The 267,639-nt window shown below is 42.4% G+C and overlaps 4 protein-coding genes across 9 annotated transcripts; 2 read left to right on the top strand and 2 right to left on the bottom strand.

Moving 5' to 3' along the window:
- Window positions 1–818: 818 nt before the first annotated feature.
- RAD51D (RAD51 paralog D) lies at window positions 819–18,235 on the bottom strand. Of its 2 annotated transcripts, none has more exons than XM_075264799.1 (11): window positions 18,198–18,235; window positions 16,108–16,207; window positions 14,804–14,865; window positions 14,578–14,696; window positions 12,568–12,649; window positions 10,396–10,530; window positions 9,335–9,430; window positions 7,381–7,471; window positions 7,232–7,302; window positions 6,515–6,673; window positions 819–2,062 (listed from the first exon to the last, which is right to left on the bottom strand). In XM_075264799.1, the coding sequence occupies exons 2-11, from the start codon at window positions 16,187–16,189 to the stop codon at window positions 1,985–1,987; spliced, it is 975 nt and encodes a 324-aa protein (XP_075120900.1). In that variant the 5' UTR covers window positions 16,190–16,207; window positions 18,198–18,235; the 3' UTR covers window positions 819–1,984. The 2 variants fall into 2 exon arrangements, with proteins under 2 accessions (XP_075120900.1, XP_075120899.1); XM_075264798.1 differs by having other exon boundaries at window positions 18,137–18,231.
- A 50,098-nt stretch (window positions 18,236–68,333) lies between these two features.
- UNC45B (unc-45 myosin chaperone B) lies at window positions 68,334–98,275 on the top strand. The gene is made up of 20 exons (XM_075264759.1): window positions 68,334–68,412; window positions 71,626–71,787; window positions 72,982–73,018; window positions 75,500–75,675; window positions 78,146–78,235; window positions 82,576–82,743; window positions 83,100–83,265; window positions 84,490–84,660; window positions 85,947–86,118; window positions 86,762–87,062; window positions 88,367–88,461; window positions 88,652–88,793; window positions 88,879–89,019; window positions 89,193–89,320; window positions 91,451–91,517; window positions 91,638–91,751; window positions 92,922–93,037; window positions 95,412–95,529; window positions 96,370–96,528; window positions 97,280–98,275. The coding sequence occupies exons 1-20, from the start codon at window positions 68,401–68,403 to the stop codon at window positions 97,538–97,540; spliced, it is 2,796 nt and encodes a 931-aa protein (XP_075120860.1). The 5' UTR covers window positions 68,334–68,400; the 3' UTR covers window positions 97,541–98,275.
- A 10,557-nt stretch (window positions 98,276–108,832) lies between these two features.
- Window positions 108,833–123,595, bottom strand: PEX12 (peroxisomal biogenesis factor 12). 4 transcript variants are annotated; one of them, XM_075264743.1, is made up of 4 exons: window positions 123,304–123,595; window positions 121,719–121,859; window positions 118,437–118,972; window positions 108,833–111,138 (listed from the first exon to the last, which is right to left on the bottom strand). In XM_075264743.1, exons 2-4 carry the CDS (start codon window positions 121,842–121,844, stop codon window positions 110,751–110,753), a joined length of 1,050 nt encoding a protein of 349 aa, XP_075120844.1. In that variant the 5' UTR covers window positions 121,845–121,859; window positions 123,304–123,595; the 3' UTR covers window positions 108,833–110,750. The 4 variants fall into 4 exon arrangements, with proteins under 4 accessions (XP_075120844.1, XP_075120843.1, XP_075120842.1 ...); XM_075264742.1 differs by having other exon boundaries at window positions 121,719–121,878; XM_075264741.1 differs by having other exon boundaries at window positions 121,719–121,908.
- A 120-nt stretch (window positions 123,596–123,715) lies between these two features.
- Window positions 123,716–209,675, top strand: AP2B1 (adaptor related protein complex 2 subunit beta 1). 2 transcript variants are annotated; one of them, XM_075264756.1, is made up of 23 exons: window positions 123,716–123,836; window positions 142,400–142,459; window positions 145,000–145,105; window positions 150,998–151,133; window positions 154,431–154,676; window positions 164,088–164,278; window positions 164,620–164,841; window positions 166,316–166,436; window positions 168,356–168,451; window positions 168,661–168,776; window positions 168,875–169,040; window positions 170,063–170,161; window positions 173,257–173,516; window positions 177,793–177,985; window positions 178,448–178,468; window positions 181,719–181,760; window positions 185,189–185,335; window positions 188,007–188,152; window positions 191,731–191,860; window positions 195,483–195,567; window positions 196,427–196,513; window positions 206,035–206,189; window positions 208,823–209,675. In XM_075264756.1, exons 2-23 carry the CDS (start codon window positions 142,423–142,425, stop codon window positions 208,895–208,897), a joined length of 2,877 nt encoding a protein of 958 aa, XP_075120857.1. In that variant the 5' UTR covers window positions 123,716–123,836; window positions 142,400–142,422; the 3' UTR covers window positions 208,898–209,675. The 2 variants fall into 2 exon arrangements, with proteins under 2 accessions (XP_075120857.1, XP_075120858.1); XM_075264757.1 differs by lacking the exon at window positions 178,448–178,468.
- Window positions 209,676–267,639: the final 57,964 nt, after the last annotated feature.

The following is a 267,639-nucleotide window of genomic DNA, read 5'->3' on the forward strand; positions in this document are numbered from 1 at the left end:
CGCTTTGTTTGCATATAATCTGATATAAGGACAGAAATGTATGTTCATGAGGTTGACTAACTAAAATGAAACATTCTCGCAGCTGAATGTACTAAAATAACTCAGCATCCTGCACACATTTGCACCTATAATCTACGGAGGGTCCCAGTTACCATTATTGAATAGTGGCAGTCATATTTACTGGTATAGGGCTCGTTCACATCTGCGCCCGGTCTCCGTTCATACAGGTTCATTTCCTGCACAAAACAGAGCAGGAGACGGAAACCTGCAGGACTCTTTCATACCCATTGATTTGAATGGGTTTGAAAGATGTCCGACCGTGAGCGGCGGTGAGCGTTTTATGCTCTCCGCCGCGAAACCGTTTTTTTTTAAACCGGACACAGAGTCGGACATGCAGTACTCTGTGTCCGATTTAAAAAAAAACGGTTTCGCGGTGGAGAGCATAAAACGCTCATGGCCGGACCCAGTCTGACAGGTTTCCGTCTTCTGCATGCAGAAGACGGAAACCACAGAACAGAGACCGAACGCTAGTGTGAACCTAGCGATACCCATATTCAGTGTTACCATGACAGTGTATATACATGGAGTGACTCAAGCTGAACTTTTCAGCAAGGCCCATGAGTATATACTGTAGCTACACTGCTGACCCCTGGATATGTACAAACCGAGTAAAAACCCTATAAGTATTACTTTATGATCTGATGAGTGATAAAGGAACTGGTAGCACAGATTGTATGAACTGTATTCTTTTAATACTTACATTTACAAAATATTGAAACATTTTAAAACTATTGTATAGAGAAACCGTAACATACAACATGACTTTGCATTGAAACATTTTGCAATGCTGAAGTTTCTGATGGGGGTGGTTGGGGTCCAATTCACCTTACATTGCATGACATTCGAAAATTTGCCTCAGCATCATCTCGAACATAAACTGGACAATATGGTATATGGTGTGCTTAAGATGAGTTGTACACTGCTGTTCCATAGTGATTTTGTGCATCCAAATCCTTCCAAGTCTTCATTTTTTTTCTCATTAGAATTCTGGCACTGAGGTTTGGCTAAAGTCTGCTTGCTCTAGTTTGTGCCAAATTTACAAGGACATACTATGGAGATGACTTATCTAGAGCGATGTTTAGTATGTCAACGGCGCTCCACATTTATGGCAAGATGCGCTCCTCATCATAAATCGGACGCATCCTCCAGTGGGGCCATGTGTCTTTCCTGAAATGTACACCAACTGGCATAAATGACCATAATCTACACACCCTTTTCAGGACCGTGGCAAAGGTGGCATAATAGAGAAAAAAAAAGTCACTTTTTTTTGTGCAAAACTGACTTGCATAAGAAATAGTGACCTTTTTATAGTCAATGAGGTCCGCCGAACTCCATGTGTAATTAGCGGTCTGCTTCTCCATTATTCAGGCCCCAGAAAGACACGCACTAGCGACGTTGATGTGAACTTACCCTAAGATGCTAGAATGCTTTATATAAAAGTCCTAGTGGATTCAGACAATTTTTGTCTTTATAAAAGTGTTGTATTTGATATATCTAGCTTACATGAACTTACCAGGCTAACTACACCCACTTTCCAACCCACTTCTTAAAAATGAAGCAAGTAGTGTAAATGTGAGAGAGAATATACGACAAAAATTAGTCTGACAAAGAGGCAACACGGTGGTTCAGTAGTTAGCACTGCAACCTTGCAACACTGGGGTCCTGGGTTCGAATCCCGCCAGGAACAACATCTGCAAGGAGTTTGTATGTACTTCCCAGGTTTGCGTGGATTTCCTCCCTTTCTACAAAGACATACTGATAGAAAAAAGAAAAATACATTGTGATCCCTATATGGGGCTCACAATCTACATAAAAAAATAAGTCTAAAACTCAGCATTTGCAAGTAATTTTCCTTTAGAAACAACTTATACACATAAGTGCTTCAGTAGTGCTGTTTAAAGTCCACTTGCATAGTCCTGATGAATCAAGATCCACAAGTGGTGTTTGTCCCGTCTAATATTCCACCAAATCCAATCTCAACTTCCACTTGTAGATTAGTGGGCTGGAAAACAAGACATTGTCATTAGATAATATACAGTATACTGTATAATATACAATATATACTGTACAAAAGAGTAAAATCAATTCACCCAATGAAATAAGCGAGAAATACTGACTCCGGCAACTTAAGCCCCCCAGATGCTGTGATCAATGGCAATCATGGAATCCCTTGGTCTCATATGATGAGATTGCCGAGTCCGAGAGGCTGCATATGCCTATTGCACTAAAGCAGTTAAACATAATAAAGCCAATATCAATATGGTATTCCCATAATCGTAATGACCCACCGGACATGTCATTTTTAATGCAGAGAGAATAGCGTAGTAACAAAATCCAAAACAATTACTGAAAGATAATCAAAACATTACATGTACCCCAAAATGGAATGTAAGTACAATTCCTCATGAAAATAAGCTCTCACTTTGCTACGTTGACAGAAAAATGTAAAAAAAAAAAATTTGGGAAGGCAGAGGAAGAAAATCTAAAATATATATATAAAAAAAAAATAAATCACTGAGCACTAAGGTATAACGTTTCAAAGCTCTTTGGCTTCTTCTTCAGATATAACAGAGCAATTTCTGAAGGCTGCATATTTATGTACAACAGGACACATAGGGATAGAATTTCAGGAGGGAGGGGGGAAGAGGCTTATCAGTATATGTTTAACCCCTTCCTGACATTCGCCGTAATAGTATGGCGCTGCAGGGAAGGGCTTCCTGCAAACCGCCGTACTATTACTGCGGATGCATGGTGCGCACACAGAAACTGTGTGCGCACCATGCACAGCGGGTGTCAGCCGTAATACACGGCTGACAATGCCCCGTGACACCCGCGGTCGGAACCGGGTCCGATCGCGGGTGTTAACCCCTGATATGCCGGCGATCAACATGACCGCCGGCACCTCCGGGGTTCCGTTCTAAAATGGTGCCGATTGGCACCCCCCGCGCCGGTTTCGGGGGGTGCCGGTGTTTGTAGGGGGCAGCCCGGGGTCTGATCAGTGACCCCGGGTCTGCCCCTTCACTTACCCCGTCCTCGCACCTGGCTGATCCTGCCGTAAATGAAGCTGTCAGCCTGTGCGTCTACACAGGCTGACAGCTTCCTATACAATGCAATACACGTGTAACACGTGTATTGCAGTGTATATGTAGTGAAGCGGTGATCAGCCGATCACTGCTTCAATCCCCCATGGGGACAGAAAAAAAAAGTTTGAAAAAGTAAAAATAAAAAAGTTTAAATAAGTTTAAAATAAAATAGAAATAAATAAAGACCCAAAAATCCCATTTTCCACATGTAAAATGTTTTATTATGTAAAATAAAGAAAAATAGAAAAAAACATTACATATTTGGTATCGCCGCGTCCGTAATAACCTGAACAATAAAATTAAAACATTATTTAACCCGAACGGCGAATGTCGTAAAAAAAAAAAACGTAGAAAACCGCACAAAATAATGATTATTCACCACCTTTCCCTTACAAAATGTTCAATAAAAAATAATCAAATGGTCAGATGAAAACCAAAATGGTACCAATAAAAAGAAGAGGTCTTCCCGCAAAAAATAAGCCCTCAACCAGCTCTGTCTAGCGAAAAATAAAAACGTTATGCCTTTCAGAAGATGGCGATGCAAAAATAATTGATTTTTTTCCCTGAATTGAATTTTATTCTGCACAAATAGCAACGCATTAAAAAATAATATAAATGAGGTATCGCCGTAACCGTACCAACCCGCAGAATAAAGGTAACATGTTACTTATGCTGTACGCTGCACGGGAAAAAAAAAAAAAAAATGCTAAAAAGCAATGCCAGAATTGATGTTTCCTTTTACATCCCACCCAGAAAGAGTTAATAAAATGTAGTCAATAAGTTACAGGGCCCAAAATGGTGGCATTGAGAAGCTCATCTAATACCGCAAACACCGAGCCCTCATATGGCCACATTGCCAGAAAATAAAAATCTACCTTGTACAATGTGAAGACAAAAACCCCGAAAGTCGCCAAATCATTAGGACATAAGTGGCTGCGACTAGAAGGAAATGTGTAAGCGGTGCGAGTGTTTTCAGGGGACCCCCCATATTTAGAGCTTATGAGAGATAATACACCAGCGCTGACCCCCCCAGAATGCCCCTTTTACCCATCTGTGTCATAGGAGCTGGTGGGAAAATAGAATGGGATTTGGTGTACCCAATTTACTCCGCACAGCTTACACATTCACTTCGGGGTTACTAATGCTCACTACATCACTTGATAAATTCTTTGAGGGGTGCGGTTTTCAAAATGGGGTCACTTTCTAGAGGTTTCCACAGTTTTGACTCCTCAAGGGCTTTGTAAATGCGACATGGTCCCTGAAACTGATCACAGCCAGATCTGCCCTCTAAAAGCTCTTTGGCGCGCCTTCCCTTCTGCGTCTCGCTGAGCGTCCATATATTAGTTTACACCCACAAGTGGGGTGCTATGGTAGTCGGGAGAACTTGCCTAACAAATTGTGGGACGCGTTTTCTCCTTTAACCCCTTGTGAATGTGCAAATTCTAGGGCTAAACGAAAATATTAGTAAAATAAATTCAAATTTGAAAATTTCACCTCCATTTTGTATTAATTCCTGTTAAGCACTTATAGGGTTAAAATACTAGGTATATGTTGTTTTGGCTTATCTAAGGGGTACAGTTTTGAAAATGGGGTGATTTATGGGGGGTTTAATACAAGGGTCTTTCAAAACGCCTTCATAACTGGATTAGTCCCTTAAAAAATGGGTTTTGGAAATTTCTTGAAAATTTTGAATATTGTTGTTTCACTTGTAAATCTTATAATGTCTGTAAAAATTAAAAGGGTGACTAAAGTTTGATGCCGACATAAAGCAGAGATCTGGACATGAGATTTATGATATAATTTTGGCGGTCTGACTATCTGTATGTAATGCACATCATTTCAAACTTTATAAAATACATATTTTTCAAAATTTCCACCAAATTTCCAATTTTTTCATAATTAAACACAAAACATATCAACCAAAATTTACCACTAACATGAAGTACAATGTGTTACGAAAAAACAATCTTAAAATCACTTTGGGAAGTTAAAGCGTTCCAAAGTTATTGCCACATAAAGTGACATGTCAGTTTTGAAAAATCGAGCTTGGTCAGGAAGTCAAAAAGTGCCATCGGCGGGAAGGGGTTAAACAATTCACAGTTCCCATGTTCTTATCTTTATGGCTTTCTTAGTTCAGTGATTTCTATAGAATGACATGAACCCATGTGAGACATTCATTCCATTCTCCAGAGTGTTAAATTGGGTCATGCACTTGTACTCTTAAATCCGTCACTCTTTCCTCGATTTAAAATTCTCTCTTCAAACCAAAATTTTCATGTCACTGGTGATCTTCATTGCAGAAATGTTTTGGCTCGGGAAGGTCCATCCTTTGTTCTCTAATTGTATGGCGATGTGAATTAATTCTCATTCTGAGCTTCTGACCGATCTCTCCAACATACAGATTTTCGGTGGAACATTTGGTGCACACTACATTAGGTGTGTTACAGGTGAACATACCTGGGATTTTATATTCCCTGTTAAGAGTTTGGTATCTCTATCCTGTCAGTGGTCAGTATGTTAGGGCAGGTTTTGCACCTTTTCTGTCCGCATAGGAATGTTCCTGTGTTAGTTGGAGGTGACAGTGAGCTGCTAACAACCATATTCCTGAGGTTTGGTCTGTAGCACAGGAGAGGGGAGTCTGGAAATATGGACTTTAGACGGTTGTCTTTATGCAGTAGTGGATGTAGTTTGCGTGTGATTCCTCTCAGCATCTCCAGGTGTGGGTTATATGTGACGACCAGGGGCACCCGATTGTTTTCCTGTTTGGTATTGTATTTTAATAAATCCAATCTTGGTATTCTCGTGGCCCTGGTGACTTGGTTATCAACTGTTCTTGGATGGTAACCCTGCCTCAAGAATGTGTTTTTGACATAAAATTTTGGTTTTAAGAGGGAATTTTAAATCAAGGAAAGAGCGACGGATTTATGAGTACAAGTGCATGACCCTATTTAACACTCTGGAGAATGAAATGAATGTCTCACATGGGTTCATGTCATTCTATAGAAATCACTGAACTAAGATAGCCATAAAGATAAGAACATGGGAACTGTGAATTGTTTAAACATATACTGATAAGCCTCTTCCCCCTCCCTCCAGAAATCCTATCCCTATGTGTCCTATTGTACATAAATATGCAGCCTTCAGAAATTGTTCTTAGTTATATCTGAAGAAGAAGCCAAAGAGCTTCGAAACGTTATATTCTGTCATCATTATGAGTTAGCCATTAAAAGAAGTATCATCTACTGAAGACTCTCAAGATTTTTGTTTTTTATATTTCATACCCACTGGCTAACACGGTACAAAAACAAACATTCTCTTCTTTGAGCACTAAGGCACATACCCTGTGTCCTTAAAGAGATTCATCTTCTTACCTGTCGAGAAGATTTTATCAATGAGATTACACGATTCCCACTCTGCTTGTTTCTCTCATCTTTATGTATCTGAATTCGGGTGCTGGGCACAAAGCTCCATGAACGGCCCAAAGCAGGACGAAAACCAGCTAATCCATCTTTGGTAATGTGGTTAGTTACCTGTAAAGCCGCATCAGCAAATATGACAAATAATCATCTGAATGTCCAGCAAAGGAAACCTCGGATAATGGAGTTTTTCTTTTTAACAGCTCCATTTAGGCTCCTGCAAACATTGTAATTTCTATAAGGCTGGCCATACATATTAAATAGCCTCCCCCATTCTGCCAAGCATGCATGTGCTCAATGTCGACTCTGCTGCAGTAGCTTATCTTTCATGACAGCAAAGGGATTGAGCATGTTGAAGTCCTTTTCTCTCTTTATTCTCAGGAAGCCCCCCTCCCCCATACCATTAGATGGTTGGTTGCTCCTTCTGTAATTGGAGAGTTCAGCCGACATTAAACTATTAAATTTGCCATAAATTTCATGAAAGCAGGCTCCAGCAAAACTGGAAAAAGTTTCCCCTCAGTATCTGTCCTTACACTGAAGGAATGCTTGTGAAAAATATGGATGTTAATATCTATCGTTATATTGGGGAATGTGAGGGTTTCCACTAAATGCCTTCTTTGGATAAATCTAGAAATGTAGGACATGAACAAAGTAGTGTTTTTCCATACTTACAAGTACAGTTAAGCTGAAATCATGAGCCAGGGTCTGTAGTTCCCTTGCCAGATACATCATAACTGCCATTCCTACAAAACAAATTAACATTTTTATCCACATACTCGTTTCATCTTCAGTCTTGGAATGCAAAGATAATTTAAAGTCACCTTCTGTTTGTTTGCCGCCCAACAGTGGGTATATCACAGCACATACTGAATCAAGCACCACAAGTCTCAGCGTCTCTCCAGATCTTAGCAGCTAATGGATGAATAGGAAGGCAATTAAAAGCTATTTGATGAACACATCTTTTCCAGGTATATGCGGTTCAAAACTTTGTAGAATTCTTTTTAGTCAGCGCTCCCCTGCATCCTTTTCACTGTTACCTTGTCAACATGTTGTATGCATGTATAAGTTACATACCTATTAAAAGACCTGCAGGTCCTGTGCCTTGTTAGTCCCAGTAGAAAGAAGCGAATGCCTTCTGAATAGGAAGTACAATACCAGTCTGATGCTAGGGTCACACTAAAACGGGTTACACACGTACACCGGCATATGCCACTGACTATAATGGGGTCAGCCGGATGACCACAATTTTCAAACTAAACGTGTCAGAGAAAAAAGAGCTCTGTGCAGCGAGTTCCAACGCAGACTCCGGTGCAGATGTGAACCCAGCCCGAGTGATAAATCCAAACTTATATTACAGCATGTACAGGAATCTAGAGGGTGAGAGGCAGACAAGTGGACTGACCCTTCCAAATGCTGAGAAAAGCCTCCAAAGCCTCCAGCATGATCAGACTTTAAGGCTAAGTTTCCATGTTGTGGAAATGCGTTTTTTTTTTTTTGTTGTTGCAGATTTGGCTGCATTTTTTTTAGCCAAAGTCAGAAGTGTATTTAATAGAAGGGAAGCGTCTAAGAACTTCCTTTATATTTTCCATTCCCTTTCAAGCCACTTCTGAATTTTACTCAAAAAAACTGCAGCAAAATCAGCAACAAAAAAACACTGCATTTCTGCAATGTGGGGGGTTAGCCTAAATAGTGTCTTTCATAACCCCAATCAACCCTTTAAGAGATGCCACTCTACTCGTTTTGCAAACAAACCGGAAAAAAAAAAAAAAAAAAGAGACTCAAATATGGCAGTGCTTTACAAGAAACCTTTATACAAGACCTTTTTATTTTTAAAAAATTTTGTATTCTATGGGAAATGAACTTAGTTATAACTACCGTAGAATTGATTCGAATACAAGATTCGAATACCTCACTCCATAGGAATGCATGTTAGCGGCCGGCCTTAACCCCTTGGTGTTCGGCCGCTCCCATGCATACCTATGGGAGCGAGGTATTCGAAACTCTAGTTTCGAATACTATTCACTCACCACTAGTTATAACCCAATGACAGGGTTGAGTCTCTCTCTGCAAGAGAGCTGCCCTGCACTGGCAAAGGTAATTGAGGAGTTGAGGCAGGCATCAGCGGGGCACATGATGGCGGACCATAGGCTATAAAAGAGATGTCTGTGATCAGAAGGAATTTAATAATGTGCCTTACTACCAGGTCTGCGCTATGTAATTCAGTAGAGACCCACCTGTTATGACAAATGCTCTGCTTCTGAGATCCATATTTAAAAACCTGACATCTGCCGCCGTAAAAGTACAAGTGATGTCAGGAATGGATTACAATAACGTTAAAAAAAACTGATTTTAAATTTTTTTTGAAAAAATGCCACTGATGTAAGAATTTACTGGCAATAATTATGATCTCCATGCCACAATTTCGGCCTACATGGCTTTATAACTGCAATGTATTCCGTCACTCAAACGTAAAACAGCAACGTATAAGAAATGTACTGGTTTTACAATAGCCAGTTTATAAAGCAACAACTGGACATTACAGAGGTGTAGAGAACATGCACAAATGATGGCGCTTACAACTAAGTGTAGTCTGCAAATGTAGGTTACCAAAATAGGCCATCAACTAAATTACATAATTCCAGTCACTTCATTAGTTCATTGCTATCTAACAACAAACTAATATTTTCACAGTAGTCGCAAACATGAAGCTTCTCTCTAGAAACTATACCTTCAAAGAAAAGCAATGTGCAAATTCATCTCCAGACACATTCATACCTGCTGGGAAAAACTTTGCCGCAGGTCTTGGAGTACATCTAAAAGCTTATATGCATCAAACACATGGATCACCTGAATTCTTTTAAGGGATGCAACCTGTAAAGGAGAAGCAAGTCATATATTGCCAGACTTAGGAAAAAAAAGGGGAGAAAAGGTGGTATACTCTCATTGGTGTAACATGCAGTGGGTGGGGAAAAATTGGGTTACCCAACTTGCTTGGTTTTGGGATACTCCTAAGGGCATTATCTAAGTATCCCTTGGTTTGCACCTTTTAATTGCTTTTTGTCTCACTGCTTTTTGTTAATTTTTTTGGGGGGGCGGTGAAACCCCTCCCAAAAAAATGCAGTTCAGCCATTTTGATCTAGGGATGTATTGCATGCTATTTGGAAATTGCTGTATACCTACAGAGGTCTGGCACAGGCACGCCTCAATAGTTATATGCCAATGCCATGCCTGCGAGCCCCGATAAAGCTCCCTTCTGTCATGGACATTGGATGGTTCCCATTATCTATAAGTAAGGGACAAAGACAATGCCACAACCAAAAAGTGCAGCAGCAGAAAAATGGAGGACACCAGCAAGACTAGCCAGGTGATATAAAGGAAAGGTAAATAACATTTTTGTTAACCATTTAAACTGCTACTGTGTTGAAAATAATAATCTGTATATTACATGGAGCCAATTAACCTGTTAGTATTGGTAAGGAGCATGGAGGAATCCAGAACTGTCTAGAAAAATCAGTTCAAATATTGGGAGAAATAAAAATTCCATTAGAACATTGACAGGATCATATTCAAACCAAGGACTCAATGTTGTATTTAACCACTATGTGACCTTAGGGTATATCTACATGAAATAAATCTGCAGTACGTCTGTTGTATGCATGTCCTGTATGGACACACTCAAAAAATTTGATCCATCTGATAAAGTTTCCTTGGTGCAGCATAAAAGTAAATAAGAACAAAACAGTACATTTCAGATGACTAAAGTCAGGACAAGAGCATAGTTTAATAGTGCACAGGGGACGTGAGACACACGATTACTTCTCATTACCTATGCTTACCTGTTCATCCTCCCGCTGTGTCTTGCACTGAATTAACTGTAGAAGACGGGTGCCAGTGACTCCCCCAGTGGTGTCTATATAGCACACTTGCTGCTGTAAGTTTGCGGCTACATTCACAGCAATGCTTTGACACATCTAAGATAATTGAACAAAAATAAGCATAACTGGATGAAAAAACTACTATGACTTAATACTGTTTGATGCTGCTATATGGGCAATGAAAAAAACTTCCAGAAGCATATTCAACTTCTGCCACTGCATCATAGAGCCCATTACAGAGATAAACCCCACACCTTTGTTATGTAGGTCTTTTTTGTACACTTGGGAAAAACAACTTAAGTCTTATCCAGATCAGGCAGTTGGTGCACTGGAGGCGGCCTTCAGACCCAAAGATACTGCTCTTGCTACTCACGTAGGATGGGTTATGTCATAGTAGTTGGAGTATCAACTGTATGGGTGGAACAGGAAGGAGATGGTAGTGGTCTTATTGGAAAGATCAGCAGTAAAGGGAGCTGAGGCTTAACCCCCAGAACCCCAACTGCCTCATTTGCATACAACTTCAAATGAAGAATTCATGAAGAATACAGGAATTGAGAATAAGATACAGGAGACAAACGTGCTGAGAGTGGGAGATGGGAAATCTCCTTTAAAGTGGTTGGCCCATTTCATTAAACTTAAAGTATTCCTATCTCAAGGATCATATTCAGACTTAAGCTAACTGAAGTGTTGCACTCAATACACTGCTTTATCCATCTTGATCCGTTTGTCAGATACAGCTAAATATCTCTCCTCAGTGTTTTCCATTGGTTGCCTAGGTTACAGGCCTGCTCTGACGACTCAAGTCTATGCTTCCTATTCTCTTTTCTCCCTCTCTCTGCATACTGCTTTCAGTTTTTGAGCACTGATAAGGGCCAGTAAAGTTTCTTGAGCAGTGCCTGTGTTATTTTTCTTTTTTTTTTTTTTAAATGTAGATTGTGAGCCCCACATAGAGCTCACAATGTACATTTTTCCCTATCAGTATGTCTTTGGAATATGGGATGGAAATCCATGCAAACACGGGGAGAACATACAAACTCCTTGCAGATGGTTTTCTGCCCTTGGCGGGATTTGAACACCAGGACTCCAGTGCTGCAAGGCTAACCACTGAGCCACCGTGTGGCCCCTTTGCCTGTGTTATTTTTCTATCTAAATCCAGAGATAAATGTGCAAGCAGGAGCTCCATGCTAAAAATCAGGAAATGGAGGGGTGAGGAGACAGGTGGGCAGCTGAAAATCTATGATTAAAAAGCCCTTTAAACCCTAGGTGATGAGCGCCTTACTGTTATGGCACTACTGCCTAGTTCTAGAAGATAGCTGCTATACTATTAGGGCTAGTTCATACGGGGTAAGGAGGCAGATTTTGACAGCGGATTTCACCTCAAAATCCACCTCCATACAATGGTGGTCTATGGAGACCACTAGTGTTCTTTTTTCCGCTAGTGGCATGTTGCCGCTAGCGGAAAAAAGAAGCGAGCTGCCCTTACTTCAGGAAGCTTCTGCCTGGCGGCAGCAACCTCCGGATTCAGCCCATCCAGTGGTTCAAATCCGATTGGATCAAATCCGGCACATGCACACTGACATTAAGAAAAATGGCGCCGGAGCGTGCGCAGTAGCTCCGGAGGGAGCGCTACTGCGCACGCGCTGGATTTGAACCAATCGGATTTGAACCTCCAGAAGAAGACAATGATGAAGCCGGAGAAGAGCCAGGACCGGAGGGCGTCGCCGAAAAAAGAAGAGGAAGGCGTGCCAGAAGATGACGTTGGATCGTGCACGACCGCCCAGCGTGCACGCCAAGGTATGATTTACATATATGTTTTTATAGTTTTATTTTAAAACGGGCAGGGGGTTTAAAATAAGATTAGCGGTGCCTGAATAGCCTTTCTAAAGGCTATTCACGCATATGTGGGGCTCATACAGCATAATTTTGCTGATAGAGCCCCTTTAATTTTTACTGCGGTTGACTCTATACTAAGTGATATGTGGAATTTTGCAATCAGAAATCAGGCCTCTTCTATAGTTCTATATGGCAAAACAATTTCTCTGGAATTGTTACACCTTTTATGTTGTGGTTCTAATAAAGATTTGCCAATACTAATGTAAAATGTAGAAATTCTGTGAATTGTATCCTACCAACCTGTGTTTTACCACTGCCGGGTGCCCCTGCAATTTCAGTGACTTCTCCTGTATATATTCCTGAATCCAAGAGAGTGTCTAATCTGCAAACCAAAGAACCAATAATAATATTCATATAGCACCAAAATATTCCACAGCACTTTACATATCAGAAGGTACATGAACAAACAGCATTTGACATTACAGTGTGACAAAGAGTTAACATATCAAACAATAGGAGTGAGGGTCCTAGCCACAAGAGCTTGCAATCTATGAGGAAATAGGGAGACACAAGGTAAGGTTGGTCTTACACGACCGTATTGAATGTACAGTCCGCAATTTGCTGATCAGCAACACTAGTTACTGATCAGCAACATAGACTCCGCAGACGTCCGTGTCCTGCCGCACTCGCCCATAGAGTTCTATGGGCGAGTCCTTGCAGTGCCGCAATTCACGGCCATTACGGACATGTTCTATAAATTGCGGACCACGGTTGCGGCCCGGCCACACCACGGATAAAATATCCGGTGGTGTAAGAGGCCGCATTGAGTATAATGTGTCCGTAAATGGTCCGCAATTGAAAACCCTCAATTGCGGACCATTTGCGGACTTACATCACGGCTGTGTAAGACCAGCCTTAGAGGGCTTGATAACTTTTAGATAGAGGGCTCAGGTTCTGAGGGATAGAGTAGAAAGGATAACTTAGAATAAGAAATGTTAGCTAATTGTGCAGAGGTGTAGGACAATGTGATCAGTTCACGTACGAAGTCTGCCTAAACAGATGTGATTTTAGGGATATTTCTGAAGCTGCCGTAGTTGGATATTACGGTAATCTAATTGTCCAGGGTACAGCATTCCAGAGCACTGGTGCAGCTCGAGAAAAGTCTTAGAGACAGGAGTGAGATGTTCAGACAACAGAGGATACCATTCTAAACTCATTGGCAAAATGGGGAGGACAGTTAAGATGGTAAATGATGAGAGAGGAGATGTAGTAAGGCACAGAAGTGGAGATATCAGGGTTAGGTCTGTTAGTAGATGATGAAACCACAAGAAGTTTGGTTTGCGAAGGATTCAATTTTAGATAAAAAAGATGACATGATGTTAGACAGCAGAGAAACAGTCACTGGTATTCTGCATTAATGCAGGGGTGATGTCACATGATGAGGTATATAGTCAGGCATCAGGAGCAAAAAGATGGTATTGAAAACCCAAACGGATGATGGTTTGTCGAATAGGGAGTCTACAAAGATTGCTGGTGTCTGTGTTAGGAGTTTCGGATGGTCAAGTGTGCTACTAAATTCAGGGAGGTTTTGAGAGTCTCATTTTAGTGCTTGATGACTAGTTCAGGACAGGAGAGAAATGAGATCGGAGGACAGTGATGACTGTAGAGTGTCTGAGAGGTGTGTACATTCTTGTATTTGCAGTAATATGTGTAGTACACATTACGTCTAATATCCCTAAGAGGATGACTTTACTCAGCTTCATCCATACAAGGTATGTTATGGGCACTAGCCACAGAAAGTTACATTTTTATCTTCTGAAACAGAGGACACTGATTTCATAGTTATGTTTTTTTCCTAATCCTTGCAGATTAGGAAATGATAAGAATCTACAAAAACACAACAGTACGGATAATGCAGACACGAACGTATCCCCTTCCTCTCTTAGTCCTTTCCTTTCCCTCCTATTCACCTACCACCAGGTTTCTATCACATGCAGGATACAACCTTTCCTTTCTATAGGAACACCTAGCAATCTAAATTCAGATGAAGTTGGGTGATACTTCCTCCAATTTTCAAGACCTCTATTTACATTGTCACTTTGCCTCACATGGTTTTCATTATGCAGTCAGGTCAGGAATAGGGACAATGGGAAACCTGAGGAATATGTTTCTAAAAAAACAGATTTGCCATGATTCTAATTCCTCCAAGTAACAGAATATCACACTTTGATGCACAACAAACCACAGGTGTATAAGAAGTCACTAAACAGATATAACAGTAATAAACTACTTTACACTTCATCTTCTTACTTCTTGTTACCGGTGGGAAGGATTGCTGTTGACGATTTCAGCTCTTCGTACAAATCTGCTCCATTGGAGGGAAAGGCAGAGTACTGAGCAAGCAGTACACGCCTCATAGCCACAAGGGTCTACAATACAACAAGTGTCAATCTATAATTTCACATAACTATAAAGCAATAATATAAGACGATATAAAAAAGTAAACAGATAAATAAGAAAGGATGCAGAATCTTACCTTGTATGAAAGACAACATTTCCTTGCCAGTTCCTCTAGATCAGACGCTACCAACTCAACCACTGCAAGGGATCAATCATTTTAGTGTTATCAGAAACACATAAGATTTTCCTCTTTTAACTACTATATACGCTCTAGTTTAGGGGTGTCAAACTCATTTTCACCGATGGCCACGCCAGCTTCGCGGTTGTTTTCAAAGGACTGTAGTAATTGTGCGATTGTATAAACCTAGCTATCCCAGTTAGGCATTGTTACATTTATAGCCCATTAAAAACAATCATAAGGCTGATATTAACATATTCTCAATACACATATACATATCCTCCCACACAGAGATTCGTGACCCTCACAGGTAATAGTTCTCCCCACCCCTAAATTATATCACATACAGTCCAAGCCACACAATTCTGGAGAATTTCATACTTACCTCTTCTTCCTCCAAAGCAATGATGTGGTGCCTAGATGTGCACCTCTTCTACTGTCCTCCTGGCTAACTTGTCATCTGCACTATGGTACCACAAGCTGTACCATAAAGATAGATACAGAATAGCTGGGAGGACAGCAAAAGACATGCCCAGCCAGGAGCCACATCAGTGATTAGCAGGAAGAAAAGGCAAGTATTCAATTACCTGGAGACAATAGTGTGGTAAGTGGGGCTATGAGTCCTCCTAGTTTAGGGGCTCTATCACATGGGCGACTGTTGTGACTCCTGCAGCTGTTTAGCACGTCCACAACAGTCCCAAGGTATAGAGTGCTGAGGATCTTCCAGCCGAAAAGCATAAGTAATGTCACATAATCACACTTACTAGCACCCAACATATAATATGACGCCCTTATTTTGGCCCCCACACAATATATCACTCCCCTTCTTTCTTGGCCCCCACATAGTATATTACCCTCCTTTTTTTCTTGGCTTCCACACAGTATATAGACGACCCCACACAGTGATAAGTTAGGCTGCTAACTATTGAATTATTGCTTTAACATGCAGCACCACCTAAAGGCAGAAGCAGAGGTTGGCCTGGACAGGAGTGTGGATGGGTGAGTAAAATATCAGCCGCTACCTACTGAACTAATCCATGCCATGAGGCATTTCCCTGCACATAATCTTCGTGGTCCTCAAGACAATTTCTTTTGTCAGTGACAAAATACAGGCCCCAGCGAGATAAAAGTGATTGTGAGTGACCCTGGTTGTAAGAATTAAAAAGTCATGGCTACTTTTCAGAAACCACACCACATTTATCCACAGTGTATGTGGTAGTACAGCTCAACCCAGCCCTGAATGGTACTGTACAATAACTTACCTGTTCTTATACGGTTCCTTTTCAGTACAGTAATAATATCAGTTGTTAATCCAGGACAAAGTCCTTCTCTCAGAATCACCATTGATCTCAGCAATTCTACCTGCAGATGAATGGCATAGAATCACTAGCTGGGAATACATGAGACTACAGATAATACTGTATGTATAGATATTCAAAATTGTAATGCGCCAAGGAAACAGAAAGAATAAATCAGACTGGATACTGGAAAGAATTTCCTCTCAAATTTCTAAGTTTGGATTCAGTATTACTGGGTATATTTTTAATTATTAATACAGCACTACACACACAAAGTACTCCCTCACACCATTCCCTGGCCTCATTTATTACACACGGACATAATCAAGTTATGCATGGTAACTGTGCCACAATGACCCAAAGGCTCTGTGTGAATGTGGCTCAATGAATATATTAATCTATTAAATATATTAATTCATTCTGTAAGACAGGGATACTCAACTAACAGACAGCGGTCTGGCCAGCTGTTCGGATCCGTACCGCCAAACACTCTCAATATGACAGTGGTCTGGAGAAAGATTAATCTGTGGACCACTGTCCCCTAAACCGATAACCTTATAGAAGTGGCAGCTTATGTGCAGGCAACAGAGATGATGGCCGCAGATGTAAAGTATCATGGTTAGGGGACAGTGGTCCAGAGATTAATCTTTCTCCTTACTGCTATTAGGCCAGGTTCACACAGGGTTTTTTTGGAACGGATTTTGACGCAGAATCTGTGTCAGAATCTGGCTCAAAAAACCGCTTCCCATTGAAATCATTGGGAGCCGCTCGCGGAAAAAAGAAACGACCTGTCCTATCTTCAGGTGGATTCCACGGCTGATTCAGCGGCGGACATCCGCCTCGCGACACCTCCCTACCGACTAGGCCCATTCGTTTGGGCCTAATCCAGAGCGGAATGCCGTGACTTGATGCCGGTGCACTGCACTGGCATTTAGTCGCGGCAAGCCGTTTTTTGTACCAGAATCTGAGGCGGCCTCCACGTCAAATTCCAGTGCAAAAAACTCACGTGTGAACTTACCCTTGGTATTAACTGTTTGCAGGGGTCAAAGGAGAACTATACTGTGTAGGGGACACTAATGGGAAAACGATAGCATAAGGAGGGACACCAGTAGCTCTTTATAACATGTGGGGGCTTCTAATAGGGTGTCCGTATTCAGCTGTCATATCAAACTTTACATTGACATTAAGGTACAAAAACAAACTGACCAGGCAATTCTTGTCCTCCTATAGGCTAGCTCATAGCTCAAATACTTATTGCGTCCTCTGCTCTGACTTGTTTACATAGAAAGAGAGGGATTACGTGGATCAGCAGCGTCTTAAACATTGCATAGAACCCTGTGCCAAGCAAATATGTCTGAAGTGCCAACCTCAGTACAGGTGCCGGAGGGTGCTGACCCCTGCTATAGAACAATAAAGCCCATTACATGAGCTGGGATTAAAGCCAAATCAGAATATCTTCTCCAAAATGAAGGAGCCCTTAGCACACAGCTGTTTCATGGGGTTTGCCTCCCATCAGTGAGAAGCAAGGTACTGGCTAGGTCGGAGATCATAGACTTGGGTCTATCTCACAGGATAATGCAGACATTTCTGCAAGAAATCTGCCACATGTGAACATATCCCTAAGGGCTGTGGCTTCATGGTACAGTGAAAGCTCTCAATGAATGTATAGACACAAGCTGGCATTGCTGAGGAGTTACTATGGAGAAGCAAGGGATATGCAGGGTTAATAGGAAGAGCTCACGTGTATGACATGTAGTTATCCTGATTCCAGGCATCTCTTATATAGGATGTGTCAGAGAGTAGGGGACTCTTACCTACAGCCCACACATATGTTACATAAGTTACCACTTCAGCTAATATAAGGAAGGACTCTGCAAGTACTCTGACCATAGAAACACACACACACGCTTGACGTGTAATGTATAAAGACACTACGCCATTCTCATCAGTATCCAGCTGTGCGACATGTATCATAGGCAGCCCGTGTATTTACCACGCAGATGGATGCAAGCTATTGCTCTGTGCTATCAGCCTAGCCTTTACTAGTGCTCTACCAGATGAGTGAGAAGACGCCGCGCTCTTCCTGCTTTACACGCAAGGAGCATGAAGGACCTTTGATGACGTCATGGTCACGTGACATTACATGATGGGCGGGGTCTGTGTGCCTTGTACAGGAGTAATAGCTGGTTACACTCTATTCTGTGTGCTGGGTGGGTTCAGAGAGAGGGAGAGGTAAAAGAAAAAAACTACACAAAACATTCCGGTCTTTGGTACTCTGGTGTGCTCCCAGTGCGGTCCTCTCCGACTGTGACATCTTGGGTCCCTTCCGCTGAGATCTCTGACTGGACTCAATGGTCATACATACCTCCCAACTTTTAAAGGAAAGAAATTTAGATAAAATGTGGGCGGGGCGTGACAAGTTTTAGCTCCACCCACTTTCAAATTGCCACCGCCCATCCTCATCCATTTCTCATTGGGTACACCCTGCACCCCACATCTCCCCCTTGGGTCTAAATATGGGACACATTTTTCTTCATAATAGTACCATTTATTATTCTACACAATGCACTGGGAAGCTGGAAAAAAATTTGAATGGGAGGAATTGGAGAAAAAGTGCATTTGTGCGATATTATTGTCGACTTCGCTTTTACGGCATTCACTCTACAGCCAAAATGACATGTCACCTGTATTCTATATTTCACTACCATTCCAGGGATAGCAAATTTATATAGTTTTATTTACTTTGTAATCCCTTGACAAAAATCTACCGTAAAACTTTGCAAAAAACAAAATATTCTGACATCCATAACTTTTATATATCTCACTTACTTTAATTTATAATAGTAATTTGCAAGTTTTGATGAGCAATATTAGGGTGATTTGTAGCAATGTATCAAAAGTTATTGAAATGTTGGTTTATGGCCGCTATTTAGGCCGCTCACAAGTTTAGTCACCGTTATCAGGGAAAACGGCGTCATCAAATTACAGGATTAGAGGAATGTGGTTAATTGGAGGGATAGCAGACAGTATTACAAGTTTTAAGCGGCAGTCGAATCAACAGGTGTTGACCGATTTTATTTTCTGCACTCTACAGAATTGCAACCAACACGTTCCAGTGCTGCCGTCACAGCCTATCAAATACTTTGGTTTTGGAGAAAAAACAAGAATCTCCTAAAGGCAACAATATCACGTGATCACTAAGGTGAAGAGTCTGTTTGGTCAATAGAAGAGTCTAAGAAGAATGCTAAACGGTGAACCGAAACCCGAGGATCCAAAGAGAAGGAATTTGTTAATAAACTTGAAGATTTGTTTGATGTCGTTAAAACTTCAGGAAGACCATGACTTCTTGCTTGCTCAAAGAGAAAAAAGTTGTCGTGGAAATATGGGACCATTAGACAGAAAGCTGGCCGAGGTCGAGGGAAGAAGATTTATGAGAGAATAACAGGCAGAAAACGAAGAATAATGGAAACTGAGCAAGTTCAGCAGTCGACAGCATCAGCTTTCAGCAGACACCTTTGGTACCTCAGTAAGATTATGGTGGGTCTGGCTTTTTTTGACAGTGAGGTTCCAACTGCAGAAAAGGTTGAGATGGTCCTGGCTCTGCAGAAGTAAGGCAATGATGACTGCTCAACTCTCGTTGCAGATTGCCAGAGACTTTGCGACACACAAGAAGCTTCATCACTTTCTATCATTCAACACAAAAAAGGACGTTCCTTCTCTGTGGCACACTAATGTAACTTATATCAATGGATCCTCAAAAGCCGTCGGATTGAAAATTGTGAATGATACTGCAGAACGTTCTATTACACTCATGAGTACATTCAATACTGTGCAAGCGGCCATTTTCTCGTGGCCTGTGGGCATGCGCAGTCTGCTCTGCCCGAGGCCTAGAAGTTACAAGCCACCGCTGGAAGAAGAGGATGAAGAGGACACTGCTGACAAAGATGGAGGTGGCGCTGGAGAGAGTTCTCTCGCAGCATTGGGGGATGCCCCCAGTGCTGTTTGAGCGCTGGGGCCCTCCCCCAGTGCTGCAAAATAACTCATTTGCATACCGACAAGAATTGGGATTCCTACGGAACAGTAGCGTGGAGAAGAAAATGAAAGATAGAAGAAGAATAGCCTTTCTTAAGGCTATTCTGATGTGTTACTCACAAAAAAAAAGGGTTTGTAGGATCCCTTTAATAATCTGTCACCCTAATACATAGGGAGTCTTTTTTGCAGGGCCAGATGAACTTTTTAGTCATACCATATTGGGTAATGTCTATTGCTTTGTTCACTTTTCAAAAGATTTTTTATCAGAGGCAAAACAACGAAAAAACTGTGGCTCGGCATTTTTGATTTTTTTTTTTTCTGCTACGGAGTTCACCATATGGGAAAAAGATTTTTATTTGTAGACCAGGTGTTTTCGGAAACAGGGATTCCTAATGTGTATGTTTTTCACAGTACTGAAGTATTTTATATTTGTTCTAAGGAAAGGGGAGTGATTTGATATTTTTTTTTCCTTAAAAAAAAAATAAAAATAATGTTTTAATGCATTTATTAAACCCCATAGGGGTCTTGAACCCCAGGGGAGTCTGATTATTAAGGCAATGCAATGTGTTGCAAAATAACAGTACTTCTATTACATGCTGCTTACAGCAAAAAGGTTCTTGGCTGTCATAGTAACGGTGCCAGTCCCGGAGCTTGCCCTGCGTGTTGGTGATCCCCAGTAAAATGGTGATGCCTGTGCACCATTGGCAAAATAGTGCCTCTTGTCAGTTTTGTCCACAGCCACCTCCCTTTCAATGCCTCTGAACCCCCATTAGATGTCATTGACATCCTAGGGACATCTACTGCCCCCCATTGCATGTTAGTGTCAACCCAGTGACCCCTTCCTTTCAATGACAACAGTACTCAAAGGCCTCTTGGTGTGCCCTCCACACACTAGGGTAGTACTTACTTTAGCATAACAGCATACCCCACGTTACCGCAGGTGCCAGATGTGACATCACTGCATTCTAGCCTCTACAACGCAAGAATAGACAGAGCTGACTGCTGTATATAATGTGTGTTTGTAAAATCATTGGTTACGCTAGGTTCACATGGGGCCCCGAGGGTATGTTTAGGGTATGTTCACATGGTGGAAAATGAAGAATTCCTCTTCATTTTCCACCGCTGGCATTTTCGCTGTGGTCTAGCCACGACAGGATGCTGATGCACTTCATCAGTATTTCATCACGCATTCAGCTACTGATTAGGCCCGGACGAATGGGCCTAATCAGCAGGGAGTCTCGACTCCTGCTGCAATCTCTGTCTCCCATTGAAAACAATGGGAGGTGGATTTCGGGAGGAATCTGCTCTGGATTCAGGGGTGATATCCACGCCCAAATCCATGGCAAATTCCTCTGTGCGAACACAGCCTAAGGGTGCACTTACTCCCATTTGCATCTGTCATATGCTAGTTGCCACCAGGATGCACCTGTACCTGTATCGGTATTCACAGGTCTGCGCCTGTACTGTACCTATTGCTTATATAGAAAGTACAGGTGCAACACAGCAATTATTGTATGCAGATGTGGTTAGGACACACTGCACTCCAAGGGCTTCTTCTATACGTAAGAACCATTCCATGTAGATAGATAGAAAGACAAAATAGATGAGAACAATAATTGAGTCTGAAATATGTCAGATAAATGCAAGTGTTTATTAGTTGATTTCTGTATCAGGAAAGAGCAAAGTATGCTTAGTTTGCTCTGTTTGAAGTAATCCCAAAAGACATAGGCAATTAAGATGTCAAAGTGCAAAGTTCACACGGGCTAATAAGCGGGAGGTTATCTGACCATGTACAAATTCATATTCTAGACATCTGGTTTGAATTGTTCAGGTACCAATAAGAAAAGAGATATATTTAATAACTGGACTCATGTGTATGACTGTTTCTTTTTTTCAAAAGCAGCGGTGGACGATCATTTCCATGTACTATAAAGCAATATGTCACTTGATTTAAAAAAAAAATAAAAATATATATATATATATATATATATATATATATATATATATATATATATATATATATTTTGAGATGTATTCCTCCATACAGCTAGTTATGAAAACAAGGTCCATTACTTTATCCCCACATGGCTTGCAAATATTCCAGAATGTATTTGTACTACTTTGAAGCATAGAGAGTAGCTAAAAGCAATTTCTATAGATTGATAAACTCTTAATAAAAAGTCACCTACTGTGCTCCAAACAGACTCCCCAAACTGAATATCCAACGCAGATGTGAATCAGGCCTAATCTTGTACTTAGATTTATTAGTCTTTATTAGAGATGAGCGAACAGTGTTCTATCGAACTCATGTTCGATCGGATATTAGGCTGTTCGGCATGTTCGAATCGAATCGAACACCGCGTGGTAAAGTGCGCCATTACTCGATTCCCCTCCCACCTTCCCTGGCGCCTTTTTTGCTCCAATAACAGCGCAGGGTAGGTGGGACAGGAACTACGACACCGGTGACGTTGAGAAAAGTAGGCAAAACCCATTGGCTGCCGAAAACATGTGACCTCTAATTTAAAAGAACAGCGCCGCCCAGGTTCGCGTCATTCTGAGCTTGCAATTCACCGAGGACGGAGGTTTCCGTCCAGCTAGCTAGGGCTTAGATTCTGGGTAGGCAGGGACAGGCTAGGATAGGAAGGAGAAGACAACCACAACAGCTCTTGTAAGAGCTAAATTCCAGGGAGAAGCTTGTCAGTGTAACGTGGCACTGACGGGCTCAATCGCCGCAACCCAGCTTTCCCAGGATCCTGAATGGAATACACTGTCAGTGTATTCCCGTATACCCGATATATACCCCCGATACCCGTTCCAACGGTGTGCCCCCCCACCTTCACCCCAGAAATACCCTGCAAGTCCCCTAGCAATAGAATTGGGGCTATATACACCCACTATTTTTGCTACTGCCATATAGTGCCATTGTCTCACTGGGAATTCAAAGAATATATTGGGCTTACATATAACTTCAATTCCAGGGAGAAGCTTGTCAGTGTAACGTGGCACTGACGGGCTCAATCGCCGCAACCCAGCTTTCCCAGGATCCTGAATGGAACACACTGACAGTGTATTCCCGTATACCCCATATATACACCCCAAATCACCGTTCCAACGGTGTGCCCCCCCACCTTCACCTCAGAAATACCCTGCAAGTCCCCTAGCAATAGAATTGGGGCTATATACACCCACAATTTTTGCTACTGGTATATAGTGCCATTGTCTGACTGGGAATTCAAAGAATATATTGGGGTTACGTGCACCCACAATTTTTACTACTGGTATACAGTGCCATTGTCTGACTGGGAATTCAAAGAATATATTGGGGTTACGTGCACCCACAATTTTTACTACTGGTATACAGTGCCATTGTCTGACTGGGAATTCAAAGAATATATTGGGGTTATAAATACCCTCATTTCTTGCTACTGGTATATAGTGCCATTGTCTGACTGGGAATTCAAAGAATATATTGGGGTTACGTGCACCCACAATTTTTACTACTGGTATACAGTGCCAGTTTCTGACTGGGAATTCAAAGAATATATTGGGGTTACAAATACCCCCATTTCTTGCTACTGCCATATAGTGCCAGTTTCTGACTGGTAATTCAAAGAATATATTGGGGTTTACGTGCACCCACAATTTTTACTACTGGTATACAGTGCCAGTTTCTGACTGGGAATTCAAAGAATATATTGGGGTTACAAATACCCTCATTTCTTGCTACTGCCATATAGTGCCAGTTTCTGACTGGTAATTCAAAGAATATATTGGGGTTACGTGCACCCACAATTTTTACTACTGGTATACAGTGCCATTGTCTGACTGGGAATTCAAAGAATATATTGGGGTTATAAATACCCTCATTTCTTGCTACTGCCATATAGTGCCAGTTTCTGACTGGGAATTCAAAGAATATATTGGGGTTACGTGCACCCACAATTTTTACTACTGGTATACAGTGCCATTGTCTGACTGGGAATTCAAAGAATATATTGGGGTTATAAATACCCTCATTTCTTGCTACTGGTATATAGTGCCATTGTCTGACTGGGAATTCAAAGAATATATTGGGGTTACGTGCACCCACAATTTTTACTACTGGTATACAGTGCCATTGTCTGACTGGGAATTCAAAGAATATATTGGGGTTATAAATACCCTCATTTCTTGCTACTGGTATATAGTGCCATTGTCTGACTGGGAATTCAAAGAATATATTGGGGTTATAAATACCCTCATTTCTTGCTACTGGTATATAGTGCCATTGTCTGACTGGGAATTCAAAGAATATATTGGGGTTACGTGCACCCACAATTTTTACTACTGGTATACAGTGCCAGTTTCTGACTGGGAATTCAAAGAATATATTGGGGTTACGTGCACCCACAATTTTTACTACTGGTATATAGTGCCATTGTCTGACTGGGAATTCAAAGAATATATTGGGGTTACGTGCACCCACAATTTTTACTACTGGTATACAGTGCCAGTTTCTGACTGGGAATTCAAAGAATATATTGGGGTTACAAATACCCTCATTTCTTGCTACTGCCATATAGTGCCAGTTTCTGACTGGTAATTCAAAGAATATATTGGGGTTACAAATACCCTCATTTCTTGCTACTGCCATATAGTGCCAGTTTCTGACTGGTAATTCAAAGAATATATTGGGGTTACGTGCACCCACAATTTTTACTACTGGTATACAGTGCCAGTTTCTGACTGGGAATTCAAAGAATATATTGGGGTTACGTGCACCCACAATTTTTACTACTGGTATACAGTGCCATTGTCTGACTGGGAATTCAAAGAATATATTGGGGTTATAAATACCCTCATTTCTTGCTGCTGGTATATAGTGCCATTGTCTGACTGGGAATTCAAAGAATATATTGGGGTTACGTGCACCCACAATTTTTACTACTGGTATACAGTGCCATTGTCTGACTGGGAATTCAAAGAATATATTGGGGTTATAAATACCCTCATTTCTTGCTACTGGTATATAGTGCCATTGTCTGACTGGGAATTCAAAGAATATATTGGGGTTACGTGCACCCACAATTTTTACTACTGGTATACAGTGCCAGTTTCTGACTGGGAATTCAAAGAATATATTGGGGTTACGTGCACCCACAATTTTTACTACTGGTATACAGTGCCATTGTCTGACTGGGAATTCAAAGAATATATTGGGGTTATAAATACCCTCATTTCTTGCTACTGGTATATAGTGCCATTGTCTGACTGGGAATTCAAAGAATATATTGGGGTTATAAATACCCTCATTTCTTGCTACTGGTATATAGTGCCATTGTCTGACTGGGAATTCAAAGAATATATTGGGGTTACGTGCACCCACAATTTTTACTACTGGTATACAGTGCCAGTTTCTGACTGGGAATTCAAAGAATATATTGGGGTTACGTGCACCCACAATTTTTACTACTGGTATATAGTGCCATTGTCTGACTGGGAATTCAAAGAATATATTGGGGTTACGTGCACCCACAATTTTTACTACTGGTATACAGTGCCAGTTTCTGACTGGGAATTCAAAGAATATATTGGGGTTACAAATACCCTCATTTCTTGCTACTGCCATATAGTGCCAGTTTCTGACTGGTAATTCAAAGAATATATTGGGGTTACGTGCACCCACAATTTTTACTACTGGTATACAGTGCCAGTTTCTGACTGGGAATTCAAAGAATATATTGGGGTTACAAATACCCTCATTTCTTGCTACTGCCATATAGTGCCAGTTTCTGACTGGTAATTCAAAGAATATATTGGGGTTACGTGCACCCACAATTTTTACTACTGGTATACAGTGCCAGTTTCTGACTGGGAATTCAAAGAATATATTGGGGTTACAAATACCCTCATTTCTTGCTACTGCCATATAGTGCCAGTTTCTGACTGGTAATTCAAAGAATATATTGGGGTTACGTGCACCCACAATTTTTACTACTGGTATACAGTGCCATTGTCTGACTGGGAATTCAAAGAATATATTGGGGTTATAAATACCCTCATTTCTTGCTACTGCCATATAGTGCCAGTTTCTGACTGGGAATTCAAAGAATATATTGGGGTTACGTGCACCCACAATTTTTACTACTGGTATACAGTGCCATTGTCTGACTGGGAATTCAAAGAATATATTGGGGTTATAAATACCCTCATTTCTTGCTACTGGTATATAGTGCCATTGTCTGACTGGGAATTCAAAGAATATATTGGGGTTACGTGCACCCACAATTTTTACTACTGGTATACAGTGCCATTGTCTGACTGGGAATTCAAAGAATATATTGGGGTTATAAATACCCTCATTTCTTGCTACTGGTATATAGTGCCATTGTCTGACTGGGAATTCAAAGAATATATTGGGGTTACGTGCACCCACAATTTTTACTACTGGTATACAGTGCCATTGTCTGACTGGGAATTCAAAGAATATATTGGGGTTACGTGCACCCACAATTTTTACTACTGGTATACAGTGCCATTGTCTGACTGGGAATTCAAAGAATATATTGGGAATACAAATACCCTCATTTCTTGCTACTGCCATATAGTGCCAGTTTCTGACTGGTAATTCAAAGAATATATTGGGGTTTACGTGCACCCACAATTTTTACTACTGGTATACAGTGCCAGTTTCTGACTGGGAATTCAAAGAATATATTGGGGTTACAAATACCCTCATTTCTTGCTACTGCCATATAGTGCCAGTTTCTGACTGGTAATTCAAAGAATATATTGGGGTTACGTGCACCCACAATTTTTACTACTGGTATACAGTGCCATTGTCTGACTGGGAATTCAAAGAATATATTGGGGTTATAAATACCCTCATTTCTTGCTACTGCCATATAGTGCCAGTTTCTGACTGGGAATTCAAAGAATATATTGGGGTTACGTGCACCCACAATTTTTACTACTGGTATACAGTGCCATTGTCTGACTGGGAATTCAAAGAATATATTGGGGTTATAAATACCCTCATTTCTTGCTACTGGTATATAGTGCCATTGTCTGACTGGGAATTCAAAGAATATATTAGGGTTACGTGCACCCACAATTTTTACTACTGGTATACAGTGCCATTGTCTGACTGGGAATTCAAAGAATATATTGGGGTTATAAATACCCTCATTTCTTGCTACTGGTATATAGTGCCATTGTCTGACTGGGAATTCAAAGAATATATTGGGGTTATAAATACCCTCATTTCTTGCTACTGGTATATAGTGCCATTGTCTGACTGGGAATTCAAAGAATATATTGGGGTTACGTGCACCCACAATTTTTACTACTGGTATACAGTGCCAGTTTCTGACTGGGAATTCAAAGAATATATTGGGGTTACGTGCACCCACAATTTTTACTACTGGTATATAGTGCCATTGTCTGACTGGGAATTCAAAGAATATATTGGGGTTACGTGCACCCACAATTTTTACTACTGGTATACAGTGCCAGTTTCTGACTGGGAATTCAAAGAATATATTGGGGTTACAAATACCCTCATTTCTTGCTACTGCCATATAGTGCCAGTTTCTGACTGGTAATTCAAAGAATATATTGGGGTTACGTGCACCCACAATTTTTACTACTGGTATACAGTGCCAGTTTCTGACTGGGAATTCAAAGAATATATTGGGGTTACAAATACCCTCATTTCTTGCTACTGCCATATAGTGCCAGTTTCTGACTGGTAATTCAAAGAATATATTGGGGTTACGTGCACCCACAATTTTTACTACTGGTATACAGTGCCAGTTTCTGACTGGGAATTCAAAGAATATATTGGGGTTACGTGCACCCACAATTTTTACTACTGGTATACAGTGCCATTGTCTGACTGGGAATTCAAAGAATATATTGGGGTTATAAATACCCTCATTTCTTGCTACTGGTATATAGTGCCATTGTCTGACTGGGAATTCAAAGAATATATTGGGGTTACGTGCACCCACAATTTTTACTACTGGTATACAGTGCCATTGTCTGACTGGGAATTCAAAGAATATATTGGGGTTATAAATACCCTCATTTCTTGCTACTGGTATATAGTGCCATTGTCTGACTGGGAATTCAAAGAATATATTGGGGTTACGTGCACCCACAATTTTTACTACTGGTATACAGTGCCAGTTTCTGACTGGGAATTCAAAGAATATATTGGGGTTACGTGCACCCACAATTTTTACTACTGGTATATAGTGCCATTGTCTGACTGGGAATTCAAAGAATATATTGGGGTTATGTGCACCCACAATTTTTACTACTGGTATACAGTGCCAGTTTCTGACTGGGAATTCAAAGAATATATTGGGGTTACAAATACCCTCATTTCTTGCTACTGCCATATAGTGCCAGTTTCTGACTGGTAATTCAAAGAATATATTGGGGTTACGTGCACCCACAATTTTTACTACTGGTATACAGTGCCAGTTTCTGACTGGGAATTCAAATAATATATTGGGGTTACAAATACCCTCATTTCTTGCTACTGCCATATAGTGCCAGTTTCTGACTGGTAATTCAAAGAATATATTGGGGTTACGTGCACCCACAATTTTTACTACTGGTATACAGTGCCAGTTTCTGACTGGGAATTCAAAGAATATATTGGGGTTACAAATACCCTCATTTCTTGCTACTGCCATATAGTGCCAGTTTCTGACTGGTAATTCAAAGAATATATTGGGGTTACGTGCACCCACAATTTTTACTACTGGTATACAGTGCCATTGTCTGACTGGGAATTCAAAGAATATATTGGGGTTATAAATACCCTCATTTCTTGCTACTGCCATATAGTGCCAGTTTCTGACTGGGAATTCAAAGAATATATTGGGGTTACGTGCACCCACAATTTTTACTACTGGTATACAGTGCCATTGTCTGACTGGGAATTCAAAGAATATATTGGGGTTATAAATACCCTCATTTCTTGCTACTGGTATATAGTGCCATTGTCTGACTGGGAATTCAAAGAATATATTGGGGTTACGTGCACCCACAATTTTTACTACTGGTATACAGTGCCAGTTTCTGACTGGGAATTCAAAGAATATATTGGGGTTACAAATACCCTCATTTCTTGCTACTGCCATATAGTGCCAGTTTCTGACTGGTAATTCAAAGAATATATTGGGGTTACGTGCACCCACAATTTTTACTACTGGTATACAGTGCCATTGTCTGACTGGGAATTCAAAGAATATATTGGGGTTATAAATACCCTCATTTCTTGCTACTGGTATATAGTGCCATTGTCTGACTGGGAATTCAAAGAATATATTGGGGTTACGTGCACCCACAATTTTTACTACTGGTATACAGTGCCAGTTTCTGACTGGGAATTCAAAGAATATATTGGGGTTACAAATACCCTCATTTCTTGCTACTGCCATATAGTGCCAGTTTCTGACTGGTAATTCAAAGAATATATTGGGGTTACGTGCACCCACAATTTTTACTACTGGTATACAGTGCCATTGTCTGACTGGGAATTCAAAGAATATATTGGGGTTATAAATACCCTCATTTCTTGCTACTGGTATATAGTGCCATTGTCTGACTGGGAATTCAAAGAATATATTGGGGTTACGTGCACCCACAATTTTTACTACTGGTATACAGTGCCAGTTTCTGACTGGGAATTCAAAGAATATATTGGGGTTACAAATACCCTCATTTCTTGCTACTGCCATATAGTGCCAGTTTCTGACTGGTAATTCAAAGAATATATTGGGGTTACGTGCACCCACAATTTTTACTACTGGTATATAGTGCCATTGTCTGACTGGGAATTCAAAGAATATATTGGGGTTACGTGCACCCACAATTTTTGCTACTGGTATATAGTGCCAATTTCTAACTGGGAATTCAAAATGCGCAAGGCTCCCGGAAAGGGACGTGGACGAGGCCGTGGGCGAGGTCGGGGGAATGGTTCTGGGGAGCAAGGTAGCAGTGAAGCCACAGGGCGTCCCGTGCCTACTCCTGTGGGGCAGCAAGCATTGCGCCACTCCACAGTGCCAGGGTTGCTTGCCACATTAACTAAACTGCAGGGTACAAACCTTAGTAGGCCCGAGAACCAGGAACAGGTCTTGCAATGGCTGTCAGAGAACGCTTACAGCACATTGTCCAGCAGCCAGTCAGACTCTGCCTCCTCTCCTCCTATTACCCAACAGTCTTGTCCTCCTTCCTCCCAAAATTCCCAAGCTTCACAGAACAATAACCCCAACTGTCCCTGCTCCCCAGAGCTGTTCTCCGCTCCTTTCATTGTCCCTCAACCTGCCTCTCCACGTCACGATTCCACGAACCTAACAGAGGAGCATCTGTGTCCAGATGCTCAAACACTAGAGTCTCCTCCATCTCCGTTCGATTTGGTGGTGGATGACCAGCAACCCACCCTCATCGACGATGATGTGACGCAGTTGCCGTCAGGGCATCCAGTTGACCGGCGCATTGTGCGGGAGGAGGAGATGAGACAGGAGTTGGAAGAGGAAGTGGTGGATGATGAGGACACTGACCCGACCTGGACAGGGGGGATGTCAAGCGGGGAAAGTAGTGTGGATGTTGAGGCAAGTGCAGCACCAAAAAGGGTAGCTAGAGGCAGAGGCAGAGGTCAGCAGCTTAGGCGAAGCCAGGCCACACCCGGAATCTCCCAAGATGTTCCAGTTCGTACCCAGCCCCGAAAAACTCCCACCTCGAGGGCATGTTTCTCGAAGGTGTGGAGTTTTTTCAAGGAATGCGCCGAGGACAGATATAGTGTTGTCTGCACAATTTGCCTCTCGAAATTGATTAGGGGCTCTGAGAAGAGCAACCTGTCCACCACTTCAATGCGCCGTCATTTGGAATCCAAGCACTGGAATCAGTGGCAGGCAGCAACGGCAGGACAAAGGCCGCCTGCCGTTCACGCCACTGCCACTGCCTCTGCCACTGCCTCTGCCTCTGCCACTGCTGACTGTGCTGGCGATGCACTCCAGAGGACGAGCCAGGACACCACTTCATCTGCCTCCGCCACTTTGTTGACTTCTCCCTCATCCTCCCCTGTTCCTGTCTTATCTCCTTCTCCTGCACCATCAAAGGCACCATCAGGCGCTTCTTTACAACAACCCACCATCTCTCAGACATTGGAGCGGCGGCAGAAATACACTGCTAACCACCCACACGCGCAAGCCTTGAACGCCAACATCGCTAAACTGCTGGCCCAGGAGATGTTGGCGTTCCGGCTTGTTGAAACTCCCGCCTTCCTGGACCTGATGGCAACTGCGGCACCTCGCTATGCCGTCCCTAGCCGTCACTACTTCTCCCGGTGTGCCGTCCCCGCCTTGCACCAGCACGTGTCACTCAACATCAGGCGGGCCCTTAGTTCCGCGCTTTGCACAAAGGTCCACTTGACCACCGACGCGTGGACAAGTGCATGCGGACAGGGACGCTACATTTCACTGACGGCACACTGGGTGAATGTAGTTGAGGCTGGGACTGCTTCCCAAACTGGCCCGGTGTACCTCGTCTCCCCGCCTAACATTCCTGGCAGGGACACGAGAAGAACACCCCCCTCCTCCTCCTCCTCTACCGCCTCCTCCTCCGCCACCGCCTCCTCCTCCGCCACCGCCTCCTCCTCCGCTGTTAGATTGACCCCAGCTACGAGTTGGAAACGTTACAGCACTGGCGTTGGTAGACGTCAGCAGGCTGTGCTGAAGCTGATCAGCTTGGGGGACAGACAGCACACTGCCTCCGAGGTGAGGGATGCCCTCCTCGATGAGACGGCAATATGGTTTGAGCCGCTGCACCTGGGCCCAGGCATGGTCGTTTGTGATAACGGCCGGAACCTGGTAGCAACTCTGGAGCTTGCCGGACTCCAACATGTTCCATGCCTGGCCCACGTCTTCAACCTAGTGGTGCAACGTTTCCTAAAGAGCTCCCCCAATGTTCCAGAGCTACTGGTGAAAGTGCGGCGCATGTGCGCCCACTTTCGCAAGTCGACAGTAGCCGCTGCTAGCTTAAAATCTCTCCAGCAACGCCTGCATGTGCCACAACACCGGCTTTTGTGCGACGTCCCCACACGCTGGAACTCAACGTTTCAGATGTTGAATAGAGTAGTTGAGCAGCAGAGACCTTTGATGGAATACCAGCTACAAAACCCTAGGGTGCCACTAAGTCAGCTGCCTCAGTTTCACATCCATGAGTGGCCATGGATGAGAGACCTTTGTGACATCCTACGGGTCTTTGAGGAGTCCACAAGGAGGGTGAGCTCTGAGGATGCGATGGTGAGCCTTACAATCCCGCTCTTGTGTGTTCTGAGAGAATCCCTGATTGACATCAGGGATAACTCAGATCACACAGAGGAGTTAGGGATAGCATCCGATCCGTCACAGCTGGAGAGTAGGTCCACACATCTGTCCACTTCACTGCGTTTAATGGAGGAGGAGGAGGAGGAGGAGGAAGAAGAGTTGTCCGATGATGTGATGGTGATACAGGAGGCTTCCGGGCAACTTCGAATCGTCCCATTGTTGCAGCGCGGATGGGTAGACATGGAGGATGAGGAGGAAATGGAGATTGAACTTTCCGGTGGGGCCAGAGGAGTCATGCCAACTAACACTGTGGCAGACATGGCTGAGTTCATGTTGGGGTGCTTTACAACCGACAAGCGTATTGTCAAAATCATGGAGGACAACCAGTACTGGATCTTTGCTATCCTTGACCCCCGGTATAAAAACAACATCTCGTCTTTTATTCCGGTAGAGGGGAGGGCCAATCGCATCAATGCTTGCCACAGGCAATTGGTGCAGAATATGATGGAGATGTTTCCAGCATGTGACGTTGGCGGCAGGGAGGGCAGTTCCTCCAGTAGGCAACCAAGTTCTCACCGGTCCACACAAACGAGGGGCACACTGTCTAAGGTCTGGGACACCTTGATGGCACCCCCTCGCCAAAGTGCCGCCACGGAGGGTCCTAGTGTCACCAGGCGTGAGAAGTATAGGTGCATGTTGCGGGAATACCTTTCCGACCACAGCCCTGTCCTCTCCGACCCCTCTGCGCCCTACACGTATTGGGTGTCGAAGTTGGACCTGTGGCTTGAACTTGCCCTATATGCCTTGGAGGTGCTGTCCTGTCCTGCCGCCAGCGTCCTATCTGAGAGGGTGTTCAGTGCAGCCGGTGGCATCATCACTGACAAGCGCACCCGTCTGTCAGCTGAGAGTGCCGACCGGCTCACTTTGATAAAAATGAACCACCACTGGATAGAGCCTTCATTTTTGGGCCCACCTGTGTAAAGCACCCCAACATGAAACTCCATGTCTGTACTCAACCTCTCCAATTCCTCCGCATCCTCATACTCATCCACCATAAGCGTTGCACAATTCTGCTAATACTAGGCTCCCTCCACCCTGATTTCCCCCAACTCTGCTGGTTAGAGGCTCCCTCCACCCTGCTTTCCCACAACTCTGCTGGTTAGAGGCTCCCTCCACCATGAATTGGTCCAAACTGGGGTTTTTAGAGGCTCCCTCCACCATGAATTGGTCCAAACTGGGCTGTTTAGAGGCTCCCTCCACCATGAATTGGTCCAAACTGGGGTTTTTAGAGGCTCCCTCCACCATGAATTGGTCCAAACTGGGGTTTTTAGAGGCTCCCTCCACCATGAATTGGTCCAAACTGGGCTGTTTAGAGGCTCCCTCCACCATGAATTGGTCCAAACTGGGGTTTTTAGAGGCTCCCTCCACCATGAATTGGTCCAAACTGGGCTGTTTAGAGGCTCCCTCCACCATGAATTGGTCCAAACTGGGGTTTTTAGAGGCTCTCTCCACCATGAATTGGTCCAAACTGGGCTGTTTAGAGGCTCCCTCCATCATGAATTGGTCCAAACTGGGGTTTTTAGAGGCTCCCTCCACCATGAATTGGTCCAAACTGGGGTTTTTAGAGGCTCCCTCCACCATGAATTGGTCCAAACTGGGCTGTTTAGAGGCTCCCTCCACCATGAATTGGTCCAAACTGGGGTTTTTAGAGGCTCCCTCCACCATGAATTTGCCCAAACTGGCCTGTTTAGAGGCTCCCTCCACCATGAATTGGTCCAAACTGGGGTTTTTAGAGGCTCTCTCCACCATGAATTGGTCCAAACTGGGCTGTTTAGAGGCTCCCTCCATCATGAATTGGTCCAAACTGGGGTTTTTAGAGGCTCCCTCCACCATGAATTGGTCCAAACTGGGCTGTTTAGAGGCTCCCTCCACCATGAATTGGTCCAAACTGGGGTTTTTAGAGGCTCCCTCCACCATGAATTGGTCCAAACTGGGCTGTTTAGAGGCTCCCTCCACCATGAATTGGTCCAAACTGGGGTTTTTAGAGGCTCCCTCCACCATGAATTGGTCCAAACTGGGCTGTTTAGAGGCTCCCTCCACCATGAATTGGTCCAAACTGGGGTTTTTAGAGGCTCCCTCCACCATGAATTGGTCCAAACTGGGGTTTTTAGAGGCTCCCTCCACCATGAATTGGTCCAAACTGGGGTTTTTAGAGGCTCCCTCCACCATGAATTTGCCCAAACTGGGCTGTTTAGAGGCTCCCTCCATCATGAATTGGTTCAAACTGGGGTTTTTAGAGGCTCCCTCCACCATGAATTGGTCCAAACTGGGGTTTTTAGAGGCTCCCTCCACCATGAATTGGTCCAAACTGGGGTTTTTAGAGGCTCCCTCCACCATGAATTTGCCCAAACTGGGCTGTTTAGAGGCTCCCTCCACCATGAATTTGCCCAAACTGGGCTGTTTAGAGGCTCCCTCCACCATGAATTGGTCCAAACTGGGGTTTTTAGAGGCTCCCTCCACCATGAATTGGTCCAAACTGGGGTTTTTTAGAGGCTCCCTCCACCATGAATTTGCCCAAACTGGGCTGTTTAGAGGCTCCCTCCACCATGAATTGGTCCAAACTGGGCTGGTTAGAGGCTCCCTCCACCATGAATTTGCCCAAACTGGGCTGTTCAGAGGCTCCCTCCACCATGAATTGGTCCAAACGGGGGTTTTTAGAGGCTCCCTCCACCATGAATTTGCCCAAACTGGGCTGGTTAGAGGCTCCCTCCACCATGAATTTGCCCAAACTGGGCTGTTTAGAGGCTCCCTCCACCATGAATTGGTCCAAACTGGGCTGTTTAGAGGCTCCCTCCACCATGAATTGGTCCAAACTGGGTTTTTTAGAGGCTCCCTCCACCATGAATTGGTCCAAACTGGGGTTTTTAGAGGCTCCCTCCACCATGAATTGGTCCAAACTGGGGTTTTTAGAGGCTCCCTCCACCATGAATTTGCCCAAACTCTGCTGGTTAGAGGCTCAATCCACCCTGATTTTCAAAACAAATGTTGGTGCCAACCTCAACTTACTACAAGGGCCAAATTCACTGCTGGTGACAAGCTCTCCTCACTCCAAGTGCCAAATACACATGTTTCAAGGTGTTTTCCTACTGTCAGAGAGGTGGTATTGAGTGTGTAAAGTGTGTAGTTGTTAGGCTGTGATGTTGGGGTAATAGAGGGTCTTTGGTGTGTTAGATGCCCCCAGACATGCTTCCCCTGCTGTCCCAGTGTCATTCCAGAGGTGTTGGCATCATTTCCTGGGTTGTCTTAGTGGACTTGGTGACCCTCCAGACACGGATTTGGGTTTCCCCCTTAACGAGTATCTGTTCCCCATAGACTATAATGGGGTTCGAAACCTGTTCGAACACACGAACATTGAGCGGCTCTTCGAATCGAATTTCGAACCTCGAACATTTTAGTGTTCGCTCATCTCTAGTCTTTATTATTTTTCCTATACATTAGAAAATTTGTGAAGATTTTTTAAAAATTTAACTTTTTTCAACTTTTTTCATTTATTTAGAGGACGGAGGAGTCTCCCATGGGAAAGTAGTATCATTCCCCAAACCAGTTGATATGGCTAGTTGTACTGGCAAAGCTCAGGCTGCAGGTCCTGTGTCAGCACCGGCGGAGTGCAGGAGCGTGGCAGAGTGCTGGAGGTCTCCAAATGGGCATCACTGTCAGAAAACTGTCGGCTGCCTCCAAGGGGAGAGGAAGATCGCCACAACGGGTGCCTGAGCTGTAAGTGAGCCCCAGAGCTTTCCTCGAGCGAGTTTTAGCCATTTTCAAACACGCTTTTTTGCACATGGAGCATCAAAACTAAGTTACACATGCACAACATTTAACATGGAGGTGAGCCTACATCGTAATCAACACCACTGTAAAACAACCCTAAAAAAGGCTCATCTGCAAAAGTATGGCCAAAAAAGGGGGCAGATAATAAATAACCCCCATTGAGTTGGCCCTTGGTGTTACACTGATGCTAAGACCCTGCAGTGTGCAGTAGACCTGGTTTGGGGGAAGGTCTTACATACCTTGTATTTACATGGAAATTAACCTGGTTTTCCAGGTTATCTAAAGAAGTTGTTAACTATTGTTCCTCAGTTTTATTTGTGATAGCAGAGTGGTCAGTCTGCAGAGAGGCTCTCCCACTGGATGCTCATCTGTCTCATTACTTTTCAGTTACGGTAAGAAAGTTGCACCTTTGTATTTCAGACATATTTTAAAGCAACTTGTAATGTTTACTGCACATGTCTTCATCTGTCTATTTTTCAACAGTCTATATCAGTGTTTCCTAACCTAGTGTTGTCCATTTTTTGCAACTACAACTTCAATTGTAGTGTAGTGTTGCAAGAGTTATTGAGCTACAAGTTGTATAACACTGATCTATATATGCACAGGGATACACTGAAGGTTATTATAGAACTGCTGATTGATTTTTAACTATTGAGTGGCAGCTACAGTCCATGATATTGCATGCAACTCGGTGTATTCACGTGGGCAACAGTTGTAGTACCTAATAGATGTGAGGTTACCAAGCCCTCAACAAAATCCTGAAGGAAGGGGTAGATACTATTGGGCCCCTTCACACGGAGGAAACGCTCGTGTATTTTGGCAAAATACACATGTAAAAATACACATGTAAAAATAAGACTCCCATTGACTTCAATGACATTTTACACGTGTATTTTGACGTGCATTGTGACGTGTTTTTTTACACGTGAAAAAAAATGCCATTGAAGTCAATGGGAGTCTGATTTTTACACGTGTATTTTGCCAAAATACACGCATGTTTACTCCGTGTGAAGGGGCTTAGATTCTACCTGGCAGATTCTATTGTTCTGCCCAAAATAAGTGTTACCAGAATTATCTGGCAATTTTATAACTACCATGTTGCAAAAAAGATACACTAATATGTTTTCCAGCCTTATAGACATGCACATTTGCCCAGGACATACAATTGGCAGTACTTTTCAAAAGAGTCCATCTAAAAAGACATCTGAACATGATGTAAACTCCCCAATACATGTAGCTTTTTCTTAGGTTGTTTTTCTTTGCACTTCTGCTTTTAAACTAAGGTCTCACATTTTGGAAACTCAGCGTTTTTTGTTACAGATTTTGCTAAGCTTGTAAGCGCTTCCTTTATATTTTTCATTTCTTTTAAAGCCAGTCTTGACTTTGTCTTGAAAAACTGCAGCATAATCTACAACAAAAAAAGGCAACATGGAGCTTTAGCCTTAACCTAGACACAGGCTTTCACTAGCTGTGGTAACCTCTGGTTTAGGAACTTAACCCCATTTCAGAGGCAAATGAAAGATAACAGCATTTTTAAACTTGGACCATGTATGGGGAGGTACCCGATAATTTTGTGTAGTCATACCAACATCAGTCAACCCTTGGCTCATGGTGTGTGTATTGTCAGTATAAGCAAAAGGAGCCAAACAAAACGTATTGTACCCCATCCACGGGGACAGAAGCAAGAGCAGGTATTTTAGTGATACTTCCATAGACACACAGGAATCAGGCCTCTCCTAGTGTTGGTGTCTGGATGGGTTGCCTTGGGATCATTGTAGATTTAACCTCTAATCAGTAATTCTTTATAGACATAAGATTACAGGCTGGCTTATCTATGTTATTTTAGTAGGGGTTGAATATAGCTGGTGTTACTTATTTCCCAGTGAAACACATACACCTAAAAATCCAACCTGTATGAACCTTGGGACATACTGCCCATTGATGCTACTGCAAAAGGGCTTTTTGGGAACGTCACAAGCATTACAGTAGGCTTCACCTTTCATACAGTACTGAATAGCAAAACTTTTGAAGGTTTCACCTTTATTGTTGAGCACTCTTGAAGAAATAGCCATAAAGCCTATTTGGGTGTAGCTTGTCCACACATTCTCTTTAACCAAATTTAAGGAATACTAACCCCCCAAATGAAAGCTATAAATACGTGTGAAATCTGCTAGTCCTCACTATTAGTCTGAAGAATGTTTACCATAATCCTGACAAAAACAGTCTCATAGAAATCCTGCAGAGAACAAAGGGGCTGCTCCAGATTTGGCCACTGACCTGCAAATGAGGTTGGGTTAATGAACCTTTTGTCTTAGTGGAGACAAGGCACAGCATGGAGTCTCCTGTAGCATTTCTATTACAATCAGATAATTGTGGTGGGGAGGGGGATATTCATCTGTATACAATTTGCATTTGTTGGCAGTACTTTGCTAAGCCAAGGTACCACATAAAATATGCAGTCATCCAACAAAGGATCTTTTGCTTGTTTGCTGGTTAATCCATTAGCACCTTTAGGTGGGCCAATTATTAGGAATAGAACAGTCTTTCCCAATAATTAGACCTATTTTCAGTCTTGGTAAAAGGACTCACACTCAAAACATGAAATATGAATTGATTATGACTTATATTTTTTGCAGAGCTGTTTCCTGCCTTCAAGCTTACAATGTCTACAGATTCATCAAACTATACACCCACTGGTAATGTATATACAATCTACTTTTTCCTGTTAGGAGTAATTTTGGGCTGCCTGCATGATCGCTGCATGATCACTGAAACCCCACATTGCGGAAACGCAGTTTCTTTTGTTGCAGATTTTGCAGCGTTCTTTTTTTCAGTGAAAGCCAAGAATGGCTACAAAAGGAATGGGAAATATATAGATTCTTATACTTCTACCTTCTGTTCAATCCACTCCTGTCTTTGGCTCAAAAAACTGAAGCAAAATCTGCAACACAAAAAGCTGCGTTTCTGCAACGTGGGGCCTCAGCCTTACATAGTATTTGCAGGCTTAGGCTGGTCTTACACGACCGTAGTTTTGCACCGCAAATGCGGGTTCAAAATTGCGGACCATTTACGGTCCCATAATTTTCTATGAGGCCTCTTACACGATCGTAGATTTTGTCAGTGGTGTGGCGTGCCAGAACCGTGGTCCGGACAGTATACCGCATGTCCGTAATGGCCGTGCTTTTACAGCATGGCACAGAAGGTCCAATAGAAGTCTATGGGCGCGTGCATTTTTGCGGATATACACTGAACATAAATCAGTGTATATCCGCAATTGCGGATATCAACATGTGTGTTTTGTGGTGTGTTTTGTTTTTTGCGGATCCGCATAATACTGATACACACGGAACATTGCGGATGCACTTTGCGGATGTCTGTGGAATTAATTTTTAAAGTGAAATTTGTGTTGCGGATCCGCAAATTGACCTCAAAAACCACTACGGTCGTGTAAGACCAGCCTTAAACCCACTGTTAACATTTATATTTGTGAATTATAGTAGCAGTCTTATTTACACTTTGAGGCCAGGGCCGCACAGGTCAGAAATGCCGTGATTTGCTCGTGGCGGAAATGCCGCTGGAAAAATCACTGCTTTTTACAGTACGGGCAAAGTGGGTGTGATTCTAGCGAATCCCATGCCTACTTCGCAGTAAAAACCATGGTGCAGATACGCCACGATTTCCAAAAGCGGCACGATTTTGGAAATCGCAGCATGTCAATTATATCAATGGAAACGCCTGCGGTTTCCCTATAGATATAATATTAACAGAAAGTCCACAGAAGAAAACTCTGCGAACCTTTTGTTTTAAGCGCTGCGGGAAGAACTGCAATGTGTTCCTTTCGTGGTTTTTCCCACTATGCTTTATTGCTGTGGGACGTCCCGTGGGGCCTTAGCCTACAAAATACTCCCAGCAAAATTTCAACACTGTGGTATGGGCACAATGGCCTGCTTTACATGGGGAATCAAATACTACAATGACCCAAAAAGTTCTGGTGGGCTTAGGGTGCAGAGTCATAAGGGAGTCATTGTGATTTCCCAAAATGACAGTGAGAGGCTTGTAGGTTGTATGGTGGAGCAATGTATTTGAGTAGGGTCTGAGAGTAAGGTACATGGGGATATTAGTTAGGTGTCGGCAGTTTGCTGGAAGTACAAAAACATTGCAGGACTTTTCTACCCACCGATTTTAAGCGGATTCTAAGACTGAGTCCCCAGTGCAGGTATCAATATATTATTAACAGGGAGAATTTGAAATTATTTATTTATTTTTTACCATAGTCTTTTTCTACATTGGAAATAATGACGATGATGAAGATGAAGATTTTGTCCGCAAGTGAGTATTACTGTCATCATGTACTTTAATTGCATAAAGTACCTTTATACTTTACTTTAAAGTACTTTAAAGAGGATCTTTCATGTCCTCGGGCACAAGCAGTTTTATATACCGCTAGAAAGTCAACAGTCACCTTTCCGGCAAGAGATATCGGTGCAATTACTGATATATTTCTTCACTGTTAGAAGGGAATTCCTGACAGTCCAGCCGAGCCGTGAGGAACGCCCCTCCTGACAGTATTGTCCATAGCCCTGTACATAACGAGAAAGCCGACAGTGCTCTGAATTCAGTGCATTGTCGGCTTTCTAGCGGTATATAAAACGGTGTGTGCCCGAGGACATGACAGGTCCTCTTTAAGTACCTTTTTATATATAGACATAGGTAGATTTCGTTTTTAAGTGTTTTCACCAATATTGCTCATGGGCTGCATATGGAATTACATTCTCATTCAATTTAAAGGGATTTTATCATCACATAAAAGAAATAAAAAGGGGCAGCACAGTGGCTCAGTGGTTAGCATTGCAGCGCTGGAGTCCTGGGTTCGAATCCCGCCAGGAAGAACACCTGCAGGGAACTTGTATGTTCTCTTTGTGTTTGCGTGCATTTCCTCCCATTCTACAAATACATACTTAAATGAAAAAAAAAGGACATTGTGATCTCTATATGGGGCTCACAATCTACGTTTGAAAAAAAGAAAAAAAAAGTGAGAGATAGAAAAAAAGAGGGTGGAGGGAAAGGATAGAGCTGTTTAATAGGCCTCAAACCTGACCTAGTAAGACTCGACATCTCGTTCCTGAAACTGCTCAATTTTGTACGGCAGGATATATATATATATATATATATATATATATATATATATATATATATATATTCATTCTTGCAAGGTTAGAGGTGACTAGAATTGTGTAAAGTGCATTTAAAAAATAACTTTTATTAGTCTCATTAAAAGTTTAAATAACCACCAAAATAAAACATGGTCAAAAATTCATTGGGCTAAATAAGTCTGTGTGTGAACATTAGACAATGGCCCAAAATTAACTCCAAAGTGCCTGTGAGCGAGTACTGAACTTATAGAGTAGGAGCTCCCACCCCCATCCACGTTACTGTCCCTATGATTCTTTATCCGATCAGCTCACTCTCAGGGGCTAATAGCTTTTAGGGGTAACTCCTTTGCATTTAGTACAGAATCATCTCTGTCATAAGGCCACAGGTAGGAGTAGACCCAAACTGAACCCACATTTGTCAGGTCCAGCACTAATAACGCACCATGGCTGTACATTCACTGGTAGGCACACCCACACACACATTTGCAGCAGTACTTATAGATCAAAAATTTGTCCTATATCTAAGACTTAGGCTGCCTTAGTACTGCTGCAAGTGTGTGTGTGGGTGTGCCTACCAGTGAATGTACAGCCATGGTGGGTTATTAGTGCTGGACCTGACAAATGTGGGTTCAGTTTGGGTCTACTCCTACCTGTGGCCTTATGACTGAGATGATTCTGAACTGAATGCAAAGGAGTTACCCCTAAAAGCTATTAGCCCCTGAGAGTGAGCTGATCGGATAAAGAATCATAGGAATAGGAACAGTAACGTGGATGGGGGTGGGGGCTCCTACTCTATAAGTTCAGTACTCGCTCACAGGCACTTTGGAGTTAAATTGGGCCATTGTCTACTGTTCACACACAGACTTATTTAGCCCAATGAATTTTTGACCATGTTTTATTTTGGTGGTTATTTAAACTTTTAATGAGACTAATAAAAGTTATTTTTTAAATGCACTTTACACAATTCTAGTTAGTTCAAGATTGGTGCATAAACCTTCCTACTAGTGATACTATTTTTGTAAGGTTAGAGGTGACCTATGGGTGGTATGGAACTGGTTAAAAGGAGAAAAATGAGTCTGAGATTATATGATGTAGTTGGTGCACTTGTTACTAAAGTAACAAGTGACGTGGTTTATTGCTGTAATGTGCTCTTTACACTGTGGTGACAGTTGAATATGCTTGGGAGGATGGTATACTCACTATAAGGACCTCACTTAGCACTCTATAAAACTCCTTTTACCTGCAGTCTTTTAATCTTGAAGTGTATCTTGGAATCTTTTAGATGGATTCATAATTGAATCATATATTTGGGTTGCGTATGCTTGTAATTTATTAATATTTTAGGGAGCTCTCTATTGATTAAAATATTCTTAAAAATCTATTTAAAATATTATTATAAGCACATTAATAATAAATCTTTTATGTATTATTTTAGGACATTGTCTGCGTTCTGCATCACTAAATCAATTCAGTTCTGGCATGAAGTAAGCACCTGGAAAGATGAATGTAAACCACCACTTGAGCTTGCAATTAAAGTACTAAGAATCCTGCAAGGCATAAGGAGTAGTCCACGTGAAAGGAAACAAATGGTTGGCTCTTACAATGCGGCTTTGGTAAGTTAAAGCAGTTATCCCGCATATTGGGAAAAATCCTCTCTAGAGTGATGCATACAATTATATCAACACTATCATTGCAAATACTCTGTTCTGCAGTGTGATAGTCACTATTTTAGCCTCCCTATGCTTACCCCTACAGCTCTGGTCCTGCCACTTTTCTGTGGGCAAGCTACAAGGACTACATTTTGATTGTTTGAGGCATTCGGTCATTTATTAACATCTTGTCTTTCTCATTTTAGAACCGACGGACTTCTAAGGTCTCAGCAGCATTGCAGGAATACAAAGAACTTTTATGCACACAGGTATTCATTCTTTTGTTACTTACTGACATAGTATGCAATCTTGTCAGAATGTGGTGCTTGGAGAAGAATCAATCTGAACAACCCCTATAGATGGCAGTCTCACTTGTACTATTGTTTGGTGCAGTGGAGTAACTATAAATGACTGGGCCCCAAGGCGAACATTGGACATGGGGACCCCTCCTCCCTGATCCCGACCGACCCCTCCCCCCACCCCCACACGCACACAAACCACATTCCTGCACACACTAGTATGCCCCATAGTGGCCCCTGTGCACAGTATTATGCCCCATAGTGGCCCCTGCACACAGTATTATGCCCCATAGTGGCCCCTGTACACAGTATTATGCCCAATTGTGGACCACCCATGAACATTTAATATACTTTGGGATCTTTTCATATCCCAGAGTATAATGATCAGAGACCCAGGAAAGGATGCAAAGATAAATAAAAAAAAAAACAGTTACTTACCTCTTCTGGGCTCCGGTGCACTCCTCACTGATTTAGGCCATCTTCAATGATGAACCAAACTTCACGTGACCTGGGCCTGTATTGCAATGCATAATGACACAGGCATGGCCCATGGGATGTCTGGAGCGTCACCAAACAAACCCGAAGCCTGCCAGAGCGCAGGAGAGGTAAGTAACAGTGTTTTTATGTTCCCTCCCCTGGGCATCCAATCATTATATTCGGGGTATTAAAATAAGGCCTGTTACCTGCTGTGGTTACTCCAGCAGGTAAAAGCCTATTTAAAAAAAAAAAAAACATCAGGGGCCCACCGGGCCTTCTAATGTCCCGGGCCCTGTGGCAGCTGCTACTGCTGCTAATTTACCTTTCAGTTTTTTGTAATAGCCAGAACCCTCCACTCATCCATGACATCTAGTAGGGTATATGGAAAGAGGTTGTCCTATATTGTCCACCTACATGTTGAGGAAGGGTAACTGATGGTTATATAGGTTCCTCTTTTAGTCATAAGAGGACATGGAAAGAATGCGATATTGCAGTCCTCACATTAGTAAGAGCACTGATAAGTTAGAGACTGTTGTATTTCTTCTATAGGGGTTAATAGACATATTGCACAATATTCATGTAGCAGCTTGGACTTGAACTTAAATAGGTTTTCCACCCTAGAGGTGTTTTTGATACTATTGATCTCTGTTGCCAGAACCTATACAAGGGAAGGAGCTGGATGCAGAAAGTTGCGTCTACTGTATAGTGGCGGAACAAGAGTAGTGCCGCTCATCTCCTATTCAAAGTAAGAGGAGTGGGGCTGTAGTATTTCAGATGCAGCATTTTGTTGATACATTATATTCAATACTTGTTTCAAGAGTGCTTATACATTTAGCTTTTTGGATTCCATTTTAAATATTCTTCTGGTCCAAATGAACAAAATGATCCATATGCAATAACAGTACTTAAAGAGCCTGAGAATGTAACAAGAACATTAGGTTTAACAATAAGGTTAGGTCACATCTCAGGAAGTTAATACAAATTTGTATATAGGAGGGTTACTGGAGGAAAATGGCTGACTAATGAATCTGACCTATAAATTACTAATAACAAGTGAAATATTAATAATATCCTGGATTTAAGATATTATATTTTTCATAGTTTAAATGTTGTGATGTTATAGTGATCCGAGCCTAAGAGGGCATCTACATCCTTGAGCATGTGTACAGTTTATTATTCAGGTGTTCACTTTAGTCTTGCATGTACTTCCTTTTGCAGATCATAGATATTTTAGTGTTGAAGTAGGCATTAAGTTTATGGATACTTTTGTATATACTGTACATTTTTGCTTTTATATTTTAACAATTGTGTTATTTAGGTATTTTCTGCTTTGGAGGAAACGGAGGGGCTTGAATTTTCTGAGCTAAAAGAAGAAATAAAGCAAATGAAGGTGAATTGATTATACATCTAAGATCTGTGTCACTGTCTTTCCAAGTGTCTTTTCAACTGCATTTGACAAAAATTTATTTTGCAGGCAGAGATTGAACACGAAAAAACACTGTCTTACCAAAAGAATTACCAGGTTCACAAAGTGAGTGTTATTTAAATTGTGATAAGGTTCTTAAATACTATACAAAATTTTTGCCTTAACCCAAAAGGATTTAGCATTTTTGTATGATCACGCTTAAAAATCAACTTTTTTGGGGTTTTTTTTTTGTCTACTAAACAAGATTAAACTGTACATGTCAATATTATAATCAAAAAGTAACCCTTATCTTGTTGTATGCATAACATACTCATTATAATTATATTTGTTTTATTCCAGCGTTCCATATTCAGTTATATTAAAGGAGCATTCATCAAACCAAACCATCTTAATTCGGTAAGGAGAAATATGTGGCTGAATTGGATTTACATGTCTTATGGGTACAGAATGTTTGGGGAACTTTAGTCTCCAAGGAACTCTTAAACTGTGCCATAAAGCTGTGTCATTACTTAGAAATAGGATTATGTGGGTACATTTTGATTCACCAGTCTGTATTATAGTGCTAACTGGTATGTTACCTAGCTCTCCTAAGGCCCTGAAAGATACATATGTCAAGTTAAGGAATGAGCAAGAAAGAGAGAATACTTAGGTATATTTAGTGCTTAGCAGTCTGCCATTTAGCAGATTGAGGAACTTAGGGTAACTTTCCCTGAGTAACTGTACAGGGCCACATTGTTTTCACTCTGAGTTATTGAGGTACAGGCAGAAGGTGTTACTGGGTGTACTCTACTGCTGGTACTATTGGGACTGTTACCGAACAAATCTCATTGTCACTTTCTTGGGGTATACCCTCCAACAAAATGACCGAACTCAATGTATAGACAGAAAATGTGTAACCTAAACCTCACCTTCTCCTAAACTTTCGGACTCTTGTACACTGGCATTATATTTGGGGGGGAAGGGGTAGCTTGGAGTACTGCCATAGAGAATACATTGCTTTTGTTAAATGTATTTCTCATGCTTTGTAATTGAGTCGCCCCGGCTCGGCCTATGTAGATTCACGGTGCGAGCAGGCCCGACACCGGGGACGGCAGCGCCTTGAAAAAGGGGAGTTTTAAGCAAAAATGGATTAAAGAAAAATAAAGAAAAATAAAAGTTTGTCGTGACGCCAGTTGGGGTTTCGGCTTGAGGTGAAGCCGGGCACTGTAGGCAGGGCCTCTGGGAATAGGTGGTGATGCAGTGCCAGATGTTATACCCTCCCCAACCAGGGCAGGTCCCAGGGCCAGATGATATAGGTGAGGAAGGGGAGATTTCCAGGAGGAGTAACAGAGGGATGATCAATAAAAGAATACAGTCCAGACAGGGGTTAACCAAACACTTACAGTTTACTTCTGTAGTCAGCAGGAGATAACAGATGTTACAGGAGGATTCACCTTACTCCAGTATAGTGAGATGCCAGTCTTCCCTTTTACCACTAGTATGATTCAGCCTTCCATTGCTGCTCAAACTCTCTAATAGGTTTCCTCTGGTCCTGGGTTCCAGGAGCTCGAAGGTTAATTACAAACGGGTAGATCCCCCTTCTGGACAGCAGGTAACGCGAGTTCTTTGGGATGCTGCTTGCAGACACTCACCCCAACTCTGTATGTTACTGAGCCTCCAGGAATCTTGCATTCACTAGGCCTGGGTCCAGTGAGTTTCTCAATGTTTTTAGCGTTTCTCACACTAGTTAGGAATTGATAGTCCTATAACTGCAGCCCCGTGCCTGTGAGGTCTCATCTCACCTCTGCAGGTCTCTGGCCTCCTGTGCTGTTCTATCACACCATGTGGCTGCAGCACACACTGCACCTCCACACACCTCTCCTCTCTCCTGCACACTCTGATCTGGAACTGAAAGAGAGACCCTCTTCCAGTCTGTAGCTCCACCCCTTTTCTTAAAGAGATAATGGCTGTGGAACTATGTGTGTGCTAACAGGTTGACTGGATCTCACTATACCTTCACAGTACACAGTGTAGATCACATAAGATGACATTTGTAGTGACCCACTCTGTGGGGCTGACTCTGACTCACCTACTAGTGCAATCCGTTAGGGAGCCGGCACTGCAATTAAACCTTTAACGTTGCATAAACTCAATTGAACATATACAAATACAACTCAACTATCTGTAAACACATTGGGTTAGTATACCTTTACTGATTGTCCCTAAAACGTATGGGGAGTTGTCCCTGTGTATTGCGCTGAGATCTATGCAGAAATGGGATTCCTGATAGTCTTCTCCTACTCACTGGAGTCATCAGGGGAACGGTAGGCATACTTTCACTAGGAATTGGGCTTACTGGAATTTGCGCTGGTACATCATCCACTTGTTTAATAGCCCACAAGGCCTCTTGCAGATTGAGGGCAAAATCTCTCACAGTGTCCTGCGGTTTTTGCCTACAGCTGAAAAACCGCATTTTTATCTCTGCTGTGGTGCAGGTGTCAAAGGTGATCCTGAGTTTGGTAAAAATGTCCTTTACAGTTCTTTTATCACTCAATGGCCAGGATTTCACTTCCCTTTGTGCGGCACCACCAAGTTGACTTATTAATATTGCGACCTTTTGCTCCTCTGTCATAGGGTATAGGTCAAACAGGCTACTCAGCTTTTCTTTAAAGTCTCTGAGGCTATGGGACTCGCCTGTATACTGGGGCAGCCAGGATGCACCTGGAATGTATGACATTGTTAGTGGTAATATAGGTGCCATGGATACTTGGTTGTGACCACGGTTAGAGTCTATGGGGGAATCAGAGGGCATGGGGCTGGAGATGAGAATCTACTTGCCTGATACATCACCCCCCCTTGTTAACCCCAGCAAGGCAACACTCACTCAGTGTCGATCCAGATGGATGCATGACTTATCACTGCAGTTGGGGATGATGCAATCTGTATCTTTCACTGCCTTTCAATGCTCCTTGCACAGGCATGTCACATGTTCTGCACTCAGCATGGCTTGCAAGGAAAAGACACCAACCCTGCAGCTCAATGTAACTTGAATCATACAACTGCTGTTCATTGCTATTTTGGAAAGCAGGGAAAATTTTGAAAAATGCAACAGTCTTTTTCAACAAAAATAAAAGTTTTGCGCACTTTCGCTATCCTGTTCGTGACGCCAAAAAGGTGAGTCGCCCTGGCTCGGCCTATGTAGATTCACGGTGCGAGCAGGCCCAACACCGGGGCCGGCAGCGCCTTGAAAAAGGGGAGTTTTAAGCAAAAATGGATTAAAGAAAAATAAAAGTTTGTCGTGACGCCAGTTGGGGTTTCGGCTTGAGGTGAAGCCGGGCACTGTAGGCAGGGCCTCTGGGAATAGGTGGTGATGCAGTGCCAGATGTTATACCCTCCCCAACCAGGGCAGGTCCCAGGGCCAGATGATATAGGTGAGGAAGGGGAGATTTCCAGGAGGAGTAACAGAGGGATGATCAATAAAGGAATACAGTCCAGACAGGGGTTAACCAAACACTTACAGTTTACTTCTGTAGTCAGCAGGAGATAACAGATGTTACAGGAGGATTCACCTTGCTCCAGTATAGTGAGATGCCAGTCTTCCCTTTTACCACTAGTATGATTCAGCCTTCCATTGCTGCTCAAACTCTCTAATAGGTTTCCTCTGGTCCTGGGTTCCAGGAGCTCGGAGGTTAATTACAACCGGGTAGATCCCCCTTCTGGACAGCAGGTAACGCGAGTTCTTTGGGATGCTGGATACACTCACCCCAACTCTGTATGTTACTGAGCCTCCAGGAATCTTGCATTCACTAGGCCTGGGTCCAGTGAGTTTCTCAATGTTTTTAGTGTTTCTCACACTAGTTAGGAATTGATGGTCCTATAACTGCAGCTCCGTGCCTGTGAGGTCTCATCTCACCTCTGCAGGTCTCTGGCCTCCTGTGCTGTTCTATCACACCATGCGGCTGCAGCACACACTGCACCTCCACACACCTCTCCTCTCTCCTGCACACTCTGATCTGGAACTGAAAGAGAGAGACCCTCTTCCAGTCTGTAGCTCCACCCCTTTTCTTAAAGAGATAATGGCTGTGGAACTGTGTGTGTGCTAACAGGTTGACTGGATCTCACTATACCTTCACAGTACACAGTGTAGATCACATAAGATGACATTTGTAGTGACCCACTCTGTGGGGCGCTACATAATCATAATATATTACTAGAGAATAAAAGCAAGAAAAATCAGATGTGAGGTGCCATGTAGGAAGTTACCTATTTGGTTTCTGGGTTTAGTGGTCCTTAAAAATAATAACAATGTCCCCACCAAACAATATTTACAGCAGTCTGTCTTTTCCTCCAGGTTTTAGCAGTGTTTTCTTGTCTTGGGCTCAGTTCACATCTGCTCTCGTTTACCATTCAGGGATTCCACTTGAAAAATGCGGAGAGAAAGGTTCTGCAAGCAGGACTTTTCTTTCCACATTTTTTAGGTGGAAACTCCATTATAATTTATAGGGTCTGCAGGTTTCCGCGGGTTACCGTTTTCTAAGCAGTTTGGAATTCCGTTTTTCAGGTCCCCAAGCAGACCTGAAGAATGGAAACCCGAGTGCAGGAGTGAACCTAGTGTCACTTAAAGCACAGCAATTTCCCAAAGAGCAGTCGGTGTAATGTCCCAGTACATCACTGTATTCTCCCTGCTGTGTTTTCAATAGTATTACCTTCTCACCATAGTATTTAAATGGATTCCTTTCCAAAACTAGTCACAACAGGACAACCATCCCCGCTCTCAGCAGTCACCGCAATTCCTTCTCCATACAATATGCCATTGCTCTATAATATGATAAAACCCTCTTTAATATCAAGTAAGCAGAATAAATAAATAATTCATATAGTTACAATAGCAATTCTTAAGCAACTCAATGTATTTCTCCAGACTGTGTTTGTTCCTTGATTTTTTAAGTCAAACAATAAATTATTTGTTATATATTTAGACCCAACCTATGAGCCATTGAATATGAGAAGGTGTTTCTTAACTAAATGCATTCTCTTTGACAGAATCTGGATTGGGAGACAGATGAGCTACTTATCACCTCACGTGAACAGTAAGTATCCAAATTAAAGGGATATTCCTATCTAGGGCTTTTTATGGTATATTTAAAGGAGATTTTACGAATGTCCTATAGATGTAGGTCCCATCTCTGAAACCTGCTTTCAATTGCAGATATGGGAGAGTACACCAATCTTGAAGCTTCACTATTTGGACCAAGGCAGGGCCATAACTAGCAAAGGCTAGGTCCCATAGTAATCTTTTGATTTGGACCCCCTACCCCCACATAGCATTGCACCATTTTACTGGCCCTCACACATTAAATGCTCCCTTTGTTGGCCCCACATGGTTTAATATGCCATTTAAACACAGTATAATGTATCACAGTGGCCCCTTCAACTAGTATAATATTCTATAGTGACTCCTTCACACACTATAATTTCCCATAGTGGCAATCATAAAATATAAAGTCCCACTGTGGTTCCTTCACACAGTATGATGTCCCAGAGTGGTCCCTCCATACAGCATAATGCCATACAGTGGCCCTTTCACAATGTATAATGTGGCCTAGTGTCCTCCACACAGTATAATGTCCCACAGTGGCCTCCATACAGTATAATGTCTGATAGTGGCCCCTCACAAGGTATAATGTCCCAGTGGCCCTTACTGTGTCCATTGCAGTTACTGTAAAAAGTTGGGTTTTGGCAGAACCCAAAAGTTTTGGGATTTACCACTCATAAACTATGATTAAACTCTGGAATCTCTTCAGACCATATTATAATGATCGAAGGCCCCGGTGAGGTGATCATACATAAAAAACAGTGTTATTCACTTCTTCTGGGCTCTGGGGAAATGTTTTGGATGTGTTCGTCTAAAGAAAACCGCGACACAAATCTTTTGAGGTTTGCCCAACAAATACTCTAGCTGCATGCCTACTTACCATTCCCCGTTCCTGCCCACAGCTGCCACCACTTCCCCAGCAGTCCTCCATAGTGTCCCAAGTCACATTGTTCTCAGCGTCATGACACTGTTCAGTGAGAGCAAAGTGATATGGGATGCATGGGCCCCCTGGAGGTCTGAAGGGGAAGTGGAGGCAGCGATGGACAGGAGCAGGGAGTGGTAAGTAGATAGGGGCTAAGTAATGGCCTATTTAACAATTATATTTCCGCCACTGCTACAATGATATTTCCGCCACTGTACCCAGAACCCTGGACCTTTGTCTCTAAAGTTATGTTCAAGAGCACCCTTTGCTGGTTGCTCCTATACGGGTTCCAAGGAGCGCAGCCGTTCTTGAATATTGCTCCAATTTTCCACTCTTAGGGCCCCTTCACACTACTGATACGCTGCCTGATTCTGAACGTTAAAACACGGTCAGAATCAGCACGTATAAAGCACATCCCATTCATTTCAAAGGGGAGCCGGCATACGAGCGCTTCCATTGAAATGAATGGGCTGCTTTTTACTCTACGAGCGCTCCCATTGAAGTGAATGGGAAGCGATTACGTGTACGGCTCGGACTGAGCCGAGCGCCAGGCCCCTTCAGACGGCGAGCCGTACACGTGAGCGCTTCCCATTCACTTCAATGGGAGCGCTCGTAGAGTAAAAAGCAGCCCATTCATTTCAATGGAAGCGCTCGTACGCGTATTGAAATGAATGGGATGTGCTTTATACGCGCTGATTCTGAACGTGTTTTAACATTCAGAATCAGGCAGCGTATCAGTAGTGTGAAGGGGCCCTTATATTCCTTGGTGTATCATTTAAACACACCAACATGGGAAGAGATTCTAATAACATTTAGTACTACATTTTATGATTCTGCTGAAGAATATTGACAGGAAAACAGTTGGTGGGAATGTAAGCTTACTGACCAGCACATCGAACACTGGATGTTAACAGAAAGACATCTTTGAATTTTCATTCACTCTCTGTTATTCTCTTTTACAGACCAGATACAAAAGCATCAAATAATGAAGAGGAAGAAGATGACAAATGCACTGTAAAATGCTTTCGCAGGTTCAACTGCAGAAAGTAGTGGAAAATATAACTTATAAATACATTATGGTATTCAGTAAAACAACTGTTTGGAGATTAAAATGGGAACAAACTAAAGCTTTCTTACAAAAATAGCTATGCAATATTGTCTAGCCAAATGGAAGAAAAACATTAATCAACAATTTTATTAGAATGTAAAGCTCAATATTTTGTATATGAAAAATAAATGCTACTTTATATAACATGGAGGTTGATTTATTAAAAGGGATATTTCTACAATAAATATCTTATTTCATATAATAGTAGTTTAAAAATATTTTCACCCATTGAAGCAATTACCAGAATGGTATACAGTATGTCACTAGAAATAGCCCAATGAAATCTGCCTTTCCTTGGTACTCTTTGCCACTGGTTACAGCCTGTAGTTCATCTTATTAGAGATAGCGACCTATGAAGATTTGTTTCATTTTGGACTTGGGTGGTTCGGTCAAAAGGTTTGTTTCCGTTTTTTAAACTCATTTTATTGAACACACCATGTAATATAGTGTAAACAGTGATAAAGTTGACAGAACCTGACGCTATACAACTTGTGAAATATATACAGTCCTATGAAAAAGTTTGGGCACCCCTATTAATCTTAATCATTTTTAGTTCTAAATATTTTGGTGTTTGCAACAGCCATTTCAGTTTGATATATCTAATAACTGATGGACACAGTAATATTTCAGGATTGAAATGAGGTTTATTGTACTAACAGAAAATGTGCAATATGCATTAAACCAAAATTTGACCGGAGCAAAAATATGGGCACCTCAACAGAAAAGTGACATTAATATTTAGTACATCCTCCTTTTGCAAAGATAACAGCCTCTAGTTGCATCCTGTAGCTTTTAATCAGTTCCTGGATCCTGGATGAAGGTATTTTGGACCATTTCTTTCTACAAAACAATTCAAGTTCAGTTAAGTTAGATGGTCGCCGAACATGGACAGCCCGCTCTCAAATGATCTGAAAACAAAGATTGTTCAACATAGTTGTTCAGGGGAAGGATACAAAACGTTGTCTCAAAGATTTAACCTGTCAGTTTCCACTGTGAGGAACATAGTAAGGAAATGGAAGACCACAGGGACAGTTCTTGTTAAGCCCAGAAGTGGCAGGCCAAGAAAAATATCAGAAAGGCAGAGAAGAAGAATGGTGAGAACAGTCAAGGACAATCCACAGACCACCTCCAAAGAGTTGCAGCATCATCTTGCTGCAGATGGTGTCACTGTGCATCAGTCAGCAATACAGCGCACTTTGCACAAGGAGAAGCTGTATGGGAGAGTGATGAGAAAGAAGCCGTTTCTGCACGTACGCCACAAATAGAGTTGCCTGAGGTATGCAAAAGCACATTTGGAGAAGCCAACTTCATTTTGGAAACAAAGATTGAGTTGTTTGGTTATAAAAAAAGGCGTTATGCATGGCGTCCAAAAAGAAACAGCATTCCAAGAAAAACACTTGCTACCCACTGTAAAATTTGGTGGAGGTTCCATCATGCTTTGGGGCTGTGTGGCCAATGCCGGCACCGGGAATCTTGTTAAAGTTGAGGGTCGCATGGATTCCACTCAGTATCAGCAGATTCTTGAGAATAATGTTCAAGAATCAGTGACGAAGTTGAAGTTACACCGGGGATGGATATTTCAGCAAGACAATGATCCAAAACACTGCTCCAAATCAACTCAGGCATTCATGCAGAGGAACAATTACAATGTTCTGGAATGGCCATCCCAGTCCCCAGACCTGAATATCATTGAACATCTGTGGGATGATTTGAAGCGGGCTGTCCATGCTCGGCGACCATCAAACTTAACTGAACTTGAATTGTTTGTCCAAAATACCTTTATCCAGGATCCAGGAACTGATTAAAAGCTACAGGAAGCGACTAGAGGCTGTTATCTTTGCAAAAGGAGGATCTACTAAATATTAATGTCACTTTTCTGTTGAGGTGCCCATACTTTTGCACCGGTCAAATTTAGGTTTAATGCATATTGCACATTTTCTGTTAGTACAATAAACCTCATTTCAATCCTGAAATATTACTGTGTCCATCAGTTATTAGATATATCAAACTGAAATGGCTGTTGCAAATACCAAAATATTTAGAACTAAAAATGATTAAGATTAATAGGGGTGCCCAAACTTTTTCATAGGACTGTATATATCTGCCCAAACACATATGTAGACTACTGTAATAATCCAAAGATTCCTAAAGCTTAGTGGTGAAGACTAGGGATTCACCATGTTACACCTTTTACATTGCGCATGTCTTTTAAAACTAGAATCATAACAAACTAAACATGACATACACTATGTGATCAAAAGTATCCAGACACCTGGCTGAAAATAACTTACAAGTTCGTGGCGCCCTCCATCGGTAATGCTGGAATTCAATATGGTGTTGGCCCACCCTTAGCCTTGATGACAGCTTCCACTCTTATAGGCATACGTTCGATCAGGTGCTGGAAGGTTTCTTGGGGAATGGCAGCCCATTCTTCACGGAGTGCTGCACTGAGGAGAGGTATCGAGGTCGGTGAGGCCTCGCACGAAGTCGGCGTTCCAAAACATCCCAAAGGTGTTCTATAGGATTTAAGTCAGGACTCTGTGCAGGCCAGTCCATTACAGAGATGCTGTTGTCGTGTAACCACTCCACCACAGGCCGTGCAGTATGAACAGGTGCTCGATCGTGTTGAAAGATAAAATCGCCATCACCGAATTGCTCTTCAACAGTGGGAAGCAAGAAGGTGTTTAAAACATCAATGTAGGCCTGTGCTGTGATAGTGCCACGCAAAACAACAAGGGGTGCAAGCCCCCTCCATGAAAAACACGACCACACCATAACACCACCGCCTCCGAATTTTACTGTTGGCACTACACACGCTGGCAGATGATGTTCACCGGGCATTCGCCATACCCACACACTGCCATCGGATCGCCACATTGTGTACCGTGATTCGTCACTCCACACAACGTTTTTCCACTGTTCAATCGTCCAATGTTTACGCTCCTTACACAAGCGAGGTGTCGTTTGGCGTTGACCTGCGTGATGTGTGGCACCCAATCACCTGACCACGTTCGAAGTCTGTGAGTTCCGTGGAGCGCCCCATTCTGCCCTCTCACGATGTCTAATGTCTACTGAGTTCACTGATATGGAGTACCGGGCAGTAGGTGGCAGCACAATGCACCTAATATGAAAAACGTATGTTTTGGGGGGTGACAGGATACTTTTGATCACATAGTGTATTTGAAGATCGTCTTCCAGGCATTGCACTTCGAGGAACCTTCAAATTCACAAGATGGGTTTGGTAAATTATCTAAAAGAATCTATAAACTATTAATTAGGAAGATTCTAATCTACACCAGAGCTCGGACCTACTGGGGACAACCCCTACATTTATTCATCAACTTGTCATATTGGATTATGTTAACTACATTCTTTCACTGTCCCAAAGTCGTTTGTTTATCACCTATCCATTTGAGCACTATAGCCTTTTTGGCAAGGAACAGAGATTCCCACATGAATATTCTCATACCATACAGCCAGTTCAACTCCTCCTGAAGGCCCAACAGGCAGACCTTCAGAGTAGCTAGAACCGGCATGATAGTGATGATATACAGTGTAGCATTGATTTCCTCCTAAAACAGGATTACAGTGGAACAATCCTAGACCAGATGCTTCTGTTATGTGGGACATGGCCATTGTGGGGTAAGCACCTCAGGGGTAGATAACACTGGTGTACAAAGTATAATTGAATCATTCTAAAGTTACTTCCCAGCCATCCCATGAAGAATGATGGGGCTGTGATCTCCACTTATTCTCCCCCACAAGTTTTGGTGCTTCATTTTTGTTCCCAGAAGGTGGATATAAACAGTCAAGATTATCCTCATGAGAAGGGAATACATATATCAGAGTCTGATCTCTTGCACCTCCAGGAATTGGCTATGGATGACAAAAATGGGAGATTTCATCATAGGGACCACAGGGGTCAGGGCAAGGTAATGTTAAATCTCCTTGGTGGCCTTCCACACCTACACTAATGTACTAATGCCTAGCTGTAAGGCTAAATAGTGTTTGGCAGAAGTTGAGTCTATGCCTTGCGTCCACATAGGAAGAAAACGAAGCTGGACAGCTAAAAAGTATAGGTAGAAATCAGGTAGAGCCATACCTCCTTGATATGGTCTCTGTGAAGTACTCAAGCTAAGCTTGTTTCTTGAGTTTGCTAATATAAATTAAGTACTTATAATAGAATTAAACCACTTTTAACAAAAAGCCTTAACAGGTTCCGCGGCTTGCACCATTAAATATAAACCTTTTAGAAGAGGAATCATTTTGACCAAGTTAGTATGACCTGGAGAGAAGAGTAGGAGAGTTCTCATACCCTTAGATTCCACAAAGTCCATCAGTGGATAGATATTCTTCTCATGAGATCTACCAGCAATTTTTGTGATCTACACACCCAGATATTTCAATTTTTTGACTACCAGTAGCTTATAATGCTTCGTGGGCCAGTCAGGGCTCCAGAGAGGCAACAGCTCTGACTTGCTCCAATTAATACATAAACCAGAGAAGGAGCCAAAATAAACCAGAGAAGGAGCCAAAATTTGTCCAGTATTTTAATAGCCCTAGGGAGACAAGTCTCTGGATTAGCCATGAAAAAAATCAAGTCATCTGGATATAAACCAATTCGGTCCTCCCTCTCACCCATAGTCACTGGTACTCCAAATCCAGTCATATCTGGAGGGTCAAGGGCTCTATTGCCAGAGTGGAAAGGAACAGTGACAAGGGATAAACCTGCTGATTACTCCAAACTAGGTTTAAAAAGGATGAACAATAGGTTTGCTTTAGGACTTTATATAGGGTTGATACTCACTGTACAAATCTCGGCCGAATAACAAACCGTTGAAGCACTATTCACAGATAGGTCCATTCCACTGATACATAGGCCTTGACAGGGAAGTAAAGATCGTGGTCGCAGAAGGTGTGACCAGGATCAGAAGGGTATGGTGCCTGCAGCCACCTGTATTCAAGAAAGCTTGGTTCAATGACTGCTCAAACTGCACATATCTTTAATAGTACATATCTTTAATAGAGATGAGCGAACACTAAAATGTTCGAGGTTCGAAATTCGAATCGAACAGCCGCTCACTGTTCGTGTGTTCGAACGGGTTTCGAACCCCATTATAGTCTATGGGGAACATATACTCGTTAAGGGGGAAACACAAATCCGTGTCTGGAGGGTCACCAAGTCCACTATGACACCCCAGGAAATGATGCCAACACCTCTGGAATGACACTGGGACAGCAGGGGAAGCATGTCTGGGGGCATCTAACACACCAAAGACCCTCTATTACCCCAACATCACAGCCTAACAACTACACACTTTACACACTCAATACCACCTCTCTGACAGTAGGAAAACACCTTGAAACATGTGTATTTGGCACTTGGAGTGAGGAGAGCTTGTCACCAGCAGTGAATTTGGCCCTTGTAGTAAGTTGAGGTTGGCACCAACATTTGTTTTGAAAATCAGGGTGGATTGAGCCTCTAACCAGCAGAGTTTGGGCAAATTCATGGTGGAGGGAGCCTCTAAACACCCCAGTTTGGGAAAATTCATGGTCGAGGGAGCCTCTCAAAACCCCAGTTTGGACCAATTCATGGTGGAGGGAGCCTCTAAAAACCCCAGTTTGGACCAATTCATGGTGGAGGGAGCCTCTAACCAGCCCAGTTTGGGCAAATTCATGGTGGAGGGAGCCTCTAAAAACCCCAGTTTGGACCAATTCATGGTGGAGGGAGCCTCTAAAAACCCCAGTTTGGACCAATTCATGGTGGAGGGAGCCTCTAAACAGCCCAGTTTGGACCAATTCATGGTGGAGGGAGCCTCTAAACAGCCCAGTTTGGGCAAATTCATGGTGGAGGGAGCCTCTAACCAGCCCAGTTTGGGCAAATTCATGGTGGAGGGAGCCTCTAAAAACCCCAGTTTGGACCAATTCATGGTGGAGGGAGCCTCTAAACAGCCCAGTTTGGGCAAATTCATGGTGGAGGGAGCCTCTAACCAGCCCAGTTTGGGCAAATTCATGGTGGAGGGAGCCTCTAAAAACCCCAGTTTGGACCAATTCATGGTGGAGGGAGCCTCTAAACAGCCCAGTTTGGACCAATTCATGGTGGAGGGAGCCTCTAAACAGCCCAGTTTGGGCAAATTCATGGTGGAGGGAGCCTCTAAAAACCCCAGTTTGGACCAATTCATGGTGGAGGGAGCCTCTGAACAGCCCAATTTGGACCAATTCATGGTGGAGGGAGCCTCTAAACAGCCCAGTTTGGGCAAATTCATGGTGGAGGGAGCCTCTAAAAACCCCAGTTTGGACCAATTCATGGTGGAGGGAGCCTCTAAACAGCCCAGTTTGGGCAAATTCATGGTGGAGGGAGCCTCTAACCAGCCCAGTTTGGGCAAATTCATGGTGGAGGGAGCCTCTAAAAACCCCAGTTTGGACCAATTCATGGTGGAGGGAGCCTCTAAACAGCCCAGTTTGGGCAAATTCATGGTGAAGGGAGCCTCTAACCAGCCCAGTTTGGGCAAATTCATGGTGGAGGGAGCCTCTAAAAACCCCAGTTTGGACCAATTCATGGTGGAGGGAGCCTCTAAACAGCCCGGTTTGGACCAATTCATGGTGGAGGGAGCCTCTAAACAGCCCAGTTTGGGCAAATTCATGGTGGAGGGAGCCTCTAAAAACCCCAGTTTGGACCAATTCATGGTGGAGGGAGCCTCTAAACAGCAGAGTTGTGGGAAATCAGGGTGGAGGGAGCCTCTAACCAGCAGAGTTGTGGGAAATCAGGGTGGAGGGAGCCTCTAACCAGCAGAGTTGGGGGAAATCAGGGTGGAGGGAGCCTCTAACCAGCAGAGTTGGGGGAAATCAGGGTGGAGGGAGCCTCTAACCAGCAGAGTTGGGGGAAATCAGGGTGGAGGGAGCCTCTAACCAGCAGAGTTGGGGGAAATCAGGGTGGAGGGAGCCTCTAACCAGCAGAGTTGGGGGAAATCAGGGTGGAGGGAGCCTAGTATTAGCAGAATTGTGCAACGCTTATGGTGGATGAGTATGAGGATGCGGAGGAATTGGAGAGGTTGAGCACAGACATGGAGTTTCATGTTGGGGTGCTTTACACAGGTGGGCACAAAAATGAAGGCTCTATCCAGTGGTGGTTCATTTTTATCAAAGTGAGCCGGTCGGCACTCTCAGCTGACAGACGGGTGCGCTTGTCAGTGATGATGCCACCGGCTGCACTGAACACCCTCTCAGATAGGACGCTGGCGGCAGGACAGGACAGCACCTCTAAGGCATATAGGGCAAGTTCAAGCCACAGGTCCAACTTCGACACCCAATACGTGTAGGGCGCAGAGGGGTCGGAGAGGACAGGGCTGTGGTCGGAAAAGTATTCCCGCAACATGCGCCTATACTTCTCACGCCTGGTGACACTAGGACCCTCCGTGGCGGCACTTTGGCGAGGGGGTGCCATCAAGGTGTCCCAGACCTTAGACAGTGTGCCCCTCGTTTGTGTGGACCGGTGAGAACTTGGTTGCCTACTGGAGGAACTGCCCTCCCTGCCGCCAACGTCACATGCTGGAAACATCTCCATCATATTCTGCACCAATTGCTTGTGCAAGCATTGATGCGATTGGCCCTCCCCTCTACCGGAATAAAAGAGGAGATGTTGTTTTTATACCGGGGGTCAAGGATAGCAAAGATCCAGTACTGGTTGTCCTCCATGATTTTGACAATACGCTTGTCGGTTGTAAAGCACCCCAACATGAACTCAGCCATGTCTGCCACAGTGTTAGTTGGCATGACTCCTCTGGCCCCACCGGAAAGTTCAGTCTCCATTTCCTCCTCCATGTCTACCCATCCGCGCTGCAACAATGGGACGATTCGAAGTTGCCCGGAAGCCTCCTGTATCACCATCACATCATCGGACAACTCTTCTTCCTCCTCCTCCTCCTCCTCCTCCTCCATTAAACGCGATGAAGCGGACAGATGTGTGGACCTACTCTCCAGCTGTGACGGATCGGATGCTATCCCTGACTCCTCTGTGTGATCTGAGTTATCCCTGATGTCAATCAGGGATTCTCTCAGAACACACAAGAGCGGGATTGTAAGGCTCACCATCGCATCCTCAGAGCTTACCCTCCTTGTGGACTCCTCAAACACCCGTAGGATGTCACAAAGGTCTCTCATCCATGGCCACTCATGGATGAGAAACTGAGGCAGCTGACTTTGTGACACCCTAGGGTTTTGTAGCTGGTATTCCATCAAAGGTCTCTGCTGCTCAACCACTCTATTCAACATCTGAAACGTTGAGTTCCAGCGTGTGGGGACGTCGCACAAAAGCCGGTGTTGTGGCACATGCAGGCGTTGCTGGAGAGATTTTAAGCTAACAGCGGCTACTGTCGACTTGCGAAAGTGGGCGCACATGCGCCGCACTTTCACCAGTAGCTCTGGAACATTGGGGTAGCTCTTTAGGAAACATTGCACCACTAGGTTGAAGACGTGGGCCAGGCATGGAACATGTTGGAGTCCGGCAAGCTCCAGAGCTGCTACCAGGTTCCGGCCGTTATCACAAACGACCATGCCTGGGCCCAGGTGCAGCGGCTCAAACCATATTGCCGTCTCATCGAGGAGGGCATCCCTCACCTCGGAGGCAGTGTGCTGTCTGTCCCCCAAGCTGATCAGCTTCAGCACGGCCTGCTGACGTCTACCAACGCCAGTGCTGCAACGTTTCCAACTCGTAGCTGGGGTCAATCTAACAGCGGAGGAGGAGGCGGTGGCGGAGGAGGAGGCGGTGGAGGAGGAGGAGGAGGGGGGTGTTCTTCTCGTGTCCCTGCCAGGAATGTTAGGCGGGGAGACGAGGTACACCGGGCCAGTTTGGGAAGCAGTCCCAGCCTCAACTACATTCACCCAGTGTGCCGTCAGTGAAATGTAGCGTCCCTGTCCGCATGCACTTGTCCACGCGTCGGTGGTCAAGTGGACCTTTGTGCAAAGCGCGGAACTAAGGGCCCGCCTGATGTTGAGTGACACGTGCTGGTGCAAGGCGGGGACGGCACACCGGGAGAAGTAGTGACGGCTAGGGACGGCATAGCGAGGTGCCGCAGTTGCCATCAGGTCCAGGAAGGCGGGAGTTTCAACAAGTCGGAACGCCAACATCTCCTGGGCCAGCAGTTTAGCGATGTTGGCGTTCAAGGCTTGCGCGTGTGGGTGGTTAGCGGTGTATTTCTGCCGCCGCTCCAATGTCTGAGAGATGGTAGGTTGTTGTAAAGAAGCGCCTGATGGTGCCTTTGATGGTGCAGGAGAAGGAGATAAGACAGGAACAGGGGAGGATGAGGAAGAAGTCAACAAAGTGGCGGAGGCAGATGAAGTGGTGTCCTGGCTCGTCCTCTGGAGTGCATCGCCAGCACAGTCAGCAGTGGCAGTGGCAGAGGCAGAGGCGTGAACGGCAGGCGGCCTTTGTCCTGCCGTTGCTGCCTGCCACTAATTCCAGTGCTTGGATTCCAAATGACGGCACATTGAAGTGGTGGACAGGTTGCTCTTCTCAGAGCCCCTAATCAATTTCGAGAGGCAAATTGTGCAAACAACACTATATCTGTCCTCGGCGCATTCCTTGAAAAAACTCCACACCTTCGAGAAACGTGCCCTCGAGGTGGGAGTTTTTCGGGGCTGGGTACGAACTGGAACATCTTGGGAGATTCCGGGTGTGGCCTGGCTTCGCCTAAGCTGCTGACCTCTGCCTCTGCCTCTAGCTACCCTTTTTGGTGCTGCACCTGCCTCAACATCCACACTACTTTCCCCGCTTGACATCCCCCCTGTCCAGGTCGGGTCAGTGTCCTCATCATCCACCACTTCCTCTTCCAACTCCTGTCTCATCTCCACCTCCCGCAGAATGCGCAGGTCAACTGGATGCCCTGACAGCAACTGCGTCACATCGTCGTCGATGAGGGTGGGTTGCTGGTCATCCACCACCAAATCGAATGGAGATGGAGGAGACTCTAGTGTTTGAGCATCTGGACACAGATGCTCCTCTGTTAGGTTCGTGGAATCGCGACGTGGAGGGGCAGGTTGAGGGACAATGAAAGGAGCGGAGAACAGCTCTGGGGAGCAGGGACAGTAGGGGTTATTGTTCTGTGAAGCTTGGGAATTTTGGGAGGAAGGAGGACAAGACTGTTGGGTAATAGGAGGAGAGGAGGCAGAGTCTGACTGGCTGCTGGACAATGTGCTGTAAGCGTTATCCGACAGCCATTGCAAGACCTGTTCCTGGTTCTTGGGCCTACTAAGGTTTGTACCCTGCAGTTTAGTTAATATGGCAAGCAACCCTGGCACTGTGGAGTGGCGCAATGCTTGCTGCCCCACAGGAGTAGGCACGGGACGCCCTGTGGCTTCACTGCTACCTTGCTCCCCAGAACCATTCCCCCGACCTCGCCCACGGCCTCGTCCACGTCCCTTTCCGGGAGCCTTGCGCATTTTGAATTCCCAGTCAGAAACTGGCACTATATAGCAGTAGCAAGAAATGAGGGTATTTGTAAACCCAATATATTCCTGGAATTCCCAGTCAGACAATGGCACTATATGGCAGTAGCAAGAAATGAGGGTATTTGTAACCCCAATATATTCTATGAATTCCCAGTCAGACAATGGCACTATATGGCAGTAGCAAGAAATGAGGGTATTTGTAAACCCAATATATTCCTGGAATTCCCAGTCAGACAAAGGCACTATATAGCAGTAGCAAGAAATGAGGGTATTTGTAAACCCAATATATTATTGGAATTCCCAGTCAGACAAAGGCACTATATAGCAGTAGCAAGAAATGAGGGTATTTGTAACCCCAATATATTCTTTGAATTCCCAGTCAGACAATGGCACTATATGGCAGTAGCAAGAAATGAGGGTATTTGTAAACCCAATATATTCTTTGAATTCCCAGTCAGACAATGGCACTATATGGCAGTAGCAAGAAATGAGGGTATTTGTAAACCCAATATATACTTGGAATTCCCAGTCAGACAATGGCACTATATGGCAGTAGCAAGAAATGAGGGTATTTGTAAACCCAATATGTTCTTTGAATTCCCAGTCAGACAATGACACTATATGGCAGTAGCAAAAATAGTGGGAGTATATAGCCCCAATTCTATTGCTAGGGGACTTGCAGGGTATTTCTGAGGTGAAGGTGGGGGGGGGCACACCGTTGGAACGGGGATTTGGGGTGTATATATGGGGTATACGGGAATACACTGTCAGTGTATTCCATTCAGGATCCTGGGAAAGCTGGGTTGCGGCGATTGAGCCCGTCAGTGCCACGTTACACTGACAAGCTTCTCCCTGGAATTGAAGTTATATGTAACCCCAATATATTCTTTGAATTCCCAGTCAGACAATGGCACTATATGGCAGTAGCAAAAATAGTGGGTGTATATAGCCCCAATTCTATTGCTAGGGGACTTGCAGGGTATTTCTGGGGTGAAGGTGGGGGGGCACACCGTTGGAACGGGGATTTGGGGTGTATATATGGGGTATACGGGAATACACTGTCAGTGTATTCCATTCAGGATCCTGGGAAAGCTGGGTTGCGGCGATTGAGCCCGTCAGTTCCACGTTACACTGACAAGCTTCTCCCTGGAATTTAGCTCTTACAAGAGCTGTTGGTTGTCTTCTCCTTCCTATCCTAGCCTGTCCCTGCCTACCCAGAATCTAAGCCCTAGCTAACTGGACGGAAACCTCCGTCCCCGGTGAATTGCAAGCTCAGAATGACGCGAACCTGGGCGGCGCTGTTCTTTTAAATTAGAGGTCACATGTTTTCGGCAGCCAATGGGTTTTTCCTACTTTTTTCAACGTCACCGGTGTCGTAGTTCCTGTCCCACCTACCCTGCGCTGTTATTGGAGCAAAAAAGGCGCCAGGGAAGGTGGGAGGGGAATCGAGTAATGGCGCACTTTACCACGCGGTGTTCGATTCGATTCGAACATGCTGAACAGCCTAATATCCGATCGAACATGAGTTCGATAGAACACTGTTCGCTCATCTCTAATCTTTAATGGAAAGGGGCCTGGCATTATGTGATGTTTGTACATGTCAGCGGGCCTGCCCAGGGGAGGGAAGGTAATTAAAAACAACAAATATTTATACTCACCTCTCCTGAGCTTCTGGCGGTCCCAGTATCCTCTTCGGGGTTCTTTCAGCTTGTGACTGAGTTCACGCACCCCAGATGTCACATGGGGCATGCTGGCATAATGCCCCATGTGATCTCTGTGGCCCCATCACAATCCCCAGTAGTGATGCTGTTGAAGACCAAAGAGGACTGAAGAAGATGCTGATAAGAGTTGGACAGAGCGAGGATGCCCAGGAGAAGTGTGGTAAGGTGAGTATAAGTGTTTGGTATTTCTAATTACCTCTCCTGGGCCTCTACTTATTGTACTCTTAATAGCTCCTAAATTAAGTGGAGGGCCGAATCTTACAAATATTTGCCAAAATGAATGGGGAAACATGGTGGTTCAGTGGTTAGTACTGCAGCGCTGGAGTCCTAGGTTTGAATCCTGCCAGGAACAACATCTGCAAAGAGTTTGTATGTTCTCCCCGTGTTTGCATGGATTTCCTCCCATTCTACAAAGACATACTGATAGGACAAATTAAAATAAAATAAAAATGTACATTGTGAGCCCTATATATAAAAAAATATTTGCCGAATTTCATAGGGTTTGCCTGAAGTGGCTCTAGGGAGGCCTTTGTGAGCATATTATAATTTGTGGGGCCACTGTAGAACATATTATACTGTTTGGCAGGGCAGTGTGGCGCATATAATACTGTGTGGTAGCCACTGTGAAACATATTATACTATATAGGGGCCACTGTGGAACATATTATATTGTGTGAGGCCCCTTCACTATTCACGACACACGCCATCTGTTTTATAGCAGCTGTCTGCTATGATTACTAAAGACTTCCTTGTCTGATCCTTGAAAGAGGGTCTTCAAATTCTACAACGTGAGTGCCTACAGGTGGAGAAAGCTGCTCCCTTACCCATTGCCTCAAAGACCTTTACACGCCAGGATAACACAACGTAAACAGACACTGAATTCTGCCTCCCCAGTGATTGTGGCTACATTCACTACATGGATGACTACCTGAAGCCCGATACTATGTGTATTCAAGAATCTCACTTTATCTCCAACTCATTTCCTAAATGCTTCCAATCACGCTATACTCTTGTAGGCCAGTTCCCTAGCCAGTCAAAATACAGAGGAGTGTCAGTCTTTCTAAGTACCTCTGTTCCACTGCAGATCGACAACACATTAATAGATCCTCACGGCTGATATATCATACTCCACTTTAGATTATATGGCCACTATGTGTGTAAACTCCTATGCTCCCATGGAATCCCCCATTGCTTTATTTCATGAGCTCTATAATTTGCTGTGAAAATTGGACTTCTCCAATCTGGTGTGGAGATTTGAACTTCACTGTTAATGCTGCACTAGATCGTTCCTCCTCCTCTGCAGACCTGCTCTACTCCAAAGCTAAGGGTGAGATATGTTTTGCCCTAGGTTTTTAAATGTAGTGGAAAAATTGCATGAATTTAATGGGAACCGCCTAGGGTACATGTAGCGGTACTTCTCCCCTGCACATCACCACTACACTAGAATAGATAGAATTCTCCTCTTTCCCTCATTCCTCCCTGATCTTATCTATGCCCGTCACATACCTTGCACCTGGTCAGATTACATTCTGGTCATGGTTGTTATAGCACTGCAACCCACCCCTGCTCCGAACTCTTACTGGCGCTTAACTGAGTCCCTCCTAACTTACCTGGTATTCAGAGATGGGCTGCAGATGTGCTTAGCCAGATTTTTGCCCTGAATATGGCCTCAGATAAAGACTTAGCTATTAACTGGGCAGCCCATAAAGCCACGATCTGTGGCTCCCTAATAGTGGCGACCTCATGTCTGTTATAGCAATTTGATGTGCAGACCAAATTCTGCTGAATACCTTCTGTGAAAATCAATAAAAAAAAAAAATCGTGGGTTGTGGGAGAAACTCATACAACCTAATGGTATGTATAAAGTGTCCCATTTTTATTGTAATTTAGTCCAGCTGTTTATACCATTTTACTGATAAGACAACACAATGAAAACATACATTGACCAGATTTTCAAGGTTCTGCAAAGTCTACATTGGGCAAACCAGAGTCATAGCTTATTTGTGGGGTAAATATAAACATTTGGTCTTTCACATAACACTATTGTGTAACACTTCATCAACACGTCTAAAAAAAGGAAAGGACTAAGGTACAGATCAATGTAGATCATAAGCTCTTGAAACTCAAAGTTGCCACCCAGCTCCAACCTTTCTGATATTTAACAAAACATATCAGAGATGTTATACTGAAGCTTGACTCTGTCATCATGCACTGGACTGAGAAGGCCATGCGTTGGACTCAGGCATACTTCTCTGCCTCTTTAACCTCCCTCCAGAGAGAAATCTTTGAGTTTATTTGGCCTTATAAATGGCCCGGTATTGTCTGGTGCATTATTCATCTTCATAAAATACTGGTTGGATTACCAGTACCCTGCCTTCACAAATATTATGTTGCCGCTAGACTCTTCCAATTTAGCTCCATCTGATTGCCCACAGTGGGAGGAGTTGGAAATAGCACTGATAACCCCAATCTCTCTGTAAGCCTTGCTTTGGGCCCTAAAGTCTTCCACCCCTACTATTCTAGTGGCTACTGCAGTGACTGAATATGTTACAACTATGGAGGAGAGTCTGCTTCCAATATAGTTTACAGAGCTTGATCTTGCCACTAAACTACTTAACTACTTGGCCACCATAGTCCATAACTGAGGACTGACTGCACAGTCTTGTCTCCTTTAATGACAGCTGTAACCCTGATCCCTTTACACTCCTGGCCCAATTCTGGACTTTTATTTTCTTGAGAAAAATGTTCCTCAAAAAAAGTCCCTCCACCTTCTATTTCTTCCCTGTGATTAGACCCCAGTGCCATCTTTGCGATCTCTACTAAGTCTTCTAACACTAGATCACAATTGGGTTTTCTGTTTTTTGGATCCACTTGGTGACCCAAAAAATGGAACCCTTAATGCTTAGAAAGTGGTTACCTGTGGAAACTATATAGAAACTATATATAAAATGGAGCCCACCGGATTTCTCTCGTCGGAGAGAAAAGTCCCCAAATGGTCTCCAAACGCTAGTGTGACCGGAACCTTATTTATATTCACCATATTTATTTCCTCCAACTACATTTAAATATGAGTCACAGTGACATCCATGTGTCTTCTCATGTGGGTTCCTCTGTATATTGCTTCCAGTTTTCTACTGATATAGTATATCCCATTGCATAGCATTCTTAGCTGAGACACACGTCTACATAGATAAACAGAGACGTTTCCAGATCTTGGAAACATAAGGCAGCATTTTGGCAGCTATCTGCTCATTGGATTGAATTGCAATGGATTACAAATGCTGCATCATAACAGAAGGAAAAGAAAGCTCGGAGTGGATCAGTGTGACTTGGTGACATGGGCGCACTTCACTTTCCAGAAGCTGCTAGTGACTTCCAGCAGTGACAGCTGGTCTGGTTCATCTCCCACTATATCAGCTTCATTCCTCCTGCTGTCCCAGTGGTCAGCTTTCAGTCACCTCCTTAAATGGCAGGGCAGGTAGGATGGTCCACTCCAACAGGGGGGACTTCTACCACTTAAGACAGCTTACAACCTTTCAATAAGCTTTGTCTTTGACATTGATACACCAAGGATTTGTTTCTTGTTGGTTTATCTGTAGACCAATATTATTATGCTTCTATATCATATTTCTAACACTTAAAGCTAATTCTGTACCAGGCAGATCTCCCTGTGCCAGTCTGACATGCCCACATTCCAAAGACCTGGACCATTTCATTCACATCTATATATAACACAAAGGGCATAAGCTGGCTAAAGAATACGAAAGAAAGCAAAGTCCAGAGATCTCTAGGATTTCATATGCCAGCAAAGGTATGTGCACATACTGTGGTTACTATCTATCTATCTATCTATCTATCTATCTATCTATCTATCTATCTATCTCTCTCTCTCTCTCTCTATCTATCTATCACACCATTGTATTTAACATTCATTGATCTCTTTAGTTGCTCATTTGCAAATATTAATGTATTAAATGACATAACTTGGAAATGAAGCAAATTTGTGAGATCAATGTAATATTAGCAGGATGTTGTACTGTCTTGGGACCTGCATTTACATCTGAATATTTTATTTTATTATATGGATTTATATAAATCCATATATAATCCATATTTATATCCACAAATTTACAGTTTGTACAGCATTTATTTACAGATATAATGTTGATCTTACTTGTTGCAATAACTTGGTAAGTCAAGCTTCATGCCAACTATATTTAGGCTTCCTATCTGAAGGTCTTTACTTCTCTATGAATGTCCAATAATCCAGAATGTTTGATAATTTGGCACCTGTAAATCTCATTAATCATTATTGACACTGAAGTGAAGGAATATACTGTATATACACTCTCCATGGTTTATGAGCCATTGATACATGAAGTATATAAACAACAAGCAGCTTCATTGTAAGACGTCTGTGTGTCGCAAGCTATAACTAAGACAGGTGGCCATGACACATGGTCCACTATGACCAGTTCAGTTCCCATATATGGTCACCACTGAGTCAGCTGAATAGACACTCATGTTTGTAGAGACAAATGTATGGTGTGAAATACATTCAGCAGACCCTGCGCCACTTCATGTCTCAGTCTGATGATATCAGCCAGCTTGCTTGTCCCAGTTCATGCTGGCATTAAGTAGAAATAAGTTTTGCTGCACACACTATCTTTGCATTGGAAAGGTGTAATGATATATTTTACAATAGAGCAAACGCCATTGACACAGTGCAAAGAGAAAATTGAAAAAAGCAAACTAGATCAATCAATGTCTTGACGTTTCGGTCGTTAGACCTTCATCGGAATAGATCTAGTGCATAGCATGGCAGGGAGAAGTGTCAGGGCGTATTACATGCTGGCATTAAAACATGGCAGAATAGGGAACAGCGTACTCCTTAAGGAATTGTCAACTACAGGCAATAAAAGGCTTGTATGACAAGGCAATAGAATTTAGCCTGGTATATAACATCTTTGTAATTTATACCACAGTGATAGGAAGCACACTGTCAATTTAAGTTTATGCTAAAATGATATCTGCATTGATAGATGATAATTCAAATATATAACAATAAAATTATTATTATTATTATTATTATTATTTAATAAATATATAATAATATCCAACAATTTATGCAGTTTTCAAATAATCAAGTATTTTCCTATAAATTAAAAAAAAATGCTTCAATGTGTGTATATGTATATATATATATATATATATATATATATATATACATATACATAGATACACTGGGTGTACAGTGCCTACAAGTAGTATTCAACCCCCTGCAGATTTAGCAGGTTTACACATTCAGAATTAACTTGGCATTGTGACATTTGGACTGTAGATCAGCCTGGAAGTGTGAAATGCACTGCAGCAAAAAAGAACGTTATGTCTTTGTTTAATTTTTTTTTAAATTGTGAAAAGTTTATTCAGAGGGTCATTTATTATTCAACCCCTCAAACCACCAGAATTCTGTTTGGTTCCCCTAAAGTATTAAGAAGTAGTTCAGGCACAAAGAACAATGAGCTTCACATATTTGGATTAGTTATCTCTTTTTCCAGCCTTTTCTGACTATTTAAGACCCTCCCCAAACTTGTGAACAGCACTCATACATGGTCAACATGGGAAAGACAAAGGAGCATTCCAAGGCCATCAGAGACAAGATCGTGGAGGGTCACAAGGCTGGCAAGGGGTACAAAACCCTTTCCAAGGAGTTGGGCCTACCTGTCTCCACTGTTGGGAGCATCATCCGGAAGTGGAAGGCTTATGGAACTACTGTTAGCCTTCCACGGCCTGGACAGCCTTTGAAAGTTTCCTCCCGTGCCAAGGCCAGGCTTGTCCGAAGAGTCAAGGCTAACCCAAGGACAACAAGGAAGGAGCTCCGGGAAGATCTCATGGCAGTGGAGACATTGGTTTCAGTCAATACCATAAGTAACGTACTCCACCGCAATGGTCTCCGTTCCAGACGAGCCCGTAAGGTACCTTTACTTTCAAAGTGTCATGTCAAGGCTCGTCTACAGTTTGCTCATGATCACTTGGAGGACTCTGAGACAGACTGGTTCAAGGTTCTCTGGTCTGATGAGACCAAGATCGAGATCTTTGGTGCCAACCACACACGTGACGTTTGGAGACTGGATGGCACTGCATACGACCCCAAGAATACCATCCCTACAGTCAAGCATGGTGGTGGCAGCATCATGTTGTGGGGCTGCTTCTCAGCCAAGGGGCCTGGCCATCTGGTCCGCATCCATGGGAAGATGGATAGCACGGCCTACCTGGAGATTTTGGCCAAGAACCTCCGCTCCTCCATCAAGGATCTTAAGATGGGTCGTCATTTCATCTTCCAACAAGACAACGACCCAAAGCACACAGCCAAGAAAACCAAGGCCTGGTTCAAGAGGGAAAAAATCAAGGTGTTGCAGTGGCCTAGTCAGTCTCCTGACCTTAACCCAATTGAAAACTTGTGGAAGGAGCTCAAGATTAAAGTCCACATGAGACACCCAAAGAACCTAGATAACTTGGAGAAGATCTGCATGGAGGAGTGGGCCAAGATAACTCCAGAGACCTGTGCCGGCCTGATCAGGTCTTATAAAAGACGATTATTAGCTGTAATTGCAAACAAGGGTTATTCCACAAAATATTAAACCTAGGGGTTGAATAATAATTGACCCACACTTTTATGTTTAAAATTTATTAAACTTTAACTGAGCAACATAACTTTTTGGTTTGTAGGATTTATGCATCTGTTAATAAATCCTGCTCTTGTTTGAAGTTTGAAGGCTGTAACTTATTTGCATCTTATCAAACCTGCTAAATCTGCAGGGGGTTGAATACTACTTGTAGGCACTGTATGTGAATAGGATAAATAGGATAATAGGATAATTTTTGTAAGAAAAGCTGGATAACAGCCAATAAGACTAATAAGACTAATTTAGCACTTGTTACCAAACTTCTTACCAAACTTCTGCATGTCGCCAGAGCCACTACTATATCAACTTATTGATATCTTCATGTTTTCATTCTACAGATGGAAGATCCAATACAACTTAAAGAGGATGGAAACAACCATTTCAAGGCAAATAATTATGACCAGGCTATTGATTGTTATAGCAAGGCAATAAAACTTTTGAAAGACAAGAAAATGTTGGCAGTTCTGTATCGTAATCGAGCAGCTTGCCACCTCAAAAAGGTAAATGTCACAAGAATTGCTTTTAGTTACTGTTGATGAAGATCAATAAAAATAAAACTATATGTGCTTTAGGATAAGACCCCATGTTGTGGAATAGACCTAAAAAAAAGCTGAGGAAAAATAATTCAAGAGAAAATTGTTGTATATTTTCTCTGCAGCATTTTTCATTGCATTTTTGGTGCAGTTTTTGCTGCAATTTTTCTTTCCTTATGAAATCTATAGGGAAAAACCAAGCATTTACACAGATAAAATTGACATGCTGCATTTTTCAAACACGCATGCTGTTTTGAAAACGTAGCTTTTCCGCATCATTTTTGGGGGGATTAGCCAGAATCTCATTCACTTTGCTGGTACTGTAATCAGCTGTGTTTTTTTCTGCTGGGTTTCTACAACATGGCCTTGACAGTAGGGTTGTCTATTTTAGAGTCAGTAAACACTGAGTCTTTTGGCGCTGATTTTGACGCGGAATCTGCCTCAAAATCAGCCTCCAAAAAAAAGCCTCCCAATAGAACTATTTAATAAACTTTTAAGTGCAGTAAAAAAGGCAAAAAAATACATGATTGTGTTTTTTTCCAAAGTCACTCCAAACATATTCATAAAAATTATGTAATAGCTTATTAAGTTATGTAATACATAGACTATGATAGGGTCCGTGTGGTTTCCACACTAAACATGTAGAGAGAAAAGTGCTACTTGCAGTACTTGTCTCTCCATATGATTCATGCGGACACCGAGCAGAAACCACACAGACCCCATTATAGTCTATGAGGTCCGTGTGGTTTCTAAGCTAACCACTTTTTAATGCGTATAGGTTTCCATTTGGGGGGTCCCCAAGCAGACTCCCTGAATGGAATACCAAACACAGATGTGAACCGGGCCTTACACAAAGAATAAACCCTCATATGACCATTTCAAAGTAAAATTAAAACAGTTATGAATTTTGAAATACAAATGAGATGCAAAAAATAAAAAGTTGTCTATTCTTAATGCCCAAACTAGGCAGTGACCGTAAGGAGTTAATGAATTAAAACATAAAATCCAATACAAACAGCTATACTGCGTATTTTAGTTAATATAAAAAACAATGTTATAAAGAAGCCCTGGACCTCTAACTTGCCTGAATTGCGCAAAGATTTTTATACTACGCTCATCATACTGCTAATAATCTACCTTGTATTTTCTATATTTCCATAGGAGAATTATGTTCAAGCAGCTTCAGATGCCTCTAAAGGTATGTAGTCACTTATTTATTAGATCCTTTGTAGGTCTGTATAGTATTGTAATGAAGTTTAGTGTAGCACAGTTTATATTTGTTGGCTGAGTAGTACTTCATTGGACATCAGTAATGTTTGTGTGCACACTTTCCAGCTACAGTGGGGCAAAAAAGTATTTAGTCAGTCACCAATAGTGCAAGTTCCACCACTTAAAAAGATGAGAGGCGTCTGTAATTTACATCATAGGTAGACCTCAACTATGAGAGACAAAATGAGAAAACAAATCCAGAAAATCACATTGTCTGATTTTGTAAGAATTTATTTGCAAATTATGGTGGAAAATAAGTATTTGGTCACCTACAAACAATCAAGATTTCTGGCTTTCACAGACCTGTAACTTCTTCTTTAAGAGTCTCCTCTTTCCTCCACTCATTACCTGTAGTAATGGCACCTGTTTAAACTTGTTATCAGTATAAAAAGACACCTGTGCACACCCTCAAACAGTCAGACTGCAAACCCCACTATGGTGAAGACCAAAGAGCTGTCAAAGGACACCAGAAACAAAATTGTAGCCCTGCACCAGGCTGGGAAGACTGAATCTGCAATAGGCAGCCAGCTTGGATTGAAGAAATCAACTGTGGGAGCAATAATTAGAAAATGGAAGACATACAAGACCACTGATAATCTCCCTCGATCTGGGTCTCCATGCAAAATCTCACCCCGTGGGGTCAAAATGATCACAAGAATGGTGAGCAAAAATCCCAGAACCACGCGGGGGGACCTAGTGTATGAACTGCAGAGAGCTGGGACCAATGTAACAAAGCCTACCATCAGTAACACACTACGCCGCCAGGGACTCAGATCCTGCAGTGCCAGACGTGTCCCACTGCTTAAGCCAGTACATGTCCGGGCCCGTCTGAAGTTTGCTAGAGAGCATTTGGATGATCCAGAAGAGTATGGGAGAATGTCCTATGGTCTGATGAAACCAAACTGGAACTGTTTGGTAGAAACACAACTTTTCGTGTTTGGAGGAAAAAGAATACTGAGTTGCATCCATCAAACACCATACCTACTGTAAAGCATGGGGGTGGAAACATCATGCTTTGGGGCTGTTTCTCTGCAAAGGGGCCAGGACGACTGATACGGGTACATGAAAGAATGAATGGGGCCATGTATCGTGAGATTTTGAGTGCAAACCTCCTTCCATCAGCAAGGGCATTGAAGATGAAAAGTGGCTGGGTCTTTCAACATGACAATGATCCAAAGCACACCGCCAGGGCAACGAAGGAGTGGCTTTGTAAGAAGTATTTCAAGGTCCTGGAGTGGCCTAGCCAGTCTCCAGATCTCAACCCTATAGAAAACCTTTGGAGGGAGTTGAAAGACCGTGTTGCCAGCGACAGCCCCAAAACATCACTGCTCTAGAGGAGATTTGCATGGAGGAATGGGCCAACATACCAACAACAGTGTGTGCCAACCTTGTGAAGACTTACAGAAAACTTTTGACCTCTGTCATTGCCAACAAAAGATATATACCAAAGTATTGAGATGAAATTTTGTTACTGACCAAATACTTATTTTCCACCATAATTTGCTAATAAATTCTTACAAAATCAGACAATGTGATTTTCTGGATTTGTTTTCTCATTTTGTCTCTCATAGTTGAGGTTTACCTATGATGTAAATTACAGACGCCTCACATCTTTTTAAGTGGTGGAACTTGCACTATTGGTGACTGACTAAATACTTTTTTGCCCCACTGTTTAAAAGCTTGTCCATAGAAGCCAAACAGCCATGATGAATTTAGTGAAAGATTAATCCTGTATAAAAGTACATTATATAACAAATATTTGTAATGCACTTTGTTCTCTGGGACTTGATACACAGAGAGCATTGTGGAATAGAAGAGTTAGTAGCTGCCATACAGGTGCTCATTCTCAACACCCACTAGGGTCAGTTTCTTTACAGGAAGCCAGTTTAACTATCAGTATATTTTTGGCATTTGGTAGAAAACCAGTGTGCCCAAAGAAACCTCTTGGGAGCACATAATACTGTGTAGGGGCCAATGTGGAGCTTATAATATTGGGGGAGGGTCACTGTGGAGCACGTACTACTGTGTGGGGGCCACTGTGGAGCACACAATACTATGTGGGGGCTACTGTGGAGCATTTAATACTCTCACCATATTTTTGATAAACTGCAGTTGTGGGTACTAAAGTTGTATTCCTTTCAAATGTCTGAGATATTGCTGCAGCACCCATAACCACCACTATCAAGAATTCACTCTAGGGAAGGGGTAGGGGGCCCCAGACAAAAGTTTTCATTTTGCAGTTTAATAGGATACAACATTCTCCGTTTTTATAGGGCACCCTGATCCTTTTTCTGTCACGCTACCACCAGCTTCCTTTCTCATTCCACAAATAAATAAAATGTCACAACAAAGATTTGGTACAATTTAGTGAGGTCAATTTAAAGACAAAAGTGTTTTGTTTTAATTTCAGCCATTGATGTGGATGCAAAAGATATAAAAGCTCTATTCAGGCGCTGTCAAGCCCTGGAAAAACTGGGGAAATTGGACCAAGCATTTAAGGATGTGCAAAGATGTGCAACACTTGAGCCGAAGAACCAGACATTTCAGGAGACTCTGCACAGAATAGGCGCTGACATACATCAAAAGGTAAGTCTAACTAATACATTGCAAGTTATGTGGCCAGAAGCCCTTGGGCATATGAAACGTTTGAAACTTTGTGCTAGATAGTTCCTTCTAAGTGAACGTTATACACCTTAGCATTGATAGAATGCCCCTATAGAGGGCAGCAAAGGTTGACATTAGTTGCATATCTACAGTACAACAAAGTTATTCTGCACTGCTGAAGTCCTGCTTGCAGGACTTTTCTCTCCGCATTTTTCAAGTGGATTCGGGGACGGAAACCACAAATGAAGTTTGAATGTTGGTGTGAACCTGGACTTATATGTATTACCCATTCACCTCCCATTTAAAATGTTGAATGTTAAAATTGGTACACACCTATCTCCGATCCCCCAAGGAAAAGACTCCGCAATCACCATTGCAGCTGCTTACTCTAAAGAAGCAGGACTTCTGCATCCTGGCATGGACACCAGGATGGTGCAGGAGAGTGAGGTCATAACGAAGACGTCTGTGCCAGGACACAGATGTCTTAGGGCAGCTCGTAGGCCACAGGCCTGTAGTGGCTTGTGACTTACGAGCTAAATACTAGTAGAGCAAGAAGCAAGACACTTCCTCCTTTACTATGTATTTCAACTGCATTGGTGTCATGCAGACGCTGATGCAGTTGATATGTAACGGTAACCTGTGTTGCGCTGGGCCCCACCTCATGGCCACTATTTTCCCTGTTAGCTAGGCCTCTGGTTGTGAGAAATGCTCTGCAACATCTTTTTTCTCTCACCTTCAATGTTTTCACAATGAGGTGTAACTGACACTTTTGAACAAGCAGGACTCGCACGGAGAGGAGAAAATTATTTTATTATTCTCCTGTCTCTGACCCCAAGTGTTTTTTGGGTCCCACCCAACCCCATGTGTCAGTCAGAAGCATACTTGCCATTTAACTCCTTATATGCTGCAGTAAAGGCTCACTGCAGCACTTAAGTCATTTTACAGAAAAAGAAAAGTAAAAATATACTCCCCCTCCCCTGTTAATGAAAAATAAATACCTAATTGGTACCACCATATCTATAACAAGCCCTGGAATAAAATTAGTATGTTATTTATTCTTCATGATAAACACCATAAACCTTAAAATTCAGAAGTAAAGTTTTCTGATTCTCTCACTTCTCAAAAAGTAATAAAAACTAATCAAAACTCTTATGTACCCACAAAAAGGTCTGGTAAAACTACACTGAAATAAAATGTAAAAAGTTATGAGAATGCGAATGCTAGATCGCTGAAGAATTAAAATACGTATAAGGCCGGGATCAGTAAGTAACGCGGGCCCCACAAGCACTATTATTATACTTGGGGGTCTTTTCAGACCCCCGCGTATAATGATTGGAGGCCCAGGAGAGGTAAGGCAACATAAAATAACAGTGTTACTTACCTTTCCTGGCTCCGGACGGCTTCAAGCCTACTTCAGTGACGTCCCTGACATCACATGTCCGGGGCCTGCATCCTTGTGCGTCACGACGCAGGCGCCTGGATCATATGACGTCCCGGACGTCATTGAAGATGGCCGCCATCAGCGGGGAGTGCTGCGGAGCCAGGGATAGGTAAGTAGCATTGTTTTTTATGTTTGTATCTTCTCCTTGGGTCTCTGATTATTATACTCTAGCACAGGGGTCAGCAACCTTCGGCACTCCAGCTGCTGTGACTCTACAACTCCCAACATGCTCCATTCACTTCCATGGGAGTTTCAAGAACAGCAGAGCAATTGTGCATGCTGGGAGTTGTAGTTTTACAACAGCTGGAGTGCTGAAGGTTGCCGACCCCTGCTCTAGGGTCTGAAAAGACCCCAGAGTATAATAATTGTTCATAGGTGAAGGGGCCGCTATGGGCTATAATACTGTGTGTAGGGGCCAGTAGGGGATATAATACTGTGTGCAGGGGCCAGTAGGGGATATAATACTGTGTGCAGGGGCCACAATGGGGCATAATAATGTGGTGGTGGGGGGTCGGTCAGGGTCTTCAGCATCGGTTGGAAGGGGAGCTATGTCAAAAGTTCGCCACAGGGCCCAGCCATTCGTAATTATTCCACTGTGTATTAGTAAAAAAAAAAAAAGAAAAGCTAATGGATTACAATAATTTATGCCCTCAAGATACCATGCAAAGATTTGATAAAAGGTATATTCACACATAGCTGATTTTTTGTAGAAAGTTAATGAATGGAATTTGCAGAAATTCATCTGATTCCCACGAAACAACCTCATTTAGATGAATTGAATTGATTTTCTGTTGTAAAGTACTATAACCTAATTAACATATCTTTATGTATGGCAACTTAATTTCCATTCACTTGAATGAGAGCTAAGCTGCAAAAGTTCGGCACTACCACTACATAGTTTATGGAGTCATCTACCTCTGGATCTGTACACTGTGCTGTGAACTGCTCATTGACATTGTACTGAGAACAGGTAACGTATGTTGTGTCTAATCATATTTTTGTTTGTCACAGCTTCATGTTCAATTTTCCACTGACTCCCGGGTTCAAAAGATGTTTGAACTTCTGCTGGACCCAAATACTGAAAAAGAGAAGAGGGAAAAGGTAAGACACAGAACCCATTTTCTGGTAGTGATATCATGAATGAAGAGAAAATATTTCATACAAGGGCATATGCAGTTTTTTTTAATCAGATTCGATGCAAATCAGTCAACCAAAAATCATGGCATACTCTCACAGATGCCATATGAACAGATACATTCTCAGGGCGGGTTCACACCTGCGCCCGGTCTCTGCTTTGCAGGTTTTCGTCTTCTGTCCAAGAAACTGGACAGGGGCTGGAAACTGGCAGTCAGTTTTCAAAGTGTCCGCCCGTGAGCGTCTTCTGCGTCAGAATCCACGCCAAAATACTCCATGTGAATGGACCCTTAAAGGGGTATTCCCACATCGCATACTCACCATTCTTTACTGCTGTAAAATCTTCTTCCTGGTTTCTTGCACCATTTGGTGGGCGGGGTTTCACATGCAACTTGCCATTTAGCTCCGCCCCCAAATTAGTGTGTAGCTCCACCCACCACATAGCGTGATCCTATGGGGTGGCTGAAGGGCCTGTGATGTCATCAAAGGTCCTCAAACAACACTATATGCACAATATTGGACTATGAAGTACAGGCCGGAACAATTCCATTCTGTATTACATACAGAGACTGCCTGTCTCTGCCATAATAAACACAATTGAATTAGCTAGCCTGATAACTGGGAGAACAGAAGACGAGTTCAGAAATGACAGCAGCTCCTCTCCCCTATCTGAGAGCAGGAAGCTAGGTAACGTGGTGCAGACACAGGAATAGCTAGAAACACAGGCTCACTCCCCTGCACTTAGCCCCTTCTCCCTCCCCCCTGAGAGCAGGCAGCTACATCACTTGACTCATGAGCAGCTAAGTCAGGGCTGTGGCCACAAAGACTTGAATAAAGTAAGATAGTGGACAAACAAAGCAGTTGATGGGACAACCCCTTTAAGGATGTGGCCTAGTTTAGTACTTAAAAGGAGTCTGTAAATTGGTAATAAGCCTAATAACAATACCTTGTAGAGGTATTTCTAGTTTCTAAATATCCCTGTTTTTCAGCTTCGGAGTCCCAGTTTGATGTAAATTTTCATTTTACCCATATGCAACCAAGGAAGAGGTCCTCTTTTCCTGTTGTCACATTGTAAAAGTCATAATTTTATCATTTTAATGTCAACATAGCCATATGAGGGCTTGTATTTTGAGTTGTATTTTTCTATTATACCATTCATTTTGAATTGCTCTTTCCTAGTTTTGCCATCTTTTTTTGCATTCTAAGTTTAATGTTGTGCACTGGGCATCTTATCACATCAGATACCACATTTATATAGGTTTTTATGTTGGACTGCTTTTGTACAACAAAATCACTTATTTGACAAGAATAATTTGCTTTAGTGTCACCATATTCTGAGAGCCATAACTTTTTTATGTTTCCATCATCAGAGCTGTATAGATATTTGGCAGGAACAGCTGCTGTTTTTATTGCTACTATTTTGGGTTATATAACTTTAATAATGTAATCATTTTTATAGTTTTTTTTGTAGGCAAAGTGACAATAAAACAACAATTTTGATGTTGTTCTTATTTTTACATTGTTCACCGTGTGGAATAAATATGCCTACTTTTATTATTATTTTTCTGTTAAATTTATACTACAAAAAAGGCTTAGTTTGTTTTTTATTTAATATTTTACAGTATTTAGTTATAGTTTAACACTTGTACCACTTCAACACAATTGCTACTATAATACATTGTAATACTTCTGTATTGCAGTTTACCAAACTTTACAAACTGAAAGTAAATCTATAAGACTCCAGCACAGTTAACTTATGATGACATGAAGGCCTTCAGTAGACCCCCGCCTTCACCATGAGAACACACTGGCACCCCGCATTCACATCACAGGGGTACCTATGGGAGGGCAAGACATAGACAGCCCTTAGATGCCACAGTCTTTATAGTTGATGGTATCTAAGAAGTTAAATGTTGCAAATGGTGCTTTCAGTTCTTGCAGCTGTTACAGCAGAATGCCAACTGTGTGTTACAGCTGACATCTTCTCCAAATGGCACTGCCTAAACTTCTGAACCAGCACCATCTTCATGAGATATCACATGATATTGCCTTAACAAGTGCACTCCCATGATGTGTTAAATCTGCAGTATGTCAGTTTATGCAAGCCTTTCCGATGCATAGGGTAAAATGTGTGGCTACACAAATGTCTGTATTCTGCTGAACAAAAATAAATAATAATAAGCCTGTGTGGAGATACATGATGAATTTAGGATAGCAAAAGTTTTAAGTGGATTCCCTTTCAAAAGACCATACATTGGACATGCCCATGTCATGCTCCGGGCAGGTGCCGAACATACATGCCAACAGTTTCAATTTTGCAAGGACAATCTTGGAAATTGGGCCCAAATAAACAGGATTTATGTTATTTATTTATACTCCACAACAAAATGGAAAGACTTGAGGTGTTCCCAGATGGCATTTAAAGTACTGGGAATTGGTCTCAAACAAATGGGATTTATGTATTACCCACAACAAAATGGAAAGACTTGAGGTGTTCCTAGATGGCCTTTAAAGAACATATTTTGCTGTATAAAATGTCAGTGAATAGTGTCAAGGTTAACAGTGAAGGGGGTAAAGGGAAAGGGGCTCATGTTTAGAGGAAGACCCATACTGGTGACTAGCAATGAGAGGAAAGACATACTAGGGACCTAGATTTAGAAAGGAGCCATGCTAGGGGCTATAAATTATAAGCCATCTTGACCTAGGAAAAAGGGAAGTAGGAAAGAGTTGGGGCCCCCTATAGCTATGTGTGTGGGGGTTGGAGTGACGTGTGTGCAGTACCATGGCTGTTTTATTAATCCTAGTTCAGTGTAATATTCAGATGTGATACCTGGTTCTGTTCATTATGTTGGAGCGTAAAATATATAGACCTCCAAAAAAGACCGTTTTTGGCTGAGACCCCCATTGCGGAAACACAGCCTTGTTTAATGCTGATATAGCTTCAGGGGTTTTTTTTAGCCAAAGCCTGGAGTGGTTTGAGTAGAAGGTAGAAGTATTAAGTATCCTGCTAATCCTATCCTACTAAAATGTGAAAGTTTGTGGGTTTGGATGTTTGTTCCTCAATCACACAAAATCGGCTGTACGGATTTGCATGAAATTTGTCACATACATAGATAGGAACCCCGATTAAAACATAGGCTACTATTTATCCCGGTAAATGACATCACTACACAACCGCAGAGAAGGAATTTAGGTTCTACAACACTAAAGGACCTGTGATGACATCGTCACAGGTCCTTCAGCCTTTCTAGAATAGGATCATGCTAGGCAGTGGGTGGAGCTACACACTATTTTGTGGGCGGAGCTATATACGGTGAAGCTGGACAGTGTGAAAGCTGAAAGAAAATGGAGTCTCATGGAAGATCAGGAGACTACAGAACATGCAGTCTGTGTGTGGGCAAAAGGAGTATATCAGGTATAGAGTTTCAGTGAGTATGATGGGGAATGTGTTTTCTGCCTCTGATGGGGGAGGGGGGAGAACTTTGGCACATTTCGGCAACATCCGTTCAGTCCTTTGTAACACAGAAGCTGTTCAGACAGTCACATAACAAAACCCCTGTAATCACAATTGCCCGATGTAGCAGAACTTACGCAGTGCTGTAACATACCTCTGTAGGCTCTCCATATGCAAACATGTACATACAGCTGGGTATCATATGCATATGCAGCGATGTAGCAGAGCCAAGACAAGGGAGCAGGCTGATCGAACTTTGGCACATTTCAGCAACATCCATTCAGCCCTTTGTAACACAGAAGCTGCTCGCACACTGACATAAGGACACCGCTATAATCCAAATGGCCAGATGTAGCAGAGCTTAAGCAGCGCTGTAGCACAGCTCAGTACACTCTCCATATGCAGAGATGTACATACAACTGAGTATGCTGCGCATATGCTGCGATGTAGCAGAGCCGAGACGTGGGAGCAGGTGGATCATCCACAACAGCAATTAGCTAAATATAAGTGGCTCAGTGCCAACACCAACCCGCAGACGAAGTCGCGGGCAGATGCTAGTTTTCTATATATTTTCCATTACTTTTGTAGCAATTCTTGGCTTTGGCTCAAAAAAATGAAGCAAAATCTGCAACAAAAAAAAAAATGCGTTTCCACAATGTGGGGCCTCAGCCTTTCTGTGGAAATTTGGTTGTCTCAGATTTGACTGTATATATGGAAAAATCATTTGATGTCTGAAACTGAAAGAAAGTGACCATGGGTGATCTAGATAAACAAATTTACAATTCATGAAACTCAAATATACAATCAATACCTGATATTTTTTTTTACTATGTATCCATCTTTTTTTCTTTAGGCTGTCAACAATCTTATAGTTCTTGGCAGAGAGGAAGCTGGTGCCGAACGGATTTTCCAAAACAATGGTGTAAATCTTCTCATGCAGTTAGTGGCAACTAAAGATCCTGAGCTGATTCTCTCTGCAGTGAGAACACTGTCTGGAATGTGTACTGGGCACAGAGCACGAGTAAGTCTGTATTTTTGTATAGGCTTCCAATGTGGATGGGCACCTTTAGGAGTGTGAAGAAAAACCTCAGTTTTTCTAAAGACACCATTTGAAGAGATACATACTATACACAACTTTGATGTTGATTGAATATCCCAAAATAAATGCCAGCAAAGGCTTTACCTCTGAGTAACTAGCACATAAACTAATAAAACTCAATATTGTAGTTTTGGTGTAGAACTGGCTGTGTTTGGAGTCAAACTAGAGTTGTTGAAATGTCTTCAGACCTTATTCACACAGAGCAGTTTTTAGCATCTATTGGTTGTAGAAGACGTTGTCTTCCAATGCGTAATACATAACTTTTTTATATTACACAGGCTACTGCCATCCTGCATCTTGTAGATTTAGAACGAATTGGCCGAATTATGGCTATGGACCATGAAGAAATTGCTTTAGCAACATGTAGCCTTGTGCAGAATATTGTGGATTCACTTACTAAAGAAGATCGGAAAGAACATGGCAAGGAGGAAGCTCTTGTATTAGGTAAGAGTTAACTGCTCAATAACTCTGTGCATATATATACATGGTTTAATTTACGTTTCAGAACATAGAAATAATGCACCCAGATCAAAATGTTGGATTTCTGTAAAACTTGACATGTAGTTATGTCTCAGGCAGGTATATAAATGATTTAAAGTGTAATCTAATTATATTATATCTTGTCACATGAGGGTATGAAAAAGGTTCCTCCACTGCCCTATAAAAAGGCTTTCAGAGACTACTTTTGGGTAGTGTACTTAGTATACCTCTTGTTGAGAGATCGTCAACTGCTAGACATGTCTCTGTGGTGAACTTTAAGACTTTTTACCCAGCTGAAAGACTTTGTGAGGGGCACATTGTTGGAATGAGAGAAGCAAGATGGTCATTTCAAGGAGTTGCCTGCCATTTAAGCCTAGCTGTTAGGAGATGTTGGGAGCAGTAAGTACATGAGGGCATGCACACATGGCGAACCCGTTCCCAGATAAACCACCTGTAGAGATTATTGTTTGGTCCACCTACAATATGAACAGCCACCATCCAGACATAGATGGAACTTTTATTACACACTATTGTCTCTACCTTGACAATTTCCAGGTGCTTAAGAGAAAGAAATTTGACATCATGGTGTTCATTACTTGTCCTGACATGGTTAGCCACGTCACATTCATTTGCAGTTGTGTCATATATATAAAAAGACACCTGGACTGCTACAGACCAGAACCGTATTGACTTTAATGACAAATCCAGGTTCTGCTTGGGATCCAGTGAAAGTTGGATTTGAGAATGGAGGTCTGGGGGTGAACGCGTCAATCCTGCCTTAGTTGTGGAAACTTCCCCATCTGCTGGTGTGATGATCTGGGGAGCCATATGAAAGTCAGTCACCACTAGTAGTGACAGGGATGCTCAGGGATATGTGCAGAACATCCTGCAGCCACATGTATTTCTTCTTATGGCATGGCTTCCAACTTCTTATCAACTTTCTTATCAAGATAATACACACACAAGTGTTTCCCAGGAATGTCTCCACCAGACACTTCCAACGTTTCCTTGGCCTGCTTGGTCGTCAGTGGTTCACTTCATTGTTTGTTTTTTGTACTCTACTACTTTATTCCACTCCATTGTTTTAGGAAGAATGTTAGACATAATGTAAATATACTACATTTAGGAATTATATGGTTGTCCTATGGAGATGTAACAGTAAACATTCTTGGTAATCTGTTTTCATAGATACTAAGAAAGACCTCCGAATGATCACCACATATTTGTTGGACATGCTTGTTAATAAGACTGTTTCTGGACATGGCAGAGATCAAGCTCTAATCCTGCTAAATAAAAACATCCCCCGGTATGACCTGAAAAATAAGGATAACTCCAAGACTCTCTTTGTGGTGGACACAGGTAAAGTTATCTTCTGAGTTATCGCTTCATTTACAAATGTCAATAATTTTAAAGCTTTACAGCAGGCATGTCAAACTCAGGGTACCCCGAGGGCCACATGAGTAACAAGAGGTTGTTGCGAGGGCCGCACACAGCAGCTAATGGCTAGGGCCTAGGGGACTGATCACTAATACCATGCATCGCAAAAATCTGGCATTTCTATTGCAGGCTACATAGAGTAGCCTACAATAGAAAGTATAGAATGACAGGCTGGAGCCTCACAAGGCTCCCGGCTGCCATAAAAATGCATGCAGGCCCCGAATCTTGCTCCAAGTGCCTGCGATTGCTGGTAAAATGGCTCCTCAGTTAAAGCTGGCAGACACCATTATTGTGTTGGTGTGCTAGGGAAGGGTTGGAGTGCTGGGGGGGGGGGTGCTGGGGAAGGGGGGATTCTGGATGTCTGGCCCTTCCTTGGGCCTGAGGACTGTTTTTTCCCACCCACTTGCAATTCTTGCACTTGGGGGTTAATAGGAGCACTACAGACTGTAATGCTCCAATTAACCCCCAAGTGAAAGAATTACAAGGTGGGTGGGAAAAAAAACCAGTCCTCAAGCCCAAGGAAGGGCCAGACAGACATCAAAAAGCCCCCTCCCCCAGCACCCCCTCCCCCAGCACCCCAACCCTTCCCCAGCACTCCAACCCCCCCCCCATCATCATACATCTAGTATTTATCCCCTATCCGTAGGATAGGGGTTAAATACTTGAAAAATCACAATTTCTTCTGCAGAAGCTTACCTGCTTCTGCTCTTCAGCCTGCACAGCGGTCTTGTCAGACCGCGTAGGACGCAGGCACACGTCAGGTACGGGCCTGATTACATGGCCAGGTCACCCGGCGTGTGGGGAGGAGGGGGCGGAGAGGAGGGAGGAGGGGGCGAAGTGGAGGGGGCGGAGAGGAGGGAGGAGGGGGCGAAGTGGAGGGGGCGGAGAGGAGGGAGGAGGGGGCGGAGCGGAACAGACAGAGACTTTTGTGCGGGACGAAGATATGCCTGTAAAGGGCATATCTCTAGGTCTCACTATCCTCCCTTTCCCTTCTATTGGTAATGCTGGGGTGTAACCCATGGCTGATTCACTTATTTTGATTTTACATTATCTTATTTTTCATGTGAAAGGTGTTGGGCAAATATATTATGATTAATTTGATTTTTTAATATATAGCTGCCATAAAATATTGATATATTTATCATAAAGCTTTTAAGTCCACTTAAGTGTCATCCACAAAATGATTATATTTTGTTTCTTTCCATCAGGCTTAAAAAAGATTCTTAAGGTTTTAAGCCAGATTCCTGAGTTGCCAAATTGCCTTCCTATGACATTCAATACCAGGTTAAATGCTTCAATTCTCCTAAATAAACTTTATGATGATCTACGTTGTGATCCAGAAAGAGATAACTTCAGACAGATCTGTGAGGAGTTTATAACGTAAGTCATCTTATCCCCAAATAACTAACATTTTTTTCTATGACAGAATTAGGCCTGGTTCACATCTGCGTACGGTATTCTGTTCGGGGTGGACTCCCCATATGGAATACGAAACGCAGATGTGAACTACGCCTAATTATTTCTGTTAGTGATAAACCAGTTAAAAACCTAGTCACATTACCTTGTAGAGGCGTTTCTAAAGTTTTCAAATATACCTTTGTTACCCTTGGTTCACACTAGCGTATGTATTCCGTTAGGGAGAGTCCGCATGGAGACCAACCCTTATTCAGCTTTGAAGCCCCATTATCATGTAGATCACTGGTATATTCATATGCAGATGTGGGGTAAAGTGCTTTGGAGGTGTCTTTGCTTGCCAGGGCTTTGGTCTTACTTCTATATTCCTGGGTAAAACACTTTTCCGCTAATTTGCATATGAAAAACACGGCAATTTAATTGAAAATGGGGCTCCATAATAATCCATAATGGGATAAAAAAAAGTACATTGTGATTCCTATATGGGGCTTGCAATCTACATTTAAAAAAATAAATAAATTGAATTTGCTGCTCACATAAAAAAACACTGTATATCATATACAATAAGTTATTTTGTCTTTGTGAACTTACTTGTTTTAATATGTCACAGTGGACAGTTTGACCCCAAAAATATGGAGAAGAACCTGCACGCCATTCAGACTGTGTCAGGCATCTTGCAAGGGCCCTTTGATTTGGGAAACAAACTTCTGGGACTGCAGGGAGTGATGGAAATGATGGTAGCATTGACGGCATCAGAAAATGAAGTAGACCAATTGGTTGCAGTGGAAGCTCTTATTCATGCCTCTACAAAACTCAGCCGTGCCACGTTCATTATAACCAATGGGGTGTCCTTGTTGAAAGAGATCTACAAGAAAACAAAGAATGAGAAAATAAAGATTCGTGCATTGGTGGTGAGTATGAGCGATAGGTTCATAGTTCTAATACCCACTGTAGACTGTACAGTACATATGTAATATAACTCAACATAGCTCCATCATTTTATGGGAAAATTAGATGAGTAAAACCAAAAAGCCCAAAAAACTAAATAAAATGAAAGATTTTGTGTCACCTGACAAAACTGCTAGGGCAAAGCCGACTTACAATACTGTGCAAGCAGCCATTTTCTTGTGGCCGGCGGGCATGTGCAGTCGGCTTTGCCCTAGGTCCGAGGCCTAGAAGTTTGAAGCCAACCCCTGGAAGAAGACGCAATGAAGACCCCGTTCCTGAAGAAGATGGAGGAGGCGCTGGAGAGTTCTCTTGCAGCATTGGGGATGTCCTCAGTGCTGTTTGAGTGCTGGGGCCCTCCCCCAGTGCTGTGAGAGAACTCATTTGCATACCGACGAAAACCGGATTATATACCAAACGGCGGCCCAGAGAAGACATCTAAAGGTAGGAGACGAATAACTTTTCTTAAAGGGGCTCTATCAGCAAAATCATGCTGATAGAGCCCCACATATGCGTGCATAGCCTTTAAAAAGGCTATTCAGGCACCGTAAATGTTATATTAAAGTACCCCCCCGTTTTAAAATAATAACCTAAAAAAGAATGTGCTCTACTTACGGATCGTGCACGCTGGGCGGGCATTCTGGGTGTGTCTTCATCTTCTTCCACGCCTCTTCTTCCTCCGATGTCCTCCGGTCCCGTCTTCCTCCGGCGCTCGCTCGCGGACACTGACATAAAAAACGGCCTGGGCGCATGCGCAGTAGCATGCGGCTTCTACTACAGCTACTACGCATGCGCCCAGGCTATCACTGTCCGTTCGCGAGCGCTGGAGGAAGACGGGACCGGAGGACACAGAATCTCTCAGTAATGTAGAGGCGTGGAAGAAGATGAAGATGAAGACACACCCAGAATGCCCGCCCAGCGTGCACGATCCGTAAGTAGAGCACATTCTTTTTTAGGTTATTATTTTAAAACGGGGGGGGGGAGAGTAGTTTAATATAACATTTACGGTGCCTGAATAGCCTTTTTAAAGGCTATGCACGCATATGTGGGGCTCTATCATCATGATTTTGCTGATAGAGCCCCTTTAAGGCTATTCCTACGTTATAGGCAGAAAACATTGAGTTTAAATGATAGGATCCCTTTAATGCATTTCCATCGTGCTATTGGGGCACCCTACAATACCAATAAACCCTAAATACAATACCAATAAACACTGTATTACATTACTGAGAGATTATGACTAACTAGAGTAATTCAATCTGAATTTCAGGGTCTTTGTAAACTGGGATCAGCTGGAGGTACAGACTATGGATTACGACAATTTGCAGAAGGATCTACTGATAAACTTGCCAAACAATGCAGAAAGTAAGTATGTTATATAATAATACATCACCTGTAAACTGTAAAATGATACATAACATGGCCTTGAGACATGACCAATGCTTAAAAATGACTATATTACCGCACATTCTTTCTCTTTATACATAATGCTAGCTAGTTCATCACTTGATACTTTGATCTTTTAATCTAACATGTTATTCCTTCTTCGTCATAGATGGTTGTGTAACCCAAGCATTGACTTACAGACTAGGAAGTGGGCAGTGGAAGGGCTGGCATATTTGACATTAGATGCTGATGTAAAAGATGAATTTGTTGAAGACGAGCAAGCTCTCCAAGCCATGTTTGAGATGTCTAAGGTGTGTAAGATCATGTACACATCTTCTAGTGGTATCATACAGCTGTATATGGAAGTACTAACTGCAGGATTTCTATTATGTGCAGACTAGTGATAAGACCATTCTTTACTCTGTGGCTACAACTCTGGTCAACTGCACAAACAGCTATGATGTGAAGGAAGTCATTCCAGAGCTTGTCCAGCTGGCTAAGTTTTCCAAGCAGCATGTTCCAGAAGAACATCCAAAGGCAAGTAGTATTGTGGAATAACATCATCCTGGTACATGACAGAGTATTTGATCTGGACGTGATTGTAAGTTTTAATGAGATGTGCTGATAAAAGAGTCAGTGTTAACCATATAAATGTACAAGCTGCTACCTCCCGTGAAAGTATCTAATTGTCACTTATATTTTTGTTGCAGGATAAGAAAGACTTTGTAACTAAACGTGTAAAGAGACTACTAAAGGCTGATGTCATCTCAGCTTTAACCTGCATGGTGAAGACAGACAATGCCATTCTTACAGACCAAACCAAGGAACAACTAGCTAGGTAATATTCCATTAACTGCCATGCGCCACTCATACACTGGCCACATAGCACGTCATATGTTAAAGGGACACTCTAGTTTACATCATTGAGTCATGCACCCATCCCCCCCCCCCTCCCTAGCATAACATAGTGTGCCAGTTTCATCCTAATGGAGTGAGCACAGATAAAAAACGTGTAAACAGCCATGTTTTTTAAACCCTGCTATACATACTAAGTAGCTGTCAGAGGACTATTTGTCTGGTCGAGGGCCATTCCCCTGACTCCTCCACTATACACTTGGTTTGTGTGAGTGTGCATGTGTTTTCATTGGAGAAAGCCTCTTTCAGATTTTTTAGTTCCCGCAAAATTAGTTAATTCATTCCCGAAAAAAGGGCGTTACAGTGCGCAGAAGAGACGCTACTTGAACACCAATGGATGTTAATCTAATCATTCACGGAGATCGCAACTAGCCACCATGACGCCATAAGGGAAAAAGCCTGAATTAGAAAAAAACAAGAGGTTAATGACCCCTATATTTTATTGGTATATAAATAGAAGTTTATTGTTTTTATATAAAGTCTTCATCCAATGTCCTGCTGATAAAAAAAAGTGTTTGTGCCACCTAAAAGATTTAGTCATCTAGGTGATTCCTGGCACATTTATGCTGGCCAATTATCCGTAACAAGCATTCCTAGAAATTGGCCCAATAATAGGCCCATGTTCTAGCGCCTTAGAGTTATGAATTTCAAATTTCCTTTAGGCTGGGGTCCCAAATGGCCGAAACACCATGGTTTGGTTTCTCTTGAATCCCATCCTCACCTTACAGAAAAATATGCTCACCAGAATTGCTGAAATTTCCAAAACCGCTGCAGTTTTGGAAATCACAGCATGTCAATTATACTTACGGAAATGCCAGCGGTTTCACTATCAGTATAATTGAAGCAGAAAGCGCTGTGGGAACAACTGCGATGTGTTTCCACTTTGGTCTTTTCCGCAGCACTTTTTCACTAAAGCGTGCCATGTGCGACTTTAGCCTTACAGATAATAGCCACTATATTTTACTCAGAAAGGGAGTGCTTTTCCCTGGTAAAAACTTTTAAAAACGGCAAACAAATCTAAGATTCATAGATTTTTATGAAAAACTTGATGTAGTCTGGTGAAATAGGTCGTAGTTCCTAGCAGGTACCTATACACATTAGAGAAACATCACAGCAATGATGGACTTGTTCTTCAAGGAGAAAAGCAAAAAGTCCACCATTATCAGTGTTGACTATTATGCTATTTTATTTTATTTTATTACTATTAGACTACTTGACATTTAGCTTAATTAGGACAGGGGGAATTGAATGGGGAAATTGAAAGGAACTAACAAATGATATCTTAATCCAGCAGAATGCAGTAGGGATTCCCTTATTCTTAATGACTTTAGAATCTTAGCTATACATCTCTGATGAACCTATGGTTTGGCTATACATACGGGAGGAAACATATTGGTATTTACATATTATTACAACTGGCAGATTATTGTTCAAAGGTGATAGATTTTTAATACTATGCAAGAGTAGGCAATTTATTTGATAGTATAGGCTACTTATGTGCAAAATTAGTTCCTGTAAAAAGGGCATCACAGTGAGCAGCAGAAACGCTAAATGACCACTAATGGACGTTAATCTAATTATCCATGGAGAAAGCAACTATCTACTGTAACACCATATGGGACAAGCCTGAATTAGGATAAACAAGGGTGTCTAATGGCCTCTTTATTTTAATGGTATATAAATAAGTTTATTGTTTTTATATAAAGTCTTCAATCAGGCAGAAACATATATATAAATTAGAGTCAAACCATTGCTTTATTTATTGTAACTCCCACTTGTATTTTGCATCAGCCTTTGTATAAGGCCATTGAAACCAAACAGTGACTGATGTGATGTGATATCACTTTTTGTCTTCCCCTACATCAACACTGACTGATGTTATATATCACCTATTGTCTCCTCCTGCATCGGTCGTGCAATAGCGCCTTTATAGAATAGAAACACAAACCTTTGCCCTGATTTCTCATATCTTATCCAAATGCTCAGGTTGATGAATAGTGCAAATACAAATGATTTTTAAAATGTATGTCCTGATTATATGAATGTGTTTTAGGGTTTTCTTAGCGTTGTGTGAAGATCCAAAGGACAGAGGAATAATTGTCGCACAAGGTGGAGGCAAGGTAAATACAAAGTAATACATTGGTATATAGCCTCTTGAACCTACCGTATATACCAGTGTTTTACGGCATAACTGATATACTATGGATCATCTGTTTATTGATTTCATTCTGTTTTGCTAGGCCATGATACCTTTAGCTCTGGAAGGTACAGAAGCAGGAAAAACAAGGGCCGCTCATGGTCTGGCTAAGATAGCAGCTGTATCAAACCCTGACATTGCATTCCCTGGAGAACGGGTATGTGACACCATCTTTCACCATCTTTAAAACTTATGTTGTCTAAGGCCAATTCAGATGGCTGTGTGCAGTCTAGGTAATGCAATCTGTATGACACTTTTCCTGGACTGCTCATGGTTAGGCTGAATTATATTTACTTTTACTAGAGTTCCTTATCTTTTATTCAAATGGTTTGCTTGGAATATGGGACAGTAGATCCATGGCTGGGCTGGAGCTCACAGAGCTATATATCACAATGATGTAACAGGTCCCCGACTTGTGGGGGTCCATGAAATTCTGCTATTACACAAACTGTGCTACCTGCACACAGATATGACAGAAAAGAAGAATGGACTAAATATTGTAGATGTGAACATAAGTCATATTAGATTGTCTTAACTAAAATACTGCGCCAAACAATAAGTTCTGATACATATTGGGTCTAGTACAGGTTATCAGTTTCTGAATTGCTATGGCATTACTTTTCACAAGCAGAGATCTTGACAAATAATTTTATGTGTGATGAAAGTAATACATATTTTAGATCCATCAGAATAGTTTCATAAGGAGGTGATCACACTAATGTTGGATGTCTATTATGATAGGGTCTGTTAAAAAAAAACAAAAAATCTGACGCTCATAATAATTGACATTAATGGACACTAAACTATGTCAATGTGTCCGGGTTTTTTTAACTGGACCATTTAATGGATTAGTTATAAAAAAAATTACATATTAACATTAATGACTATTAATGTCCATTTTTTGTCTATTTTTTGTTTATGTTTTTTTTTGTTCTTCTTTCTGAGAATTTGATGAAAAAAATGAGAAATAATGACCACTAAAACTGACAACTGTCCATTACTATCCGTCATACATCCATTAGCCATAGACATTTATGTTAAAAAATAATGGACACTTAACATCCGTTATAAGTCTGTTATCTTCAACAGACCCAAAAGTCCTCCACTCTGCGTTATTTCGTCCGCCATAATAATGGACCTGTGGTGAATTTGATGGAAACAGATACACTAACAGAGATCAGAGCAAATACCATTGAAATCCATGGGATTTTTAGCGGATCTGTTGTTAACATTTTCTGACGTATGTTAACAATGGACACTAACAATGGTAGTGTGAACGCCTCTTTGCTTAAAAAACTTATGCAAGATTATGCTGTTATTATTTTAGGTGTATGAAGTGGTGCGTCCTCTGGTCAGTCTCCTGAACACAGAGAAAGACGGTATGCAGAACTTTGAAGCACTTCTCGGCCTGACCAACCTCTCTGGGAAGAGTGACAAATTAAGGTCTGTTATATGGATTTCTATTATTGATCCTGATTTTTTCCATAAATGTATAGTAGGGAGAGATAAGTTTCCAATACCCTCTTTTCAGTAACAAATTATTGCTTGTGCTACTTTTAAAAATATAGCAAATTTCTAAACTTACATGACCGTTTGCTATTCTAAGACCACTTAGCCCATTGGTTCCAGTACAGTTTTGAAAACCCAAATAAAAATGCAAGCTTAAATCCTTCCACGTTTTTGCTGCAGCATTCAAGAAAGTTTTGGAAATGTGTTCATGCCACAATGTTACAATCAATCAAGGAGTGTCTCAGTTACATGTTCTTGTAGTTCTGGATGCAGATGTTACTCTGTTGTGTATTTAGAGGATCTTATATACATGTTGGCTTATTCATAGATTATGGATATGATGGGACCAACATATATTGGACATTTATGCATATCCATATAATATCCATATCCATATTTATGCATATTTGGCATATCCACAGGACATGTTAATACCTCTTTAAGGCTGAGGCCCCACTTTTTATTGTTGCAAATTTTGCCGTGTTTATTTTTTTTTTAGCCAAAGCCAGGAGTGGATTGAGAAGAAGGTAGAAGTATAAGTACTTTCTATATATTTCCCATTCCTTTTGTAGCCATTCATGGCTTTGGCTCAAATAAACCACAGCAAAATCTACAACAAAAAAGCTGTTTTTCCTCATTATGGGGTCTTAGCCTAAAGGGGTTGCCAGGTCTCAATAAATAAATGTTATTATTTGTATAATGAAAAGTATACAATTATAAAGTTAAAGTTATTTCATTTTTGAAAATACCGTATTTTTCGGACTATAAGACGCACTTTTTTTCCCCAAAATTTGGGGGGAAAAGAAGGGTGCGTCTTATAGTCTGAATGTGGCGCCTGGCATCCGCTGTAATAGAGAGGCGGAAGCCGGCAAGGGATAGACGCCGGGGCCTGAGACATCGATGCGCTCCTCTGCCCTGCATGAAGCCAGCAGTGGCAGCGGCGATGCTATTCCGCTCCTCCCCCTGCTGGCTTCAGGCAGGGCAGAGGAGCGATGTCTCAGGCCCCGGCACCTGTGCCAGCGTCTATCCCTCGCCGGCATCCGCCTCTCTAGTACAGCGGATGCCGGGTCAGTATCGGTGGCCCCTTCTCCCCCGGGGCCGGTCCCCACCGGCCCCGTACCTGTGAAGTTGCAGGCCGGCTCCTGCGCGGCGATATCGCAGGAGCCGACCTGTTCGGGTGACAGCTGGGAGCCTAATGAGGCTCCCAGGCCTGTCACGGCTATATTAGTATTGCGGCTGGTCTCTATGACCAGCCGTAATACTAATAGACAGAATGTCCCATAGACGGCAATACACTTGTATTGCCGTCTATGGGACTTGCAATCAAGTGACCGCAGGTTCAAGCCCCCGGGGGGGAATAAAATAGTAAAAAAAAAAAAAAAAAAAAAACCTTTAAAAATATATAATAAACATATGAAATAAATAATAGTTCTAAATCACCTCCTGTTTTTTTTTCAATACAAGGTGATCTAAGAAATAGACGTTCCCCAAAATGGTATAACTAAAAAGTACATCTGGCCCCGCAAAAAAAAACACTCTATGCATCCCCGTACAGCTGCAGGGTCACCTGTCAATGTGGCCTTGCAGCTGTTGCAAAACTACAACTCCCATATATTAAATATTTTACCAGTTTTTGCTTCAAATTTTTTTTCCCTATTTTCCTCCTCTAAAACCTAGGTGCGTCTTATAGTCCAGTGCGTCTTATAGTCCGAAAAATACGGTAATTTCTGTATATGGTTTTCTGCATGTCTGTTTACTGTCATTCAATGTTCACTTCCAGAGGATAAAAATCCATCCATGGTCATGTGATGAATACACAGGTATACAGCTCGTTGTATCCACAGCTCCATAATTAGACGACTGTCTTGTAACGAGCTGTGTACCTGTGTGTCACATGACCATGGACTGTCCATCACATGACTATCATGACCATGGACTGTCCTTCACATGACTATCATGACCATGGACTGTGCATCACATGACTATCGTGACCATGGACTGTGCATCACATGACTATCGTGACCATGGACTGTCCATCACATGACTATCGTGACCATGGACTGTGCATCACATGACTATCATGATCATGGACTGGTTTTTATCCACTGGAAGTAAATAATGAATGATAGCAAGAAAATGTCAAGAAAAGTGGAAGGTATTGATCTAGAAAGTAAATTGTATAATTTTTCATTATACAAACAATAACATTTTCTGAAACTAAGAAGTAAGCTATACAGCCAGCCCAGAAATCTTATTACATTTTCAATACAAATATTTGAACCTGTCATTTCTCATTTTTACTACACAGACAAAAAATTATTAAGGAAAAAGCTCTGGCTGATATTGAGAATTACATGTTTGAGAATCATGAACAGATCCGACAAGCTGCCACTGAATGTATGTGTAACTTGGCAGTGAATAAAGAGGTAAGTGAATGTGATCTTGGCAGTACAGGCAATATTATATTCATAGGCTTAGGCTCAAGTGTCCAAAAAAGGCCCAAACTAACCAGTCAGCTGTCACTGGGAATGAGTGAAATGGTTTGTAACAAATTTTCCAAAAATTTCAAATTCAGCTGAATCCAAGATTTTTGGAGTTCACCACTCACTAATCTCTTCACACCCCAGAGTATAACAATAGGAGGCACAGGAGATGTGAAAGAAATTATAAACATCTAAAGCATCATGATGTTGTTGCACCCCCACATGACCACTGACGCCCAATCACAGATCTGAGCCGTGACCCTCAGGAATGAAGATCAGACGCCGCAGTAGAGTCCTGGATGGAAGAGGAAAGAGGAGAATGATTTTTTATTTTTTTTTCATTTTCTGCACCTCCCCTGGGCCTCCAATGATCATACTCACTGAATAGACCCCGAAATATAATGATACCAGTTCCCACAAAACTTGCAGGCAAGAAAATTCATGAAACAAATCCTACAATGTTTGCCCATCACTACCTACAAACCACCTCCTAATGCTTACCAATACAGAGTATAGGAGATGAGGAACAGAGTTCAGAGGACCATTTGGTTGCATGGAGTCCATATAACTACAATGGCAACCCATAAATACCAACAGTCACTTAAAACCCTTTTGTTTCGTACCCTTTATAGTTTGTCTGAATGTACCGCTAATATCTTAAATGTGAGTTTTTCAATTGGGAAATTTTAGAAAAGTGAATTGGCTATAAGTTTTTATTCTACCTGTATATTGGCAACGATCTAGAAGACATTGAAATAAATCTACTTTATTCCATTGTAATAGGTTCAGGAGAGGTTCGTGGCTGAAGGAAATGATCGCTTGAAACTGGTGGTATTGCTATGTGGAGAGGAGGATGAGGTAAAACTGCAAAGAGCAGCAGCGGGAACACTTGCCATTCTAACCAGTTCCCAAAAGCGGTTGTGCCATAAAATGACTGAAGTTGTAAGTATAACTAGAATGACATTATCATTTTTACCGTCTATAGAACATAAGGTTTTATTTGTGTGACTCTGAATTCTGCAAGAGAAGGGACGTTTGGGGTTGACATACAATGGGCAAATTTTCTTAAATGTGCAGGAATTCTGGCTTTATTTGTTATGTAATCTGGCCTATATGCTTTGCACCAAGTTGTCTGCCTTGTCCAACAAGGGTTTTAGCAGAAAAGGAATTGGGCTTGCCAGAAAAGTGGGTGGAGCTTATAGGTGCTACAATCATGGCAATAACCAGTGGCGTAACTTGAGGGGGTGCAGAGGAAGCAGTCGCATAGGGGCCCAGGAGCCTTAGGGGCCCATAAGCGCTGGCATCGGTATTGAGATTGCCGCTTTCATCTGGCCCTTAAGCCAAGGAGACCCAAAGATTACCTGAACCACACTAAGGTTGATTATACTCCTTAGCACCCATAACCATCACTATCAAGAATTCTCTGTAGGTATGAGGTAGGGGGCCCCACACAAAAGATTGCATCGGGGCCCGCAAAACTGTAGTTACCCCACTGGCAATAACTGCCACATTTTAAGACTGTCTAGTCTAAATTTTCATTGTCTATAAATGAACAGGATTAGTCATTTTCCCCAATATGTTTCAATATCTTATCCATTCATTATAGTTAGATTATGTTGGAATTATATTGTTAGCTATATTGAAGCGGTAAATATTCCAGTTGATAATCAGATGTGTATTTATTTGTCCCCAGACAACACAGTGGATGGAGATCTTGCAGAGACTTTGTCTGAATGAGGACTTACAAGTTCAACATCGCGGAGTTGTCATTGCTTATAACCTCATCTCTGCAGATAAAGAGCTGGCAAAGAAACTGGTGGAGTCAGAGATGTTGGAGATCCTAACAGTCTATGGAAAGCAGGAAGACAATCCCAGCAAACAGCATATTATAGACGTGGCCAGACAAGCATTGGTTAAATGCTTAGACTATGGATTTATCAAGCCTTTGTCATGAATATAGATGTGTTATAAAACAGATCCCGTGTGCCAAAGGTGCATTCCCTTTGTTTGTTGGGGCATATTTGGTGTTATATATATAAGGGAAAGTGTATGTGTGCTTTGCTGATGCGCCCCGTCCCATCCATTACATTCTTGCAGAAAATATTTAATTTTTTTAAAATTTCAGGTAAATATTTTACTCCCTAAAATAAGTTCAACTTTGTAAAGTGGCTTTTAGGAAATAGTTTGTAGGTAATGGTTTTCCTGGAAGGCCACCTAATATATTTACTTTGTATTGTCTGCACGGATTCCACACCAAAACTCTACAACAAAGTGCTGTACAACACAGGTGAATGGGGTTGGTTCTGTAAAACTAACGCAGAATCTACACAAGCTATTTATATACAACATTGTCACATGAGTGTTCAGTTTTGAGAGCTCTTCATAGGAAACCACTTATAATTCCAATACGCAGAGACCGATATAGATGTACTAAAATGAACAGTAAATTGTAGAAAACAGACTTATTTGTTAAATGATTTCTAATTTATTTCTACAAATTGCCTGTGAATTATAATACAACTGTACTTGATTGGGGGAAAATGTTATGCTGCTGAATGAATTGTGGTTTGCTTGCATATTGCCATTGGTTTGGATGAACTGATTTTTGGTAGTTTATTTTTCCAAATATAATCTTTTTTTTTTTGGCAATTAATTTGTAGTAAAATCTTTAATAAAAATTTTATATTTATTTTTTGCTTCCATTTTATTGCAAATTATTCTACATTTTCTATTTAGTCTGTGTGTAGTATGTGAATTCACTGACTTCTCAATGTCTAGTACTTTTCTTTATACAGAATTCACTGAAGGGAGAGTAATCCCAAAAACAAGTACCAAAAATAAAAATAAAACTTCACCTTTATTTATTTTGCAGATAAAAAACAACAAAAAAGGTAAAAACGCATCTCCGGCAAACCAGGCAATGGAAACGCCAGATTTTTACTGGGTGTGCACTAGCCTTTGTGCCACATACCCTCGGAGGGTAGGAAAAATATGGGCGAGTAAATGTAGTTTAAATTCACCTATTCAGCCCTTTTACTAGGAGACCCTACCTCCCTACAATATACAAAGTATGTCCGGAGTATATTGGAACTGAATTCAAAATAGTATCAACCTCCAAAACCCAATATCATAGTGCAAATAGTGGGAGTATCCACTTCCTCCCTGAGGATACTGGCCTAACGCCACACCAACAGGAAGGGATAGCGGAAAAACTACACCACTGGGTATGGAGGATTCAGTCCATAGCTTCCAGACATACATATAACTACTGCAACTTTACCCTACGCGTTTCGTCTCATGCGAGACTCCTCAGGGGTATATAGTATGTCAATTTGTTGCAAATAAGTGGCATAAGCCACACGATAGTGCAAGTGTCTGGCGGTACGATGCACTGACCGCCGGCAGGACCGCTCCACAGACAGCGGTGAAGTGCCCTGTTACTGCCGGTCTTTTTAAATCAGTAACCACGCCCCCCGATATACTGCTCAGCCAATCTGGCGTCGCCTATAATGACACACCAGTAGCTCCGTATGTTAATAGAGTACACACCCCCTCCATGAATAGCTACGTACTGACAGGTACCTCCCTCCTTTCCTCTTGCCATATTACATCGCGGCATTGTCCGTAACCAATTGTCCAGCAGTTATCATGTATCAATCGTCTTGCTCTTGGATGATAATAATTTATTCGATGCACATGTAATGCTACAAATATTATCGTGATCCTCCCAATATGTGTTGATAGAGGACTACACATCAACATGTTTACACAGGATGACATCACACGCATGCGCCAAAACTTAGTAAAGAACCAAGATTGTATCACAAATGACTTAACACGCATGCGCAGGACTTTGTTACGGAACCATTAGGTAAGTCGACTCGTAATGGCGGAGGTATTGCATCAAAGCCTGTCACCATTCCCGATCCTTATCATGGGGGTGTATGAACGAGACTTGGTGAGTCATACAATCGGGGGCTATACACGTATACTGAAAACAGCAAAACAAGGGATATATTCACCAGGTATTTGCATGCTTACAATACAGCATTACTGAGTATCAAAAAGTATATCGCAGCACGGAACGGACAAAAAGGTATAACCCAATGTATCAGTATGTGTGACATCTAGTTTACCAAACACAAACAAATGTATCGAGATACCAATAAAGAAGGCTATAAAGAAGAAACGGAGCAATCGTTTAGAGGCGTTACAACCAAAATAGGGAAAAGAAATGGACAACTATACAGGTAAGTCGCAACAACCCACCATATTTTTAAATGAAACAAGAAAAATCCATTTGTTCATTAAGTCCCTTAGGGGATACTGTGTCCAATCTATATATCCATTGTGTCTCTTTTTGTAAAATGAGACGGTCCCAATCCCCTCCCCGCCTTGGTGGTCTAATCACCTCAATCACCTGGACCTTTAAACCTGTCACCAAACCTGCGTGACAGGTATTGAAGTGACGTGCTACTGGTGTGTCCCTTTCATTAAGCACATCACATACATGGTCTCTCACTCTCCTTCTCAGCTGTCTAATAGTTTTTCCTACATATAACATTGGACATGGACAACTAAGGAGGTAGACTACCCCCATGGTCGCACAGGTGGCAAAATCCCTACAAAAAAATGTTTTTCCTGTTTGTTTATTCCCAAACTCCTTATTTCTATCAATGAATGGGCATGCTGTGCACCTCCCACAGCTATGTGTGCCACCCCTCCTACCACCGGAGAGCCAAGTTTCCCCTCTAGGAATTTCAGGAAGTAGGCTATGGACCAGCCTGTCCTTGAGGTTTCGACCTCGTCGAAATGTTATATTGGGTTTATCACCCAACAAGTCGCCTATTTCAGCATCAGCTTTAAGGATGCCCCAATATTTTTGTAGCAGGGATCGTATCTCCTTATGACAAGAATCAAAAGTGCCAATCACCCTGCAACTTTCTGACCCTTGTATACGTGGTTTTGGGACCAGGAGTGTTTTCCGTTCTGTCTTTTGTGCCTTTCTAAATGCTCCCTGAATAACTGGTCTTGGGAATCCTCGCTCCTCAAACCTCTGTGACAATTCCCTTGATTCTTGAATGAATTCCGAATCAGAGGAGCAATTACGCCTTGCCCTCAAAAATTGTCCTACAGGGATCCCTCTTTTAAGGGGGGTTGGATGAGAGCTCCCCCAATTCAGAAGGCTATTCGTTGCAGTTGGCTTACGAAAGACAGTTGTGGCTATCTTCCCATCCTGCATTTTTTCCAACCTAAGGTCCAGAAAAGTCATGGAGTGGAAATCAAACTCCGCAGTAAATCTCAACCCTAGTGTATTGATATTAAGTTGGCTAACGAACCGTTCAAACTGTTCTTTTGACCCCTTCCACAAAATCAACACGTCGTCGATGTAACGACACCAGAGGTCAATATGTTCAGTCCACCAACTGTCATCGTCCGAGAAAACCACGGTTTCCTCCCACCAGCCGAGGAAGAGATTGGCATACGTGGGAGCCACAGGGCTCCCCATCGCCGTCCCCCTCAGCTGGTGGAAGGTCCGCCCCTCAAACAGAAAAATGTTTCTCTCAAGGACGAAAGCCAGCAATTTCATAACCAATTCGTTATGAGGTTGTAGCTGAATCCTTCTGGACCTGAGATAATGCCATACTGCCTCATATCCCTTTGCATGTGGGATCGAGGAATATAATGCCTCGACATCCAGACTGGCAAACGCACTCCCTTCCTCCATCACCACACCATCCAATTTCTTTAGGACTTCCATAGTATCCCTAGTATATGATGTAAGTCCCAGAACAAATGGTCTCAGTATATTATCCAAATAAATACTTAAATTCTGTGTAAGACTGTCAATTTGGGACACTATGGGTCTACCCCTAAGAGGCTGCAGCCCCTTATGAATTTTGGGCAGTGCGTAAAAAGTAGCCAGTACTGGATGTCGAGGAAACAAAAAATCCTTCTCTTGTTGGTCAATAAGTCCATCCTGCAATGCATGGTCAAGGATTGCCTTCAGTTCAGACCTGTATTCACCCACTATCTCCTTATTGATTATCTCATAACAATCAGTGTTTTTTAGCATGCTCCAACACATATCTGTATATCTTTCCCTGTCCAGGGCTACCACATTGCCTCCTTTGTCAGCGCATTTTAGGACTAACTTATAGTCCCTTTCCAGTGCAAGTAGGGCTTCCACCTCATTTTTACTTAAATTAGACTGATACAATTCGTTACTAATTCCCTCCATCTCTCTTAATCCATCTGACACCAACTGGGTAAATAGGTCAATATGAGTAAAATCCCCCGGAGGGGGCTGCTTTTTGCTCGATATTTTCAGATTGGTAAATGGGCCTTTTCCTTCTATCTGTTCTGATTCATTAAGAAGGTCCTCCAATACTTTTAGACCCTCATAATCTGTAGCTTCCAAACCCACCTCCTCACATTTTTCACGCCTCAATTTCATATGATGTTTCTTCCACTTCAATTTCCTGGCAAAAAGATTAATGTCCTTTACCCAGTCAAAAGAATTAAATTTAACTGTCGGGACATAAGAATATAGATGTGTTATAAAACAGATCCCGTGTGCCAAAGGTGCATTCCCTTTGTTTGTTGGGGCATATTTGGTGTTATATATATAAGGGAAAGTGTATGTGTGCTTTGCTGATGCGCCCCGTCCCATCCATTACATTCTTGCAGAAAATATTTAATTTTTTTAAAATTTCAGGTAAATATTTTACTCCCTAAAATAAGTTCAACTTTGTAAAGTGGCTTTTAGGAAATAGTTTGTAGATAATGGTTTTCCTGGAAGGCCACCTAATATATTTACTTTGTATTGTCTGCACGGATTCCACACCAAAACTCTACAACAAAGTGCTGTACAACACAGGTGAATGGGGTTGGTTCTGTAAAACTAACGCAGAATCTACACAAGCTATTTATATACAACATTGTCACATGAGTGTTCAGTTTTGAGAGCTCTTCATAGGAAACCACTTATAATTCCAATACGCAGAGACCGATATAGATGTACTAAAATGAACAGTAAATTGTAGAAAACAGACTTATTTGTTAAATGATTTCTAATTTATTTCTACAAATTGCCTGTGAATTATAATACAACTGTACTTGATTGGGGGAAAATGTTATGCTGCTGAATGAATTGTGGTTTGCTTGCATATTGCCATTGGTTTGGATGAACTGATTTTTGGTAGTTTATTTTTCCAAATATAATCTTTTTTTTTTTGGCAATTAATTTGTAGTAAAATCTTTAATAAAAATTTTATATTTATTTTTGCTTCCATTTTATTGCAAATTATTCTACATTTTCTATTTAGTCTGTGTGTAGTATGTGATTTCAAAAGAAAAACAGTAAGGGAGCTAAACAGTCCAGTTCAACCTTGCTATGCCCAAATGGAGGAGCAACAGCACCACAAGACCTTTGGAGACCCCTAATACCCAACTCACCTGCCAAAGGCCCATCACAGAGTTCATCTCTCATTCGAATGTGGTGACTTCAGCCAGGAACAACATGGTACCTCCAGCCCCTTCACCACTGAATGCAAGAAACGGCCAAGTAACCACTGAGGAGAGACAAGTTATGGTGACTGGCTTCCCAGCTGTTAAACTTAGAAACCCGCAGACACCACCATCTGATTGACTGACTTCATTGTCAGCGTGCTGGCCCTCGGGATACCTCTACTCCTAGAGACGCTTTGTACTGTCTCTTCAATTATACTGACAAAGAGGCAATCCTCAAGGATGCTTGGTTCCACAAGCCTGTAAATATAGGAGATGCCACTGTCCACCCATTTCCAGATGCATATTTTTGCACCCTGGCTATAAGATGTGTACTTTATCCCCTATTGGATCTTATTAAATATAGATCAGACTCCTACCACTGGGGCCACACATTTCACCTAATAATTAGAAAGAATGCAGGAACCTTCATACTTGGGCACTACAGTGACCTGGATGACCTATTTGACTTTCTTAGCACTGACTCCATTTCTGTCCCTAATTGGATGACACTGGGATATCCAGTGCCATTTCCTCAATGGCGCAGGCAGGGTTCCCTGGGGCACCTCCCTGACTCAGCTTCAACTATATCCAGCATCCCGAGTCTGGTCCCAAGAGAGGAAAATCACATGACCTGCAAGGCCGGATCTCTCGACCCATTTACCCACTGATGCCTGATGATTTCCTATGTTGAGCAGCCTGCATTTGGCTTGGTGAACTGTAAAGTGAAGTCGATGAATGTAAAGGGGCTTCATATCTCAGAGAAGCACTCCATCCTTATTAACCTGTTAAAGAGAACACACCTACATAGTGTGTTTTTGCAGGAAACACATTTGTGTTCCCAAAAACCATACAAGCTATCTAACCCTTGTTTTCCATAGCTTCACCCGATTCGAAGACCAGAGACATTAGTATCCTGATCTCCCAAACTGTTCCTTGTGAACACTCACACTGATGATGATGATGGGCATATGCTCCTGCTGAAGGATCATATAGCCTTGCAGACATACTGTACATCTTAGCCTCCTTGAACATTTCCCAACTTAACACAGCGATGGATTCTCGCAAATTTGTAGATGGCTTGTTGGTCATTGGCTGAGACTTCAATGTCACGTTTGACCCAAAAGAGGATGTTTCTTCGGGTCATCCCATCACTCCAGTACCTACCTGGTGTGTCTTCGACACTTGTTGCACTCTCACTGTCTCATCAATGCCTGGTGGTAGAGGTCACTGTTCAGTGCCGCAGCCCAATAGAGTAGGGACCCACTATAAAGAGGTCACTGTGAAGTGGCTAGTGGGCTTTTACATCTTGATCAATATGTACACTAAGAACCTCACTTTCAATATTGTAGAATTTGTTGAGAAGCACAAGATTGATGTATAAGTTTGGGATGTGCAGCCCATGTCTTTTTTTCTTCTTCGATATTCTATGAATAGCCATCCAAAGGCGGTAGGCATGAGGGCAGGACCACCACATATGGAGTGTAGTGCCTACAGCGTCACAGTCCCTGAAACAGAGGGACGATGCGGCAGGGTAAAAGCTATGGAGGCGATGGGGAACCACTTAAGTCCTGTGAAGACTTTTCATTGAAGGCTCCATAAGGGTGAGCTGCCAACTACCCTTAGTAATAGTTGTGCTGCTGTCAATCCATTGATCAGGGGTGAGGGGAGAGTCTAGGTCCTGTTTCCAGGCAGCCATAAAGTCTAATTTAGAGTCAGAGGGTGGGATTTTCAGTAAACAGTATATAAATGAGAAAAAGCCTCTATCAGCTCCTCTTGGAGAAAACTGAAAGACCTGTGGTGTCCTAAAGGTCTCTGAGGGAAGCAGGGTATATATATTGGTAAAGTATTCTCTGGCTAAGACCCACCAGTTAGAAAGGAAATCAGTAAGACGCTATAACAGTGCATATCTCCACCAAATACTTCCAGAAATAGTTGAGGAGGAAAGAGGGTTGAAAAACAGGAGTATTTGTGATTAAATCGGCACTGCAACTTGTAGGGAAAACAGACCCTCCTCCACAATTGTAATATATAATCAGTCACTTTAGCGTCTATTGGGAGGGTGCATGATGTAGACTTTTGGGTCTACAATAAGGCTTATAGGGAAGATGGGGCTACTAGTGTAGTTTCTAGCTCAACCCAGTAACAGCTATTTTAACAGTCCACCTGTCTCTTTCTCTGGTCCTCCACAGCAACAGTAAGGAGACGCCAATATAAACCTAGCGTAATGGATCATCTGATACAGATGTAAGCCGGTCTTGCATCTAATCTAGTTGTATAGATAAACAAAGACTAAATAAGACATTTAAGTGCAGAAATATACAAATCAAAACAGCAAACAAATATAAAATCAAAAATGCTTTATTAATGCAAATATATATATATATATATATATATATATATATATATATGCCTTCTAACTGTTTACAGTAAATGATTTTAGCTACAATGCAAGCTTCTTATTACAATTGCAGCTATGTACCAAGATTTGTGAGGCATGACTGAACAACCTGGAAACTGGTTAGTGTGTGATACAAAGGAAAAGTCACCCTCTTTAGAGATAGCTTACAAAAAGAATAACAATTGTGTGTGTATGTAAAAAATATGCAAATCTATTCTCCAGGATGTAATTAGGAGAACAGTGCACTCTGTATGCCGCCCTCTAGAGGGCATGCCAAATCAGTATCCCTGCGCTATGCTGAGGAGGCCCAAAAGGCCGAAACAGCGCTGTCCATAGCTGGGAATCTGTTACTTTTGGAATAGAAATACTAATTTGGCAATTAAATCCGCATCGTGATAGTAGACTTTTTAACTGAGTCATGCATGATGTTAAGGGGGCTGCCCTCTAGAGGTGGCATACAGAGTGCACTGTTCTCCTAATTAAATCCTGGAGAATAGATTTGCATATTTTTACCCAGAATCCCTAGCGGAGTAGGAATGACTTGTAAGTCTCCGTACTGCCTATGTAGGCACACACTCTCCCTAATCTGTACGATTATCCCCTGACCCTATGTGTACGTAGTGAACATAGCACTGCTCTTCAGAGAATATTCTGGTCTTTTATTGCTATTTAAACCTATGTTTCTTACCTACTCCAGGTAATACTCCATTTGTAATATTAGTCTCATCTTGAGCATTGATGGAATATTGCTAGCACATACAGTAATTTTGTGGAAACTGGGATATGATCTCTGGATGGAAAGCCTTTTCATTAAGACTCACTACTAGCATAGTATACATTAAAAATTTCCACAAAATTTCCATTGGATTTCTTCTTTAAGGGGGAGTTCACACGGAGTTACGTGCTGCGTGATGTGGCACGTAGACGCCGCGGGACCCTTTGCCAGCCGTACACGCTCCCATTGAAATCAATGGGAGCGGGGATCGTATGCGCCGCGCTAGTTTGCTGCCGTGCATTTATTCACTGAAATCAATGGGAGCGTGTACGGCCCGCAAAGGGTCCCGTGGCGTCTACGTGCCACATCACGCGGCACGTAACTCCGTGTGAACTCCCCCTTAAAGAGTAACTCCAAGAAACACTGACAAGTGAATCAGGGGGCATTTCACACTTGCGCCTGTTTCCATCCTCAGCCCCAGAGAAACTGGACAGTGGACAGATTCTCGGCAGTCAATTTTAAAACCGATTCATTTGAATGGATTTTAAAAGCAAACCACGGGTGTCTGCCTGAAGCCTCGCTGCGGGGAAACCGTTTATTTCTGGCCAAACACAAAGTCCTGCATGTCCGACCGAAACCCTCCCCAAAAAATGGCTATCCATTCAAATTAATTGGTTTTAAAATTGACTGCCGGGATGCCGTCTCCTGCCCAATTTATCTTGGGCTGATGACAGAAACCCGTCAGAATGACACAGGGCGGACACACAGCGAGAATGCCCCCCTCAGGCTCAGGCTGTTCACTCAGCCTGGTATCCTTCATCAGCCTCCTTTCTTAGGCCGGGTTCACACGGAGTTACGTGCCGCGAGATTTGGCACGTAGACGCCGCGTGACCCTTTGCGTGCCGTACACGCTCCCATTCATTTCAATGGGAGCGGGGAGCGTATGCGCCGCGCTAGTTTGCGGCCGTGAATAAATGCACGGCCGCAAACTAGCGCGGCGCATACGCTCCCCGCTCCCATTGAAATGAATGGGAGCGTGTACGGCACGCAAAGGGTCACGCGGCGTCTACGTGCCAAATCTCGCGGCACGTAACTCCGTGTGAACCCGGCCTTATATGCACTGGTACTATTCATTTATGGAAAATAGTTGTAGAGTTGGAGGTACACTTGAAATTTCCCTTCTGAACCACAAACATATGTAGACACCCTCAGCCCCTGCAAACACTCTAGTCTGCATTAGGGTATGGTCCTATGTAGCATCTGATGTGCAGCAGAGACACGGCCATACTAGCCTGAGCTTGCTTTCCAAGTTGACTTTTAAAATTCATTGTTATTGAGTCATAATGGCCATGTCATTTTGCAGCACACCAAGCTAGAGGCATTTTGAGACATTTTACTTCTTTATTTCACTTTACCCTAGATCAATATTTTGCATTAGGAACTTAGAGAAAAATAATAATGGAAAGATTTGCTCTTTTTCTGCATTTTGATTTCACTGGTTTTAGCTACATTGTTGTTAAATAGCGAGTAATATCTTGCCATGTGAAAGTGGTACCTGTACTGCTTCCTGAAATACCAAATACAACATAGCAGTTGCCAGCTCAGAGGTTTGACTACTTGAGGCTGAGGCTCCACGTTGCAGAAACGCAGCTTTTTTTGTTGCCGATTTTACTGCAGTTTTTTGAACTAAAGCGAAAAATAGCTACATAGGGAATGGAGAATATATAGGAATTTCTTATACTTCTCCCTTCTGCTCAAGCCACTCCTGGCTTTAACTCAAAAACAACCACAACAAAATCTGCAAAAAAAGAAGCTGCGTTTCCGCAACGTGGGGCCTACAGAGGGAATGGCAAAAAACCCACTTTGTTTTACAGTACTTGAAAGTGAATGGGATTCTGGCCAAACCCAGCTACACATTGCAGAAAAAAATTGCAGAAAAGATGCATTTTGAAAACCACAGCACGTCAACTATACCTGTGGAAACTCTTGCGTTTTCTGCATAGGCATAATAAGGGCAGAAAGTCTGCATGTTTTTTCTGCAGCCTTTCTTTGCTGCATTTCGCTACATGGGGTCTTAGCCCACTTTGAGGACCACAGGAAAAAAAAAAAAAAAACACTGTGGAAAAAACGTGCATCATGGTTTTCCCTTAGTGCTTCTCATAGAAAGTCCACAAAAGAAATTTTCTGCTTCTATCATACCTATAGGAAAACTGCCAGCGTTTCCGTACATATAATTGACATGCTGTGATTTCCGAACACGCAACAGTTTTGGAAATCACAGCGTGTCCGATGCACATATTTTTCCGCAATGTGTGGATGGGATTCACTAGAATCCCATTCGGTTTGCAGTTTGGCCAAACAGTGTTGTTTACGCCACATGGGGACCCCGGCCTAAAGTAGCTTTCTGGTTCAGGATACTGATGACCTAAGTGATCAATATTAGATTGGTGGGGATGCAACTCTTGCCAGTTCCACTTTTAGGCTAAAGCGCCATGTAGTGAGTCACAGCTAAAAAAAGGCTGCAGAAAAAAAAGCAGTGAAAACACATTGCGTTTTTTTCTGCAGCGTTTTTCATTGCATAGGGTCTACTATTATGTGACAATAGTATATTTTTCAGGCTTTGTGTGGTTCATTTTCCTGTTGGTAAAGTTACTATCTATACTGTCACATTAAAAAAAAAAATAGATTAAAAATATCTGCATAAAAATTGAAGGGTCAATAGTACCCTATTATGACTCCTTACAAAACAGTGCTATGATATGACTGTTTGCAAAAGGCCTAGAGCTTTATGTGAGCCAAACTTCCAATTTTAGCACATGCATACATCTGTATTATTGCTAGGGAGTTGTCTATGGCGCAGGGAAGCATGCTAACATTTGTTTCTTTTGGCTTGCAGCCTAATCCAACAGATGAAAAAACAGACATGGCATGCTCCATTCGACTCTATACAAAGTCTGATGGAGGCCGTTCAGCTCTTTACTAAAGGAAATACACCAGTTCTGTATACTCGGCTCTGCCACATGTGATGCCTATACAAAGCCGAATTATTTTGGTGGGATCAGTCAACTATCTTATGTGTACAGAGGTTAGTGGAAAGTAGAAACACAAATGTGGAGTTTGCCTGATCTTTGATGATAAGCCGCTGTGGAGTTTCACAGTGGTTTATCAACCCTCCAACCTCAAAATAAAAGACACAGTCAGCTGAGCATGCATGTGTATGTAGAATTTGACAGGAATAGCTGCTGTCTGACAATGATCGAAGGTGTATGGCCATCTTTTAGTGTCAGATGCAATAGATGGCTAAATAAACCTTATTCATCAAGCTGGACCATAAAGATTTGTTTTATCTTAGTTTATGTTGGCAAACACATTGACTCTATAAATCACAATTTTGCATATCTAAACAAAAAAATACTATTTTTATTTGAAATATTGACATTTTCTATTAATACCTGGGATTTGAAATTAGAAAGACAACTGGTAAAATTCTCTTCATCCACATTCTACTACTGTATAAGTATCTTGGTGGTAGGCCCACACAAATGGATTAAAGGGATTCTACCATTAAAATTGAATTTTTTGTTGTTGACACGTAGGAATAGCCTTAAAAAAAGGCTATTCTTCTCCTACCTCCACGCCGTCGTTCTGTAGAAATCTCAATTTTCGCCGGTATGCAAATGAGTTCTCTCACAGCACTGGGGGCGGATCCCAGCGCTCAAACAGCACTGGGGGCGTCCCCACTGCTGCGAGAGAATTCTCCAGCGCCGCCTCCAGCTTCTTCAGGAACTGCCTCTTCAAGTGTCTTTTTCCGGCGCTGGGGGTCAAACTTCTAGGCCTCGGGAAGAGCTGACTACGCATGCCCACAAGCCACAAGAAAATGGCCATTTTCTTGTGGCCTGTGAGCATGCACGCATGAAGAGGCTGTTCCTGAACAAGATGGAGGCGGTGCTGAAGAGTTCTCTCGCAGCATTGGGGATGCCCCCAGTGTTGCGAGAGAACTCATTTGCATACCAACGAAAATTGGGATTTATACGGAACGGCGGCGTGGAGAAGACATCAAAAGGTAGGAGAAAAATAGCTTTTCTTAAGGCTATTCCTACGTGTCAACGACAAAAAAATTTGATTTTAATGGTAGAATCCCTTTAAATGAAAATAAATGATTTTGTCAACTCCTCAATTTTTAACCAAAAAATTCTGCGACTATATTCTAATATCAGTGATCAGGATGTTATATGCTGTAGCTCATTATATTTCTTCATTTAATCACAAAAAAAGGTTTTAATTACATTTTAGTTTCTACACAATACTGTAATTCTCATCTCGTGTGGAATCGAACATCCGGAACTCATCACGTGGTTCAGTCTATGTCAGACAGATGCCAGGAGTCCAATATCTAAATTGCCTAAAATGTACTACTAATGGCCAGCTTTGTTGGCGATTGTACTGATGTTGCTAGAAGTTCCTATGGCCAGGCTACTAAGTGAGATTGTCTTCTGGAGTGGTCTCACTAAAGTCTACAGTATTTTACACAATCCTAGCCTAACCATCAGGTGTGTAGAGCCGGATCAGATGCTGAAGCTCAGTTGGATAGCCACTCACTGGACAGCGCTGGTGATTTTTTACATAGTAATATGCACACCGGTAACAGAAGACATAACCTGAGGTACCAAGAGCTGTATCATTAACTCTTACTTTACGACAAAGTGGGCAAACAGTTTTTAATTTTGGCAGGAGAGGGGAATATGTTTCCAGGTCAAAATGAATGGGAGCAGAGGGGGCTGGCAATGTACTCAGAGACTTAACAGTCTCTTGATTTTCAGCGGAGTACCACCACTCCAGAAACTGCAGGAAAAACACACCCAATGAGAGACTGGAAGATAACGTCATAGATACGCCACCAAGAGCTTTCTTCAGTATACTGCCCACGCTGGGGAGAAAAGAAAAACAATACAAGTTACGTCAAAGTTAGGAAAAGTTGAAATGGTCACTAACTTTTTAGACAACATGAGAACATGTGACTCTGGACCAAAATATAGTGCATTTTAATTACAACTGTTGATGCTTTTTTTAACCTCTCTAAAGTTCTTGCCACTAGTTGCATCACTTCTAGCGAATTTACAGTTCACTCTCGGTGGATAGGATTGACTTGTCTCCATATCTGTGAGACGGATCACAGTGAGTGTAAAGGGAAGGGTCAGGTCTCTTCACACAGTGAATGTTCGATTCTCCTCACAGCTTGCACACATTGCTCTGTGCAAAGGACTGTAGATTCTGAACACCTCACAAGTTTAAAATGTAAGAAAAGTCTTTTACCTTTGGCTGCATGTGTGACCACACAAGCAGCTAGAGTTTTCCTGACTGTGCTCATAGACTGCTCTTTTCCTGTGTCTGCATGGTAGATGCTATAATGGAGTGAGTCAGTTCAGTGTTCCTGGATCTCCTATATGATGGTCAGATGAGCTTTTCTCAGCTATTTGTTTGCTCTTGAACAGTTACCCCTGATAGAATTACATGTAAACAAACCACAGGATGATGGAGAGGGGGGAAAGAGACAGACTGTATCTTATTTTTCCTGAACGCAAGGATACAAACTTCAAAAGAAGTCTATAAGTGGCCTATAACCAATCCATACAGCCTGAGGCGAATGGCGCAGTTACAGAGCAATTACAAAATTCTGTGGAGCCCTACTGTATTTCGTTATGAAACCAGAGGCACTCAGACAAAAAAAAAAGAACAAGTGCACACTGCCCTGGCATTGCTTATAGGAGAGACTATCTTGTACTACATACCTGGTTGGATTCAGTGTGCCACCATACAGCATTCTATACACAGCTTGTCTGTGTGCATGGGGCTAAACTACAGGACTAAAGCTGACAATACACCTAAGATATCCATCTGCAGACCGAGTACAATTTAGAGAAATCTGCAGAAAATTTATATTTGTGGTGTTCATACAAATGAAATAACAGCAGATGCTACTAAGATAAGCTGGATCTGTCATCTACAGGTTAGGGTTTTAAAAAAAATGACTAAGGGTGCGTTCTTTTACACTCCGTGTCTGTCCTTAACTGTCCGTTCCCAAAGATGTCCGACTTTTCAAGCGGACAGAAAAATCCGACATTTAGGTTTTTTCTGTCCGCTTGAAAAGTCAGACATCTTTGGGAACGGGCAGACACGGACAGTAAAAGAACGCACCCAATGTCCATTTAAATCAATGCAAAATGTCACGGACACAGCTAGTGTCCGCTGCTAATGTCCGTACAAGATTTTGAATGGACATTAGCAGCGGACACCGACGGTAGTGTGAACGCTCCCTTACAGTCCATGGTGGTATCGTAAGGGTCACTGTATTAAGTCCAACAATTTCGACTGCATCATTGCTAATATTTTTGTAAAATAAGTATTAAAATAAGCCTTTAACATAATGCAGTCATAGGACACTACCTTCTCAAATCAGTCTGTGAAATATCTGTCCCGTTAAGACTTATGAATGTAAATGAGATACTGACCTAAAGATCACTGGCAGATCCAGCTCCTTTAAGTAGCCACTGCTGTTGTTCTTGTTGTGTATGAATGCATACAAATCCAAGACCTAGTGCAAAGCCTCTTCATTTAAGAGTGAGATAGATATACTAGCAAAATTGGTAGCGAGTCACATATTGTGGGACAAGTAATGTAATTTTAAGTCCAGTTCCTGACAGGAGATGGCAGTACAAGCTAAGCTCTTTTCTCTTTAAAGAGGAAAGTTTGGGAAAACATCAATGTTGTCCAGCGCCGGTGCTCCTTGCATCCCAGTGATATATGGTGCTAGGAATTCCTGTCTATACTATCTTGTAGGTTTGGGCAATTAATTGAAAGATTGCCAAAACTGACTGTCAATCTGGCTAACTGACGTGATTTTGTGCAGATCGGTTTTTTTGGTTCGGTTATTATAACATTCACTTCTGCAGTTTCATTCAAACCGGAATTGCTATTATCGGAGGCCCAGGGAAAGTAAGGAAACATAAACAGTATTGCTTCCCTGGGCTGTAGTGTGGGTCTTCAGGCCTCCTGAATAACAAACGGGACCACACTGAGGACTAGAATATATAACTAAACATTTCAAATGACCTCCTCTCCCTAGATCACACATAAAAACTAGAGATGAGCGAACAGTGTTCTATCGAACACATGTTCGATCGGATATCAGGGTGTTCGCCATGTTCGAATCGAACACCACGTGGTAAAGTGCGCCAAAATTCGATTCCCCTCCCACCTTCCCTGGCGCCTTTTTTGCACCAATAACAGCGCAGGGGAGGTGGGACAGGAACTACGACACTGGGGGCATTGAAAAAAATTGGAAAAAGTCATTGGCTGCCGAAATCAGGTGACCTCCATTTTAGACGAATAGTGGATTTCAAATCCGGGTCATATGAGAATGTGAACTTTGTGACTATGAGACAGGGATAGCTGTACAGGCAGGGATAGCTAGGGATAACCTTTATTTAGGGGGGAATGTTATTAAAAATAACTTTTTGGGGCTCTATCGGGTGTGTAATTGTGATTTTTGTGAGATAAACTTTGTCCCATAGGGATGCATTGGCCAGCGCTGATTGGCCGAATTCCGTACTCTGGCCAATCAGTGCTGGCCAATGCATTCTATTAGCTTGATGAAGCAGAGTGTGCACAAGGGTTCAAGCGCACCCTCGGCTCTGATGTAGCAGAGCCGAGGCTGCACAAGGGTTCAAGCGCACCCTCGGCTCTGATGTAGGAGAGCCGAGGGTGCACTTGAACCCTTGTGCACCCTCAGCTCTGCTACATCAGAGCCGAGGGTGCGCTTGAACCCTTGTGCACACTCTGCTTCATCAAGCTAATAGAATGCATTGGCCAGCGCTGATTGGCCAATGTATTCTATTAGCCTGATGAAGTAGAGCTGAATGTGTGTGCTAAGCACACACATTCAGCTCTACTTCATCGGGCTAATAGAATGCATTGGCCAGCGCTGATTGGCCAGAGTACGGAACTCGACCAATCAGCGCTGGCTCTGCTGGAGGAGGCGGAGTCTAAGATCGCTCCACACCAGTCTCCATTCAGGTCCGACCTTAGACTCCGCCTCCTCCGGCAGAGCCAGCGCTGATTGGCCGAAGGCTGGCCAATGCATTCCTATGCGAATGCAGAGACTTAGCAGTGCTGAGTCAGTTTTGCTCAACTACACATCTGATGCACACTCGGCACTGCTACATCAGATGTAGCAATCTGATGTAGCAGAGCCGAGGGTGCACTAGAACCCCTGTGCAAACTCAGTTCACGCTAATAGAATGCATTGGCCAGCGCTGATTGGCCAATGCATTCTATTAGCCCGATGAAGTAGAGCTGAATGTGTGTGCTAAGCACACACATTCAGCACTGCTTCATCACGCCAATACAATGCATTAGCCAGTGCTGATTGGCCAGAGTACGGAATTCGGCCAATCAGCGCTGGCTCTGCTGGAGGAGGCGGAGTCTAAGGTCGGACCTGAATGGAGACTGGTGTGGAGCGATCTTAGACTCCGCCTCCTCCAGCAGAGCCAGCGCTGATTGGTCGAGTTCCGTACTCTGGCCAATCAGCGCTGGCCAATGCATTCTATTAGCCCGATGAAGTAGAGCTGAATGTGTGTGCTTAGCACACACATTCAGCTCTACTTCATCAGGCTAATAGAATACATTGGCCAATCAGCGCTGGCCAATGCATTCTATTAGCTTGATGAAGCAGAGTGTGCACAAGGGTTCAAGCGCACCCTCGGCTCTGATGTAGCAGAGCCGAGGCTGCACAAGGGTTCAAGTGCACCCTCGGCTCTCCTACATCAGAGCCGAGGGTGCGCTTGAACCCTTGTGCAGCCTCGGCTCTGCTACATCAGAGCCGAGGGTGCGCTTGAACCCTTGTGCACACTCTGCTTCATCAAGCTAATAGAATGCATTGGCCAGCACTGATTGGCCAGAGTACGGAATTCGGCCAATCAGCGCTGGCCAATGCATTCTATTAGCCCGATGAAGTAGAGCTGAATGTGTGTGCTTAGCACACACATTCAGCTCTACTTCATCAGGCTAATAGAATACATTGGCCAATCAGCGCTGGCCAATGCATTCTATTAGCTTGATGAAGCAGAGTGTGCACAAGGGTTCAAGCGCACCCTCGGCTCTGATGTAGCAGAGCCGAGGCTGCACAAGGGTTCAAGTGCACCCTCGGCTCTCCTACATCAGAGCCGAGGGTGCGCTTGAACCCTTGTGCAGCCTCGGCTCTGCTACATCAGAGCCGAGGGTGCGCTTGAACCCTTGTGCACACTCTGCTTCATCAAGCTAATAGAATGCATTGGCCAGCACTGATTGGCCAGAGTACGGAATTCGGCCAATCAGCGCTGGCCAATGCATTCTATTAGCCCGATGAAGTAGAGCTGAATGTGTGTGCTAAGCACACACATTCAGCACTGCTTCATCACGCCAATACAATGCATTAGCAAGTGCTGATTGGCCAGAGTACGGAATTCGGCCAATCAGCGCTGGCTCTGCTGGAGGAGGCGGAGTCTAAGATCGCTCCACACCAGTCTCCATTCAGGTCCGACCTTAGACTCCGCCTCCTCCAGCAGAGCCAGCGCTGATTGGCCGAATTCCGTACTCTGGCCAATCAGCACTGGCTAATGCATTGTATTGGCTTGATGAAGCAGTGCTGAATGTGTGTGCTTAGCACACACATTCAGCTCTACTTCATCGGGCTAATAGAATGCATTGGCCAATCAGCGCTGGCCAATGCATTCTATTAGCGTGAACTGAGTTTGCACAGGGGTTCTAGTGCACCCTCGGCTCTGCTACATCAGATTGCTACATCTGATGTAGCAGTGCCGAGTGTGCATCAGATGTGTAGTTGAGCAAAACTGACTCAGCACTGCTAAGTCTGCATTCGCATAGGAATGCATTGGCCAGCCTTCGGCCAATCAGCGCTGGCTCTGCCGGAGGAGGCGGAGTCTAAGGTCGGACCTGAATGGAGACTGGTGTGGAGCGATCTTAGACTCCGCCTCCTCCAGCAGAGCCAGCGCTGATTGGCCGAATTCCGTACTCTGGCCAATCAGCACTGGCTAATGCATTGTATTGGCTTGATGAAGCAGTGCTGAATGTGTGTGCTTAGCACACACATTCAGCTCTACTTCATCGGGCTAATAGAATGCATTGGCCAGCGCTGATTGGCCGAATTCCGTACTCTGGCCAATCAGCACTGGCTAATGCATTGTATTGGCTTGATGAAGCAGTGCTGAATGTGTGTGCTTAGCACACACATTCAGCTCTACTTCATCGGGCTAATAGAATGCATTGGCCAATCAGCGCTGGCCAATGCATTCTATTAGCGTGAACTGAGTTTGCACAGGGGTTCTAGTGCACCCTCGGCTCTGCTACATCAGATTGCTACATCTGATGTAGCAGTGCCGAGTGTGCATCAGATGTGTAGTTGAGCAAAACTGACTCAGCACTGCTAAGTCTGCATTCGCATAGGAATGCATTGGCCAGCCTTCGGCCAATCAGCGCTGGCTCTGCCGGAGGAGGCGGAGTCTAAGGTCGGACCTGAATGGAGACTGGTGTGGAGCGATCTTAGACTCCGCCTCCTCCAGCAGAGCCAGCGCTGATTGGCCGAATTCCGTACTCTGGCCAATCAGCACTGGCTAATGCATTGTATTGGCTTGATGAAGCAGTGCTGAATGTGTGTGCTTAGCACACACATTCAGCTCTACTTCATCGGGCTAATAGAATGCATTGGCCAGCGCTGATTGGCCGAATTCCGTACTCTGGCCAATCAGCACTGGCTAATGCATTGTATTGGCTTGATGAAGCAGTGCTGAATGTGTGTGCTTAGCACACACATTCAGCTCTACTTCATCGGGCTAATAGAATGCATTGGCCAATCAGCGCTGGCCAATGCATTCTATTAGCGTGAACTGAGTTTGCACAGGGGTTCTAGTGCACCCTCGGCTCTGCTACATCAGATTGCTACATCTGATGTAGCAGTGCCGAGTGTGCATCAGATGTGTAGTTGAGCAAAACTGACTCAGCACTGCTAAGTCTGCATTCGCATAGGAATGCATTGGCCAGCCTTCGGCCAATCAGCGCTGGCTCTGCCGGAGGAGGCGGAGTCTAAGGTCGGACCTGAATGGAGACTGGTGTGGAGCTATCTTAGACTCCGCCTCCTCCAGCAGAGCCAGCGCTGATTGGTCGAGTTCTGTACTCTGGCCAATCAGCACTGGCCAATGCATTTCTATGGGGAAAAGTTAGCTTGCGAAAATCGCAAACTGACAGGGATTTCCATGAAATAAAGTGACTTTTATGCCCCCAGACATGCTTCCCCTGCTGTCCCAGTGTCATTCCAGGGTGTTGGTATCATTTCCTGGGGTGTCATAGTGGACTTGGTGACCCTCCAGACACGAATTTGGGTTTCCCCCTTAACGAGTTTATGTTCCCCATAGACTATAATGGGGTTCGAAACCCATTCGAACACTCGAACAGTGAGCGGCTGTTCGAATCGAATTTCGAACCTCGAACATTTTAGTGTTCGCTCATCTCTAATAAAAACCAAATACATAACATCAAAAAAAAAATATGGGTGTCAGAATATGGAGAATACATGAAATTTTTTTTAAGGGGTTAAAGCATAAAAAAATTATATAAATTTGGTATTGCTGCAATCATACTGACCACCTTAATACAGGTGTCATGTATGCTGGGCTGTACAGTGAACAACATACGATTCCAATGAAAATGAAGCCTGTAAAAAAACAGTCCTGCAAACACAGCTTTTCTCTACTTTCTTTAATTGTTCCCGGTAATTTGAAGGGAATAACAAATGGTACAATTACGAAGTACAATTTGTCCTGCAAAAATTAGGCCCTCATATGACTCTGAGAACAGAAAAATAAAAATTCTGGCTTTTGGAAGGAGAGGAGAAAAAAAAAAGAAAAAGAAAAGGAAAATCAATGTTTCCAGCGGGAAGGGGTTAAAGGGGTTGCCCAATCCTGAGGGTAGATCATCAATATCAAATCACTGGGGATACAACCCTTGATCAGCCATTTTCAGCACAGTGTTTGAGGCTGGAAGCAGGCGGCTCTGTTCACTGTGTAGTAGCCTTGCCATATTATTACAGCTCAGCTCTCATGCACCTTTAAGCAATTAAGATACATAACTGAGTTGAATGAGTTGGTTAGTAAAATAGGATCCATTCTACCTTACCTGAATGCAGACGGAGCTGAGACTGTCTTTTCTAAAGTAGCATCCATGGCTTGTACATCTTCAAGGGTAAGTCTAGCAAGCTGTACTCCTGCCAAACGGAGCAGTGGTGAGTGGTGACTGCCATTCCACAGAATATATCTCAGCTGATAAAAAAGAAACCAGCCTTCCCAGGACAGTTTCACGAAGGGGTAAGATGCAAGACATGCCTTATAACATCTTTTGCTAAAGGATGTTGGGTTTTGTATTGAATAGTCTTCTTCCTCTCGTAGTCTGTTAATATATTTCTCCAGCTTCACCCGTAGGTAAGGTATGAGCACCAGCAGCACAAGGGACCTCCAGTACTCTTTTCGTTGAAGAGTATGTTGACCATTGCTTTTTCCCATAGCCACCCTCTTTAATCCATAGAAGTTCTCAGAGAAGGAGGCACTAGCCCAAGACAAGTAGTGCTGTTGTAGAAGCAGATCAAGCAGGGTATAAAGTTCATCAAACCACCTCCATAAAGGGCCAAACCGTGCAGGGTTTGATTCTGCAAGTACCTGTAAAAATGGTCATAAAATTAGCAGTACAAACTGCATTGTGGCACATGCTGAGTTCATGATTTAGGCCAAATTCACACATGCTGCTACATGATGTTTTATTAGATTTTTGGTACACTGTTGTACAGAAAATAAGTATTACATTATGCAAACTGAAATCAATAGGCTACCCATGCAATACAATAATGTGAAGGATCGCTCGGGACCTCTATTTTTGTAGCTCCTCCCTAGTCTGGCTATTAAATAGGATGTTGAACAGGACTGCCACCTCTGTTTGGCCATTTTCGCATGGTCAGTATTTTGCATTGGTATTTGAGAGACAACTAGAAATAGAACGTATAATAAGTATAATGGAAAGATTTGCACCTCTTTATAGAGTTTTGGACCTGCCCCGGTTTTGACTTAGAAATATTGACTGTGTGAAAGTTGTCTTAAAAGGGGTTGTCCAGGATATTTTTTGCTTTTAAATTAGGCTGGTGAAGGTGAAAAAAAATATTTTTCAAAAAAACCTTGCTCACTAGTCCCAATGCTCCAGTGTCTTCGAGCGTGATCCTGTTGCTCCGATGTTTTCTTCCTGTGGAAGTCCCCACTGATTGGCCTCGGCAGTCACATGACCATTGAAGTCAATTAGGGAAGTCACTACCTGTGGCATTCCCGGCTCCTTTCATTAGGCTGCTGATTTGCCTCAGCGGTCACGTCACTGCACATGACAGCTGGCGAGGACTACTGCCCTACAAAAACATCTGAGCAGCAGGACCGGACCACACTGGGAAGCAACAGGGACAGGTGAGTGGGTTTTTTGCTTTTATTTTTTATCGAAAAGTATATCCAGCAATCAATCCCGTGTATAAAATTTAACTTTTATTGTAAAAATTCAGGAACATCATGCAGTCCATTAAAAAATTAATGAGCTATTGGTATTAATTTTTTTAATGGACTGCATGATGTTCCTGCATTTTTACAATAAAAGTTAAGTTCTATACACGGGATCGATTGCTGGATATACTTTTACGATTTACTGGATCTCAACCTCAGGCCGAGAGACTTTGAAAATCCCTGCATCTCCCATACTTCATCAACCACACAGCAGATGTATTTTTCATTCGGGATACGCAAGTAAGCTATCACATTTGAAGAAAAATGTTTGTGTTTATTTTTTATCACCTCCCCCACCCTAATGTTTTTTTGTTGTACAGTGTGCCCCTTACTGTCCCCTATACACAATATAACACTCCTTATTGCCTCTATACACAATATAACGCTCCTTATTGACCCGTGCACACAGTAGAATGCGCCATATAGCCCCCTATACACAGTATAATGCCCACTAGTGCCTCTATTCACAGTGTAATGTTTCATTTTAAGTTCCCCATACAGTATGAAGCCCCACTTGTGCTCCCTGTCGTGCAAGGGAGTTATGACTTGTGTGCCAACACCTGCCTTATAGGTATTCAAGAATGTGTTTTCTGAAATGAACAGTTGCGTTTTTGTGTTTCAGTTTTTCACCATTATTAAGATTTCTGTGTATTAATTGGAAAATAATTATGTTACTGTATGAAATGTTAAGCCTTTTATGAGAATCATAAATTAAACATAAGATTTCACAATCTATACTTGTAGTTCTATTCTGTAACTCTGTATCCAGTATAATATTGCTGTAGACTTCAAATTAAGCGCTGGTTAGCGGCCAGTCACATCATGTTTTAACATTTGTTCAGTACATCCATTTAAAGAGGACTTTTCACCACCTCTGCCAAGTCTGGCTCTTGGCATCATTTAGCTTCTCCACTGATTCCAGCAAAGAAATTTTTTCTCTATCCACCACTGTTCCCAAGTAGAAATGAGTGAATAGTATTCAATCGAATACCTCCCCTGCATAGTAATAGGTGTAATCAGTCGATTACCAAGGGGTTAAACGCAGTTAAAATTCGATGCGTTTAACCCCTTGGTAATCGACCGATTAGACCTATTACTATGCAGGGGAGGTATTTGATTGAATACTACTTGCTCATCTCTACTCCCAAGCAATAAGCACTGTTGGGTTTTGGTTCCTGATAAGCTATTTAGACTCTCAACATCTGGAGGGCGACGTCAGACAAGAGCAGGGAAGAGATGTGATTCTGAACTCTGACACTGTCCATGTCCGATTGGAGCTCTGAATCTTGCTCCCTTTCCTGCTCTTGTCTGACACCATTCACTTGAAAGTAGATAGACTAAGTAACATATCAGACACCTAAACTAGTAGCACTGATCACTTAGGGAGGGTGGGAGCTAAAGAAAAAAGTTCCAACTGCACTGGAATTGGTGGAGCAGTCCCTATTAGCAGATGCAAAGAGCTGGAGTTGTAGGAGGTCTGGAAAGGTTCTCTTTAACAGACGAAAACATGGATTCTAAAAATGGTCGATCATCCATTTACACAGGGTCAACATACAAATCAGAACAACAGGGACCAGGAGGGCAAAGAGTCTTTTATTATTGTATATCATTCTCTCACACATCCCTGGCCAGATACAATTCTTAATTTAAAAATCCCCTTAAACACCATCATATAGTACTCGAAATTATATAATTTTACATTGCCTGCATAACAGTACAACACAGAGTCCAAATAATAGTACTAAATAATTCCCTAAATCGTCATAGCTATACAAATAGTGCACTATAAATAATTATAATAATTTATAAAGTGCATCAATATTGCTACAGATGCCATATGCATACTGCAATTACAATTTGTAACCATTACCTTCACAATATGATGTAGTGCAGGCCTCACCGCTGTCATCAAGCTCTCCTGAGCCACAACTTCAAAAATAGATGGCCGATCATCATCTGGGGAAGCTGTAGTGATGTGAGCTCCACGTTCAGCCATCTGAAGTTTTGTTTTCTTCCCCCCACAAGATCTTCTTTCAGATTAAAAAAGGTGAAGAATATGACTTTTCCTACAGACATAAACATTAATCATATATGCTAAATGCTATTATATCATTGCCTTGCCATACAAAGAAAACATTTTAGGGAACACAAACGAACTTTCACCTGCAAAAACTTTGAATTTTCATATCATGATAACATTATTCCATTTTCTGACACATTCAGCAGTGTAAGTCAGAGATCACAATTGGTGCATACTTCTAAACAATAAAATAACATTGAAGTTATCAATATTGGTGGCATATTCCTAGGAAAGTCATAATTGTGTGATTATGACAGCTGATGCCTACTTATTAAGGGTATGTGCCTCTTATGGGGAGCCTATCATCATGAAAATGCTGCGCAATCTGCTGGCACCAGGCTATAGAACAGAAGGAGATGGGCAGATTGATATATAGCTTTGTGGAAAAAGATTCAGTAAAACTTGTCATTTACATCTTTGTTCTTTCCATACTTAGAAAGAGACATGGAGGTATGGGGGCTATAAGAGTCTGGCAGCTGTCAATCATGACAGTGAAAATAGATTTTGCTGCACACACTGTTTTGTGATCAAAGGAATATAGAGATTTATTTTACAATATAGTTAACGCCTTTTGACACAATGCAAAATATTGGCATAGAAAGACAGGCTAGATCAATTGAATATGACGTTTCGGTCCTTAGACCTTCATCAGACACGATCTAGTGTGGTAGCAGGATCAGTATAAGTGTCAAGGCATGCCTATATTCCTTTGATCACAAAACAGTGTGTGCAGCAAAATCTATTTTCACTAGCATATTTGGGTTGAAGGACCTTTTTTCACTAGCACCACATATAATTTTAGAGTGTGCGGTACCATTGACTTTTTTGCTAGTCAATCACTGACAGGACCACCCCCACAACTAGATAATTGTTTTTAAGCATAGACAGAATAATTTCCCATGAAACTTTATATCATTATGATCACCTCCTCCTCTATAACATGCTGCTTGCACATTGCATCAGCCACACAATAATACTAACACTCCACACAAGGCCACGTATACCATAATTGAAATCAACACCATTGAGGGATTGGCGTAGATATCAGGTTTAACGCACACCAGTTTGCTGCCTGCTCCATGCCCCACTACACCTACCTTTCTAAAAAGTGGCGAGAAGGTCATAGAATGGTCAAAGTGACCACTTTTGGTCTCAAACTGCCATGTGACAAGAATATGCCACTTTTGTGCCAGAAAATGGTGTGACCACTTTAGAAAATTGCAATCACTCTGGGTGTCATACATGATCTTGAAGAATCTGATAATAACACAGATAAAGGGAGTAACCATGTTGGTACCAATCACATTATTGATACAGCTATTGCCCTGTATTTACCCCCATTGTTTATCCTGCTACCACAGGGGCACATTCTTACCTAAGTTAAGGATGTCAGGTCACTGCAGCCTATTGAAGAACTGAAGCATAGTGTAGATCCCCGATGAAGGTTGAAGGCATGAACTGCCTGCTAGGGCTAAAGGTGAAAACACACGTGTAGCAAATAATGGGCCAGCCCACAGCATGGCAACAGCTGCTACACAGCCAGCCTTCAGGTTAGAGCAGAGCTATACTTCGCACCTATCTTCGTCTTAAGAAGAAAGATCAACAAAACAATCTGCGACTCCGAGGCTCACTGACAACATCGCTTCCACAGGCTTCCTATGTTTGGCACTGACACTGACAGCCGCAGAAAGATGACTTCCTGTGTTTGAACCGCAAATTCTGTTCTTGCGTGGAACGCAGGTAAAGGAGCCGATGACGTACATCCGGTGAATGAAACGCAGGTGGGAGCTCTGCGTGAGAAGCTTTTGGTTTCCGGAGCCGCTGTCTGGCAGCTTGGTCTGTGCTCTCTGGGCTTGTCTGTTTCCGGCTGCCAGTTCCACCCGGTGCTGAACCCTTGTTTTTCAGAAGGTGAGTAGGAACAGGGGGGAAGCCGGGCACAGCGTGCCCTTGTGTCTCAGTGTAACGGGAGGAAGCAGGGAGCCGCCTGTATGAAGCAGCAGAACTCTGGAGTCATATAGTGGAGGATGCCACTCATCCATCCTATGTATTGCTTGGGATTGCGTTCTAGTGCACTCCATATTGCATGTGTAGAGATCAGGAAGGCTGCTGTGCAGAGACTGTAAAAGCCAAGAGTCAGCAGAATATAGAGGAAGAATGCCAAACCACTGACATGAATATGCCTGCAATGACTGTCAGTGCTATGTACTGGTCTCTAGAAGACTCAAGACCGAGCGAGGACATGTATAGATTCGGATAGGGGGTACAATTAGGATGTATTATAGGCAATCCTCTCCATCTACATATATAGGTGTTTATATAGGTATTCCTGCTGGGATGTTGTAGGATGTGCACTGTGTGATGTACCTGCTTATTCCAATACAGAGATGCTGTGGCCTTCCTGACCAGTATGTAGATTGGCAACCCATGTGGCAATGGGCACGCTTGAGCTTAATATTGGTGCTGGTCCTTTCTACACTTCTATATGGTATATATATTTGTTTTCTTGTTTTAGAATTAAGTAGAGAGGCTTGAGGGGATGTGCGTTTATATGGTCTGATCTGTGATTTATTTATGTTTTTTTTAATTTTTTTTTTACAATAAATGTACTGTATATAGATCTGAGCACATTTCCTAAAATAAGGAAAATAAATTCACCAGTCCATGTCCTTTAGTTGTCCAATTCTGTGTGCTTATTTAAGAAACAAACCCCCCCCGTATAATAGCTGTATTCCAGCAAATATGGCTCTGTTGGTACAGTTCCAACGCCATCACCTAGCTTTCCCAAATTTTTGGATAACAAGTTTATACTGTGTAGTTATGTGTTATAACAGAAAAGGTATTATGTATTATTTCTGGACAGCTATAAAACAGAATAGTCTAATACTAGGTACACACTAGTGTTGCTTCCCTGTTGGGGGACTTGAACAATGGAGAGGCAGACCCTATTGACTATGATTGGGTCTGTCCGGGTGTCCGTTATATTTAAACTAAAACTGGTGTAAAAAAGTTCTCCATGCCGGATCCTCTGACGATTTATGGCAGACACTGCAATGGCACAGGTGTGAACGTAGCCTAATTCAGTTTGTCCCAACATTTTCCGAAATAATACAGCAGATGCCTGGACTGTTTCACACAGTGAAGACCTGGCAGCAGTGTCTGTGATCAGAGACGTCTCAAGTGCCAAGGTTAGGTGTACCTACAGCACCTGAATGGTTCCATTGCTTTCACTCTCTCCTCTTTCCCCTCATGGAAGCATTGTGGGAGTCATTGGGTTGCTATCACAGCTGGGAGCTTTTCTGGGGCAAGCTTCAACAGTTACATGGGGATTTTACCATAAACTGCAAACCAGTAGTTATTGGAGTCTATGATCTAATGATCGCAGGTTCAAGGTCCCTAGGGGGAATAGAAAAAAAAAAGTTAAAACCTCCAAACTAAAAAAAAAAAAAAAAAAGTTTTAAAAATATTACAAATAAAAAATATGAAAATTCTAATCACACTTTCTTTCATCCTAAGGGTCCATTCACACAGAGTAAGCGTGCGCTCATTTTGGCAAAATACACGTGTAAAAAAAATACAGGTGTAAAAAATAAGACTCCCATTGACTTCAATGACATTTATTTAAACGTGTAAAAATACACATCAAAATACACATGTAAAATGTCATTGAAGTCAGTGGGAGTCTTATTTTTACACGTGTATTCTTTACACGTGTATTTTGCCAAAATGAGTGCGCGTTTACTCCGTGTGAATGGACCCTAATACACATAAAAATACGAGTCCTCCTTGTCACAAAATGTCCAGACTAAAAAATTATAAATGAATATATCCCATACAGTGACTGATGTAACAGGATAAGAGCCTAAATTGCATTTTATTTCACATATCAAAAAATAAATAAATGCAAAAAACAAAAAAATGACTGGCAGTAAGGGGTTAAAATGGCAAACTACAAGATGCAGTATTACCACTTGACATATAAGCAGGAGGCAAGGAAAGGGGAAAAAAACACATATCCATCTGTGCCCAGCATCCGGTGTCGCCTGCTACTAAGCGGTCCAGCAGCTTCCTGTGGACTTCTGGTGGAAGTCCTTGTCGCACGTGACTGCTGTGGCCAATCAGTCGTCCTTTCCTGGGGTGCTGGAGATAGGTAAGTATGTTTTATTTTTTGCAAATTACTTTTCCAGGCCTTCCTTTAGAGCTCTATAATTCCTAGACAACCTTTTTAAGTCTAGCCCACACAACCTCCATCAGAGCTTACTTTTAGCTTAAGTATTTTATTTTTTATTTTTTTTGGATAAACAAGAAAATCAAGATTAAAAACACCCGTAAAATGAAAAAAATAAAAATAAAATAAAATCCAGATGTTTGACATAATGCTTTGATATTAGAGATAAGCGAACACTGTTCGGATCAGCCGTTCCGAACAGAACGCTCCCATAGAAATGAATGGAAGCACTTTGCCGGCGGCCGTTCGCCGTGCCAGTTGCTTCCATTCATTTCTATGGGAGCGTGCTGTTCGGAACAGCTGATCTGAACAGTGTTCGCTCATCTCTATTTGATATCATTAACGCCTAATCCATACCTGTCCAGAATGAATAATGAAGTACACTATAAATAGTTCTAGGAAAATCATTGTTTTGAGTATATAAGTATTAACAAAAAGACATCATGCTAGTTGACTGTATTGCTTTATGTTTTTGTTTTTTTTATTTGATTCATTTTGAAATACATTTTTTGGGGAGGTTTTCTGCACATGCTCAGAATGAAGTCTAGGGGAAAGAGAAAAAAACAATAAACAGATCTGTCAAATATAAAATATATATATATATATATATATATATATATATATATATATATATATATATATTTTATAAAAATGTACTTATACTTATACTGGAGCAGATTTACTAATATTGCCTAGGTTTTAGATGCAAATGTAGACTGGATAGTCTTAAACTGCGCCAGATTTATCAAAGTATCTAATGCTGTTTGATAAATCTGTTGTAATATTAGACTGTCCAGTCTAATGTTTAGCAAAACGCACAAAATTTGGGCACGTGGTGTCTCTGTGTAGGCCATGGCCACTTCTGGTATTGACACCCAATGTCTCCCCTTTAGCTGTGGTTGACAGTTGCTACTTCTGTCTGCATCATGATTATCTGCTGGTAAATCTGGCAAATAAGGCCCCACCCAGTGCACTTCCAGGATCATTTGCATGTCCATCAAAAAAAACTCTCTCTGTATTGCTTTGTTGATTTACTTCTATTAAAGAGCTCTACATAGCACTATTATTGGTTTGGCAGGAATTCTGGACCTGACAGATTCCCTTTAAATGACTGAACAAACCTTAATTGATTTACATTTCTATTAAGCCATTTCTCTCACTCTGATATATATATATATATATATATATATATGTTTTTTATAGACTGATTCGCAACAAGCAGGAACCAATGCAGATGTAGGCAGCATAACTTATATGTGTGTTATTAATCGAATGGAAATCTTTGTTCCAGACCAGATTGACATGTACAAGTTACTAAATTGGTCAGGTCTGAGCTAACCTTATCAGTCATTTCATAGACAGCAGAAGTTCAAGCTTCAGAGTGAGAGAAATGGCTTAATAGAAATGTAAATCAATTAAGGTTTGTTCAGTCATTTAAAGGGAATCTGTCAGGTCCAGAATTCCTGCCAAACCAATAATAGTGCTATGTAGAGCTCTTTAATAGAAGTAAATCAACAAAGCAATACAGAGAGAGTTTTTTTTGATGGACATGCAAATGATCCTGGAAGTGCACTGGGTGGGGCCTTATTTGCCAGATTTACCAGCAGATAATCATGATGCAGACAGAAGTAGCAACTGTCAACCACAGCTAAAGGGGAGACATTGGGTGTCAATACCAGAAGTGGCCATGGCCTACACAGAGACACCACGTGCCCAAATTTTGTGCGTTTTTCTAAACATTAGACTGGACAGTCTAATATTACAACAGATTTATCAAACAGCATTAGATACTTTGATAAATCTGGCGCAGTTTAAGACTATCCAGTCTACATTTGCATCTAAAACCTAGGCAATATTAGTAAATCTGCTCCAGTATAAGTACATTTTTCTCCCTCTGTCTGGCACATACTATTACCAGTTTCATACCAGTTTTAGATGGACCCAACAGAGGAATGTGATCTAGTTAGCAATGTAAAGGCCCTAATAGGTAGTCAGATATTCAGGACTATTATCAGCACCAAGTGCTCCTTGGAATGCTCATTGACAATAGAAGCCCTGAGTATTACCCCTCATTCACATCTGCTTTTGTATTCCGTCCGGGGAAGTCCACATGAGGACCCCTCAAACGGAATACAAACGCAATTGCAAGCGCTGTGCTGTAAAAGCACACGGACCCCATAGACTATCCACAATACAAAACAAGGACAGACAGCCCAAAAAATATGAATGCAGTGCTTGCAATCCAAAATGAGACACAAACACTTTTTTTTTTTTTCTTGGGTCAAAAGCACATTGGTACGCATGCGTGCTCTTCATACTGAAGGATATGTATCTAGCACGCATCCGTGCATTCCTATAAACGCTATCTTTGGGTTTTTTTGGTTTTTTTTCCCCAGGTTAAAAGCACATTGGTACGCATGTACGCTCTTCATACTGAAAGATATGTATCCAGCACGCATGCGTGCATTCCCACAAACGCCATCTTTGTTGAGGGAAATTAGTGCCCTAAGCTTTATTATATAGATTGCACTGGAATGTTTTATATCATATCCACTCCCTTTTTTCCCCCAGCAAGCCTTTTTTCATATTGATGTTAAATGTATAGACATAGGATGTCAGCCTTTATAATTGTGTAGTTGTTTGATAAATGTTTTTAGTAGACTTTATTTATTTATGGATTTGATTAACTATTTATTTTCCAAGCTATCAGCTTCAAATACTGGAGATAGGTATTTAATACATATAATTTCATATTTTGGTCTGACATATCATGTTCGGATTACTGTGTACATTTATTTATGTCGCAGCGATTTTGAATATGCTGAATTATGGTTTTGCTGTCTTCCCACCTGTATGCATATCATTAACTTAATGACCTTCCTGTCAATCGGGAGGGGTCAGGCAGTCAGTGTTTTTATCCTTTATATTGGTGTGCATGTAGATGGTTTTTATGGCATGAATAAGGAGTCAATGCTCCGAAACACATAGGCTTTGGTCTACCGACCCACTGCCACTAATGTAATTTTAACCAGCTGTATGCTAAAAAAAATAATAAAAGCTAAGTTTTATTAAGAACAACTTCGGAGTCTACTCGTGCTGGGAGACACCATTTGCAGTTCCTCATAGACTATAATGGGGTCCATGTGCTTGCCGCACGCTGCCCGGACGAATCATGCGGACAGGAAAGTAGATTGTGAAGTACTTTCCTGTTCGCACGATCCCTGTGGAGATCTGGCAGTAAGCACACAGACCCTATTATAGTCTATGGGGGCTGTGTGCTTTTACTGCACCAGTGCTTGCACTTGCGTTTGGTATTCTGATCGGAGGGGTCTCCATGTGGACTTCCCTGGATGGAATCCAAATGCTGATGTGAACAAGGGCAAAGGTAAAATATTATCAGCAGCAAATCGCAGCGTGTCATCTGGGCAGTGCTAGGGATAATCCATCCACCTGAAAGGGGGAGAAACGATTGCAGTAGAGATTGCATGGGGCCCAATTGCAATGGGGAAGGAACAAACAAGTGCCAATAAACATGTTTCTCAGGGGATCTGGCTGCTAATACAATCTTTACTTTGGAGCACTGGAACTCCGAAGTACTTTGGTTTTCTTCCTTTACTCCAAACACATGAATATATGTTTACTAAGAGAATGGCTGTAGTTTGGGGACAGGAACAAATCTGAATTATGGCAATCTTTGTATGGTTCTAACCAATAAATTAGCACTATATAAACAGTAGGGAAAAAATTCTACCAGTAGACCTCAAGGTAGTAGATTTTATATGAGAAACTTGTTTCTACGTGTGCATCAGATTAAACTTTTCTGTAGATGTCTATGGAGAGGTGAGGAGTAGGCTGAGATAGAGAGAGAGAGCAGCTGCAACACAGGTTTAGTGGGAAGCTGAAGCTAAATACTATAGGAGTTTTCTATCATCAGTACGGGTTAGTACTTCTGCATATACGACCAGCATCCTGAAGAAGTTTTGGTGAGGGAAAGATAGCTAGGAAGAAGATTTTTATCTATTCATTGGAAAATATTTATGCATACTGGCATGTCAATCTTAAAATTCTCTACACTAGCCGAACGTGCGCTTCATCTATGAAGAGGCAAACTCTCTTCTGGGTTGTGCACATGCACTGAAATTTACACTTGGAGACGGCATAGATTTCAGGGATCATTTATGCCAGTATGATGGCAAAAATGATCATAAGTGTGATTCAACCGATAACCCAATCCGTGCCATCCCCCTTTGCAGAAAGTGTCATGGGTGGCATACAAATGACAAATTTCACAAATTTTCATGCAAAAACCTGATTTTCATAAAGATTTGTAACTTTTTTTTATGCCTTGTATAAGAGTAAAATTGACAAATTTCCCCCACTTTGTACAATGTAGACTGGCAGCTATACCATATAACATGGGATGATAATCGGTGCAAGACGCATTGGGCATAGCATTTTAGAGATTACCCGGAAATTCGGGTTTTCAAGGTCTACAGTGTCTCGAGAGGACCTGCAATAGACAGGACCTGCAATATCGCAGAGACAACGTTGGCAGCTGCATAAACCAGCGCCTCGGTCAACCACGAGTGTTCGATGAATGGATGTTACATCACCTGACCCGAGTCGTATGGGGCTCTTGACGATTTGAATGTGGAGCACCAGAACCCCATTTCCACTACGATTGTACGCGAGAACTGCACTGCATAGGCTTCAACTGTCGACACCTGTTCCGTGTCCCTTTGCTGATGCTGCAACAGAGAGCTTGAAGACTGGCATGGGCCCGTAACTATCGTCATTGGAGCATGGAACAGTTGTAGCATGTGGAATGGTCTGGTGAATCACGGTTCCAGTTGTACAGAGCCGATGGGCGTGTGAGAGTGTGGTGTATGCCCCATGAAGCCATGGATCCTGCATGCCAGCAGGGACGTGTCCAGGCGGGAGATGGCTCCGTCATGTTTTGGGCCATGTTTACATGGTCGCAATTGGGCCCCATTGTCCGGGTGCAGGGATCAATGACCAGGGCTCGATACGTGCAACTTATGGCAGACCATCTGCACCCCTCTCTGGTGTTGGAGTTCCCAGATGGGGATGCTGTGTACCAACAGGACAATGCAACATGTCATCACTTGTTGGTGCCAGGGGATTGGCTTAATGAACACACCAGTGACCTCACGACCCTCGATTGGCCTGCCTGCTCGCCTGACCTCAACCCAATAGAGCATTTAGAGTATTGTATAATTTATTTATTTTCTTGCAAGTAGTACATGGTTTTATGTGAAAGGCCAAGATAGTAGCACAAAATAGACAGCTGATACTTGGGGACCCAAAAGACAGAGACTTTCTGCTAAAAAAAAAAAAAAAATACCTGCTGACCCCATAGACTAATGGGGATCCTGGGTGTCAATTGGGACCAGCAGTTTTATAGGTAGAGAGATTTTTCTCTTCGCCAATTTTAGACAGAATCTGCAGAGACTCCTACTGAGACTCCCAATGCATATGTAAATCTAGCTTTGTTCCTCGACCACGGACAACTTTTTTGCTAGTTTTATAGACATACTTCCAAAGTGTCTGATGTAATTAAAAAAAAAAGTTCACTTCTTGCCATTAATTTCGGCACATTGCCACTGTCACCGAAAGTTAGGGACGGTGTTCCTCACAGCCCAGCGATGGTGCTACGCTATATGGCCTGACCTTCTAATAGTGGGGAGATATTAACAGCACTGATATCTCCAGCATCGGGGCATGTAACAGTAAAACACGCCCCCTCTCCACCCACAGGAGCAGAATACTGCGCATGTTACATCTCGCTAGAGTCCCTGAAGTTAGTCCCTATACATATAACGGGGAAAAGTGAAAGTGCTGAGGGGAAAACAACAGTTGTGACTGACAGGGATGGATTATAGCGACGGCGCCAAAGAGTCGCTGCTATAGGGGCCGCACCACCACACACAAACACCATATAAGCATCACAAAGACAGCACACCTACACCAACCCACAAGCACAACATCACACAAATACCACAACACGCCATACAAACACCAGACCACTCTAGACACACACAACACAAACACCACCCCAAAAATATCACATCATCCCATAAATACCACACACGCAAACACACTCAGATGGATGCACAAGGCTGAACAGAGCACATGCATACTCACACACAACTACCGCATGCATGGATACTTGCACTGTGCACGCACAAACACATGGAACACATCCGCATATACACGGACCACATGCATGCACACACTTACGCGCATACCTATACATGGACCCTCACACGTGCATGCACACAAGCATACATACACATGGATCACATGTGTACACACATACATGCACGCACTGACAAAACATGTCTGGTATCCTTAGTGGCTGCTTGCACACTACAGTATTTTTCAGAGGCCTCTGGGCTCTGGATTTGGTGGTTCCATATACTGCTTTGTACACAAAGCTGTGAATTTTGCAGGATTCATAGAAGTCTATGGAAATGTAGAATCCACAGCCTGGAGACCCGTGAAAAATAATGTAGTATGGGGGCAACACGGTGGCTCAGTGGTTAGCACTGAAGCCTTGCAGCGCTGGAGTCCTGGGTTCAAATCCTGGCAGAGACAACATCTGCAAAGAGTTTGTATGTTCTCCCCATGTTTGCGTGGATTTCCTCCCATACTCTGAAAAACATACTTATAGGGAAAAATGTACATTGTGACCCCAATATGGGGATCCCAATTTACATTTAAAAAATAAAAAATACTGTATTCTGCAAACAGCCTTACTTAGCAGAAATATTGGTCAGGCGAAAACTGCCTCATAGTAAAATTGTCATTATTGCTTACTATACAGGGAGCTTTCATCACTGAAGCCCTACAATGGATAGTTGTGTAACTGGAAACCAATTTTTCTCTTTGGTCCGTGAACTACTTATAGATTACACTGGTGGGAGGGGGAAGGGTTGCATTATGTTATTAATTGGGTGTAAATGCTTTATATGTTTGTGGAAGGTGCATACATTTTAATTTTTGATAAAAAAAAAATAAAAAATTCAAAGTTCAAAAAATAGTTGTAATAGTTTATACTACATAATATGTAGTGTAAAATCCATAAAAATGTTGAAATTTAAAAAAAAAGTTGTTGTTCACATCAATGTTACTTAGTTCAGAAAGGTCCCTATTAAAATTTAACTTTTATTGCTTATATTTAAAACACGAAAATCCCCAAGTGAAATGAGTGAAAACTAGCTCTGCTGGGCCTATTTTCATGTATCAGAGTTACCTTTAGGGTTACATTAGCCGTGGTGTTCAACCCTCATTTAAATGTTTTGAGTTTACCACTTTTAGTGCTTGCAAACAAAAAACCCTATACTAGGATCAGATAACCCTATAACCAACACCAGCATACTAGTATAAAAACATTGGAATGTCATTTAGACAACATTGTAGCTAAATCAATTATGGTGAGTAAATAATGGTGAGTCCTGTCTTAGTGATGTTGCTGTTGCTGTTGCTGCTGGTCTCGTCGATCCTATGGGACCAGGCTGCTACACATAGGTCCCTCACCTAATAAGTACTATGATATAAATTGCCTCGACGCGTTTCCCTAACTGTTCATCAGGAGGTAAGTAAATTTAGCACAATCGCATAATAGATGTGCGGTTAAATGATTTAATCACCAAAGCAAAGGAATTTTCATCTGATTCAGAATTTCAGAAAAAAGAGAAAGATCTACAGGCCAATATTGAGAAATTTGTACAACTCATAAAGGTTAGGAAACACTATCAATTTTCCAGAGACCTGAGTGACTATAAAGACAACCGGGCATATGCAGATCTACATAAGATCCCGTCTAGTAGTAATGTGTCCTCATCAGACTATGACACTTCTGATAGCGAAAGAACTACACGAAGTAAAGAAAGAAGGGGAAGGGGACGTGGAAACACACAAAATAACAGGGGTAGATGGAGGAGGGAGGCACAACAACAGGGAACTGAAAGAACTCCTGGACAGACTGGAAATGGGGGTGGAAGTGGGGTAGGCAGGTTTTTAGGTCAAACTCCAACTATTACAAATTACCTTCTAAGAACCAGGGCAGATCCGACAGCTCATTAATTGACCTCCCACACCAACCCGGCACTGATTTTGAACAGAGAAATGCACATGAACATAGGGATGCTCTTCAGATTATTAATCTATCAAGCCGTAAACTGAGTAAAGATGAAGAAAAAGTGTTGACTAGGGGTTTATCATTCGTTCCAAGTATTAGTTTCAACCACTTTGAATGGGTAAAGGACACCATCCTGTTCACAAGGAAACTCAAGTGGTCGAAATATATGAACACAATTGAACGCGCCCAAGCGCGTGACTTGGGAGTAGAACCGTCAGACCTGGCAGGGATCAGAACCTTAGAAAGTCTGCATTTAGAAGGCCAGGGAGAGTCTGTACCACTACAACTAACATCTTTACGTTTAAAAAATAAAAAAAATCCCCCCCCTTGCGACACAAAAATCATAGACACTTTTGAAAAACTTGTCATTGATGGTCTAGACAAACTGTCTAAAAATTTAGGATACAAACGTGATAATCTGCCCAAGAGCGAAAGGTTGGCATTACAGAACCTGGAGACAGATAAATCTATCATAGTGAAAGCGGCAGACAAGGGGGGGAACTTGGTGGTGTTAGATAGAAACCATTACATTGATATATGCACAAGCATTCTATCTGATCCCGATGCATATAGGATACTCCCCAATGATCCAACGGAAGATTTTGCTGCTGAACTAACTGAAATCTTGGATCGGGCCAAAAGCAATGGCTTGATCACACAGACTGAATGGCAATACATGATCCCTGCGTGCCCCCGGGTCCCTACTTTCTACATCTTACCCAAAATACACAAAGGGTATTCGCCATTAAAGGGCCGTCCCATTGTCTCGGGCATAGGGGGGCTAACACAGGGTGCAAGCGAATATGTTGACGAAGTATTACGCTCGTTCGTCTTGGCACTACCCTCCTATGTCCGAGACACGATGGATGTCCTCCGGCATTTGGAGGGCATCCAGATACCATCTGGGGCGGCCCTGGCGACCCTTGATGTGGAGGCGCTCTACAGCCCCATCCCCCATGATTTGGGGTGTGGGACTGTGGGGCGCTTCCTGGGGACCCCGGGGGCACGTTTTAGGGACCACAGTGACTTCATACTGGAACTATTACGTTTTATTCTTTCCCATAACATCTTTCTTTTTAATGGCAAGGTTTATCATCAGCGGCGGGGCACCGCGATGGGGTGCCCCGCCGCGCCGACCTATGCTAACCTATACTTAGGTTTTTGGGAGGAAACTGTGGTCTTCAGTGACGATTTCGAACAGTGGGCAGAGTATATTGTCCTATGGCTTCGTTTTATCGACGACGTCATAATCATCTGGTCCTGGACTCATGAGCAATTCAATCAGTTCACTGAGCATCTGAATGTCAACGACTTAAACCTTCACTTTACCTCAGCAATACATGATAGGCAAATTTCATTTTTAGACATTACCATCACGGTTACGGAACAAAATACTCTGGAGACAAGTCTCTTTAGGAAAGATACGGCGACCAACTCGCTACTTGCTTGGGACAGTCATCACCCTATGGCCCTAAAATGGGGCATTCCAAAAGGGCAATTCTTACGAGTGCGAAGGAACTGTTCCTCGATAAGGGAATTTGACAAACACAGTGAGGCTTTGACACAGAGATTTGTATCTAGAGGCTATCCAGTGAGTCTACTCAGCAAGTCTAGGGAAATGGCGAGATGCACTCCAAGGGAAACCCTCCTGACTCCAAAAACAAAAGAAGAAACAACACAGGTCACCCGAATGATAGGGACATACAACAAATATACAAAGGAAATTAACCATATTTTCAATACCTATTGGGGTATTCTCCTACAGGATGAGGATACAAAAAAAATCATTACTCCCCATCCATCTATCACCTTTAGGGTGCATTCACACTGAGTAAACGCTAGCTTATTTTGTAGAGTAAAATTACACTTGTAAATTTTGCTATCCCATTGACTTCAATGACATTTTACAGGCGTATTTTTACAGGCGTATTTTTTACAGGCGTATTTTTACACTTGTAAAAAAATATCATTGAAGTCAATGGGATAGCAAAATTTACAAGTGTAATTTTACTCTACAAAATAAGCTAGCGTTTACTCAGTGTGAATGCACCCTTAGGAGGGGACGAAATGTGGCAGATCTAGTGACAAGTAGCCATCTCCATCCAGGCCCAATAGAAGAAACATGGCTCTCTAAATCCCGTGTTATGGGCACTTATAAGTGTGGGTCCTGCAGGGCTTGCGCATATATTAGAAAGTGCACAGAGGTAACAGCACATGTGACTGGCAAAATCTTTAAAATCCGCCAGTTTATTAACTGTCGAAGCGAAGGCATTATATATGCGACGACCTGCGCCTGCAATATCAACTATATCGGAAAAACCAAGCGAGAGTTTCGCCGACGGGTACTAGACCACATTGGGGATATTGTACATCAGCGAGATACCCCAGTGGCAAATCATGTGTGGGGCCACCACAGGGGAGACCCTTTTGCCATCCAATTCCAGGGGCTGGAAAGAGTCCCCCGTTCCATTAGGCGAGGTGACTGGGAGGGATGGATCCTAAAGAAGGAGACTCAGTGGATTTTCCGCTTCAAATCCATAAAGCCGGGGGGTTTAAATGAATCTATTTCATTTTTGCCATTCCTGTAAAACTTCCCTGTCTTCATTATTTAGACGCCATTGAGGTGTAATTTTCATCTGTTTCCCGATATGAACGCACGCGTGTGTGGTGACTCTTTTCCACGGTGCAAATTAGAAGGGACTAAAATTCTGAATTCTGGAAGATAAGGGTATCTCTGATCTACGGTTTATCATGCTATTGATATATTAAAAACCTTTCAAAAATTCTCTGAAGAGTTTCTCTTTCAAAAATAAAATTGGTTGAGCTATGTGAATAGTAATGTATCTGTAACTGTCTGCTAGACCTGTAAAGCAATGGATTAGTGTTATAAGAAAGAGACATACATAGGGGAGTAAACAGAACCCTTTATTGGCACATAAAGGATGTAGTCATAACATCTTAAATGAAAAACCTGTAGAACACATAAGATTTAAGACACTCGTTCTTCAGGAAGTTCATGCACATAGCAGGATACTACTATGCGGCTGCCAGGCGGCATCTTGCGCTACGGGTTGATACAAACGGGACCTGAGTAGTGGAAATCGGAGACTACGGCCATATACCATCTTAAAGTGTCACCCAGTCTGTATGTCTCTGAGCTACTGCATACCTAGGTCCATCGCTACAATTGATCGGTGTAGCAAATCTCAGGAGCGGAAGACATCTATTCACACTTACCAGCATTCATCATGGTACGAGCGGCGATGTGTGCTTTAACTAAGTACTCGCGCATGCGCGAGTCCCGAACCTCTGCCGTCCTTGCAGAGTATACACGCCTTCTGTGTGGGCTCGTTCCCTCGGCGGTAATGGATTGGGCCGCGGAGGGCAGAGGGCGTGTCCAAGAGAGGCGGACACTCGGGCGCTCTAGCTATTTAGAGCCGAGCCCGAACAGAGACCAGCGTCAATCCCTTAAGTAACGGGGCCAACCCTCATGGTCCCGTGAACTGCGGTTTTAACCGCACATCTATTATGCGATTGTGCTAAATTTACTTACCTCCTGATGAACAGTTAGGGAAACGCGTCGAGGCAATTTATATCATAGTACTTATTAGGTGAGGGACCTATGTGTAGCAGCCTGGTCCCATAGGATCGACGAGACCAGCAGCAACAGCAACATCACTAAGACAGGACTCACCATTATTTACTCACCATAATTGATTTAGCTACAATGTTGTCTAAATGACATTCCAATGTTTTTATACTAGTATGCTGGTGTTGGTTATAGGGTTATCTGATCCTAGTATAGGGTTTTTTGTTTGCAAGCACTAAAAGTGGTGAACTCAAAACATTTAAATGAGGGTTGAACACCACGGCTAATGTAACCCTAAAGGTAACTCTGATACATGAAAATAGGCCCAGCAGAGCTAGTTTTCACTCATTTCACTTGGGGATTTTCGTGTTTTAAATATAAGCAATAAAAGTTAAATTTTAATAGGGACCTTTCTGAACTAAGTTACAAAAATTTTCCCTATACCCTGTGTATTCCTTCTCACATCAATGTTACTACAAATTAGTAAAATGCCAAAATAATAAAAATTTAAAGTGGGGGAAAAAAAAGATTTGCTGTAGCGCTCCGAAAATGTCAATTTCAGTGTGAAACTGAAAATTTTACTTTAGCTAGCATAACCAGCAATTTAACGTATTTTCTGTGAGCGAAGCCGCAGGTATTCTACTAGTATATATATTTATATATATATGGGAAGAATATGCAAATATGTCTTCCATGATGTAATTAGGAAGTCACTGCCTCAGTCATGCAGTCCAATAGAGGGCGCTACCTGAGTATGTGCAAGTCTGTCTTCCATGATGTAATTATAAAGACAGAGCCTCAGTCATGCAACCCAATAGAGGCTTTCCCATGAATGGAAGTGATTGCCTATCCATGGGATAAGAGATAACTTCCAGATGAATGGAAGTCCGACCACTCCGACTCCCACTGATTCGGACAATCGGGGACTTTCGTCCTACTTTTTCAATGGAGCAGTGCACTCTCCACTCCGTTCAGTGGAAGTGCCAGAGATAGCCAAAGTACAGAGCTCAGCTATCTGTTATATATTGTGCATGATGTCATGATCTGCAGAACTAACAATCCGCAACATTCCATGACTTCTGCAGCGTTTTTTTCTTTTCAACATTATATCTTTATTAAAAATAAAACCACAACATGTCAGTTACATAATGCACAAAATAAGGAGTATCCGGTGATAGGACACAATGAAGCCGGCAGATCATATCGGTGCAATAGGGAAAGGAGTCAATGAAATATTTTAGTAAATAAAGGTTCCAGCATATCAATGGCTTGTAATAAATAAAGTGGAGGAGAGAATAAATCCCAGTCTCATTTTGTTACTAATCTGAAATGTGCAGGACAGCGTTCACTCTAATCCTAGCACTGAGGCTTTGGTAGAGAATCAGTATGAGTGGCAGTAAGAAAAAACAGTTAACTTTATCAAAGGCCTTTTCAGAGTAATAGAAATAGGAATATTTTAGCCGATTTGGCATGTTCAATAAGCCTAATCACGTTCGATGTATTATCTCTGCTCTGTCTGTTGTGTACAAATCCAGTCTGTTCCATCCCTATGAGCAAGGGCAGAAGGGGGCCATTTAAGGTCCGAATTAAGTGGGGCATTTACCTATTATAGTTTATAGGCCTATATCGCACAGTTGCAGATCTTTGCCGTCCTAGTCCGTATTAAAGCAGAATTAGAAAACATGGCTCATGTCTTCTCAGGAAGTGGTATCATGTCCATTGGTCATATGGCCATATTGCAGCTTATTCCCATTCACTTTACTGGGTCTGAGCTGTAGCATTGCCACAAGGCCAACAGATGTGAGGTCACTTCCTTTCAAGAAGATGCCATGTTTTTTAATTCTGACTCTCAAAGTTGCAGAGTGTTGCAGCAATTATCTGCGTGTGTTTTCCAGTAGCCTCCTTCTCCATAGCCTAATATGTAAAAGGTAACTGCCTGATAAATGGACAAGGGGGAATCTACCACTTGTCCTAATCATAATTAATTGCTATCGCCTCATTACAGAACACATTACTTTGATATATAACAAAGGCATGCTTTTTTCTATGTCACTTTTATAGAGTATGTATATTTTCTTGCAGGAGGAAGGATGATGTCATATAGGTGGGGAGATCAACTGTCACTGCAAAGGGTGGTAGGAGTCTGAGTGGCAAAAGCCCGCCCCTAGTGCACTAACTGCCTCATTTACATAATACTCGAAAGTTGTTTTTTCTCTAAATCTACTATAGGGATAAGCCTTACAGAGGTATATTATTTATTACTGTAATGTGCTGTGTAGCATGGTGGAGATAGGTGAATAGATGATAGACTCCCTATAAAAGGAGTTTGTCAGCAGCGTTGCTAAACAAACCACAGGACTTGGCAGTGCTAATGAATCAACACATTGGCGCTTTTCTTTCCCCTTGCCTCATTCCCCCTTCCAGCAACAATGTCCTCACCCTGGCATTCCCCCGCCTCCACCTGAGTCTGTCAGCTCTGAATTAAGAGACGCAATGTACTGCGTATGCATGCTCTGCTGTACCCAGAAGAAAATGATCAGGCTTTATCTGCTTTATAGGCATCCCATTACATGCGCAAAGTGCCTCTCAATTTGGAGCTCGTTGACTCAGGGGAGGCGAGGGAAGGCCAGGGTCATGTCTGAGTTTGCAGTGAGCTTGCGCAGGTTGACAGATGGTCATGCGAAACACTACAAACACTTCAGCTGAAAATATGTAAACCGGACGTTTGTGGTATTTTTAAGCCATAAAAACTGATGTGTATGGCCATCTTTAGACATGTCCTGTACATAGAGCCTTATACGGAGAAGTCCAGGCTTTTTAATCCCTTTGGGTTGTTAGACAGACTTCATAGAAATCTTATTTTCAGTTCTGTTCACACTTTGCATCTTGATGAAGCTTCAGCTGGGAATAAAGACTTGCTGTCCACAGTCTTGTGCTGTGTTCTAGCCCCGATTTCTCTCTTACTGGCAGCATGCTGATACTTGTCATCAGGATTGTAAAGATTTTGTGCTGTCACCTACCAGACACAGCCTCTATTGTTTTGCTATTAAAATGGAAACTTGGTTTTTTGCTGCTTGTTGCCGAGTGTTCCTGCTTTGCATGCTGTCCTCATTTCTGCAGCAGGATTGTCCTGTACATTTGTCTCCGTGTCACTTTATTAGCACCATTACGAACAAAATAGCAGTCTGCATGCTTAAATACCCCAGTATTGCAAGCAATGTAATAACCAACACTTTTTAAAGCTTACATACTTATTCCTTTTCAGAAAGGTAAATTATAGGTATGTATCTTGGCTAGTATGTCATGGGGGGGAACAAAAAGTTCAAGATTAGATGATTACTAGAAATGAGCGAACAGTGTTCGACCAAGTGCATGTTCAATCAGATATCAGGCTGTTCGAGATATTCGAGTCGAACACCAGGTGGCAAACTCACTAAAAATTCGTATCCCCTCTCACCTTCCTTGGCGCTTTTTTGCACCAAAAACTGTGCAGGGGAGGTGGGACAGGAACTACGACAACGGAGGCATCGGAAAAAGTAATTGGCAAAATCAGGTGACCTCCAATTTATACAAATAGTGGATTTAATATCCGGTTCATATGAGACTGTGAACTATGTGACTGTGAGACAGGGATCGATGTACTGTCAGGGTTAGCTAGGGATTACCTTGATTTAGGTGGGAATGTCACTCACCCAGCTCTTTGGGGCTCTATCTGGTTGGGATCCCTGTCAGCTTGCGATATGCACGAGCTGACTTTTTCCCATAGGAATATATTGACCATTGTTGATTGGCCGAATGCCATACAGAGTACAGCATTCGGCCAATCAACGCTGGTTCTGCCATAGGCTCGTCTGTGAGGAGGCAGGGTCTAAGATCGGATCAGAATGGAGACTGCTGTGGACCGATCTTAGACTCCGCTTCCTCCGGCAGAACCAGCATTGATTGGCCGAATGCTGTACTCTGTATGGCATTCGGCCAATCAACGCTGGTCAATGCATTCCTATGGGAAAAAAATCAGTACTCCTACACCGGAAATGAAGCAGAGCTGAGTGTACGCTGAACCCTGCTGCACACTCAGCTCTGCTCAGATCAATATTCTGATCTGATTCGGATGTGACTTGCATATCTCTAGCAGTGTCTCTATGTATTACTGTGCAAACCTTTTTCTTTTCCCCTAGCTGCTTTTATCCTTCCAAAAATTTGACATACTTCATTTTGTAACAAAACGAATAACAAGATGTTTTACTCCATTTTCCTGACTTTTATAATACCTTTACAATACCCGAAAACCTATGTATATATATAAAGAAGTTCAGTGCCAAGATGTCAGGGTAACTAGATGCCCAGATGATGTCAGTGATGTTATACATGTGCTAGAACATTATTAATGGTTTCAGTTATTTAATGTAACAGTATAAAGGTTACATAATAATCATGTTGTGATGTCACGATATGGTAAATGCTAATATTCTGCTTTTGTCTGTGTTTTGTAGGTAGCTGAAGAAAAGGTGCAAACATGACTGATTCAAAGTATTTCACCACAAACAAGAAAGGTGTGGTATTTTTTTAATGTATTATCATACATTTTTGAATTTAACTGATGAAAGGGACCTTTTTGGGAAATTTTTAAATAAACATCACTTGGGGGCTTGCCGAATACGTCATTAATAGCCAGGTCCCATTGCACAGTTTACTAGCAGTAGCAGTGAACACTGAGGAGGAGGTAGGAGGCAGAGTGACTTTTTGGTTCCGATCACGTGATTCGTTGTTGGAACAAGCTCGGAAATCCATGGTTTGTCTTTAATAGAAATCAGGTAAATGTTGAAACCCTCCCGGGAAAAGTCCTTTAGGCTAAGGCCTCACGTTGCAGAAATGCAGCTTTTTTTTGTTGCAGATTTTGTTGCGTTTTTTGAGCCAAAGCCAAGAATGGATACAAAAGGAATGGGAAATATAAAGAAAGATCTTATACTTCTCCCTTATTCTCAATTCACGCCTGGCTTTGGCACAAAAAACCGCAGCAAAATCTGCAACAAAAAAGCTGTGTTTCCACAAGTCCATAGCCTAAAGCTAGGCTCCATGTTGTGGAAATGCAGCTTTTTTATTGCAAATTTTCCTGTGCTTTTTTGAGCCAAACACAGGAGTGGATTGAGCAGAAGGTAGAAATATAAGAGCAATAGAAATATAAGACCACCGGTCTTTTGGCTGGGGAGCGGTATTCAGTATCCTGTTCGCTCAGGTCTGTGGTCCAAAGCTTGATACCTCCTCTAGATCTACCTACTGGAACTGGGAGCCATCTTCTTGGTCCCTATCTGACCGAACCTCTTCCCTCCTGGGCATTTGTTTGAAGTCCACCCTGCCAACTCTGCCGCAGTTACCTGCTTGATCCTACAGGGAGGTACTAGGAGCTGTGTGGCCTTGCTGTAGCCGCCTGCTCTCGGCTTTGGGCGGAGCGTCTTGTTCCAGCTCTGTTGGCTGTCCATGTGGTTGGTTCTCCAGAAGATCTTTTTACACTTGTGCCCCTAGTTGGGCAGTCCTGGCTTAGAGCTCCTTGCCTCTCGCTTCGTAGTCAGGCTCAAGGACTCTCAGGCCACTGTCGCCTTCGTGATTTCCTTGTTGAACTTCCACCTTCTGACCTGTTCCCTCCTTTTCTCTTCCCCCTCGAGTTCTCTAGAAGCTCAAGACCAAGGGAGTTTCAGCCATCTTGGTAGCCCCAAATTTGTGCCACAGGGCCTGGTACACATATCTCATGTTACTGCTGGCAGCCACTCACTCCTTGGCCTCTTACTCTGTTACTCGCCCTCTTTCTGAGCACCACTTTTTCACCTTTCTGCAGCTGCGTTTACCAGCGTGGCTGTTTATGACAATGTCCTGAGGCTACACAGTTTTTAGGAGACTGGGAGGGAAAAGAATTAAACAAGCAATTCCACAATCTTCTTTCTATGCTTTGAATTTGTTCTGTTTTTTTGTATGGCTTATATAACCTGATAGTTATTTTCTTTGTTGATATCATTATCACTACCGAATTTTTATTTATTTTTTGCCTTTGCAGTTTTCATAATCCTTAACTTTATTATTTTTCTTGCAATGGAAAGTGTGAGGGATTTTTTTTTTTACAGTGAGATTTGAGGTTTTTATTGGTGCCAATTTTGAAATTTAAAATTTTTTAATCCCTTTTAACACAAGTGACCAGACAAATAAACAGTAATTCTGCCATTTTTTGAAGTTGTATTGCTCAGGTCATTATGGACATGTCAATACTCTATATGCATATTATATTTTAATGTTTTATTATCTAGAAAACTTTTTGGGATTGGAGACAGTTTTATTTCTGAACATTTTTTTTTATATAAAACTTTAATCATATTTTTATTACCTTTAGGGGGTTTCATATTGCAGTCTTCTGAACTCTTAAACTGGGTAGGGAGTTAGGTAGAGCATACTATGGATATTCCCAAAGGTCGACCTGGAGATCTTGCCACCCTGTGGTTGTGTTTGCAGAGGTGCTGATAGCGAATGGAGGTACCTCCCTTTCTTCTGAAGTCATTAAATGCAGATGTCAGTATTGACCATACCACACCAGGCTCAGTTGTACTGTATGTACAAAGTTGATGAAGATATGTCTTGAAGAAATGGTAATTTAATTATTAATAAGGGGAAATCCTGTATTACATTACTAGAGTTTCTTCCTTAGACTAGGCTCACATCTACGCTGGCTAGATGTCCACAAGATTACCCAAACTATGGCGAGGCCGACCACCGAAACAGTGGTTACCTGTGGACAACGGCAGACCCCATAGAATATATTAGGGTCCGTTAGGTGTCCGCTTGTTACATGCTAAAACCAGTGGAGAGAAAACTCATCCATACAGGACTTTACTCTATACTGATTTCTCACTGTTTCTGCGGCAGAGTGGAGACTGTGCTGCAGATGTGAACTTTGCCATAGTTGACTTACTGGTCAGCTGGATCTCTTTTCATGCTTTCCAAATCAGTGTAAAATCAGCATTATTATGTTAATAGTGGTTATAGTCTGAAGTCTATAATACAGTATATTATGTATATAAAATCATGTATATATTATTTCCTGTTTTAGGAGAGATCTTTGAACTGAAAGCAGAATTAAATAATGAGAAGAAGGAGAAGCGCAAGGAAGCAGTGAAGAAGGTCATTGCCGCCATGACTGTTGGCAAAGATGTGAGGTAATAATTATTATATGTGCGCCTCCAAATAAGTCTTAAGTTTTTTTGTTTTTTTTTATTCTCAGACACTAGTAGATCAAGCACTGAATACACAGTCAGTCAGATTTACTAATATGGTCTTAAAGGGGTTGTCCCAACACAAGGATCCTATCTATACTGCTTGTTAATGTGAATGTAAGACTTTTCCTAAATATATTGCTTCAGCAAAACTGCTTTGTTTGCCCACTATCTTACTTTACTCATTTCTTTGTTGACACAAACCCTTGACTTATCTGGTCAAAAGTCAAGTGATGTATCTGCTGCTTTCAGGGGGGAGGGAGGAGGGGCTAAGTGCACGGGAGCGAGAGGGGGGGGGGTAGTTCACACTTTGGGGGAAGGGGCCGCCAATACAGACCCGGCATCCGCTGTGATAGGGAGGCGGATGCCGGGGAGGGTTAGACGCCGGCACAGGTGCTTGCGACATCGCTACGCTCCTGCCTTGTATGAAGCCAGCAGCGGCAGGAGCGATGCTGCTATTCTGCTCCCCCCCCCCCCCCCCTCCGGAATAGCAGCATCGCTCCTGCCGCTGCTGGCTTCATGCAGGCCAGGAGCGTAGCGATGTTCCCTTACATAGGGCTCACAATCTAGATAAAAAAAAAAAAAAAGTATAGTTAACTTTGCTGAAGCCTGAGACTAACCACTGGAATTGGAAAATACTCTGAAAGTGGATTAGACTAGACAGTTTTCAAATTCAAAGTTTGTCACTGTGTCTAATGCTGGATCATAAATCTGAAATATTATTAGATTGTCGAGTCTAATTTTACAACACTTATTAGTTGGCTTAGATTATGACCAAAAATGGTCTCCCAGATACTGGTAGCAAAACCTCTGTAAGATACCATTCCATTGATATACAAAATATGGGAAAATTGCTGAAAAATTGTATAAACCCCTAAAACATAACCTTAATTAAAAATCTAATCACATTGCCTTCTAGTGTGAATATAAATACATTGCCTACTGTAGGTACCATTTTTGTCAACATGCAAATGAGCTCTTTGCAGCAACAATGCCAAAGAGGCAAACAGTGATATCTCTGCAATGGAGGAACCAATACAAAGCAGGGAAACGGATTTTGATTCAGGTCACTGTAAGCTTTCTATTTATGGGGCTGGGTTGATATGTTGGGTCTTGGTGACAGACTCCCCATATATCAACATTGTAGGTTTCATCTTATGCCCTAGTAAAGTGTTGTTCTGTCGGAGAGTCCTCCTTACGGAATAATGTTTTATTTTAATTTTGAACCCCTTCTTTTTCTGCACCATACGGTTACCTCGTGCTGAACGTAACCACTAGAGATGAGCGAGTACTGTTCGGATCAGCTGATCCGAACAGCATGCTCCATAGAAATGAATGGATGCACCTGGTACTTCCGCTTTGACGGCGGCCGGCCGCTTAACCCCCCGCATGCCGGCTACGTCCATTCATTTCTATGCGAGCATGCTGTTCGGATCGGCTGATCCGAACAGTACTCGCTCATCTCTAGTAACCACTGGTGTCAGGAAATACTCTGAAAGGGGATTAACCCTTCGGATGCCGTGATCAATATCAGACAGCGTTGTTAACAGCAAATCGATCTGAATATTGTAAGGACTATTATGATGATCTTGGTATCATTTTAAGGAGAATAATCTCATCTTTAAAATATATTTTCACAGCCCTACGGGTTGCAGTTCACAAATTAACATATTTTGGTGTCCTTGCTTCCTTAAAAAAGTAATAGGTATTAAAAAGTCATACATACCAAAAAAGGGTAGCAATAAAAACTACAACTTGCTTCATAAATGAGAAGCCCTTATCTCTGTCATCAAAACAGTACATACGTTATAGGCGTCAGAATATGGTGACCCCAAAAATCGTTAATTTTCAGAAAGTAGTGTTTTATTCATAAATGTGGTAAAACATAATAAAACCTATAAATATAATATATATTTAAACATATATCTCCATAATCGTAATGACCCGCCAAAGTTGTCATGTCATTTTTAATTCAGAGTGAACACTGCAAATGCAAAAAACCACATGCTTTTTTTTTCACACGGACTCCCAAAAATGTTAATAAAAACTAATCCAAAACAGTATCTGTACCCCTCAATTAGACCTGCCCCTTTCCCGTGCTTTAAGCCCTCTCCCATAACCCTCTGACTGACCAGTGCGAGGTCCCTTCTTGCCTGTCTTATCCTGTGGACATAGGAATAGTATAAATTTCTTCCCCCTCTCTGGGATTCCTCTCCGTGCTGGCTTACCCCCTCTGTTGGATTACCCCCTTCCTTTCTTCTTGTGACTCTGCCACTATGTCCTCCTGCAAAGAGCAATTTGTCTCTTCCATCGCTACCACTTTTTTTAAAAAAAATTTTTTGTGTGTGCCTGCTGTAATAAGAAGCTGCCATCCGGTCAGCCTGAGCTCATCTTCTCTCTCTGTTTTCTGTCGAAACCAGCTCAGAATTCTCTTGGCACCTATCAGAGGGACCTCCCCCACCTCCAGTGTGATTGCGTTCTTGGTCGACCTCTTAGTGAAAGCTCCCTCCAGGATGGACAATCTGACCAGCTTGTGGATCACCTTGGAGCTATTTCACCTGGCTCATCATCCAGGAAAAGTCCTGTCTCATACCTTCTCAGTGCATCGAATTCCTGGGCATGATACCCAATACACACCAGGGCAACATCCTACTTCCAAAATCCAAGATCCTGGCCCTCTGATTCGATGTGTCCTGTTTTCAGAGGAACTCTATTCGGTTCTGTATGCAGGTCCTTGGCACGATGGTCTCAACCTATGAGACTGTCCTTTTTTCTTATGCTCTATGGAAGTGGCATTTCTGGCCTGCTGGAACAAGTCTTTTTCCAGCTTTGACCACTTGTCTCTCCTGTCTCCTGGGTTTGCCAAGAGTTTCTTCTCGTCTGTTGGCAGGTGATAGTCACCGTCGGAAATCCTTCCAGGGACCGGTCTTCGTTGCCTTGATTGTTCAGGGTCCGTGGTCCACAGCCGAGATCTCCCACTAGATCAACCTATTGGAACTGAGAGCCATCTTTTTAGCCTGTTCTCATTGGACCTCTCTCCTCCAAGGGTATCCGGCCCTGCATTGGCCCTGCAGAGCCTGGTACAGAGATCTCATGTTCCTGCTGGTGGATGCTCCTTGTCCTCTTCTTCTGCAAGAAGATTTGTCATTGCACGTGTATGGCCTATGTATGGGGGGTGTGAGAGTAATTACTTCCAGCCGCTCTCCTTCTCTCTTCCCAAGATGCTGGCTTTTCTCCTGTCTGGTTTGGACCAAGAACTTGGTCTTTATTCTCTATCTTTTTGCTCTTTCCATTCTTTTTCAGAAGACCCTGGCCTTTTGGCCTCAGGTGAAGACTTTACTGCGAGAGTGGCACACTTTACTCCTCCTACTGTACTCCTGTGGTACTGTAGCAATTTCATTCATAAGGTGCTTCAGGCTCCCCCTTTTGAGTCCTTTTCGTGATATCTCTCTTCGCTTTGTGTCCTGGTAGGTTCATTTCCTGATGGCCATTTCTTCCAAGCTGGCTGCCCTGTCCCAGCAGCCTACCTTTTTGGTTTTCCTCAAGGACAAGGTTGTCCTTCTTCCACCACCACGTTTTCTATCTATAGGTGGTTTCTTCCTCTCTGTCTAGATGTGGTTCAGGCAATTCGGATCTATTTGTCTCTGACTCCTTCCATTGTTCAAAGACCTTCTCGTTCTCCCTGAGGATCCTCGTTAGAGCCTTGCTGCTTCCAAGGCTTCCATCTCCTGATAGATTCAGTCTGCTATCAGGGAAGCCTATCGGCTCAAAGATCGGCCACCACCTCTTCATATGACGGCTCTTCTATGACAGCTGTAGGAGCCTCCTGGGCTGTGCGGCATCAGGCTTCTGCCATCCAGGTCTGCAAGGCGCCACTGGAACCTCTGTCCACGCTTTCACCAAATTCTACCAGATCCATTTTGTGCCCTCTGCATTGCCATCATGAGTTGAATGATTCTGCAAGTGGCTGTGCGCTAGGATGCTCGCATGGCTGGGACTGTTTTAGGACATCAAATGGTGATGTTTCCCCCAATGACATAAGCAAGAAAAATGGATATTCTTACTCACCATAAATTCCTCATATTCATATTCCTCAAATTCACTGACAGACACTTTCTTTTTGTTCCTGCCCCAGGCTGTTTGGGTTTATTCTCAGGTTCAGGAGAGGTGGTTCTTTTTTTCTTTTCTTTTTTTTTTTTTCCCCTTGGTTTTGTTTTGTTTTTTGTATCTACTGCTGTGGTGCAAACTGACTAGCACAGTGTCTGTTGAGCGGGTATAGACTAGAAGCGGAGCCAAAATCTCTTGCTATTCCTGTGTCAGCCTCCTAGTGGCCAGGTCTATACCCATGGTGTTGTCTCCAATGAATACAACGAGAAAAGGATTTTATGGTGAGTACAAAAATAAATTTTTTGGGAATACAGAGCTCTAAATTCTGTGCATGTTGACTACCTACAGTTGCCACTAGAGGGAGCTTTCTACTTATTTTTATAAATTGGACTCCATAGTAAGATAGTGTGCTAAAATCTCCATAACCTACCTCTAGTGATGACTGAAATCATGGAATCTTTTTACCTCTTCACCTTGGATGCATTGCACTTTTTTTTTGCATGCATTGGTCAATCAGCTGTAATTCGTTTTACGTCTTTTTATTCTGTGACAAATAAGGCATTTTTTTTTATTTTGAACGAAGTTACTGTAATAAAAGTTTTACAACTATATAAAAAACAGGACACCTCTCTTGAGCAAAATAACATAAAAATAAATAAGGAAATCATACACATAAATCGTATTGGTATGTCCAAAAATGCCTCAACTAAGTAACTAGCCATCACTGCCAAAGATGTGGTGATGACTAATATGTTCTGCAGGTCCAAGATGGAGTCCAACTGTCATATTTGGAGTAGTAGGGAAGGAATTTTTTCCTCCGATTTTGTATTTGGCATTAGCGTCGTGGGAATTTTTGCCTTCCTCTGAATCAACTTGGTGGCTTTATAGCCTGGACTTAATGGGCTTGTCTTATCTAATCTTATATATTGTTACTATTAAAATTTTAAATTTTTTTTATCTCATATGGTCAACTCTGTAACTAAAAATGAAATTATAATAAAAAATTACAAGAAAAAAATTGCCATTCTCAAAACATGGAAGAAAAAAAGTGATCAAAGTTTGTATGTATCCCATAGCATAGCAATAAAAACTACAGCTCACTCCGCTTAAAAGAGCACTTAGGGCTAGTTCACATGAGGCAAAATGGTCAGGATTTTGGCATGGAATCTGAGTCAAAATTCTGCCGCCTCCCATTGAAATCAATAGGAGCCAGTCATTTCCCTTTTCTGTGAGCGATTTGTTCCCACTCACGGGAAAAAAAAAGCAAGCTGCCGTTTCTTCAGGTGGATTCTGCAGCTGATTCAGCCGCGGACATTCGGAAACCTGAAAGTGGAGACCCCGGGTGCAGATGTGAACAAGCCCTAAGTGGGATATTTTCTCTTCGCTTCTGACCAATTGATGACAACTTTCGGCCCTAAGATGGCTACAGAAGGCCACAAACAGTGCATTGCAGCTAAATCATACCATGGGGAAAAATGGCAGCAGAAATGCAGATGGTGAAACACTGTAAAAAAAACCTGCATGTTTCACTACATTTAGAGTTTTACTTTGCTGGGACTGCACAAAACTCAGTATTTCATTCTTCTGTGTTTCTACAAAGGCTAAAAATGCATTTCCACAACATGGGGCCTTAGCCTAAATGAGATTCAATGCCAAACGGTACATAAATTCCTCTGATCCACTTTATTAACCATAAATGTTTTTTATTTTTTATTTTCTTTACTGCAGTTCTTTGTTTCCAGACGTTGTGAATTGTATGCAGACAGACAACTTGGAGCTGAAAAAACTTGTGTACCTCTACCTGATGAACTACGCCAAGAGCCAGCCAGACATGGCTATAATGGCCGTGAACAGCTTTGTTAAGGTAGCCACCACCTTGTGCTGTAATACTGTGTCCTCTTAGGGTATGTTGTCATTTCATATCATGTAAAGAGGTTGCCTGTTTGAGACCCCTCCCTCATTAGTCAATATGGAGAGGCTATATTTTTATGCAGGCATTCTTATTATGCCTATCTATTTTAAGCTTTAATGTTTATTTTATGTTTTATATGACTTTTTTATTTAAAAAAACAGTTGGTTCTCCTACTCTTGGTAAGAGCTCTCCAAACATTACCACTAATATACACCTGCCCTATCCTAATTTAAAAGGAATTCGTTGTAAGGTCTTGGAACAGTTAACCCCTTCCCGACATTCGCCGTAATAGTACGGCGCTGCAGGGAAGGGCTTCCCGCAAACCGCCGTACTATTACTGCGGATGCATGGTGCACACACAGAAACTGTGTGCGCACCATGCACAGCGGGTGTCAGCCGTAATACACGGCTGACAATGCCCCGTAACACCCGTGGTCGGAACCGGGTCCGATCGCGGGTGTTAACCCCTGAGATGCCGGTGATCAACATGACCACCGGCACCTCCGGGGTTACAGTGTAACATGGCGGCGATCGGCACCCCCCGCGCTGGTTTCGGGGGGTGCCGCTGTTCGTAGGGGGCAGCCCGGGGTCTGATCAGTGACCCCGGGTCTGCCCCTTCACTTACCCCGTCCTCGCGCCTGGCCGATCCAGCCGTAAATGAAGCTGTCAGCCTGTGCGTCTACACAGGCTGACAGCTTCCTATACACTGCAATACACGTGTAACACGTGTATTGCAGCGTATCTCTATTGAAGCAGTGATCAGCCGATCACTGCTTCAATCCCCCATGGGGACAGAAAAAAAAAGTGAAAAAAAGTCAAAATAAAAAAGTTTAAATAAGCCCCAAAAATCCCTTTTTCCCCATATAAAATGTTTTATTATGTAAAATAAAGAAAAATAGAAAAAAACATTACATATTTGGTATCGCCGCGTCCGTAATAACCTGAACAATAAAATTAAAACATTATTTAACCCGAACGGCGAATGTCGTAAAAAAAAAAAAACGTAGAAAACCGCACAAAATAATGATTATTCACCACCTTTCCCTTACAAAATGTTCAATAAAAAGTAATCAAATGGTCAGATGAAAACCAAAATGGTACCAATAAAAAGAAGAGGTCTTCCCGCAAAAAATAAGCCCTCAACCAGCTCTGTCTAGCGAAAAATAAAAACGTTATCCCTTTCAGAAGATGGCGATGCAAAAACAATAGATTTTTTTCCCTGAATTGAATTCTATTCTGCACAAATAGCAACGCATTAAAAAATCATATAAATGAGGTATCGCCGTAACCGTACCGACCCGCAGAATAAAGGTAACATGATACTTATGCTGTACGCTGCACGGGAAAAAAAAAAATGCTAAAAAGCAATGCCAGAATTGATGTTTCCTTTTACATCCCACCCAGAAAGAGTTAATAAAATGTAGTCAATAAGTTACAGGCCCCAAAATGGTGGCATTGAAAAGTACATCTAATACCGCAAACACCAAGCCCTCATATGGCCACATTGCCAGAAAATAAAAATAAAAATCTACCTTGTACAATGTGAAGACAAAAACCCCAAAAGTCACCAAATCATTAGGACATAAGTGGCTGCGACTAGAAGGAAATGTGTAAGCGGTGCGAGCGTTTTCAGGGGACACCCCATATTTAGAGCGAGAAGACACCAGCGCTGATCCCCCAGAATGCCCCTCTTCCCCGTCCGTGTCATAGGAGCTAGTGGGAAAATAGAATGGGATTTGGTGTACCCAATTTACTCCGCACAGCTTACACATTCACTTCGGGGTTACTAATGCTCACTTCATCACTTGATAAATTCTTTGAGGGGTGCGGTTTTCAAAATGGGGTCACTTTCTAGAGGTTTCCACTGTTTTGACTCCTCAAGGGCTTTGTAAATGCTACATGGTTCCTGAAACTGATCACAGCCAGATCTGTCCTCTAAAAGCTCTTTGGCGCGCCTTCCCTCCTGCGTCTCGCTGTGCGTCCATATATTAGTTTACACCCACAAGTGGGGTACTATGATAGTCGGGAGAACTTGCCTAACAAATTGTGGGATGCGTTTTCTCCTTTAACCCCTTGTGAATGTGCGAATTCTAGGGCTAAACGAAAATATTAGTAAAATAAATTCAAATTTGAAAATTTCACCTCCATTTTGTATTAATTCCTGTTAAGCACTTATAGGGTTAAATTACTAGGTATATGTTGTTTTGGCTTATTTAAGGGGTGCAGTTTTGAAAATGGGGTGATTTATGGGGGGCTTTAATACAAGGGTCTTTCAAATGCTTTCATAACTGGATTAGGCCCTTTAAAAAATGGGTTTTGGAAATTTCTTGAAAATTTTGAATATTGTTGTTTCACTTGTAAATCTTATAATGTCCGTAAAAATTAAAAGGGTGACTAAAGTTTGATGCCGACATAAAGCAGAGATCTGGGACATGAGATTTATGATATAATTTTGGCGGTCTGACTATCTGTATGTAATGCACATCATTTCAAACTTTTTAAAATGCATATTTTTCAAAATTTACACCAAATTTCCAATTTTTTTATAATTAAACACAAAACATATCAACCAAAATTTACCACTAACATGAAGTACAATGTGTTACGAAAAAACAATCTTAAAATCACTTTGGTAAGTTAAAGCGTTCCAAAGTTATTGCCACATAAAGTGACACATGTCAGTTTTGAAAAATCGAGCTTGGTCAAGAAGTCAAAAAGTGCCATCGGCGGGAAGGGGTTAAAGGGATTTTCCAGGATAAACTTTTTTTTTTTTTTTTTTTTTTTTTAAAAGGCCGGGGAAGGTAAAAAAAAAAAAAAAACATACTCAGATGTCTCCAGCTTAGTCTGGTCCTGTTGCTCTGATGTTTTTTTTGTTTTTATCTGGCCGAAGACCCTGCCACATTTGACCACTGAGACCAATCAAAAACCTAAGGAAAGGGACACGGGAAAGGGTCACAGTGCGTTGGGGACTTCTGTCACAAGAAAACACCACAGCTGTTGACATGCACTGGGACAACCAGAGACGAGTCATATGAGAACAGCGGACTCCTCTCTTAGTTTGTACTAAAGGTTTATGGTTTTTAAATTATAAGAACCCAGAGGTTGAGAGAGCTAGCCTAGCCAGGTTTGGGACACTAAACTACCAGTGCATGAGAATATGTTTGTGTTTTAGTGTCTCTGAACCTACTTTTTTAAAACCAACATATTTTCGAGACTCATTGTAGTAACCCAACCATTGTTTTTTTCTAGGATTGTGAGGACCCAAACCCTTTGATTCGGGCTTTAGCTGTTCGCACAATGGGGTGCATCCGTGTAGATAAGATCACAGAGTATCTGTGTGAGCCACTGCGTAAGTGCCTAAAGGATGAAGACCCCTATGTGCGCAAGACAGCAGCTGTGTGTGTTGCCAAGCTTCATGACATCAATGCGCAGATGGTGGAAGATCAGGGATTCTTGGACTCTCTGCGAGATCTTATAGCAGATTCTAACCCAATGGTAAGATTTACTAGTGACCTGAAAAACTCTCCTATAATATATTTGAAACAGTTTTTGATGTCTTTGTTAATGTCTCTTTTTTAAGGGTATGTATAGACAGAGTTTTTTCCAGGCTGCAACAATCTGCTTTAGGAATTAGGAAAAGTTTTTTTGACAACTTTTTTTTTTTACATGATGCATTTTTTTGCTCCAGCAAACTTTATGGACCTGGAAGTTTCCCTTTAAATAAAACGCTTGTGGTTTTTGCAAAAACCAGATATTCAAAGCAGCGTAAAAAAAAGTCTCATTTTTTCAGAAGCCAATTGAAGGTAAATCTTTTGCAGAAAAAATAATCAGGTAGAAGTTAAAAATTGCTACTGACTCCCATTAAAATGAATGGTAGGTGTCTTTTGAGGCAGATTCCTCAAATCAGCCTGCAAAAAAACTCTGTGTGAATATACTCTTATGCAGACAGTAGTATTATCTTGAATAAATTAACTAGTATTTTGATTGGTTGTGGTATGGTTAGTGGATAGGTGGTGCAGAGCTTGAGGGCATTCACACTACCGTTGGTGACTGTCAGTAGTGTCCGTTGCTATTGTCCATTACAAGATTTTAGCAATGGACACTAGTTGAACCATAACAAATTCATAGAAATTTTCATTTATTTCCATGGGATTTTATCTTGTATGCGTTAGTGACTGTTAGTGTCCATTATACATCCATTCTGTCACATGTCCTACATGCAGGACTTTTGTGTCTGTTTAAAAAAAAAAAAAAAACATATTGATGACGGATGTTAGGCGTCCGTTATTTTTTAACATAGAAGTCTATGGGTAACGACCTTATGACTGACAGTAACTGATAGCCATCAGTTACTGTCCATTATTTTGTGTCTGTCTCTGCGCATGCTCAGAAAGCAGAAACCAATTAAAAAAAAAAAAAAAAAAAAAAAAAGTTAAAATCAGTTAAAAAAAAATTTTAAGTACATTGACATCAGTTAGTGTCCATTAATGTCTGTTATGACACCTTCAAAAAGAAATCGAATGGTAGTGTGAACTCTGTCTTATCAGGTTGCATTCACACAGAGTAAAGTGGCGCTGATTCTGCCACGTTAACTCGCGGCAGAATCAGCACTGATAAAAAGACTCCCATTGAGTTCAATGGATTCCATCTTCCATGCAGAACACATTGAAATCAACGTGTTAAAAAGCCTCCCATTGATTTCAATGTGTTCCGCGTGGAAGATGGAATCCATTGAACTCAATGGGAGTCTTTTTATCAGCGCTGATTCTCGTGGCAGAGTCGGCGCCACTTTACTCCGTGTGTATGCCCCCTCAGTCAGTATTGGCCCGTGGACCTAGGTTGTGCCTCTGGTGGATTTTTCAGGTGTTACACTTAGCCCCACAATTTTCGTTTATTCATCTATGCATGTACTGTATGCGTCTTTGATGGAAATAGATTGTCCGGTCCCTGAAATGTCTGATAAATAGAACATTGAATGCATGTATTTCTGCTGTAGTTTCCCTTTATTACGATTTCAGTGGTGCATTTACATTTCTACGCTGCATCTTATGTTCCTTATAAATTGGGGTAAGATTACTGTAGAAGATCTGCTGATTTTCTTCTCCCAGCTAAGTAGGCTGGACTAGGCTTTGGCAGACTTGGCCTGTGGTTTCTGTTGTCTTAGCATACATCTGCAGCTGGTTGCTTACTAACATGCCGTCTCTACTCTGGATGACTCTGCATGAAGTGATACTCCGGATGAGGGCAGTGTTTATTGGTTGCTTGGCAACTTGACTTCTTCCCTTTGGGTCATTCCATCCTGTTCAAACTTAAATGATTTTTTTTCTGTTTTCTGAAGTAACCGCTGATTTATACCGTATTTCTTTTTGTTAAGGGACGTAAGCTCACATGAGGTCTGTCTGGTGATACAAATGCTATATTCTCCCTCCTACTTATAAGTAGAAGATTTCATGTACCTGGCATGTAAATGCCCCAGTCTGCCCGGGGCTGTAATGCTGGAGGCTGCAGATTCCCAATATATAATTAACAATGAATGTAAATAGCTGCTAATAGCATTTGCTTCTCTGTGTATTTGCACAGTAATCCGACATCTGCCTGGTAATGAGCTGTGCACCTATGTGTCTGTCACATGACCATCGACCGTATATCACATGACCATCGACCAATTTATATCCACTGGGAGAGAGCAGAATGAACGATGGCAAGCAGAAATCTAGAAAATGCGAGGAATCGATGCAGAAAGTATATTTTTACATTGTAAAACTTTTTATTACTGAAATGATATTTATTTGCTGAAACTGGATAACTCTTTTCATTTAAATAAGCAAGTTTCAGTACTTAGGGCGGGTTCACACCTGCGCCCAGTCACAGCTTTACGCAATTGGCGCGTTTCCATCTTTTTCCCAAGGAACTGGACAGGGGACAGAAACCTGGCGGTCAGTTTTCAAACCCATACTCTGGATGTTCACAGAATTGTATGTCATTTGTTTATATAATTTTAGGGCCCCAACAAGGGCAAAAGAGTCTCCAGAAGAACCTTGTCCAGCAGGATAAAGCAGATGATAGCAGATGATAGCAGTAGCTTATTTGTCTCACATTCTTTTTCCTCTAAATATAAAAGCTTCTATCTCCAGAACAATATCTGTCCTCGGGGATGAAAGGACCCATGCCTCCGGAGATCAGATATTCAGAGCTTCTACCTGGTCCTCTGCACTCACCTTTATCTGGCATTGTCGTCCAGTCCTTGGTTCTAAAGGGAACCTCTCTTTTGGGAGAAAGGTCTTACTAGCTGTGGTTCCACCCTGAGGTGGTGATTTAGTTATTTCTTCTGTAGTACTATCATGGAGGATGAATTAGGAAAATAGGATTAGGTCCTACCTTTCTGAGCCTGAGCACGCATACAAAAAGAAAAAAAAAGAATACAAAGTTTCATACGGCCACGTTGTCAGAAAAATAAATGGTTAGGATGGAAGATGTTAGAGCATCAGTGTTACTAGGCTGCTTGTGATAAATCTTCAGCAGACAGACAATAGTGTTTGTCATGTGCAGGTCAGATTCTCCCTTTCTTGTTAGCAGGCTGTATACCTGGGCTGGCAGCTTTTTGTTTGTTTCCTTTTTTTTTTGGTTTGCACATGTTGTTGCCAGGGTGCAGAGCTGGACATTATATTTTTAAGCTATATCCAACCTTCTGCCATTTTAGTGCCTCTGATGGACAGTAGTGTGACCTATACACTGCCGGCTTTTGTTTTTGTTTGAATTAATTTTAGTCTTTCCATGTCCTAAAAACAAGGACATTTGAACTTCTCTTGTCTGACCCTACTTCTACCCCTATATTTTTGCCAGTCCTGGAGCAATAGTTAGGAGTCCTGTGTTTGTTTTGCTGAGTGTGTCAGCTTTTTCTCCCCTCAGGCGCCACTTTTCCTGTTCACCCTGAACAGCCTTCTGCTGCCTTGGTCAGGGTTACTCGGATGACTTCGGCTCCAGCCCTTGGAGTTTGTCAGCAGCGCTTCCTGGGAACTGACTAGCAGAATAAAGAGGATGCTGCTGCTGAGATGAATCATTGCCAATTAATAGGGGTTAAAGGTCATTAAGTTAATCAATCCCTACGTGCACATCCGTTACAGCAATGCCCGCTCCTGCAGCAGGATGCTAAAATATCAGCAGCACCATGTAATGTTCACTGAAGGACCAGCATACTCTGTCACCATTCACATCAGAACGCTGCTCCAGAGACAGAATTTCTGCAGCAACCAGCCCCTGTCCAAATGGCAGGGAAAAGTCTCCTGTATTAAAACTTTTACACATGTCTATGACGTCTGTACAGGCTTTATTGTGACCTCTGGTTGTCACTATTACTACTATGTGCTGTTGTCACTTGTCGGGCAAGGAAGGAGAATATAGAATCCCTCTACTTCTCTGCAGAAGCCTTCAGATAGCTTTTTAAAGCGACACTTCTGTGATTTTGTTATGTCTTTCTTATATTGTCTGAAAGACCATACCCTCAATAGTAATAGTTGTCTACTTACACTGTCTCTCCCTGTTCAGCTTTTCAGTTTAGTATTGGCTCTGCAGTGTTTTGCAGACACAGGAACTAAACATGGGCACAGGTATAGATATGGCTGACAACAATAGGAGATTTTGAGTCTACTTTGATGACTACCCTTTATAGCTAAAAAGAAAAATGCTGTCCTGTCTCTTTAACTAGCTGCAATACAACAATACACCAAAGGGGGTGCCATGTGTGCAGTATTTTCCACTACAGTGAGCGCAATGAAAAACTGGTTCAAACAACCCCCTTCCTTTTTTGTATTAATGAGATTATCCTTAATTTAAGGTCACAGTCTCTCTTTGGTTTTTGCCTACAAAAGCTTAAAGAGAATCTATCACTGCTGTATCTCTGTCAGCTAATAAGAAACATAGGTGAATACACGGGTCCTGAATCTAGAATATACTAAGGGTTAACTGTACAACCTGAATCCTACCGTGCTTAAAGAGGTCGTCCATTTTCAGCAAATAGATGTCATTGTGTAAAAAAAGCTACAAAATTTTTCATTATATTTTCCATATAAATTCCAAATGCTCTTCGAGATCTCTGCTTGCTGTCATTCATTACTTCCAGTGTCGCCTTTGTGTCCGTCTCATGGCCTTGACCGATTGTTATTCACTGGGAGTAAGCAGAATGAAGGACAGCAAGCAGAGATCTAGAAAGCCGTGAGGAATTGATACAGAAAGTATATTGGAAAATTATAGAAATTCTTACAATACATAAAATATTTAATTGCTGAAACTGGACAACTCTCTTAATATGTGTAGATTATATTATATATAGCCATAGTCCCATAATTTAACTAATAGGCTGGGTTTACAGCAGGAAAGATCTGAGGGTTGAGATTTGTCCTAGGATCTGTCACCAAGTACAAAATGCTAAATGCCATAAATCGTTTGATCCTCGCTGTGCCCCGACCAATTTGGTATTTTTTTTTTCTTTCTTAATCTGTATACCCATTCAAAAGATATGGCTGGCCTTTGGAAGGTTATATGTAAATGAACTCTTATTCATCAACTGAATAAATAAAAGGTTACCACCCACTTGGTGAATAAGAGCTAGTTTATATAAAAGCTTCCAGTGGCCGGATCTTTTCGAATGGGTGGACGGGTTTTTATTTATTCTTTAATTTGTTAATGGACACGGCGGCAGTCAGATGATGTATAGGATTTAGTATTTTGTGTATTGTGACACGTTCTCCTTAAGTGATTTATAAAATGAATAGCAGACATGATAAGAATGATGGTACGCTGTGATTCAGAGTCTGACCTCTTTATTCCGTATGACTATACCAGGAGATATCTACACAGATCTACAGAACAGGACATACGCCGTTTGCTGACCGCAATGATTTGATGCAAACTGACAACTCTTGCAAGCAAAAGAATCTCTGTTTTTCTTTGTCGCTGTGAAATAGCATGGGCATACTGGGCAGCTGGAAAGTTAACTGCTGCATCACCGCATATGCCTTCCTTTTAGCCTAGCATCTTGTTTGCTTTCTTTTCTAGACCCGTTTATTCTCACTCTGGTTGGCTTGCCCATGCTTGTTTTTGATAATGTTTTAATATGTTGGTAAGTGGCAGATTCCTATTAATCAGAAGCATATTACACTTCATTAGCTGTGTTACACACTCAGTTAATTTCCAATTACCCTGTGACAGTAACAGAGCGGCCTGATGTTCTCTCTCTTACTCATCCTGTGCTCGCTCTGCTGTTTCTGCTTGCTTAGTGCCCACTGTCTGTGCAGTGCCACACAGTAAGAGAGTGGTCACTGCCACGTTTCTGTCTTTCAGTGAATAAGATAATTCTACAATATACACAATTTTGTGGTGTTCAATATCATGTACTGTGTGAATGGCTTAACCAAGTTTATGTAACGGGATACACCCCATTTACCATCAGATGGCAGCACATTGGTGCATACTTGTACTGTAATGGTGCAAAAGTTACAAAAAGGCTCATACTTGACTGTGTATTTGAAGCAACATTACGGATGTATGTATATTTATTCCATGCAGTTTTACTGCAAATTGCTTCTACAGACTTTGAAACCATGAAAACTGGTGTACATGCTTTGCACCACACTTTGTCAATCATTTTAGACATCCAAAAGAGGATAGGAAAGAAAAGTGAGTTAAGATGCATCGTCTGACAACATTTTGGTGTATATTTTGGCTTAAACTAAGTCAGCAAATAAGTGGTGTAAACATAGACTGGACTAAAAATGTAATAGATTTATTATCCAGAATTGGCCACATTGATAAATCTGGCATGATTTCAGATTTGCGTAGTTTTAACTGTGCATTGGTTTGAAAAGTGTGGGTCTTTATCTCTAGGGGTCCGTGTAGAAACCTATGTGAGTTCATGAGCCATCTACTGATATTCTGACTGTATGGTCTAGCAGTCCCTATGGCCTGTTATGGACAGATCAGGTCACTTTGACCCTCTATTGACATAATTATGGGGACAACTGTGCCTCACCACCAGAATAGATTGAAGTCTCCTCGCACCACAAGAACCAATAAACATTGAGGATGGATGTTGTCAATTACTAGTAAGCTGATGGGTAGTCAGAAGCATAGTCCAGCCAGTGTTCCTTTATAATGGAGCCTTTGCAGAACTGCATTAAAAATGCCAGAGGCCATAGCGACAAAAGCATCTGTCTGTGCAGAAGGTCTTGTCATGTTGGGCTGACCAATAGCCCTTAGCATTGGAGTGAAAGTGTTCAGTACATAGCACTGTGAGAGGCAGAATACGGGTGGTGGTTTTGATTTTTATAGGGACTTAGGGGCAGCTGGATATACGTCTGGGATACGTCAGGGCAACGATATTGGTGGTGGACTTTCTCACTCGAGGGGAGAACAGAAGAACCGCACTTGCCCGGGTAAATCAACAAACTTTATTTGCATAAAGCGTTGTGCAAATAAAATTTGTTGATTTACCCGGACAATTTGGTACAGGCACCTTGAAGGGGTTGTCCCGTTACGGACCAATATTGAAAGACAACTGTAGAACTAAAAATTTTCTTGTATTTAATGTATACTTTCTGTATGAATTCCTCACATTTTTCTAGATCTCTGCTTGCTGTCATTCATTCTGCTTACACTGAGGTCACACTAGCGCCCGGACTCTGTTTTCAGGTTTCCATCTTCTGCATGCAGAAGATGGAAACCTGTCATGCCAAGTCCAGCCGTGAGCGCCGGTGAGCGTTTTATGCTCTCTGCGGCAAAACCTTTTTTTTTTTTTTTTTTTTTTTTTTTTTTTAAAAAAACGGACACAGAGCACTGCATGCCCGACTCTGTCCGGTTTAAAAAAAAACAACAAAAAAAACAGTTTTGTCGCGGAGCGCATAAAACGCTCACCGGCGCACACAGCCGGAGACTTTTCAAGCCCATTCAAATGAATGGGATTTGAAACGTGCCGGCAGGTTTCCGTCTCCTCTCCGTTTTGTGCAGGAAACGGAAACCTGCAGAACGGAGTACGGGCGCAGATATGAACGAGCCCTTACTCCCATTGGATAAAAATCAGTTCATGGTCATGTGATGTGCAGAGCTCGTTACCAGGCAGATGTCTCATTACTGTGCTGTGACTATAACGAGCTGCTCACCTGTGTCCATCACATGACCATGGACTGTACGTCACATGACCATGGACTGATTTTTATTCACTGGAAGGAAGCAGAATGAATGACAGCAAGTAGAAATCAGAAAGTATATTGGGAAATTCTAGAACTTTTCATTATACAAACAATAACATTTGTCTCTCGATGTTAGTCTGAAACTGGACAAACCCCTTTAAGGCAGCGGTCAACATGCTGCAGTTCCTGCTATACCATCTTGCTGACTGCCAATGACACTTCCTTTCCTCAACAAGTGAAAGTGAAGGTCTTTTGCTGAAATTGACTTTGCTTTTGTGCTAATAGGCACTTATATGCCAAAATGATTTGGATCTGTTTAAGAACACATGACATTTCTAGTATACTTGCCTTTGACTCCTGTAAGTGTCTATCTCAAGGCATGTTACTTGTCTGGTTAGCGTTGTGCACAACAGTTTAGCGTTATTAGGGGTGTGTAAGATCCCCTATTGTAAAGGGCACTTTCCCAGTCACAGTGTCTATCCCATGAATTGTCATTCTGTAAATAGCCTCATTTCACCTCACCACTGGTATAGTAGTCAGGATAAAAGTACAAGTGTAAGGATGCCATTTCAGAGAAATGTGTTTAAAGCCCCAAGATATCGCAAATGCATGTAATTGAGTTTATAAGCAAGTAGTGTTCAGAATCAGCGGTTGCTCTGCCTGGTTAATGTGTCTTTTCATTTGTCGCACTGTGAAGTCTGGAGATATAAACATTGCCATCCCTCATAGACACTCTTCTTAAATTTCTGTTTTCTGAGATAGCTGTGTCCAGGCTTTGACTACCGATCTGTCAATGTGAGACCCTTGATTGTAGAAGTCATCGTGAGAAATAGAAGTGATGGTTTTATAATGGGCTTCTTCTTTGTTTTCTTAATGTTCCCTTCTTTCTGCTCACACTAAACAGATGTGTGCACTTTATTCTACAAGCCTTGTACGCCATATTGCTATTAATGATTGCAGCAATCGCAGCAAAACAGATTCTAGTACAGCAGAGGGGTTCTTAGGAAACTTGAGGAGCTGTCAGTAGTAAGTGCTGCTATATCTGACTTTGTTGTTGATCTGAGGCATTTGGGCAGAATTGCTTTTTATTGAAATGTCTAAATTAATCAGAATTTTGCCATCTAGACAATGTGTCTCGGGGGACACAGACTAGAGGGAGTCGATTCTACAGTTTCCAAATATACCTCTGGTGTTCATCTTTGAAGTCGCATTTTCATGCAAACCAATATTTTATTTTATTCCTATGCAATTGAGGGGAAAAGAGTTTTTGGGGGGTGCCTTATGCTTGGTTCATACTAGCTTTGTGATCTGTCATTGGACCTGAATGACCAAAAGCCGGACTGCTAAAACAGGGGTTACACATGGGCAGCACTGGACCTCATATACTACCGTATATTGGATCTGTCAGGTGTCCATGGTTTTCAAACTAAAAGTGGTGGGGAGAAAAGTTTTTTTGCATAGGACTTCTGTTTCTGACGATTTTTGGCCTGTTCGAGACTCCAACGCAGATGTGAATCCAAGCACTTTTGCCTGTTGGTATATAAAATGGTGATTTACATGAAAATGGAGCACCAATGCTGAATAACAGAGGAATATTTGGAAACTGGATTTAGATTATAACCAGTGGAGAGCTGATGTGTTAGAACTTGAATCCCCTAAAGTCATAATGTAGCCTGCTGTTATGGAAGTTCCTTGTCTTACTTGCCCTTCCTTTGCTATCCAGGTGGTCGCCAATGCTGTAGCTGCACTGTCTGAGATCAGTGAGTCCCATCCGAATAGTAACCTGCTTGACCTGAATCCGCAAAACATCAACAAACTGCTGACTGCATTGAATGAATGCACAGAATGGGGCCAAATATTCATTTTGGACTGTCTCTCTAACTACAATCCCAAGGATGAGAGGGAAGCGCAAAGGTGAGCAGTAAATGAAAATTTTACCCTAGATTCACACTAGCATTCAGGTTTCTGTCCTTCGGGTTCGCTTGGGGAGTGAAAACCAGAATCCCTATCCACTTAAAAAGTGGTTACCCATGGACTCTATAGACTATAATGGGGTGTACTGGGTTTCCACTGAAAATGGCAGAAAGAAAAGTCCTGCTTGGAGGACTGATTTCTCTTGCTATTTTATGTGGAATGGAGGACGAAGTCTTGTACTGAGACTCAAACGCTAGTGTGAACCTGGCTTAAGCTTGCGTCTCTTGTTCTCAAGTGTTCCCAAGTGTTTCCTTTGTTAAACCAGTTCTTCTTTTCTTCAGCATCTGTGAGCGTGTCACCCCACGTCTGTCTCATGCCAACTCCGCAGTAGTACTGTCTGCTGTCAAAGTCTTGATGAAGTTCCTAGAACTCCTGCCTAAAGACTCGGATTACTACACTATGCTTCTGAAGAAGTTGGCACCTCCTTTGGTTACTCTGCTTTCTGGGGAGCCTGAAGTCCAGTATGTGGCTTTAAGAAATATCAACCTTATTGTTCAAAAAAGGTAAGTGAAATAAGAGATAAAAAGCTTGAGAGAGTCCAGTCATTGGGTTTTCTATGTAGGTTGCTTTTGATAGATCAGGTTTCATCTCCTCCCGTGTAAGTGTATTGAATACTTCCCTATGAATTGGTTTTTTGTTTTTTTTTCCACTTTATAAATAATTTGACATTTGGATGTTACCATTCTCCTTTTTGATCAGGTCTGTCTCTATAAAGGCTGATATTGCCTGGACCGATTAGAAATCGTTAAAATGTGATGGGGCACACCCCAGCTGGTATCACTCTTTTATAGAGTAGCAGTCCCAAAATAGAAATAACAGAATATACGCTGCAGAATTGTAATTTTATGCAGTCTGGATGTTCCTCTTTAAAGAGGTTCTCTGGGAAATAAAATACTTTTAATTATGTATTTCTGCTTGATATTATCTCACTTGTGACTTATATAGTTTCTCTTCAGCTTTGAGCTCTCTGACACAAGCCTTGCTGCCCGATCTGGAGGACAGCAGCCATTTTAGTTAAAGCAGTGATTGCCCCTAGAAAAAAAACCCTACCAGTTACATAATTAAAGGGATCCTATCACTCAGACATGATTTTTTTTTCTAAGTACCACGTCGGAATAGCCTTAAGAAAGGCTGTTTGTCTCCTACCATTCGTCGTCTTCTCCGCGCCGCCGTTCGCCTACAATCCTGGTTCTTGTTGGTATGCTAATGAGCTCTTGCAGCACTGGTGGCGGGCCCCAGTGCTCAGACAGCACTGGGGGCGTCCCCAATGCTGCAAGAGAACTTTCTCCAGCGCCACCTCCTCTTCTTCAGCAGCGTCATCTTCTTCCGGCGGTGGCTTGTAACTTCTATTGCTTGGGTTTTGGGCAGAGCAGACTGCGCATGCCCACAGGCCACGAGAAAATGGCCACTTGCACAGTATTGGAAGTGGCCATTTTCTCGTGGCCTGTGGGCATGCGTAGTCTGTTCCGCCCAAGGCCCGAGTTCTAGAAGTAAGAAGACGCCACCAGAGGAAGAGGCTGAAGATGACACTGCTGAAGAAAAGGAGGTGGCGCTGGAGAGAGATCTCTCGCAGCATTGGGGACACCCCCAGTGCTGTCTGAGTGCTGGGGCCCCCCCCAGTGCTGCGAGAGAGCTCATTAGCATACCGAAAAGAACCAGGATTGTAGACGAATGAGGGCGTGGAGAAGACGATGAAAGGTAGGAGACGAATAGCCTTTCTTAAGGCTATTCCGACGTGATACTTAGAAAAAATCATGTCTGAGTGATAGGATCCCTTTAAAAGTATTTAGTAATTTTTAATATATTTTTCAGTATTCATGTATTTATTTTTATTCCCTCATAACTATGAAAAGACATTACTTTTTTTTTTTGTTTTTTTTTTTAAAGTTGTGAATGTACTTGTGTACGATATATGAGGTTAAATTGTAATTCTGTTGTACAATTAAAGGTTGATTAACATTTTTGCGTTTATTCCAGGCCAGAAATCCTGAAGCAAGAAATTAAGGTTTTCTTTGTCAAATACAATGATCCAATTTATGTGAAATTGGAAAAACTGGATATCATGATACGACTAGCATCTCAGGCCAACATTGCTCAGGTTAGTGTCACTTTCCTCAATTCATGTAATCCTTGCACTTTGCCAGTTTCTACAATTAGCATAAACTAGTGACTGATCAGTTAACTGTAAGTTCTGTGTAAGGACCATAGCACTAAATAGTAAGCACTGTTTGTAGGACTTTCTGTAGGATTGCTAAAAAGCTCTATACACATTCTTTTTTAAGGTAATGCTATGTCCAGTTGCCAAGCTACATCAAATCCGTACTCAGAAACAGAATACTTCATTTAGTAAAACAAAATCACTTTATTCTAAAATCTTTCAATGTATGTACTAGGTTTTTTAGGGTTGGGTAAACTCCCTTAAACCTATATTTAACTGTAGAAGTAGCTATAATAGATTTTGCTTTCAATGGGCATCTACCACCACTGAAATCACTTCTAAACCACCTATATGATGTTGTAGAAGATATTAATGGCGTATATAAAAAAAAAAAATAGCAAAACTTGGATGCGCTCAAGGTCCGTGACAAGAACCAAAAAGTAAATATGAAATAGAAGCAAGATCCAACATGTCCAAAAAAGTAGGAATTTTTTTTAACCCCAAAAGTGCAACATTCTCATCCCAAGAACTATGCTGGTGTTTATATGGTGCAAATGCACATGTCCAATAGTAGTGTGTCACTCAAGGGAGTCACAACCCAGAGAAGGCAGCGCTCACCTACCCCTAAGAAAAGAATGTATTTTATCGTTCATGCCTCAAATCCAAAGTCCTTAGCGCATGACTACAACACATGTCCACGGGATAAGGCAGCATACTATACATCCATTAAGCTTATGGGCAAAAGTGTAGGCAGAAAAAAAATAAGCCTACAAGTATTTTGATGACCTAATAGGGAAAAATCAAGTATATTTAATTGTGAACTTGAGTATATTATCACTCAAAATAGTGGTGCAAATTGGCTTTTTTTTTTTTTTTTTTTTTTTTACTAAGGACAAAGTGAAGAGCACAATCCTACTAATATTTTAAATGTGAAAGTTTGGATGTTTATTTGATCACGCAGAAGTGGCTGAATGGATTTGGATGAAATTTGGCACATAGATAGATTGTAACCTTGATTAACACACAGGCTACTTTTTATCCCGGTAAATGACATGGCTTCACGACTGTTTATGAATTTATCTTCATATACCATATTAAACTGCTTCTGGCAGCAGCATTATCTTAGTTAATTGGAGGTTACTGATAAAACCACCAAAACAAGAACATTTCCAATGAAGGTTTGTCCAAAACAAACATCCCTGATTCGGTCATCAGTGCTGAGGTCAAGGGATCAATCCATGCACCTATAGGGAAGTTGTCTTTCTTTTTTTAAAATAAATAAATAAATCACACCCGTTTGAGAGAAATATATATATAAAAAAAACGTTAATAAATATAAAAAAAGTAAAATTGAAAATAATAAAACCCCCCACAAACATTAACAAAAAATGAACTGGGCCAGCTATTAGGGATTGCTCCCCCCCTCACTCTACATGTGCTACCCCTGATGGTATTAGGTGCATCCTTATGTCTGCTAACTCCACACGTGTGATACCCCTAATGGTATTAGGAGAAGCACATGTGGGGGTGCAGGGACAGCCATTAGGGATTGATTACTCCCCTCATGTGCTACCCCTGATGATAATATTTTTGATTAAAGCAATGGATCCGTCAAACTGATCAGTTAAACTTACATGACAAAAAACATAATGTGAAAAGGGCCTTATTCTGATACCTTTTGAAAAAGGCCATTGACTTAAATGTTTGGGGGAAAACTATAACATAATAAATATTTCCTGCCTGGAAGATGGATCGTTGTTGTTATTCTCAATAAAGAACTTATTTGGTACTCCTCACCACCTATTGAGCGCTGTCAATATTCCTACACAATTTATTATCATATGTTTTTCTCTCCACAGGTGTTAGCTGAACTGAAAGAATATGCTACTGAAGTGGATGTTGATTTTGTTAGGAAAGCCGTTCGTGCCATTGGTAGATGTGCCATCAAAGTTGAAGTAAGATCTTTTTTTTTTTTAAGTTATTTTCTAGTGAGAGAAAATAAAAATACATTTGTCTATTAGTCCCCCCTGTTCCAACATATTTGATGACTATTTTTTCTTTATATTGAATGGTCTGCATTTTGCTATTGAACAGAATGAAATATATAGTGAATGTATATTGAATCTTGAATATAGTTGTGTGACATGGATTTCTCCCTCCCCAGCAATCTGCAGAGCGTTGTGTGAGTACCCTCCTCGACCTTATTCAGACCAAAGTCAATTATGTGGTACAAGAAGCCATTGTGGTCATCCGAGACATCTTCCGCAAGTATCCCAACAAGTATGTCTTAGTGAATTTATACATGTATAGTTGAGTTGCCATATAGAAGCTTGTTAATGAAGATGAGATCATATGTTTCCTTTCTGTATTTGTGTAAGGTATGAGAGCATTATTGCCACTTTATGTGAGAATTTGGATTCCCTTGATGAGCCTGATGCCCGAGCAGCCATGATCTGGATTGTAGGAGAGTATGCAGAGCGTATTGATAATGCTGATGAGTTGCTGGAAAGCTTTTTGGAAGGATTCCATGATGAAAGTACGCAGGTATGGTGTCTTGTAATGGAACACCAAACTGAACATGTGGATGGGAACCACTGCGGAAAAAGTTACATTGCAAAAAAAGGAAAGATGGTGTCCCGGAATAAGCTAAAGGAAAGTGCGAAAAAGAACAACATTAGACATGTCGTAGTATTATACACACATAAATCAGTTTAGCTCTTAGTAAATACGGTTTAGTAAATACTAATGTTCTTCATAAAACTACAATTCTAGAGCATCTTTTCTCAGAATTTTCTATTGTTGCTTCTCTCTTGTGAACAGGAATTTGAAGGGGGCTTCCGCCTCAAATTCCTCTCCATTTACTGCCCCTTTGGTGTTGCGCTGTGGCTTTGGCTTGCTGATCAGGCTCAGATGAATGGGCCTATTCAGTGGAACGGTTCCAGGGGTTCTCCAGCTGCGGCATTTGCGGCATTATCAAGCAGGGCACTTATTTTTTCAGCATCATACTAAGATCTCTGTCTCCCATTGTATGAAACGGAAGGCAGCTTCAGGGCAGAATTTCGGCTGATTTTCGGGCAGAATCCTCTTCAAAATCTTCACCAAACTATTTTGTTAGAATATATCATTAGCATTTTATGAATGAAGTGACAACTTGGTGTTACTGTTCTTTCTTTCAAGGAGGTGATGTACTCATGCCTAGTCTCATGGTGACATCAATGATTGGACAGCGTCACGCTCTCACCTAGTAACATCTGTAGTCAATCTATAAGCTATAAAATTCTTTTCTTATAAGTCATACATTATTCACAAAAATCGACAAATCAGGAGAATTGACAGTCTTAAACTTTTATATTTATGTAGTCTCATGTTTAGCAATAGAAATTAGATTTTTGCATATAGGATATTGAGGTTTACTCTGTTTATCTTGTCCCTACACACATTAGTACTGTGCCACTGACTATTCTTTTGGATGGTCAGTGGCTCCTCCCATGTGTTTTCAACTTTGTATCAGTAACGCTCATGCAATTTTTTAAAAGTATCTTTTCCTGTCTTTTTGTTTCCCTTAGGTGCAATTGACTCTTTTGACTGCCATTGTTAAGCTATTTTTGAAGAAACCATCTGAGACCCAAGAGCTTGTACAGCAAGTCTTGAGCCTTGCTACACAGGTATAACTTTACCATCATGAGAATATGTAAGGAAAGGTTCAGATAATTTGTTGGGGCATAAACCAGGGTATCTGTAGCTGAAATATCTATGTAAGTCTGTTCCACATGCAGGCACATGACCATACTCCTGATGTTTTATCTTCTGTTTGTGATATCATATACGCTAAAAACTTTTGGTCATTTCCCCTCTCCACCTTCCTGTAGTACAGAACAGATCACATGATTGTTATCTCTACTGCTTTCTGCTCTTTCCCCCTTCTGAATTGAGTAACAAAGGATTGTGTTTCACCTGCTGGGCAGCAGATGTTGCAGACTCCATGAGAAACAAAATAGCAGAGCTGCCAGACTATAATTACATCAGTGCAAGCAACTGTTACTAGAGGTGATGTTTGTGAGAGAAATCATTGGAACCTGGGTTCTTAAAGGGGTTGTCTAGAATTGCAAAAGCATTGCTGCCTTCTACCATTGCCCTCCAAAAATTTGAATAGCTGTTAATGAATTAAAGGGTTTGTCCATGCTTACTCTCCCGCCTAATCTGAAACCTAGTAAGTAACATGCACACATGAGTCCTATTCTAATTATTAGGACCTGCGCACAATATTTTCTGGTTGTCTGACAGTTGCCTTGGAAACCTGACCGCCCAGCATGCATTTGCGTCTTTCCACATCCATTGTTAGATCATGTGAAAGAATATGCCTGGACAAGCCCTTTAATACATAACTATAAAACAAGACATTATGTACTTTCATGCTAAACAGATGAAGGCAGTACAACTAGGTTTATCTCCATGTGGATCCTATACTTTTACATTGAAAACAGTGAGCAGCGTGGGCTGAGAGGCACTGCCTCTTTCAGAACTATTTGTGCCCAGCTGTTTTGTACTTACAGCCCCCTGCCGCAGCTAATAAGTGGTTCCAGTAATCTGCATATCAGCATTTAAGCTCCGGCTTCAATAAGAGCCACAGTTTTTGACCTTTTAAAGAGACCAAGAACGAATAGTGCAATCTCTGTATATACCCTTGTCTGGTTTACAAAAGTGTATAGGCAAGAAGAATCTATGGTCAGTCATAGCCCATATTAAGTTTAATGTCTTACATTTGGAGCTTCTTCACATTGTCTTTGTCTTGTAAACTATTTGCTTCAGTCTTGCTCTTGTATTACTGTAAACAGAAGACCTGTGAGGTTGAACCCCTTTAGTCTTACATATTTCTTATATTCCTTATCTAGCAAACTGATTTCTAGCCACATGGAAATGTTTCCTCTAACCACTGTGCAGTTATTTTTTCTGTAAGCTTCTATTATCAGAACACTGAAATATAACTTGACATTTAGACCCATTTTTTGCTATATCTGGATTTGAGCTATACCTGTGATTCCCTCTGCAGCTTCTTAAGCGCAAAGCTTGGGATCCTTGAAATCCCTCCAATATATGTTCCTATTCTCCTTTAGTTTTACTGGGAAGATTTTACTGAGCTTTTTAAGTGTATAATTTTATCCCTAGCTCCTTTTATATAGTGTATATAGTTGGGAAACCAGATCTAATTTGTAGAGTTAGGATTTATTCACATGCATATTTTTTCCAACTTCTTTTTTAGTAGTTCTTTTGTCTATTTCCTTTTAATTCTGATGGTTTTGCTTTATGAAAATTGTTACTAAAAAAAGGAAAAATGTGTATTTAAGGGGGTAATGTCTGGATGGTTTTGACTGCAGTATCAAATAATAACTAACTCCAGACATTCCTACCTGTTCTCTAAAACGTCTTGCCCATATTAAGTGTCTCACCTTCATCTGCCCCCAGCCAGTATGGCAACCATAAATGTGATATGCTGCCATAAATAACACACAGTATTTACTGATTCTAATTTACATACAGGTTTATTGTAAAAAGTTAAGCTTTACGTAAATGAAATGTAAGGCAGTCTAATCTTGGTCTGTAAGGGGTGGAGGAATACAAGTTTTAATCTACCTGTGCTGCCACTGCTAGTGTCATGAGGGGGGCTCTTTTATTTGCTGCGAGCCATGCTCTCTACACTGTACTCTCTGCAAGCCCTCCCCTCTGGTCTCATAGTTGGCCTCTAGAGCTGTCGCTCTAAATCAGAGGGGAAGGCTTTAGCCGCAGTTATTGCAGGTTCTAGTGACTTGCTCAAAGTGCCAGGTAAATTAAATGGAGTCTATCACTGGCAATAGCCATTTTTAACTAAACATATCTTTGTATAGCCTCTAGAAAGGCTATTCCAATGATACCTATTATTCTTTTTTCGCCGCTGGTGTTTTGGAATGAGCCTGGTTTTAGTGATATGTTAATTATACAGCAAAGAGCACTGGAAACCTTCTAACTATGCCTTGAGCATCGCAGCATCATTAGCCTTCCCCTTCCCACTGACTCCTTTTTTTTTTTTTTTTACGCAGGATCCCTCCTCCTTCTTCACTGCTTCCAGAGGGTGGTGAGAAGGGGAAAGCTGATGATGCTGTAGTGCTCAAGGAATAGTTAGAAGGCTTCCAGTGCTCTGTGCTGTATAATTAGCATATCACTAAAACCGGGCTCATTCCAAAATGCCAGCGGCGAAAAAAGAATAGGTATCCCTGGAATAGCCTTTCTAGAGGCTATGCAAAGATATGTTTAGCTAAAAATGGCTATTGCCAATGATAAACTCCCTTTAAATCGTTTTCCTCAATCGAGATGTGTTAAAACTGCTCTACTTCATATTTATCTGTCTAGTGGTTGATCTACCCCCTTAAAACTGATGACTCTCTTTAAGCTTGCCTGTATCTTTAAACCCTTGTCTGTGCAATGAGGTGAGTTTTCAGTCCAAGGCCTTGCATCATTTAGTGTATCTGCTTCTATCATACTTTGTCACTCCTGTAGCTAAAAGCTAGTTTTAGTTAATATCAATATAAACACATTAATCAGACTGAGAAGGTGACCGGTAATGAGGCTGAACGGATCTGATGAGTTTATTCTATTTAAATTGGTCTGCCCTTTACGGTGACAACTTGTGGTATTTTATCTAATTCTAAGGCGTTAAGATGTGATTAACACCATTGATGAGTATGTAAGTTTATTTCTAAAAACACATTTTTTGCTCTTTATGTAGGATTCTGATAACCCTGACCTGCGTGACAGAGGATACATTTACTGGCGCTTGCTGTCTACTGACCCTGTCACTGCCAAGGAAGTGGTCCTTTCAGAGAAGCCTTTGATCTCTGAGGAGACTGACTTGATTGAGCCCACTTTGTTGGATGAGTTGATTTGCCACATTGGTTCTCTAGCTTCAGTTTACCACAAACCACCCAATGCTTTTGTGGAAGGTAGTCATGGAGTTCATCGTAAACACCTTCCCATACAGCATGGAAGGTGAGTGTTGTGACCCATATAAACTGATTTCATCATTTGTTTTCTGGAATATGCCTTTGGCTTAAAGTACACCTAAAATTGTATGATATAGTTTGTAAATCAGTGATGATGGTATACGAGTACATGGTAATATATTTTGTTTTAAAAAAAAAATGTATATTTTTTTCTCTTGTCATTTTCCTGCCCTTATAAAGGTCACTGTTTCGGAATACAGTCATAAAATCCATCCTCTGAAGTTTGTACACTGCTTACTTTTCAGCCTGTTGAAGTCTATGGAGTGGGGTGGTGAGAAGATAAGGAGACAGAGATATGTAAAGTCAGCTAAAGCTTCAAGTGATGGCTTTATCTCCTCACAGATCCAGGGTCGGACTGGGGTGTCTAGGGCCCACCACCAGGACCCCTGTAGATGAGCTGTACCGAGACAGGGTGGCTAAAGGTAATAACATATCAGGAGCCATGCTGCTCTCCTGCCATATGATGTGTACCACTGCACTATTTAAACCCACTTCTACATCCTGTATGGCAAGAGAGCAGCATGGCTCCTAGAATTGTCCCCATTACCTGTAGCTGCACTGCCCTGGAAAAACTCATCTGCAGAGGTCCTGGCTGTCAGACTCCCACAGATGTAATATTGATGGCTTATCCTAAGGACAGGTCATAAATATTAGAAGACAAGCAAAGATAATCCAGCACTTGGAATCCACGGTAAATAGTAGGGTTAAAACTTCACCTTTACTTAAGAATGTATCATTCTTCTATTAAAAAAGTTTGCGTACAGGGGTCAAAACATTGCCATACATAAATATTAGAAACATGGATAAATCCTTTAAAGATGTTGTCCAGGAATTGGAGCAAAACATGTGGCAGGCCGGAGGTTTAAAATAAAAAAGCATACCCGCCTGTCCACGGCACCCCGTTGTCTGCCGCCAGTGTCCATTCAGTCTCGTGCTGGCACCTTCTTTCTGGGAGTCCTGCACCTCATGTGACCGCTAAGACGAATTGGGTACAGGATTTCCAGAAATGAGGTGATGCCATGAGACCGAACAGACAGAGGCGGAGGACAACAGGGTGCTGAGGACAGATGAGTATGTTTGGGGGTTTTTTTTGTTAATTTTTACACCTCCGTGGCAGCCATAGCATCCTGCACTAATTGTTTTCAATGGGAGTCAGAATGAGGGAAGAATCAGCTATTTGAGTGAACCGTGGTACCTGTGTATGCGCCATGACCCCTTCTCTGTTTACATAGTGTCATTCATGTCATGTAACTACAGGCTCATCCTATACACCTCTATGTGACAAGAGTGTAACTACATCACACGGTCACTATAAACAGACAACATGTGATATAAACAGGCACCATAGCTCCTTCTTACAACTGATCAGTGGGTCACTTATCTCTTATTGATGATTTATTTTGAGGATAGATCTCCAATATAAATGAGCTGGAAAACTCCTTAAGCTTAAGGCCCCACATGGCGTCCTGCAGCAAAAAAGAAGCTGCAGGAAAAATGCGGCTATAACACATCACGTTTCTTCCTGCAGTCCTTGACACAGAAAGTTTGCAGAGCTTTCCTCTGTGTATTTTCCGCTTCAATTATATCTAAACTGCCAGCTGTTTGCAATGTTGTGTTATTTTGTAATCTTTTGATGTTAAATTTAAGGTTACTTTGTGTTGCTCTATGAACCCCTTACCTTTTCTAAGCGTGTTTGTGTCTGACTGTTGGATAGACACATGTATATATGAGTGAGCAGTGACGTGGTTGGGGTGCATGGACTGTTTTGGTCTGTGATTTACGTTCAACTTTCAGCCTGTGTGAAGGGCAAATGGAAGATCGAGTGAGCTGACCCTGACAGCCGCACCCACTTGCTAGGACGGTCCATACGTAACACCTCTCTATAGATTTCTATGTGAAAAGTAGCAATCTGATAAATGGAGAATGAGCCATATTTCTTTAATAAGATATATTACAAAGCTTCTTATATTCACCAGAGATGGATTATTATTATACCTTAAATATTCCTTATGCTGGATTAAGGCAGCAAACAGTTTATGGCTAAGGTGGATTTGAAAGAGTGATGGCCTGATCATGGATGCTTGTATCTTTAAACTTTTTGACAGATGTGCTTCAAGCAGCTTTTCTGTTCCTTCTAGTATGTCTTATTTAAAGCCTTTTTTTTGGGAAATAAGCCTTAACTGATTGAGCACTTGTATATTATCAACAATCTTATAGCAAAATTTGACAATGCCATAAAACTATTATGACTATGTTTGTCTTGGTGGGTCAGTCCATTTATAACAGTTATAGTGTACCTACAGTTATAAACAACTTTTAATGAATAGTACAGATGAATATAACAAACTTTGTAATGTATCTTATTGAGGCAGTCTCTTTCCCTCACCACTTATTAAGCTGTTCTGAGTATCTTCTATAGCAGCGTCCCCTCCTCATAGACTAATATGTAGAAAGTAACTTAGCCTGAAAAATGGAGTAGAAAACTTATTAATCTAATAAGATATATTACAAAGTTTTATATTTTAACCTATACTATTCATTTGCGAAACGTAGTCTAGAACTTGACTATACTTTAATGAAGACCTTTCATGTGCACATACACCATTACCGATGGCTCTTCACTGTCAGAGGGGGCATCCCTTACGCCCATCGATGACGCTGAGTAATGAAGAACACCCCCCTCTCTCTCCTGACAGTACTCGTCCATAGACTAGTACTGGGGGGGTGGGGTGGGGGGAGGCGCGTTCCTCACTGCTCAGCGTCATTGTACAGAGCTACGGACAGACTGTCAGGAGGGGCGTTCCCAGCTATGCTGTTAGAAACGCCCTTCTGACAGTGAAGAGCTATCGGTAAATGCACTGATATCTCTTCTCCCGGGGCACATAACAGGAAAGCCGACAGTGCGCTGAATTCAGCACACTGTCTGCTTCCTAACGGTATATAAAACTGCATATTCTCCTCTTTAAGTCCAAATGGAGATGTTGACTTTTTTCAGAGAGGCTGCCAGGAATTTTAGACATCCCATTTATAGGTCTTAGTATAATATCCCAGTCACACATTTTGTTTTTCTGTGCCTCCAATTTTTATCGTGATGATCAATTATTATTGAAAATTGTGTATTTCAATGTCAGTCGTGTTATCCCCTGTTCCGCCAAAGTATGTGCTTCGTCATAAATGAAAGGGGTTGTCTACTTTCAGACCAATATTGAGAGACAAATGTTATTATTTGTATAGTAAAAAGTTGTACAATTTTCCAATATACTTTCTGTATCAATTCCTTACAGTTTACTAGATCTCTGCTTGCTGTCATTCATTCTGCTTACCTCTAGTGGATAAAACTCTGACCATTGTCATGTGATGACACACAGGTGCACAGTTTGTTATAGTCACAGCCCAGTAATCCGCCATCTGCTGTGCACCCGTGTCCTCATCACATGACCATGGACCGTAAATCACATGACCATGGTCAGAGTTTTATCCACTAGAGGTAAGCAGAATGACAGCGAGCCGAAATCTAGAAAACCGTGAGGAATTGATACAGAAAGTATATTGGAAAATTGTATATGCTTTTATTGTATAAACAATAACATGTTTCTCAGTATTGGTCTGAAAGTGGCCAACCACTTTAAGCTTATTCTCTGGCAGTCTCGGCACCTGCGGTTGGTGTTCATTTCAGTCATCATTTATGCCTGGCCATTCCTAATCCTATAAATTGAGCAACTGGTATTTGAAGGGAGTCTGTCACCAGAACCCAGCCCTGCGCATAGATAGATTAGTTACCTATTTGGATACTGGTTTCCCCCTGTGAATTGATGCCACTATTGGCAAGTTATTTCCGTTTTTGTCAATGTGTAAATGAGCTCTTTGCAGGTATTGAAAGGGTATGTGTCCCAGACTTGGGACATAGTCTTCTGAACTGTCTAAGTCCTCTCTTCTAAATTATAATTAAGTATCTAAAGAAAAGTTAAAAAAAAAAAAAAAATCAACACGTGGTTAAAAATAGATGTGCGCATATCCTGAAAAAAAAAATCTTGCTGACTTGTTTTGGACAGGAAGTTGCTCTTACTCAGCATTCACTGCAACTGTCATTACTTAAAGTGAAAAGTATAGTAAATGTTTTCTTTGTAGTGACGTCTTTCAGAAGCAGTACAATCTTATTGTATTATATCAGTCTAAAATTTCATTAAGTGATAATCTCTCTCTAACTAAAATAATGTATGTATTCCTAGCAGTGCTGATTTTTCTTAATGTATGTTTTTTAGCATTGATATTGGAGACAGCCCAGTAGGACCTGCCCCAACAGTGTCCCTTGAACAACCTCAGGTCATTCCATCACAAGGAGACCTCCTTGGTGACCTTCTGAATCTAGACCTTGGGCCACCAGGAAATGTCCCACAAGTATCCACAATGCAAATGGGAGCTGTGGATCTTCTTGGCGGAGGTCTAGACAGTCTGGTAAGACACTTTTTCTAATGGTTAAGTACATTATACCAATTTTTATGTAATGTTTTCATCAACAAATTATGCAGATAAGCAAGCCAAGACCTCCTACGCTGTGACATTTGTGCTATGTGTTTTTGTGCTATGTGTGTTATGTTGTGTCTCAGATTTAGGCTTAATATTGATTTACATATATGTAACTTTTTATTTGTTTTTAAAATGTTTTGGCAGGTACATGGTTAGGATACATTTAGTAGACCTTGGACCCTGTTTGTGATTTCTGTCTGGACTGTTGTGCCCAGACATTAGAAGCAGTACTCACAGTGAGGACAGTAGCTCCACTTTTCAGCTGGTTATTGTCGGGGGTTCTAGATTCATTGTTGTAGGCACTGCTTGTTGTTTTCTGCAGTTCAGCTGTCTCTCCGCTGACAGTAACCTTTTTGCTTCTTTCCTCCTGTGTTCCGCCTACCCTTGCAGATGGGAGAGGATACGCAATGGGTAACTGGTTCTCACACAGTAGTACACTGATAAACTGGCATTCTTGTTGTCCCCTCCTTCCATTGGTCTTCATTACAGACCCTTGTTCCCTCTCATCAGGCAACTCACATGCATGGTTATTAGCATTCAGCTGTGAACTTTATGTTCAGAAGCATCCAGTTTATCAGCCTGACTAAGCACAATCCTTTCCTTCCCTTGTACTCTGCAAGATGCCATACACGATTTGTAACCTTTGGCAACACTATGTAGATACACCATTATATCCCTGTGTTGTCTGCTTCTAGTCTGTGATTTTCCATTCACACCATTTTTCCTGCTCTGCGTCTTCAGATTATAATGTATTTAAAGACAGGGTGGTTTGAAACATCTTCTAGGCTTGTGTAACTTAAGACATAAAGTGTTTGTTTCCTTTGGAAGTCATAAGGAGCCAATTAAGTAAATGAGTTTTGATTTTTGGTGCTTAGAATTTTGTTAGTTCAGATAATAAATATTCATGTGGACCAAGAGTACTATGATTGACTAAAATATCTGGATGTCAATCCTAAGGTCTGCATTTACATGCACAGATATTCTGCAAGTATGCCCAGAAAAAAAACATATCCTAGAGAAATGACTAGCCAGTCGTAGTGGGGTTTCCTTTCTAATCTGTGCGTACTTGCCTAGATTTATGCTGGTCACGTAAAGATCAAATCTACATTTATTTGGCTATTGCCATGAGCCAACATATTCAGTCAAAAAACCCAAAAGTAATACAAACTTCACATAAAGCCCTCACAGTGAGAAATTATCAATGTAAATATATGTAGAATGTAGTTTAAAGTCTATAAAGTAGTTTATAGGGATATCAAATTTGTGTAATGTATGATATCAATATAGCATTGAGAGGTAAAGTTTTAGATGCAGGCTCCACACACTAATGATAGATAGTTATTACTTTATTATTGGGGTAAATTATATTCGGAGTGACAGGAGCACATGTATGCCAAGGGAAATGGAAACCTCTACAGCTGACTTTATTTATTTTTTTAACATTTTTTCAAAGTTTTTTTTTTTTTTTTTTTTTTTTTTTTTTACATCACAGTGGGGACACCTTTTAGAAGTGAACACATTATTTTAGTAGACCTCTCCCAATATTTTTCTGCAGCATAAATGCAGAAAGTAAAGAAAGTCCTGCAATTGTTTCATAAGTATAGAATGTGATTTGTAAAAATCCATTAATGTCTTGCAAACACAACCCATTCAGATGTATGAAACTGATAGGGTTTTCAGTAATTTAGTAATAAAGATTTCATGCTAAAAGATTCCCAAGCAAACCAGCCTTTCTCTTTGTGTCATGCTTTAACGTGAAGCCCTACTTATATAATCAGAATTCTATAATCATTTCTCTAGTATATCATATATGCTACTTGAATTGCTCTATATACAAATAGGAGAACAGTAAAATCCGATTCTCCATTGTTTGTGTTGTCACAGTAGGATATCACTGCGGAAGGCTCTATGTTTGCTTCTTGCAGATGATGCTGTAAAATACTTGTGCAGGGAAGTTACAGGGAATTGTATTTACCTGGTGTGTGTGTACAATATAAATATATATATATATATATATATATATATATATATATATATATATATATATATATATATATATATATATATATATCTCACACACACATGCATATATATAGAGCAAGGCAAACATTCTATCCAGACTGAAATATTTGAAAGACATATGCTTGACTTTTAGGTTGTTAGCTGCTGCAAAGTATTTGTGATTCATATAATAGTTTAGGGTGCTGACACAGCTTCTAGGCTCCCATCCCAGAAAGAAGGAACAGGACGACAGCTTGTGCTGAAAGGGCAACTAAAGTGAGCATTTAAAGTAAAGTAGAAAAACACAATACAATTGCGTTGAGAGGAAATGATGCTATGCCTGTTGGGATAAAAACTTTCTGGGAAAAAAATAGTACATTGAGCTTGCGTTGGGTAAAGGAGACTCTGTTTCATAGGTAACACAGTAAACTTGCCTAATAATATTTGTGTGTGTATATATATATATATATATATATATATATATATACACACACTACTGTTACTTTGAGAAATGTGGGTAGTATGCGCAATAACTGGGTATTATACATAATAACCAATAAAGGTGATTAATGTAATATATATTTTAAAGAATTAATCACATTAACGTGCTATTATGAATAATATCCGGCACTCACTGGTTAGTATGATAAATAGAGGGAAAATGCCACAAGTGCGCTGATGAAAATTCACTACTTCCTAAATATTGTAATTTATCACTTCAGCCAAGAGGGTTTGGGTTGTATATAAAATAACCGGTTAAAATAATCAATAGAATACATATTATTACATTAACCACCGTTATTGGTTATCATGTATAATACCCGGTTATTAGGTATACTAACATGTTTATCAAAGTGACAGTAATATATATGTAATTTTTTTTTTTTTTTTGAAGAAGAATTCTTTCTTATGCTTGTTTAAAATATAGTCAGGTTGCCTGAGGATTAAAGTCAATGTCCATCGCAAGCCTTGAAACTCCACTAAGGGTAGCCAAGCCATACATCCATCTGCAGACAGATTTTGGAGGTTTTTATGTGTTTGCCCCTCATCAATGCTATCTGAGTGAGATGCCTTTGATACAGTTTTAGGGAAGGACTGGCTCTCCTTCAGTGGATTAGTTGGTTTGAAGCCTTACTGGCAGTGCTCCATTGGATCATTTCCCATGTCTCCTTAAAGGCATTTCACTCAGTGAGCAATTTTCTGGAAATATGTGTGTTAGTAATACATTTTCTAATATAGTTTATTAGCAAACATTTGCTCCTTTCTGTGAAATTATGCATTTCTTTATTCTCACACTTGCTTCTTCTCTTTTGAGAGTTGTGCCTGGTTTATCACTGTGTATTACTCGGGAGGTAATACGGGTAGAACTGCCTCCTTAGTATGGTAAGGTAGATGAATATCTCCACCACCTTCTTTTAGTCTTCTTTACACACACATGTCTGTACACCATACACAGTGATAAGCAGGACACAACACTGAAAAGAGAAGCAAGGGAAAGAATAAAGAGATGAAGGATCTCATCAGAAATGGATTACTCAGAAACCTGAAAAGTTTATATTTCTTTTCCCTTTACAGATTGGTAAGACCTGTCATGAAATCCATCACTGCTTTATATTTCTTGATCTGTTCTAGAATTGTAACATTGATGTTTCTCTTACAGTTGGGAAGTGATCTTGGAGGTGGAATTGGTGGAAGTCCAGCGGTAAGACCACATTTCTTGAGTAGGAATAATACTAACCATTTCTTACCCCTGTTCTTCAATTTTTAAAGCAATTTTACAACTCCTGTAGTAGATATCTTCTTATTGATTTTTTTGTATTTATAGTTAGGACTTCCACAAATTGTCATACAACGCTCATATTTAACTGTGTCCAAATTACTTTTATGCTGGCATTTTCACAAATGTTCAGGAAAGGATAAATGATGGCGTAGCGGGGTGCAGCTGGAGCTGATAGTGGTGACTGGAGGGAAATAGATTACTTTAGATGTGCTTGTCTTTCCTGTATACTGTGTGCACTGATTATGGATGCTCGGAACTACTCTGAGAGCAAAAAAGAAATCTGTTTTCTATCCAGTATGCTAATGAAATTAATTTCTAAAAAAAAATTGCAAACATTTATTCACCATAAACTTTATAATCCGCAATATATTTACCCATTATATTGAATACACTTGTCTGACAAAGACCTGCAGGACACTAGGGATATATACTCACTGCCCTGGGTGAGCACACTTACTAGCCCTCGCCGCTCCAATTCTTAGGGTTGCAGAGTGCTGCAGGGGCCAGAAATCTCTGCACTTTGCTTCTACTGCTGACATTTCAACTTTGGGTCATGTTGCTGACCCAGCTCTACTCTTACTGCTTGTGCAGAGTGTAGAGCTGGTTTGATCATGTGTCCAAGAATTGGTGCTCAGATTGGGCAGTAAATACGCTGCCCAAAAAAGTATTTGTCATATAACCTTTTAAAGAGGACCTTTTAGGTCCTCAAGCACCTACAGTTTTATATACTGCTAGAAGCCAACAGCTTTCTCGGCTTCACCGGCTTTCTCGTTTTGTGGCCCCTGGTGAAGAGCTATCAGTGTTGGTACCATAGCTCTTCATTGTCAGAAGGGAGTTCCTGACAGTCTGTGAGGAACGCCCCTCCTGACAGTAGGGTCCATAGCACTGTACTGTCGGAGGGAGAGTTTCTTACCACCCAACCATGACACTGAGCAGTGAGGAATGCCCCTCTGCCTCCTGACAGTGCTCATCCACAGACTAGTACTGAGGGAAGGGGCATTCCTCACTGCTCAGTGTCATCGTTGGGCAGTAAGGAACGCCCCCTCTGACAGTACAGCGCTATGGACTCTACCGTCAGGGGGGCGTTCCTCACAGACTGTCAGGAATGCCCTTCTGGCAGTGAAGAGCTATGGTACTGGCACCAATAGCTCTTCACCAGGGGCACATAACAGCAAAGCCGATAGTGTGCTGAATTCAGCGCACTGTCTGCTTTCTAGCGATATATAAAACCTCAGGTGCAAACAGCACTTTTCTCTCCACATTTTTTGCATGGAAACTACACAGACCCCATTATAGTGTATGGGGTCTGAGAGTATTCTTAGGTAACTCCTTTTTTTATGCGGATTAGGTTTCCAATTGGGAGATCCCCAAGCAGACTTCTCAAATGGAAATCCGTACGCAGATGTGAACCGGGACTGAGGGGGAGTTGTGTGAATGGGAGTTTGTTATATATTAGAGCAAAAAGATACGTTTATTGAGGAAAAACTTAATAAATAAAACTAGGCTCTAAAACCCTGTTGGGTAACAACTGGTCTGGATTCAAGATAAAATAAAGTTGGATATGGAAGCATACAGGTTTTGTATGGTATCCTGCTGCACATTTGCTCACAGACGTTGCATCTGGGCCTGTGGTTCCTGCACACTTGTAGGTTGCTGAAGCTAGCATTCCAGCTGGTCCTATACATACTAGAATGGTGTTAAATCTGGTAACCATGCAGGCAAAGGAATTGTTGCAATATGGTGGAGACATTCCTGGAAATTCTTTTTCTGTATATGGGCAAGTATTATCCTACTGCAAAATGTAAGTTGACAATGGCTGGCTGTTAATGGCAAGACTCTTAATAGGCACTGGGACACTAAATTTCCTTCTGCTAAGTGTCTGCAAATAACCTGGACAAAGACAGGGGTGCATAATGAAGTTGCTACCTGTATGTGAATGGCAGACAAGGAACAGTAGGAGCTGCTCATGCTTGCCAGCGGATCAAACAGTCCTTTCTATTGTTGGTATGTTCATATAACCACTGCTCCCAATACCTAGGCCTAGGTAGCAGGCAGTTCATTGAAATAACCATCTGCTTCTTTCAGTCCAACAATGCTTCCTCTCGTCTATCAACTAGACAAAATGTCTTTGACCATATAGTAGAGGCATTTCTAGCATTCACTGATCCCTCAACGAGAGGTATACTACCCAAAAGTAGCTTCTGCAAGCCTATATACAGGGCAGTGAGAGAAGCACTTTTATGCCCTCATAGTTTTACATATCTGCCTGAGAAATAACTACATGGTGAGTTTTGCAGCAAATCCTATTTAGGCGTGTGATGGGGGTATTTTTTTGTTTGTTTCTCAGTGAGTGTATATAAATGCCGATTTATTTCTATGTATAAACCCTGTTTGTCAATAGGTTCTGAATTAGTGTGGGCAATTATTAGGTGAATTAATTTACAGTGTGACACAAATTCAGAAATATAATTCCCCTCTGCCAACCTGATATGACAGTCATGTCAATGATCATATATAGTGCACGCACTGTTGTGTTCAGGCTGCTGTAGTGTCTTCATGTTTTGTCGTATGCTCTTAGAAACTTTTTAACAAATGCAGACTTTACTATAATAAGAATATTATTATGGCCTCTGTAGCTTATGCTGACTCTATTTGGGGAATGTAATGGATTAATTCTTGGATGTTGATATGTGTTTTCTTGTTATTTGGGCATCTAATGGTTATTTGTTAGAATGTAACAGCTGTTAATGCTTTCATTCCGCTCATTGAGACTACAGTAGCACAGTCCATACCAAACTACCAGATTGCCTGATAAAGCTGTTTCCCCCACAACAGAAAAATGTATATTATGGTGATGTTCAACCGTATCACAAAATGAAAATTTTGTTAGATTTATTAACGATTGTTGCCTATAAGTACAAGTTCACTAACTTATGGTGTTTTCATTACTGAGATTTTGCTATCTCCAAGGGCTGTTCCATCAGCTCAATAGAGATTATTTTGCATATTGACAAAGCAGTCATATCTTGTCAATGGAGACACTGATTTACAAGGGGAAGACACAGTTTGATTCCAGTAACCCTAACCTAAGTATCTGCGGGCTGGACTGATATTCTAAAGTCTGGTGTTCGACTTCCTTTATTAAATGGTTAAAAGCTATTGGACAGGAAACTGCTGTATATTCTTGAACCTTCATAAAAACTACTTTTTAAATGGGATAGCATACAAACGGGCAAAGGTGTTTTTATTAAAGAACTTCATTCTACTTTTGGTAATTCTTGAAATTCTCCAAGCAATAATAGCACATACCCATTATTGAAATGCCCACATATCCCTTTTTTGACCTACAGGTTGGGCAAACCTTCATTCCTTCCTCAGTTCCTGCCACATTTGCGCCATCACCTACTCCAGCTGTGGTCAGTAGTGGACTGAATGACTTGTTTGAACTTTCTACTGGTATAGGCATGGCTCCGGGAGGATATGCGGCACCAAAAGCTGTAAGTATCCTGTTGATGTAGTGCCTGTAATCTATATTGGTCAGCGTCCTTCATAAATCTTCCCAAAGAACATAACTTATCATGGTTCATTGATCTAAGGTACGATGTAGTTAGCAAAGGGGTTGTTCTGTTCCTTTGTTAAATAATAACAAGATGTACCTGACCTTTCTCATATGAAGCACAGCAAGTACACAATTAGCTATTCTCCCCTGCAGAGAAGTTTAGTAAAATGGACTCATTTTCTTCTTGTGGCACTTCAGTTTTTCTTGTGCCACTTCTTAGAGACAATATGCAGTCATGTCTCCCATTGCGGAGATTCAGCGCTAAACATAAATAATTTCTTAATGAGCATAAAAATCTGTGATACTAAAGCAAATATGCCAACAGAAAACATAAAAGTTTGTTTAGAAAATCTTAAAAACAGTTTTATATATATTGTTAATCTTCCATGTCACTGTTTGAAAAATAATATATCCTGCAATTTTTAGCCTGCTCACTAAAGATAATAATGGACTGATACTTGCCATATTGCATCGCAGGTGAGACAGATGACACATCTCTATAGATAACACCACTACTGACTATGTACTCCACCTCCCTGTACAGCGCATGTCTAGTCGGCTCCAAAGTATTGCTGCCTGTGGCCATGAATGTGTTGTAAAGCATCACTAGATGCTGTTAAAGAGGACCTTTCATCAGTTGGGGCACATGTGGTTTTATATACTGCTAGAAAGCCGACAGTGCGCTGAATTCAGCGCACTGTCGGCTTTCATGATCTGTGCCCCGGGTAAAGAGCTATCGGTCCCGGTACCATAGCTCTTCACCGTCAGAAGGGCGTTCCTGACAGTCTGTCAAGAACGTCCTTTTCCACAGCAGCGCCTATCACGCTGTACTGTACAGCGCTATAGGCGATGCTATGAGGAAGGGCGTTCCTGACTGACTGTCAGGAGCTACAGTACCTGCACCGATATCTCTTCACCTAGGGCACAGATCGTGAAAACCCACAGTGCGCTGAATTCAGCGCACTGTCAGCTTTCTAGCAGTTTATAAAACCGCATGTGCCCCAACTGATGAAAGGTCCTCTTTAATAGAGCGGCAAACAAGTTCAGGCCAGATATGTCGCACCATAGTCATGTACATAAAATAGAATGAAGAAATCTAGAATCAAAAACTGATTAAAGAAAAAAAAGTGATATATTCCTGTGGGGGAAATGTGTTAGAACGGTTTTTTGCACTTTTATTAGACAGGACGCCATTAGTAATTTCCCCTTAGGGTCTCCCCCTTTTCTACTTTGAATTTGGTTTTGGCGCCACTCTTATTTTTGAGTGTTCAGCTTATATTAGGGACAGACTCTTAATTGGGTACTGATGATTTATCTAAATTTAGTTGTTTAGTTCCCTCTCATGACGAGGGTTGTTCTACATCAGCAACCCAACCCCTTTGTTGGTGGATATCTCACATGCAGTTGATTTTTTTGTCCTGATTCCACCATTGTGAGGAGCAAAACTTTATATCTTTATGAGGCTTCGCCGAGGGTGTTTTTATCTCATAGAATTTATGTGGGTCCTGTCTGGTATATAGTCCTTAGACTATTTTATTGTTTTTTTTTCACACGAGCACCACTTTTCTCACATAGTTCCAGGGCGTTTTTTTTTTTTTTTTATAATAAAGATTAAGTTTTATTTTTCCTACCTAGGGATTCATCTATAGGGACCCTTTTTCTGTTCTAGTTTGGCAAGGGGGAAGATAAGTGGTAAACTCGGAGCACACATCACAGTTTTTGTATCATGCCAAGAAGAGCCATATTGCTTAACTAACCGGCATGGAGATGGCAAATGTGCTGTTACAGAAAAAAGCTGAGGGAAAGCAAAAACATGTAAAACTTACAAGCGACAGACAACTAACTGCTGATGTTTTGTAGACTTCTACAGCTATCAAAGAAGTGGCATTTTACTGCACAGTAATTTGATCAGTTGTTGCAGGTTCTGCCATCTATGTTTGAGGCTCCAATAGGATTCTGACAAACTACTGGATAAAATAGTATAGCATGTTACTCTATCTTTGCAGCAAAATAAAAGAAACCTTGACAGAGACCCCATTACAAGTCAGTGGTGTCTGTCACCGTGTGATGTCATTTTCAATACTTTGGTCTTATGATGACAGAAAACTGAAAATGACATCAGAGAGGTGAATAGAGCTTTCTATTTTACTAAAAGAAAGTATATACAGTACTTCTGTGGCTCCCCATCTTACATATAATGTAGCATCCTGCATTTTTGATGATGTTTAGATGATATTAATGCTTTATCTGTAATTCTGCACTTAATATTCTTATCTCCCGTGCTCCCATAAAAGTTATCATACCTTTCTTGAGAGGCACTAGAAAGACGCTTCCCTTGCTGGTCTGTCTACAGTAGGAGACCATGAGCACTTAGCCTTGCCCTATAGCTCCAACTAGTAATTCAGGTTTTATGTACTTGACATGTACTTATTAAAACCTAGTATATTGCTTGAAATGTAATACAAATATTACTAACATTTGACTTCTTGCTGTCTAGTGTGAATTCTTTATTTTATTAGTACGCTCGGCAATTCCTGTTAAAGAAACATTGAGTCAGTTTGTTAATTGGGTAATGTAACATTAAATTCTCATCTGTGCCCTATTACTAGGTTTGGCTGCCTGCGGTGAAAGCAAAGGGGCTGGAGATCTCAGGAACATTCTCACATAGGCAGGGGCACATTTACATGGACATGAATTTCACCAACAAGGCCCTGCAACATATGACTGACTTCGCCATCCAGTTTAACAAGAATAGGTAAGACAGAATAAGACTTCTGTAGTTATCCACACACTATTGGTCTGACAATTGGGTCCCTGATCATGAGAATGGGTAATCCATGTTTGCAGTATGAATTGGAGTGGCAAGTCACACACTATGCTGCCCCATTCACTTCTGTGTGACTGCTGAATCCTGTAGTGCCGTAGAACAAGTCATTCAGGAACTGTGTCCTTGGAAATGGTAGGGTCTTAGTGATTAAGGTGCTATATGGATCCTTAACCACCCAGTGAACCCATCCATCGATGACTTTAATTTAAAGGGAGTTTGTTAGGTTCAAAATGCCTCCCAAACAAGTAAGAGCGTCACGTAGGATTTATTTATAGGAGCTGAAACATACCTTTGTGACCACAAACTGATGAAGAAATGCAGGATAATCATCATTTATGGATATGCAAATCAGCCTGAAGTGTATCGGGGGAGGGGTCTGATTTACTAGTTTTACCTATAGCCAGCTGTGACACAGGCAGAGAAAAAAGTGGGGTGACGTTGGAGAGCTAGTTTAGAAGACAGAGCATTTGTGGCTATCTGTATTCAAATCTGGCAAATTGGGCCCCAGTGCACTTGACGTTGACTTGCACATCCATAAAAAGATTATCTTTACGTTGCATCATTGGTTTGTGGACATAAAGATATGTTTCTTCTTCTATTAAGAGCTCGTTCACACATGAACAAAGGGGCGGATTTTGACAGTGGATTTCGCTTCAAAATCCGCCCCTTTACAATGGTGGTCTATGCAGACTGCCGGGCTTCTTTTTTCCACTAGCGGCGGGCTGCTGCTAGCGGAGAAAAGAAGCGACATGTCCTTTCTTCAGGTGGAAGCCGCGGCGCGCTTGACCGCAGCTTCCGCCTAGCGGCAGCACCCTCCTATATCGGCTCATTCATTTGAGCCGACATAGGAGGGGAAAGCCGCGACCGCGATGGTCGTGGCAGGCAGGTTTTGACCAGAGAGAGACGCGGCTTGCCGCGTCTCTCTCTGTGTCAAAACCCGCGTGGGCGCCCCACGTGTGAACTAGCATATAGCTTTTTTTTTTTTATTATTATTATTATCTTGGAGTATGCTGTCCTGTGTTTAGGTCTATACTCTTAGTAGCCTAACAGCACAAAAAGTTTTTGCACTTTTTGGCTTGTAGAAACAATATAATGAAAGGGAACCTTGTATGCACTTCTATACAGAGTGATCTGTACTGTTTCATAATCTTGTCTCTAGCAAAAAATATATACAAGTTATATTGTATTGAATGAACAGAAATCGTAGTATATATTATAGATTGTGGGAGACAATTATATGTTTGCATTTTAAGGAGTAAATACGGCAATACATACTAATACAAATCTACCATTTATAAAGGTAGTAGAATGTACTTCATCTTAACTTGTGGAGAGAATTGGGTCAGATTAACTTACATCTGTTTCTGTAAAGATGAATTCTGTTTGGTAGATGATCCTTTTCTGCCATTCGCTTAAAATAGAGGAATAATTGTAATGTATGTGCATCTTCAACTGAGGCAAACGCAGGCAAAATAGATATTCTTTGTGTACGTTGTGATCCCTATATGGGGCTCTCAATCTACATTTAAAAAAAAAGAAAAAAAAGATGTTCTTTTTATGTGGAAAAATCCATTTTACCAGTTACAATTAGAGATGAGCGAACAGTGTTCTATCGAACACATGTTCGATCGGATATCAGGGTGTTCGCCATGTTCGAATCGAACACCGCGTGGTAAAGTGCGCCAAAATTCGATTCCCCTCCCACCTTCCCTGGCGCCTTTTTTGCACCAATAACAGCGCAGGGGAGGTGGGACAGGAACTACGACACCGGGGGCATTGAAAAAAATTGGAAAAAGTCATTGGCTGCCGAAATCAGGTGACCTCCATTTTAGACGAATAGTGGATTTCAAATCCGGGTCATATGAGAATGTGAACTTTGTGACTATGAGACAGGGATAGCTGTACAGGCAGGGATAGCTAGGGATAACCTTTATTTAGGGGGGAATGTTATTAAAAATAACTTTTTGGGGCTCTATCGGGTGTGTAATTGTGATTTTTGTGAGATAAACTTTTTCCCATAGGGATGCATTGGCCAGCGCTGATTGGCCGAATTCCGTACTTTGGCCAATCAGCGCTGGCTCTGCTGGAGGAGGCGGAGTCTAAGATCGCTCCACACCAGTCTCCATTCTGGTCCGACCTTAGACTCCGCCTCCTCCTCCTCTAGCAGAGCCAGCGCTGATTGGCCGAATTCCGTACTCTGGCCAATCAGTGCTGGCCAATGCATTCTATTGGCGTGATGAAGCAGTGCTGAATGTGTGTGTTTAGCTCAACTACACCGGTGGAGTAGTTGAGCTAAGCACACAGATTCAGCTCTGCTTCAATCAGCTCTGGCCAATGCATTCTATTAGCTTGATGAAGCAGAGTGTGCACAAGGGTTCAAGCGCACCCTCGGCTCTGATGTAGCAGAGCCGAGGCTGCACAAGGGTTCAAGCGCACCCTCGGCTCTGATGTAGCAGAGCCGAGGGTGCACAACGGTTCAAGTGCAATAGAATGTATTGGCCAGCGCTGATTGAAGCAGAGCTGAATCTGTGTGCTTAGCTCAACTACTCCACCGGTGTAGTTGAGCTAAACACACACATTCAGCACTGCTTCATCACGCCAATAGAATGCATTGGCCAGCACTGATTGGCCAGAGTACGGAATTCGGCCAATCAGCGCTGGCTCTGCTGGAGGAGGCGGAGTCTAAGGTCGGACCAGAATGGAGACTGGTGTGGAGCGATCTTAGACTCCGCCTCCTCCAGCAGAGCCAGCGCTGATTGGTCGAGTTCCGTACTCTGGCCAATGCATTCTATTAGCGTGAACTGAGTTTGCACAGGGGTTCTAGTGCACCCTCGGCTCTGCTACATCAGATTGCTACATCTGATGTAGCAGTGCCGAGTGTGCATCAGATGTGTAGTTGAGCAGAACTGGTTCAGCACTGCTAAGTCTCTGCATTCGCATAGGAATGCATTGGCCAGCCTTCGGCCAATCAGCGCTGGCTCTGCCGGAGGAGGCGGAGTCTAAGGTCGGACCTGAATGGAGACTGGTGTGGAGCGATCTTAGACTCCGCCTCCTCCAGCAGAGCCAGCGCTGATTGGTCGAGTTCCGTACTCTGGCCAATCAGCACTGGCCAATGCATTTCTATGGGGAAAAGTTAGCTTGCGAAAATCGCAAACTGACAGGGATTTCCATGAAATAAAGTGACTTTTATGCCCCCAGACATGCTTCCCCTGCTGTCCCAGTGTCATTCCAGGGTGTTGGTATCATTTCCTGGGGTGTCATAGTGGACTTGGTGACCCTCCAGACACGGATTTGGGTTTCCCCCTTAACGAGTATATGTTCCCCATAGACTATAATGGGGTTCGAAACCCATTCGAACACTCGAACAGTGAGCGGCTGTTCGAATCGAATTTCGAACCTCGAACATTTTAGTGTTCGCTCATCTCTAGTTACAATGCAAACCTGTTTCCATTGGCATCCACTCAGAAAAAGCTGGAAAATAATGGTTTTCCTATTTTTTATTTCAGTTTTGGAGTAATCCCTAGTGCCCCACTGGCTATACATACACCCCTCATGCCAAACCAAAGCATTGACATCTCCCTTCCTCTAAACACTCTGGGACCAGTCATGAAAATGGAGCCACTTAACAACCTCCAGGTAAATAATGACGACTATTGATATATACTGCATTTCAGGGAGTCAAGTTGTGATTTCCATGTTACTTCTGGCTTTTGTTTTACTATACAAGTAAGGCTCCAGATAGCAGCAGACGTTGGGAGCATTGAAAACAATAAGAAAATGTTGTATGTGTCCAAAGATGGGACTGCTACCCATTGAAGCATATTTACTTATGAAATAGCAGCTCAGCTGGGAGTGCTGGTTCATGTATTCCCATCAAGCCATCTGCTCACCCTATTCATTCCTATCGATGCATCTACAAAAATCAATTAGTTTTTACCACCCATGCCAGACATGTCATTACTGCCATCTCCTACATTGACTGTTCTGCTCCCTTTTCCCTTGTGACAACATTCCAAATTGGTGGCATAAATGCAGGTGGCAATGTGCCCTTGTTTCTCATCCCAATCTGTGACTGTAATCATTTTCTTCTAGTGATTGGAATTCTAGAAAGCATCATTAAAGAGACTTGCAATACATAATAGCATATTGGATATACACTTTATTTTATATTGCTACTATGTTATTAAGTTTTGGCTGTATTTTCTGTAATACTTTGAGCATCTTTCATCTCTCTTCTCAACTTTTCACATCGGTGATCTTTTTGCATCCGAAAAACTTTTTTCTGCACTGCGATAGCATTCAGGACCAGATTTATTGTTTGTATACTAGAAAATCTGAGTGTCACTCTCTCCATTGCATTGTATGCTTTATTCATTAGCAGGGCACAAGCTTTATACAATGCCAGGCTTACGAAAAGGTGGCAAAAAAACGTATTATTTTCATTGAATATAACTTTGAAGCCCTGCCTACTTGTACAATTTCTTGCATCTCACATCATATTTTTCAAAACCTGCTTTCACGAGCAAACAGATATATCTATATGAATTAATCAATATTATTCAGTAGGTTTAACTACAGCTTTACTGAGAAGCTTAGAATAATATATTGTGGTACTTCATATACTCCAGGTTTATCTCAAATAAACATTAAGATTAGTGTTGAGCGAGTAGTATTCGATCGAATACCTCGCCAGCATAGGAATGCGTGTAATCCGCTGAACACCAAGGGGTTAAGCGCTTTAAATATTCGATGCATTTAACCCCTTGGTGTTCGGCCGATTACATGCATTCCTATGCCAATGAGTTATTCCATCGAATACTACTCGCTCAACACTAATTAAGATGTTAAAGTTTCTAGTGCTAGGTATGTAGAACTGTAGCCCTTTACCTCCTCTTTGCTTAGAGATCAATAGCTAAAATAGAATATTCTCATATTTCTTACCCTAACAATCAATTACAAGCAGTTTCGTGTTTTGCTTCTTACTGACTTATGTGATGGTTTCTTTGGACCATAGAGAGGATTGTTTTTATAATGTGAGACTAGAGAGTAATATTCTATGCTCTGCATCTTAGCTTTCCTATATGGCACTTCACAATTTACATACATAGCGGATCAAAGCATTGGGTTGCATTTTTGTAAATGTTGATGGCATTGTACTTTTTGCATATTCTGAGCACTCCTAACAGCATTGGATTAAAGCAGGCCTCCAGATTTAAACAATTGTTCATAAATGTGTATTGCAGTTCAATATAAGAAACCCTGCATTATAGTTTATTAAGGATACCTATTTCCTTCACCACTCTCTAAACTGTTCTCCTGTTCTGTATCTTCAATCTGACTGCTTGTTTACATTTTTTCCATCTCTACATTCAGACTCACATACAACTCTATGGAGGAGGGAGGGGTTGAGTAAGAGGCGCCAGCTGGTTTAACTGATTTATTGCCTATTTTGTGCGCTCTCAGCCTCCTACCAGTGTTATAGGAATAGTAGAGTGTAACAGGAGCAAATACTTATGTCTTTTCTAATCCACCTCCCCGCTTCATAGACTAAGTTGGAGAACTGCCTAAAAAGTATAGAAGAAAACCTATTTCTATAAGATATATTACTGAGTTTCATATTTTAACCTGTACTATTCATTAATGAAATATTGTTTATAATTAGAGGGACCGGGGACTCTTATAGATGGTCTGTTTTCCGGTGGTGTTAGTTTGTTGTAGATGTGTGAGGTTTTGATATTGATAATATTCTCGCTGCTCTCTTGTTTCATGTATTACATCCAGTTTGTTGAGGATTATTCTATGTATTTTCTGTTTACAGTCAAGTATATTCTATAATGGACATTTTTGGAGTAGTTTGTTAAGGCCTGGTTCACATCTGTGTTCGTTATTCCATTCAGGAGTCCGCTTGGGGACCACCCAAAAGGAATACTGAACGCATTGACAAGCAGTGAGCAATGAAAGCACACTGACCCCTAGACTATAATGGGGTCCGTGTGTTTTCTGCGCGGTGTCCGCACATGTGGAGGGGAAAGTAGTTCTTGAAGTACTTTTCTCTCCGCATGTTACATGTGGACACTGTGCAGAAAACACACAGACCCCAGTCTGTGGGGTCCATGTGCTTTCATTGCTCACTGCTTGTCAATGCGTTCAGTATTCCGTTCGGGGGGTCCCTAAGCGGATTCCTGAACGGATTACCGAACGCAGACTTGAACCAGGCCTAATTCATTGTAGAATTTTTTTTATCTATGTAACATGGCAGGCTTAGATACAAATATATCTATAAATCTCATGTTCTTCCACCTTTTTTTCAAATTTTGATGCAAAATTAGAATGATCTTACTGTGAGCCAGGACACGTTACATTGCGTTGCATTAATAAAGCTTTTTACTTTGCTATTAATGTGGGATGGTTGTTGTAATGTAGAGTTACTTTCTCTGTGTCCAGTATATGGTGCTTTGTACTCACATCAGCTCCATATTATATTGTGTTAAGGTAGATCGGCTTTTGCAACATGTCCGTTTTTATCGTAGAAGACTAAACTTTAGACATTGAACTGGTCACATCACCAAATTGAAATAAAATCTATTCTTTTAGTATCATGTCGCTTGGGAAACTCATCCAGTCAGTTGGTTGTATTCTTCAGATTTTTGCTTTGGCTGGCAGGCAATGACATAGGGACATTTAGAGCACCAAGACGTGTTCATTAATGTGACAGCAGCGCAGATAGTGAGACAACAGTCCATCCCCCTCCACCCACAGAGCAGTTAGCTGTAGGACATGTCCTTCCACCAGAACTCCACACATTGGATTGGAATACTCGAATATCAAAAACTGTATGATCCTCTAATTCCTTGTGACATCATGTAACCCTTTCTAGACAGTCCTGTATCTGTAAACATTCATTGGGAATTGAAAAGACAAGACCTTCACGGTGGTTAGAAGATATTTTCTTTTCCTAGCACATTGTATCCTATGTATTTTCAGAAATAAATAATAAATCTGCTTGAATGCTTTTAATCCACTTCTGTCAGTAATAACCCAAAAGGGCCTTCATTTATTTATAGAGCCGTGTATAAGTACAGATGTCACTTTTGTTCACATGCTTGAGAGAATGATTTAGAAACATCTAAGTAGAGATGAAGGGTTAATGGATGTTGTGAACCCTTCAGATCAGCTGTGGGATCTCAGATGCCGGGGTCACAGCGCTAGTTGTAAACCTCGCAAGTTAATTCTTGGTTCTCGCTCTTGTGTGTGATAGGTGGCTGTGAAAAACAACATTGATGTCTTCTACTTCAGCTGTCTCATCCCTCTACACGTACTGTTTGTAGAAGATGGCAAAATGGGTAAGAGGCAATTTTGCATGCAGGGAACCTTTTATACATCATGAGCCTGATTCACGTACAGTTAATATAAGTATAATTCTTCTGGGTTTATGGGAGTTAGAATGAATATATGTCCTTATATATTGGTGGTGCAGGATGAAATTGTTCTGCACACCAGTATAGATTGTCCTAATAATTTAATGTGCTATTGACGCCTGTCGTGCTGACTACTTATCCTGCATGGGCCAGGTAGTGAGTGCCGAATAACACCAATAATACACTTATCTATTCTTAGTTACTCTTCATTTCCATATTAGTATTATGCACAATTTTGCAATTTTTCGTGTCACAGAACATGTGAAAATGTGGACACTTTTTGGTGGCCACACGGTGGCTCAGTGGTTAGCACTGCAGCCTTGCAGCGCTGGAGTCCTGGTGTTCAAATCCCGCCAAGGGCATAAAACCATCTGCAAGGAGTTTGTATGTTCTCCCCGTGTTTGCATGGATTTCCATCCCATATTCCAAAAAAAGACATACTGATAGGGAAAAATGTACATTGTGAGCTCTATGTGGGGCTCACAATCTACATTTAAAAAAAAAAAAAAAAAATGTGGACACTTTTTGTGGAGTATGTACGGTTTGCCCGCAGTTCATTGATCTGGTTTTTCTAAGCTTTTTTTTTTGTTGGTCATTGAAGTACTGATGTATAGAGGTACAAACTGCACGTAATTGTTACATAGCTAGTAAAAGGCATGGGGACCTTGCCCTTGAGCTTCATAAAAGCTTCTTGTTATGTCGCAGTCACATCGATTGTGCTATTTTTTTTTTTTTTTTTTTATATGTGTACAGTAATCTATTCTATTATGCTTTCATGCTTTAGAGAGGCAAGTGTTCCTGGCCACATGGAAAGATATACCTAATGAGAATGAATTACAGTTCCAGATCAAGGAATGCCACCTGAATGCAGGTTAGTGGTAAATATATATTTGTATTTACGTGACAGATACATTCTGGGGAATTCTGAGTTAATCTATTTTGGGCCCTTAGCTAGAGCAGAGGTTTGCTATAGAGAGCATCTCTTGCTGTAAAAGACATTGATGCAGTACACAGACAGAAATGGATTACAATGAGAAACGTGTAGTGCTTCATACATATTTCATACATGTGTCTCACATATTACAAATGATCACTCACAGTCCAAAGCAGGTGAGTCCTTTACAAGGAATCCGTAGGCGCTTTCTAGCCCTTCCCCCAAAAAGCTATCTACTGCGTTGCCCTAATGAACACTTTTATAAATGTCCCTTGTATGCGGAATTATGCCTCACAGCGGCCCCTGCAGCCTCTATTATGCCCCACAGCGGCCCCTGCAGCCTCTATTATGCCCCACAGCGGCCCCTGCAGCCTCTATTATGCCCCACAGCGGCCCCTGCAGCCTCTATTATGCCCCACAGCGGCCCCTGCAGCCTCTATTATGCCCCACAGCGGCCCCTGCAACCTCTATTATGCCCCACATTACCACACTACCATAAAGGCCCCAGCTGGTTACCTAGGTTACAGACCTGTTCTCAGGTCTGAATGATGACTCCTGCTTCTGACTACAAACATTCTCTTCTCTCCCTGCGTAAGCCTTTCAGTTTGTGAGGCCTGATAAGAGTTAGTAAAGTTTCTTGAACAGCACCTCTCATAAATTTGTATGGAAATCCATAGATAACCATGCAGTTTACAACAAGCACCAGCATGTTTTGATTTTCGTTTTTCGCTGTTTGCCCTCCAGAAGCGAAAACTTTTGTATTTTTCCATTTACAGAGCCTTACAAGGGCTTAATTTTTGTGGGAAAAATAGTTAAATTTGATAATCCATATGATGAAATGGGAACCAAGAAAAAAAAAAAATGGAAATAGGGTGGGTTTAGAGAAAAAACTGGATTTGTCCGATTTTCTTATGGGCTTTGTTTTTACGGGGGTTCACAGTGCAACCAAAATTACATGTTACCGGTTCTGTGGGTTGGTACAATTTTGGAGAGAATGGAAGTGGAAGTACACAGCACTGTTCTCTGTTTAGTGGCCAGATCAGCTACTGCAGTCAGCTCCTATTCATTTGAATAGGACTAGAGATGAGCGAACAGTGTTCTATCGAACACATGTTCGATCGGATATCAGGGTGTTCGCCATGTTCGAATCGAATCGAACACCGCGTGGTAAAGTGCGCCAAAATTCGATTCCCCTCCCACCTTCCCTGGCGCCTTTTTTGCACCAATAACAGCGCAGGGGAGGTGGGACAGGAACTACGACACCGGGGGCATTGAAAAAAATTGGAAAAAGTCATTGGCTGCCGAAATCAGGTGACCTCCATTTTAGACGAATAGTGGATTTCAAATCCGGGTCATATGAGACTGTGAACTTTGTGACTATGAGACAGGGATAGCTGTACAGGCAGGGATAGCTAGGGATAACCTTTATTTAGGGGGGAATGTTATTAAAAATAACTTTTTGGGGCTCTATCGGGTGTGTAATTGTGATTTTTGTGAGATAAACTTTTTCCCATAGGGATGCATTGGCCAGCGCTGATTGGCCGAATTCCGTACTCTGGCCAATCAGTGCTGGCCAATGCATTCTATTAGCTTGATGAAGCAGAGTGTGCACAAGGGTTCAAGCGCACCCTCGGCTCTGATGTAGCAGAGCCGAGGCTGCACAAGGGTTCAAGCGCACCCTCGGCTCTGATGTAGGAGAGCCGAGGGTGCACTTGAACCCTTGTGCACCCTCGGCTCTGCTACATCAGAGCCGAGGGTGCGCTTGAACCCTTGTGCACACTCTGCTTCATCAAGCTAATAGAATGCATTGGCCAGCGCTGATTGGCCAATGTATTCTATTAGCCTGATGAAGTAGAGCTGAATGTGTGTGCTAAGCACACACATTCAGCTCTACTTCATCGGGCTAATAGAATGCATTGGCCAGCGCTGATTGGCCAGAGTACGGAACTCGACCAATCAGCGCTGGCTCTGCTGGAGGAGGCGGAGTCTAAGATCGCTCCACACCAGTCTCCATTCAGGTCCGACCTTAGACTCCGCCTCCTCCGGCAGAGCCAGCGCTGATTGGCCGAAGGCTGGCCAATGCATTCCTATGCGAATGCAGAGACTTAGCAGTGCTGAGTCAGTTTTGCTCAACTACACATCTGATGCACACTCGGCACTGCTACATCAGATGTAGCAATCTGATGTAGCAGAGCCGAGGGTGCACTAGAACCCCTGTGCAAACTCAGTTCACGCTAATAGAATGCATTGGCCAGCGCTGATTGGCCAATGCATTCTATTAGCCCGATGAAGTAGAGCTGAATGTGTGTGCTAAGCACACACATTCAGCACTGCTTCATCACGCCAATACAATGCATTAGCCAGTGCTGATTGGCCAGAGTACGGAATTCGGCCAATCAGCGCTGGCCAATGCATTCTATTAGCCCGATGAAGTAGAGCTGAATGTGTGTGCTAAGCACACACATTCAGCACTGCTTCATCACGCCAATACAATGCATTAGCCAGTGCTGATTGGCCGAATTCCGTACTCTGGCCAATCAGCGCTGGCTCTGCTGGAGGAGGCGGAGTCTAAGGTCGGACCTGAATGGAGACTGGTGTGGAGCGATCTTAGACTCGCCTCCTCCAGCAGAGCCAGCGCTGATTGGCCGAATTCCGTACTCTGGCCAATCAGCACTGGCTAATGCATTGTATTGGCGTGATGAAGCAGTGCTGAATGTGTGTGCTTAGCACACACATTCAGCTCTACTTCATCGGGCTAATAGAATGCATTGGCCAGCGCTGATTGGCCGAATTCCGTACTCTGGCCAATCAGCACTGGCTAATGCATTGTATTGGCGTGATGAAGCAGTGCTGAATGTGTGTGCTTAGCACACACATTCAGCTCTGCTTCACCGGGCTAATAGAATGCATTGGCCAGCGCTGATTGGCCGAATTCCGTACTCTGGCCAATCAGCACTGGCTAATGCATTGTATTGGCGTGATGAAGCAGTGCTGAATGTGTGTGCTTAGCACACACATTCAGCTCTGCTTCATCGGGCTAATAGAATGCATTGGCCAGCGCTGATTGGCCGAATTCCGTACTCTGGCCAATCAGCACTGGCTAATGCATTGTATTGGCGTGATGAAGCAGTGCTGAATGTGTGTGCTTAGCACACACATTCAGCTCTACTTCATCGGGCTAATAGAATGCATTGGCCAGCGCTGATTGGCCAGAGTACGGAATTCGGCCAATCAGCGCTGGCTCTGCTGGAGGAGGCGGAGTCTAAGATCGCTCCACACCAGTCTCCATTCAGGTCCGACCTTAGACTCCGCCTCCTCCAGCAGAGCCAGCGCTGATTGGCCGAATTCCGTACTCTGGCCAATCAGCACTGGCTAATGCATTGTATTGGCGTGATGAAGCAGTGCTGAATGTGTGTGCTTAGCACACACATTCAGCTCTACTTCATCGGGCTAATAGAATGCATTGGCCAGCGCTGATTGGCCAGAGTACGGAATTCGGCCAATCAGCGCTGGCTCTGCTGGAGGAGGCGGAGTCTAAGATCGCTCCACACCAGTCTCCATTCAGGTCCGACCTTAGACTCCGCCTCCTCCAGCAGAGCCAGCGCTGATTGGCCGAATTCCGTACTCTGGCCAATCAGCACTGGCTAATGCATTGTATTGGCGTGATGAAGCAGTGCTGAATGTGTGTGCTTAGCACACACATTCAGCTCTACTTCATCGGGCTAATAGAATGCATTGGCCAGTGCTGATTGGCCAGAGTACGGAATTCGGCCAATCAGCGCTGGCCAATGCATTCTATTAGCCCGATGAAGCAGTGCTGAATGTGTGTGCTTAGCATACACATTCAGCTCTACTTCATCGGGCTAATACAATGCATTGGCCAGCGCTGATTGGCCGAATTCCGTACTCTGGCCAATCAGCACTGGCTAATGCATTGTATTGGCGTGATGAAGCAGTGCTGAATGAGTGTGCTTAGCACACACATTCAGCTCTACTTCATCGGGCTAATAGAATGCATTGGCCAATCAGCGCTGGCCAATGCATTCTATTAGCGTGAACTGAGTTTGCACAGGGGTTCTAGTGCACCCTCGGCTCTGCTACATCAGATTGCTACATCTGATGTAGCAGTGCCGAGTGTGCATCAGATGTGTAGTTGAGCAAAACTGACTCAGCACTACTAAGTCTCTGCATTCGCATAGGAATGCATTGGCCAGCCTTCGGCCAATCAGCGCTGGCTCTGCCGGAGGAGGCGGAGTCTAAGGTCGGACCTGAATGGAGACTGGTGTGGAGCGATCTTAGACTCCGCCTCCTCCAGCAGAGCCAGCGCTGATTGGCCCGAATTCCGTACTCTGGCCAATCAGCACTGGCTAATGCATTGTATTGGCGTGATGAAGCAGTGCTGAATGTGTGTGCTTAGCACACACATTCAGCTCTACTTCATCGGGCTAATAGAATGCATTGGCCAGCGCTGATTGGCCGAATTCCGTACTCTGGCCAATCAGCACTGGCTAATGCATTGTATTGGCGTGATGAAGCAGTGCTGAATGAGTGTGCTTAGCACACACATTCAGCTCTACTTCATCGGGCTAATAGAATGCATTGGCCAATCAGCGCTGGCCAATGCATTCTATTAGCGTGAACTGAGTTTGCACAGGGGTTCTAGTGCACCCTCGGCTCTGCTACATCAGATTGCTACATCTGATGTAGCAGTGCCGAGTGTGCATCAGATGTGTAGTTGAGCAAAACTGACTCAGCACTACTAAGTCTCTGCATTCGCATAGGAATGCATTGGCCAGCCTTCGGCCAATCAGCGCTGGCTCTGCCGGAGGAGGCGGAGTCTAAGGTCGGACCTGAATGGAGACTGGTGTGGAGCGATCTTAGACTCCGCCTCCTCCAGCAGAGCCAGCGCTGATTGGACGAATTCCGTACTCTGGCCAATCAGCACTGGCTAATGCATTGTATTGGCGTGATGAAGCAGTGCTGAATGTGTGTGCTTAGCACACACATTCAGCTCTACTTCATCGGGCTAATAGAATGCATTGGCCAGTGCTGATTGGCCAGAGTACGGAATTCGGCCAATCAGCGCTGGCCAATGCATTCTATTAGCCCGATGAAGCAGTGCTGAATGTGTGTGCTTAGCACACACATTCAGCTCTACTTCATCGGGCTAATAGAATGCATTGGCCAGCGCTGATTGGCCGAATTCCGTACTCTGGCCAATCAGCACTGGCTAATGCATTGTATTGGCGTGATGAAGCAGTGCTGAATGTGTGTGCTTAGCACACACATTCAGCTCTACTTCATCGGGCTAATAGAATGCATTGGCCAGCGCTGATTGGCCAGAGTACGGAATTCGGCCAATCAGCGCTGGCTCTGCTGGAGGAGGCGGAGTCTAAGGTCGGACCTGAATGGAGACTGGTGTGGAGCGATCTTAGACTCCGCCTCCTCCAGCAGAGCCAGCGCTGATTGGTCGAGTTCCGTACTCTGGCCAATCAGCACTGGCCAATGCATTTCTATGGGGAAAAGTTAGCTTGCGAAAATCGCAAACTGACAGGGTTTTCCATGAAATAAAGTGACTTTTATGCCCCCAGACATGCTTCCCCTGCTGTCCCAGTGTCATTCCAGGGTGTTAGTATCATTTCCTGGGGTGTCATAGTGGACTTGGTGACCCTCCAGACACGAATTTGGGTTTCCCCCTTAACGAGTTTATGTTCCCCATAGACTATAATGGGGTTCGAAACCCATTCGAACACTCGAACAGTGAGCGGCTGTTCGAATCGAATTTCGAACCTCGAACATTTTAGTGTTCGCTCATCTCTAAATAGGACCTAACCTGCAGTGGCTCAGTTTCCCCACTACTTCCTGCCTGCTTCCTGCTCCGTTCTCTGTGTATCAGCTGCTGAGAACAGTTTATTGATGGGGTGCTAGGTGTCAGACTCTCACAGATCTGGTATCTGTTCTTTGGACAGCTCATCAATATTCTTTTTAATGATCTGGTTGTTCTTATTAGTTATGATTTCTGCTTCAACGATAAGCATTTACTTGAACTCCCAGCGGTATTTATAGTGTCACATTGTTCTTGCTGTGAATCTGTACTAATGGGGCTCTTACTGCTCTGACTAAATGAGCTGTTTTCTTAGTTGCCATCATATTCCAGAGCGCTGGATCCAAATCATTGTGTTTCTCCTAGGAGCTGCCTTTTTACATGCTTTTGACCTTATCTCTTGTCCTTCCTGCATCCTCACATGTGCATTCAGTCAATCTTTTTTCTCCTGCAACATGATGAAGAGTGGGGAGCATTGGAGAAAGCATTGTAGCTGATTCCAGTTCAGCGGCTCCGATCTGAGAGAGAGTGCGCGATGCCAGCTAAAAATAGTACAGGTCATGTGACAATCTACTGGCATTATATCTGAGAAGAGTTATTAACCCATAGACTCCTAGGGAATTCTCTGCAGCATTGTGAGCGGCCGCAGGATTTTTATACACAGAACAAAAGCTTGCATAGAAGTGCAGTGTTTGCTATTGGACTAACACAATGGCATGCTGTTTACAGGAACCATTTCTGTGACTGCGGTTCTGAATGAAATGTTATTGTGTTAGTCGCATCTCTTGGCCTGCAGCCGGGGTATGACATCGCCTGGTAATAACTCTTTGGAAATGGCTCGTACCAAATACACAAATAACACAAACCTGGAACAGGTCATTGTGTGCCAGTGGCATTGTAGATCTGTATATTGTTACATTGATTTCCTTTGCACATAATGTAACAAAGCAATGAATGCTGACTAGAAGAGTAAGGCTTATATAGGCTTCAAAAATATAATTTCAGCTCCATTTTATTTGTATAGATGGCGAATACTAAAGCTTTTGGTGGCTAACTGGCTTTCTGTTCAGTATATGTTTGGGAACAACTTTCCTATTAACGCCTTTAATTGTGTATCTGCAATGTGAACTGCGTTAAATATTAATTTATACATGGACTTCATTGGGTTTCTGAACCAAACACATGGATGTCAGGGGCTTGATTTTTTTAGGCTGACTTTTCTATTATGCAAATGCTGTGTCCTATTCTTAGCTATTTTTGTGTATATTTAAGTGGGTCATCTTTCCAAAGACATTACTTAGAGCAGGCTAGAATGCTAATGTATTTAGTTGTAAGTGGCCATTATTATCCCAACCATAGCGGTAGTTTTTTTCCTTATTCTATTATGTTTTTATTTTGTTACATTTTCTATTCAGTTACTAAGGAACTTTGGCTGAAATAAAGTCTCCTGCTGGTCCCCTTCCCTCTGGCCCTCTTCTGAATCTCAAAAATCTGTTTCAAAATGGAGAAAAAAATATATTGTCCACACATCTATTTTTTTGGTAATTGTTGCTAAGCAAAATTTTTCACAAAGAACGTGAGAGACTTTGTCCAAAATACAGAGATCTGTGGTTGTCCTGGACCTAGCAAAGATGGATACTGATGATCTATCCACAGCAAAGACTTAAGCTTTACATGTCATCCATTTACATGAATGCCCTTTAAAGCTATGATAGGCTAAGCCCGACACAGAGGCTCATATCATTGGAGGACACTATATCTATTATCCCTTTAAGAGATATGGTCTTGGTCTTGCTAATATTGTCTACTATTTAGCTAACTCCTGTTAAGTTTCATCCCTGAACTATTCATAAGTGTCTGCAACACCCTTCTCCATGGACTCCCAGCAAATACCCTCACCCCCCTCCAATCTACCTTAAACTGTGCTGCTCACTTAATTCACCTTGCCCCTCATTCTTCATCGGCTGCTCCCCTCTGCCAGTCCCTCCACTGGCTACCCGTTGCCGAGCAAATCGAGTTCAAGTTACTAACGCTAACATACAAAGCCATCCACAACCTGTCCTCTCCATATATCTCTGAACTAATCTCCCACTACCTGCCCACACATAACCTCAGATCCTCCAATGACCTCCTACTCTGCTCTTCTCTCATTCGCTCCTCACACAACCATCTCCAAGATTTCTCCCGTGCATCCCCCTTACTCTGGAACTCCTTAACCAGACACATAAGACTGACCCCCACAATCACAGGATTCAAGAAGGCCCTGAAGACTCACCTATTCAGGAAGGCCTACAACCTCCAATAACACTACTATCACCACACCACCATCTGTACAGTCTCCCCCTCACCTTCTGTCTCTACCCCCCTTCCCTCATAGATTGTAAGCCCTCGCGGGCAGGGCCCTCTACCCCACTATGCCAGCCGATCACTGTTAGTATCATATCTACCTGTATATTTTGTGTATTGTATGTAACCCCAAATGTAAAGCACCATGGAATTAATGGTGCTATATAAATAAATAATAATAATAATCTCATCCCTGAACTATTCATAAGTGTCCTCCCACTGGATGTAAAGAGTCTTTCGAGGATAGGTCACAAGTTTCACATTGGGTTGGGGTCCAACATCTGAAGCTCGTGCTGGTCAGTTGTTTACCAGCTGGAAAGACTCTTTACATCTAGTGGAAGGACAGCTATGGCACCTTCTTATATATATATATATATATATATATATATATATATATATCAGAAGTCACTTAAACAGTAGACAATGTTAGCAAGACCATATTTCTTAAAGGATAACAGATAACATATCCTCCAACACTGTGAGCCTGTGTGTCGGCCTCAGCCTATCGTGGTTTTAAAGGACATTCACGTAAATGGATGACTTGTAAAACATTATCCTCTGCTGGAACCAGCCTACCCTGGCAATAGTAGCTGATCGCCAGGGATTTCAGGAACCAAACCCATGGAACATCATTGTGGTTATACAAACCCTTTCAAGATGACGTCTCTACTTATGCACACCTTGCAGCCAGCGAACGAATTGGAGTTGTTTTATCGTACTCCATTTTTAATAAAGGTTCCAATTGGCACAGGGAACAAGTGATTTATGAAGAGGCTCGACATAAATCAGTCATGTGTCCCTGCGCCACAATGGAAATCTGTGCCATTTAGGAAATGGCGTAGATTTTCATTATACCATATGCCAGAAAACTGGCAGTTTTGTGGCGTAGAGGGATTGATAGATCTCCCCCAGTGTGTCCTACAGTATCACACAAACTTCATTTATACCAGTTTACAGTCTATTTCCAATAGTGGAAGCTGTTTTGTATAGAATATTCTTTACCCTGCTGGATCTGGGAGATTGTCTGCATTTATGCTCTGAAGCGCTTTCCTGTTTCATCCCTTTCCATTATTGTAGTACAATCTTTTTATTCTTGTCATTGTGCTACACATTTTTGGTAACTGCTTAGTGCAGTTTTTTTTTATAGTGCTTTAAAGATGAATCATTGGCAATTGCTTCAATTTGGAATGACATTGTTCACAGTCTTCCTTTGTATAGTACATGTGCACTGATCAGACGTTTCATTATTGTATAGCTTAAAAACAAATTGACTTTTTTTCATTTTTAGACACAGTTTCCAGCAAACTACAGAATAACAATGTCTACACAATTGCCAAGAGGAATGTGGAAGGGCAGGACATGTTGTACCAGTCCTTGAAACTTACCAATGGCATCTGGATCTTGGCAGAACTGCGGATCCAGCCTGGCAATCCTAATTACACAGTAAGTCTATAGTATGATAGAATGTTAAACCTAAGGCATTGATTATGTATTGTTGTCAAGTTGTCTATGCTGCACACGTACAGCAGTGAGGCTCTTCATATTAAGTTGATTTCTTGTTATCGCAGCTAGTCCATTTCCAAAGTCTATGTGTATATTATATGATGAGATGCACACACGCACATTAGATCAAGGAAGGAAAATGATAAAGGGGAGACCTTTCGTTCTCTCATATTTTGGATACACTCCTGACTTTGGCTAAAAAAAAAGCTGCATATATGATTGCAACCTGTATCTGTAGGTCCGAAAATCTCATATCTTATGTGAGTGTCTTCTGCTTCATCAGAACAGCTATGGGTATAGCTAAGTTTGGGGAAATTGCAAATTTCCCTAATGTATATATTCCTCACAGCCCGGCTAGACTGTCAGAAAAACCCTTCTGACAGTGAAGGGCTATCGGTAACTGTACTGATATCCCCTACCCCGAGGCACATAATGGGAAAGCCGACAGTGCGCTGAATTCAGCGCACTGTCGCCTTTCTAGCGGTATATATAACCGCATGTGCCTGAGGACATGAACGGTCCTCTTTAAGGAGCTGTAGTGGTAACACTATATATCCTATGTTCCATTTTCATGAGTCTGTATTTTATCAATGAAGAAGATTGTAAAGCCTGGGAGCTCATTGCACAGCATAAAGATTAGTCTGCCACAAACAATACATGCAAGATAGTGATGTGACCTTGAATTCCCAGAATGCCTGCTGGGTTAGATCTTTTTCACTAAAACAAGAAATTCCTTTAAATAAAGTGTATTGGGGATTGCTGATCATACAGTCTGGAGGTAACACATGCTACTAATTTTAGTGACACATACAATACTAGGGTTCTAAAATTGCTCCTTACCTGAAAGAGACATTATTTTTTTTATCAAAACCAAAAACAAGAACCCAAGAATACAAAACAACCTGGTCTCAAAACAAATACAAATATACCTTTCAAACAACTAGAGACACAGAGTATAAAAATTACATAACTTTATTAATAAATATCACATAAAACAGTACATCAACAAACAAGGGAGACACACACAGGGAAAAAGATAAATTTCCCCATAGAGTAGCGGAAGAATACCAAAAACCCTCCCACCAGTCAAAGGCTGAGTCAAACCCCAAACATGATATATAAAAGTGCAAGAACAAGAATCACAAAACAAGGAATATAATCCCCAATTAAATACTTGATATTACACACCAATCATAGGCCAGGGGACTAAAATACACATGTCCTCACAAGAAAAGAGGCACCCCAAATAGGGTCACCTTAATACATACCCGTAGGTGTAGACATATTCTCTGTAGATACCAATATATTAATGGAGAAAGTAACACAGGGGACTCAGTCAGAGTGAAGACGAAGCCGAGTGAAGGCGAAACGCGCGTCAGGCGTTTCCCATGGTCCTACCAGTCTCTGACTGAGTCCCCTGTGTTACTTTCTCCATTAATATATTGGTATCTACAGAGAATATGTCTACACCTACGGGTATGTATTAAGGTGACCCTATTTGGGGTGCCTCTTTTCTTGTGAGGACATGTGTATTTTAGTCCCCTGGCCTATGATTGGTGTGTAATATCAAGTATTTAATTGGGGATTATATTCCTCGTTTTGTGATTCTTGTTCTTGCACTTTTATATATCATGTTTGGGGTTTGACTCAGCCTTTGACTGGTGGGAGGGTTTTTGGTATTCTTCCGCTACTCTATGGGGAAATTTAGCTTTTTCCCTATGTGTGTCTCCCTTGTTTGTTGATGTACTGTTTTATGTGATATTTATTAATAAAGTTATGTAATTTTTATACTCTGTGTCTCTAGTTGTTTGAAAGGATTATTTTTTTTATCACCTTGGTTATTATATCTTTGTTGGGTGGAGAATTTAATAATCCTATTTTACTGCAAAACGATACACACAGATAGCACTGGTCATACAAATTAGATGTAAGTCATCCAAACTTGCAGATTTCAATGAATTCGGACGACCATCTAATATGTGACGGCTTAACGTAGATCAGAGTTTAACTTCCTAATCCTTTTTGTTTTTGGAGAGGTTAGCGTGGCAGCGGCTTTCTCCCCTCTAGGGAATTCAGGCAAGAAAACCAAGTGACTGTATGTCTATGAAAGTGTATGGCTAACATCAGAACTGTACTCCTGGGGTTGGGTTTACAAAGCAGATTTTTGCTGAAAATTCAAATGTGTTTTTGAAAAAGACATGCAGGTTTTAAAAAAGCATCTGTGGTTTTTGAAGACTCATACATTTTACAGCAAAAAAGCACCATGTAAATCCAGCCTAACTTGTCCTGGGAATTGTAATAGTCTGACAATTCTTTGACTATTAGCACCTATTCAATCTGCCATAAATCGCACACACTCCACAGTGTATACAGGTTGTATAGAAATAGTGTGTTGTCTATAAAGCTATCACAGGAACGGTTTTAAAAATCATAAGCACCATGGAATTAATGGTGCTATATAAATAAACAATAATAATAATAATAATTACATTTAAAGAAAAAAAGAACAAAAATGCCATATCTCTGTTCCAGACTGATTTTCTTGTAATATGTGTTTTTTATTTCTCCTGCAGCTTTCCCTGAAGTGTCGCGCTCCAGAGGTGTGTAACTATGTGTACCAGGTGTATGACTCCATCTTGAAGAATTAAATGTGACGAGAGAGCATCCTCTCATAGATGAATACTAACTATTTCTCATGTAACATGTCAGTCTACCCTCCTATTCTTACAGTGTAGTGGGTTGTACATTCCAACACTTTAAAGCTCTGGTGGTAAGGTCTGTCTAATGGAGCGATCAGAATAGGGGAGAGATGGGGAGAAAAGTCTGTACAGGTGGCAGCCAAGGAAGGAATGTGTAGTTGCACAGCCTCCTCTTTTACTACGAGTACACAGCAATATACATATAGGCAAATATCGATTTCATGTACAACACGCGTTTTCTTCCTTAATATGATGTGCTTGACATGATAGCCAGTGCAGATGAAGATTTCTGATTCTGCATTTTGTAGACGTCTCTTGCCAATGTTAATCATTACCACCATTGTAAATTAGAAAACTAGTTGTTGTAAACTTAGGTTGGAATATTGTGTATGTTTGTGTACTCAGCTCTGTCTGCTTACTGTGAACCACCCCAAAAGCATCTATATCTGCCCATTGTCATTCTGATCAGTCTTCATGGCTATCTTATAGTTTTACAACCTCTGAAAACCAGATGATTGTGTCTACATTAGTGCCACTTGTGTACCTATACTTGTGAAAATACCATGTGTTTAATCACCCATCCCCAATACATGGACATTCCGTGCCAATGGTCAGTGCATTGCAGCCTAAGGGAGCATGCCGCTTGTTTATTGTAAAATCCAGCTTCCTATGTCGCTAAGAAATCTTCACAATATTGACTGTATCAATAAAATGTATTTCAGAAAATCTCACTGTGTTGTGGTGTTTTGTGTTAGATAAATATGGATTTCTAAACTAGAATTACTGGATATGATCCATAGTATGTATGCTGGGCTCATTCCTCTCCCCATAAAGGTGAATGACAAGAGCTGCATATGTGTGCAACTTTTTTTCCATTCCTACTCTTTGTTCTGGAGGTAGGTCACACCACAGAGGAGGTACTCGCATCTTTTAGGGATTTATGCTATATCCTATAGATTAAATATGTAAGGTGGTCATACATATCCCTTTTAGTCAATGCAGTTAGGTGATACTTGCTAGGTGTTTAGTATTGGCCTCTAGCCAGCTTCATAAGGACATATTATGATCTGTAAGGACGGGTTCACACTATTGTTGAATTCCATTATGGAATTATGGACACCTATCATAACAGACACAAACAGACAGTAACTGATGGCTATCAGTTACTGTCTGTTATAAGTCCGTTGCCCATAGACATCAATGTTAGAAAAAATACAGACAGCAAGTGTCCATTATGTTTTTTTAACAGACCGAAAAGTCCTGCATGTAGGATTTTTTTTTCTCTGCTGGAAAAAAACGGACACAAGATAAAATCCCATTGAAATGAATGGGAATTCTGAAGCCAGGTTCAGACTGGGTTTTTTTGGGCCAGATTTTAACGCGGAATCCGCGTCAGAATCCGGCTCAAAAAAACGCCTCCCATTGAAATCAATTGGAGCCAGTCATTTCCTTATTCCGGGAGCGGCTTGTTGAGTCGGCTCATGACACTCCCTCCCAACTAGACCCATTTATTTGGGCCTAATCCGGAGGGGGATGTCGGTGCACTTTATGTACTGCATCGGCATCCAGTCACGATTAGCCGTTTTATGGACCGGATTCTGAAGCGGCCATCGCGTCAAAATCTGGTCCAAAAAACTCCCATGTAAACCCGGCCTGATGGTTCAGCTAGTGTCCGTTGCTAAAATCTTGTAATGAACAATAGCTACAGATACTGCTGACTGTCACCAACTGTACTGTGAGCGCCCCCTTAGTTTGGCGTAGTTGCATTGTCCTATGTCAGATACAGACTGCTGCTCCTCTCCCTCCCCTATGCATTGCACTGCAGTTCTCCATATTTAAAATGGCTACTGTGTCTAACCTCTTTCTTAACAGGAAGTCTGTGCAAGGAGAAACCATGTGAGGCCTGGTTCACATCTGCTTTCTTGGAGTCCGCTTGGGGACCCCCAAATGGAATACCAAACACATTAAAAAGCAGTGAGCAATGAAAGCAAACGGACCCCATAGACTATATTGGGGTCCATGTGTTTTCCGCACGGAAAGAAAAGTACCGTAAGCACCATTTTTCCTCTCTGCATGATTCGTGCTGAAAACACACGGACCCCGTTATAGTTTATGGGCTCCGTGTGCTTTCATTGCTCACTGCTTTTTAATGCGTTTGGTATTCCATTTGGGGGTCCCCAAGTGGACTCTCCAAACGAAATACCGAATGCTGATGTAAACCAGGCCTAAGACCTCTAATGAAGAAAGTAGAATTGTTAGCTTCAAAATATGTGATGGCATTAAAGGGGTTATCCACTTTCTAATATGTATAGCCCATCCTTAGTATAGTTCACCAATATTAGACTTGTGAGGATATGACACCTCGGACACCCACAGATGACCTGTTTTGTGACAGCGTGCCTACCAGTAATGTTTATTTTTTGAGAGCCACACTGCTCACTTGCCATACAAAGCTTAGCAGCAGCTGTAGGCATAGCGCCCAGCCGTCCCGCATCACGCGGGACAGTCCCAATTTTAGACTGCTGTCCTGCATGGCTTGCCGCATGTCCCGCTCTGCCCCTGAAGTGTTTTACTTATTGACAAGCTTTCCCCGATCACCATCCGCTCTTATAAGAGTTAAAAGGTTGTAACTGGGATAAGAGCGGACGGTGATCGGGGGAAAGTACTACTGTGCTCAGAAGGACCTGTGTGACATCAGATGGTCACGTGACTAGGTAGGCGTGTCTTAGTATCCCGTGCAGTCCAGGAAGAGATGGAGAGATGTGTGGTCTAAGGTATGGGGAGGGGGGACATGGGATGCAGGGTGGACTGTGTGTGAGGGAGAGATGTGGAGTGCAGGGTGGACTGTGTGTGAAGGGAAGATGTGGGATTCAGGGTGTACTGTGGGTGCAGGGTGTACTGTGGAGGGACTTTGGGTGGGGTGCATGGGTGTACTGTGGGGGGAGAGATGGGTCCAGTGTGTACTGTGTGTGAGGGAGATGTGGGTTGCTTGGGTGTACTGTGAGGGGAGAGATGTGGGGTACATGGGTGTACTGTGGGTGGGGGAGAGATATGGGGTGCAGTGTGTACTTTGTATGGGGGAGATGTGGGGTGTATGGATGGGAATGGGTGGAGTTAATTTAGAAGTGGGCAGAGCTAAATTTGCAGCAGCCCGCCCACATTTTGTCTCTCTTTCTTTCTTTTAAAAGTTGGGAGGGATGTTTAGGTACTGCAGTACTTCTCCACTGAAGTCTGTGGGACAACGCTGTAGTACCTAAAGCTGCTGCTACACATTATACGCTGAATGAGTATATTATCAAGAGCTGTGCTGTTTTGGTACATGTGACCTGTGGGGTCCCGGACTGTCCTACCTCCACAGATCTAATATTGATGAGCTGAGGCTAGACCCCCCCTTTAATACAGGGATTCTGGAGTTCCACTACCTTTTGTGGATTGTTATAAGGTACTTTTTATATAGATGTGAACGCTGCACTTGCTCTATGTACCAATGTACATTGATAACTTTGACTGTGATGAGAAGGAAGGCCAATATAATTGTACGGGCATCAATTTCCTTAAGTGGTACAAGATTTATTTTAAGCAGAAACCTTTGGCAGATCTTCAAGCAGTTCTTATCTGTGCTTTGTAGCGAAAGCTAAAAACACGACAGCCCGTTTTAGCTCCTGTCTATAATGGTGTTTTTCCTGTTCAGATCAATGGGTGTTTTGTTTTCCTCAGTTAGGTTGGTAGTTTATGCTATTTATTCTGTTCTGTGACTTTTGGCAAAAACAACAAAGTTTTGTTTACTTGGCCTATTTATATCGAGAAACCTCGAGATACATTATTGTGGGTTGATCTCTCATGCACAATTACTATTATATTTCAATAGGAACTTTCTCATGATTATATAGTTAGGCTGTGACTATGCGAGTGACTATTTTAGCACAAATAACAGGCTCAATTCCTAATCCTCGGGTAAGGCTCTGTTCACATCAGCACTGTGATCACATCATTGTGCCAGATCCAAGACACAACAGAAAACTACATGTCCAGCGGACCATACTGATTTAGACAGAAAGTTATTGGGTTCATCTAAAGTGGCCGTCATTTTCATGGACAAATATAACTGCTTGTGACCGTTTTTCCTGGTTGAAATAATGGAATCCGTAATGGCTACTCCTAAAGGAACCTCCAACACACGTGAACAGTGTAATATAGCCGCAAGAATGCAACCAGGCTAAATATACAGCTAAAATCATATGTGAGTTATGTATGAACTATAAGCCCAAAAAATGTATATACAGTATGTGACTGGTGGCAGCACCTGAAATGTAAAGATATCCCCAGCAACTCCTATGTAGTGCGGAGGTGCTAGTGAGGGAAACCTCAGTCACGTCCACAGCAAGTTCTTGTAACATTTCAGTATTTTATTCACATAACACATCACCAGGCATGTAGTTTAATGGGATAACAAAGACTGATGGATTAGTAGAGTATAAACTGTATGTTGCAGTTGCATGACTTTTTTCAATAAGCCTAATACTGTATGTCTTATGCCAGGCTCCCCTGGCTCCAATACTCTTATAGGTGATCGCTAACAATAAAACCAGTTAAAAAGGACTTAGTGGAAAATACTGAGGAATCAAAAGAACACAACAAAAAACGTTTCAAAACTGCACAGCGCGGAGTTACTGCTCCATTTTGTAAAAACTATAAAATGGCTTCCTTGATGGTACGTAAGGCCTTTATGCCTCGGTATGCTTCTAGTGGCATGAGGTTATTTCTGCCAAATTACCGACCAAAAACACTGTTCTATACTCCATAGGGCTAGTTCACATGGGGTTCCACATGTACACATCCCGTCGCGGCTGCCGCGTCGGGATGCCAATTCAGTGCACTGGCACCCATCGCAACTTTCCGCTCCGTATTAGGCCCAAATGAATGGGCCTAGTCCGGAGGGTGGTGTCGCGAGGCGGACATCCGCAGTTGAATCCGTGGAATCCGCCTGAAGAAAGGGCAGCTTGCTTCTTTTTTCCGTGAGTGGGAACAAACCACTCGTGGAAAAGAGAAATGAAGAGCATTTTTTTTTTTTTTTTCCAGGATTTTGACGTGGATTCCGCGTCAAGATCCTGACCATTTTGCCCCATGTGAACTAGCCCTTAGAATTCCATATATTGAGGTATTCGCTCCTAGAAACATACTTCAGTGCATATGGTACACAGTACATTGTACATAATCGGTTTATCCTATAGAAATATAGACACAAGCTAGTAAAGATATTTTCATATTTATAATAACCACGTATATTAGATTTTGTTATTTAATCCTGAGGTGTTTGAAGGATACCGACAGATGCTCTGGCAAAATGTAAAGCTATCAATTTATATAAAATTTCTGTAAAAAATAGTTATGTGCCCCGTAAATGATATAAAGCAGAGGTTGTACATTGCATAGCGTTATATGGAGCAGCCATGTCCATGCTCAATAAACACTCCATACAATTATGGCTGAAGATGATACAACATGACAATAATTTATCAGAGATGACGCTACTTGTCCTGGCCACATCTGTCTTTGACATGACTGAGTCTAAACCTAATATTCTTTGAACCGTTTTATTTACCTTGTTATTTAACCCCGCATTGTACAGTCACAGATTAAAGAAATAGTAGATTGCAAACTCTGCCTGGCAAATCGGATGAGCAGCGGGCGAACTCACCGCATTTATAAACGCCTTTCTATTTTTATCCATGCTGTGAACGGCTACATCCTAACAAGCTGTCTTTGCCATGTGCCTCATACTAAGACTTCCCATGGGCACGTCCTCCGAGAAGCAGCTGCCGAGCTGAAATGAACGCAGCACAATGTTCGTTGATTAAAGTCACAGCTTTTCATGACAAGCCTTTTTACCACAGACATAATGTTCTTTCTTCCAATAACTATATTGTAATCTTCATACATTATGTGAAAACTTTGTTTCATACGAATCTCCTGATATGTGACCAAGTGTCCATGAAAAGAACTTTCATTTAGTTGTATTATGCCATTGAGACAGATTTCTCAAGGAATTGTCAATCTTAGTGCATGCAACTGATCTATACACTGGGGTAATGTACTGAGATCATGTGTTATACTTTCAGCACCGTGGACATCGCTAGGGGTTCATCATGGATGGGGGGTGGCTGGAGAGGGACACACAAACCCAGGTATACCAATATTATCACTATACAGTAAACCATATATTATATCACACAGAACTACTGCAGATTATTTAGGTGAAATATAGTAACTTATAGGCAATGTCGGAGTGGGATGTCTAGGACCTACTGCCAGATCAGATGTACCGAGACAGGGCAGCTACTGGTACAAACGTGTCAGGAACCATGCTGCTCACCCACCATACGATGTGCACAGCTGCAGTGCCTAACCCACTGCTACAGTTTGTATGGCAATTGAACAACAGATGTGTATTTTTGTTTTGCTTTGGGTTTTTTGTTTTTTTTTTAATAGTCACTTCACTGGTCCCCCATACTTTACGGGGAACAGTGATGGGATCATTATATTGTGTAGGGGCTAACATCTGTGTGTGTGTGGGGGGGGGGGGGGGGCATTAAACTGTGTGTGGCATATTAAAGGAGTTGTCCTGCATAATTTTTTATTTATTTTTTTATAATTAGTGTGGGGGATGTGAAAAAGAGAAAAAAAAAAAAATACATGCCTTTCCCCGCTGCTGTGGTATCCTCTCAGCGCAATCCGGTCCTGCTGCTCTGCTGTCTTCTATTGCCAGAAGTCCTCGATAGCAGTGACGTCCCAAGACCCTTCCTTTAAAGAGGACCTTTCATGCCCTACTGCACATGCAGTTTTCTATACACCTGTGTGTCCATCACATAACCATTGACTGATTTTACATTGCTATACTTATATACATTGATTTTACACTGATTATACACGGGAAGTAATTAATGAATGAAAGCAAGCAGAGATCTAGAAAGCCCTGAAGAATTGATATATAACTTTCTATGACAGAAATCATTTGTCTTTTAATATTTCTCTGAAAGTGGGCAAGCCCTTTAAGTCTTAACCTCTTCCTGACATACGCCGTACTGATACAGGTAAGGCTTAAAGAAGCGCTATTACCGTGCAAAACGGTCGTCGCCTTGCCTATCCTTGTGCATCGTTCTCACCAGTTCATTGTTTTTATACAATATGAACTAAAGGACTGTATTTTATTACAAAGATACCTGCGTGAGTGCCCGCTGTTTTTCTTCTTTACAGTATTCTTGAATAAAAAGTGATCAAAGTAATAGCAATTCCCCAAAATGGTATAACTAAAAGGTACACATGGTACCGCAAAAAAATACACCCTTTGCATGCCCGTACACAGAAGTATAAAAAAGTTACACGTGTCAGAATATGGTGACTTTTATTAAAAAAAAAATTTGGCACTGTTTTGGATTTTTGTTAAGGGATTAAAATGTAAATATAAATTTGGAAACTCCAGAATCGCACCAAAACATAGAAAACAGATGACATGTCATTTTCGCTGCACAGTGAACGCCGTAAAAACGAAGCCCGTAAGAAAGTCGCACAAATGCACTTTTTCTTAAATCTGCCCCATTCTGAATTTTTTCCAGCTTTCCAGTACATTGTACACAATAATTAATGGCGGCATCATGAAGAAAAATTTGTCCTGCAAACATTAAGACCTCATAAGGATCTGAGAGCGGAAAAATAAAAAAAAAAGTTACGGGGTTTAGAAGGGGGAAGTCAAAAACGAAAATTGAAAAATGTCCGTGGCAGGCAAGGGTTAAAGGATGTCTGTCAGCAAAAAATGGCCAAGCAAATATAGTGCGTTATAGTGCCCAGCTTCCCCACCACAGCCCTGTTTTCAGAATGGTGTAGCCTCATTTTGAAGAAAATTGTGTTTTCTGTTAGTGAGCCACTCAAAAGTGCTCAGCTTTTATACGTATAAATATGGCTGTGGGAGAGCATCACCATCACACCTATGTCGTAGTCTGAAACCGTTGTCACCCTCTGGCGGTAGGGCAGGTCAGTCCCACATGTGCAGTACACTTCACCACAGTAGAGCTCGCTCCAATACTAGAGAGGCCGGACATCTGAGATGATGGTAGGCTAAAGCGCCAAGTGGAGAAAATGCAGCATTTTTAATGCAGTGGAAAAAACCACTGCGTTTTACAGCTCCTGCAAAGTGAATGAGGTTCTAGCTAATCCTAACCACACATTACAGAAAAAATCCAATGAAAAGCTGCATTCGTTTGGAAAATCGCAGCATGTCTGTCATACCAGAAGAAACACTGGCATTTTCCCTGTTGGTTTAATAAAGGAAGAAAATCTGCAAAGAAAAACTCAGCAACTGCCCAATGAAAAACACTGTGGAAAAAAACACTACACGTTTACTCTCGTTTTCTGCAGTGTTTTTAGCTGCACTTCACTATGTGGGGCTTAACCTAAGTCTTGCAGAGTGGATTAAGGAGCTGTGATCATGGCAAGGGCGTAAATACTGGGGTGACAGGGGTAGCGGCTGTCGCCAGGCCCATAATGTCCTAGGCCCTGTGGCAGCTGCTACCGCGTTTTTTTTCCCCTTAATAGGCCATTACCGGTTGGAGTTACTCCAGCCGGTAACAGGCCCCATTTACTTACCAATCCTGGCAGGGACTGGGATCGGTAAGTGACACCGCAGGCCCAACAAACACTATTCCCCATACGTCCAACACAGCAGCACAACAGATGGGGTATTCCTGCCCCTGCGTGCAATCAGGACAGGTGGAACTTTTACTCAATCAAAGAACCTCCCCTATAAGAGGTCACCAGACCTCCCCCTCCTCGTGTTTTTTTCTGTCCTGCGGACAGGGACAGGTGGTGAGGAGGCCTGTGGCCTCCTCCGGGATCGGAAGAAGGTGGCTGTTAGCGCCTTCTTCTTTCCCCTTCTTTCCTTCTGAGAGAAAGATTTAGGTTTTGTCTTACCTGCTTTGCAGGGTGTCTGATGGTTCAGCTGTGCACAGCTCATTCACTGCCCAGTAAGGTAAGCTGAGTCCTAGCTTTCCTCTGTGTTTTCTGAAAACTAAAAGCACTGATACTTTTTGCTATGGGCACTCTATTATGTTGATTGTATGTCTATTGCAATGGCCTGTATGTACCTGTCTGTGTTACAGTCAGGCATGGAATTTTTGTGGGAGCCTTGCTTCCCTTCATGCTTAGTGCATAGTGTGAGCACTTATTTCTATTGCAATGGCCTGTCTATGTTACAGTCAGGCATGGAATTTGTGTGGAGCCTTGCTTCCCTTCATGCTTAGTGCATAGTGTAGCACTTATGTCTATTGCAATGGCCTGTATGTACCTGTCTGTGTTACAGGAAGGCATGGAATTTGTGTGAGAGCCTTGCTTCCCTTCATGCTTGGTGCATAGTGTGAGCACTCATTTCTATTGCAATGGCCTGTCTGTGTTACAGTCAGGCATGGAATTTGTGTAGGAGCCTTTGCTCCCTTCATCCTTAGTGCATAGTGTGAGCACTTATGTCTATTACTGTGGCCTGTAGGTGCCTGGCTGTGTTACAGTTCACAGGCATGGAATTTGTGTGTCAGCTTCTGCTCCCTTTATGCTTAGTGCATAGTTGTGCATGTCTATTGCGATGCCCTGTGCGATTGTTATGGCTTTACCGCACCTATCTGGCCGGGTCTTCCCGCTGCCCTAAAGCGCAGCTAATGGGAACTGCAGCCTATGAGATGGCAGTGAGTTATCCAGCAACTCCCACAGCTCTGGTGAGGTAAGCTAAGGTGCACCAAGACTACTTTTGTGAGTGAACAAGTCCCTTTTAAAAAAAAAAAAAAAAAAGGGGGAGTTTTTTTCGTGTTGCTGTCTGTAAGGAAACAGACTTTTATGTTAAGTGCACCGGGTCTAGAGTTCTATACTGTTCGTACTCTACCCGAAGGCTAGATCTGCCTTCTCCATCTGTGCCATCTGCCTGTGGGCTGCCTGACTAACGCCTACTGTGTCGGCGTCACTACAAATTTGATCATTGGGGTCCTCCCCCAAGAGTCGATATGGCTGTCTCTAAATTATCGAGGCGCACGTTAGTGCCATCAGAAGATGGCTCAAATCTCTAGGAGGCGATATACAGGCGTGCAGAGGGTTCCCTGCACCGAATTTATACTGCAGCATCTGCGCAGGCCTCCGTGGGAGTTCAACAGGAGAAGTCGTTCAGTTCCGGCGAGGTAATAGATCTACTCTGTGTAGAGATATCTATACAGGTGTTCCCTGTGATGATCTTCTGGCGTTCCTATCCTCCACCTCCGTAGCAGTGGATTATTTGGCAGAAGCAGGTTTGTATCAAGTGAAGATTGCGGCGAAGGCTATCTCATTAGCCACGGCCGCAAAACGCCCCCTGTGGATGAAGCCCTGGAGGGCAGATAGTACTTCCAAATACAACTTGTGCGCACTTCCGTTTGAGCCGGGCAGACTCTTTTGGAAAGAGCTGGATACCATTATGGAGGTATAAATTGACACACCATCCGGGAGCCTGAGAAGGAGAAAACTACCTTCTGACGTCTACTCCCCCCTCCCCTTGTATCCGCTTTGCCAGTGGAAGGTCGACTTTCCCACTTCTCGGCGGCATGGAGCCGTCACATTCATGGACCCATGGGGCCTCCAGCTCGTGTATTCGAGCTACAAAATAAAGTTCACATCTCACCCACCCGACAAATTTGTGTAAACCCGCGTTTTGTGTTCAAAAGCAGATCCTTCTGGAGAACGCTGTTCAGGGATACCTGGACAAAGGCGCTCTAGAGCCAGTGCCTGGCAGAGCAATCGACCGGATTTTACTCTCCAGTGTTTTTGGGACCCAAAACATCGGGAGTCAGAGAATGGTGGTCGATTTAAGATTTCTCAACCAATACGTCCTCAAGACCCGTTTCCGGATGGGAACTATCAGGTCAGTGACACCTTTTCTGCACCGAGGAGACAGGTTTGTCACCCTAGATTTAAGGGACGCATATTTACACGTCCCGATATTTCCGCCACACAGAAGGTTCTTGAGGATCGGGGTTGTGCTAAACGGTACTCTGTGTCATCTGCAGTTCACAGCTCTTCCGTTCGGAATGTTCTCGGCCCCCCACACCTTTACAAAGGTCGTGGCCCCGGTCGTTGCAGCTCTTCGGCTCCAAGGTATATTCATCATACCGTACCTAGACGATTGGCTGTTAAAGGCCCACTCAACAGAGGTTCTCGCGGCCCACCTAAGGATCACTATCGCCTTCCTAGAAGAGTTAGGCGGGCTGATCAATGGTCAAAACTCGGCAGTCGTCCCCATCACCAGAATCCAGTTCTTGGGTTCATTGTGGACTCTCAGAGGATGGAGATATCTCTCCCTCACAGTCAGAAGGAGTAGATTTGTCGGGCATTGCAACATCTGGCGGATACGCGGGAGGTTCGGGTAAGAACCTCAATGAAGGTCCTAGGTTTAATGTCAGCAGCTGCAGATGCAGTTCCATGGGCACTAGAGCATATGCGTCCACTACAGAGCGAGATCCTCAAGGTTTGGAGCCGCAGCCCCTCAGGGCTGAAGAAGCCTATCCAGTTGTCCATCAGTACCCGTCGAACACTGCAATGGTGGTCCCTATTGAAGGACGGGATGTCCACGGTCCAGCCCGACTGGACCCTGTTGACAACGGATGCCTCCTTCCATGGCTGGGGAGCGCATCGGGGGGAGACCCTGGCACAAGGGACATGGAGCCGACTGGAGACTGCTCAGTCATCGAATTGGCACGAGTCTGCGCAGTGTATTGAACCCTGCTATACTTCACCCAGGATCTACGCGGCAAGGCGGTCAGAGTCAGGACGGACAACGTCACGGTGGTCCTCTACCTGAACAAGCAGGGAGGGATGAGGTCCCCTCCCTCTTCAAGCTAACAGATCAGATTTTTTTCCTGGGCTGAGGAAAATCTAAGCCACCTCAGTGCGGTGCACATAAGGGGACATCTGAACGTGCTTGCAGACCAGCTCAGCAGGGGAGAAGCAGTGTCGGGCGAGTGGTCCCTCAACCAGGAGGTCTTTCGTCAGTTGACTCGGATGAGGGGTCTCCCCGAGGTGGATCTGATGGCCACCCAGTACAATGCCAAGGTGGAGAGGGTCTGTTCCCTCTACCAGGAGGACAACCCCTTGGCAGTAGATGCCCTATCAACACCTTGGAGGTTCAGGCTGGCATACATCTTCCCTCCACTTCCCATGGTTTCGAAGGTATTGGCCAAGATCAGTCAAGACCAGGTATGGGTGATTGCCATCATACCGTTCTGGTCAAAAAGGGCATGATTTACCCACCTCATACAGATGAGTCGAGGGAATTACTGGAGGCTTCCACTTCTTCACAACCTGGTAACCCGAAACAAGTGGCTATGCCAGGACCTGAAGAGGTTCAACCTGACAGCCTGGAGGTTGACCGCACCCTATACGGACATGGGGGATTGTCACAGGCCATGCGGACAACACTGGCCTGCTCAAGGGCAGATTCTATGAATAGAAGCTACATGAGGATTGGCAGAATTTACCAGCAATGGTGCACAGAGAATCAACGTGCAATACCAGTTATGGAGACGGTATTGGAGTTTTGGTAAAGCGGGCTGGAGAAAGCCCTCACCCCGGTGACATTAAAAGTGCATGTAGCTGCCCTTTCAGCCGTATTAGGGATAAGATTGTCTCAAGATTCGTTGGTAAGTTAATCCTTAAGAGGGGCCGGTGGCTCCGACCCGCAATCCAAGTCCTAATCCCCCAATGGGATTTAGCTACGGTACTGCAGGGGCTCTGTGGGCCCCCCTTTGAACCACTACAAGACATAGGACTAAAGTTCCTCTTCTGCAAAGTGGAATTCCTCTTAGCCGTCACATCAGCTAAGCGTACTGGAGAACTGCAGGCTTTAGCAGCCTCTGAGCCGTATTTACTATTCTTCCAGACAGGGTACAATTAAGATATCTCCCGGGATTTATTCCAAAAAGTCCCGTCGACCCAGAGAACCTTTCTGGTAAGTCTTTTCAGAAAATACAAGGGGTGTAGAGCCTTGAAGACAACATTGGCGAGATGGATCAAGGAGGCCATCTCTCAAACATTCAGTACTCAGGGCCTACTTCTGCCTGAGTTTTAAGGGCACATTCTAGTTGTGCAGTTGCCACGACATGTGGGGAGAGATATTCCATCTCCCTGGACCAGATTTGTGCGGCAGCAACCTGGAGTTCTCACTTAACTTTGTGAGACATGATAGGTTGGACGATTTTAGCGCGGAGGCGGCTGCCTTCGGTCGCTCGGTATTGACATCAGTTTGTCAGGAAGTCCCACCCTAGGGGGGGTTTCTTGCTACCTCCCCATCTGTTGTGCTGCTGTGTTGGACGTATGGGGAATGGAGGATTATGTAGATAATCTGTTTTCCCATAGTCCAAACAGCAGCACAAAGCTCCCTCCCTGTATGTTTGGCTTGTTAATTTTCTGAAGGGTTTGGAAATCTCTACTTTAGAACTAACACGGGGAGGGGGAGGTCTGGTGACCTCTTATAGGGGAGGTTCTTTGATTGAGTAAAAGTTCCACCTGTCCTGATTGCACGCAGGGGCAGGAATACCCCATCTGTTGTGCTGCTGTTTGGACTATGGGAAAACAGATTATCTACATAATCCTCCATTATTATACTCAGGTATGGGAACATAAAAAAAACAGTGTTATCACTCTGGGTTCCAGCTAGGCTTTTGGCGTACTTGTGTGACCTGCATCCCAGGTCATGTGACGTCCCAAACATCCTTGAAGGTGGCCAACACCACCGTGGAATGCAGTGGAGCCAGAGATAGGTAAGTAACAGTGTTTTTTAGGTTGGTATCCCCTCTCGGTATCCAATTATTATTGAAAAGACCCCAGAGTATAATGATTGTACATGGGTGTTCACAATGGGGCATAATGATTAGAGATGAGCGAACACTAAAATGTTCGAGGTTCGAAATTCGATTCGAACAGCCGCTCACTGTTCGTGTGTTCGAACATGTTTCGAACCCCATTATAGTCTATGGGGAACATATACTCGTTAAGGGGGAAACCCAAATCCGTGTCTGGAGGGTCACCAAGTCCACTATGACACCCCAGGAAATGATACCAACACCCTGGAATGACACTGGGACAGCAGGGGAAGCATGTCTGGGGGCATAAAAGTCACTTTATTTCATGGAAATCCCTGTCAGCTTGCGATTTTCGCAAGCTAACTTTTCCCCATAGAAATGCATTGACCAGCGCTGATTGGCCAGAGTACGGAATTCGACCAATCAGCGCTGGCTCTGCTGGAGGAGGCAGAGTCTAAGATCGCTCCACACCAGTCTCCATTCAGGTCCGACCTTAGACTCCGCCTCCTCCGGCAGAGCCAGCGCTGATTGGTCGAATTCCGTACTCTGGCCAATCAGCGCTGGCCAATGCATTCCTATATTCACACTCGGCTCTGCTACATCACACACTCGGCTCTGCTATATCAGATGGGCTGACTGGCACATCAGATGTAGCAGACCGAGTGTGCACACTTGGCTCTGCTACATCACACACTCGGCTCTGCTATATCAGATGGGCTGACCGGCACATCAGATGTAGCAGAGCCGAGTGTGCACACTCGGCTCTGCTACATCACACACTCGGCTCTGCTACATCACACACTCGGCTCTGCTATATCGGATGGGCTGATTGCATGGAAATCCCTGTCATCCCTGTCATTGCATTGGCCAGCGCTGATTGGCCAGAGTACGGAATTCGACCAATCAGCGCTGGCTCTGCTGGAGGAGGCGGAGTCTAAGATCGCGCCACACCAGTCTTCATTCAGGTCCGACCTTAGACTCCGCCTCCTCCGGCAGAGCCAGCGCTGATTGGTCGAATTCCGTACTCTGGCCAATCAGCGCTGGCCAATGCATTCCTATGGATTCCTATATTCACACTCGGCTCTGCTACATCACACACTTGGCTCTGCTATATCAGATGGGCTGACCGGCACATCAGATGTAGCAGAGCCGAGTGTGCACACTCAACTCTGCTACATCACACACTCGGCTCTGCTATATCAGATGGGCTGACCGGCACATCAGATGTAGCAGAGCCAAGTGTGCACACTCAGCTCTGCTACATCTGATGTGCCGGTCAGCCCATCTGATATAGCAGAGCCGAGTGTGTGATGTAGCAGAGCCGAGTGTGCACACTCGGCTCTGCTACATCTGATGTGCCGGTCAACCCATCTGATATAGCAGAGCCGAGTGTGCACACTCATCTCTGCTACATCAGATGGGCTGACCGGCACACGGTGTAGTTGAGCAGAACTGGCTCAGAACTGCTACCAATAGGAATGCATTGGCCAGCCTTCGGCCAATCAGCGCTGGCTCTGCCGGAGGAGGCGGAGTCTAAGGTCGGACCTGAATGGAGACTGGTGTGGAGCGATCTTAGACTCCGCCTCCTCCAGCAGAGCCAGCGCTGATTGGTCGAGTTCCGTACTCTGGCCAATCAGCGCTGGCCAATGCAATGACAGGGATGACAGGGATTTCCATGCAATCAGCCCATCTGATATAGCAGAGCTGAGTGTGTGACGTAGCAGAGCCGAGTGTGTGATGTAGCAGAGCCAAGTGTGTGATGTAGCAGAGCCGAGTGTGCACACTCGGCTCTGCTACATCTGATGTGCCGGTCAGCCCATCTGATATAGCAGAGCCGAGTGTGTGATGTAGCAGAGCCGAGTGTGAATATAGGAATCCATAGGAATGCATTGGCCAGCGCTGATTGGCCAGAGTACGGAATTCGACCAGGTCTAAGGTCGGACCTGAATGGAGACTGGTGTGGAGCGATCTTAGACTCCGCCTCCTCCAGCAGAGCCAGCGCTGATTGGTTGAGTTCCGTACTCTGGCCAATCAGCGCTGTCCAATGCATTCCTATTGGAAAAAGTTTATGTCACAAAAATCACAATTACACACCCGATAGAGCCCCAAAAAGTTATTTTTAATAACATTCCTACCTAAATAAAGGTTATCTCTAGCTATCTCTGCCTGTACAGCTATCCCTGTCTCTTAGTCACAAAGTTCACATTCTCATATGACCCGGATTTGAAATCCACTATTCGTCTAAAATGGAGGTCACCTGATTTCGGCAGCCAATGACTTTTTCCGATTTTTTTCGATGCCTCCGGTGTCGTAGTTCCTGTCCCACCTCCCCTGCGCTGTTATTGGTGCAAAAAAAGCGCCAGGGAAGGTGGGAGGGGAATCGAATTTTTTTGGAGTTTGCCACGTGATGTTCGATTCGAATCGAACACATCGAACAGCCTGATATCCGATCGAACATGTGTTCGATAGAACACTGTTCGCTCATCTCTAATAATGATGTGTGCAGGGGCAACTATGGGGCATAAAACTGCATGCAGGGGCCAGTATGGGGCATAATAGAGCGTGGAGGAATGCGGGGGGGAGGGGGTCTTTGGCGTCGGTTAGGGAGGGCCCATGTCAAAAGCTCGCCATGAGGCCCAGACATTCCCAGTTACACCACTGGGCATGGGGAACTGTAAGGTAATGTTATAGTTTGCATGCCTATTTTTTATTTGCTAACAAACTCCCTTTAAGGTTGAGGCCCCACGTTGCAGAAACGTAGCTTTATTAGTTGCAGATTTTGTTGCCAGAAGTGGATTGAGCACAAGGTAGAAGTATAAGAACTTCCAATATATTTCCCATTCCATTTGTAGCCATTCTTGGCTTAAAAGACCGCAACAAAATCTGAAACAAAAAAAGCTGCGTTTCTGCAACGTGGGGCCTCAGCTTAAAGTAGCTATTATTTTTGCATATGGCGGTAAAGAGTTGTATCAGTAGATCTTTACTTACTGAACATGTGTATGTGGATTCATTTTGTGCTGCCCTATTGTTGTTTTATTTTATACTTACCAGGTTATAATATGATACAGTTTTGGAGATTATGGAGTAATAATTAATGAGACAAATGTGATGGACTTGATTAAATCTACATAAAAATAATTGGTGCTAATTGTCACAACACTGTAATAGAACTGACAGACAGTGGCATCCAAACAGGCTTCAAGCAGCCAACGCAGAGCAAACAATTATACCGTGGCATGATTACATTAGCAATGTGAACATGACAACATTCAATGAGTACGCAAACTGGGAATTAAAACTTACGTTACTAAGGAATATTAAGATAGATAGATAGATAGATAGATAGATAATAGAGATTTATTTAGCTTTATTGTATGAGTATTGGAATAAATACTAATTCAAGCAGTTATTGAAAAATTAAGGCTTAGGCCCCACGTTATGGGCCCAGCAAAAAAGTGTTGCAGGGAAAACCGCGGCAGGATTGCATTGCTTTTCACAGAAACCTCTACAACTTCCTGCTTCCATTATACCTATAGGGAAACCACCAGAAAGTAGTGCATTGCGGATAAGGCCTCTGGCCCTGCCACATTTATGATCATTTACACCAGTATACGTCTAGAAATGATCTCTGAAATCTACGCCAATTTTAGTTCAGGCTCGGGCACCATTCCTTATAAATCAGGTTCACCCTCTGTTGAGTCAATATGTTTGATGGGAATTGCAATTTCCATAAGCATAAAATGCTCCACAGCATGGTGCTTTTCTGGTACAAATATCACATCCAGTTTTATGTTATTTTCTGTTACTAGCTCAGCATGGGAGTAAAGTCCAAAGGGGTTAGTATGAAAGTAGTTCAAAGGGGCAAGGTATGAAATAAAGGATTTTGCGCCATAATTTTGCCAGAAATGTTTGCCATAAACTAATCCAACTAAGTGCGATAAACTTTAAGACTGCAAGTGTACTTCAGATTTATAGAACTTAAACCACTGTATTAGATTAGCGCATTTGATTTCACACTGTGTATTACTACATGTGACCTATGTGATACTGATGACCTATCCTAAGGATAAGTCATATCAGATTGATACAGCACCCTGCCCCCCACTGATCAGCTGTTCTCAGCAGCTGATACACAGGAAATGAAGCAGGAAGTGAATGATACAACGTCGACCACATTATGGGCCGAGTCATCGGTATTTTCACTGAAACATTTATTATGGTCTGCTCCTTTTTATTGGCCGTATGGTTTTGAGGTTTACTGGACAGCCAGCAAGAAGGAACAAACAATGATCTGGAAACGTTTCAATGTGCTTGATGAACACAATTTGCTTCCCAAACCTAGAATCTCATTCATGGGACATTTCAGGTTCAACCCCTGATCCACTCAGGAATACCCACAAAAAAACCCCTCATTACTATAGAGGTACACTGGGGAGCATTAGGGGTACACTATTACGAATAGGACACACAATGGAGTATTACTACTATGGGAGTAGTATTTGCTGTGTGTGACACTGATTATTGTAGGCACCACGTTTTGTGTGGTACTAGTATTTTTAGTGGGCTATCACTATTTCTACAATATAGTATATGGGCACAGTACTAGGCATAGAAGCGGGATGACACTGTTAGGACCAGACTGGAGCTGATGATGCAAATGAGGAACCTAAAATGTCTGTGTAAGAAGCTCTGTGGAGTCTAGTCCTGGCCTTCAAACAGTCAAAGCCTATGGCCACTAACTTGTTGAAGAATACAGGAAGTGAGAAGAAGCGAGAGCAGGCTAAGCTACTGAGAGAGGGAGATGTGGAAACTCCTTTAATAAAGTAGGGCATTGTGATGGTCTTAAAAAATTCAGGGTCCATAGCCCCAATGCATATGAACTAAATTCTCAATTACCCACTGCATCAAAGACAATAGTATTGAGGATACAGGGGAAAAAGACTTATCTATAGCTTTCTCTTTTCTCATCTTCTCCATTTGGTCTAAACCAGCGGTTCTCAACCTGTGGGTCGTGACCCCGGCAGGGGTCGAACGACCAAAATACAGGGTCGCCTCAAGCCATCAGAAAATACATATTTCCGATGGCTTTAGCCGCTGAGAAGCTGAGGCTACATCAAAATGGTGGCTGACTAACAAAGGGACACGTATAACTGCGAGTAGTTCGCGCTCTAGTGGCTGTGAGTCCTCGTCTGTATACAGCACGATTATTTGAAGCTGCCGTAGGTTTACACATGGTGGACATGGCTGTGATACAGTCAGGGGGCGGACAGTTTAGTTCTCTCCCCCAGTAAAGATGCTGGCCACACATGCTGGCCACACAGCTGAAGCAGTGCAAGAAACGTCCGGGAGCGCCGCCATCATTCTGGCTTGAGAGGTCGCCTGGTGGTGGTGGAGCTGGAGGTCAACGTGGTGTGGATGCAAGGCAGTATCATCCAGGTACGGCGTGAACGCGGGACCACACTGCGCCTCACTGATGATAAGGTGCCCAAAGGGAAGCCATGCCTGTAGCAAGGTATGCCACCTAATGTGTGTACTACTCCACCCATCGTCCTCAGTGTCCTAATAGAGCACACACTGTTACAAGGTCTAGAGCAGCACCTGGAAAGCTTCTGCAGTGCCCCCTGCAGGTGCCCAACATTCCTGGGTGGTAATTGAGGCTTCCCCATTTGCCAGTTATAGATGCCCCACATTCTGAAGTGCTGGATGCGGGTGCCTTCCTCACTATAGGTTAACCCATGTGCCAGTTGTAGATGCCCCTCATTCTGATGTGCCAGATGTAGGTGCCCTCCTCACTATAGGTTATTGTATTATTGTGCCATCTGTGGGTTACCCCTTGTGCCAATTACAGGTGAACTCCTTGCCATATATCTTGTACCACCAGTATACATGCGCAGGCAGACTTTAGCAGCTGAAGGAGGCAAAGCTCGTGCTCACCACGTTGTCCCATTACGATACCATTGTTCAGACTGTGGCACCTGCTGGAAATCATTCCTGGATTCTTGCTGGTCTGAGCACTGTCTCAGTATGTAACTATCGGGGAGAATTTCTAATTCATGCCTTCCTTTTAAGAATAGTTCCATAACCACCTGTTGGATCTGTGGAGTTCTATACAAACAGGTGAGTTGGTGAAATGACCAGTATTGATGCCAGTGTCTCCAGTGCTACCCATCTTAAATAGGTGACTGCGTTTAGTTGCAGTGCAATTATTTTTTGGTTTGGGGCCACCGCAACATGAGGAACTGTATTGCAGGGTCACGGCATTAGAAAGGTTGAGAACCATTGGTCTAAACCAACGTGATAGCCCAGTGCAATGCTCAGCTATCTCCAACGCTCTCATAGAGAATGAATGAAGCCGCAGGTCACATACTTGGCCTTCTGTTCCATCAGGACAGGAAAAGTGGAACGCCACAGATGATAAAGTTATTCCCGGTTATATCAATACGGAATAATTTTATAACTTGGTAATTTGGTAGAACTCCAAAGATTAACCTACTAGCCTGAAACAATCAGGCCATGTTTTTCACAATATACATTATTTTTAAAATAAAGATAGGTTTTTATGGAGCAATGTTCTAGATTGGTATATAGGTTTCTCTACATTGTTGACTGTCTGATTCCCAACATCATTCCTTCATTCTGTGCTCTGTGCTAATTTTAAGAAAAGACTCCGTATACATTCATACTATGGTCTGAGTGCCGTATTTTTCTTTTTTGTTGTTTGCTTACAACCCCTTTAGAGAATTACATATTATTCCTTTCAATGGCATACAGCCTTACATGCAACGCATTAAATGTAAATGTAAAGCTTGCTGTATATATTCCAGTGGATACCAGGCCAAATTAAAACCAAGATATATTTCATATAAAATATGTTTTTTCTCATTGCAAATATTAAACTTTAATTAAGCCTGTGTGTGTTGCCTTAACTACATTCATAAAATACTCTGAATATTCAGCAACAAGATTGTCTTCATTATTTACATAAAACATCAAACACTGTATTTCCATAAAACTTCAAACACTATGTATAGCATAGCGCAAGTTTTTCCAAATGCTGTGTATTGAGGTTGGAGCAAAATTGACATAAATCAAAACCAAATATAGATCTCAAATACTGCAAATACACTTGTGCAGCTGGATTATGCTAATTCTTAAAGATCACAGTTCAGGCTGCAAATTAAAGATTTGATCCATAGGGGACACTAGAAGATAGTAGTGCGTGACGAGAGGACGGTCTCGAGACATTAATATAATTGTAACACATCTGTCAGCTCAACCAGGAATAATCACATTCTCCATGTCCATTACGGCACTAACACAACTCAATATGAAGACATTTCTATTGGTCTCCTCACCTACCAACAGAAAACAGATCAATGTGCATGCACACTTCTATAGGAAAAACAAATATACACATCCTATACTATATATAGGATTGGTTGTCCAAAGCAAAGACAATATACTGTAATGTCAGTGAGAAATAAAGGAAAAAAAAAAAAGATTATTTTTTTTCCCTCTGTGTTTGATATGTGATTGTCAGTGATGCAGTTAGAAAACATACTGGTGTTTTTTTCCCAAAAAATATTGGCTGCATTTCAGTTTTTCCATTGAACCGTGTGACCTTGACTCCAACTCTCAGATTCACAAACGCTCAATGTGAGTCTCATAGGAAGACATATAGAAACTAACAATATTCAGATATGGTTTAGAGGGATTTGGGAGATCTAACATAGAGCTCGCAAACAGATGACACATGATACAGCCACTAGAAAATACAGTGTATGTATGTATACAGTATATGTCATGTCAGGGAGAGGACAGAAACTTGTGTTTACTTAGCACATTTTTCCGGTATCATTAGGTTATTGGATGGAAGGACGACATAGCTCTATAGCTACAATGCCTAACATAAGCTATAAAATGTGTGATCGCCATGTGTGCTTCTTATAACTGTTGACAAGCGGATCATAACAGACGGTAATAGTGGCAGTAATTTATAGGGGACATATTAGGAATGGACTACAACTCTTCATCATTATCTTGTTCATTTCCCATGTAAGTGCAGCCGTAAGATCATCATGATCACAACCTGGCAATCTCACGGTGTATTCTTTCCTCACTTCTCCTTACACTCCCTATTTGTTAATGCATGTGTCCGTATACTAACACCACAGTCCTAGACAAAGTGATAACAGGCTGAACAGCAGAACTGTAAGCAAAAAATAATTATTTAAAGGGTACATGAGTTTTCATGAAAAGTTTAACTATCTGCAGGGTCTTGCTCAGCCCATCTGTTCTCTGACTGTATAAGCCTTCATACATGGTGTCTCATCAGGTTTTCCGTTGCTATTGTCGCCATTTTGGATGAAACACGTTCTAAATTGGTCTTTGAGGCTGTGGCGTGTACAATAAGGAAAAGCCTGCCCCCTCCCCTATCAATTATAACTAGTTTGGGTTATTTGTATGTTCTGCCTGGAGTACAATAGCAAACAAGTAGCTGAGAAAAGCCCAAGAGACCATCATATAAGAGATCCATGGACACTGAACTGAAAATATAGATCAGATAATGCAAAAACCCACTACATTCTAGCATCTACCATGCAGGCATGACACAGAAAAAGAGCAGTCCATGAGCATAGTCAGCTCGCGGTCTGTGAATAATATTATATATCTTGTGGGGAAGGTAACTTGGTAGCAGCAATGGTGCGAACCCAACCAGTGAGAGACAGGGATATGAAGTTTGGTGCAGGTTTATTTTGAAAAACAGCAAAAATTAAATAAACCTTCATGCCAGGCACAGAATAATCAAAAATAAAATACAGCCTTAACTTCAGGGAAAAGGGCAAACAAAACCCTGCTCATCCGAGCTCTAAACAGTAAAAAACTAACCATACGTGTGGCTTACCTCCAACCACACGAACAAAACACAGTAGCACAGTATAGTCTCACCAGACTCAGTGTGTCAGGACAGATACAGGCTCCTCCTCACACACCCAGGATCTGCCATGAAGTGTCAGTTCTGCAGCCTTTTATGGCCCAGTAATGATCCCAGGATCCACACCTGGGGCTGAGGCCTATTCAAGACCCTCCCTGGACCACACATATGTCAGAAACCTAGGGCTGATATATCGGCATTCCAACACTCTGCCTGTCACCTTGTCACAATCTGTATTTACATAGTACAAAGTACAAAGTCTTACATTGTGAGGTGGGAGACATGCAGTATGTTCAGTCCTTGCAATTTGCAGACATGTGAAGGCTGTGAGTAGAATCAGCCCCTCCCCTCTGTAGTCACTGTATGAAGAGAGAATCACCCTCTCCCCAACTTCACTGTCTTTCCATCTTGCTGCTAGTGACATACTTTCCTACTAATAGAGTGCAAATAATCAACTGCAAATTAGCCAGAAGGAAGACACCTAGTGGTAGGAACGTTAGAGAGTTTTTTCTCAGACAAACAGCAATAACATTTTTAATTAAAAAGCATTACATGGCAGTACAAAATCACATGCTCTATGAAATTAGACTAAGATGTCTGAAAAGTTAGTGACCATTTGAGCATACGCTTTCCCTTCTGACAATGGTTAACATTTCCATTGTCACTATTCAACTTCAAAATCTGGTAAAATTTTTGAAACACAATATTGCATTTTTTTTTTACACATTTCTTAACAGGTGTCTGTCAGCAGTAAATTCATTATAAATATAGTCCCAGTACCTTGTATAGGTGATTCAGTTTTCCAATATGCCTTTGTTATTCAGCATTGCAGCCCCATTTTCATGGAAATTGTTGTTATATTCATATTAACTGAGGAGAGAAGTGCTTTTGGGTCTGCCTTAGCTTACATGGACTTTGGTCTCAGCTCTAGATTCCTGGGCAAAGCACTTATACATATGAATTAACCCAGTGGCGTAACTAGGAATGGCGGGGCCCCGTGGCAAACTTTTGACATGGCCCCCCCAACCGACGTTGAAGACCTCGACTGGCCCCCTCCTCCGCACTCTATTATGTCCCTTAGTGGCCCCTGCACACAGTATTATGCCCCATAGTGGCCCCTGCACACAGTATTATCCCCCATAGTGGACCCTGCACACAGTATTATTCCCCATAGTGGACCCTGCACACAGGATTATCCCCCATAGTGGCCCCTGCACACAGTATTATCCCCCATAGTGGCCCCTGAACACAATAGCGGCTGTCACCGGGCCACCTAATGGCCTGGGCCCTGTAGCAGCCGCCTCCGCTGCCTCTATGGTAGTTACGCCCCTGAATTAACCAGTGAATAACATGAAAATGGAGCTCCAAATCTTAATAACGGAGACATACACTGAGGAGCGAAAGAGTAACAATGTTTTGAACTTTTGACTTTCAGGCTCCAAATCTCACCATCCACTACAGCTTCAAATGTGAGATTACGTGTTAGGAACCTAGTGCAATATATAATGGACAGTTATTCCTGGGCAACCAGACTCCCCTGTACACCGACGCAAAACAGCACTGAGCAGCCAACGCTCTCCAAAACGAAGTGGAACCAAGCCCCAGAGATGGACTGGTGAATTCTGGGACTCAGAACCGCAGCTGCCCAGAAAGCGTCACACGCACTGCGCACCCCAAGTTACATGGAACCAGAAAACCCAAAAACCACTTACCTAGTTGGACTAAGCAACAGATGAAGCTGGTCAGCAGAGTGCAGTAACAGACAATTGCCAGGAGATGGTGGAAGCACCGCAGGGTAGTCGTACAGGCGGGGTTGGTATTCAGGAAGTCATGTAGTATCGAGGGATAGACAGAACATAGTTGAACAAGCCGGGTCATGCACTGGAGGTCACGAGTTATCAGAGGGTACAACAAAAAGGTAATCAGATAAGCTGGGTCATACACTGGATATCATGAGGTACAGAGTTGCAGGTCAAGAAGAGGTAGTCTTGAGGCAAGCTGGGTCAAACACTGGAGGTTACGTGGTTCAGAATCGCAGGTCAAGGAGAGGTAGTCTAGAAGGCAAGCAGGGTCATACACGGGAGGCCAATAGCAGGTACACAGTAGGAAGTAGCAGGAAAGCGGGTCAGGGAGAGACAGGAGCGCAGGGTGAGCTGATACCAGGGAGATCTGAATAACCAGTGGCGGGCCATTGCCAGAATGAGGCCTAAATAGCCTCCAGCCCGCTGCTGACCCCTGGCCCCTGAAGTACTGGGTCCGGTCCCAGGAAGAGACTGCCAAACCCCGCAGACTATTGTGGAGGTTCTGGTCCTCCCCATCCAGGGACTGTAAGCGCCAGACACAGCACAGAAAAGCAGAGCAGGCCAGCAGCCTCCATGCATCTCTGCGGAGTCTCTGGCCTGGAATCTAACATTACATCATTTCATAGACTATCATCTTGGCTATTTCATACATAAACTTGACTTTCAACTATTTAGCATATCATTATTTATGCAGATTCTTGTCATGTAACTGCATTGTTACTGTTTTGTTCCTAAAAATCAAAAATTTAATTTTTATTATTTTGTTAGTACTTTGTAAATCCACCTTTGGCTTTTAACACTGTCTGAATCCTTTTGGGCATGCTCTCAATCAGATTCAAGCATGTCTTGGCCGAAATCTGATCCCAAGCCTCTACTACACTTTCCCAATGTTGTTCCATACTGGTCAACTCAATTGGGTGTGAATACAGCTTTTTCTTCAACTCAACCCACATGTATTAGGTTGGGTTGAGGTCTGGGGACCAATCCAGCATCTCTACTTCATTGAACCATTTCTTTGCTAATCTTATTCTTATTATTGTTTATTTATATAGCACCATTAATTCCATGCTGCTTTACATTTGGGGGTTACATACAATACACAAAATATACAGGTACATATCATACTAACAGTGATCGGCTGGCACAGTGGGGTAGAGGGCCCTGCCCGCGAGGGCTTACAATCTATGAGGGAAGGGGGGTAGAGACAGGAGGAGAGGGGGAGACTGTACAGATGGCGGTGTGGTGATAGTGTTATTGGAGGTTGTAGGCCTTCCAGAATAGGTGAGTCTTCAGGGCCTTTTTGAAGCCTGTGATTGTGGGGGTCAGTCTTATGTGTCTTGGTAAGGAGTTCCAGAGTATGCTAGAACACTATGTTGTCCTTTTCATACCCATAATACTCTAGTTTATGAAGTAACTCGTCTTGTAGGATACTCACATATACCTCAGCATTGAGATCACCATCGATCCTGGTCAAGTATTCAACACCTTTGGCTGTAAAAGAACCCATTATCATCAGGTTTCTTCCACCAAACTTGACAGTTCCTTCAATTTCTCGGTACATTAGCCCCCTTTTCCCTTATTTCTTCCAGACCCATTTGCACCCATCAGAGCCCAATTTACTAATTTTCATCTCATCACTTCAAATCACCCATTTCCAATTTTCTATTATCCACTTTTGTACTTTTTCACAAACTCAAGCTAATACTTGTTACATGTTGTCAGTGTAAAAACAAAACCCATAAGAATGTGTCACAAATGCAGTTTTTCTTTAATTCCACCCCATTCTGATTTTGCTTTACATCTTCCCAATACATTACATAGAACATTAACTATCCTGTAAAAATTAAAGCCATCATACAGCTGTGCAACTCTGTGAAGGGAAAAATAAAAAAGTTAAAGTTTTTATAAGGCGAGGAGAAAAAAAAAACTAAAGTGAACAAATAGCTATTGAAGGAAAGGGTTAAAGTGTACCTAATGTATTAGTAAACTCTCTCACCTGCTCTCTGCCTGAGCTCTCTCCCCCCTTCATCTGCTCCAGTATCATGCCGTTTTCCCCCCTTCATCTGCCCCAGTGTCATGCTGTTCTCCCCCTTCATCTGCCTCAGTGTCATGCCGTTCTCCCCCCCTTCATTTGCCCCAGTGTCATGTTGTTCTCCCCCCTCCATCTGCCCCAGTGTCATGCCGTTCTCCCCCCCTTCATCTGCCCCAGTGTCATGCCGTTCTCCCCCCTTCATTTGCCCCAGTGTCATGCTGTTCTCTCCCCCTTCATCTGCCCCAGTGTCATGCCGTTCTCCCCCCTTCATCTGCCCCAGTGTCATGCTGTTCTCCCCCCTCCATCTGCCCCAGCGTCATGCTGTTCTCCCCCCTCCATCTGCCCCAGTGTCATGCCGTTCTCCCCCTTCATCTGCCCCAGTGTCATGCCATTCTCCCCCTTCATCTGCCCCAGTGTCATGCTGTTCTCTCCCCCTTCATTTGCCCCAGTGTCTTGTCATTCTCCCCCCCTTCATTTGCCCCAGTGTCATGCTGTTCTCTCCCCCTTCATCTGCCCCAGTGTCATGCCGTTCTCCCTCCTTTCATCTGCCCCAGTGTCATGCTGTTCTCCCCCCCTCCATCTGTCCCAGTGTTATGCCGTTCTCCCCCCTCCATCTGTCCCAGTGTCATGCTGTTCTCCCCCCCTCCATCTGCCCCAGTGTCATGCTGTTCTCCCCCCCTCCATCTGCCCCAGTGTCATGCTGTTCTCCCCCCCTCCATCTGCCCCAGTGTCATGCCGTTCTCCCTCCGTTCATCTGCCCCAGCGTCATACTGCTCTCTCCCCCTTCATCTGCCCCAGTGTCATGCTGTTCTCCCCCCCTCCCTCATCTGCCCCCGTGTCACGCCGTTCTCCCCCCCTCATCTGCCCCCAGTTTCATGGGCTCCCTACAGTATTTTCCACCTAAATGTTTAACACACACAAAAAACCACACTCACCTTCCCTCGCTCCCCCGCAGCTTTCTCCCTCATACACATATTGTAGGTGCGATGTGACGTCATCACATCGCGGCTACAAATGCCGGAGCTCAGCGTTAAAGTCTATGCATTCAGCTCATCGGCGTCCATAGGACACTGATGAGTTGAAATCGGGACGTGCCGACTGGGACCATTTTGTCCGGGCCTCGCCGCGGGGCCCCGCTGAGCGCGGGGCCCCGGGCGGTTGCCCGGCTCGCCCGGCCCTGGATCCGCCCCTGTATACACATTGTCTACACCTTAAGCTATTATTTTAAATGTATTTTGTGTATGAACGTGAGATTGAACACAAGTTTTATGTGCATATATGTTGTTTCGTGCATTGTTTCAAAAAATTATTTGTGTTTGTCACAAAGTTGCATGAAGGTGGATGTGGCCATTGATGATGACCCATTGAGACATTTGTAATCTTCAAGTTGTCTACTTTCAAAAAATATATAGGGTTTAGGGGTTCACTTACTTTTTATGGTGTGTAATCCCTACATTTTATAGGATGATATTTTTTTAACATTTCCAGCTTAAGGGTGCATTCACACTACGGATACGGTGACTAATTCTGAACGTTAAAACATATTCAGAATCAGCGCGTATAAAGCAGATCCCATTCATTTCAATGGGAGCCGGCATACAAGAGCTCCCCATTGAAATGAATGGGCTGCTTTTTACTCTACAAGCGCTCCCATTGAAGTGAATGGGAAGCACTCGTGTGTACGGCTCGCTATGTGAAGGGGCCCGGCGCTCGGCTCAGTGGCATTCTGACAATGCTGCAGGTGTCTACTTTTAAAAAAAAAATATAGGTATGGGGGGTTGGATGATTTTTTTTTAATTTTGATTTGTCCATCTCAAAACTGTGAAAATTGCTCTAGCAGCCAGAGATGCAAAATTTCCAGAGACCCATGGCAGTGAAAGGGTTAAAGAACATACCAGCCAACACAGATACACTATTATGCTTAAAGGAAATGCGTTGCAAGAAAATGATCTGTTTGTTAAAGTGTACCTCCAGTTATAAGCAACTTTTCATAAATGAATAGTACAGGAGAAAATATCAAACTTTGTAATATACAGTATCTTGTTAAATATTTTTTTTCTCCACTTTCCAGGCAATTATTTTATCTTTATTAATCTATAAAAAGGGAAGGGAGGGGGATTAGAAAAGAAACTCACATAATTCCTGCTGCTACACTCTGCTGTTCCTGGCTTTTTTTATTACTACTAAGTTGTAGATAAGCAGCTACTGCATAGTGAGAAAATAAATTATTAATCATCGGGCAGGAGAATTCTGCTCAGCCCCTCCCTGCTCAATAGAGTTGTATATATGAAACTGTATACGGAGATGGATATAATGGACACACAGCAGTCAAATTGAAGATCAGGAGCAGGAGAGCAGCTTAATAAGTGAATAAGGAAACAGGTCTCCTTAGAAAGATATATCACAGAACTTACCGTATATACTCGAGTATAAGCCGACTCGAATATAAGCCGACCCCCCTAATTTTACCACAAAAAACTGGGAAAACTTATTGACTCGAGTATAAGCCTAGGGGGGAAATGCAGCAGCTACTGGAAAATTTCAAAAATTAAAATGGTCGGAGTTTTTGGGTGCAGTAGTTGCTGGATGCTGGGGAAGGGGAGGGGGTGTTTTGGTTATCAGGTCTGTCTGCATAGAGCAGCCTATAAAAGAAAAGCACTGCAGCTGGGGAGCCTTTACAGAGGAGCTGAGGAGAATCCCCGGACGCAGGCAGGAGCATGGACCTGAAGGAAGACCTCTGCCGCTGGACCTTAAGGGGAACTGTGGCCGGCCACCGGCAAACGCGCTGAGGAGAATCCCCGGCAGACTCAGCTGCCTGGATTTCCCCTCAGCACTTCTGCCGACGGCCCACTTTTATTTTGCATGCCGAGGTCTTCAGGTACGTGCTCTTGCCGGGGATCTCTCCTTCAGCTCCGGCGGCCGAGGTACGCGCTCCTGCTGGCAGCTGGGGATCACCCCAGCGCTTCAGGGCCGCATTTGAGAGAGCGGTTGCTCATACAACTGACCCATATCAATAAGGGGCAGAAAATATGCCTGAGCGCAAAAAGGGACAATCCCCTATGCATAAAAAGTACAAAAACGCACCATCCGTATTGTTACTAACCAGACAGTACCAATTTCAAAGGAATATTTAAACTGGTTAAAAGATTCAGGAACAGCTACAAGATAGCATACCAAGTGGTCGAATTTATACACATATAGTGCCAAATATTATATGAATGAAGCAAAGCTGAGTTGTTCATTAAGACCCCTAGGGTGTGTGGTCTGTAACCTAAAGATCCACTTTGTCTCTGTCTGTGTGACCAATCTATCCCAGTCGCCTTTGCGTGCTGGAAATTTAACGACATCAATGCCCGTGAATCTTAAACCGGTGAAATTTCCTGCATGCACGTCACGGATGTGTCGCGCAATAGGGGTATCTCGTGAATGTCGTATATCACCTAAGTGTTCACCTACACGTCTACGAAATTCCCTGATAGTTTTACCAATGTACTCAAGGCCACATTGACAGATGGCCCTATAGATCACACCTTTAGTACGGCAATTGATGAAATGTTGGATAGTATACTTTGCTCCTGTAACCTGACTCGTAAACTGTTTGCCACAGGCGATATATGGGCAAGCCACACACCCACTACACCTGTAGCAACCTTTTGTCTTGACTGGTAGCCAACTCTGGGGTGCTGATTGACCCACAAAGTGACTACTAACAACACGGTCCCTAATGTTACGCCCTCTCCGATATGTGATCTGTGGTCTAGATCCTACCACTGGAGCGATGTCAGGATCCATCAACAGGATCCCCCAGTGCTTGTTAATAATATCTCTCACTGGCCCAGAGGCTCCATCAAATGTGGCTATGAGCCTTATCAGGCCCTCATCAGGGTTTTTTTGCTTCGGAATAAGGAGCTGAGTACGATCACTTTTGAGTGCAAATTGATAAGCTTTCCGTAAAACGGAATCAGGGTATCCCCTGGCCAAGAATCTAATACGGAGATCATCCGCTTGGGTCTTGAAATCCTGGATGGAAGTACAATTACGTCGCAGCCGTAAAAATTGGCCCTTGGGGATCCCCCTCTTCAGAGACGACGGGTGGTGACTCTCCCACCTCAATAAAGAATTGGTGGCTGTAGTTTTACGAAAAATTGTAGTATTTATGTCACCACCCGACGCTCTGAAGATCCTCACATCCAAAAAGGGTAAACTAACGGGATCAATTTCAAAAGTAAACCGCAGGCCAATGTGGTTGTCATTCAAGGACCCAACAAAAGTTTCAAAATCACTTTTGGATCCTTCCCACACGACGAAAATGTCGTCGATATAACGAGCCCACACGTGAACCCGCCCCAACCAGTCGCCCTCCCCCTCACCCGGACCCAGCGAATGCTCCCACCAGCCCAGGAACAAATTAGCGTACGATGGCGCACAAGGACTGCCCATCGCACAGCCCCTGAGCTGGTGGAAGATCCGCTGGTCAAAGATGAAAAAATTCCGGGTGAGGGAAAACTCGAGCAACCTCAGGACGAATTCCGTGTGGGCCCGTAAACGACTGCCACGAGTCTCAAGAAAAGACCGAACAGCCAGGAGACCAAAATTGTGGGGGATCGAAGAGTACAGAGCCTCAACATCAATTGAAGCCAGTTGACATTGGTCATCGATGTGAGTACCCTCCAATCTTTTCAATAGGTCAGTAGTGTCTTTAACAAAAGATGGAAGTGCACACACAAAAGGGGCCAAAATGCGGTCTAAATAAATCCCTATGTTTTCACATAGCGCCCCCACCCCCGAGACGATCGGACGGCCTTTCAGAGGGGAGGTCCCCTTATGAATCTTGGGGAGAGCGTAAAAAGTGGCAATGCGGGGATACAATGGCAATAGGAAAGAAAATTCTTCCTTACTAATAAGATTTTCATTTAAGGCATCAGACAAAATAGATTTAAGCTCATGTAAATAAATTTGTGTAGGGTCATTCGGTAAAATTTCATAACAGGTTTTGTCTGCCAATAAAAATTCACATAATGCCTTGTAATCTCCCGAATTCATCACCACAATATTGCCCCCCTTATCTGAGGGTTTTATCACTCTAGACCGATCTGTCCCAAGGGTGGAGAGCGCCAGTGATTCATCCAACGTGCAGTTCTGTCGGGTAAACCGACCAGAAACCTGTTGTAAGTCGCGTAAGACTAAATCAGAAAACACATCTAAACAAGATACATCAGTGATTGGGGGAGATGCTGTACTTCTAGTTTTAAGTGTGGTAAAGGGACCGCATCCTGTCTGTTCTGGTAATTCATCGGATAATCCGAACAAAAGTCGGACATCTGCCAGCATTTCTGTAGAAATGCCCATTTCTGACGCTTCACGTCTCTCCTTCGTCCTAAAATATTTGTGCCACTTAAGTTTACGAATAAACAAGTTGATGTCCTTTGTCCAATTAAAAAGATCAAATTTGTTAGTAGGGACGAAAGAAAGACCTTTCTGCAGAATTGAAAATTCGGCTGGTTTTAAAGGGGTGGAGGAAAGATTTATAATTTGTGCCTCTACTGACGCGGTTTCCCTGGGTAACGGTTTCGCAGTGGATATGATGTGCTGTTGTCTAAAAAATCCCGATTAGTATGAGAGGTACCCGGTAATCCCCGACCTCTACCTCTCGGGTTTTTACGATTTCTATTTTTATTTCTAGTAGAAGAGTCAGAATCTGAGACATCAACCTCAGAAGAAGTATCAGTCTCAGGAGGGCCTCCCCTTTGTGGTAATCCTATGAAAGAGTAGACTTTATTATCCTTAAAATCAGCTGAATCACGTACAAATTGCCGATGCTTGCGTTCTTTTAAATGGTACTGAAAACGCTCTATGGTTTGTTGTAATACCCGTTCCTGATTCCCAAAGTCTGGCTCTTGTGAAAATTTCTGAGCGGTTTCAATAGAGTCTTTTAGTTTGATATCTAATCTTTCTAAATTAGAACATCGGCCGGCAGCGCGCCCATCACACCAATTGTGCATCGTTTTGGTCCATAACCATAGTCGAGTTCCACGGTAGCTTTAGGAATACGTCTCTGAGTACCCCCTGCCAACTTGATAGAAATGCCAGGGCCCTCCTCTAGGGCCTCGGGTCGCACAACTCGGGGGTCCGCTACCGTTAGGAAAGCTCCCGAGTCCCGGAATCCAACAACTGTTCGGCCATCCAGTAGGACCTCCTGCAAGTGCTTCCGCTGAAGGTTTGCGGGATGTGTGGCGGAAGGCTGAATCCCATAGACCCCTGGAGGTGGAACAGATGGGTCATTCATGGAGTCATCTGGAAATGGGGCCAAACTTTCTGTCCTAGGGGTGGTTCCCAGGTAATGAATAGGCCGGGATGCCACGGTGGCCCGTGCCCCCATGTTAGCAGGGCAACTAGCTTGCAAATGTCCAGGCCGCCCGCACCCAAAACATCTGCGCTCTAGCATTCTTCCAGTAGGTCGTTGTCTAGGGACAGGGTTGTTCATAGCTGGAGGCCGATGGGCTGGGGCAGGGGTAGAGGGGGAATTGTAATCCTGAGGCCGGACACGAAAGGTGGGTGGCTGGCTGAAGGGTATCTGGCGGACTGTGGTAGTTTTCCGCTCCTCTGCAAACAACCTCTTCCACTGCGGCTTGATGGTCAGGCCCTCATCTGCAAGAGAAGCAGCTTGCTCCACTGTGGCTGGGTTCCGTTCCAGCACCCACTCACGAATCTCAGCAGGGCACTGGGAAAAGAACTGTTCCTTAAGTATGACTTGGAGGACCTTATCGACTGTGACAGCCCCCTCTCCTTCTAGCCAGCGCTTGCATGCTTGCTTCAACTTGTGGGCGAACATGTGGAAGGAGCTTCCCCCATTGTAAGGCAAAGAGCGGAACTGAACTCGGTAGGTCTCTGGAGTGACTGCATAATACTTCTGCACCGCTCTTTTAATGGCCTCATAGTCCTGCTGATCACTAGGGTCCATGGCTCTGAGAGCTTCCGCAGCCCCATCCCGTAGGTGCCCCACCAGATACCGGACCCAATCCTTCTCTGAGACTTCCATCAGGTGGCACTGGTGTTCGAAGTCCTGAAAATATCCATCAACATCCCCAGCCGCTTCATCAAAGGTCTTGAAGTGTTTATGGGAGACATATGGTGGTTCTCTCACTGTTGGGCTGGGGGTCGACGTTTGATTATAATTCCTCGTAGTTATCTCAGCCATTCGCATTTCAGGCGCCATTCTTTCCTTTTCATGCGCCATTCTCTGTTCCTCCTTCTCCGTTTCCTGAGCCCTCTGTAATGCTCTACTCCTTTGCTCTGCAGTTGCTCCTAGCCCCAGCACTGCCAATTCCTCCTCATACAAAACAACCCATCTGCTCTTTTGGGTCTGTACCTGCCACTCCCGTATCTCTACTGTCTCCTGGGGGCAGCCCTCCTCATGGTCGCTTTGCAGGGTCATCTCCTCCAGTGCCTCGATCAGTTGATCTTTCGTTCTTCCCTGATAACTCAGGTTTAGTTCCCGGGCCCTTACTTGTAGACTTGCCATAGTCCAGTTCCTGTATTCTGAGGTTGTGGCTCCATTAATCGCTGGGCTGTTGTAGTCCATCTCGCTGTCCGCTGTTGATCCCACCGCTGCCAACCAGTTGTCACGGAGCAAAGGTATACGTCTTCCTCCGGAAGGTCTTTTGAATCAACACGGACGCAAGAGGTCGGGAGACAACAGCAATTTATTGTAATCCACAAAGTTAGTAGCCGGCGGCGGTCACATCAACCATAATAACAATAAGTCCACAGAAGTCACAACTCAATGATAGCTTTGGTTCCTTGGTCCTGTAACTAAATCCTGGCTCTCTTCAGAGCTGTTCACAGGCCGGCTAACACATACTAACTGCTGCTACATACATATACTAAGACTGTTACAGCCTATATCTGTGGGTGGGAAGGGCTGAGTCACAGATCCTTCCCCCCTCACCTATACCAAGGAGAGCAGACTCCCTGTCTCCTGTGGACAATGCACCGTCCAACATCTTCTTGGAGACACTGATCAGATTATCTCCACCCATTGTCCTCACTGGTCCTCACTAGTTAGAGGTATTTGCATACAATGTGCTAACACACTAGACCCCAATCAGCCAACTACACATTGATGTATATAACAGGTTAGAGAATACATTCCACACCAAATATATATTACACATGGCCTATAGAATATACTCTAAACATCCCGTGACAGTAGTGTTCTACACTGCGGTATTTTTTCTTGCTGTTGTAGATGTTCATATTCACTAAGAGTGTTTAGGGATGTCTCACTGAGCTCGTTGTCAGTTTAGAAAAAAATCTATTACATTTTCCAGCATTAAAATGGATTTGACAAATGCTGTTTAGATTTCTAGTATTTTGGACATGTAATTTCCTTTGTAGTGAAATTATTTACAACAAACTAGAATGGTTGTAGAAAGTTTGGATGCAAATAGCCATGCTATAAAGATTTATTTTATATGTTTAAAAGGGTTTCAAAGGGAATGTACACTCAGTGGCCAAAAGTCACAGGAAGGTGTGTCCCAGTGCCGGTTGTGTCAGATATGACGTTCAAAGAGTGTGACACGATGCTGCCTATGTCACTAATATCGCTAGGATATCTGAGAAGAATGATGCAGACAGGTGTGTTGTGAACATAGCAGCATATCGCGAGTTAAGTGACTTTGAATGTGGGATTATAATTGGTGCAAGATGCATGGGGCATAGCATTTTGGAGATTACCCAGGAATTTGGGTTTCCGAGGTCAACAGTGTCTCGAGTGGATCTGCAATATCGCAGAGACAACGTTGGCAGCTGCGTAAACCGGCACACAGGTCAACCTCGAGTGTTTGATAAACAGACATCACCTCCACCTTCTGCTAGCAGAAGTCAATGGTAGGCTTTTTTTTTCAGCGCTGAATCTGACATGAATTCCACACCAAATTCAGTGCCATTTTCCTCCTTGTGAGACCAATTATTGGCGTTAGCAGCCATTGGTAAGGTATTGGTGATGTATACGAGTAAAGTCACTGTTCCCTCTCCAACGACGTCCCTGAAGCCACTGATTGCTCTCAGTGGTGACATGAGGCACAGACTTTCCAGTAATGGAACCGAGGAGCAGATAGGTAAGTACAGATACTTACCTCTTATGGCCTGCAGATTGTAGGCTGCAGGAGTAATATAGCATGTGGCCTACATTTGAAGATGGGCAGAGCAGGACACCTCTCATTACATTCACTTATCGATCCCTGTTTTTGACCATGGCCTCCTCCACTTTCACTTCCCCCTTCAGGCAGCTCTGTGTGCCGAATGTCACATTCCGACATGATGATATAATGTGTGGTGCAAAGGGCTGACTGGAAGCTGAAGAAGAGGAGGCCATGAGTTGGAACCGATATAAATTAATAGCAGCCATTACTAGCTGCAGTAATCCATCTGATATCGGCCTATTAAAATAACAGCAGGGGCCTGTAGGGCCCTCTAAAGATGTTGGGCCTATCAAGTCCGAGTCTGTCACAGAGCATGCCTAGAAAACTATCCAGATTGTGAGCTCTATATGGAACAGTGTTGGCAATATCTGTAAAGCACTAAGGTACTGTATATGATGGTGCTATATAAGTAAGCAAAATAAATAAAGATTTTCATTTTATATCATTCATTTTAGCATTATTTTTGGCTTGTCAATTTCTCTATATTTTACAATTAGTCATTAACCTTAATAGGTGTAATGTAGGTTTACAGGGAGATGTACTTAATTCCTACATTCTGCCCTGAGGTTATTTTCTCATCTCCAAAAAGCTCAAGACATTAAAATTGATAGACCATACAAATCCCTTCTGCCATTTCTTAATCAGACCACGTGGCCAGTCTCAGGACTTATGTCAGGAATATTAATAGCAGAAAAATATTTAGCAATTAACTTGTAAAATGAACAACAATGTAAAGTAAGTGATGACTTCAGCACTTGCCCGTGTGCCATGGCCACTTCACCTAGCTAGTTGGTGGAGGTACCTGCAGTCACATCCCCACCAATTTCCTATTGATCATAAGAATAGGTCACCAATATAACAATCTAGGAAGACCTCTTCCAGGCTGAAGTCCAACAGTGAGGAAACACAGCTTTTTTTTTGTTGTTGCAGATTTTGTTGTGTTTTCTTGAGCCAAAGCCAGGAATAGATTGAGCAAAAGGGAGAAGTATAAGAGCTTCTTATATATTCCCCGTTCCCATTCTTGGCTTGGCTTAAAAAAATGCAACAAAACCTGCAAACAAAAAAATAAACTTGCGTTTCCACATCATGGGGGTCTCAGCCTAGAGACCATTCATTGCAAGTTCCTCATTTTTTCCACTGTCTCTTTTATTGGACCTGAATTAATTGTCAAAATAAATATGGCAACATATTCTGATATGAACTGCAAAATGGGAACGTCAACAAGTATTTTACATGTATTAACTCTCCATTATCACAATGTTCTGTAATCAGGGTATATGAGGATTTACTTCTACATTATCATCTGCAAGCTGTTACTCCTTCATTGTCATAGTGCTCAGCAATCGGTACATAGAGAGTTTTAACCCAAGTATAAGCAGGTTATATAATGACACAATAATCTGCAGTCAGGATAAATGGAGAGCCTTTCATTGTCACATTCCTCTGTGGTCAGGATATAAAGAGATTTGCTGCTTCAATGTCATACCTATCTTTAACCTCTTCATGACCAGGCCCCTGTCCCTGGTTGCAACAATTTTTTTTTCAAAGTGTGGTTTTGTATTTTGTTTTTCAATTTAAATTTTTTTACTCCTCACTGTTCAAAAACCATATATTTTTTTTATTTCTGTTCACAGAATTGTATAAGGGCTTAATGGGACGCATGCACAGTTGGCTCTGCCATGCCTGAGGCCATTTTCTTGTGGCCACTTACACATTACGCTTGGGGTTAATATCTAGGAAAATAGAAACATTTCTTCTCCTTTTTGTTTCTATTTTCTACATTTTTTTAATGTAGTATAGAGAGTTGCCAGTTCATTGTCACAGTATTTTGTACTTAGACAGTATATAGAGTGTTACTCTTTTCATTGTCACAATCTTCTGCAGTCAGGGTACATTATATAGAGAGTTACCTCTTCATTGTCACATTGCTCAGTAATCATTGTGTTACAATGTTCTGTAGTCAAGATGCACAGAGACTTACGCTAAGTTCACATTAGCGTTTGGGTTTACATTCCGTTTACGTTTCGCTTGGGGACCTGAAAAACAGAAACCCTATACAATGGGGTCTATTGGGTTTCTGCCCTAAATCAATGAAGAGAAAAGTCCTGCTTGCAGGGCTTTTTTCTCCACATACTGCAAAGAATCCAAAATGGAGGACATGCATAAGCTTGCATCCTCCACAAAAGCAAGTTGAACACAACTATTTGGAGTGCTGTCTGTCTTCTTTCTAGAAATTACTACATTGGCAGTCTGGCTAGTCCCCTTGGAATTGTGCACCCAATCACACGCAAAAAATTGCTGCCTGTCCTAACAAAATCAATCTTCTGCAGTTGCAGTCCAGTTATAGACAATTACCTAAAACAGTGCTTTGCAATCTTCTGTAGTCAGGATATATAAAGAGGTATCTCTTCATTATCACAGTATTCTATGATGAGGATGTTGGAGTTACCTCTTCATTGTTATTCTGTATGTAGAGTATATATAGTTACCCTTTTCATTGTCAAAATCTTCTGCAGTCAGGATATATAGATCAGTACCCCTTCATTGTCACAGTATTCTATGATCAGGATGTTTATAGAGTTACTTCTTCATTCTTATAGTATTCTGTACTTAGCGTATATAATGCGTTACCCTTTTCAGTACCACAATCTTCTGCAGTCACAATATATAGTTACCTCTTCATTGTTACAGGATAGTGTACTTAAGGTATACAGAGAATTACCTCTTCATTATCACAATCGTCTTCAGACAGGGTATATAGAGAACTAGGTCTTCATTGTCACAATCTTCTGCAGTCAGGATATTAAGAGTTACCTCTACATTGTCATAGTCTTCCGTGATCAGGCTGTATAGAGAGCTACTTCTTCATTGTTACTAAACTCTGCAGTTGGCGTGTATGCGAAATTACCTCCTCATTGCCACAATGCTTTGTAATGAGTGTATATAGTTACTTCTTCATTGTCGCATTTTTCTGCTCTTAGGGTAGACATGCCCCTCTAATTATTTGATGTGCCTCTGCCGCTAGATAGATATGCAGTCCTGCTTCAATACTCACCATTGTGTTTCTTTAATTAAAGTTCTCTCACAATGTAATGAGGATAATAAAGATACCGGAAGGATATTTTGTCTTTGATCCCCTCTTTCGTCTAGTTGATGGAGCAGCCAGGTCTGCTTAGTACTGCACATACAGTATATGGTTACTTATATGGGATTTTCCTACTGATTATCAAAAAGTGCAAAACCAAACCTGACCATAAACTAGACATTTTAGATGACTACAAAGGCACGTAAACTAGTATGACAGGCACCAACTAAAGACTATTACCTTTGGCTTGTTCTACGTTCACAGGGACGGTTACCAAGGTACCAGATGCTAAAATTACTAACTTGATCTTGCATTTAATAGGATTGGAGTATATTATAGGTCACTGAATAATTACTTGTCATTCAGAACTCTAGAAAGTTAGGTGGTAGCCCATTCTGGGAATTTTGCAGCTATGACAAAGCTGATATGTTAAAGACTCTTTTATAAGACTTTATAATTAGAGATGAGCGAACAGTGTTCTATCGAACATTGGACCGGACCAATGGAGACTGCTGTGGAGTCCACAGCAGTCTCCATTGTGTTCCAATATCAGATGTAGCAGTGTTGACAGCATCAGTACGGCTACATCTCCGGACGGAGTGTGCGCTCTAACCCTTGTGCACACTCAGCTCTGCTACATCAGAGCCGAGGGTGCACTTGAACCCTTCTGCACCCTCGGCTCTGCTACACCACCGGAGCGCACGGCCAACTCTGCTCAATCTCCGGCATAGCAGAGCTGGCCGTGCACTGAACTCCCGGCTACACCACCGGCGTAGTTGTGCTCAGCACACACATTCAGCTCTGCTTCATCACGCCAATAGAATGCATTGGCCAGCGCTGATTGGCCAGTTTACAGAATTCGGCCAATCAACGCTGGCTCTGTCGGAGGAGGCGGAGTCTAAGGTCGGACCTGAATGGAGACTGGTGTGGAGCGATATTAGACTCCGCCTCCTCCGGCAGAGCCAGGGCTGATTGACCGAATTCTGTAAACTGGCCAATCAGCGCTGGCCAATGCATTCCTATTGGAAAAAGTTAGCTTGCGAAAATCGCAAGCTGACAGGGATTTCCATGTAATAAAGTGACTTTTATGCCCCCAGACATGCTTCCTCTGATGTCCCAGTGTCATTCCAGGGTGTTGGCATCATTTTCTGGGGTGTCATAGTGGACTTGGTGACCCTCCAGAGACGGATTTGGGTTTCCCCCTTAACGAGTATATGTTCCCCATAGACTATAATGGGGTTCGAAACCCGTTCGAACAGTCTAACAGTGAGCGACTGTTCGAATCGGATTTCGAACTTTGAACATTTTGGTGTTCGCTCATCTCTATTTATAATAATTCTGTTTCATTATTTACAACTATAATGAATTGCGGATTTCTTATCTTGTCAGTAGGGCTGCGCAAGCATTTTATCCTGCTGACAATTAATGCTAGTTGTTTCTCACTAACTATAAGGGCCCCTTCACACGGAGTAAACGCGCCGCGCATTGTGGCGCGTTTACGCCGCGTTTTTTTACGGTGCGCGATTACGCCGCGTTAACGCCACGTTTACGTGGCGTTAACGCGGCGTAATCGCGCACCGTAAAAAAAACGCGGCGTACACGCGCCGTAAACGCGCCACAATGTGCGGCGCGTTTACTCCGTGTGAAGGGGCCCTAAAGCTTATTATTGGATATTGCGGATATATTTGATGGTAAATTTGTCTCTGAGATCAACTAAACCTGAATTTGAGTGTCATCTAGGGGAAGTGACAGTTGAGGAGGAATAGGAGGAAACCAGATAAAGAAGGTTTGATATGAAAACAGGAAAAAAAAAAAAGAACTGAATCAACAAGAAAGGCCTAACTTCAAGACTACTTGGATGGGAGCCATGAAACCCATTCCAGGAGCGAGGTCAGGAGGATATTACACCCATATTGCCTCACAATGTGATTCTCATTGCTCAATTTATTTCCAGGATTGAGAAGCAAAATGACTTGGAACTGTACAAGATCCAGTACTTGTGAATCAGCATCAACAGACTGATCTCCAGAACATATCACGAGCAGAGTAGAAAAAGTTCTTGGAAACATGAAGACAGTTCTTAGGAGAACAATTATTAATAGATCATTGCAGATTACTTACATCAGGTAAATACATAGAGAGAGAGAGAGAGAAAGAAAGAGAGAAAGAGAGAGAGGATTTTTAACTTTGCTGTTTTTATTTATGTCACTAAGCCAGCGCCGCACCTCTACTGAGGCGAGGTGAGGCGCTCGCCTCGGGCGGTGCATGGGAGGGGGGCGGCAGCCAGGGCGATTCTTTTTTTCTTTTTTTACGTTTTTTTCTTTAAACCAGTGCAAGGAGAGCTGCCGTTCTCCTTGTGCAGGTTCCAACGTCTACGTATCACACACCCCTACGCTAATACATAGACGTCTGACGTCTGCCAAGAGAAGACTATCGCGGAGGCAGCGGGAGCAGCAGCAGTGCGATCGGTAAGTATAATAACGTTTTTTGGGGTTTTTTTACAATAGGCCGCTACCTGCTGGAATATCTCCGTGGAGTCTCATCTTCCTCTTATTTGGTGACAGCTGGACACGTATTGGGCAGCGATCTCCACAGTGGCCTCTTCTTCTCCCAGTAGGATGTAGAGTTTCCTCTTCTCATCTGCAGATATGAAGTCTGGGATGTGGGCAGAGAGTCTTTGGTAGTAGACGGCCCTCACAGCTGAGTATTTGGTGCAGTGTAGCAGGAAGTGGGTCTCGTTTCCTCTTCTTTCTAGGTGGCCATGGTGTAGTCCCTTTGTAGGGATTGGTACACAGTGAGTTTCTTGGAGTTATTTATTTCGTTTCTCCATTCTTCAATGTACCGCTCTCTGTTTGCCTCTGTGGTCGCCTTTATTTCGTCCTTGGTTATCATATGTTGGTGTTTTTGGTTTGGTGGTTGTCTGTTTGGTTGGTGGGTGTCTGGTTTGCTCTGGTGGTTTAGCCATGCTTGGTGGTGGTAGGAGTCGGGCTTGCTCCCCTGGATGTGTGCCTGGAAAGCTAGCGCCCTCTTCTGTATGGTGAGCCGTAGGGGGAGCCTGCCTAGCTCTGCCCTGCAGGCCATGTTGGAGGTGTTGCGATGGACATGGAGCAGGTATTTGCAGAACTCCAGGTGGAAGTTCTCTGTTGGGCTGGAATCCCACTTTGACTGGTCTGGGTAGGTGGCTGGGCCCCAAACCTCGCTGCCATAGAGAAGGATCGGGGAGATGACTGCGTCAAATATCTTCAGCCAGACCCTCACCGGTGGTTTGAGGAGGTACAGTTGTCTTCTGATGGCGTATCAATATGGTCTTAAACTGTGAATCCGGTTTGTAATTTTAGATATATTTATGAATCTGTTTATGGACCTTCATAAATGTGGAAGATTTCTAGAAGCTCCAAAATTCTGACTCCAATACCTGGCTAAGGTTCCATCAAAAAAGTGCTGTGGGAAAAACTGCAGCAGCAGCGCATTGCTGTTCTTCTCGCAGTTCCTCTGCGGACTTTCTGTTACAGTTATACCTAGGTATAAGAGACATGCTGCGATTTCCAAAACTGTGCTGGTTTTGGAAATTGCGGCATGTCTGCAAAGTGGGCAAGGGATTCACTCCAATCCACTTTGCCCTGACTGTAAAACGCCACAATTTTTCCTGCGGTGTTTCCGCCACAAGCAAATTGTGACATTTACGTCTCCTGGGGCCCCGGTCTAAAAGTGTCAAGCTTCACCAAGAAAAAAAACAAAAAACATAGTGGACAACAAAACTGAGGGTTGGTTCATATCTGCTTTTGTATTCCATCTGGGGAGAGTCCACATGGAGACCCCCCGATCAGAATACAAACGCAATTGCAAACGTGTGCTTGCTGCGCACTGCCCGCACGAATCATGTCCATTCGGACTCTCCCCGGAGGGAATACAAAAGCAGATGTGAACAGGGCATTAACAAGCGAATCCCATGCCCACTTTACGGTAAAAACTGCTGTGCAGACACACTGCGGCATCCCCATAGATCTAATTGCACCAGAAATTCTGTGGAGGAAAACTTTGCGAACTTTATATTTTTGAACGACCCCCTATCAAACCCCATAACTTTTTTACTTTTCCACTCTCAGATCCACGTCTTAATGTTCGCGGGACAAATTTTTCTTCATGATGCTACCATTATTTATTCTGTACAATGTAATAGGAAGCTGGAAAATTCAGAATGGGGTGGATTTGAAGAAAAAGTGCATTTGTGCGATTTTCTTACAGGATTCGTTTTTACCGGGGTTCACTGTGCAGCCAAAATGACATGTCACCTGTATTCTAGGTTTCGTTAAGATTCCCAGGATACCAAATTTATATGGTTTTATTTACATTTTAACCCCTTAACAAAAATCCAAAACTGTGCCAAAATTTTTTTTTCAAAAAGGCACCAAATTCTGACACCCGTAACTTTTTTTTTATATATCCGGGTACAGGGATGTATAGGGCATCTTTTTTTGCGGGGCCGGGTGTACTTTTCAGTTATACCATTTTGGGGAATTCCTATTGCTTTGATCACTTTTTATTCAAATTTTTATCAGAGGCAAAACAGTGAAAAAACGGCGGTTTAGCACTTTAGACTTTTTTTCCCGCTGCGACATTTACCGTACGGGAAAAATATATTTATATATTTGCAGAGCGGGTGTTTTCGGACACAGGGATACCTAATGTGTATGCGTTTGACAGTATTTACTTTTATATATGTTCTAGGGTAAGGGAGTGATTTGAATTTTTAATACTTTTTTTTTTTTTTTTTTTTAAACTTTTTTTTCTTTGCATTTATTAGACCCCCTAGGGGTCTTGAACCCCAGGGAGTCTGATCACTGATGCAATGCATTACAATGCAAATGCATTGCATAAAATAGCCTGCAAAAGGATATCCTTGCAGACAGGCCTAGGCGCCTTTACAAGGCTCCTGGATGTTATGACAATGTGACGCCAGCCCCGGAGCTTGCTCAAGGTGCCAACGATCACTGGCAAAATGGCACCGCCCACGTGCTGCCGGTAAAATGGTGCCTCGTCAGCTTTGACCGAGGCACCAGAAGGGTTAATGCCTGCGATTGGTGCCCGCATTAGCGCTTGGTGTCTTCTCCGAAGCGGCCACCATAGTTAAACACCCAAAATCTGCCATAATAGTACAGTGAGAAAAAAAAAGCTGAGAAAACGCATCAAAACTCTGTGGGGGAAAAAAAAGTAATGTTTTTTTTTTTTTTCTGCAGCATTTTTAGCTGTATTTTATTTTACATGGGCCTTAGCTTTTCTAGGATTTTTAAATTGAAGATTTATTCTTAGGAGAGGTCATCAACTGAAGATCCTTGAAGGTCCAACAACTATGGAAGAGATGTGAGCGCTCCTTCAGCTCCACAGGCCAAATGACATCACATTCATCGATGTCATGGACTGTACGCAGTTCAGTCCCATTGAAGTGAATGGGTTGAGTTGCAATACCAAGCACTGCCACTGTACAAATGTATGGCCTGTGTTTGGTAAGCACTGAAGAGACAGCAGCACTAACCCCAAGGACCCACATTTGGACCCCTGATGATCTTTAATTGATGACCTATCCTAAGGATAGACCATCAGTTCTTTAGACTGGAAAACCCCTTTAATAACCGTTCTTCAAACTAGCTGTCAATGTAACTTTTTATCCAAGTGTATATTGTGTATTGTTCTTGACTACACACGATATGGGCAAAAAACATCAAATTTTTGTGGTACTTTTTATAAAGAGTAAAAAAGCAACGTAAAAATATCTATAGCTATTATACAAACTGCAAGTGCAACAGAAGACACTGTATTATAGGCATTCTTCATTGTGCTGTGCACTGTACAGTGCAGATTGCTTCAACGTCAATGCGATCTCAGGGGTGGAGTTATCACTTCATTTTAATAGAGTTGCATTTGCTAAATCTAATCACTGACAAAGCAATTATCCCTAAATAAAGCTGTAGTGCTGTCATTTTTAGCTTTGCAGATGGTCTTGTACTGAATGATTTCTGTAGTTTCCAGATATATAGATTTGGAAGTACTGTATGTGTTATATGTTCTATTTATACTAAAGTGCATGCCAGATTCCATAGAATGCATGGAAAACATGAGAATCTGTTTGGCCCATATCGCCAATAATATATATGGTTATGGTAACAAAATAATCAGGCAGATATACAATGCTGCAAAAAAGTATTTGCCCCGTACATGAATAAATACAAAAAACAGTTTTTAAATGATGACGTAATTTCTTTCATTTATTAAGAAAACACTATCCCAAACAACCTGGCCCTATGTGTAAAATTAATTACCTTCCCCCATGAATTAACTACATTTTTTGGAAAACGAGTTCAATTTCACTAGCCGTCTCAGGCCTGAATACTTCCAGTCCTGTAGATTGAAGAAATCACTGCAATAGAACATGTCTGACAACATGAAGTAGACTAGAAGATCTCAAAAACACTAAACATCATGTCCTGAACAGATGAGAAACAAAGTCATTGACACCGATCAGTCTGAAAGAAGTTATAAAAATATTTCTAATGCTTTGGAACGCCAGCGAACCACAGTGAAAGCGATTATCCACAAATGGAAAAAACATGGAACAGTGGTGAACCTTCTCCGAAATGGAACCCAGAACAACATCTAAAGCACTGAAGAGCTGAGGCCCCATATTGCAGAAATGCAGCTTCTTTTGTTGCAGATTTTACTGCATTTTTTTAACCAGTTTTTTTGAAGCTTGGTCACAGTCACAGGTCATGGGGCTTGACACAGGATAATGACCCAATACACACAGCTAAAAACACTCAAGACTTTCTGACTTTCATTTGTTCATTTTCATAGAATTATTATTTATTATTACTTTTGTCAGATTCAAGTTATTTCTGTGACCATTGAGGGTTTTTCTTTCATTAAACGAGGGGCACCAACAATTTTGTCCACGTGTGTAGCTTGTTGTTTCACCATTGTACTCAACTCATCTGCAGCTGGGAGACACAGCATATAAATATATTAGATGGTACAAATAGGGATGAGTCTTTCTTATTATGTCAGTTATATTGCTACTTACGCATGTTGTGTTCTTGTGTATTTGTTTTCAATGGTGTTGTTTCCCTGTTCCCCTGTTCTCTTCTGTCTCTGGTATGTCCCAAGTCTTCTGGGAATAACAGGCACAATATAACTGACGTCACTACATCACACCTATTGCTCCTGTGTGCAGAGACAGGGGCAAAATGGTGAAGTAAGGAGCATATAGATCACTGCTTCACCATTGTACTCAATTCATCTGCGCCAGGGGGACATGGATGAGCAGGAGTTGGGCAGTCCAGACCCCCTGCCCAGTCCAACACTCTAAACACAGGGCTGCTCCACTGTCTCAAGAGGACAATAGGACCTGATGCAAGTGCACCATTGGCTCTATGGTTAAAGTGGTCTTGGAAAGTGGAGGAGGAGGACTGAGCATAGGGAGAGAAAGATAGTGGCAGAAACAAAGGTTTAGACTGGTGCTGGATCTAAATAATAGCTTTTTATCACAATCCAATACAGCTCAGTATTCTCTTGCATGTGGAGATGGGGCTGATTTTTATAGAGTCAGTTATAGAGAAAATTGCCCTCTGTTTACTGTGTGCATTGTATGGCAGCTAGTTTCCAGACATTAGCTTATAGATAGGGTTGAGCCGATCTTGACTTTTCAGGATCGATTTTAAAATCCGATTTCCGATTTCCCATTTTTCATTCGAACCCGATCTCGATCCCAATTCTGATCCCAATGCAAGTCAATGGGATTTTTTTATTAATCGGAGATCGGATTTTAAAAGCAATCCTATTCACTATACAGCATGGAATCTAACAATTGTTAGAATCCACACTGTGTAGTGAATCACTAAAGTAGCCAGAGGATTTTTTTTTAATCCTCTGGCTACTTAGTCCCCCCTAGTGTCCACTTACCTGCAGAGATGGCTGGTCCGGTGCCTTCCTTCTTCTTTGCCTCGCTGCCGCTCCACGCTGCTCTTCTCCCTTCGCTGCCCCCTCCCTTGCCAGGTTAGTAGAGTGTGGGCGGGTACTGGGAGGGGAGAGGTCACCTCTCCCCCACCCTGTACCCGCCCACACTCTCCTAAGCCACAAGCCCCACCTACCTAGCGCTTTAAACACTAACCTGGGAGGCGGGACAGCGAGGCAAGAAGAGCAGCGTGGAGCGGTAGCGAGGACAAGGAGGGCACCGGAGCAGCCATCTCTGGAGGCAAGTAGCTGCTAGAGATATTTATTTTAGCTGGCGCGCAGGGGGTTAAGGCTGTGTGCCGGCTGCTTCCATTCATTCCTATGGAACTGCAGCGGAGCCTTCACACTGAGTATATAGCGTATACTCCGTGTGAAGGCTAAGCAAAGCATTGTGGGAAAAGATCACCGATCTCGATCCCACATAAAAAGATCGTGTTCAGAATTCGCTCAACCCTACTTATAGACAATGCAAACTACAAATAGAGCTTGTAATGGAGAAAACTGGTAAAATATAATGGTGAGCAATAGCATACATCCTCATGTACACACAAAGCTGCTTATCTAGGTATGTGAAATGAAACACACATGATTTAATGCATAATGCCTAATCTATGGAGGAAAGATATTCTCAAAAATATGCCAGATGCTTTTTACTAGGAGTAAAATGAAGGTACAAATTCACATGAGGAAAACACAGTTCTATGTCCATGACCCTAACCTATCTATCTGAAAGCCTGAATTGATATGCTGGATTTCTGGTCACAGACTCCCTTTAAGGCCGGGGCCCCACTGGCAGAAAATGCCACGATTTGGCCATGGCGGAAACGACGCAGTAAAAACTGCGGTGCTTTACAGTACTTGCAAAGTGGATGGGATTCATGCAAATCCCATGCCCACTGTGCAAAAAAAAAAAAAAAAAAATATATATATATAGCAGCGCGGACACTCTGCGATTACCAAAACCGGCACGGTTTTGAAAATCGCAGCATGTCAATTATATCTACGGAAACGCCGGCAGCTTTCCTATAGTTATAATTGTAACAGAAAGTCCGCGGAGGAAAACTCTGTGAACTTTCTGTTGAAAGCACTGCGGGGAGAACCGAAATGGTTCACACCGCGGTTCTTCCTGCAGTGCTTTAGCGTTGCGTTTCCGCCCAGTGGGGCCTTAGCCTAAAGATACATTTAATACATAAAGTAACTTTCTGTTGTCATTCTCTTTAACGTCTTATATGGTTGTCACAGTCTGCCTATAGAAATAATTGTTTGGTTTGACTTTATTGACTCAGGTAAAGTCAGTCAAAGAACATTAGACAACATTCGAGTGTAAGAGGATTGTCTACTTACATGTTGATAGAGATTAGAAACCATATTTTAATATTCTTTGACTTATTCATTTTTTTTTATTGTTATTGGGGCGATATCGATCTCTTAAAAATTTTGCCACATTTTGGTCTATTGTCTAGGCATAAAGAGAAATATATGCCAGCTATGAACAGACATAGATGTGTGCCTAGATTTATACCATATCTGGATTTAGAATGTAATGTTTCGGTAAGTTGTTCACCACATTTCTTCCTGGTTTACCCATTTGCAAATAACTTTTCAAAACCAAATACCATTTACAGCAATAGTACTTTGTAATGACAAATAAAATGGATAACAGGTAATAAATCTCCCTTTGTATTCAATAGCTCATCATTATCAGGGGTGTAACTTTACATTGTGTAGAGGTTGGGATCACACCAAGGCCCTGGTGGCTTTGTAGACCCAAGAGTTCCCCTTCCTATAGGAGATCAGTACTCTAAATTGCATGTGATATTTAGACGTTCCTATTTCAATTATGAATTTTGGTCCCAGGACTGAAAACCCTTCCTGAATAGTCATTCTTCATACAGCTATTAAAGGGATTCTATCCTTAGAATTCTCCTTTTTAACTAAGTACATGTAGGAATAGCCTTAAGAAAGGCTATTCTTCTCTTACATTTATTATTCTGATCTGCGCCGCCGTTCCTGAGGAATTTATTCTTTCTTCCATATGTAAACGAGTCTCCAGACAAGACAGTGGGAGGTCCTCCCACTCTCCAGCAACACCTCCATCTTCTCCGGACCACCTCTTCTCTCACGCTTCCATCGCATTTTCATCCAAAAGTGCCGAATGCACATGTCCATCAGTCATTTTCCTGTGGCCGAATGGGGAGGCCACAGGAAAATGGCCAATGGAGAAGCGGAGTCGGACATTCTCCTGTGATCGCTACATGAGTGAACGCAGTCTCACAGGAAGAAGCAGCAGGAGAACACACGTGGCTGTAGAAGAAGAAGGCCGCCGTTGGAGAGTCTGTTTGAGCCCAGGGGGACCGCCCCCTGTGCTGTCTGGAGACTCATTTGCATACGGAGAAAACTGGGAATGTCACCAGAACGGCGCTGCGGAGAAGAATTCTAAAGGTAGGGGAAGAATAGCCTTTCTTAAGGCTATTCCGACATGGTAGTACCGAAAAAAGGAATTCTAATGATAGAATCCCTTTAACTAAACAATGCAGAGCAAATTTCTCACCTGTTCTGACAACTGTTACAAGCTCAGGGTATTTAGTGATCCCAATGTACAGTACTCCTTTCTGTTATTTTTGTTACAATAGTTTTTTTTTTATTAGTTTTTCAATATACAAAGAGAATGTGAAACATAGAACATGTTTAACTATCAGATGACAAATAATTACATAGATTTTACAGAGAAATAACAGGTAGTATAGAAACGTACATGCCAACAATAATGCAGGTAGTCGTGGGGTCTCCCACCACTAGGCTTATCAGGACCCACAGAGAAATGCAAATGCTGATGCAAGCTTTATAAAATGGGTTATCCAGCTTTACACAATTCAATAGGATAGCCCATCAGTTTTACTTTGGCAGGAGTCTTTGTGCCAGGGCACCTACATATTAGTGGTTTCCCTATGCCATTGTGAGCTTCAATGCTTATTCGCTATTATCTAAATAACAGCTGTAGTGAGTACAGCATTGATTGTCCCATTCATGTCTATGGAACGACTGTTGCTGTACAGCCTATGGCAAGCAAGCTATGTGCAGCAAGTGAGCACTGCAGATCATGTCAGCATTAGGAAACGGCAAATCTGGGTCCCGCAGTCAGACTCTTATCAATCTACAATTGATGTCCTTATAAAATGGACAACAATTTTAAAACACTGGCTAACCTCTTTAGGCTAAGGCCCCATGTAGTAAAGCGCAGAAAAAAAAAAAAAAGCTGTGGAAAAAAATGCGGTAGAAGAGCATAACTTTTTTTCTGCAGTATTTTTCATTGTGATTTCACAGAGTTTTCTTTTACAGACTTTCCACCCCTATTTTACCTATACGGAAAATTGAAATTGTAATCCTGCGATTTTCAAAAACATGAACTGCAGATTTTTTTCCTGCAATTTGTGGATGGCATTAACCAGAATCCCATCCACTTTGCAGGTAATGTAAAATGCAGCGTTTTTGTCAAGGTGGGGCACCGGCCTTAAGATGCTGTTAGATTGTAAGGACAACACCCACCATTTATGGATTTCACAACCATTTTAATGCATATGGGGTCTCCCTACTCTACCCTACCCTGTCCAATGTCAATGGACATAGGGATCCTTTTTTTACTCAGGAGATAAGCTGCTGCTAAAGGATTTTTGCAGCAACTTTCTTCCCTCCTCATGTTCAGTACAGTGCACCACTTGTCCTAGCTGAGCATGCTTGTGCTAGGAGGAGAGGGGAAAAGTACCGTATTTTTCGGACTATAAGACGCACTTTTTTCCCCAAAATTCGGGGGGAAAAGAAGGGTGCGTCTTATAGTCGGAATGTGGCGCCTGGCACCCGCCGTAATAGAGAGGCGGAAGCCGGCAAGTGATAGACGCCGGCACAGGTGCCGGGGCCTGAGACATCGCTGCGCTCCACTGTCCTGTATGAAGCCAGCAGCGGGAGGAGTGATGCTGCTATTCCGCTCCTCTGTCCCCCCCCCCCCCCCCCCCCCGCCGCTGGCTTCATGCAGGACAGTGGAGCGCAGCGATGTCTCAGGCCCCGGCACCTGTGATGGAGTCTATCCCTCCCCGGCATCCGCCTCTCTAGTACAGCGGATGCCGGGTCTGCAGTCTGTATCAGCGGCCTCTTCTCCCCCGGGGCCGGTCCCCACCGGCCCCATACCTGTAAAGTTGCAGGTCGGCTCCTGCGCGGCGATATCGCAGGAGCCGACCTGTTCGGGAGACAGCCGGGAGCCTAATGAGGCTCCCAGGCCTGTCACTGCTATATATTAGTATTACGACTGGGCCTAGGACCAGCCGTAATACTAATAGACAGAATGTCCCATAGACGGCAATACAGTTGTATTGCCGTCTATGGGACTTGCAATCAAGTGACCGCAGGTTCAAGCCCCCGGGGGGGAATAAAATAGTAAAAAAAAAAAAAAAAAAAAAAAAAAAAAGGAGCTTTAAAAATATATAATAAAAATATGAAATAAATAAAAGTTCTAAATCACCTCCTGTCCCTAGAATATATATATAAAAGTAGAAAATCATATGTCATAAACCACCGGGTTTTTTTCAATACAAGGTGATCTAAGCAATAGATATTCCCCAAAATGGTATAACTAAAAAGTACTTCTGGCCCCGCAAAAAAAAAAACACTCTATGCATCCCCGTACAGCTGCAGGGTCACCTGTCAATGTGGCCTTGCAGCTGTTGCAAAACTACAACTCCCATATATTAAATATTTTACCATTTTTTGCTTCAAAATTTTTTTTCCCTATTTTCCTCCTCTAAAACCTAGGTGCGTCTTATAGTCCGAAATACGGAAAGTTGTCAGCCGATTAAGCATTTAGCCGACAGCGATCTAAAGTGTACGGCCAGCTTTACATTCAGACTTTATATGTCTAATACAAAGATATAGGACTTGAAGGGTACCTTCATTTTTACAACCAACTGCATGTCATTTAAATATCATTGAAGGTCATATATTTGTATCCAGTATATACTGTATACAAGAATCTTTGGTATAAATGAATAGACAGAACAAATACTCAATAAGCTTTATTTCAGATAATCTACAATCCATATTCCATTGCCTTCCGTAAAATCTGCATCTGTGATCACTGGCAACGACCAAAGAAAGAAGAACGGTATTGAAGCCGTCGCATTTCCATCTCTGCCTCACTACCCAAGCAGCTGTGTTATTTCAACTCAGGAAATTTTCAATGACATTTTTCTTTCCTAGAGTAAATGGCCCAGCCCATGACTACTACAAATGCTATCCAATGAGCTGCTTGCCAGATGTTTTTCTAGGATCTAAAAACTGACTGCATGAGATGGAAATAGCATGAATGCTTAAAAACTTAGGTACTGAATGCTGATCAAAGAAATGCCAAAAAATAAATGATGCTGCAAACGCAGCTTTGGAATAACATGGTAATAATATAAAGTGTCATCCTTGTGACAGCCTCAGCTTGCCATGTTGCCATAACAGCGACATTATACCACCTCATAGCTGTGAAGTGCTTGATTAAAATTATAGATCATATGCATAAAGTGTGACACTCTTAGCATCCTGAAATCACGGTTTTGCACAGAGGCTATATATATCTTATTGTGTATTAGTACACTAATCCATTTCTAGCCCTAATGTCTATTCTAAATGTGGCTTTATTAATTACATTGCTACAACATGCCGTACGCCGTTTCATTCCATTAATTCTTTCAGAACAGAACATTTTTTCTCTATTACTTACAAGGAGCTATTTTAAGATTACTGACAATAAAATTTCATAGTGAAAATATCCCAGCATTGAACAAGGTCTATTGTCCGTGTTATGGACATGTTAGCATGTCATAGGCAGGTGTCTGGTAATGAACAATAGGTCAATGGCAAAAATGCAAAAGTGACAAAAGAAAATATTTTTGAAAGTGGACAAAGTTTTACTTTATGTAATCAAATAGTATTTTATTTATGATTTGCTTATTGTTAGATTTATGTTTCCTTATATAATTATAGAACATCTAATTGGACATCATGGTGTTAGGGACCAGATGCAACAAACAACTCAGTAAGGTCCTGGGCAACTAGAATCCCCAAACATAGAGGCAAAAACAGTCCTGGGTGTGCTACGCTCTCCTAAGCGGAGCAGAACCAGGCCCCTGGAGGTCTTCGCCAGAGCTCCTGATGGTGGAGTTGGACTTGCTAAAAGTCCGGGGCCCAGATCCGCAACTTCCCAGAGAGCGACACACACACACAGCGAACCCCAAGTAGGAGGACCCAGAAATACCCAGACACTAACCTTAGAGTGAAATTCGGAAGAGCAGGATGGTTCGGGAAGGCAGGAGTGCAGGAAGGTAATCCAGGGAAGGCACGCAGGAACCATAAGAGTATTCGTAGTCAAACAAGCAGAGTCGTCAACTGGAGGTCACGTGGTAGAAGAGGAAAGAGGCAGAATCAAGGTCAGGAGAGCCAGGTCATGCACAGGAGGACAGCGGAGTAACCAAATCAGAATCCAAAAGGGAGGTCAAGAGAGAGCCAAAAGGTCATACACAGGAGGTCAGAGGAGTAGCCAAGTCAGGATCACGGAGAGGAGATCTGTAAGGCAAGCCAGGTCAACAAATCCAAGGAATCCAATAAAAGGTCATTAGACAGGTGACAGGGAGCAGGAAGCAGGAGAGGCTCGTCGCTAGGGAGCTGATACCATGGGGAAAAGGAATACCCAGAACTAAAATGAGGCCTAAATAGCAGTGGCGTAACTAGGAATGTCGGGGCCCCATGGCGAACTTTTGACGATGGCAAAGGGTTTTGCGCTTTTCTGACACCCCCCGCCGCGAGATCGGGGGGTGCCGGTATGTCTACTATAAAGCCTGGGGTCTGGCTAGTGACCCCAGGCTGCCCTGAGCCCCACTTACCTATTTCATCCTTGCCGAGTCTTCCACTTCCTGTTATGCCCTGTGAGACACATGCATGCTGTGTCTCACACTGCATAATACAGGATCATCACTGATCCAAGTGTCCCATAGGGACACATGAAAAAGCAGAAAAAAAGAGAGTGGAAAAAAAAATAAAGTGTTTTAAAACAATTAATAAAGTTATAAAGCCACAAAAATCCCCTTCTTTCTATAGAAAATGAATTATGTAAAAAAAAAACCTAAATATTAATAAAAACAATGCATATTTGTTATCGCCGCGTCCGTAACAATCTGTACAATAAAACGGAAACAATATTTAATGCACACGATGAATGACAGAAAAAAAAAACTAAACTAAAAAACCCGCCGGAAGTAGTGATTTTTCGCCATCTCACCTTACAAAATATGCTATAAAAAGTGATCAAAAAGTCATATGCACCCCACAACAGTACCAATAAAAAGCATAAGTTGTCCCGCATAAAATAAGCCTCCAACCAACATGGTCAACCGAAAAATAAAAATGTTACGCCTCTCAGAAAATGGTGATGCAAAAAACATTGATTTATGTCCCCAAATATGTTTTTTGTTCTGCAGAACTAGTAACACATAAAAAAAATAATATAAATGAGATATTGCCGTAACTGTACCGACCCGCAGAATAAAGGCCACATGTTAATTATACTGTACACTGCATGGCGTAAATTTTAAAAGGTAAAACAATGCCAGAATTGATTTTTTTTTTTTTTTTTAATCCAGCAAAAAAAAAAGAGTTAATAAAATGTATTCAATAAGTTGTAGGCACCCAAAAATGGTGTCATTACAAAATGCATCTCAGCCCGCAAACAACAAGCCCTTATATGGCCACGTCACCAGAAAAATAAAGAAAATATACCATCTAGCAATGCGAGGACAAAAACCCGCAAAAAAAAAATCGCTAAATTATTAGAATACAACTGGCTGCGTCAGGAAGGGAATGTATAAGCTGTTTGAGTGGATATCAGGAGACACCCCAGGTTTACAGCTTATGAGCGAAAAGACACCAGAAGTGACCCCCAAAGTGACCCCCAGAGTGACTCCCCCAATCATAGGAGCTACTGGGACATAGTAGGGAATGTGGTGTTCCCAATGTCCTCCGCACCACTTACATATTCCCTCTTCACCATCCGCTGTGCAGTCACGTCTGGGATACAAATACTCACTAAACCCCCTGATAAATTCTTTGAGAGGTGCAGTGTTCAAAATGGGGTCACTCCTTTGGGGAATCCACTTTTCTGGTACCTTACAGGCTCTACAAACATGACATTGCATCCAGATACCAAACATCTGAATCTGCACTCCAAAAGCCACATAGCGCTCCTTCCCTTCTGCGCCCTGCTGTGTGCCCAAACTGTAGTTTATGCCACATGTATGACACTGGTGTACCCGGGATACCGTACGTAATGTCATATGTGGGTATAAACTGATATTGGGGCACAGCCGGATACAGAAAGAAAGAAGGCTTATTTGGTTTTTGGAGCACAGACTTAGACGGTTTGGTTTTTGGATGCCATGACCCTTTTGCAGAGACCCTAAAATTGCCCTTACAAAATGGGGTCACTTCTTGGGGAATTCCAGTTTACTGGCAGCTCCAGGGCTCTGCAAAAACAACATGGCACCCAGAAAGTCCCTCTAAATCTGTACCCCAAAAGCTAAAAAGCGCAGTGCTCCTTCCCTTCTGAGCCCTGCTATGTGCCCAAGCAGAAGTTAATACCCACATATATAATTTTTTGTCCCTTGGGATGGCCCCTTAATAGTTTTAGGAGTGCAGGTCTCTGACAACACAAAGTGGGTACAATGTATTGGGCACCGAAATGGCAAATTTCTTTAAAAATTTCAATTTTCAATTTTTTGGGAAGCATTTTTAGTCTCAAAATCATAATACCTCTTGATACATTCCTTGACGGGTGTAGTTTCTAAAATGGGGTCACTTTTGAGGGGTTTCCATTGTATTGATACTTTAGGGACTCAGCAAATGTGACATGGCACCCAAAAACTAGTCCAGCAACATCTGCCCTCCAAAAACCAAATGGCTGCTCTTTCCATTCTGAGCCCCACCATTGCCATGTTCAGGAGAAATTTTGTAAGAAACTGTGGGGGCTTTTAACTCTTTAACAACTTGCAAAAGTTTTAAATATGGGCGCTAGATGGACGATTCATTGGAAAAAAAGTAATTTTTCATTATTATGTCCCAATGTTAATAAAATCTGTGAAACATCTGTGAGGTCAAAATGCTCACTCTACCCCTATATAAATTCTATGAGGGGTGTAGTTTCCAAAATGGGGTCACTTTTAGGCAGTTTCCACTGTATTGGTACTCTACGGGCTCTGCAAATTCAAAATGGCACCTGAAAACTATTCCAGCAAAATCCACCCTCCAAAAGCCAAATGGCGCTCCTTCCATTCTGAGCCCTGCCATGTTCCCATATAGCAGATTTGGCCACATATGGGTTATTTCCGTGTTCAGGAGAAATTGTTTAACAAAATGTGGGGGGCTTTTTCTCTTTTAACCCCTTGTGAAAATGAAAACTTTGGGGATAAAGTGACATTTTAGTCATTTTTCATTTACACATTCCAATGTTAGCAAAATCTGTGAAATGGCTGTAGGGACAAAAAGGTCACTATCCCCCTTGATGAATTCTGTGAGGGGTGTAGTTTCTAAAATGGGGTCACTCTTGGGGGGATTTCCATTGTTTTGGTATTCTAAGGGCTCTGCAAATGAGACATGGCGCATTAAAACTATTTCAGTAAAATCTGCTGTTCAAACACCCGGTGTCGCTCCTTCCCTTCCATGCACTGCTGTCTGCCCAAAAATCAGTTTACACCCACATGTGGGGTATTTCTGTACTCGAGAGAAATTGCACAATAAACTGCCAGATGTATTTTCTCCTTTAACCCTTTTTCAAGGTGTTAATTTTAGGCCTAAATGAATGTATTAGTGAAAAAAAGTTAAATGTCTAAATTTCACCTCCATATTATTTTTATTCTTATGAAATGCTTAAAGGATTAACAAACATCCCAAATGCTGTTTTGCATTATTTGAGGGGTGTAGTTTTGAAAATGGGATGATTTTATGGGGGTTTCTATTATATAGGCCTTTACAATTCCTTTCAGAACTGAAGTGGTCCCTAAAAAATTAGTTTGGGGAATTTTCTTGGAAATCTGGAAAATCGCTGTTAGGGTGAATTCACACTGAGTAAACGCTAGCTTATTCTGAACGTAAAACACGTTCAGAATAAGCGGCGTCTAAAGCAGCTCCATTCATTTCTATGGGAGCGGGGATACGAGCGCTCCCCATAGAAATGAATGGGCTGCTTCTTTCACTCCGTGCAGTCCCATTGAAGTGAATGGGGAGTGCCGGCGTATACGGCAAGCTCTGCTCATGCCGGAGCGTACACGCCGGCACTCCCCATTCACTTCAATGGGACTGCACGGAGTGAAAGAAGCAGCCCATTCATTTCTATGGGGAGCGCTCGTATCCCCGCTCCCATAGAAATGAATGGAGCTGCTTTAGACGCCGCTTATTCTGAACGTGTTTTACGTTCAGAACAAGCTAGCGTTTACTCAGTGTGAATGCACCCTAACACTTGTAAGCCTTGTAAAGTCCAAAATAAATTAAAAGACAATCAAAAGATGATGCCAATATAAAGCAGAGATATGGGAGATAATATTTATTCATGTATTTGGGTGGTATGACTATCTACCTGAAAAGCAGAGAATTTCACATTTTGAAAATTGCAATTTTTTCCAAATTTACATCAAATTTCCTATTTTTTTTAAATAAATACAAAAATATTGATTAGCGTTTACCACTAACATGAAGTATAATGTGTTACGAGAAAACAATCCCAAAATCACTTGTGTAAGTTAAAGCGTCTCAAAGTTATTGCCATTTAAATTGATACATGTCCGTTTTGAAAAAAGAGGCCTGGTCCTTAACGCACTTTTAGGCTGTGTCTCTAAGGGGTTAAGAATTGCTTTTCAATCCCCTGAACATTTAGGTTAAGGACCCATATTGTGGAACACAGCGTTTTTGTCTGCTGCAAAATTCTAGCTAATCCCATACACACGTTCCAGAAAAAACATGCGTTTTTCAAAATTTTATGCAGCATGTCAATTTCACCTGTGTAACAAAATACAATGAAAAACACTGCTGAACAAAAAAAAAACCACAATGTGTTTTTACAGCATTTTTTTTTCTGTAGTGCTTTTTGTAGCTGCAGTTCACTACATGGGGTTTTAGCCTTAAAAATAATTTGGCGTTTAGAAGTGGAATTGGAATATTTTTATTAGATTTGCATAGGGTTGAGCGATCAGGATCGGAAAAGGTCGGATTCTGATTGGCGATCGAGTAAATTTCACGATCGCAGTCGGAATTCCGATCCCGATCTTTTCCGGCGGGATCGAGGTCGGAGGTTATCTCAAGATCGGCTCAACCCTACTCATGTACTATATATTCCCTTATGTGATTGTAGCATACACAGGTGACCACAGATCTCTGGGACTGGGGGAGTGATGTACTTGGCTCTGTCAAGATCCTGGCTTTTGTGATGACAGGTGGGTGGGGGGACTTGTCCAGAGATCAGACATTTATCCTGTGGATAGGGAATAAATGTAAAGCCTGAACCTCCAGAATACACAGAATTAGTGCTTCCAATACTTAGGGTATGTTCACACAACATAACAGGTTTAATTACACACATGCTGCAGCTGGAGAAATCTCTGCAACAAATCGCTTTGTGTGTGAACATACCTTTACAGCTCTCAGGTGGGTCATCACTCCACATTAGTGGATAGAACACTGTACACACATCC

The sequence above is a fragment of the Leptodactylus fuscus genome, chromosome 2 (genome assembly GCF_031893055.1).
Source record: "Leptodactylus fuscus isolate aLepFus1 chromosome 2, aLepFus1.hap2, whole genome shotgun sequence".
NCBI classification, from domain to species: Eukaryota; Metazoa; Chordata; class Amphibia; order Anura; family Leptodactylidae; genus Leptodactylus; species Leptodactylus fuscus.

Excerpts from the sequence above, each read along its gene's own strand:
- UNC45B (XM_075264759.1), top strand. Across the intron at positions 83,266-84,489 it reads GGAGGAAGCTCTTGTATTAG|ATACTAAGAAAGACCTCCGA; the intron begins GTAAGAGTTAAC and ends CTGTTTTCATAG. Across the intron at positions 89,321-91,450 it reads ACCAAGGAACAACTAGCTAG|GGTTTTCTTAGCGTTGTGTG; the intron begins GTAATATTCCAT and ends AATGTGTTTTAG.
- AP2B1 (XM_075264756.1), top strand. The coding sequence starts at position 142,423 with ATGACTGATTCAAAGTATTTCACCACAAACAAGAAAG. Across the intron at positions 142,460-144,999 it reads TTTCACCACAAACAAGAAAG|GAGAGATCTTTGAACTGAAA; the intron begins GTGTGGTATTTT and ends TTCCTGTTTTAG. Across the intron at positions 154,677-164,087 it reads TAGCAGATTCTAACCCAATG|GTGGTCGCCAATGCTGTAGC; the intron begins GTAAGATTTACT and ends TTTGCTATCCAG.
- RAD51D (XM_075264799.1), bottom strand. The coding sequence starts at position 16,189 with ATGGTGATTCTGAGAGAAGGACTTTGTCCTGGATTAACAACTGATATT. Across the intron at positions 14,697-14,803 it reads AATGTTGTCTTTCATACAAG|ACCCTTGTGGCTATGAGGCG; the intron begins GTAAGATTCTGC and ends GTTGTATTGTAG. Across the intron at positions 7,303-7,380 it reads GGGCGGCAAACAAACAGAAG|GAATGGCAGTTATGATGTAT; the intron begins GTGACTTTAAAT and ends TTTGTTTTGTAG.
- PEX12 (XM_075264743.1), bottom strand. The coding sequence starts at position 121,844 with ATGGCTGAACGTGGAGCTCACATCACTACAGCTTCCCCAGATGATGAT. Across the intron at positions 118,973-121,718 it reads CACTACATCATATTGTGAAG|GTACTTGCAGAATCAAACCC; the intron begins GTAATGGTTACA and ends CCATTTTTACAG. Across the intron at positions 111,139-118,436 it reads TCAGCTCCGTCTGCATTCAG|CGTGGGCAGTATACTGAAGA; the intron begins GTAAGGTAGAAT and ends TTTTCTCCCCAG.